Source organism: Diceros bicornis, chromosome 7, assembly GCF_020826845.1.
Source record: "Diceros bicornis minor isolate mBicDic1 chromosome 7, mDicBic1.mat.cur, whole genome shotgun sequence".
NCBI lineage: Eukaryota > Metazoa > Chordata > Mammalia > Perissodactyla > Rhinocerotidae > Diceros > Diceros bicornis.
In genome coordinates, this window is record NC_080746.1 from 83,305,208 (window position 1) to 83,593,565 (window position 288,358).

Consider the following 288,358-nt stretch of genomic DNA (forward strand, 5'->3'; position numbering starts at 1 on the left):
TCATGAACAAGCAGCTACGCACTGAGCTCATGCTGTGTGGGCACCGCGGCTGGTACGGGGACCCACGGGGACAGCTCTGTGATAGGCAGAGTCCTCTTCGAGTCACGTCAGGGAAGCTCTGCAATTCAATGATACAATTTGGAGATAAAAACAAAAGTCTAAAATTGGATTTCATTGCCAAATTGCCTTCCTTAAGTACCTCCCCCCTTCACCGCCACCAATAGATTCTGGTTTGCTGTTAGTCTTTATTCCTTGTATGAATACCGACATTTTTCCACGCAAAAGTCTGGGCTTCCCAACCAGAGCAAAAGTGTCGTATACTCTGCTATGACTTCTCATGCTTGTAACATACTCCTTGAATTGTTGACACTTGTTGAATATCAAGGGTTTTTTTTAAGTACTAGTTAACAAAAATGCCCTTCTCTCCACTGTATAGTTACATTTTTTGTTTTCCCTCCCAGCTTGTACACATCCTAGAGATCTGCATTGGTGCTCCAAGCCTACTCTATTGTGTTAAAGGAGGAAACCTCAAATCAATGTTTTTTCTTTGCTTTCTGTCCAAACCCTTTTGAGCAAGAATACCACCCCTTCCTCCGCCTCCCCTCCCCAGAAGGCCAGCATGGATCTCTTGGCAGCTGCCCCCTTCATCCCTCACGAGGCAGACACCCCCTTGCATTGTGATTTCAGTTGTGAGTTCACTCACAACTGGAGTTGTGAGTGAGGTGTCAGATGCACTTTCTCTGTACGGTTCAGCCTCTGATCACTGAAAAGCAAGAGGTTTGGATGATGGTCTCTAGCAAGAATCTTCTCCCATCTGGTTCTAGTTCAGAGCTGGCCTCTGACAGCCCTCCGTCTCACACGGTGACTCTAAGTGAGTGTGGAAACTGCTTGGCTCTTTGGCAAGTTGAGTGGGTCCAAGGAGAGCTGTTTATTTTTCCAAGGAAGAAAAAGGAGAGATTTTGTGTCTCGGCATCATGTAAACTTAAGCTTATCACCGATTTCTCCAGAACAGGTGTGTCTTACTTGACATAAAGGAGGATCTATTATCAGACAAAAGGCCTTTTAAATTAAGACTTTGCTCTAAGGGAACAACAGTAGTTTAAAAGAAAGAAGCAACTGGTGTTTCCAGATATCCTTTGAGGCTATCATAAAAAGATCCATCTCATCCTCGCTGTTTCCTCATCCCTCTCCCTTTAGTTGAAGCCGTTACTTCTTGTCTAGAAAACAGCAACAGCTTCCTAATTAGTCTCCCTGCCTCCTTTCTTGCCCCTTGCCACCTTCCTTCAACTTGCTGCCAGAACAATTTTTCTGAAACACAAATCTGAGCACGACTGCCTCCCTCGCTCAGATACCTGCAGTAGCTCCGCATTGCTTATAGGAGAAAATGCACATTCCTTAACAAGAGTACAAGGCTCTCTATAACAGAAGGAGATAAAACAATAGAAACTGGTGGAATCTGTGTGTGGAATTCTTCTTTTTTAAGACGTTGGGCCACACCAGGCATGAGCATGGTATAAATTCGGCCCATGGTGACAGTTTAAACTCCCTCTAGGTACTCACTCATGCTATTCAAGTGCTTGGAAGGACCTCAGTGCTGCTCGCCATTCCTGCCTCTTCACCCAGCTGATTATCTATCTCACAGAACTCAGTTCCCATGTAGTCTCCTCCAAGAATCTTTTCCTGGTAGTGAGTCTGGGTTAGGTGTCTTTCCCCTGGCTCTCAGAGCCACCTGCAGCCCCTCAGTGACAGCAGTGAGCACACTGTTACTTGCCTGATGCTGTTGCTTGCTGGACTCCTCCACTAGACCAAGACCTCCTTGCTGAAAGTGAAGACCTTCCTCCTCCTTGAATAAGTACACAGAATCAATGCAGATAGTGGACATGTGTTTTGTCTACAGGACCTCCTCCTACCTTTTCTTGGAAAAAGTAGCTGCTACCCACCCCCTCCTTTACAGAACTGTTCTTTCTGTGCTCCTTACGGTTCAGGCAAGGCTGCTAAACCAGAGGACTCCACTGCCATCCTGGAGGAGGACACATGACCCAAGATGGGCCAATCAAATTCTTTTGCCTGGGAATGGGTGCCATTCAACAAGAATGAAAGGCAGCAGGAGCTGGCATATCTGGTGGCACTCGCTAGAGGAGCCACAAGTGCCATAGCTCCTGGGTTCTCTTCTTCAAGGCTTTCGTACCAGTGAGCTGTTGCTGTGTAACAAATAATCCCAAAATGAAGTTACATAAAATATCCATTTATCTCAAAATTCTGGAGGTCAGCAATTTGGGTTTGGCTACCTCAGGCATTTATCCTCATCTTGGAAGGATTCACGCACGCATCTGCAATCAGCTGTTGGTGGATGGAGGCTGGCTGGTCTAGGGTGGGCTCAGTTGGGATTATGTCTCTTCTACACAGTGTTTAATCTCCCAGCAGCCTAGCTTGAACTTATTCACAGGCAGCTGGGCGGAGTTCCAGGAGAGGAGTGGAAGCATACAAAGCTTGCTGAGGCCCAGGCTCAGACTTGGCACATAAGCATTTCCGCTACATTCTATTGGCCAAAGCAAGTCACTGGACCAGCCCAGATTCAAGGAGATGGGAATGAGGCTCTCCTCCTTGATGGGAAGAGCTGCAAAGTCACACTACAAAGGGGTGGGTACAGAGAGGGTTGGAAAAGTGTGGTCATATCTGCAAACCACCACACCTTTGTCATTCAGTTTCCTGTTAATCTTCCAATACATTCCTTTCTAAACTAAAGTTAGTCAAAGTCAGCCTCTGTTGTTTGCAGCTTTAAAACTGTAACTTATACTTGCTTGGGAATGAATGAATGAATGAATGAATGAGTGAGGATATGTTACAATGGGTCGAATGTCATCCAAGGGAGACTGTTGAAGGGCAGGGTAGAAGGGTGACAGATCTTATCATGGGGCTGAGGTAGTCGCAGAGAGTGCCGTGTGCTGATTGCCTGCGAGCACTTCAGACGTTAGGACCACTTTCCTTTCTGCCCTCCTAAGGTGTGAGTTCACCCTGTGGCCACAGCCACCAAGCGCTTGAAATCTCCTAAGGACTAGACATGGAACAATAAGCCATTCACTGGGAACTGCTCTCTTGTCACTACCTAAATTGAATTTGAGACCCTGCGAGTTTATATTGCGTGACTGTCCTCAGGTGTGTATTAACACAGCCCCATATTATATTCCAGATTGGCTTAAATATAGGACATAAATTTGGGGGGGAAAAGGATATTTTGAGCAAGGGAAAAGTCTTATGGCTGAGGGATCCTTAGATATGGTCCAGTCTTACTCAGTCTAAGTCCTTCCCCCCCAAATCCCACTCCTTTCCAATAAAGTCTCCAGTTCCTTAGGGGCTAATCAGACGGATGTTAGGATAAAAACAAGTTATATAATTAAGCAATACCAAAGTGTGAATGACTGCTGTCTCACATGCCTCAATTTAGAGGATAATTTATTATGTTAGAGAGATTTCTTAACTCAGAAATATCTTTTGTAACTAAAATCCCAGGAAATATAAAGGAGACATTTTTAGACAGCTATAGGCAGTTTCATTGTTTTTTGTGGTGGTGGTGATATAAGTAATGAAAAAATAGCATTTGAGCATAGATCTGACAGTGGATTTTTGTGATGTTTAGAATTTTCTCTCCTTTGAAAGGCACGGTTACTTTGGCCTTCAGAATGTTCCAGAAGTTAATCGTTATGGTAATTTATGATAAAGAAATACTGATGAAAATGGAAAATTCCTCAAAGTTTTTGCAGCTTTAAACCCAACATCTGGGGTTTAAACAGCACCCTTAGCTAACACAATTTCTCCTTTGGTTCCACGAACATTTCTCACCATCTGTAAGCCACAAAACTGTCACTCACAGTGCTGAGATTCACACCTTTGCGGGGAGACAAGGAGGAGCCACATCTGCTCTCACCACATCTCAGGCTTGGGACACGTGCCAGGGCTGCCAGACAGGATCTCCCGGGCGCAGAGGGATGGTGTGATGTTCCTGCGTGGGAGGCCCCCCAGGGAGGCAGAGTGGTGACCTCACTGGGAAAACGAAAACAGTTCAGTAAAAACACTTATCTTAGAAATGATCTGCCTGAATTTAAGACCAGTGAAGAGATGGTGTTTCCAACACCCTTTCAAAGAAAAGCCATTTTCCGTTAATCCTGTATGGGGAAGAAATCCCACAGTGCTGCTTCTTGACTGAGAGATGATGATTCAGGCAAAAACAATCTCAACTCCAGCTCCACACAAAGACACAGTAAGGGAATCACCCTTACAAGAACCAACTACAGACTTTTCCTTCTCAAATCAGAGCAGAGTCGTGCTCCTGGGAAGCGCAGCTCTGGGAAGACACAGTCACACAAGTAACTTCTGGCCTCTGATATTTTCCTCCCCTCTAGAATCTCTCTCATGATGCTTCGGATGCCACCTATAGAGACTCAATGTGTCCCTGTCTCCACAGCCTAAACACAAAGGAACAAAGATTGGACATTTCGAAAGGACCTTTACCCAGGAACAAACTTCCAGTTATAAATAAATAAGGCATGGGGATATAATATACAGTATGGTGACTAGAGTTGCTAACACTTTATAGCATATTTGAAAGTTGCTGAGAGAGTAGATCTTAAAAGTCCTCATCACAAGAAAAAAAATTTTTTTGTAACTATGAATGGTACGAATGTTAAGTAGACTTATTGTGGTGTTCATTTCACAATATATACAAATATAGAATCATTATGTTGTACACCTGAAACTAATATAATGTTATATGTCAGTTATACTTCAATGTAAAAAAAACACACAAATAAATAGACAAAAGGACCTTACCTAAAATGTGGAAACACAATAGGGAGATTAATCAAGAAAATGTCAAAACATTCTAGAAGCAGCATCAGGCTAAGAGCAGGCTTCTGAGCCCTCCGTGGTTGACCTTCTCTTTGGTTCTGTTCTGAGCCCTGTTCCTTACCTATAAAGCTTTCTTGGCAATTCTTGGTCTCCCAGCCCTTTGGTTTGTATCTTGCAGGGGACTGGGAGGACCAACTCTAGTAATGGACACTTTGACGGGGATTTAGTATCTACCACCATTAGGACAAGCTTATCACCTCTTCTAATGCTATTTGTAGAAAATTAACCTTGCCAGACACATGACTGTAGGCAACATCAGAGAGCCCTCTCTTCTTGTTTGGCTTATAGCAAGTTTGGACCCATGGCCTTGGTCTAATCAGCAAAGGGCTCTGGCTGGAAGCACCCAAGAGAGAGTGTATTTGACAACAAAGCTTAAGAAGCCTTTGGCTTTCTCTGAGGTCTTCTCTAGTCCTACAACTTTCAGCTTCTGAAGCTACAGAAGTTTATGCCAACTCTTTACCCAATAGCTTTTTTTTTTTTGTCCTAGTGAAATATCAGACCAACATGTGTGTGTTTCAGAACCGTCTATGAACACGACAAATCTTAGGAGTCCCCCAGCTCTCTCTCTGCTTTGAGAGCTAGACAGCTCATAGTTGAATTGCCATCCTCACTCAGAAGTTGTGCAAAATTTTCAGGTATAAATTTCTGAGTCTAACTTTACCCCTGGATTTACTCTATCTTTGCTTTTCTCTCTTAAATTTAACTCTTTACCAATTTTTGTCCTATTTCCTATTATGTAGTTTTGTTAGACACCTCAAATTCATTTTTTAACCAACTCAGTATCTGAAAAATTGAAAAGCAATGGCTGGGTGCTCTCCCAGTGCAATGCTCTTCTTGACAATCTATTGTCGGAGCTATTTTACAGCTCTGTGGGGGCAGAGGTTGTTAGCTTGTAAATTCTTATATGGCTGAGTTGGAAATAATTTCTTTCCCATGGAACAGATAATCTCAGAATTTATGGCTTATGGTTCTGTTGGACAATAACCAGTTTTATATCTAACTTAACACTCTTAACCTAATATTGGATACCTAGATTCTGAAATGCTCTTTGGACTGGTTTAAAAATCTTAGTTTCCTTTAGTAATTAATGAGTTAAATACAATATCTGATACATCTTATATTTGTATGAAAGTAATTGTTTTTTACACTCCTGAAAAGTGCACCATAAGAGCAAGTAAAAAACGGACAACACTGTGTGTTTGTCAAGATCCATAGAACTTCTCAGCACAAAAAGTAAACTTTAATATGTGCAAATTAAAAATAAATCATTGAAGAGGTCAGGGGAACCCCAGGTGGAGAACAGAATGTGACAAAAGAATCTCACTGAACTGCAAGTGCATGAAACGAACCTCAGTGAAGGGGGGGGGGGTGGCTGACCAAGTAATGATAGGAGGGGAGTCTGTAAGACTGAGGGGAACAGTAACTGTGCACAGTACTGTACCACAGTTGATAAAATAGTTCCCCTCAGGGATATGGGATAACAAATCTCCAACCACTATACACGCACACTGGAATTCACAATTAGGTAAATGAATGGCAGATGGTAGGATCCAATTTTCTTACTATTGGAGAGAGAGTTATAAATAAGCGAAAAGAGGAGGCTGGATTAGAACTGGAGAGATCAGTGTGAACTCATGTTTGGCTTAATATAGATACAGATAGTTACATATAGAAATATTAATAGATACATGGCTACTAAACACATGTATTTCCTTGCGCAGGGAGCTGAGAGGGCCTGGAAGCAACAACACTCTAGTAGCGATGAGCCTACCCAGCACCCAGATCTTGGTTTCTATTACCATTTTCCAATAAAAGGAACCAGTGCTTCTTGGAGAAATGGCTGATTTTAGAACTGGGGCGGCAATTATATAAGATGAGCTGAAGCATCTTGTAGTGCCAGGAAGTAAAGAGTGCTCCAAAAAATAAATAAATAAGCCAAGTGATGGAGCTATGTCAAAGGGAGAGGGGAGCCGAGAGACAGAGCTCCCAACAACTAAAAAGTGGGAAGAATTTGAGGAACAAAATAAGTAAAGTAATATTGGATTATAACCCAAAGTATAAAATAAATGTTGAATCCATGCTGATATAAATAAATGATTAAACAAATAAATAGAAGAGATAATACAAATCTTACATGCAAAAGAATTCCAAATAACATATGTAGATACTCTGCCCTCAAGGAAGTGGAGTGTGACTCCCCGCTCCTTAAATGTGGACGGTGCATAGTCACCTTCTCTTCGAGAGTTCGGTATAGAAAGGGTGGGGGTGGGGAAACCTGACACATGCTGTCTCAGCCAAGGTATCAAGGTCAACATCAACAGTCATAAATGACATTCATAGTATGTACCCTTTATATGATTTGATAAGAATGGTATTTTACCACTATAGTCTTCCTCCCAAAAAACCATAACCCCAGTCTAAATATGAGAAAAATGTCAGATAAATCCCAACTGAGGGACAGTCTACAAAATACCTGACTCCTCAATATCAAGGTAATCAAAAACAAGGGAAGTCTGAGAAACTTCCACAGAACAGTGGAGTAATTTAGTATCCTGGAACAGAAAAAGGACGTTAGGTAAAAACTAAGGAAATCTGAATAAACTATGCAGTTTAGTTAATAATAATGTATCAATATCAGTTCATTAATTGTGACAAATACACCAAATAATGTAAGCTGTTAATAATAAGAAATACTGGATGTAGTATATGTGGAACTCTGTGTTCTGTCTTTGCAATTTTTGTAAATCTAAACCTACTGTAAAATAAAGAAGTTTATTTAAATAAATTGGTGCATCAGACAAATCCAAATAGAGATACATACTGCAAAATATTTGTCAATATCATGAAAAACAAAGAAAACCTCAGAAACTGTCACAGGTCAGAGGGGACTAAGGAAACATGACAATTTAAAACAGCGTGAAATCCTGGAGTGGATCATGGAACAATAAAAAAGACACTAGCGGGGAAACTGATAAAATCCCCCAAAAATCTATAGTTTATTTAATAGTGTGGTCCCAACGTTAATTTCTTAGTGTTGACAAATGTACCATGATTGTGTAAGATGTTCCAGAAAGCTGGGTGAAGGTATATGGGAACTCTCTGTACTATCTTTGCAACTTTTCTGTAAATCTACAATTATTTGGAAATTGAAAGGTTAAAATTAATTTTTGAAAAATAGGTGAAGCATGATGAATAACAGATATGTGCAGACTGGAAGCAGGGTATACCACCATCATTTGCCCAAAAGAGATATAAAATTGCCATCGCTGAAAGTAACACGTTTTTAAGAAGGAAATGACCACTAAGAGCTTAAAGGAGACTGTGGGGGTCACAGGATTCCCTACTGGGGACGAAGAAGTATAGTAATCTGGATCTCATTTTAGCATTTGTCTGAGTACAGTTCAGGCCAAAACCCAGGGAATTCTGCTTTTGTTAGAACTCTTGGTGACAAAACACACCTCTCCTAACAATCACAAGAGAAGTGTATTTCAGGCATTGGGTATTAAAGATTGGGACACAACAGTTGAGATCTCCTTTCCTACATGATCCAAGCACCTGCCCTTTCCACGCACGAGAGGCCTGGGAGCTATTCTCTCATGAGCATCGGAAGAACAGGTATCATCTTACCGACCATTTAGAAGGCCAGCCCTTACATGATAGCCACAAGCAGCCAAGATCCTGCGGGGACTGGGAAGAGCGTCTGATCGTTGCTTGGCTGAGCTACTTCTCCAGGCTTTTCCCAAGGTAGCTAGAAAGAGGTTTCCTGGAATTGTTTGTGAGAATGCCAGAAGGTCAGCCAGAGTTCTCAGTCCCGACAGGCATTTGTTCCTCCTCTCTTACTAGAGTAACAGTACCGTATGTTGCCCAACAGAGCTGCTCACACACTCTGAACACCTGTGGTGTGACAACTACAGTGCTAGGCACTGGAGAAGAGGGCACAGGTTCATAAAAATCATAACAATGATGATGATGATGATGACGACAAATATGTGCTAGTTCATATTTATAGCAGATCAAGCCCGATGCTACAAGTACTGACTCAATCTTCACAGTAATTCAGTGAGATAGATCATGTTATCTCCATTTGACACGTGAGAAAACAGCCTCTCCCTCCAGGAAGCTGAAGATCAGAGTAGCTTGTCTAAGGTCAGCTAGGAGGCACCAAAGCGGCTAAGAACATGGTGTTCAAAGTCCAGCAGACCCAGACTCAAAGCCCAGTTCTGCCCTTTATTCGCCATGTGACCTTGGACAACTGATGTCACCTCTTTGTCAAGTGGTCAATAAGTAGAGGATCAAATCAGCGCGAATTGATGGAGTGCCTTGGTCCATTAATCATGTCTGCCACAAGTATGAGGGTGGGAGGGACCTCGCATGTGCCCAGAATTTGCCAAACTGTGCCATTTACCTTACAGGTATGAACTCATTTTATCCTCACAACACAACATGAGATAAGGACTTATTATTACAGATCTTCCTAGACTCACACTGGGGTTTTCTCCTTGTTAGTGCCGTTGAGTTGATCCCGACTCCTAGGGACCCTGTGTACAGCAGAGGCAACCTTGCCCAGTCTTTTGGCGCCATCCTCTCACCTTCCGGCGCTCTATCAGATGATGCTCCGCTGCTATTCATAGGGTTTTCAAGGCCAATTTTTTCAGAAGTGGGTGGCCAGGTCCTTCTTCCTAGTCTGTCTTGGTCTGGAAGCTCTGCTGAAACCCTCCACTGTGGGTGACCCTGCTGGTATTTGAAATACCAGTGGCATAGCTTTCAGCCTCACAGCAACACGCAGCCACCACAGTCTGACAACCGACAGATGGGTGGTGTGGTTCCATCTCAATAAACCCATCGTAAATTGAAAATATCATAAGTCAAAAATGCATTTAATGCACCTAACCTATGGAACATCATACATTAGCCTGCCCTCCATTAACTGTTCTCAGAACAATTACCTGAGCCTACAGTTGGGCAAAATCATCTAACACAGAGCCTACTTTATAAGAAAGTATTGAATATCTCATGTGATTGATTGAATACTGTACTAAAAGGGAGAAACAGAATGGTGGGATGGATAGAGAAGGGTTGTACGTGTATCGGCCATTCACCCTCATGATCACACGGCTGACTGGGAGCTGTGCTCACTGCCACTGCCCAGCATCACAAGACAGGATCACAGCACATATCGCTAGCCCAGGAAAACAGCACAGTTCAAAACTCGAAGTACGGTTTCTACTGAATGCGTATAACTTTGGAGCCATCCCCATCATAAAGTCAAAAAATCATAAGTCGGGACCTCTGTATTTCGCTGAGGGGGAAATGTATGTTCAGAGAGTCTCACTTAACTTCTCAAAGGCCACCTAGTGAGTAAGTGGTCCAGCTGAGTCTCAGTCCAGCTCTATCTGTCCTAGTACCCTGAGTCTTAACTGCTCTGCTGTCACCCACTCAACATTGCAGAAACCCAGCACAGCTCGGTTTCTTCTAGGTAACATATTTTTCATTTTAACTGAAGAACCACTGTTAGTGGTATATATTTCTGGTGGAGGGAGCCTGAGTTGGATTAGGCGGGCCTTTTCATCACTGAGTGGGTGCCTTGGAAAACAGAACGCCTTCCCTGGGAAACTAGGGTGCATTTGGAAGAAGAGGAATTGTGGAGGTAGATGATGGGGGAGAGGAGAAGGAAGGTACAAGAAGTCTGAAGGCCTATGAAGGAGCTTCTTTTGGATTTGGAAGCAAACCTACAATTCATCCAATTAACCTTGCCTTTGGCGGGGCCCCTACCAAGAAGGCAATGCCTTCTGGAGCCAGAGCAATTTAGGGTAAGGACAAGCATGCCAAATAGATTCCAACCCTTAAGCCAGCCTCGATTACTGGTGGTAGCTGCTGGAGGAGTTGTCATGAGAAGAATCTTGAGACTCTGCCCAGGATCAGCTGGAAAAAAAATGCCTTGGTTCATTAGTAATTTCTGCAACAAGTTTGGGAGTGGGAAGTGCCTCACATGTGCCCAGAATTTGCCATTCCTGCTTTAGGGGATGTCACAGCCTGAACACACTCTGCAGGAGGACTTAACTGGGTTTGGGTCCAGGTAGGGAGACAAAATGTCCAATGGCACCCTGCTTCTGCCTACCTTGCAAACTAGGGCAAAACAGCCTTGACAGCAAGAAAGGACCTAATTTGAATTCCTTTGGTTTTAATTATTTTGAAAAGAGAGGCACGCCACGCATGCCAAGATCCTTTAGGAAGAACTAAAAACCAAAGCGATTCAGGCCAGCCGGAGGGGGTGGAGGGGGAGTTCCAGCCACAGCCTTCCTTTGTGACATGGTCACCCCTCACCCCACCCTCCGGAAGCCTTAACAACGCTCATGTGTCGACAGGACCTCAGGAGAGGGAAAAAAGCAATGAGCCAAACCTCAGGAGAGGAGAGGAGAAATTCCAGTGAGCAAAATCTGGAATTTCAGCTCAAAGCTGGACCCTCGAATGGCTTAGCTGCTGTCATTATTTTTTATAGAGCCCTCGCTGGGCCTTCCTACCACTGGGAACACGCCTCAGAGCTTCAGGCGCCACATCTTCCCTCAGACGCCTTGCTGCTGCCTTGCCAAATGAGCTCGAACCACTATCTCAAAGCCTACCGTCTTCCACCTTCAACCTCCCCGAGTGGCTCGAATTTCCCGTGGCTAGACGATGAAAGGGGAAGCGGTCCTCCTGCTTCCTTTAGTGAGCAGTTTTTACAGGGGGCCAAACGCCCTTTCAAAAGCCCAGAAGCCCAAGGCAGTCCCCTGGGTTCCAGAGACCCCAGCCTTGCCCAGAGGCAGTGGGAGGCAGAGACCCAGACCCAGTCAAATCGGTCTCCAGGGAGTCTGCTTGATCCGGGCCGTCAGGAGAGGCGTGGGGGGCTGGATTCCCACTAGCATTGATCCAAGGCTCAGCTAGCTCCTCGCGGGAATGAGCCCAGTGTTTCCAGGGCGTTGGCCCTAGAGAGGGTAGGACAGGAAATTTCTGCCCTCTCTTCTCAGGAAGGTGGAGTCTGTCATACAGAAAGCCCTTTTGCTCTATTGAGTGTCTGGATGGATTTGGATTCACAAAGGTGACCACGGAGCAGAGCCTGAAACTGGAGAAAACTGGATGGCTCTACGTAATAGAATAAGACACACGTGGAGTTTGGGGGGTAATCCAGGACAGAAGGTGAAAGGAGCCAGGAGAGTGTCAACGCACCCAGTGCAGGGTCCTGGGGCTTTCCAGGATGGTGTCTGGGAACAGGGATACCTGATGTTCAATGTGAAATTCTTTGCTTTTTGACAATATAAGCTGTTCTTGTATCCCCCAACGCCATCTCAAAAATTTCAGTAAAATCTAGCAAATGCATACACGGCTTTGTGTGCATGGGGCTTTTGTGTAAAGCCGGGAAAGGCCTGACTTTCACTACTGGGTGGATGAGGAAAAGAGACAGCTTGTATGTGTTGGCAAACTCAGGTTTCAGGGGTTGGGGACCAGGGTGACACTGGGGTTGACCCCTAAGAATTGACTAAATCTTCCAGTGCATTCTTCATTCTAAGGGGAAAGTGAGTTGGACTGATAGTCTCCTTCTACCTCTTTCCATCTTCTTCTCTAGATTTAAGACATATTAGGACACCATAGACAAGTGGCGAAGAATACAAAACTCAGGATTTAAGTAGATATGGGTCTGAATTCCAGCTCCACTTTACCGACTGTGTGATTCTAAGCCTCAGTTTCCTAACCTATGAAATGGGAGTGAATAACACATTCCTTACATTGACCATTGCTTGCAAAGGGTCAATGAGATAAACTATGGGCAATGTTTGCTGTGGTAACTGGTACACAGTAACGCTCAATGAGTGGTGGTTGCTCTTGTTCACCTGTTGGCGATAATGAGGAGGCTGAGGAGGAGGAGGATGAAGACCACACTGACAATGACTGTTCCTGATTGTAGAGCTCCTACAGTTGGGGAGGGTGAAAAGTACTGGTCAAATAGATTTTTAAGACAAAAGGAAATAAATCTTGCAAATCTTCTCTACTGACCTTCACTGGACCAGAAAGTGAGCACCGTGGGAGAGGCTGGGTGCTCACTTACACACTCTCACTTTCCCCCACAGGAGAAATCACGGCAAGAGGGGCTCTCTTGCCACTGAGCTGTGCTGTCTTGGGGGAAGATGACAGGAGTAAAGTCAAACTGTTCCTCTCACCCTCTCCAATGCATCCAAACTCGTATTTTTCTTACTCGAAATGTGTGCTGGCACTTCTCTGCTGGACCCCTTGACATCCACAGAGACTCTCGTCCATGAGTGATGGTCTGCGACGGTGTTCTCCAGGGCTCCCGGACCACAGCTGAGAGGGGCTAGAGCAAGTTCACGGGCCACTGCAGGGTCTACACCTGGGACTGAGGTCTCTATGCCTATTCCCCAACGCACGGGTGGGCCATGCTGCTCCTGGGCCCCTTGGCATATGGTGCTGGATCCCACACTCCCACAAAGGCACTTTTGTCTGTGGATGGATGCCAAATTGTTGCTGAGGGGGGATCTGAATGAAGGACGTCTTATTCGGCCATCTTACTCGGCCATCTTACTGAGGTCTAGAACCATCATTCTTGAGACTGCTGGTCAGTCTCCTTTCTGAGACGGCCTCTCTGCATGTCCTCCTTCTGGTCCAGCTGCCAAAGAGGAGACTGTTGACGAGAACTCAGCACTCACATTTCACCGGTTTATCTTTGTCCGGGGCCCATCATTTTGTTTTCAGTCTGAAAGAGTATACCTCCCCCGAGCTGTAGAAGCCAAAGGAATTCATTTCCTTCAAAGGAGTTTTAGGAGACGCTGTATCACTGGCTTAGGCAAATCCAGTTTGATCAAATTCATCGTCTCCCTGTCTCCTCCTACACAAGAGTCAGATTTTTAAATGAAGGTTTAATGTGAAACTGAGCCCTTCCAGTTTCACTTGTCCATCCTACTTTCAGTATAAAAGCCCTACGTTGGAAAATGAGAGTGAGAATTGTTTTCATTAATCACAGGATTTCAGGTCTTTTCAGTGGGCAATAAGGAAGAAGAAAACAGTCCTTTACCACAATCAAGGCTTGGAGACACAAAAGCAAACTAAAAGGCAAAGGTATGGAGGCCAAAGGAAAAATTCAATTGGCTTAAAAAAATGAAAATATAAGTGACAAGCTCTGTTTGAGGGAAAAAAGCCATATTTCGTGGTATGATTGGCATGACATTGATAAATGTTCTTTTTACTGTCCAAAGTCACTTCTAGGAGACTGACTTCTTTAAAAACAAATTTACTGAATACTCCATCATCACTAGAGTATTTTAGTATGCTTTTTGATAGCTACTAATCTTACTATTTATTCTCTCCCCTTTAGGCAGGAAATCTCATTTTACTCAATGGGGCGAAAAATAGCTTCCGAATCTGATCTGGTTTTTCAATCTCGACTCTGTTATCTAAACTTCACTAAGTCTTAGTTTCTCCATATGTAACATAAGGAAAATAATACCCACATTAGAAACTTGTTTTAAGGATTAAATGAGAAACTTTATTTATTATTACTGTAATAAGTAATATAGTTATTATTACTATATTACTTATTGTATGCAATGTACACTATATATGTCAGTTTGTTTAATCTCCCAACAATCAATCCCATGTGGTATATACTAACACCAGCCCCACTTTGCAGATGTGGAAACAGAGGCACAAAACAGTTAAGTAGCTTGCACAAGGTCACTCACTGTAACATTCAGGGAGGTGGGCATGTTCAAAGGGGAAAGAGAACGTTTAATAAAGGTGTGGGCAGAATTAAGGGAACAAGCATAGTTCCAAGCATGGATCCAAGAACTGCCCAATGGAAAGTCAAGATCACCTCTAGGCCTGAAGGGACAAGAGGAGAGACTGATGTAGCTGAAACCAGGTGAGCTGTACACATGGGAGAGATGGCCGTGGACGGAGAAACCCAGCCACTGCCAAACCACAGCAGCAAGAAAGGGGAGAGGGGGTTAATGTTGATCTCTCTTTTCTCCCATCTTCTAATCCTCTGTCAGCACCTCCCATCCCACTAATCAAACTCTACTGGAAGTCAGAGGTCAGGGGAGCCTGGGTGACATAGAACACAGAGGTCAGCTTCCCAGGGCACAGAGAAAGGCCGAGAACAGACCAGGAAGGGTAAATTGAAAAAACTAAAACATGGTAGAGCTAGGATTCAAACTCCAGCTCTTAACCACTCACTCTGTTGTGAGCATAAACCAGTTGTTAGCTTTTCTCCTCTGTGTCTGAAAAGCCCGAGTGTGTCAGCTGCAGGTCCACCTTGAAACCACACAGCCCTTCCACTGAAAACCATTACTCATAACTTTAATAAAGATTTGTCAGCAGGAGGGCTCACAGCACAAGAGCACGAGTGGTTCACTTAAAAGAGTCCCCGTTAGACGAGACATTCCCAAGTCAATCCTCCTGGTTCTAGCCAAGGGGGCCTCTTCTTCCCTACCGCCTACAAACATCAGTTCTTGGACCCTCCATCATCTCCCTTTTATGCTACTTGCTAACACAAAGAGTCCTCCTTATTTTTAAACCTGGGAATAGCCTGATATTTCCCCCCACCTCCAAGGCCCCAGAGGCTTCCTTCCACACCTCAGTGGGTTGAAGAATCTTTTCTGCAAAAGATGTCTCTCTCCAGAAAAAATTCTCCCATCATTTACTGAGAAGGCATTCATTCTTTATCAATGCCTGGCACATTGAGCTTGGCACAGAGTTTGCACAAAAGAGGACTCATTAAATGGGAATTAGCAGTGGTAGCAGTATTGTCACTTTGCCCACGTGAGGTTAAACAGAAAGCTTACAGTGATGGTAGAGAAGGATGAAAATGTAGGAGAGCCAAGTTCTGGGCCAGGGAGACCATGCTTCCATGATCGCATCCTGAAACACTTCCCAGAAGGCGCACAGCAACTCCTGAAGCCACAGTGCCTATCTACTCAACCTCCTCACGATGGCTTTCGGCAACGTTCTCTGGACTACTCTTCTCCAGAATCACTCTCCTAGGCACCTTCATCCACAAGGAGATTTTTTTTTTTTTAACAAGTTACAGATGTTTTTCTTTTCCTGAGAAACACCCCAATGCATATTATTTTTCACAATGTTGAGTTTCATGCCATGGAAATTGTATTTCTGGCCTTGGGTTAGCATGATATAAGAAACTTGAATAACCATGACCAATGGAGGGATAATCTTTTGTTTTTTAACTTTTAAACATTTTTGAAATTGTCCATAAGTTTTCTACCCTTTCAGACATTTGTCTAAACCGAAGTGCATTTTCCTGTCCAAATATACAGCAAGTTCGAGTTTGTTCCCATTACATCACCTTCGTTTGCTTCTACAATCTATCAACTACGTTAAACACAAAAGACATATAAGGTGAAAGAGACTTGTTTGCAGGTTATTAAATCTTCATCCGTCAATTTCTTTGCTTTAAATGATACCCTTTGACGCCTACAGAATGGGTAGTTGTGTGGGTGGGAAAGAGAGCAGGACTGGGAAGTGGAGATAAAATCACAGAGGCAAGGTCGTGTGAAATTAGTGGTCTGTTTCACTGTGGAAATAGATATTTCTACTCCAGTGCAAATTTTCACTAAGTAATTTAGATATAACGCATGGATCTGTTCACTTCTCACCACCTACCACTGCCATCGGATAGGAGCTCCCATCATCGCTCACCGCATTAGATTCACTCATTAGATTCTCCCTCTATGTATAAGTGCAGGTGTAAGCTGCCCGCACCGTGCCTTAGCTGCTGCACAGAACTCTTGCCTCTATCCCTGCTGCCTGGAAGGTGGGAGATCTGTGGGAACAACTCAGTCATTCTGCCGCATGCACAAACCTGCCAGTGCAAGGGAGTTAACACCCAGGGGTGACCCTGGACCAACGGGGACAGGAGCTGAACAAGTCTGAGGTGTACTCCGGCCTGGCCTCTTAGAGGTCCCCGGTGGGATAAGGCCCAGTTGTCTACAGAATTCATCAGCATCTTCCGCCTCCCGGATTGACTGTGCCTTCTTGCTTGTCTAACACCTCCACTGCTTTCCTCGGATCACTTCCCAAAACAGACGACCTACACACAAGCCTCTGCCCTGGGCTCAGCTTTCTGGAGGAATCCAGGCTACAACAGCCTCCCAACTTTCCACAGCTGCCCCTTTTAACCTTCTATAATCTATTCTACAGCAGCCAGAGTAGGTCTTCTAAAATATCCATCATACTACGTCATTCCCTTTTTCCCTTCCCAAAAACTTCTACTGGCTTCCATCACACTCAGAGTAAAATGCAAAGTCCCTTCAATGACTCCCAAATCTCAGCAGGATGCAGCCACTGGTCCCTCTCCAACTCTGTCTTATTTTTCTCTACACCACTTACACCATATGACATCACACTGTGCATTTCTTTGTTTATGAACCATCTCCTCTACTGGAATGCAAGCTCCCTGACAACCGGGACTTGTCTGTCTTGCTCACCACCATACCCCCAGGGCTTCGCTCAGTGCTAGGCTACGTAGGCATCAAAGAATATTTGTCGAATAAATAATGGGACACATGATTTTCATTATGCACATGGTTGTAACGCTAGAACTAACATTATATCAGACAAAGAGAAAAAAACTTGCTGTCAGCCTCTTTGTTTGAGTGACTTTGGGATATGTTTATCCAACAATGGGTGAAAAATGTGATAAAAATGGCTAAGAAACCTTGTGCCAACAATAGTCTTGGTGAGGATTGAAAAACAAAGGCCATTCCTCTTGATCAAAAGCGAGATGTAATCAAGGCTGGATTTGCCCAGGGATATTTAACTTTATAACTACAGACTTAAAGCTATAAAAACACCAGTATTATTGAAATGACTGCAGGCAAAGTTACTCTATTATTGTGAGTCTGAATGCTCCAGCCCCAAATCCCATATTTTCTCTTTGAAACAATTATTTTTAAAGTGATTTCTTTTTATGAAGAGGCTTCTTAGGAATGCAACTCTAGCTCTATAGCACAGATCATACCCCTGCCACAGTGAATGAGAGACAGAAGAGCTGAATTTAATCTACAAGAAAGCCGTCTTTGACACACAAAGGGAGTCTTAGCAAGAGTAAACTATGGCAAAGCCCTCAGAGATTACGTCTCTAATTTTAAAAGGAGAGAGGGGCCCAAAGAAAAGGTTACTGAAAATTAAGCATGGCCGACAACTCCAGAGGGCAATTGGGCATTTGGTTGGCAGCCACCAGGGTGACCAGCCCTCAGGTATAGCCCCAGATCTAACACTAACTAGCTATGTGAGCCTAAATAAGTGACAACATTTGTGTCAAATGCTTTTGAGGACAAAGACTATCTCATTCACTGTAGACCCCAGCATCCACCATAGTTCCTGGCACGAAGAAGTGCCCAGTGGATCGGTGCTGGATGAGTGGGTTGCAGAGCTAGGAGAGACTCTTAATTTGTACTCTTAAAGGCCTAGTGTAACTTCTTGCAAGAATCAGTACGAATTATTTCTCTTATTCCTTCTGAAGATCAGTATGAATTCTCTATTCTTTCTGAAGATATCCATTTGTATTTTTGCCAGCACTTTATTCCCTGGACTAGATTAGCTATTAATTTCCATGGACAACAGGGGTTTCACAAGGTATTTAGATTATTATTTCAAATTAGAAAAGAATCATGTCCAATAAACAGAGATTGTTGTGCAAGTAGATAAAAGTGTTGTAAGTTGGACATTATGACATGATTTGGGTTTGAAATTTCCTTTGAAACTAAAGATATTCTGATGGCTCTTCATGGAAGGAACATTGGAGGCTGACTCAGGAGACCTAGACAAGTGATTTTGGACAAGGAGCTTACACTCTCTGAGCCTCAGTATCTGCATTTGTAAAATGAAGGCAGCTGCGGAGATGAATCATCTCTTCTCAGGCTGAGCATGGTCTGACTATTGTGAACACCAAGATGCTTTTTGGAGATATATCATGGGGTGCTTCCATTGGCCTGTCCATAGGTCCTGGAGAAGCGGAGGAAAGACACAAAGTAACCATTATCTATTGTTACATGAACAAGCCACCCAAACTTAATGGCTTAAAATAACGATGTATTATTATATTTCACAAGTCTGTGGGTTGACTGGCTGTAGCTGGGAGGCTCATCTGCTCCTTAGAGTGTTGCTGAGGTCACTCCAGTGCTGCACTCAGCTGTGAGCTCAGCTGAGGCAGGAACGTCTAAGTTGGCTCTCATCCTTCAGGGTCTTGCCACACGGCCTCTCATCATTCAATGGTCTCTCCTGTGCTTCTTTACAGCACAGAGCCTGAATTCCAAGAGGAAGTGTTCCTAGAAGTCATGCTCCACGTGCAAGTGTTTATCAATCCTCTGCTTGCACCATATTTGTTAATATCCCATTGGCCAAAGCAAGTCACTTGGCCAAGCCCAGAATCAAGGCAGAGAGATGGGGACAACACAAGAGCATGAATAGCAGGAGGTAAGGCTCACTGTAAGAGCAAGAAGTACAGGACTTTGTAGGTTAAGATGTTTCTGCAGAGCTTGATCATTTTCTCTCAAGGAACCCTCTTCCTTGTCCTCCAGATTCTGTCAGGCTGCTCGAGGTCATTCCTTCCGGCTGGCGCAGATCAACCTCTTGAAATCATTAAGCATTTCCTCCCCAGAAATACACCCATGACATAAAGAGCAATTTCAGCATTACAGGAGTTATCTGGTGTTCATCATACATGAAACGTTTTTGCCACCATTAATCAGATTCACTGCAATAATCCAGTGAATAATGAGGGAGGCTGTGTGGTCTGAAAGACTAGAAAAAGAATGAAAGGAAGGGATTTTAATTTTATCTTTGGAAGGTACAGCAAGAAGGATTTACTGAGGCCCTGCAGTGTACTCAGACGTGTCCTAGGCAACTAGGCTGTGACAACAGAGGAGACGTATGTATAATAAAAACTTCAATACACCAAAATATAACTAGAAGGAGTCTTAATTTACTGGCATTGCATACTAATAGCAATAATAACAATTATTATGGGGAATACGGGTATTATTGCTAGTATTCTACTTTCTAAGAATCACTGGACTCTGTAGTTTCCATGCATTAGTTCATTTAATCATCACAGCAATTCTGTAAGGAAAATACTAGCATCCCCATTCTATAGATGGGAAAACTGGACCTTAGAGAGGTTAAGCAGCTTTCCAAGCCCACTCAAGAAATTAGAGGCAAAAGCAAGGTTTGAATCTGTGTGCTAATTTATCCAGCCGCCAAACATTATTGAATGCTTTCTACGGGCCAGACTCTGAATCTTTATTCTACATTTTCACCCATTACATATTTGACAGTAGCTTCTCAATCATACGCCCAGAGGAGTTCCAAAGAGAGTGGATGGATAGATATTGGGGGGGAAAAAAACTACAATGAAATGAGTTTCTGCTTTTAGTCGAGTTGTGTCTCTGGGACCAAGCGCCACAATGTACCACCCCACCCATACCCCATGAGCATGTGCACCCCACAAAAGATAGCACATGAGTTACACTCTTCCTTGGAAGCTCAATGCATCGACCTCCCTGATCTGGGGCTGTTGCCCTGCTGTTCCGCCTGATCACATGACAGGTCCTGCCATGACTTTGCGATGCTCTTCCTTCCCTGACGCCATCTTTCATCACCACTTTCATCATCGACTTGGACATCTCCACTGCTGTCGGTGACTAAAGGTCAAGTCTTAGGAATAAAGAGTGAGAGAAATAATGCTGCCTTGGATCTTTTATCCTTGCTTTAAAAGTCAAATTGTGGCCATAAGAACCCTTTCCAGAATGCTGAAACTGCACATACTTTAAAAAGTGTGGAAAATTTCATCATATTCTCTAGTCTTTATTATGGAAATGTGAAAGCAGAATCAGTTTCCTTGGATCTATTCTGGGGGAAAAAAATTCCGATTAGTTTTGAGTATACATTTACAGTAAAACGCACCAGCCCTAAAGTCCTCAAGCATTCTGACTAAATGAGATTTTCCCGTGTAAGGCACAGATTCGGCCCTTGGAGTCATGTCTGGATGAAAGGCAGGCCTTCTTTATAAGAAACAACTAAAAAAATACAAGGCTGGAAAAAGGCAAGTGGAAGAGACAATAAAGTATAAGAGGAATTCAGGGAAGACTCAGACTAGCTGGGTGGCCTGTCCCTAATAAACAGCACTGGGGATTGGAGAGCTGCCTAGGAGTGGGGTGTGGGGACTGAGATGGATAACTGAAGGAAGAAATAGGGGAAGTTGCATCTTCTCCACACGGGATCTTGAAGAGAAGGGATGCATTTCCAAGAAGGTAGAGTACGTGGTTGCCTTACTGGTTTCATTGGAAGAAGGCAAACAGCCCCCTCTTCCTAAGAAAATGCTCTGGCAGTCCCAATACAGTGAATAAAATGTCCGCCAATAAGCCATTCCTTGAAATTTAGGGATTTAAAGACCAGTTAGTTTAGAACGAAAAAGAGTTACCACAGGGGAAGGAGAGACAAGGCATTACCACCCATAAATTCCTTAAACCAAACAGATTTCTGGTATATATACTTTTTTAAATAGAGGGGCTTTTTCTGGGTGAGTGAGCAACGAGTGATGTTTTTCTTCTTCTTTACATTTTTCTGAACTTTATACTTGATTATAATGACCAATATTACTTTTGGAGTCAAGGAAATACCAACGATGGGATAGAGATAGAGGCTACAAGGAAGTGGTACTCAGGACGGGTCAGGAGAGCTGAAGTGGAGGACTGGGACTTACAGCGGTGGCTGCAGTGGGGACAGTATGAAGTCATTACCCGAGGACAGAGAAAAGGTAAAGGAAAAAGGGAATTAAAAAGCTTTATTCATTTCACATTTTTTCCTAAAAATAAGCTTCATAGAAAAACTGTGAATACCATTCAAAAGAAACCACAAACTTAGAAAATGAGATGCAAACACACTTTTAAACCCTCTGAGCAATTAAGATAAGAGGAGTTCGACTCTCCCAATCCCGAGAAGACTGTACACCTTCCTTTACCTACAGAACATCTCCTAACCTGTATTTCTGTGAAAAAGGGAAGTTCCTTAATAGAAAGCACTGGTTTTTAGAAGAGGAATGTAAGTAAGCTCTTCACATATGTGTGTATGTTTTTCATTATAAATGTGAAAACCACATATTTCAAAATAGAGAGGAAAATTTGCTCACAATATAATTTTGCATTGTGCTTTTTTCGTTTACCATATATCACACAGCAGAATCTTTATTCTGTGTTGCTACATAGTCTTCAAAACCACCATTTAAATGGCCACCTACTGTTATGTATCATAATTTATAAGCTTCTTTTCACATACGTTAACAGGCAATACATCCAATTGGAAATGTTTTCTAGACGGCTATAGAAAAATTTGTTTCTGCTTGAAGCATTCAATTCTTTGCTTTCTATTCAACGCAAGGGCCTCTAATTTTTTCCGTGGGCTCATTGGGTCGTCAGTGCCTGGAGAAGCACTCTCCCTCGGGGCATTCAGCATTTGTGCTTGTGAATTGGCTGAGGGCTGAGCTAGCGTATTTACCAAATGCGCAAGCGGCCCGGGAGATGGGAGGCATAACCACTACGGTAGATGACAGATTCTGAACCAAAAAGAATGCCACGGGCTGAAAGAACAATAGAATGAATCAAACAAGGTGGCATTTCACAGAGTAAGAGCTGAAAACACTGTGGATGTTTTGCCTGGAGGAAAGAAGCCTTAGAATGGACAAGACAGGGCCGGCCCCGTGGCGTAGCGGTCGAGTGCGTGCGCTCCGCTGCTGGCGGCCCGGGGTTCGGATCCCGGGCGCGCACCGACGCACCGCTTCTCCGGCCATGCTGAGGCCATGTCCCACATACAGCAACTAGAAGGATGTGCAGCTGTGACATACAACTATCTACTGGAGCTTTGGGGGGAAAAATAAATAATTAAAATTAAAAAAAAAAAGAATGGACAAGACAATGGTCTTCAAATATCTGGGGACGAGTGGGGGTCTTCATTATGAAACGGGAATTCCAAAGAGAAGTGTAGTAAAAGGTAACCGTGACTTTAAGTCTAAATTAAGAAATTACTTCAGAGCACGTGGGGCTGTGAAAAAAAAAGTTGTCCGCTGTCACTTGTTGGTCTATTCCATAAGTATTTGTTGAGCACACCTGCTATGTGCTAACACAGAGCTGGGTGCTGAGGACATGGCAGCAAATGAGGCAATCATGGTCCCCACCCTCAGGGTGGTCATATTTTAGCCAGAGAGGCTGAAACAAAACAAACGATCAAATAAACTAATAAAAAATTACAAATTGTGTGTTACAAACAATAAAAGGGTCTGAGAGGAAGATGAGTGAGAGGGACCGACTGCAAACAGATGGCCAGGAAACCTTTCCGTGTAGGTGACACTTCAACAGAGACCTAAAGGTTGAGAAGGAGCCAGTTACATTAAGAAGAATGGAAAGAGTGTTCCAGGCAGCAGCTCTGGAACAAAAAAAGAGCTTGTGTGCCTGAAAAAATGGAAGAAGATGAGCGGTGCTGGAGCAGAGCGTGTGAGCAGGAGAACGTGAGAGGAGGGTGGAGGGAGAGGGAGCAAGCAGGGCTCTGTGGGCACAGTGAGGAGCGTGGACTGAATCCAAAGGCAATGAGAAGCTATCAAAGAGGCTTCAGCAGGGACTGACGTGACTGATTATCGTTTTAAAGGGGCACTCTGCCGCGGGGTGGGGGACGGATTAGAGAGAGCCTGAAGGAGAAGCAGGAGACACGTTAGGAGGCGCCTGCAGAGATCTAGGTGAGAAGATGGCAGCTCGGACCAGAATGGGGGCGATGGACACAGAATGAGCAAAGCCAGGATCCTAGGCGGGAGTGTGTCCGGGGTCCCCAGAAGATTCAATCAGAGCTGGATGACCACTCCTCAATAGGCCTTAGAAGGGATTCTGACCTCTTACAGCCCCTTCCAACTCTGTGACTCTACAAGAGACAGAGAAGAGATTCCAGAAGAGACATCAGCATGTGAACAGAGCCCCTGCGGGTTCAAGACATTGTTCCCAGTGATTTCCACGCACAGGCCCTGTTTTTCTGAAAACTTTACCAATGAAAGACACTAGTTTGGGCCAAATTCCTCCAAAGAGTTAATTACTGGCCTGGCCCCAGGAGGATCAGAATAAAACGGGAGCATGTGGAAGGCATCAAGCTTACAATGCAAACATGAGCAGCACTAATGGGAACGCTCCATCGCCAGGCACCGTCCCCATAATTCTACAAATTAGCCAGAGCCTCTGGAATCCCAGTTCTGCAGCTGCTGCACAGATGTGTGCTGAGCACTGGGATGGGAGCAGAGAAAGGGGGTCGGAGCATAAAAATTTATCCAAATCAAACCAGGACTCTCAGCATTTAGGAAATGACTGCCATTCCTATCTCCACAGTGCAACAAGAAAGATCTTCTCAAAATGCAAGTGTGATCAGGTCCTCTTTTCATCCTCAACCTTCAACTCCGCTTAGCATTGCTTTTAGGATGAAGACCAAAATCCCTAGCATGTTCTTTAAGTAAGGGGAGCATCTGTCCTGGTTTGCCAAAGAAGGTTGGAATTTATGCCTATTTTGGTCATTATGAACAGCCCCTCATCTTAGTCTCACCAGTGTTTGAGTTTGGACTATAAATGGTGTGGTCCCCTACCTATAAGATCCCAGGTGGTCTTCCCATTGCTGACGTCTCCATCCTCATTTCCTGCCATGCTCTGAGCAACAGCCTCACTGGACTTCTCTCTGTTCCTTCAACTCTCCATCGTCCCTCCTGCTACAGGGCCCTGACATAAGCTGCCGCCTTCAGCGAGAAAGCCCTGCGCTCCCCTCCCATTCACCGTCACTGCTCCTCCTCCTTCAGATGCTCGCTGGCCAGGGGAATTCTCCTGTAGACTGTCTCCTAGCTCCATGCAGCTTCCTCCTCCCCAGCACTTACCACAGGGGGTTTGGTTGGAGTTTGTTTCCATGTATTTGGGTGATTCTTTGATTAACGTTCAACTGTCTCTAACACTTGAACGAAGTCAGTGACCATGTCTTTTTGCCATTGAAGGTCAAATGCCGAGCAGATTTTGACTGAAGAAATGAATGAGTAAATGAATAAATTTATTTATTAATGAATAAATACATAAGTTAATGAACAAATTACTGGTTACTTACTGGCTACTCTACCAAAACAAATAAAAACAACAAATAAACAAAACTTGTGTATTAATACACCAGGGAAATGGTAACAGGTGACCTGATGGAGATCTTTGGAACGTGTCTATTGCTCTGTGTGTGTGTGTGTGTGTGTGTGTGTGTGTGTATTCCAAATAAGTATTGATTTCCGTACTAGTCACCTCTTAAAGCTAAGCCATTGTCCCAAAGACATAACAATAATTCAGTGAATTTCTAAAATTCCTCTTTGGAACTTGCTGGAAAAGTCTGAGTATGTTCTATTGGATCTCCTCAATAATGGCAAGACTACAACCTTTGGAGGGAGGTTTTGATTTCTGGAAAAGCCAACTGGCATTTTGTACCAAGTCTGATGAACGAGCCTGGAGACCAAACCCTACAGGGGTATTTAGGTCCAAGACGAGGGTAAACTTAAGGGAGACCGAATCTCTCCTGTGACTTCTGAGCTGGCTCTGAAGGTAATGCCAAACACTCCCTGAGCCCTGACAGCAGATGTGGAAGAAGGAGACAAGCCTCCCACGGGACCGTTTTGACAGATAAGCCCTGTTTGGTCACTTGAAAACATTTGCGGAAAATCAACCTTCACAAACAAACTCCTCGGAACGACAAGCCCTGCTCCCAGCTGTGTGGTTCTTTCCCCAAACTGATCAGAGATGCGCTTTTCAACAAGCGACCACTCTAAGAGACTTGGCTATTTTCTCCTTGGAGAGCAAGGCAGCTGGAATTGGGGACGGAGGAGAGAGCAATCTGAGCTCTCCTACGGTCGTGAGTCACGAAGGCTTTCAAGAAATCTCACACCACCTAGGACAAAGCATGACTGGAAAAATAAATATCAGCTCCCTGAGACAGCATCACAATGCCTTCCAGCCAAGTGTAGACATCCCTCGGAGCCCACCTGTCAGTACTCCCTCACCCCAGATCTGCCAGGGCCTGCCCCAGGATTGACAAACAAAACTCGGCTCTGAAATTTTATTAGCACCACCAGAATGTTGGATTAGTGGCTTCTGGGTGCAACAGGAGGAGAAAAAGCATTTTCTGAGCCCCACCTTAAATATGCAGGATCCGAGGGCAAGGAGGAGCTACGGTGCCTGGAGCCTTGGATCATGTGATGTGCTTTATGGCCTTTGAAAAGCATCGGGAAAACTGAGAATGAATATGCGGGGGAGTCCTTGTAAGTTTGTGTCTTGAAGGCTCTCCATCTTCCCACTCTTAACCATCTGATGTCAAATCTAGTTTCAGTTTCAGAATTTCAATGCAATAAATTGGTCTAAAAATGTTTTGCCTCTTTGCTAGCACTCACAAATTAGCCTTCCGCTTCCAATCTAGAGTGCAAGGCATTTCAGCTCTTTGGAACACCATCTCCTCTATCCTAAATATGAATCAGGAGACACAAAGACCAAAGAAGCCATCTAAGATTCACAGATTTGCACTCTTCATTGTGTCACTAGTGACAACAGAAGTTCAAGGGAGTTGAAAACACAGTGTGGTCCTGGGTGGAGGCAACATAACCAGAAAGACAACCAAGACTGGAGAAGTCAGAGGCTAGACCGAGATGACAAGCTCTGATCCGAGAACTGGCACCAATCTGGGAACTGCTTGCAACACTCCAGGTGACCAAAACGCCCTCAAATATCCAGTATCAGGGCCATTGATTGAGGGGGAATCTTTTTCCCGCCTTGGGCCTTGGCAACAAATAGAATCAGGGGTGTATATCCCTCCAGCTCGTTAGATTCATTTTTACCCAGTCCCTAAGAGAGGTCTGCTCCCCCTGGATTCTATTATAACCGGCGTGACCACAATTTATTGTTCAAATAGAGACACATTCGAACGTGAAAGTGGTGACTATTAATAATTGTCCTGGGATGCAGGTGTTAACGTGGGACTGACCCAGGAAACCCGAGACTTGCCACCCTTCTTGTAACAGATGCATTCTCAGTAGATGACCTCCAGCTCATTCCACGTTTCCCAGGAAGGGAAAACAAGTAGAATGATGCCCCTTCTGAGCCAAATGAAACCAACCAACGTGTCCTCAGGCTGGTGTCTGACAACACACAACAGGTCCTGAAGCCACAAACCACATCGCCTACCATTCCTTGACAAACAAGAAAAGACCTGATATTCGTCAGGACAGCCAGACATTTGCCTCCATGACTAACCTTCTTTGTCCAGAGTCCCAGGGAAAGCCACCACCTCCCCATCTAGGCATCCAAACTCCCACGTCTCCACGCCTTTCACTCCATCTATTTTCCAAGGGAGTGGAGCACCTTCCGTGTGCATGCTGATGGGAAGCGTCTGTGGATAACTGGGTTCAAGAGTTTGATGACAGATTTTCAAAGGGCTGTTTTAAAGAGATGGTCAATGCTACAGCAGTGCTTCTTATACTTGAATGTGCATAAGAATCACAGGGGGTCTTGTTAAAATGCAGACTCTGTATCAGAAAGTCTGGGGCAGGGCCTGAGATTCTGCATTCTAACAAGCTCCTGGGTGATGCTGAGGCTGCTGGCCAACAGGCCACAATTTGAGTAGCAAATGTCTGCAGCCTTTGTTTTAAAGGCTTACTGATATCTTAGGTACGTTTAGTGCTGGCATGAAGGAAAGCATGCCAATCAAATCTGTACCCAAAGGGCAATATGGTGAAAGGAAAGGGAGGATGAGAGGAAGAAGAGAGGAGGAAACATAGGGGGACAGGTTGAAAGGAAAGTGGAGGGGAAAGAAAGGAGGAAGAAAGGGAAGAGAGAAAGAGAAAAGCAGAGAGAAATAATGAAGGGAGAAAGAAAGTACACTAAGCTGTTAGGCTAGAGTAGAAGAAAATAACCAAGGGGTAAGCGATTCCTTTGGCACAGGTGGAAAGCGGCAGCTCCATCCCCATTGCCTGTAGCACTAGGCGGTCCACTGCAATAGAGTCTCACAACTGTGGGCCAATTACTCAGACCCATGCAGAGTCCTCTAGTCCAGTGACTTTCAAACTTGTTGATCATGGCTCACCTGAGAAATACATTTTACACTGTGACCCACTGAACACACACACACACACACACACACACTCTAAAATGCCTTACAGAATAACACTTACCTTTAATATCAGCAAAATGATATTTCCTATTCAATTCAATGTCATACTCTAACCTACTCATCTTTTGATCAATCATATTGCAGTCTGTTGGGGGAGACACTTGCCCAGTGTCGTAGGGCTGGTTGTGAGCAAGGCAGAGATAGGCACCCAGGGCTCCAAGTTCACTCTCCATCCACTTCACAGCCACTGTCCTTGCTTGGGTTCACTTGACAACACAAACTCCAGAAATGGACTTAAAGGCAAGTTATCAAGCTGAGATTTGGGCTATGTGTTAAAATAAGATTTTTTCAATGTTAATAGTTTCCTTCTCTTCTTATTTTATGTTTCACCATCCCCAGGCCTCAACACTTAAGTAATCGTGATCACTGTCTTTGAGAAGGGATAAGATAGTGCAGAGAAGTAGAAATCATCTTTAGGTCTCTCTCTGGCTTTGGTTTCCAAAAACTTAAACCATTAAGGGAAGATTTAGAGTTTAGCCAGATAGCATAACTGTATTTGAAGGGAGATCTCTCAACCCCCAGCCACACATTATGAGAAAGATGCCTCCAGGTGAGGGTGAAGTGGAGGGATGAGAGACAAGCAAGAGTTAATGAGATAGGAAGGGTCCAGTGGGTGCCAGAGGGAAGGGTGTCTTCTTTCCTGTATAGGGTCTCAAGGAGGCACCCAACTCCAGACTCTTTGGAGAGAGATAGGAATACCCCAAGAGAGAATGGCACCAGGGTGTTTGGACCCCTTCCGGACTTGCCCTGTGGCCCAGAGAAGCATGCAAGAGGTTGCGAATAGCACTGACCCAAAGGGGCAAGGCAGATTGGCAAAGAGAATGTCTCAGTGAAAGTCACGGTGCATGGAAGACCAACCAAATGGCACCAGATGAAGGCCCCAGCACCTTGGTACTTTGTAAGCTCACTCAGAATTTAAGCACAACATTGAGGAAAGTGGCAGGTCCCCACACTGGCTGAGATCTAGTGTCTACCCACCACACAGGGTGATGGCCCAGAAAAAGTTGAATTAGTGAGCACCAACTAAGGAAGTTCTATTTCTTGAATATATGAGTTGGTGAACCAAGAGTCTTTTTTTCTATTTATGTGATGCATATAGATACAGTTTTTTTAAGAAAGAAATACAACAAACAATCAACAAAGTTACTTCTGAGAACAGGCTTTGACTTTCACTGTATATATTTTTATATTGTTTGCATTTTCTAAATCTGTGAAAATATTAGCTTTGTAATTTTTTAATATCTCCTGTGGTTAGCAGACATTATGGAAATTATGGATTAAAATTCTTATCTAGGGCCGGCCCTGTGGCTTAGCGGTTAAGTGCATGCGCTCTGCTACTGGCGGCCCGGGTTCGGATCCCAGGCGCGCACCAACGCACCACTTCTCCAGCCATGCTGAGGCCGCATACCACGTGCAGCAACTAGAAGGCTGTGCAACTATAACATACAACTATCTACTGGGGCTTTGTGAAAAAAAAGGAGGATGATTGGCAATAGATGTTAGCTCAGAGCCGGTCTTCCTCAGCAAAAAGAGGAGGATTAGCACGGATATTAGCTCAGGGCTGATCTTCCTCACAAAAAAAAAAAAATTCATATCTAAAACAAACAAAAAGATAATACATGTGAAATATATAAAGTTTCAAGAACACATGAAAAATTTCTAGAAGAAGGGGTTGGCCCAGTGGCATAGTGGTTAAGTTTGCATTCTCCTCTTCAGCGGCCCAGGGGTCCCAGGTTCCGATCCCAGGCGTGGACCTAAACACAGCCTATCAAGCCATGCTGTGGCAAGTGTCCCACGTATAAAAGTAGAGGAAGATGAACACGGATGTTAGCCCAGGGCCAGTCTTCCTCAGTGAAAAGAGAAGGATTGGCAACAGATGTTAGCTCAGGGCTAATCTTCCTCACCAAAAAAAAAAAATTTCTAGAAGAATACACAAGAAACTGTTAACACCTGTCATGTCTAGAGTTTGGGGTAGGAAGGAGACTTACTATTCACGCACTATTTGAATGTGTCTGGCCATGTTATATATTTATTATATATTCCTTTTGCAAATTAAAAATTTGTCTGCTCCAGTACTGGCTGCTTCTTTTTCTCATCTCCCATCATACCAAATCTGCACTGCACAGATGAGCACTATGGTTCTTCATCACTTCCGAGAGCACACGCTCTGACAGTTGGATGGGAATGATGTTGAGGACAAATGCCGTCTTAGCCCTCTTGGTAGCTCCCATGGCACTAAGCAAAAGGATGGATACATAGTAGGCATTTAATAGCTATTATTGATGGACTTTTTGTCACAGTATTTATGTACATATTTGTGAAACTATTTGCTTAATGATTGTCTCCCTCACTGGACAGGAGGGAATTCATAACTATTTTGCTTACCATTGGGTTTCTGGCACTTACTCAGGACCTGGTACATGGTAGGTAGGTGCTCAATAAATATTTTTTGAAGAATAAAGGAATCAGTGAATGAATAAATAGACCAAAGCACAACCAGAGATTTATACCATTTCCCTGAATGTCTCCAGGTTCATTTTACTCTTTCCATTTAGACTGCGTAGACAAATGATTATCTGGTGAATTTTGTTTCTTGAGGCACTAAAAGCATAACCTCGTCTGCCCGTTGAGTCACAGGCCAGGAATTCTGTCACAGGGATGAATGTCTGGGATTTCCCTGAAGATTTAGCCCTGGTGGAAACAATAAGCTGTTTTTCCAAAGCAAATAATTTCCCAAGAGCCACATTTATTTCATTTATTGTTATTTGAAATTTTACCGAAGAAAGCCAGAGTTGCAGCTAGAGGTTCGTGTTGGATTCTTTTGGTCCAAGATCTTGAGTTAAATAAATCCTCTCCAATAAGGCTGCCAGATTGGTATGTTAAGATAGTGTGGGGAAAATTGCCCCTGCAATTTTGTAAAAAACAGAGAACAAACAACATTGGAGGGAACTACAATAAATAATGAGAGTGATTAGCTCTGTGTTGTAGGATTATGAGTGATTTTTTTATTATCTTCCTCTAACTATTTTGTTGATTTTTTTATTATCTTCCTCTAACTTTTTTGTACGTTCCAGGTTTTTTAAAATTAATGTATATTATTAGGATAATCATGAAAAACATTTAATTTATTTCTTCCTGCCCCCATCCCCAAATTCCTCCTCCTCCTAGGCTTCCTAGTTCAGTGAATAGCACCATCATCCACACACTCTCCCAAGCCCAAACCTGGGTCATTTTAGTCCCCTCACCATGCCTCCTCTTCCACAGCAGAGCCCTGCACACTGACCTGAGGGGTGCTGCCTGTCCAAGTCAGCTCAGGCTGCTCTAACAAAATACCATAGACTGGGCGGCTTAAACAACAGACGTTATTTCTCACAGTTCTGGAGGCTGGGAAGTCCAAGATCAAGGTGCAGACAGATTCAGTTCCTGGTGAGAACCCACTTCCCCGTCTGCAGGTGGCTGCCTTCTGGCTGTGTCCTCACATGGCAGAGAGAGAGAATGAGCTCTGGTCTCTCTTCCTCTTCTTATAACGTCACTAATCCCATCCTGGGGGCCCCACCTTCAGGATCTCACCTAACCCTAAATATCACCCAAAGGCCCCACCTCCTAATATCATCACACTGGGGGTTAGGGTTTCAACATGACAATTTGGTGGGGGGACACATTCAGTCCATAACACTACTTAAGTCCTCCCACAACTTACTGCCTCAAAACACTTATTATTAGCTCTCTTGGTTCTGTGGGATGGCTAGGACCAGCTGGGTGGTTCTTTTTGGGGTCTCTCAGGCAGTTGTAGTCATGTGTCAGCTGGACGTCCACGACGGCCCACACACACGCTGAGAGCTGATGACAACCGTCAGCTGGGAGCTCAGCTGGAGCTGTCAACCCAAGGGCCTACTCGTAGCTTCTCCATGTGTCTGAGCTTCCTGAAGGATGGCAGCCGGATTCTAAGACAGAGTGACCCAAGAGTAAGCATTCCAGAATGCTCCGTGGATAGTAAGTGACTTCTACATTACCTGGGCATTGTTCATTAGATACGGAATCTCGATGAGGGTAAGCTTCCATCCTTCGGTAAGACTATTTCCTAGGTGGTATTGTGTACTTCCACGGGGAGCGACACAATACTGGCTGTTTGTCTCTTTATGATAACAGCCATTGATGATCAAATGCCCAGATAAAGTAATTCATCAGGAGTTTAAGTTTGCATTTTTCAAAGATCCTCCTGGCTATAGTACCAGTTATGTTAAAAAGGAATAAATTAACAGTTATATGCAGCCTCATGAGAATGACAATCAAAACCAAGTCGTAATGATATGAAGATTTACTGGGTACCTCATCTTAGTTTTGTCATTTTAATAGTCTGTAAAAAGAAATAAGTTCAAAAGAAGAAAGAAAGGGAATAAACTGTTTTCGTATACCCTTTCATTGATGTTGTTCAATTACTGCAAAAAGATTTCCATTAAAGAAAAAAACATTTGAAATAAAATATCAGCCCTTAAAGGTTAACGAAAAATGCATTTACCCCACAACCAGGATGGATTACCATAGTATTAAACATTTGGTTTCTTCAAATGCTTGCTTTTTCTTTCCTTTCTCCTCTTTTTTCCTTCTCTCTTTTCTTTCTCTACTCACTCCCTCCCTCCCCCCCTTTCTCACACATTTTTTTGTTCAGGTAAGGAAATGTCTTGACCTTTTTAAAAAAATAAAGGCAGCAAGGGCCGGCCCAGTGGCTTAGCGGTTAAATGCACGCGCTCCACTGCTGGCGGCCCGGGTTCGGATCCCGGGCGCGCACCGACACACCGCTTCTCCGGCCATGCTGAGGCCACGTCCCACATATAGCAACTAGAAGGATGTGCAGCTATGACATACAACAATCTACTGGGGCTTTAGGGGGAAAAATAAATAAAAAAATTAAAAAAATAAATAAATAAAGGCAGCAAATCAAAATGTAATAAGATTAGAACACTGTGATAAAAGCTGCTTTTACCCAGAAGTTTCCTCAACTGAGAAGTGTGTACCCCACTGTAGCAGCCATGGTCAGAATTCTTACCGGAAGGTCAGACTGCATTTCATCGATAACTCAAACCCTACCTGCATCACCTGAGAGGAGGCAGAGCAGAGAGACTGCGGAACACGAGCTCTGGATCCCCAGCCCCACCACATCCTGTGTCATCACCGCCACAGCTCCACGCGGAGCCGTGCTTCTCAAGCTTTAATGGGCCTTCCAACCACCTGCGGATTTTGTCAGACTGTAGAACCTGACTCAGTCGTCCTGGAGGGGGGCCTGAGATTCTGAATTTCCGACAAGCTCCCCGGTGATACCTGTGCTGCTAGGCTGTGGACCACCCTTGGGGAGGCGAGGCTCCAGAATCCACAGGAGCCACTGTCTCTGCTCTGAGAGAAAGTCAATCCCTTGTCAGTTTTTCCTATGTGGAACAGGATTCTCCCTGTCGGATCGTGAGCATATCAAGTGACTTTGTCACTGGCTTAATGATCCCTATTAGTTGAAAATGTTTCCCAAGTAACTTCATAATAAATGGTATCACTTACTCCCTGACTACAGGGTATTTATGGTAACCTACTCCAAGTAAGGCTGCATGTGTAAAAAAGAGATCCGGCCCTGCCCTGTGCAAGGAGCAGACAGCAAGAGGTTTGGAAGCCCACCAAGAAGCAACACTCTCGTCTCTGTCCAAGAGAAGCCAAGATTTGACCACAGGGCTGAAGTCTGGGTGGCCCTTTGGGTTTCTCGTCCACATCAGAGGTACACAAAAAAAATGACTTTATGATAACTCGCCTCCACAGCATGATTTCAAGGGAGGCCTTATTAGACCCACGCTATAGGTGGAGAAACTATAGACATGGGGACCCACCCAAAGCCACCCAAGGTGTCAGGGATGGAAATGAGGTCAAGAACCAAAAACTGTGGGTAATCAGTCCTCAGCATAAGCCATGAGACATTTTCTATGAGGAATGTTTGTGCTCTGGTTAAAAAGTCTGTATTAAAAGTGAAGGGTAGAAGAGCCTGAAAGAGCTCTAGATACAGTATTTTGTTATAATCGGTTATGATTTTGAACTTATTCATTGCCACAAGCATTTTCCACAGTCACCATTTCTTGGCTGTCCTTTATTATTATGCTTTGTGTGACCTGGATACGTTATTTCACTTCTCTGGGCCTCCTTTCCTCACCGGTGAAGTATCGAGATAATAATTTCCTCCCCTGTGAAAAATTGGGACTCTCACAAAGGGCGAGACGAGATAACACGTGAAGGGAACTTCGGGAGAGTCCGGCGTGCGGTAGGCGTTCTCTAGTGTTAGCTCTTCCTCCACAGACGGTGCGGTATGCCCCCTCAATAGCATCACAAGTCTGCCTGGGCAGCAGCCTCGGGCCTCGCTGTCCTGATCTCCACGACGCAGGAGTGCCGCTGAACTTAGAGGAGGCTTAAAATGGATCTCCTGTCTGATGCCAAAGGCAAGGGATTCTCTGCGTGGCTCAGTTCCATTCCCAAGTTTCATACTGGGCAGACACACTCCTCCAGCTTCCCCAGAATAAACAGTTACCCTTATGCACCTGAGATGCCCAGTTCCCAAAAACATTTTTTAAGATATCATGATTCTCTCATGTTTTATAATCTTCGCAGTGACTTCAACATCATCTCATTTAAACCTTGTAACAATTCTATGAGGAAGGTGAAATCTTAATGTGTCCATTTTATGGATGACAAAACTGAGATCCTCTGGGGCCAGCCCAGGGGCATAGTGGTTAAGTTCTCGAGCTCCGCATCGTGGCGGCCAAGGGTTCCCAGGTTCACATTCCGAGTGCAGACCTGTGGACCGCCTATCAGGCCATGCTGCAGCAGGCATCCCACGTATAAAGCAGAGGCGGATGGGCACTCAAGTAGAGGATGTGAGCCCAGGGCCAATCTTCCTCAGCAAAAAGAAGAGGACTGGCAACAGATGTTAGCTCAGGGCTAATCTTCCTCACCAAAAAAAAAAAAACAAAACAAAACTGAGACCCTCTGAAGTAAAGTAACTCCCTCCAGGTCATACTGATTAATAGTAATAATAGTTACTACTAACGTTTTTATAGACTTAATATTAGGTTAAACATATGAGCTTGGTGACATTCTACCATTTATAACCTAAAAAAAAGTAATTTCATATAGTTCAACCTAAATGCTGAATGAGTACTGTCATTCAATCCTCCTATCAACCCTGTAGGGTGAGAACAAATCTTCATTTTATCCACAAAGGGAATGAGGCCTGAGACAGAAACACACTTGCCCAAGGTCGAAGAGTGGGGCAGGATTCAAACGCAGGCCAGCGTGACACCAAAACCCGCCCTCGGGCCTCCCCCAGCTTCCCCTCTACACGCGCTCGGAACCGGCCGGACCTCTGACTCCCGGGGCAACGTTGTTGTGTGTTGGACGTAGCGTGTTTACACTCAGTCTCCATGACGCGCGCACCAGGGAGGAGAGATCATCCCCATACCAAAGACGAGCCAGCGGAGACTCAGCGAGTTTTCGCGGCTTGGTCACAGTCACACCATTGCACGTCGGGGTGGGGACTCAAGCCAGAGCCGTGCAGCTGCAGAGCCTGCGCTCTGCCCCGCGTCCCCGGTTCCCGGTCACCCGCGGCCTTGTCAAATGTCCAACGCCCGGGGACTGCAGACCAAGGAGAGCACAGGTAGGGGGGAGCTCAGGTAGGGGAAGGCGGGGACGCCGAGGCGCTCCCAGTGAGCAGGCAAGCCTGGGAACCCCTGCGGACGCCCCCTCCCCGCCCAGCCCAGGGCGCCCGCAGGCTGAGGAAGCCTGGCCCGGGGTCGCCGCCGTCATTGACCCCACGGGAGCGAGCCTAATCGCCTCTTGTCCAGAGTGACCGCCTGTCCCCAGACGCACGCTCCGCAGGGAGCGCCCCCAGGGGCCAACACAGTCACGGCAAGGGCCCCCCGCCGTATCCTCCCGTCCACGGCCACCAGCTGCCACCGAGGCCGAGGCGGAAACGCCTCATCAAGGGAGGCCCCCGCTCTCCCGAGGGTCCAGCTGCGGCGTCAGTGGGCCCCCTGGACCGGGACAGCTGGGCCTCGCCGGAGTCCGGCCGGAGCGAGGAGGAGAGGCCGGCCAGCCTGGCGGAGGCGGCAGCCCGCGCCCTCCCCTCACCCCGCGGCCTGCGGGGTCGGGGCCGCGCTACTGAACGCGGAGCGGCAGGCGCGCCTGCCCCCCCGGGGCCCAGTCACCGCCAGTTCGGAGTACTTCAGCTTTATGAACTTCGCTTATTTTCAGAAATATGCTTCTTTGATTCCTGCAAGCCAAACCCATGGAAAAATAACGGAAACCAAATGCCAGGGCCATGGCGCCAAGGCAAACACATGTGCGCCCTGGAATAACAGGAGATACTGTGGTCACGTCTGACCTTCTGAACTGCGCTCTGGCTTGAAGCAGAAACAGCGCTTGCTGCTGCTGAAGGGTGCATGGTAACGGTTTATTTGTAATGCAGGCAGCTTGCCTCTAGAGAGAGACCTTTTGAAACTGTCGGGACTCAGCCAAGGGGCCAGAAATAATATCATTTTGAGGAATGACTTTAAAAAAAAAAAAAAAAAAAGACCGCTCTTCACCTCCATGATCAACATAAGCCCAGAATCTTCTGATTTTTATCTATCAATGATGACTATGTAAGACCTCCAGAGCTTCTACAGATGTTTCTCTTCTGATCACACCGCTATTTGGGTGCAGTCTAACACAGAAGCAAGAATGCAGCGTCACTGGTTTATTTCAGCAGCTGCAGGAGATGAATGTGCAGGGACCCAGACGGAGAAGCGAAGGCTGAGCCAGGGTCAGAAGCGACCGGGAGAAGGCCCCTGGTTTCCCCACTAACCAGTTCAGTCCCCAGCAGGAGGGGAGTCACAGACCTGCTGGGGGGCTGCCAGCAGTTACATTGCTATGAGACGCCAGTAACTGCATTCTTGCGCACACAGAACAAGTCACCAGAAGGAATTTGCTCCATGTTAACATTACCAAGAAAAGACCACAAGCTACAGAGTTCATGCAAATAAAGACTGGTTCCCATGGAAGAGATTCCTGTATTAAAATAATTGCCAAGTTTGCCCAAGAATGAAATACTCATTTTCATATTGTTTTTCAGATAATATTCTCTTCCTTTAGTTACATCATTTGCCAGATATCTAGAACATATGTGTCTTAAAGAGAAAAAATACACGGTGAAACTAGCTTTACTGTAATTATTGTAGGGGAAAATACCCTATAAAAGAAGAAATACTAGCAAATACCTTGTAGTGCTTACTCTGTGTTCAGGCACACGCTACAGCTTAACTGCTTTTCATGTACTCAGATATTTAATCCTCACAAACAGTAATTTCTATCAGCGTCCAGAAGTTTTATTTTCATTTTAATGGAGTTATATTTATCAATATTTTCATTTGTTTCTTTCTCTTAATGTTTAGAAATGAAAAAATCAAAACATTATTTAAAAATAAAAAAAAATCCCTCAAATTGTAAAAATATTTCTCCTATATTTTCTTCTACAAGGCTTAAATATTCAATTTTCATATTTAGGTTTATAATTTATCTGGAATTTATTTTGGATTAAGACGTGAGGTAGGAATATATTTTTTTCTCAACAGATAACCAATTTTCCTACTGTCACTTAGTCCCAATACCGCCATCATTTCCACACTGGTAATGTCACATACCTCATGTGTCACGTTTACATATCTGTGTGGGTTGGCTTATGGGCTCTGTTCTGTCTATTCCTGTCACAACACCACACAATCTTAATTATCCCAGCTTTACAATAAGTTTATGTCTGGTAGAAGAATTCCTACACCCTTCCCTCCCTATCTTATCTCTCTTCTTTTTTTGATGTTGACCTTTGCCCTTTCATATCAATTTTAGAATAACCTGATTAAGTTCCAGGAAAAACTCTACTGAGATTTTTGTTGTAATTTTCAAGTTAATTTGGGGGAATTGATATCTTCTTGATACTGAGTCATCACATCAATGAACATAATGTATTTCTCTATTTCTTTAAACTTTCTCCCCCCATTTACAGGAGTCTTTGTCTTGTTCCTGATTTTAAAGAAAAAGATTTTAACATTTGTTCTTAAAAATGTTTGCTGTAGATTTTTAGTAGACACCCTTTATTAACTAAGCAAGATTCCTTCTATTCATATTTGCTGAGTTGGCTAAGAGAGTTTTTAATCATGAATAGGTATTGAATTTTATCAAATGCTATTGAGACAATCACATGGTTTTTCTCCTTAATCTTTTTAATGTCAAACCATCTTTGTATACCTATGATAAATCCAATTTTATTTTAATACATTCATTAATTTTCTAATATTTTGCCTATTTATGCACATATATTCATAAATGTGGCTGGTTTGTAATCTTCCTTTCTTAAACTCTCCTTGTCAGAGTTGAAAAATGTTCCCTTTATCTTTGATAAAATTGGCATCAGCACGCAATTATCCGTTCCTTGAATGTTTAGCCAAACTCATCTGGTCCTATGGAGGGGCAGGGGGTAAACTTTTAACAACTGATTCCATTTCTTTAATGGTGAAGGTTGTACTCTTGTTTCCATTTCTTGGGATAGTTTTGATAAGTCATATTTTTTTAGGACATTGATCATTTCTGTCTTTTAAAATGTATTGACATAATACTATCTTCTTGTTTATCTTTGTTACATCTGTAGTTATAACTCTTTTTTCATTTCTAATATTGTTTGTGAATGCTGAGTCTTTTTTTAAGAAAAGCTTTGCTAAATGTTTGTCTATTTTATCAGGTTTTTTTCCCCAAAGACTCAGTTGGAGTGGACCCTTGCTCCACCCAGACTCCCTAGGGTCCTTTGCCCCTCTTCCAGATTTGGGGTGGTTTTCTTCCGACAGCAGCACCTAAAACTCTTCTTCAGAGGGCTGTCCTCAGGCTGCTGGGGCCACTTTGCCCAAGACAGACCAAAGTGTCCGGGAATTCACACCCACTCCAGTGAACCCTTAGCCAATAACTGACGGCTGTGGGGGTATAGGATCACCCCCACCCCCCACAAGTGCAACAGCTCTGAAGTGTTTCATACTTCAGAAGTGCACTGAGGGAGCTAGTCTGAAATTGTACCTTTGCTGATCTTCTTTTTCCCTGACCGGCTTTCACTACCCCTCGCATTCTTCTCCAGGGTGAGCATAGATAATAGATCTCTTAATCAAGGGTAGAGTAATAGGTCTAGGACACACTCAGCGTCATCTCAGAATCTGCTTCTAAGGAGCCCAACAAGTCAGCGGTTTTATTTTTTTCAATTTCTCTATATTGTGTTTTGTTTTCTGTGACCGTTTCATTAATGCATTTCTTATCTTTATTATTTTCTTTTTTCCACTATTTTTGGGCTACTTTTTTTCTTGAATAAATGGTTAGCTCTGTAATTTTCAGTCTCCTTTTTCTAATAGAATCATTTAAGGCTGTAAATTTTACTCTCCTGCTTTCACTACATCCCACAAGTTTTAATATGTTACATTTTCATCATTCTTTAAGTGTAAATGTTTCCTCATTTTCATGATTGTTTCCTCTTTGTGATAATCATTGGTGCTGGTCACGGACATGCCCAGTTCTCCTCTTTCTGGTCAGGACCCACCTTCTTAAAGCCAGCCATGGCAATAGAGGTGCTTTGGACAATACAATATGAGTGGAAGTGATGTGTGTCATTTTGAGGCAGAAAACTTTAAGAGCCACAAACTAAGTGGCAGTATGCCAGGTGGCAGAAGCTCCGGCTGGGGTCCCCGGGGGAGGAAAATGTGGAACGGAGCTCCTGGCTGACTTACACTGGAAATGTACCATGAATGGGAAATAAACCTCCATTGTTTTAAGATATTGAGATATTTCAGGTCTGTGCGTTATTGCAGCATAACTTACAGTATTTTGACGGTTGCATGGTCCAAATGGTCTTTAGAAGTGTCCTTCCTTCTCTCTAATTTTCCAAAATATAGAGTAATCTCGAGTATCTTTTTCTTTTCAAGTTCATAGTTCCTTCGCGTGTGGTCAGAGAGTACATCCTGGATGTCACTGAGTCTTTGGTATTTGAGGAGATTTCCTTTGTGGTCCAGCAAGCATCTGTTCTTGGGTTATATAACAGTGCAGACTAGACTAAGTTGGGTTGTTCAAACCTGCAATATCTTTACTAACTTTTGACTTTTTAATCTATCAACTACTAAGAAAGATGTTTTTAAAAACCTGTACGTAAAGATTTTCCAGTTTCTCTTTATAAATCAATTTCTGCTTTAAATATATTTGAGGCCATATTATTAAGTACATACACGTGGTAAGTTGTTTGTTGTAGGTTATGAAATGACCTTCTTTATCCCTAATAATCCATTTTGTCTTAAAATCTATTTATCAGAGTGGTTACTTCTGACAGGTGCTCCAAAGTTATCACTGCCTGGGACATCAGAAGCTTGAGGTCACTCTTTCTATCGATTTCTCAGCTGGGGAAGTGTGGCAGGCAGCTCCAGGACCATGCACATAGATAAAGTCAAGTTCCAAACCCATGCTGAAAGCAACATTTTGGCATCTTTTTATTCTCTTTGTTCCAAAAGGAGACTTTCAGGGGGATGTCCTTTCCAAAAAAAATAAATAAATGCAACAAATCCAGGCACAGGTATAAACCCAACCACCCAAGGCTGACACTGTAGGCAACTTCGTTTCCCATTAATTAAAAGTGATGAACTGTCTTGCTTTCTCAGATACAGCACCAAGATGTCTCTTGGTTCCTATTACTACATGCCATGCTTCGTGCACCAAAGAGGTGCTGGGACTGTTCCTCTCCTGAGAAAAGAAAAACCACGTATACTCAGGAACACAGTTCTTTTTAATTGGCCCCAGATGTGATGTTTTAGTATTCCTCCTCCTATTCCTTAATAAATCCTTGTAATTAAATAACAAATATTTTTTATTCTTGTGCATGCAGAAGCCAGAAGTGGCTTTTCTCAGCATAGAAAAGTGAGAGGTGAGAGCCGAGAGGATACAGATGAGCGGGGTGGTAGGTTTTTCACACTTAGGTGCAGTAGGAAGGCTGGCTGTTCGAGGTGGACACAGCAGGCCTTGTCTGAGAAATCTCACTGATCTTAGGCTTCTGCTCTATCGGTTGATCAGAGAAAAGAAGGCCACATGGTTAGGAGCATAGACCTCAGGGAAACAGACCTTGGTTTGTACCTTCTCTGCAATGTAGTAGATGTGCAATGCTAGGCAAATTGCCTAACCTCTCTCAACTTCAGTTTGCTCGTCAGCAAAATGAGAATAATTCTTCCTACATCATAGAGTTGTTATGAACATTAAATGAGAAACCTGTTAAGCCTCAGGCACAGTACCCGGAACACAATAAGTAGCTATAATTAATAATCACGTGCAGTAAGAGCTATTGTTATTGTTGCTGGAGAACAGAACCAATACCATATAATGAGCAGATGCAAGATATGAAGCTGTGCTGACGGACCCACAGACCAAAACAGTTTCCCATCCATGATCTTGTCGTGATGTCTCTCCCTCTCCGCTAAAAAGCCACTACCTAAGGGCCATCTGGAGACATATGTTTGACTGGATTAAGGAATTATGGTGCTGAGGCAGGAAGATAAAGCAAGAGCTATCTTACACATTATCAAGGATTTGTTATGGGGACCAAAACACATTCACAGCCAGGGTCACATTGGATAAAACCAGCTGCTGAGAGAATCAGACAGAGGACAGGGAAGCAGGGATGAGGGAAAGCGCACGAGGAAGTAAGGAATGTCCAAGGCCCGGAGTGATGCTATGGGGGCAGCCTTGGTGATCAGGTGCCCAGTGAGTTGAGAATAGGAAGGGGGAATGGCTCTCAAAGGGGTGGGGTGGGGGGGTGGAGAGGAAGACTGGAGTCCAACTTTGCCAGTTTTAAAATTTTGCTTTAGGTGAGAACTAAAGAAAAGATAAATATTTTGGAAATTGGAGCCATTTCTAAGATTCCTATTGAATGATCTGGTTGTGTGAAAATTCATGAGTAATCACGAATCCGCATCCTGCATTTCATTTAAGGCTTAAGCCAGGCTGAATATAAGACAGACATGCAGGAAATCGTAAGCCCCTGGGATAGACCGTCCTGCTTTACCCAGCTGATGCCATCCTGGCGGTGCAGCCCTGGGCCTTGCCCCAGGTGTATGCCTCAGGGCAGAAGTTGAAGGCCACTCTGCTGCCTGAGGAACTGCCAAAGGTACCAAGAACCCCCAAGCCCTGGGCCTGAGCAAGTCAGTTGCCCAACAATATGTACTGTGTCCATTTTCTATTCAAGACCAAGGAATTGCCTCTGGTGAGGAAAACAGAGCTAGTGAGCTAAAGCCCCAGGGAGACCACTCTTGATCCAATATTAGGACAAGCTTCCTAACAGTCGAGCTGTTCAAGTATAGAGTGTACAATGGTAAGATCCCCATCACCAAATGTGTTTCAAGCAGAGGCTGGCTTGCAGAAATTCAGATATTAAAGAGGAAACTAGTCTCAATGAGTTTAAATTCACTTCCAGTTTTCCAGCCCTGTGAAATATAAGGCACGACCTCCAATTATAACTTAACTTATAGTTTAACCAAGAAAACAGAAATTGTGGAAATAATAGCAGATCCAAAGCAACATACAATAAACCAAATTAAAGGTCTAAAAACTCAGTACAGAGATTCCAAAACGCAGCTCTCCCGAGGATATTCAAGAAAAACTCGAGATTTCTTCACATCTGCAGAAGATTCATCCCTCTGCATAAGCAATAATTAGACTGGGCTCCTGGTAGTGAGGATAAAGAGGAAGTATACAGATGATTTAGAGCCAGAGGAATTGGTACGTGAACTTGCATGCAGTCCCCACCAGATTCCTACTTAAATGCGGTACAGAGCATGATGCTTGCCAATAAAAAAAAATAATAACCTCAAATAAACAGTTGCTTAGCCATCTCATGAGAAAATCAGATCTGCTTGAATTCTGCTCTTTGCATTTGTGCTCACTATAGGTCTATTCTCAATATTTTGCTTTGCAATAAATTAGAATTCAAAGCCATGGCTTACCAAACTTAGCTGTTAATTCAGAAGATAGAATCTGTAACCTCACGATCTCCCAGGGGCTTTGAAGTCATTACTTATTCATTTTTCACTTCCAACGGTGTCTGAGGAGCAGATTAGAAAAGGCATTCTTCCTCCTACTAACATGCAGCAGCTTGAAACAGGAAATAGAGGTGAAAATTAACCAGGGCCTTGCTGCTCAGTGTGCTCCCAGGACCAGCAGCCCTGCTACCACCTGGAAGCCTCTTTCAAGGCAGAATCTCAGCTTGTCCCGCCCGCACCGCCCCCCCCCATTGCTGAATCAAAATCTGCATTTTAACAGGATCCTCCATGATGCATGTGTCCCTTAAAATATGAGAAATCCTACACGAGGGGACAGCGGTTCTGTTGTCCACCTTCTGACCTTCACCACCTGAAAGCTTTAAGAAGAAACAGCAGCCTCTGGAAAACAAAAAGGGGAGAAAATCATTCGGATTGTAATCACCAAGGCGATCACTGATCAAGCATTTGTGTGGTTTAGAAAATTCCCTATTGCTGACATGGTACAGCCATGCTTAAGATGGGCTGGCAGAGCCTCTGGCTTGTACTGACCCAAAGCAGCTGATTAGTCTCGGTTAGTTATCAGACTTCAGGGAAAGGAGAGGAAAGCCTTCAACAAGTGTCTCGACACGGAAAGGCAGCTGTTTCTCATAAACTGCAGTGAATGAGCCTCGCAGGGCTTCATCCCTTATAACCCGCAACCTCCTGCCTCCCCGTCGGCAGAGAGACATCCCTCCCTGTAGGGTGACTCCTGAGACACCGGTACCTGCCATGAGAGCATGAATGTGGCAGTGGGGGGAGCTTGTTCAGCATCCAGGTATAAGAAATAGACAAAACAAAAATAAGGTATTTCCTAGAATACCTCCTCAATTCAAAAAGGCCATTGACTGCAGAAACATCATAGATATGAATGACAGCTTTTCAGGAGAGGTTGTCAACACTTCTTTACGTAAGTCACAGACACGTCCCCATTTTTAAAAAGTGAAATTGAGGAGAGCAGCGTTTGTGGGAATATATCTTAGAATCAAGAAAATTCGGCAGACCAGTGCTTGACAACGTCATTGGCCAATTTTGTGAATGGATATTAGCAATTAAGTCTTTACGTTGCTCCCTGCAAATGTATGTGAAAAATGGTGTTCGCTCTTTTCCACAGGCATCTGTTTGGCTGCAGGACTGAAGTACAATCTGAAGGGCTATGAGGAAGAGAAATATCAAGACTCCATCTTCTCCAAACAAATTCAGATTAAAAATCAGATAAATCTAAGAGCTTTGTGCACCTGCAAAATCTGCCTTTCATGATCTGGGGCCTGAGTCTGATCACCTCATGTTCCAGACTTCATGAGGAAAGACCATCCAACCATGGGTGTATGTGTGTGGGATAGGAGGATGGGGCATTGGACAGAAGCAGAGAGAGAACCTGAGGTCCTAAAGGGAGACAAGAGTTGTCCCCCAAACACAGAGTGAGTGAGTGACATTCTGACTCCCTAACGAGCTAGGTCAGTGTCTTCCACTCGCTCACATCTCCTCTTTCCAAGGCTTCCAGGCCCTCTGGAGTAGGAGTCAAGCTCTATCTGATGACTACGCTCCTCTGCTGCTAGCCCCAACAGGAGAAGAGCACACCAGTGATGAACTGCAGCGACTGCCATCAGGAAATCCGAGGTAAGAGTCCTAAGAGCCTGCCAAAGTTAGACAACGCGCATTCCCATCCCACCTGGGCGCAAAACCCTCAAACAACCATCGCTGCATGTCACGGAATTCACAGTGATTCATGTTTGCTCATGGAAAAGTACTTTCTTCCTGCGGCCTTCTGGAAAATTGCTTGCTACATTTTTGTTTTGGGGTTGTTTTTGCTTTTAAATTGATTCTATGTAAATACTAGGATATTTCATATACTAAATTTACCATAAAGAAAGTCAGAAGGAAGAATCCTGTGGGTTAACAAGTGGAAAAATCTGTGTCACAAGGAACTGTAATCGTATTTGCTTTCATAGACCTTTGTCTGAATAAAAAACTCGTTAAAATCTAAGCGTATATGTATAAAATGCAAAAGTTTTTTGAGAAATTCCTCACAGAGGCCTCAGGCTTTCCAGGACAGACAGGGTCACTGGTTTCTCTTTCCCCTGAATCCTAAAGCTCCCTCTGGTGACCAAGAACATAACCCGGCCACAGGTACAGACAGGAACCATTCCTAAGGCCTCTTGATTTGGGATAGCACCTTGAAGATTCTATACATTGCCACATACATCTGATCATTTAACACAAAACCTAAAAGTAAGAGTACCCTTTCTCCCATTTCAGAGGTAAGTAAACTGAGGCTCAAATAGGCCGGGCCTTGTACAAGGTCACGTGCTGGTAACAAGGGAGCTGGAGACCAGGTCTCCCGCGTGCCGCTGCACTGCCTCGTGCTCTGTGACGATTGTGAAGTCATCCATAACTAATCTCGTAGAAAGCACCCATGGAAGCACTTTCAAGGGATTTATAGAAGTGATTCTTGACTGCAGGAGGTCCCTCTGGGAATCTGATGAGAGTTACGGGCCCAGACGTACACGTTTTTCCATACAATACCAGGAGATCCATGCACCACCCCGAAGGTACCTCCTGACACCCTCTAGGACTCCACGGACCCCAGGTGAAGAGGCCATTGGCGTCTACTGGGTATAACCTTGAGATGTCAGGAACTCAAGGAATCTGAACTTTGAAGTTCTTTACTCTTTCCCTTAATTATGATGTTTTCCATGCTCATCCAGTTATCCCTTCAGCTTGTTGTTCAGAGTATTTAAAAGGATTGAACAAATTAGTATATATTTGCTATCATTTAAAGAAAAGCCTGTGGATTGTTGCCATCAAGGCATTCTGGCGTTCCCACAGGCATGCCTAGGATTAGTGGCAAACTGAGATGTTTCTAGGAAAGTAGCAATTTGGAAGCAGTTTTTCAAATGTAGAAGCCTACCACAGTCTCACAGGCCGGCTCTGTGGAGTCTGAAGAAGGAACACAGTGAATATAGAAAGGACTTTTTTCAGTAACGAAAACCAGCACTGTCTAAATTCTTGGCCCTTTTCATCCTGGCCTTTCCCACAGCTTTGGAGAAGCCTGAATGCTGAGATGGTTTGCTAGTTCACATGAGTCTCTTCCATGGGAGCTCCATGAGGGCAGGGACCATGTCTACACTGATCAGTCATGTTCCCAACATCCCACACGGCCCCTGGCACTACTGCCCACTAACAGGTGTCTGGTGGATGAATACGTGAATGGTTGTCACTGAGTCAGCTCCTCCGGGAACCTGCTCATTTCCCTCCCTAATTAATCTGTGGCCTCTGGTTACCTGGGACATTCCCCTACAACACTCCACACAGGCAACCTCAGCTTCTGGATGCTTGGCTGCTCTCATGCAAGTTCTGTTCTCTATTCTGAGACCCACACCCACAGTCTGGATTGGGTGGCAAACAAACCTAAGCGGTGACAACAGCTTCCTGCCTCAGCCCTCCCAGAAAGGCTGGCACAGTTTAAAAGGGATGTATTAAAATTTGAGTAAAAATGCAGCACTCTAGTGACAAGAACATTCAGCCATCAAGGCAGACTCTTAAGGGTCCAGCTGAGTTAGGAAAGCTTTTCTGGATCATCTCACACGCCTTCTACTCAGTGTGCCCTTCCACACCTCTGAGCTTTCATCGTGTAACCTCCATCGGCTTCTCATCGACCCTGTCCACCCAGGGAAGTGTCTCCTCAGGGGGGTCTTCTCCAGCTCTCCTGGTTGGCGACTCTCACCTGTTCCAAGCCAAGTTCACCCCTTCGTGACTGTGCGATGATACTATCAGAATTATACCTGTTGCTGTCCCCTCCTCCTCCACGTGCAGGAAGCCCAACAAGAGGGGCAGGAGTTGCTGAATTCAAGAATGAATTGGTTCACTCTCCAGTTTAGTTGGCTTATCTTGATTCTGGAAAATCCAATTCTTCCAGCAGTTACTGGCAACATCCCGCCAGAACACAGGCGCCTCCCAGTGAGGATACGGCCTGAGCCCAGCAATGCTGTGCTTGCTGCTGGGGCGGGGGACTGGGCGTGGCTCGCTGTCTCTCCACACACAGTGCTCTCTTTTCCCAATTGCCCTGTTGGATATCATATTTAAATCAAAGTTTCCCGATTTTTGAGCACCACTTTTGGGGGTTTTGCCGTATCAAAGTAGCACCCAACCTAATATTTATTGACTACTTTTCTCCAGATTAATTCAATTTTTAAACAGCACTTTTGCTTTATAAGTAATATCCAAGACATTAGGTTATATGCATTAATTCGTTTTTCCTAATATACTTTCAAATAAAAACAAACTATTAAAATAAAAAAAACCTTTGCATTAAAATAAACTCATAACTGTTAAAATTTTAAAAACCACTTTGTCCATGTACCCAGGAATAGCCTCCAGATCATCAGTGGCATGCCTGCTCATTTGGGGAAATTCTTTCCCAGCCTTCGCTAGCCTCCCCACACCTCTACCTAAACCTGCCCCCTCATTCCTGGCAGACCCCCTCCCCTCCCACAGCCTTGAACAGAGAGTCCATCAGGCTCAATTCCCTCAAGCTTCTCACCGCATCTTCCCGGCCATACACACACCTGGAGGCGTACCTGCCTCTGCTCTCATCCTGGACTCTTCAGCCCTGCTCTCAGAAGAGGAGTTGCCCTCCACTCTGTTCAAGAACTGTCTGCTCACTTATGTTCTGAGGCCCATTCCGAAGCACTGCAAGGATCTTACTCCACCAATTTACTTCTCCCTTGCTTGTATCTATCTTATTTTAAATTGTGAAGCATATGCACACAAAAGTATGTAAATATATCTGTTCAGATTAAATAGTAATAAAAATACAGGCACGTGTGTGCCATCACCCAGGTTAATCGCGCACTACTGGTACCTTCAAACCTGCTTTGTGTGCATCTCCCTTGTACCCCTCCCACTCAGGAGAAAGCTCTGGTCTTTCTTTATAGTTTTAACGCCTATGTGTATAAACTTAAGCAACATATTGTTTAGCTTTGCTTAGTTTTAAATTTTATGTAAATGGAATCATACTGATTTATATTCTGGGACTCACTTCTCTAATTATGTGTTTGAGATTTTCCCATTTTGGTGTGTGCAGCGGGAGCCCCTTGTCTTCCCTTCTATCGAGTGTTTCATTTCATGACTAACCCACAAGGTTCCTTTGTTTTTATTTCTGTAGAATATTTCATTATGTGACTAATGCACAATTTATTTATCATGTCACTGTTGTTGGATATCTGAGCTGTTTTCAGCTTCTTGTTATTATAAGCAATACTATTTAGACATTCTTGTAGTTGTGCATTAAGAATTTCTTTAGGGCAGTGGCTGTCAAAAATTTTTGAACACAATTCTTTACTATTTCTTTTTATTTATTTATTTATTTATTTTTCCCCCAAAGCCCCAGTAGATAGTTGCATGTCGTAGTTGCACATCTTCTAGTTGCTGTATGTGGGATGCGGCCCCACATGACCGGAGAAGCGGTGCATCGGCGCGCGCCCGGGATCCGAACCCGGGCCGCCAACAGCAGAGCACGCACACTTAACCACTAAGCCACGGGGCCGGCCCTTGAACACAATTCTTAATAAGAAATACATTTTACAACATAACCCAAAATGATTAACAGAATACAAAATCTTACTATCAGCAATCCCAAAAAATTCACGAAAGAATACATAACCTTACAATCAGCAATGTATTCTGATGTTTTCTGTTTCTATTCTGTTCTGTTTAATTCCCTCATATCCTGCTCTCGGTATTTTGTTTGTTTTTTTAAAAAGCCTGGTTCACCCACCAGTGTGACCTGACCCCAAACAAGAAAAATCAAAATTGCTTTAATTTTGTACGGGAGTAACATTGCTGGCTTGCAAAGCCCGTGCCTGTTTTAGCTTTCCCAGTAAGGGATCCCGTGTTTCAATAGGATGCTCTCAGTGTACACTTCCACTAACAGGACGTGTCAGTTACATTGTTCCGTGGCCTAGCTACATTGATGACAAATGAACATCTAAAATTTTTTCCAATTTGTTGATATTACATGGTAGGTCATGGTGGTTTTAATTTGCATTTCCATGGTTACCAATGAAACAGAGTATATTTTCCCAAGTTTATGAGCCATTTGTGTTTCCTCTTCCATGAAATGCCTATTTATATATTTTGGCAATTTTTCTATTAGCATATCTACACCTTATATATTCATAAAAGTCCTTTATATTTTCTGGGTGCTAATCCTTTGTTGGATATGAGTTGCAAATATTATCTCCCACTTATGACTTGTTTGTGACTTTATTGTATTTTTGATGAACTGAAGTTATGTAATATAGTTGAATTTATCAACCTTTTCCTCTACAAACTCATTTGCATTTTTTGTTTGTTGTTTAACGTCTTAAGAACTCCTTCTGTATCAAGAGGTTGTATTAAACTATACAGTCTTCGAAAAACTCTATGCTTATGCTTTCACAGTTAAGTCTTTCATCCACCGAAAATTGATTTTCATGTACGGTACAAGGTAGGGATCTAATTTTATATTTTTTATTTTTCTTTTTTTGGTGAGGAAGATCAGCCCTGAGCTAACATCTGCCAATCCTCCTCTTTTTGCTGAGGAAGACAGGCCCTGGGCTAACATCCGTGCCCATCTTCCTCCACTTTATATGGGACGCCGCCACAGCATGGTTTGCCAAGCGATGCATCGGTGCGCACCCAGGATCCGAACCAGGGAACCCCGGGCCGCCGCAGCGGAGTGCACGCACTTAACCACTTGTGCCACTGGGCCAGCCCCCCAATTTTATTTTTTTAGTCTACATACGTCATGCCAGCACCATTTATTGAATAGCTGATCTTTTCTTCAGTGATCTGCAATGACTTTATCATGAATCAAGCTTGCGTGCATGAATGGGTTTGTTTCTAGGCTCTCTATCCTGATCCATAGATTTATTTGTCTAGCTCTAGATCACTACAATGTCTTAGTCATTATAGCTTTAAAATGAGTCCCAAATCCTGGTAAGGCAAGCCCCTCCACACTTTGTTCTTCTTCACAAGTTTCTGTTCTATTTTTTTTTTTTAATTTTATTTATTTATTTTTTTACCCCAAAGCCCCAGTAGATAGTTGTATGTCATAGTTGCACATCCTTCTAGTTGCTGTATGTGGGACACGGCCTCAGCATGGCTGGACAAGCAGTGTGTCGGTGCGCGCCCGGGATCCGAACCCGGGCCGCCAGCAGTGGAGCGCACGCACTTAACCGCTAAGCCACCGGGCCGGCCCTTCTTCACAAGTTTCTGTTCTATTTTTGACCTTTTCCCTTCTATATAAATATTAGAATCACCCTTTCAAGTTTCTCACAAAACCCATGTGGATTTTGTTTGAAATTACATTGAATCTATAGATAAATCTGGAGATACCTGGCATCTTTACAAGATTGAGTTTTTTAATTTTAGAGTATTGGTCTATCTCTCCCTTTGTTTAAGTTGTCTTTAATGATGTTCAATAATGATTTATAATTTCTCCATTAAGGAGTTTGTATTCCTTAGAATGTTATACTTTGTGTTGATATTGTAAGAAGGCAACTATCTGCTGCCAGTGAATAGAAATGCACCTGACTTTTCTATATTAATCCCATATCCAGCCACTTTGCCTAACCCTCTCATTTAGTAAAATGATTTCTCTGTAGAACTTTTAGAATTATTTAGCATCAATAATGACCTTTATTTCTTTTTCTTATCTTACTGTACTGGCCTGGATATGCAGTGGATTCAGGTACTAGCTGACATCTCTGTTTTCCTCCTGATCTTAAAATAAATACTTGCAACATTTTACCATAAAACGTATTTGCTGTAGTTTTTGTAGCTGCCCTTATCAAATTAAGGAAGTTCCTTTCTATAGTAAGAGCTTTTATTATTTCAGCTGTCAGTTCTGATAATCCTTACTTGTAGCTCCTTCTTTCCTTGTGTATTTTTTTAAAAATTTCTTAAGACACTATCGAGGTGTAGTTGAGATACAATAAACTGCGTATATCTAAAATGTAGAATTTGATAAATTTTGACATACGCATACGTCTGTGAAACATCACCACAATCAAGATAATGGCTTTATCCATTACCCCCAAATTTTCTCCTAGCTCTTTGTAAATCCTCCCTCAAGGACTTCCCTGCCAATCCCAACACCCCTGTCTCCAAGCAACCACTGCTTTTTGTTAGTATAGATTAGCTTGCATTTTCTAGATATTTACATAAATGAAATCATGTAGTGTGTATTCTTTTTAGTCTGACTCCTTTTACACACTACAATTATGCTGAGGTTCCTCTATGTTGTGTCTGTAGTAAATTCTTTTTTATTGCTGAGTAGTATTCTATTGTGTGATATACAACAATTTGTTTATCATACAATGACGGACATTGAATTGTTTTCAGGTTTTGGCTATTAAATATCCTTGAGCCTTCTTCTGGGCTGCAGTTCAGTCACTTGGAAACTCTTTGCTTCTGTTGGTCTTGCTTTTAAGCTTTGCTGTGTGAGACCACAGAAGCATTTATTCTTGGACTCGTCTTGTCCCACCACTGAGGCAAAGCTCTTCTGCATCCTCTACCAGATGGCTGTGATTATGAGGGTTTGGGCTCTGGCTGGTGTGACCCTTGGGGGTTGTATCCTGTAATCCTTCGGGGTGGTTCTTTCCTCACTTCAGGTAGTTTTCTCACAGGTATGCCTGATTGGTACTTAGCTAAAAACTGGAGGGGGACACTCTGCAGATCTCCGGAGTCCTGTTTCTGTGCGGCTCTGCCCTCGCCAGTACACCGCCCTGCCACATCTGTCACCTTGGTCTCCTCAGACTTCCAGCTCCATCTTCTCGACTCAGCCAGCTCTCAGCCCGGGCTCCGCTTCCCTGCATGTGGGCTGGAAATTCTCTCCAGGCGGTAACCTGGAGCAATTGTAGGGCTCACCTGGCTTGTTTCCCATCCCTTGGAGGTCACTGTCCTCCATTGCCTAATGCCCAAAGTCTGAAAAACTGTGGTTTCATCTATATTTTTTCCTATTTTTTTAGTTATTTCAGGTGGGAGGTTATATCAGGTCACTGTTAATCCATCTTGGCTGGAAATAAAAGTCTTGAACAGTGGTCTCATGTATTTTGTGACTTTAAACTAACTGTGAGCTGCAAATTTCCCCTAGACCTTTGGGGGTAATTCTTTGAGGCTTGATTTAGAGCTGATTTGCCTCAGAAAGGATCTACATTTGCTTTAGTCTGTGACTTGGAGACACTATCAGTCAAAGGTCACTTGAAAATTAAATTCTTCATTTGAGTTGTGCAAGCAAGTGTGTACTTACAAATTCTCAGGTGGTATTCCCAGCTTCCACCCAACACCATTGTTGGAAGAGAGAAGCTTTCTTCCACCTCTGTCTGCGTGGCGAGGTTCGCTTCCTGGCCGCCTTTCTACAGTCTTCAGCCTTTCGCGTGCTTCTTCTGGAAATGCCGCATGGGCAGGACCTAGGTGTTACGTCTTGTACCCCACACTCCATGCAGCCGTCAAAAGAGAAACTCGGCATCTCCAGGGTTCAGAAAACCTCCAAACGAAAGCCAGCTTTGGGACTGGTTTATTGCCCAGGTTCCTTCTTTCATATTGTTGTGTATCTGTAGATTCCTTAATTTCACATCAGTCAGCAATTTCTGTTTAAAATGTCACTCCTGAATTTTAGCTGTTTCCATTTCAGGATGTCCACCCTGACGTGCTGAAGGAATCAGGACTCTCACTTAGCCTTCTCTTCTCCACTGATTCCTGCGCATCAGCAATACCACATTCAGGTGTCTATCACCCTTACAGAGCACTGGCTTAACCCTGGATCCTCTCTCTTAGCTACAGCCTTCTCTCGCACTTGCCAAAAGTTTTTAAAAGGTGTTGTCTGCAGAAGTCTCTGTTTTCTAACCTTCAATACTAATCTTTAATGGGTCCATCTCCAATAAAACTGATTTTTGGAAAACCACCAATGATGACCTCCACCTACCAAATCCAATAGACATTTTTTATTTCTTACTTAACTAATCTGTAATATCTGGTGCTTTCGATCATTCTCTCTTCATTGGCTTCTTTTACATCATTCTTTCTAATTCTGCTTCTGCCTCCCCAATCATTCCTTCTCTGGATCCTCTTCCTCTGTTCATTTCTTTTCAATGCTCTGCAAAGGATTTTCCCTGATTTTCTCTTTGTGGCATCATCCTTCGCCAAGTTTGATGAACCATATACTACTAGTACCAGCCCCAGAACAGTTCTTCCTCTCTTCCTCCCTCTTAAGTAAAAATCCCATTTTTAACTAGCACATTGCTGCCCAGAATGACTTATTTCCCAGCCTTCCTAGTAGTTATGTGACTATGTGACTATGTGACTAAGTTATGGCTAACGATGTAGAAATGTTGTCTGGGATTTCCAGGAAGGCTGCTGAAAAGAAACTGATTCAGCTGGGAGGGCCCATCTCTGTGCTTCTGTCTGTCCTGCATCTTCTGTCCTGCAACAGGGACATCATGATGACTGGAACTCCAGCATCCATCTTGGAACAAGAGATGACTTTGAGGTTGGGAGCTATGCAGTAAGAGGATAAAGCAGCAAGATAGGAGCATAGCTTCCTACTGACCCCATGGAGCCATATCAGCTGAAACCATCTACCTCTGGATTCCTTTACGGGAGAGAAGTAAACCTCTGTGTTTAAGCCTCTGTCATTCTGGAGGACAGGGGGAGTGTTACAAACAGCAAGTCCAGGCCTAAGTAATACATCTGCCAACTATGAAACTTCAGTCATCCTAGATTCTTTTCTCTTCCTTGCATCCCACATCAAACAGATCCTGCTGATTTTGACCCCTAAATCTCTCTCAAATCTTCCCTTACCTCTCATTTCGTACCACCTGAATCTAACTTCAAGGCTTCAGTGTTTTTTGCTTAGACTAACACAGTGACAACTGAAGTCAGTTTTCTAAAACATAAGCCTGTCTTGTCTCTCAACCATTTAAAGCCACACGAGCTCATCATCTACGGAATAAAATCTAAACCCCTGAGCATCGCTTCCTTGCCTTCACAATCAGATACCCACCTCCTTTTCTTCCCTTCCACTTCAGACTTTACTGCCAATAATATGTATTATACCATGGGTTCTGGTTTATTAAACACACCAAGTGGTTCCTCGCCTCTCTGCCTTCGCACACGTTGCTTCTTTCTGCAAGATGCTTTTCCCCTTGTGTTCGTCTGACTAACTCATTCCGTCTTTTAATTTCCAATTCATACTTTAGCTCATTCAGCTCGCCTTCTCTATGTCCTCAATCCCTCCCCACGCTTCCTCCTCTCTACTGTCTCTATATCTTGCACATATTTCTATTACTGAATTTATTATGCAATAATTTTTTGTTTACATTTTTGCCTTCCCCCATATACAATGATCTCCAAGGATGGGAAAATACCCTGATCTCTGCATACCCAGCAAATACTATAGTGAAATTCCTAGCTCATGACATATGTGTAAAACCGTGTACTGAATAAATGAAAATGTTTTATGAAAATTAAGCACAAATTAATAAGTGAAGCATGTCTTGAGATGACTCTCAAGAAAGAACATTTTCCCTAAAAACTGAAGAGTTGGGTAATGGTATTTTAACGAATTTAATACAGACAAAAACATCACCAGTCAACTGAGTATAATAAAAGCATCTACCTGGCAGTGGTGTTGAACAAATTCTGTGAGCTATGCTCATAAAGGGCCTCGCAAGGTGCTTAGAACGTAGTCAGCCTTGCTAGTTTTAGCTACCATGGTGACGATTATTATTAACGTGTAATCATGTCATAGAACACCAAAAAAAAAGGTTGTGAGTGTTACAGAAATCCTCATGTGGTAGAGAGACATCTAAGACACCTTTAAGACTCTGCTGGGAAATTAGTTTCACAAATGTAAAAACTAGGGAGTTTCCTTCCTGAAAATGAGTTCACCACATAGCTTCCTGAGCGGTAGTTATTGCTGGGAGTGGAAGGTAGCCATTTACTTGCATGAGACCATTTGGTTGTTGAAATTGGAGCCATAAAGCTAGTTATGTGATTCACCTTGCTTTTAACCTGCTTGAGAAGCCAAAATTCTGAATCTCCTTCAAGAACTCAAACCATATTTCCAAGAAGTTGAGCTTGAGTGTTTGCTTGCATTTTACATAAATGTGTATATAAATAAAGCAATGTTTTAGCAGGATATGGGAGCAGTGTGCATGGGAATTTAAACAACGGACACATTGTCTAGGTTTTCTCTGGTATGAGAGATTAAACGAATGATCATGACTTCACACTTATTGCATGTTTGTGCAGTAATTATGCTTTACAATTGGTTCTGGTTTCTCCATTAACGCCAAAGATTCTTTTTCAGAGTGTGATAAACCTTTTTGGCTCCAGTATACCGGTTCCAAACATTCCTTGGCCTTTTTATGTTTAATGATGGAGTTTTAAAAGCTATACTTTGTATAACTCTGTGTATGTATGTGTGTGTGTGTGGGTTGGGGCCACGGACAGGCCAGGGGTTACAGGCGAGGAAAAGGGAAAATGGGGCTTGGAGGACTGACTATATTTTAAAAGTAAACTCACATGGCAACATTTATAGTCAAAAAAGATAGATAAAATTGTACAAAAGAAAAACTGTCCCAAAACATGATTTTAAGATTCTTACCAACTAAATTCATTTAAGTGACAAGAAAACCTAGTTACACACAAACATGTGGCTACATAACTAGATATGATTGTCCATTGTTCTTCATACTCTGCCTCAGCACATCCATTTGACTGGCCCCAAGGATAAGGAAAAAAAAAAAGTAGAAGCAATTGTTTTAATGTATCATATGCAACAGAGTTGAAAGCAAATTTGCTAAAAATTAGTTTATTCCTTTTTGATTTCACTCTGATGCATAGGCTTAGGCCCTGTGAACTTGGTATTTTTTCTACTCTTGTCCTTCTCCAGTATGTATTAGTAAAGGCATCATGAGAAAAGGGAAGAATTACTGTTACTCTGTCATATTGCAAACATGTCCCTTTCTCTATGTACCAATAACATAATTACTGTTATCCATGCCTATTGTTTGCCATGTTATGCTAGGTATTTTGAAACTCAGTTCTGCTATTAACTAGCAAGTTAGCGTCTCTACGCTAATGTTTTATTGAGCATAAAAATGGAGATAATAAAAGCGCGTACATACTGGAAAGTGAAAAGTAAATTAACATAAAGTGTTTAGAATAATGCCCGGTATGTAGTAAGCATTCAATAAATGTTCAGTATTATTATTATTTACTATTATTTAAATCAATCCTTAGAACCACCCTTTGAAGCAGATATTATAATCCCCTCTTACAGATGAGGACGTTGAAGCTCAGAGGTTAAGAAACGTGCTCAAAGTTACGCAGCTAATCAGCATCACCGCTGGACTTGGACCCCATTTGTGCCTGTCCTTGCAGCCACGCTCCAGCAGGCTACACTGCCTCCTCAGTCTGAGAGCTTGTCATTCTCACCTTAGGCATATGATCTTACCCTCTGTGCCTCAGTTTCCTCATCTGTAAAATGGGGATCATAATAGTGCCTACTTCCCAGGGTTGTTAAAAGTAAGCATTCAATAAATATTATTATTCCGATGTTTGTCCTAGCGATGACATCCCTTCCTAAAACTTAGAGCTACCTTGAGACTTTCCATGCAAGTTAAGAAAAAAACATGACCGGCTACACAATAAAGTGATGGCCAGTTTTAACCTCATCTTTCACCCAGTGACATGATCATTGTACGACAGGTCCTTTAATCTGCTGAACATTTTATTTCTAAATTTCTCTTTGAACCTCTCTTGGAAGAACCCTAACATGTTTATGTAAGAATAACAGACTCAAACCACCTGAAATAACAAAAGTGGGGATTTTTTAAAGGGGATCTGTTTGTTCTGGAATGCCATGAAAGAAGTCAGCTAATTCAGCAGATTACTAGCTTCAAAGCAGTTCAACTTGACCAACTTGGAAGCCAAAACAGCCCTCATGGTCAGCATACAAATATGAATTTAACAACTGGCCTGACAAGTGCATCATAGAAGTCGTATGTCAGAGAACAGAAGGAAGCAACAGGCCAGGGAGAGAGCGACCGCTTCGTGTCGATGGGAACCTGGTTTATGATTGCCAACTTGTTCTCTCAAAAGCCAGAGTTAATATTTTATGTGGTTCAGTCTGGCTGAAGTTCTTACTCCCAGTTGGACTCTTTTTTTTCTGCAACATGACTTCGTCTTCTTTTTCTTAAATAGCCAAGTATTTCAAATGACATTCTAAAATCCACAGGACTGAACAGGGCAGTCTTCACAAATAGGCTTGTCAAAGCTAAAACTTGTAAAAACAAAAACTAAACTCTTACAAGGAATTAAGCACCAAATCTTTCATCAAAGGATTGCTTATCACATGGGGCATCATCGGCTCTTGATTATACACATTAGTGGAGGGAACCAGTGACCCACATAATCCAAAAATCGTGTATTTGATTTTGGAATGTGTTTTGGTATTTACACTTGACATGGGGTATGTATATCTGGAACCCTTGGGATTGGAAATGGAAACAAAATAATGAGGTCACACTGTTTGACTCAAGGAACCAGAAAAAGCAGTCCAGATTCTCGACCTTGAACTTGTTCCCAGCTCTGTGTGCTTTCAGTTCTACCAGGAGTTAAGACTTCATTTGCCAGACTGCCAACCTACATAGACCTTTCCCTCTTTCAGCCTGCAGTGTCTGTGGCTTATATCTTCTCTCAATGAGAGAGAATATTGTTTGGGAATGGAAAAGCCCCCCGCTTCTGGTGCCAAGAGGGCCCCACAATGGATGAAATAAGAAAAAGCCAGATGTTGGGTGATCTTAAATAGGGCAGTGCACTGTGTGCCCTCATCTTCCTTCCTGCACAGCTGACCCTCATGAGGGCGAGAAGCGATGCTGGGATGTAGCACCCAGTCTCGTCCTTGGTACGTATTTAGTTCTATATAAATGACAGCTCCATTTTATTAGCTTGAGGTTGAAGGAAGCTCTGCTTCTGCCAAATCACATGGTGAATTATCAATCCATAGAGAAGAATTAAATATAATCTTTACAGAAAAAATGAAAAACACCACTGCTCCACTCCCCAAGCAGGGTGTCCCTACAGTGACATATTTAAGAAGTGCAAATGTCACAAGGTCTAGAGGGAGGAAAGCATTGTAACGCGGGTGAAAAATGCAGCCAGAAAACGGATTTTTCTAACAAAAAGCCCTTGCTCAATTGCTTGCAATTATTCCCTTATACCATCCAAAATATAACAAACTTGTTTCATTTCAATTTGAAATTTCATGTCAACCAGCAAGCAACGTCCGGTCTCACTTTTGTTTGTTGATGGTTTCCTTGCACTGCTGGATTACTTATTAATGGTTTGTTTATTTAACTCCCAGGACACAAAACTCTGCGTTATCTGAACGCAGTACCTTGGATAGCCTCTGCTCACCTCATTCCAGAACTTCTTCACCACAGCAATAAATGAGGCAGGATTTTAAAATATCGGTAAACACGACCTGTAACTTGGATGCAATCATCGTTCTTCTACTGCGTTTTCAACTTCTGGGCGAGGGAGTAGCATTTTGTTATCTAATTATGTCCTAGGAGTAACTTAAGTATTAATCATGTACAGTGAAGTTTTTCAATGATTTTATTCTGTTTCACCACAGTAATTCTCAGGTTAGTTGGGATTTGTTAAATTTCTAGGATTTTACTTCCATGCCGTTAAGACTATACAACATTAGTAACATTCATTTGTAGACTCATGCCAAAAAAATTAACTTCCCAAATATCGAACTGAAATCATCACTCATTAAACATATAATTTCATTGTTTATTGCCCCTGTACCCAACTTAAGTTGAACTTCCAATATACTTGAATTATTCCAAATATAAGTATTAACTTCTTAAACAATCCCAGTGGTTCTCAAAATTTAGAGTCCATAAGACTCCAGGAGGCTTCTTAAAAAGTGCAGCTTCCTGGGCTAAGCCATCAGACTGTATTAGTGTATGAATTCAGGGGTGGGGTTCAAGGATCTCCATTTTCAACCAACACCACAGGCGATGCTGATGCACGTGGTTTGCACACACATTTTTAGAATCACCAACTTATACTAATTCATTGAATAGATTTGAAAAGGAATTTAGTTGTGTTATAACTATAACACAAAGCATTTTTTTTTAACTTGCTGTCTGTTAATCCTAATGATAAGTACTATACTAAAAAACGAAGTTGAACACTTTTAAACATGTTCAACTGAATGATACTGAGAAGTTCGGTACACTTAAAGGGGCATTTTTTTGGTTTGGTGAGTCACTAATTCAAATATTTACTGCACGCATATTGCATATGCTCTGCACTGAAGCACATAAAGAATAAACAAAAAACTAGATTCTATTAAGCAGGGCTTTATAATCTAGTTAGGGAGGCAAGATCCAACGACAAAGAAGTTAAATCACATTAGAGTGAGTGATTAAATGGCAAATAAGGGGAAATCAGAGGGGGCACTGAAAGGGATGGAGGGAAAGAGGCCTTCCGAGGAGTGCTGGGGCAGGGAGCCAGGGAGACAGACCCCGAGCCTGGTGAGAGAGCGGGGAGTGCCTCTCCATTTGGGTGGTTATGCTCCGGGACTGCCAGAAACGCATGACACCTCAGCACCTCGGATTCTGCCTCAGGGTTCCGAGATGCCAACTCTAATTAAACCCAGATGCAGATATAAAGTCACTGCTTACTGTAAAAGGGGCAAAGCTCCATGCTCAGTTTTAGATCTTCTCAAACTGTCCAATTTTTTAATGTCAAAAATAGAAGAAAAGGAAACAACTCTCATCTACAATCAATATTTATCAGACAGTGACCAAAATTGAGGGAGAAAAGACAAACAAATCTAGCCTAGAGGTGCGTTAAGAAAAATGACAGGGGCCGGCCCCGTGGCTTAGTGGTTAAGTGTGCACTCTGCTACTGGCGGCCCAGGTTCGGATCCCGGGCGCACACTGACGCACCGCTTCTCTGGCCATGCTGAGGCCGCGTCCCACATACAGCAACTAGAAGGATGTGCAGCTATGACATACAACTATCTACTGGGACTTTGGGGAAACAGAGGAGGAGGATTGGCAATAGATGTTAGCTCGGAGCTGGTCTTCCTCAGCAGAAAGAGGAGGATTAGCATGGATGTTAGCTCAGGGCTGATCTTCCTCACAAAAAAAAAAAGAAAAATGAGAGGTTTTCATTAATTAGTTCAAGTTTTGTGCTGGAAGAAAGTGCAGGAATGGAGGGGAAATAGATATGTCCACCCCGTTTTACACAGACCCGAAAACGTAAACACAAAGCCAATGCAGACGGGCTGAGAAAGCGGTTGAGTAATGCAAGCCAGGGTGGGGGGCAAGTGGCAGTGCAGAGAACTGTGGCTGAAACAACCCTAATGTCCAGAGAAAATACCAAAACTGTGATATTCATTCAAACAAAACCTTGTACACGAGTGTTCGTGGCAGCACTATTCATAGTAGGCAACAGGTAGAAACAATCAGATGTCCACAGCTCGTGAATGGATACACAAAATGTAGTCTACTCACATGTAGAATATTATTCAGCCACAAAAAGGACAGAAGTACTGACACATGCTTCAACACTGATGAATCTTGAACACATGAGGCTGAATGCAAGAAGCCAGACACAAAAATTCACATATCGTATGAGTCCACTTACATGAAATATCCAGAGTAGGTAAATCCAAAGAGACAGAAAGAAGATTGGTGGTTGCCAGGGGCTGGGGTAGGGGAGAACGAGGAGTGGTTGCTTAATAGGAAGGGAATTTTGTGTTGGGGTGATGAAAATAGATAGGGGGGTGGTTGCACAACACTGTGAATGTACCAAATGCCACTGAATTGTTCACTTTGAAATTTTGTGTTATGTAAATTTCACCTCAATTTTTAAAAATCTACATATAACAACAACAACAAAGGAACAGTGGCAAACTGAAGGCACCTACCCACCCTCGAAGACCACCCAGGCCTCGCCAAGTGCTGCCACATCAGCACGGTGTCCCCTCGGTGCTGTCGGATCTTACTGAGAGAGAACACAAACTTGGGTTTTTATGTAAAAACTCAGTATTTTAAATGTTGGCAACTAACTCAAAAAATTTAAACTGTGTCAGCCAATGAAAACATACCCCAGGGCTAAATGCAGCCCATGGGCTACCAATTTGTAAACTCTGGCATAGCCCATCCCAATTTAAATCAGAATATTTTAATAGTCTATAAGCTCGTTATATTGTTTCTTAATTTCCAATTCTTGGAGATGGATTAATTAAAAAAACAATTTGTTTTACCTGAATATATATATTAAAATATATATAAATATATAAAAATATATATGGATATATATATTTTTTAATAGAAGACGCTACGATATTAAAAAATAGGCTGTTTTCCCCCCAATGACACCGTGAAATTGCAGTTCCCTTTCATGTATTTCATCTGAAATTATGCATTTTTCTCTGTGGATGATATTCTGTTGGAAATAAGGCAAACACAAGTTCTTCTTTGCTTAGCAAAAGCCTTATGTTGAATAAAATGTAGCCATCTCTGCACATTCGTAACCTAACTTGCTTTAGCCTTGATCCTGATTCAATTTGACTTCAGTTCTGTTTAAGACCTATAAACAAAGTGGAGTAAAGCCCTTACTTTAAATAAATGCCAGGTATTTATAACTATGTTTAAATGCTCTCCTACCAAATGATAAGTTATCATGTTAAAATACAAGAATAAAAAATATACAAAATTTATAAGAATAAACAATCAAAAAAAACCCCAAAAGCTGAATTTGTAAGTATCTGTGAATTTGTAAGTATGAATTTAAGGGGCAGCATATTTTTTAATTTCTTATATTAAAATAATTTTGGATTTACAAAAGAGTTGAAAACATAGTCTTGAGAATTTCCACATACCCTTCGCCCATCTTTCCCTTAGATATAACCACAGTATATTTACACAACCAATTATAAACATTTATATAACCATGGTACATTTATCAAAACTAAGAAATTAACACTGGTACAACACCATTAACTATAGACTCTATCCTGATTTCTATTCCAGGACCCAATCCAAGGTGCACTGAGCTGTCTCCGTAGTCTCCTTCAAGCTGTGATGGTTTCTTGGTCCTTCCTATTCTTTCATGACTGTGACTGTTGTGAAGAGCAGTGGTTAGCTCTGTGTACCATGTCCCTCCATTCAGGTTTGTCTGATGTTTTCTCTTGCTTAGACTGAGGTTACGGATTTGGGGGAAGAATCCCGCAGAGGTGAACTGCCAGTCTAGTGGCATCGTATCAGGGAGACCATTACGTCAACCTATTATTGCTGGTGATGTTAGCCTTGACCACTTGGTTAAGGTGGTGTCTGCCAGATTCCTCTACATCCGCCTCCTGAGAAGTGAGACACGAAGTCCAGCTCACAGTCAATGGGAGAGGAATTGAGCTCCACCTCCGGGAGGGAGGATCAAAACCTCTTCAACTACGTGAAACCACTACAGTCATGAACGACTGTCTCGGGGGAGGTAGTCTGCAACTATGCAAATATCCTGCTTCTCCTGGAAGCTCCACCTGCTGACTAGTGCTCGGCAGTGGGTCTTGCCTGCAGCAATTACTATCGTGGTCTAGTGGGGATTTTCTATTCCCCTCATGCCTTCCGCATTGACAACTGGCCTTCTCCTGTGAGGAAGATTCGCTCCTCACCACCCCGCACACTAATTTACTTACTTATTCCATCTGTTACGGATATGGATCGATGGGTATTTATTTTATTCTTTAGATTATGATCCAGTGTGATTTTTACCTATTTTGTTACTCAAATTGTCCCAGCTTTGGCCTTGCAGGTTGGCTCCTGTGTCATTGTGACATGTCCTCATCTGCGCCTCACCCCTTACTTTCAGATACTATAAGATGCTCCAGGCTCACCTTGTATTTTTTTTCCTGCTCCAGCCCTAGGATCAATCAGCCATTTCTCTAAGGACCTCTGGCTCCTTTTATTGAGGACCAGCGTTTAGAAACCAAGATCTTGGGTGTGCTATGGCTACTGGGTACCATTGCTTCCCAGCCCTGTCAAGGAACAGAGCTGGGAAATGTGTGTATTATACTAGCCATTGTAAACACACATATCTATGTGTATATCTGTACCTGCTTATTGGTATAGTAAACCCTAACCCCTCCCCCCATCCCACTTATTTGTCATTTCTTTCTCTGACAATGAAGCCTGGCACTTGGCTCCCGTTATCTACAATATATTTCCTTATTTGTCCAACCCTAGAAAACATGTAAAGTGATGTCAGAATTGCTGAACCGTAACCCCTGAGAGAAACAAATTTACCAGTGTGTTTGTACGGGTCTTTTTGTCTTTATCCTTACAGTATCTAGGCAAAACACTGCTTTCCATAGTTATTTAGATCAACTCCTTTCTTTCCCCATCTCCTTCAGAGAGACTAAGCCCTATATTTGCCATTCATTTGTCACAGTCTGCATTCCACCCTGGATTCCCCTGACATCCTGGGTTCTTTATTTTTGGGGTTTTTTTGCATGCAGTAAAAGTTATTCTTGTGGTGTACAATTATATGAATTTTGAAAAATGCATAGAGTTATGTAATCCAACACCACAGTGTCATACAGACCAGGCCCATCACCCTAAAAATCCCATTGTTCAGTGGGGGCAGCATTTTTAATTCTTTTTCCAGACACATACACCTCTAAAAGTCAAATATACAATTGACTACAATAATCATTTCTGGACTAATGTTTTTTCACCCTCACTATTTTTACTTTTTTTCCACCCAAAGTTCATGTTCCACTTTAAGAAATCTCCATTATTGATCAAACTCTAAAGTTCTCTCCTGAAGCAATATCAAGCCTCAGTTAATGACACACATGGATCAACCAAACCATATTTTGTATCCCAAGTCAACTTCCCAACATGTCCATTTCCATTCTCCATACAGTCATTGCAAAAGCATTTCTATGGTAATCCAAAGAAAATCAGAAAACTAGGTACAAAAATAACTTCATAATATAAATCACAAATATAGTATTTTTTTAAAATTGCCCAGTGCTTTGAATTTTCCATGTCACTGTTCTTCTCTTGGGCTGAGATTGGCAAAAGTTGACTGTAACTCTGCTTCCTCTTCCCATAAAAATTTAAACAACCGTTTTACCATTTCTGCAAGCCAGAATGTTTTCATTGCTTTCCTAAATTCCTTAACTGGAAAAGGGAATAAACGAGAGTGAGTCATTTAAAAGAAGTGGAAGTCAGAGGCCAGACAGGTAGAAATGAGGTAAGTCCTGGCTGCTGATTAATACTCTGAAGGAGGCCTTCTCAGAAGCCAAGACGGGGAGAGTACAGTGGTTAGCGCACCTACGTTAGTGACTGGTTAGTCAACAGACAGGAATCCAGAAGATGTTCAGTCTTCAGACGGCACAGTCTTGGAGCACCAAGGAGTACCTCTCCTTAGCCTACTGCTCCTGAGAAGGGTAAACCAAAAGAGGATTTCTGAGGCCGCCACAGGTTCAGACCAGCTAAGATATGGGCAGGGGAAATAGTTGTCAGTCCTCAAGCACATCGCTGTCCTCACCACCCAAGGAAGCTTTGGTATCTGACTGTGAAGCTAGGTGTGCTAATCTCGGGGTCCATGTAGAGGCTTGAGAGCACATGGTTTGGGGGGTGGTAGAGGGAACGATGAGAAACTGTATGTGGATGTGTGCCCATGTGCATTTTTCTGAGGACAGGATCAATAGGTGTCATCAGATTATCAAAGTTTTGGAGTCCCCAAAAAAGATCAAGAACTAGTTGGGTTTAGGTTCTGGCTGGAGGGGTTGGGTCTCCATAAATTTGTCCAGTCTGATTTCTTGAGGTTCAGATTCCTCCTGAGTGGATGCTGCTTCCCAGCAGCAGGTGTCACATCCGAGAGGAACTTTGCAGGAGCACTGGCCCCACGGTGACTCCTCGCTTCTTCAACACTCCTGCCTCTGGCTGCTACAACACTACATTGGTTCTCCTCTGCCCGTCTTCTGTCTCCTGACCCGCACGTCTGAATGGCTCCTGCTCCCTGAGGACAGGCGGGGGCCATGATGGCTCGTCTGCTCTTTGCTTTCTTTGCACACTCTTTCCCTTGGAGGCTTCACCTCCCCTTTTCTGTTCGCTTCTCTAGCAGGTACTATGATTTCATATTTCCAAAACAAGCTGGGATATTTCCATTTGGATAGATAGCACCCTTCTCAAATTTACTAAAGCAAACTTTTGTGATTGAACCTTTAAAAGTCCCTTCCAATACTGATACTTTATGCTTCTAGCTTCTCTTAATCATAATGCCCTACTCCGCATGACTTGGGTTCAAAATCTCAGGGTAAATGAAATCAAAGTATTCTACAAATTTCAACTCTAGAACACTTAGAGAACAGCGAATCCAGACCCCTTACAACATCTAATGATGGCACAACATTGCCAGATTAACGAAGCAAGTACACAGGGCCGTTGATGATGGAAGAACGGCCCAGCCCGGCTGGAGCAGCAGGTCAGGGGAGGCTTCGCAGAGGTAACCCCAGAGGTGAGACTTCATGGTTGCTTTCAAAACTTCAAGTTAGGTTAAGAGACAGTGTTGCAGGAGAAAGTAAAAGGTGCGGCATTCCAAAAAGTGGGGACAGACATGAACGAAAGTATCAAAGACGGGAGCAATCTGGGTTATACTGGGAACTTTCAGAAATTAGGAGTTTAAGGAGGAAAAGTAACAAGGTGACAGACACGATTAGGGGGAGGTGGTCCTGTACCCCATATTCAGGTTTGAGCCCCTTAGTGGACAGCACTGGTCAGAACGGGGGACAGGGAGAAAAGGCTGGTGGGGAGAAAGTATTTTTCGAGTTGCCCAGGCTGAGTCCTTCTCCAAAATTCTGACACTCTTCCCCCATGGGAACATGTCCAACAGGTTGAAGATCACTGAGTGTGATACTCCCTGAGGGATGTGTGTCATGCTGGTGAATGCAGTGGAGGTAGGGAAAAGGGGGTGAGCAGCAATGCTGTAGATGCGGGGGCTGTGGGGGAGCGGGAAGCAGAGCGGTGACACGGTCAGATGTGCATTTTGGGGTTGCTGTGGACGGGGTAAACCTGAGGGGGATGAGATTAGAAGCACAGCGACCAAACAGGAAGCTGGTTCCGTCATCCAGGTGAGGAATGACTAGGGCCGTGGCCATGATAGTAGGGCTGGAGAGAAGTCAGATTGGAAAAATCTCTAAGACAGTGGTTTCCAAACCTGTCTGCACATTGGAATCATCTGGGAAGCTTCAAAAAAACTGTGATTTAATTGATCTTGGATGTGACCTGGCCTTTGGAAGTTTTTAAAGATCCCCAGATGATCCTAATGTGCAGACACATGGAGGGAATCACTGATTTAGGGAATAAAATCAGCGGAAATCAGTTACTGATTAGAAGGAGTTGAGAATGTGGGAGAGGGAATGTCAAGGATGGATGAAGCCCAGGTGTCTAGCACTGGACACTTGGCAGAGGTGGGAGAACAGGACAGAGGCCCAATCCCTCCTCTAGCCTCAGTTGGCAGTTGAAAGTGCTTTTAGAATACTGTCAAGTGTGTCTCAATGCAGCATCACATGTTCTTTGTCAATTATTTTGTGACACTTAAACTTGAGGAAACATTAACTACGTAGGACATAAGATTTTGTAACATAGGCTATTTTGTAACATAGGCTATGGAAGTGTATGTAAGTGTGCAGACCGTGGAAATGGGCCTCTCAGATCTTCTGTCAGAAGCATGATTGCTCAAAGGCCCCAGATGCTGTGCTCTGACTCCACGGCCGTGTTCTAGCCGAGGCCACTCTTTCCACAGCAGGGCTCGACGGCAGATCCATAACTGCAAGAAGTGGACTCCTCTGATGGGCATCGTGGGCTGGGAGACTCATCAGCCTAGCCGAACTCGCCTTAGAACTGCACTGCAACCTAAGACTCCTCCTACCCAACCTTTCTTCCTTCCCTCTCTCCTCCACAGGGGTCAGACCTCCTGGCCGCCTCCGGCTCCCTCCACATTTTCCCTCACAGGCTATTACTCAATCTCTTGCACGACTAATCCCATCTTGGTGTCTGTTTCTCAGAGGATCCAAACTAACAGAAAAAGGTTTTAGCTTTTTCAAAAATTAATTTTTCTAGTTGATTCGTATGAAATACGGGAAACAACTCTCCATAATTTCAGCCAAAGACAACTTAAATGAGTTTCCAAGAAGCATATTAGCAAAGGTTCCAGTTTAATTAGGCAAACAAACCTAGCCAAAGAAAAGCCCAAAATACCTGGATTTCCCTCGTCAAATTCATATGGAAGATTTCTGTGAAATCTTAACAAAGAAACTGATTAAAGGCTCCACATCTCAAGAAGACTCACATCCCATAAAGCACACACCTATCTGAAGATGCTTCTGCATCTTTCGAAGACCAAATGCTTTATACAACAATTGCAAAAATGATACCACCATAAAGAAAACATCATAGTAGCATCCATGAGAAATTCCCCTTAATTGTACAACCTGTTGGAAAATGTGTACCCTCATATAATCTATTGCCAGGGGGTACTGTTACTTCCATTATCAATAAGCACACAAAATAATATATTAAGCATCTTCTATGTCAGACATGGTACTAGGTACTTTGCACAGTATGTTAATCTTTGCAACCACCTTATGGAGAAAATGTTACTAAGTCCATTTCTTAGAAGAATAAACTGAGGCTGAGAAGGGCGGGGACTTGCCTAGTTCCCAAAGCGTGGGTAGCAGAGCACACATCCAAACTCAGGGGAGTCTCCAGTGCTCCCCTGAGCCAGGCGCCTCCTGGCAGAAGTGGGGCAGAGCCCATAGGAAGCTTCCTGAAGCCAGTTGTTTTCATGTCACACTCTAAGAGGGAAGTGATGTTGCCCTCGCCGTCCTTACCAGGGAAAAGCAGTGACCTAAGTGCACATTCTAAAACTACAGAAATGAGCCATAGAGAAAAACAGAAACTCAGAGCAGAAAGGGGCCTTGGAGATCATCCAGTCTGATGTCTTCCGTGGACAGCTAAAGAAATCAGTGAGAATTCTCTCCACCTTATTGAGAGAGTGGCACCTTGTAAGATTTACCTTTTGGAGTCACCTGCACGGGCACACTTTGCATCTCAGCCTACGCTGAGAGGGAGCGCCTGGCCAAGGGAGTGGGAGTTGTAGACAGGTAGGCGCTGGACCGTTGTCCTGGTAAATTCATTCAAACTCAGAAAACATTCCGCTCCCACGCCACCCTGGGCTGCCACCACCAAAGAGAAACAAAGATCGCTTCCAGCCCCTCTGGCCTCAGGTGGTTCCCAGGACCGGGCAGTGGCCGGAAGCGAGAGGCTCCTCCTTCTTTCCAAGTTCATGGCTGGTTCTATCAGCTCAGAGCACACGCAGGAGAAAGGGAAAGGAGGAGCTGTGGTTTCTGGGGAAAAAAAGGGCAGTGTTGCTTCCCGACGTTTCTCTCCTGCGTTAAGGTAGGGCTTTCTCCCTACTGGCAGATAATTGAATATTTTCCCTTCTCGCATGCTCCTACCCTCTTCCAATTTTAAGAGGAAATTCAAGATTCCACTGCCCTCTCTGAAAAATTTTCTCAGGCAGACTGCCATTATCAACAGTAGCAGGTAAACATTCACTGTAAAGTAACTTTGTGTGTTTTTTCTCAAGCCAACATATGAATTTTAGAAGGCTAATGGGCACGTAAACACTTGATTATTTGTTACGTTTTCTTTTTTGAATAAAGAAAAATTAGTTTTTAGTTTAAGTCGTAAGTATAATTTGTTAGTGTAACGTAAACTATACTTTGTCACTTACCTGGCCCATCGGTATCTTAATAAGCAAGTCTGTGAACATCCAGCCTTTGAATTGTAATTAAATCACTAGCAATTCATTTTTTAAATAAATAGCCCCATCTGTATTACTTCAGACACTGAGCCCACAGATGGTCTATTTTTATCATCAAACTTCAAAGGTTTACTTTCCCATGGAATTCTAAAGACTTTCTTTAGAAAGGACTAAAATTTTAGAAATTTCCCTGTAATGCTGTAGTAGTGTGTCAATGTACGCAAGCCGTCTGAAAGTCCCTTTGATGTTTACAACCTGTCACATCACCTCTCCTGGGTCTTTGAAAGAAAGAAAGGTTACACGTGGAATCACCATTGCTCTAAGCTCATTCCTTACTCTCTAGCCCCCCAAAAAGATTAAATGCTAAGTTTATTTATTCGAGTGACTCAAATCCGAGTCTCCACTTAATCACTTCCTCCTGGAAGCTCTTCCTGACCCCACAAAGGTTACCTGCCTCCTGACATGCCCTCATGGCGTGTGCTTTACGGTGAGAACTGGTTTAACTGTCATCTCCACTAGAACGTACGCTCTAACAGGTTCCAGATTAGGTCAGTCTTGTCGACCACTATACCCCCAGAATCCAGCACAGGCTAGAAATTCAATAAATACTAGTGGAATAATCAAATAGCAGCTTTTACTCCTTCCATCTGAACCCTTATGCAGCATTTTTATTACAGAAAACAGTCCCCTCCCCTGTCCTCAGAACTCCCCTCTCTCACAGCGGGAGCGCTCTCCTCTCGGCCTCCGCCCACCTTCCTCGCTGCTCCTCCTGGGGCGTCTCTCCCTCTACCTGACCGTTATATTCTCTCCCTGCACTCCAGCCTGGTCCCTCTTCTCCCTGCAGGCCCACAGTAGGCACGATAAACAAGTGTCGAATGAAAGAATGTCATGCTGCAAACTCCCCTTGGGAAAAGTTATGCACCTCCACAGCTTCAATAACTAAACTGATGAGGTCTAAACAGCTACTCCTAAACTAAATTTCTCACCTGGGCAACAAACCTGTATCTCCACGGGCACCCTGATGTCAATACGTTCACAACTAAATTTAGCATTTCCAATTAAACACAGCAGATGAATCACACACAATTATCTCCTTTCCCTTCCCAATCCTGTTAAAATGAAGTCAAAAGAATTTCTTAAAGAAAAAAAAAAGGTACAAAGCCACAAGGGCAAAGAGAATACAATAGCTAACTAGAGATTTCAACAACTATTGGAAGGTGGGCAGTGGGCGGTGGTGTGATAACTGAGGGAGGAGAGCACCAGGGTTAGGACGGTATGGATGTTGTATGTTTCTCCTCACCTCTAAGAGTATTAATGATAGTTGTAATTTTTTTCTTGTCTTTTAATTGGCTGTTTCCTGTGGGTGCTTTTTCCTTCCTTTTCTCTTTTACTATTTAAAGGTTTCTAAACGCTGAAATAGGTTGTTGTTGTTATGTGCCGTCAAGTCGGCTCCGACTCCTGGGGACCCTGTGAATGAGTGATGTCCACAGTGTCCTGTCCTCAAGAGCCTAACTCAGCTCCTGTAGACTCATGCCTGTGGCTTCCTCTACGGAGTCACTCCATCTCATATTTGGTCTTCCTCTTTTCCTGCTGCCTTCTACTTTTTCCAGCATTATTGTCTTTCCCAAAGAATCCTGCCTTCTCATGACGTGCTCAAAGTAGGACAGTCTCAGTTTGATCATTTTTGCCTCCAGCGACAGTTCAGGCTTAATTTGCTCTAGGACCCACTTGTTTGTCTTTCTGGCAGCCCAGGGTATCTGGAGAGATCTCCTCCAACACCGTATTTCAAATGAACCCATTTTTTTCCTGTCAGCCTTCTCCATTGTCCAGTTTTCTCACCCACACAAAGTAATTGGGAATATGAGGGTGTGGGTAATCTTGGCCTTGGTCTCTAATGACAGTTCCTGACACTTGATCTTTCCTAATTCTTTCATTGCTGCCCCTCCCAGTCTCAGTCTTTTCTTGATTTCTTGGCTGCAGTCTCCATTTAAATTGATGACTGAACCAAGGTAAACAAAGTCTTTAATAACTTTCATTGTCTACTGAAATAGATACTGGGGGGAAAAAAAAAAAGAACTGATTCAGCCTGCAGAAACCTGGAGGGCTCAGCATATGGAGACGGCAGGGACCAAGGAGAGCAGAGCTCAGGCACTAGCTGGGCTGGATCACAGGCAAAGTGACAGTTTACATAATGAACTCTGACACACAGAGCCACTCTTCCAGACTCTCCTCAGGAAGACTGACAGCTGGCTTATATCCCCCAGGAAGATTAGAAGATTCTTCTCTAAGAGACTGAGGATCCTAAAGGGAAGACTTCCAGGTATTCAGAGGTTCCCCTCAACAACATCAAAATCCACCATCAACAAGCCCTACCTGTGCCCACAGAGCTTCCATTAGGCTTTTTAATGCCCTATTCTCAAATATGAACAGACAAGGATTCATATTATGAACATAAATTTCAGACAGGAATTAACAAACCTTTGAAGACTGAAAAAGAGAAAATGAAGGGAAGAAAAGGCATCCAGAGGAAACAGAGCCAATTAAGAAAGAAGAAATGTTCAATTAATGTCCTTAGAGATGAGAAAAGATATTATATCCATAAAATAAGTATAGGATGCTATGAAAAAAGAATAAACAGAAAAAAAGAAGGTGTGCTTGGAATTTAAAATCAGGTAGCCATAAAAAAATTATTCAGGGGCCGGCCCGGTGGTGCAAGCGGTTAAGTGCGCACGCTCCGCTGCCGCGGCCCAGGGTTCGCCAGTTTGGATCCCGGGCACGCACCGACGCACTGCTTGGCAAGCCATGCTGTGGCGGCGTCCCATATAAAGTGGAGGAAGATGGGCATGGATGTTAGCCCATGGCCAGTCTTCCTCTAGCTCAGGGCCAATCTTCCTCACAAAAAAAAAAATTAAAAATTATTCAAGAATTGGAAGATAACATCAAAGAAACCTCACAGAAAGCAGTCTCTCTCATCAGGGGGGAAAAAAAAAGACTGGAGGAAAAAAACACAAAAAAATTAGAGAATTGATTCAGGAAGATTAACAATTGCCTAAACAAATTCCAAAAAAAGAGAACAGAGAATATTGTGGGGAAGAAATTATCAAAGAAATAATACAAATAAATACCCCCTGAGAGCAGGCCTGTGGGGTAGTGAGAAGTGAGGCAAAATGGTTTTCCATCAAAAAACTATTAGTCCTATTTGATTTTTAAACCATGTGCATATACTACTTTCATAAAAATTTAAAAGGAAACCCCTCAGTTTCATGCCCAAATCTGCCCTTTTGTGTATCCCCTCCTCCGATAATATTACCATCGCCTGTTAGCTCTAGAACACCCTTCACCAGGTCTACTTTGGGTGGGCCTTCCACACTTTTCTTCTCCTCTCTATCCCCACTGTCCTCATCTATCCTCTCACCACTCCCTGGAAGGTTCCACAAGATCATTACCGGTGGCTCTGTCTTTGGTCTCTGCCTCCCAAACCATCTGCTATTGCCATGCTCTTAAAAGCTTCCCACGCCTGCAATGGACTTCTGACAATGCCCTTCCTCGATGCCCCCACCTCCAGCGTAAACCTCTGCCTTGGAGTCAGTAGGTCTGTGTTTCCCCACCTACCCTGTGCCCCACTGCCACTTCCAAACCACTTTATCTTCTCCCCCTCTTCAAAACTCCCAGCCCTGCTGAAGAACAGTTCATCTGACCACACTAGCCAAGACTGCCCTTTCTGACTGTTGTCTGGCTAATGAGTTACCCTGGTTCACTGAAATTCTAGCAGCTAGCTCACTGTCTCTCTACCACTTTCCTTCCAATACCCTGGCCTCTTAGTTTCTTAATTTCCTCAACTCCGTCAATATCCAGTCATGCGTCACTTAACAACAGGGTTGTGTTCTGAGAAATGCATCGTTAGGCAACTTCATCATGGTGTGAACATCACAGTGTACTGAAGGGGAACAAAATTTGCCACTCCTAAATACACCTAACATAGGGATTATTGAAGCCTGATTATTTTTAAGAAACAAAAGACTCAGAAGGTTTTTCTTGTTACCTCCCCCTTAACTGCCTAAAAGAATTCAGATGAAAACAGCTGTCTCAGGAAGTGAGCTATCACCCTAGCGTAACATGAACTAGGTGGGAGACAGGAGGAAGCTGTTTGTTGGGCTCCCCTCTGTGTTCTTCTGTTTCTGTGAGGCCAAACACACACTTGTTTTCCAAATGTTTACTCCTTTTCACTACCTATGAACTGCTTTCCTTCCCTTAGAAGTCCCTGACTCTCCCCACCCCCAGCATCTTCTTTTTTCTTTAGCTGAGGATGGTATTCAAGGCGAGAGCTTTGACCATTTTGGTGAGTTACTCAGTTTTCCTGGGATTCTCCCACGCCTACGTGTTATTAACTTTTTGTTTTTCTCCTGTTAATCTCACGTCAATTTAATTCTTAGACCAACCAGAAGAACCTAGAAGGGTAGAGGAAAATTTCTTCCTCCCCCATAGTACTTACACAAACCTAGATGGTACAGCCTCCTACACACCCAGGCTTTATGGTACTAATCTTACAGGACCACTGTTGTATATGCAGTCCACTGTTGACTGAAATATCAACATGCAGTGCGTGGCTGTACTCCATCCAGGTCACCCCTTGCCATGGTCATACTCTGGATCTCGTCATCACTACTCTCTGACTACAGGCGCCTACCTCTCCAGCTTCCCTCAAGTACCCTCCACCCAACATTCTGTAACAGCACTGGAAACGCTCATCAATTGAAGACCTCTTCCTCACCACCCCTCACCCAGCCCTCGTTAAATACAGTCATGCACTGCATAACGTCGTTTCATCAACGACGGACCGCATATAGGACGGAGGTCCTATAAGTTTGTAGCATAGAGCTTAGTTATGTAGTAGGCTATACCATCTAGGTTTGTGTAAGTACACTCTACAATGTTCCCACAATGACAAAATCCCCTAAGGATGCATTTCGCAGAATGTGTCCCCATCATTAAGTGACACATTACCGTACCATGTTTCAGCACTACACTCACTCTCCTTGAAAACATTCTTTAAACGCTTTGTTCATTTCTCTCTCCATCTTACTTGCCCTAGTTGTCCAGCCCTAATTAGGCCTTACTCTGCTCCTAAACCCAAGTAGCTACACTTTGCTCAAGAAATGGAGAAAAACATGATAGAATTCTGCTAACTGGTCCCATTTTGGACCAAAAATATCAAATGGCAAATATCACTGCCCATCAAGCAGTCCCACTAATTTCTCTGGTAAATTTGTTTTCCCCTCCCCAAGATGCTCACTTCTCTATCACCATTTCCTTTTCCCTCCTACTTGCTACTACTTATACTTGCTACTTGATACTTGCAATGACTTATTCCATCCCTCTGCTGCTGACCTCACCTCCGTCTCATGCCACGTTGAGGAATCCGCAGGCTATCGGACAAGAACTACTCGTATCATCCTCCTGCCGCCAGTGCTATCACTCCAGCTGCATCTGAATCTACGTGCTATGTGTTCTCTCCTGTTAAAACTGAAGGAATTTCCTCACTTCAGCTCGATCATGAACATTGGCAGAGAAACACTATCTAACTATCACCCAGCTCAAGCAAAACAGAAGATGTTCCTGACCTCATGTCCTCTTCCAGCTCCCGTCCATTCACCTTCTCCTCTTTGCTATAAAACTTCTCCCAGGAGTTGTCTCCAGGCATGTCTCCACTTTCTCACCTCCCATTCTCTCTTCAGCCGACTCTGCGTATAGTTTCACACCAGTTTTTCTTACCATATACATTATGTAGGAGGGACACGGAGTGTGGTTGCTAAGCTTAGACTTGGACCTCTTGAGTTCTAATCCCTGTTCTGTGACTCACTAGGTATAAAAGCAGCATAACTTCTCTGTGCCTCAGTTTCCTCAGCTATAAAATGGGGATAATAGAAGTAACTATCTCATGGGGTTGCTGTAAGGATTAAAAGAGCACATATAAAGCACACAGGATACTGCAGGCGCATAGCAAGTATTCAATATGTGTTTGCTGTTGAGGTCTATAGTGACCCTCCTTCACTGTCTCACATCCACTAATGCTGGCTCTCTCCTGCTCTTATCCTCAAGCAGCACCAGACAGAGTTCACAACGCCCCACTTCTAACACTTCTACTGTGGCTTCTGTGACATCACATCCTACTGGGTTTCCTGCTACTTCACTGGCTGCTCCTTCTCAGGATCCTTTCTGGCTGCTTGATTTTTAATATTGGAATACTCAGCCCTCTCTTTTTACTATCTAAACTCGTCCTAGGGGCTGGCCCCGTGGCTTAGCGGTTAAGTGCGCGCGCTCCGCTACTGGCGGCCCGGGTTCGGATCCCAGGCGCGCACCGACGCACCACTTCTCTGGCCATGCTGAGGCCGCGTCCCACATACAGCAACTAGAAGGATGTGCAACTATGACATACAACTATCTACTGGGGCTTTGGGGGAAAAATAAATAAATAATAAAAATAAAAAAAATAAACTCGTCCTAGGTAACCTGATCCAGTTCCATGCTTTTAAATACCACCTATGTACTGATGTTGCTTAAATTTTTATCTCCAACCCTGGCTCTCCCTTGAACATCAGGCACAAATATCTAACTGCCATCTCCACCAGGATGTTATGTTGGTACCACAAACCTCACAGATCTAGGACAGAATTCTTAAAGATTCTCCTCTCCTCATCTCAGCCCATATGCCTGCTCCTATCACATCTTCTGATTTCCCATACGCCTGCTCCTATCACATCATTCACCCAATTGATCAGGCCTAAAAACTAGAAGTCACATCTGATGTTTTCCTCCTTCCCTCAACCTGACCTCCAAATGTTAGTGGTCCTGTTTGCTCCACCTCCAAAATATATCCCAACTCCATCTCTACTTCTCACCATGTCACTGCTGCCACCTTAATCCAAACTATCACGATTTCCTTCCTGGATACCACAAAATCCTCCCAATGAGTCTCCCTGCTTTGATTCTTGGTCCCCAACAAGCCAACTTCCTCACAGCAGCCAGAGTCATCTCAAAGTATAAACCAGATCCTATCAATTCCTGGCTTAAAACTTCTGACGCCTCCCAATACGACTAGACTAAAATCTGAACTCCCGAATGCAGGATTATACAGGACCTGGCCCTGCCTGACTCTCCAGCCTTCACTCCTGCTACTTCCCCATCACTCTCTCCACTCCAGCCACACTGGCCTTTTTTCAAACACACCAAACTCATTTCCACCTTAAGGCCTCTGTACTGGCTGTTTCCTCTGCCTGGAGACCTCCCTCCCCAAATTTAGCAAGGTCAGCTCAGCTGCACATTACCAGCTCAGAGAAGCCCGTCCACCTAAAGTAGTGGACCCTCTCCACCCAGTCACTAGTTATCCCAATACCCTGTTTTATTTCTCTTATAGCCCCTACAGCAAATAAACTATTTATTTGTTTAGATGTTTAATAGCTGTTTCCTGTCACTGTCATATATGATCCCATGAGGCCAGCAGGGACCCTCTCTTAGTCACAGATGAACCTCCAGCATCTAGAATACTAGCACATAGGAAGTATTCAATAAATATTTGAATCAATTTGAAGAAAATGAAAACAATGATATTTACTTATTACTTTTGGCATGGTGTAAATGAAAGTTCACCCCAAGCACTGACAAGGTAACTTATTTTTGATATACCATCAGTCAAGATGGGTATGATAACCAAAGTCAGTCATTACACAAATCAATTATCACTAAAGAAAAGACTATTGGTACATCTTATCAGAATTACCATACAAAACAGAAACAAATCTGGGTTTTTAGGTACTTCCATTATTATTTTATACCTTCCATGATGTTTCTAAATTAGATAAGGTATTAAACATTGAAAAAAATGAGGCACCTTGCAGGTAAGTAGACATAAAGCCCAGACTCAAACACAGACTCAGGTCTACAACACTTGCGTCCTTCTATCGGATCATGCATTTGTTGACATTATAGGTTACCTAGATGTTTTAGAGCAGTTCCAATCAAAGTAATAGTAGAAGTCAAAGAGATATTTTTAAAACCTCAACAGAAATTTAAAATACTGTAATGTAGCTTGAGTGTCTAAAATATCAAGTATCTTGACTTTAAGAAACATTGATTCAGGTTAAAAACACTCATCTCCTGGTAATCAGATGTGTTGATTGGTTTGAAGCAGTCTTTGATTAACAAAAATGAGCTTTCAATAATAAATGAGTTTGGAAGTCAAAATCTTAAAATGTATTATTGGGTAGTAAAACAGGACACAACAAGAGTACAGGATCAAGTCCAAATTCTGCAGCAGGCAGAGCCTTTCACTCTAACCTCTGCTCCTCTCCCAGCTACTCCTCACCACATGTCCATGAGTGTGGTCAGCCTCATGACCATCTAGAAAATTCCTGCTTACCTTTTATCAGCTGAGATGTCACCTCCTCTTTGCAGCCTTTCTTAATCCCTTCCCAGGCTGAACTGTTTCTTATCTCTGTTCCCAGATGAACTCTGACAAGATGTTCAGCATAGTGTATTACAGCATTACTCTGTTACCTGTTTTCCTGGCGAAGCTGTAAACGTTGGCTGAATTAAAGAAATATAGCATTTAAATTCCTGAATCAATATGCAAAACATCTGTCACAGAGTAAATGTTCAATTACTATCGCTCAAACTAATTAATTACTGATTGAATGAAAAGCCTTACTGGGATTATGGTTATAGCTAAAAGTTGCCTAAATGACTTAGTGTACTGTGTGAAATTGAAGGTTTCTGAGCTGTAACAACTATATCTAAAACCCCCAGGAATTCAGGCTTATATACACTACGTTTTTTACACACAAATTTATTGCTACCCTGGCAAATCCTACATTCTCTCTGTATAGGTGAATTTGCTCAAGTAGTGATTGTCTGGAAGTTTCACTGTATCTAAGAGGTTCTGAGAAGAACCTCTTCTTCCAACAAACCCTACTGACTCCTCCCAAACTGTTCTCTGCTTAGACGTGAACTTGCCTAGATTTCTGATGACCGGAATACCTTTCAAAGATCCTATCACGTTGGGCAACACCACCTCACATCAATTGCCAGAAACTTGCAGATGACTAACCTAGCAGAAACATGGAATATGTTCTAAATAGGAATCACTTTTAAGGGAACTTACTGAACTTTATATTGCCACAACAAATTTTCATTTCTTGATGGTCCCCTAAAAAAAGACAGACTTGTAAAATTTAATACAAAGTGCTGAGTGCTATTTTAATAATCCTTTGAACTACTATCCTTAACATGTATTTATCAATAAGATCTGTGATCCCAACTTCAGTAAAATATCACTTAACATTTAACATTAAAAAACAATGCAGTGATAATCATAATTTCAAAATTAACAACCTAACTGATCATAATTAATGTATCAGTATTTGTACAAAGTATAGCAAAATATTAGTGTCTCAAGATTACTATATCTTAATCTAAGATCCAGAGCACAATACAATGTTTTAAAATTTTCCTTTCAAAAACCCAACCTTCATTTCTTTGTTACAAAACATGCCTCCAGTTAGTTACTTATAAATATTTACCTAGGGAAAAATATACCAAAAGCCATCAACAAAGACTGTTTTTGATTACTCTAGGATTCTAAACCGTTTAGATTCTTCTAAGAGTTATCTTGAGCATGCAGTGTAGAAATGCTTGTTTGAATAATTTAATTTTAATTTCATTATGTTTGTAAATATAAACACAAAAAACAACACAGAGTATGAAAGAACACAAGAAAAATTGTTGGTTTTATTGATATTATAGTATAGTCTTAATACAAGCTAAATACAAACACAATTGTTAGATATTCAGTCACTTATCTTGTGAAACAATATGCCAAGATCAACCTGAGGCATTTATAAAAATGAAAATGTATAAAATTCTTTCCACAATTAACTCTAAGGACTCCACATACAAATGCAAAAATTTGAAGTTGTCAGTAACCCCATCAAATGTTGAGCTATGGACTGAGCAGTAAAAAATGATTTCTGATTTTGAAATTAAATAGCTCCAGGTAAAACCACGCAATTTCCCACATCTACTATCTTTGTATTCTGCACAGAGTCCCAAGGCTAAGATAGTTTCTGGCTTTATGAACCACCAGAGATGATGGCCTGCGTGGTTGACCGGGCACAGGCCTTGGAGTCTTCTTGCTGGATAGATCCTTAGCTTCTTTGGGAGGAGGCATATGAATTGGTTTCCACGGAACTGGATTATAAAAGGCTGGTTCTGGATAAGAATTTCCACTGTAAAAACCTAAAATTATTTAAAAAAATCAGAACAAAGCAAAATAAGAAAAACATTTCTTGAGATTAAAGAAACTATTTATTTTTAAATTGCTAGAAAAATGTTAAAATATCAAAAAGGCAAAAATATTATTGATAAACCAATTTGATTCAATTAAAACTTGAACTCTCGAATATTTTCAAACAATACTTTTCAAATACAGTAAATATCGCAGTAAAAATTAAAATATAAATAATTCTAAAAGTCCAAAGAATGTCAATGTGAAAACCTATACACATAAAAACTCACATAAAAATTTTACGAAGAAATTAATTCTAGAACCCTTAAACTGAACAAAATCTTCATTTTCTTAACTCAGTCTGGGAAACCACTGATTGTATTCTAGTTTCCCCTAGTCAGAGTTTATAGAAAAAAATTTTTTCTTGCATATGTAGCTGAAGGGAATCAAGATTCTTGTTTAGAATCACTAAAATTTTAAATTACTGTCACACAAATTTAATCAGATTTCATATTATCACTGTAATTTTGATTATTAATTAAGAGCAGTAGAGCACTTGTGGATAAATGTTTATTAGAACAAAGCTCATTAAAAATGCAAAAAATTTAATTAAATAATCCTTTATTTTAGCAATTTAGTCATTACTATGTATAGTCCCACCAAAAGTTTTAACTTTACTATCCAAATGTTTGGTTAAAACCACTGCTTATTACTCTTTTTTCGAATAAGAAAGACGAAAAAGGAGCAGGCCGTGCTCAGCAGCTGTAATGGATGACCTCTGTGACGTGGGGGAGAGGCCCAACCCAGACGGCAGGAATGTGTCATTCAGATGGCGGCAGCCCACTCTGACTGCGTAGACATGTCAACACACACTTCACCAACATGGTCAAAACAAAGTCTGGAATACGTTCTACTGTGTGAACAAAACAGAATGGGAGTCTTTTCAATAATAAATCACTTAAACAAGTGAAGGCAGCTGTCAGCAAGGTATGAGCTTCCAACACAGAGCACAAAGGAAAATAAGCATCGCCATTTCTAATGAGAGCAGCCTTAAGGCCAGCAGGTCCTGGGTCCGGCTCATGTGCTGTCTAGTATTCCATCCTGCAAAAGGACTGCACCAAAGACACTGGAAGCTCTCCCTTAATGAGGCTTAGAAGAAGGGGAGGAAAAACGACCCCTCAAACATATCCTGATGAAGGCTGTGAAATCCAAGAACTGTAAGAAAATTTTACTTGTTTCTTAACGTTAGAAATCGTTACTTTGCATTTTTGCAACAATTGCCTTTAAAATATATCTGATTTATAAAGAGTGACAATAAATTTGTAGTATCTCCACAGGAATATAGTATGTTATAATAAAACCTTCCAGAAAACAGTAATTTGAAAGAAAAATGATTTTTACACATTTCTATTTCTGTAAAAAGGAAACATAATGTATAACATTTGCTCCTGCAAGCCATACTTATGTAAGCCACATAACATAAAAACCAACCTGTAAGTTTTCCATTGGCATAACCATAGCTCTTCGCAGCTGGACGAGGTTTATTTTTTGCATTTTCCAACCATTCCTTAAACTTTTTTTCTGCTATTTCCTTTTTTTCCTGTAATTCAGCTTGCCGTTGTTTTTCTTTTTCCTTAAAATGACAAGACCAAAGACTCTCCAGGGATGTTCCGTAACTAAAACTTCTGCGCAGATTCCACTGACTCCTCCCCACCCCAATGGCTTACTGATCATAAACGCTGAATCACATTTCTATAATTTGAGAGCAAAATTTAACATGATCAGGGAAGTACTATGAAGGTGGATGCCTCTAAACAACAATAAGACATCAAACTCAAGAAGAAAACAGCGGGCCAGCCCCATGGCTTAGTGGTTAAGTGCGTGCGCTCCGCTACTGGTGGCCCGGGTTTGCATCCTGGGCGCGCACCAACGCACCGCTTCTCGGGCCATGCTGAGGCCACATCCCACATACAGCAACTAGAAGGACGTGCAACTATGACACACAACTGTCTACTGGGGCTTTGGGGGAAAAAGAGGAGGAGGATTGGCCATAGATGTTAGCTCAGAGTGGGTCTTCCTCAGCAAAAAGAGGAGGATTGGCACGGATGTTAGCTCAGGGCTGATCTTCCACACACACAAAAAAAAAAAAAAAAAGGAAGAAAACAGCAATTTGCTGTTTTAAAATAGAACAGTAATTTGTAATAATGTAGTAAGGCTTTCCACCTAAGTGCATCAAAAAATACTGAAGAGCATTAGCAACGATAAAACATTGGAACCTGACTGAAACAATATCAACAGGCTTATTAATATTTTTCAACCTGAGAAAGCCACAAACGCACACTCACTTCTGAAGCGCAAACAGAGAAAAGTAGGGACAGCTCCGTGTATTTACTTGAGGCTAACATAGGGCCAATTTTCCACTAGAAACGTTTTATACGATATGGTTGGCACACATGAGCACCAGAGCCATGCATTCTAACTGGTCACTTGAATAAAAATACCTTTTCTTTCTTCTTCTTCTCACATTCTTCAGCTTTTTTTTTCTTTAACCATTCTTGATATTTTTCCTTTGCTTTTTCTTGCAAATGTTCTTTCTCCAGTTGCTTTGCTGCTTTTTCTTCCATTTCTTTATTAATTTTTTGTTCTTTTTCTTTTCTTTTCTTAAATAAAAACAAAAAAAATTTTAACTGGAATATCTGCAATTATCCTCATATGAGGAAAAGTGTTACATACAGTAATTTTCTAAACTTCAGTAATTTTCTTAAAATAGGTGGTACCAGTGGTTGCACAATGTGACTTATGATAATATATAACACCCGCAATTACCTGGTCAATTTTAGTCTACCAGCTTGGCTATAAGTTTCATGATGGCAGTTACAAAGATCTTGCCTGGGACAGTGTTGAATAAACAGTAGGTGCTTCAATAAAGATTTGCTAACTAACTTAGTGAACAGAAATTACAGCCTGTTAGATTGTCCTGAATCTTAGTGTTTTTTAATGGATGTTTACCCTCACTCTAATATAGGAGCCACATCTGAACACATTTCCTGGACAGTTTGCCAATACAAATACTTGGATAAACCTTCACCATCGCTGAGTTACAGAGGACAAATAAATAACATTTTGGTGCATTAAATATTGCTATAAGGGCACACAGAGACGAATCTCTGGCTGTGTAATTCTTTTAAGTCTTACATAGACCAAGTTTGATCAGGAGATTGCAGCAATTCAGTTACATCTTCAGGCTCCACTTACAACTCTAGTTCTCTTGCTACTTCCACTACATCTGCAATTACTTCCTCCACTGAAGTCTTGAACCCTTCCAAGTCATCCATGAGGGTTGGAATCAACTTCTTCCAAACTCCTGTTAATGTTGAAATTTTGACCTCTTTCCATGAATTGTGAATGTTCTTAATGGCATCTAGAATGGTAAATCCTTTCCAGAAAGTTTTCAACTGATTCTGCCACATCCATCAGAGGAATGGCCGGCTACAGCCTTACAAAATATATTTCTTAAATAATAAGACTTGAAAGTCAAAAGTACTCTTTGATCCACGGGCTGCAGAATGGATGTGTTAGCAGGCATAAAAACAATATTAATCTCATTGTACATCTCCATCAGCGCTCTTGGGTGACCAGGTGGATTGTAAATGAGCAGTAATATTTTGAAAGGAATCTTCTGAGCAGTAGGTCTTAACAGTGGGCTTAAAATATTCAGTAAATCATGTTGTAAACAGATTTACTGTTTACAGTAAATTACTGTCATCTAGGCTTTGTTGTGCCATTTATAGAGCACAGGCAGAGTAGATTTAGCCTAATTCTTAAGAGTTCTAGGATTTTAAGAATGCTAAATGGGTATTGGCTTCAACTTAAAGTCACCAGCTGCATTAGGTCCTAACAAGAAGTCAGCCTGTCCTCTGAAGCTTTGAAGCCAGGCATTGACTTCTCTCTAGCTACGAAAGCCTAGATGGCCTCTTCTTCCAAAATAAGGCTGTTTCATTTACACTGAAAATCTGCTATTCACTGTAGCCACCTTCATTAATTACCTTAGCTAGATCTTTTGGATAACTTGCTGCAGCTTCTACATCAGCACTTGCTGCTTCACCTTGCTCTTTTATGTTATGAAGATGGCTTCTTTCCTTAAACCTCACGAACCAACGTCTGCTAGCTTCAAACTTTTCTTTTACAGCTTCCTAACATCTCTCTGCCTTCACAGAATTCAAGAGAGTTAGGGCCTTGCTCTGGATTAGGCTTTGGCTTAAGGGAATGTTGTAGCTGGTTTGATCTACTGAGACCACTCCAACTTTCTTCATAACAGCAATAAGGCTGGTCGCTTTCTTATCACTCATGTGTTCACTGGAGTAGCACTTTTAATTTCCTTCAAGAACTTTTTCTTTGCATTCACAACTTGGCTAACTGTTTGGCTCAAGAGGCCTAGCTTTTGACCTGTCTCAGCTTTCGACATGCCTTCCTCACTAAGCTTAATCATTTCTAGCTTTTGATTTAAAGTGAGAGACATGCAACTCTTCCTTTCACTTGAAGGGTTATTAATTGGCCTAATTTCAATATTGCTGTGTCTCAGGAAATAGGGAGGCCGGAGGAGAAGGAGAGAGACAGGAGAACGGCCAGTCAGTGGAGCAGTCAGAACACACACAACACTTATTAAGTTCACCATCTTACATGGGTGCGGTTCCTGGCACCCCAAAACAATTACGATAGTGACATCAAAGATCACTGATCATAAACCACCATAATAAATATAATAATAATGACAAAGTTTGAAATATTGTGAGAATTACCAAAATGCGACACATACATGAAGCAAGCAAATGCTATTGGAAAAATGGCACCAAAAAACTTGTTCGACACAGGGTTGCCACAAACCTTTAATTTGTAAAAAATGCAATATCTGTATTTTTTAAAAAAAAAAAAAAAATGCAATAAAATCAAGTATGGCTTTAAGTATTATACCAATTAAGTCTTATAACCACAATATGAAGTAGATACAACTATGATCTCACCTTATAAATGAAGAAACTAAGGCAAAAAGAGGTTAAGTAATTTGCCTAAGATCACACAGATCACTACAGATCACCCAGACACTGAAATGAGACAATGTTAAAAACAATTTTATGCCAATAAATTCAATTTAAATGAAATGTCAAAATTCTTTAAAATATACCACTTTACAAAACTGATTCAAGAAGAAACAGAGTATCTGAATAACCCTCTACTTGTAAAAACAACTCAGAACTTAAAACTTTCCCACAAAGAAAACTCCAGCCTCAGAGAGCTTCACTGGTGGATTCTATCCAACATTTATGGAGGAAATAATACCAATTACTACACAAATTATTTTAGAAAATAGAGAAAAAGGGAACACATGCAAGGTCATTTTAAGCGTCCAGTATTACTTTTACATCAAAGCATGGAAATTATAACATAATCTCAGGTATTAATAAGGCAAGAAAACTGCTCTCATCATCAAAACCATGAAAACTTAGGGATACATTTAACAAAAAATGTGTGATACTCCGGTACACTGAAAACTCAAAAACATTACTGAGAAAAATTAAAGATGACCTAAATAGAAAAATAATGTTTATAGATTTAAAATTTGTATTAAGATGACAATTTTCTCCAAAATGATCTATATATTTAATCCCAACAGTGTCAGGTACTATTCAAGCAAGCATGATTAGGTAAACTGATAAGCTGATTGAAATTCAAACAATTTTGTAAAAGAAAAAATAAGATGGAGGATTTACACTATCTGATTAGAAGAATTATAAATTCAAGAATTATAAAATTATAGTAACAGGCTAGTGTGGAACTGGCATAGGTTATAGATAAACAGAACAGAATAGAGTCTAGAAATACACTCATACGCATATGGTTAACTGATTGTAAACAAAAGTGGCAAGGTAACCAAAGAGGAAAAAGATTCTCTTTTCAACGGGCAGTGTTGAAACAACTGGATATACATATGCAAAAAAATGAACCTTGACCCTTAACTCACACCATACATTACACATACAGGTAAAAGCTAAAGTTATAAAACTTCTAGCAGAAAACAGTGGAGAAGGTTTTACACTCTTGGTGTAGGCAAATGTTGCTTAAATGGGACACAAAACCCAGAAACTATCAAAGAAAAAGTGAAACATGGAACTTTATCAAAATTTAAAACTTCTGCTCTTTAAAAAAATACCATTAAGGAAAATTAAATGGGAGGAAATATTTGCAATACATATACGTGAAAGGCTTAAAGGAATATATAAACTCTTACAACTTATTAATAAGATCTACACTCCCTCCACAAAATGGGCAAAAATTTAAACACAAAGCAAAGCAAAAAAGACAAGAAAAAAGATGCAGAAACAGTTGATAGTGCTATGGACTGAGCTGTGTCCCCCCAAAATTCCCATGTTGAAGCCCTACCCAGCATTGTGGCTATATTTGGAGAGGGGGCCTTAAAGAGGTAATGAGGTAATTAAGGCCACAAGGGCGGGGCCCTAAGCCAACAGGACTCGTGTCCTCATGAGAGGAGGAAGAGACACCAGGGATGCGCATGCAGAGAAAAGGCCACGCGAGGGCAGGGAGAGAAAGCTCCAACTGAAGCCAAGGAGAGAGACCTCGTAAGAAACCAACCCTGCTGATGCCTTCATTTTGCACTTTCAGCCTCCAGAACTATAAGAAAATAAATTTACGTTGTTTAAATTACCCAGTCTGTGGTATTCTGTTATGGCAGCCCTAACACAATAAGCTTATAAAAAGATGCTAAATATCATTAGATCTTAGAGAAATGAAAATTAAAACAATGACCTACCACTACACACTCACTGGAATGACTTAAAATGAAAGAGATTGACAACATCAAGTTTGGAGGATGTGGCGCAAGCGGAACTTTCATACAGTAGTGGTGGGGACGTAAAATGGTACAAGCACTTTAAAAAAACGGTCTGGCACTTTCTTATAAAGTTAAACACATACGTACCATACAACCCAGCAATGCAGTTCCTAGGCACTTACCCAAGAGAAATGAAAACAGGTGTGCACAAAAAGACTTGTACATAAGCGTCACAGAATTTTATTCATAATACCTCAAAACTGGAAAGAACCCAATTGTCCATCAACTAGTGAATGGATAAACAATTTATAGGATTCCACAGAACAGAATACTACTCAGCAATAAAAAGGAACAATCTTAACACAAGAAATATCAGGAAATTTTTAAAACAAAAGAAGCCCAAACACAAAAGGATATATATTCCATGATTCCACTTAGACAAAGTCTAGAAAAGAGGAAAGCAGACTAATGGTTTCCTTGGAGCTGGGGCTTGGTTGGGTGGGGAGCTGGGGCTGAATGCAAAGGTGCACCAGGGAACTTTTTGGAGTGACGGAAATGTTCTGTATCTTGACTGTGGTGCTGGCTATACAGGTACATAAGTTTTTTGTCAAACCTCACCAATCTTAAAATAGGTGTATTTTATTATAAGTAAATTATAGCTCAATGAAATTGATTTTAAAACATCACACAGGCTCTCTGTAGGATTTAAACTAGAGACGAGAATGGAATGCCTTTAGTTAGCAAAAGGAGAACAGAGCAGGCACTCAGAGAGAAGCTCTGAAAGAGTAGCCAGCCACTAAGTGGCTTCAGATTTTCTGTCACACTCGTTCTATACCACACAGAGCACAACAATAAATCTTCCTTTCTTTAAGATGGTGCCCTGAGAAAACCTTTGTTTCTTGCAACTAAAGGAAACTAACAAAACAACTGGCTTCTTAATTTCTATTTTGGTTCCCTCAATAGTATCTGCCACAGAGCAAAATTATTGAAGGCATGAACGATGCACTGATAACAGTGTTATCAATCATATGCTTTGTTGATTTGAATTAATTTTTTACATTAAAAAAATCAGTTCCGGGGCCGGCCCGGTGGCGCAAGCGGTTAAGTGCGCGCGCTCCGCTGCCGCGGCCCGGGGTTCGCTGGTTCAGATCCCGGGCGCGCACCGACGCACTGCTTGGCAAGCCATGCTGTGGCGGCGTCCCATATAAAGTGGAGGAAGATGGGCACAGATGTTAGCCCAGGGCCGTCTTCCTCAGCAAAAAAAGAGGAGGATCGGGGGATGTTAGCACAGGGCTGATCTCACAAAAAAAAAAAAAAAAAAAAAAAAATCAGTTCCATGTTTTGAGAGTTAAAAATAATTTTATTTTTAAATAATTTTTAAAAACAATGAAGGTAAAGTCCCTTTCACAAAATATGTGATAACACACTGTAAAAAACAAATCTAAAAAATGAATTAGTATGAATTAGTATTACACAAATGTAAGAATACCAGATGAGATAAGCCATTTATTTGAAAAGGATTCAACAATTTAGTCATAATATTAGAAACTAGCTTTGTTAATGGATACATAAATTCTTTTTGTTTGATTTTTTGATAGAACACAGTGAAAATGACTTAGAGAAAATAACACGACAGATATAGCTAAAATGTGAATGAAGCTGGAGGCGGCAGAGGACCACACACCATGAAATGTAAACAGAAGAGAAAAAAGCTAGATGCCAGACAGGAAGAGAAGAACCAGGAGAGCAGTCTTTACAAACAGAGGTAAATGTAACTAACACTGAAATAAGAAATCTGATAGGTCTTAAAGAACAAAAAAATAGGGTAATCAACTATTCCTTAACACGCACAAGAGTTCTGCAGAATAAGTAAATTTAATTTCTCAGGGTTCATTCTTGAACTATTCTCAACCTTATGGAATCTTGCTTTCAATAATTAGTGATTTATGTTAGGGCAAGCCATTTCCCTCCAAAAGAAAGAAATTTTTTTCTCAAATAATTGGATTAGATCTACTGCCACTAATTAAAACAGAGAATATATCATCTCTCAGCCATATCTTACATTCTTAGACAAACAACAACTATATTTGATTGGCATGGTAAAATGAGCTTAATGGAGTTAGAAGATAAGAGAAGCTTTTAGAGGAGAAAGCATACTATCCTGTACATGTAAAACTATTTTGTCTTATAGTTATAAACTTCAAATCACCCAAAGCTCGGTGACACAGACATATTTTGATTTTGGCATTAATTCACAAAGAACTCTTTCTTATTGTATTATGGGATGAGGCAAATATAATATTAAGAAGAAGAATTTACTTCTGAAGTAAAGAACAAATACATTTATGGTTATAACACACATACGTCTAGCCAATTTCTTTACAACACCCGGATGAAGAAAGCTAGCTCATCTTCAATTTACTGAAATTACTACTAGATACTCTTATTAATACCACTTGGCATTAGATTCAACAACAGTTAAGGACAAAAAATTAGAATTAAAAATTTAAAACTGTGTCCTACAATTTAAACATGTGACTAAATTCATAAAGTCAGAGAATAATAAAAGCAGTATCGTTCTAAATATGTAAAAATCACAATAGAAAACAAACTGACAACAAGATAAGTACTTTTAAAATTTATAACTTGTGATTCAATACAAGAATGTATTAAAAGTGAAAGGAAGATAATACACTTATTCATTCATTCATTCCAATAACGAATGCTTACTATATTACAAAGCATTATGCTAGATCTTGTAATAGATAAAAAGTTATATAAAAAATAATTCCTATCCTTAAAAGTTTTCAAATTACAAGGGAAGTGAAGACATATGCATAATACAAAATAGCAACAAAATATATACATAACACAAGGCAGTAGATGACAGTGTATAAATTCAACAAGGATTCAAGAAGGAAAGAGTTTCCAGGATGTGATCAGCGAACGCTTCGTGTAGGAAATGCTCTGAGTCAGATAATAAGCGAACGCTTCGTGTAGGAAATGCTCTGAGTCAGATAATAAGCGGAAGGGTAGGGTGGAGGATATGATGAGATTCCATGCTCATGAAATATCACATAAAAAAATAAAGAAGTGAGAAACGGAAGGGAAGTGTTCTCAAAATTTCTCATAAGCACCTAGCCCTGGGGCTGGGGAGTACAGTCCAAAGCTCAAAGTTTCTTCGAAATCTATTGTGTATCTTAAAAATCATAGAAAATTCATGTTCTATTCCATTAAATATCAGTGCTTGCTTTAACATAAAAATAACATTTTTCCTCTCAAAATTTTCCAGTAAAACTATACTCCAAGACGACAGATCATTATTATCCTGTACACGCGCTCAAAAGAATGCCAGTAAGAAGCAAGAGCACAGAGTGAAGGGAGCCACAGGTGGAAGAAGACACCGCTCAGAGAGCAGAGCAGAAGGTCTCCAATCAGCCAGGCTAGAATCGTCAAAACGTTATGCAGAGGACAGTGGGGAATCACGAAAAATATATTTTGAGTTAGGGAATGACATTCAACTTTTCCAGCCAGATTAGTCTGGCAAGGACACAGAGAATGGAGTTATTCATTCAACTAATATTTTGGGGCATCTATTGTGTGTCAGGTACCAATCTAGCTGCTGGAGAACTGAACAAAAGAGGCGAAAATCCCTGCCCTTATGGAGCTTACATTCCAGTACAGGGAGATAATAAGTAAGTCGAAAGATGCAATGAGACCAGACAGGAAGAGATCATAAATAGGAGTGGTGACTGTACAGGAAAGGAGGGGATGATTGTAAACAAGAGAAGTCTGATCATGCCCAGGTGACTGAGATGACAGGAGTACTAATAATATAAATCAAGGAGGAGGGTTCTATCAAAAGAGAAGGGGCAAAAACGGGTTGTTTTAGATTTGCAGGCTCAGAGGTGCCTACTGACCCAACAGATGGAAATGCGAGACTCCAGGAGGTCAGGTCTAGAGACGCAGACTTCGTGACTACCTGCAGCCAGACACAAGTGGAAGCCACACGAGGGAAAAGGGAGAGAAGCAGAGAGCAAAGGCAGAAGACAGAGACTTGATAAATGTCCGTGAGGGTAGGAAAAACATCAGGTCAGAGAAGAAGGAATCTAAGAAAAAATAAGAAAAACCTAAGCAATGAGGAGTAATGGGAAGAAGACTTTGCAAAAGAGACGTCAGTATGCTTGTGTGCATTTTTTTCCTCCTTACCTGTTCATTCTTTTTCTGAACCCATTCCTTGTGCTTTTCTTCAGCAATTATCTTTCTTTTCTCACGTTCTTCCATTTCTTTTCTTTTTTCTACCTGTTGATTTAATTCCTATGGATTTTATTCAAACAAGAGGCAACATTTAATAGGAGTATTCAAATCATGTATTTAAAAAAAGACTGAGATTAACCAAATTAAACAAGAATATAGTCTCCTCTATAGAAAATATACCATTAGTGACAATAACTTACTGAAATAACTAGTCTATGATGAAAAGAAAGCATTGGTAAAAAGTATAAGTCATTTTTTAGAAATGCAAATAATTGCTTGGCAGCAAAACACTAGTTTCTTAGACTAAACTTCAGCTAAATTACCCTCATTGAAATCAACTTTCCCACACATAAATTTTGGCACCACTGCACGCTATTGGCAGAAGCTCAAGAGAATTGCAACTTTCTTTACAATTATAAAAAGCTTCTAGATTCTTGATGAAGATAAAGGATAGGAATTAAATAATCCCTAAATTAAAAATTTAATTCAGAGTTATACCAAAGAAGAAACATAAAGAAACCATTCCATTTTCCTTAGGGAAAAAAAGAATCCAGGTTTTTCTTCACTGATTTTATAGCTGTTGGATTGTAAAACAAAACCACATTCATATCCCAGATTATTTAACTGCCTTGCTGTCACTCGATTCTACACGTTTGGGCATTTCCTTAGCAGAAAGAATGTGGAAGGTATGGCCAAAGAAAACTACACACTGAATGCCACCACTCTGTCACTCATCAGCTAAATTACTGCATTAGTTGAGAATGCTGCTCAAACGAGACTCCTAGGACTCCACTACCATAACTGCTGGTTATTTCTCTTCTCTTTCCTGAGACACTAATAATCAGATACTTTTATATATCTTGCATTGGACCCCACTCCTCTTCCCCATCCCTCTCTTTCCCAAAGACCTCTGTACCTGCAGTGGAAAGGACAATTTTTAAATTCACAGACAATTTCAGTGTGTTAAATCAAAGGAAGACAAAACTTGACACCAAGAACGTATCTTTTACACTTTAGACCTACTGGTTACAGGGTACCTGTCTTCCTTGACCTCTCATCCTAAAATTCTGCTGCATAGAAAATAGCTGCCTTCACTCATTCAGAAAGTCTTCCAACTTGTAAACACTATACTCCTCCTACCCACCCCCCAAAGTAAAATATCCATCTTGTTTTCAAAGGATTCTTCATTACCTCTGCAGCTGCTATTCCTTGATTATTCACTTAATACTTTTTTTATGGAACACCTACTATAAAGATAGCAAGAACTGAGACACAGGGATGAAATTCCAGAAGTCTCTGATCTAATCTGATTCTAAATACACAAAACAACTAAGTGCTACATTGTGAGGTACTGTGTGTAACAGGAGCTCAGAAAAGGGAAAGGAAGAGAAGGGAAGATGAGAGGAGAAACAGTGTAGTCAGAAATGTAGTCAGACCAGGGTAGTCAGAAATGAGCCCCACAACAGGAACAGTGAGGAGATGACTTGATGGGAAGGGAAAGATTGGGGGGGTGGGCGGGTGACTAGAAAATTAGAGTGTGGTACTAACTAGAGGGAAAAAGGTCTTTTGAGACAGGCAGAGTAAATTGAACACTACGAAGAGGGATGATTCAGAACTCTTAATGATGGAGGTTGAAGACTGCATTTGAAGAGATCAGAACTACTCTGAGGGAGACGGACTAGGAGGCTGCCATAGTGTGAGAGCTGTAGGGGGAGAAGGCCTGGACTTGTGTCAGGAAACAAGAAGTGGGGGAGACAGAGAGAGAGAGAGAGTGAGTGTGTGTCTGTGTGTGTGTGTGAGAGAGAGAGAGTGAGTGTTTGTGTGTGTGTGTGTGCGTGTGTGAGAGAGAGAGACAGGCTAGATACATATCTGACAACCATATATCCAAAGTTTTCAAAACAGTCCTAAATTTACAACTAAAAATATGATTGATTATACTTATGTACCCTTTTAAAATTCTTCTATAATTAAACTTAAAAAATCAGACTTTGTGTTTGGTTCACAAATTTTATGGTTCACAGATTTTAGCTGACGTTGATAAAAGAGTTAAAGATGAAAGCAGGGTCAAAAGCACCTAGAAAATGCTGCCACTGACCCAAACAGTGCTCTAATCTCAGGATGTCTGTTCAAGAAATTTGCTACCCAGAATATATATCACATTCTGAGACACAACCCTCCCTTCCGAGGCTGGCCCCTCAGAACTTCCCACCCCGAATGCCTCCATCTGTTCACCACCAAGAAGGCAACCTCTTCCAGACACAGCCGGAGTCTTCTCTCACAAGCCCCTATGTCGTCTTCTGGTACACCACTGAACTTCAACAGGATTATAGCTATTTTCTCACGGAGTAAACACTTGATTGTGGAAAACTCAAATCCAAAGAGGATCCTAAACATGCATTTTTATTTCAATAGCTGTTGCCGACTTTCAAAGAACTTTTTACCACTGAAGGTAACAATCAGAAAAACTGACAGTTTTGAGTTTCACCAACTCTATATCCTGCCTTATTTCTTCATTAAGGGCTGATGAATGAAATGGCCAAAGGCAAGATAAAAAAAAAGAAAAAGCACCTGGATTATTCACAAACTAGATAATTTTTATAATTTAGAACAGATTGCACTAAAATGTTAAATCAAATGTTAAAAATTAGAATTAGCCAAAGCCAATAGAGAATTTAGAGCAGTCTGCTAAAGAATTTTTTTAAATAATAAAAATTTAAATAAAATTTATATGAACTACAAAACCAATATGCTAGTTTTTCATAATACTAATGTTCAACATTTACCATATTTATCATCTCAACAGTTACAAATGTAAAAAATTTTGTAAACAGGTAATTTTGATGGATTAAAATAATTTTTTAACCCAATCCTACAGAGATGTCCAAAACAAATCTAAATGTCTGTTGCTGAAATCAAATTTATGAGAGGGGATGATCTTATTAATGACCCAATTATCCTTTAAGTTTTCAAGGAAGAAAATAAGAAAGCCAGGGTAAGTTCAAAATTAAATACTAAGTCTGACCCATTTACTTCTAAAATACATCTTGGTCTTGTGGAGAAAACACTTACTAAATTCGAAGTCATAAGAACTAGGGTCCAGTTCCAGCTTTGCCACTGAATGAAACCTCGCAAAGTTACTTTCTGGCTCTCAGGCCTTAACACAGATCTGAGATGAACTGTTACTTATGATTACAAATCTACGTTTTTAATGATATCATTTGTAAACAAATTAGAGATACAGTAAATAAGGAGAAAAATAAGGAAAGCATGACTTAGAAAATAAAAGAAAGGGAAAGGCATGAAAAGAATGTGAATACCACCATAGCTCAAAACAAGCTTATAATAAAGTGGGCAGTTGGCCTACATGTTATGATGTCCCCGGCAGGACTGACGCGTAAGATTCATGTAAATACTTTCACTGCTTCAGGGTTAAGTAATGACACAGCCATAGGAAATGTCAAACCACTAAATACATGAAAAGGTTTTAATCTTTCAACCGATTATACTCTGCTAACTGTTCAATCATTGTGGTAGTGACTTTATACTCGTTATTTTAACCTGGTCTCAAAACCAATCTTCAATAGTTATTATTATCTCCTTTCCTAATTACAACTGATTTTTGAGGATTCCCATATACTAGGCCATATCGTGATGTGCACTCAGTCTTCCTAACAACACTAGGAGGTGAATATTCTCCCCCTTACTGATAAAGAAATCGAGGCAGAAAGAGGGTAAGAATTTGCCCAACGTCCAAGTTTTGAATCCAGGAAGTATGGCTCAAGAATTTATGCCTTTACCCACTCTACTACTGTCTCTCTAACGTCTGGCTTATAGATGAAGAGACTGCAGCTCAGAGAAGTTACGTCACTTTCCGAAGGTCACAGAGTTAGAGTGGCAGGGCTAAATTTCAACCTTGTTCTGCATGACTCCAAAGCCCAGCTCCCGTGTGAATTTTCCGTAATTTAATTAACTTCTTTTATTGCATGCTGATGCTAAAAGTGACAGAGTGACCCTCCTTTTCTTAATGTAACAAGTGACTTCTAGTGAGGCTGGAGATAAAGCTAACTACCATACTGATCTCCACTTCACCACTGACTTGCTAACTCAGTGTTTCCCAAACTGTAGTCTAAAACCAACTGAATGAGGGCCGGCCCCGTGGCGTAGCGGTCGGGTGCGTGGGCTCCGCTGCTGGCGGCCCGGGGTTCGGATCCTGGGCGCGCACCGACGCGCCGCTTCTCCGGCCATGCTGGGGCCACGTCCCACATGCAGCAACTAGAAGGATGTGCAGCTATAACATACAACTATCTACTGGGGCTTTGGGGGAAAAACAAATAAAAAATTAAAAAAATAATAATAATAATAATTTTTTAAAACCAACTGAATGGGTTATGAACAGCCATAAAAAAAAAACAGAATACCAAGTTTTCCACAAAATTAAGATATTATTTCAGATATGTATGCATGTATATATATATATATATATACGTGTGCGTTTGTGTGTGACCTGAAGCAAACTAGATTTCTCACAGTGAACAAACATTTTGAAAGATACTGAACTAAATAATGGAATTAGGAATGTTAAAACTTGAGGGTGAGGTCAGAGAAGTAAGAGTCTGGGGTCTCAATAATCACACTAATTCTGAAAATAAATGAAAAAGCTTTAAGAAGGCTATGAACAGCAATGATATCAACAACACCATGGTAAAAACAACACCAGGCATCTCTACACTTTGTTCATGATCCTCACAAAAATTCTGTGACACAAGTATGATTTTATTCTTACTGTACATGAGGAAATTCAAGCATAAAAGTTTAAATAACCCGCCTGACATCAAACCATAAGGTCTTTCTCAAGCCCTGTGCTCTTCTAAGAGGAAACAAGTACTACTGTGTACTTTTCCAGGAATAAATTTGTATTTCAGAATACAAAGCATCATGCAATAGGGACACAGCAGAATGTACTGGTTTCTACAATAATTTGAATCTTGCCAAGCCTCCTGAATATGTGACTGCCTACCTTGTTAGAAACCCATCATGGAAACAGCAACTAGTTTCAAAACTGATATGGAAAATTTATTCCAAGGAAGATCACAGAGGGCAAAGCTTTAGTTCCAAAGATTTTTACAGCAACACGGTTACTAACATATTAGTGAATTGGTTAACTATGTCCTAACATATGTTTAATACATTTTAAATATATTTTAATAATCTTAGGTATTTAAAAATGATATTGTAAAAATATTTAATGCTATCGAAATACGTTAATAATGTAACAGGCAGAAAAAGCAGGTTACAAAAGAGTTTGATCCTGTTTCATTAAAAACAAGACATATCCCTCCCCACTCACATCTACTTGGTTTCTGTGTTTGGACAGGGAGAATTCAGAGAGTGGGTCTGGACACTGGGGAATGTCAAATTATCCAAATCTATTTCATTGCTAGGTTCCAGAGAGCCACCAGTAAGAGTTCAAAGAATGAGGGATTCATGTGAACATGTATCTCAAACTACTTTTTGAGTTTGGAGAGTGAGAGCTCAGAGAGAATCACAAACACAGAAGTGTCCACAGTGGGGCAGGGAGGCACAGACACTGATGAACCCTGAAAGCCCCGCAGATCCGCATCTGCTGGCACAAACTCTCTCCAGGGTATATGCTCTGCATGATATGGGGGTCATTTCTGTCTCTATTTCAATTTTTGTTTCTCTCCTTTCTTAACAAGTTGAATTTACTTTAATTAAATGTACATATGGTGACGTTCTGTTCTATGTGTCTGTATTATACATATATACATATTTTAAAAAAAATTTACATAGAAAAAAATTTGGAAGGCTATACATCGTAATATTAATGATGGTTATCTTCAGGTGGTGAGATTAGAGGAGATTTTAATTTTCTTAATTATGCTTAGCTGTATTTTCCAAATGTTCTTATAATAATATGTATCATTTCTACAGTAAGAATTATTAAAACTGATATAGCAAACTGATACAAACGCACAGACTTTGTTTTGGGGGATAATGACATTAAGATGTTAGTTTTGACAGCAGCTCTACTTGGTGAGCTCATGGATTAAAGAAAAAGGATATTGGCTAGCTTCACCTCTAGAGCTTTCTGCTGCAGACGGTCACGTTCTTCTTTTTCTTTGCCAACAAACCACACTTCCCATGGTGTCAGGCTGCTTTCCGGTAAGCGCATCTGCTTCTGTTCTTGGTTATCTTCTGATTCAACCGTGCTATTACAAAAGAGAAGACACGACAGCACTCAAACTCAAAATTCTTGGGCTTACGAGTCAAATCACTGAGCTGTGCAGTGAAAGCAGAATTTAATAATGGATTTACAATACAGTGATTTTTATAAATAAATATATATGAATTAATTATATGTAAATATATACTTGAAAAATCATGAACAGGAAGTCCAATATTTGAGTTAGTTTATCCATTAAACTGCCTTTGAATTCCTTCATCTTTTAAAATCACGTTATTTAAAAACCCAATGGGATAACACACCCAGTCCATTTGCCTCAATGACAACAATTTTTTATTCTTAAAAATCTTACATCTGGCCAACTAATTACAACACATGATCCTAATCAGATGCTGGAGCAGACTTTTCCATTTTCCTCCCTTAAATCGTTCAGGGAAAAAAAGAATATGCATATATACAGAGAGAATGATAAAGCAAATGTGTTAGTTACAGATTTTGGGCGAAGGGTGAAGAGAAGTTCTTTATACTCAACTTTTCTGTAAGCTTGAAGTTGTTTTGAAATAAAAAGTTACAAAAAAATATACGGCCTTGTAATGTTTTGGTTGACTCCTTCTTGCCAATTCTCAGGCAGGGTGTCCGTGACCCTCCACAGTTTGGGTACCTCCTACGAGGGCTTCCTTCTCCACTACGCACCCGTCAGTCTGTCTCTTCTTGGTACATGGAAAAGTGACTACTCTCTCAAGCTCAAGAGAGGGGAGGGGAAATACTGTAAGTACATACACACAGAAAGAACACAGGGCCTTGGCCATATATACAAGCCTCATAAAACTTAGGGAAAGCTGAACCATCAGCACCCATGGAGAGAAAGGTTGTTCAGGAGCCAAGGCAGCTCTAGAGACTAGGTTATTATAGACTCAGCTCCTCCTTGGTCTTTAACATTCCTGCTTCAGGCAGCCAATTGCCTCGCCTACTGCTATGCACAACTTCTTCTACCTCATAGCTTTAGCTTACTCATTTTTTTCTGCTGCTATTTCTTCATTCATCCGTGCCCTCATGGAATTTGTATTTTAGTGGGAGACGCTGTTGATGTGTTTACTTCGTATATATCTCTCCTCCTCTGCCTTGCAGGACAACCTCATCTGCCCCCATAGTTTCAACTATCCCCAGGTGCTGATGAGGCCCAGATCAGTCATTCCAGGCCAGATCTTTCTCCTGAGCTCCAGACTTTTATTTCCAACCATCTGGTAGACAGCTCCACTTAAATATCAAACTCGGTCAGTCCCAAACAAGTCTGATCATCTTCTACCATCCACCCTCTACCCTCCCCACCAAGAAAAATTTTCCTCTTCCTCTGACAATCCTCTCTCAGTGAAGAGTACCAACACCACCCAGTTAGCCAAGGCAGAAACTCTGACCCACCTGCATCCTGTCCACACCAGGTCCCCTCACTTCCCACACCTATATAATCACCTAGTCAGGCCTATTCTACTTCTTTCAATTTTCTCAAGCCATTCTCCTCTTTCCCAGCCTTACAACCAGTCTGGACATAAGCGGCCTTTCTCCCTCCATTTCAAACCATTCTCCACACTGTTGCCAGATTCATCCCTCAAATGCATCCTTCTATCATGTCACTCCCCATCTCCAAGTTCTGCAGTGGCTCCTTTGCCCACAGCTAAAATCCAAACTCTGCAGTCTGACATCCATGAACTGGCCCCTGCCTCTCTTCCAGCCTCTTCTTTGACCAGTGGCTGATCCAGACGCTACATCTGTCTTGTTGAATTGGGCAGACTGACGAACGTGCCACATCTTTGTGCTCTGCAGCTTTGCCTAAAACTCTGAAGTTCCTTTCCTCCACCTCCACCTCTCACAAAGCCAAAGTGAGAGCTTAGACTTGGGACCAGAACCTTTGGGGTGAAGCTCTATCTGCGTCTTCCAGCTATAGACACTTTTTAACCTCCTCAAGCCTCCCTTTTTCACCCGTAAAACGGAGATGAGAGCAGTGGCTAGCTCACAGGCACCCCACAGGCATGCGAGAATCCATGCTAAAGCCCTCAGGCCAGGTCCGGGCACTCAGGGAGCATTTGGTACCCATCATTTAGGAGGAGGAGGGGGATGGCTGCTTCCTACTCTCCCTTCAAACGTCAACTCAGGCATTATCTTCAGGGCCTCACAGGGAAACTCTGCGAAAAATCCAACTAGTGCCTTGGGCTTTTGGCTGCTCGTCCCTCTCCGCCATAGGCCATGAGTTCCTTACAGAGAGAAAACACGTCTGAACTCTTTATTTCAAGAGTCTAGCTTAGGGCCTAGAATACAGTAAGCTCCTAAGAAATGCTTGTTGAAAGAAGAGATCAGTGTTTTCTAAAAAATGTTTTTATCACGTATCAGTGTTTTTTAAAAAATGACACTTAAAGTATTAAATTTCTTGCCTTAACATTTTTAACAAATGTGTTCAAAATGTGTGGCATATACACTACACCTCTACCCATAATGAAGAGAGACTTGATAAGCAGCTGCTCATGACCAGGACGTTTACTAAGGCGTGAGTTCCCAGTGGACAGAGCGACATGAAAGCCAGGATAAAGCTGACTAAGCAGCAGGCCCAAAGCACGTTATGAGGCTCCAGGAAAATACTTCTCATTATCTTGTCTGAAGCCAGCTGTGAGCTTCCTCTCAGTCGTGCCCAACACACCTGAATGCATTCACTAAGCATGGCTCTATTTACACCTGAAATACCTGGGGCTCAAGTCCGTCGTGGGCAGTTGATGCCTGGGTCTATCTCAGAACAGCCACACCCTCTCAGTTCGCCATGGTCAGATCAGTGTGGCAGGTGAAGGATGGAAAAAAGGCCTGAAATCCCACGCAGCTCTATGTTTACGCCCTGGTCCACGGAGAGGATGCTCAGTGCCCAGAGCTGTGGCTGGATTCTGACTCAGGCCGCCTGCTCTCCTCATCCCATCAGCCCCAGACTGTCCAGGACACCAACTAGAGGTGAGAAGCAGGGAGGAGGAACGAGGGAACTTGCTCAACACTTCTCCTCCTGAAAGGAAGTGCTAAGTGTTCTGAAGCATTTGAAAACAATCACTGCATCGACCAGTCCTCCAGGAAGTGGGAAATGGGCATTCATTCAGCACACATTTACTGAACACCTAATAAGCTTCTGACACTTGCCACACACAAGGCCTGACAACTGCATTTTTCCCATGCCACGTCCTACCTTTTCCTTTGAGTCATAGGAAATGAACTGTGATAAGAAAGGAGCCTTAGCCCTGGGATGCTACCAGCTCATTTGGGCTTTGGCTAAGGTGAGACATCAATACATCTGGCTCCTCTCCTGGGGAGCTCCACTTGTTCAGGGCTTTGGCTCCTGGAAGCCAACGCAAGGTCTCAGGAGCTGAGCTGTAGTTTCGATGGCCCTGATTCCTTAGGTTGCTAAACCGTGTCTACATTGCTTAGTCCTGTTGATTGGCTCAGAGGGTATTTTCCAAAGCCTTAACGTTTATTTTAAAAATCTTCGGGACCAACTCAGTCCTGAAGAATCCCTACAAAGTCCCACATGAAAATGAACTCCTGAAACCCTAATTCTACCAACAAGCTCTACTATCTGTTTGATCCGAGAAGGCTTGTTTCTTGTTGCTACAACTGTCTGGACAACTGGCTTGCTTGGTTACTTATAGATCTCCATTCCCACCAATGTACTTACTTTTACTTCTCATTCTTAAGAGACTCACCATTGTAACCATGTAGGAGTCACCTCCTACTGCTCCATATTCCATTCACTCACTCTAGGTATGAATGCCTCAAACTGCAGGGGCCATCTTGCTGCTGGCACATAAAGCATGGGTCCTCCGGTCTGTATTTCTTAGATCTCCTGTACTGTGCTTTAAACAGCTCGACCCTTAGAAACTTGTGAATGCTTTCTGAAGATGATGAAATGAGTCTACCCCACAATGGACCTGCTTTACTAAGCCTGTCTCAGAAAAAGATATTTCTGCAGGAACAGGCCCTCTGCTCCTTTTCTATATACCCAATAACAGGCATAAAGCATAGGGAAGAGAGAACATGACCAGTATACCTAGCTACCAGGTCCGGCTCTGCTAATAACTAAGTGTATGCCTTTGAATCACTTTTTATTTGTATTCTGAGCCTCAGTTTTGTTACCTGTAAAATGAGTGGCTTGATCTAGGCTTTAATTCCACGACAGCAGACCATGTCTATCTCCCTTACAGTCCCCAGCAGCTAGGCTAGTATGTGGCACAAACTAAATGTTTGCTGAATGAATGAATAATTGTAGAAATAAACAAATGATGGTGGTTTTAACAATCTCTTCGGTTCTAACATTCTTCGATTGGATGACACCTACTGCACTGTAAGTAGGTGCTCGGATCAGCCCCAACGTCGTCTCTGGGTGCTGTCGCCGACAGCGCCCACCTCTGTGCTCCTCACCGACGACATAAAAGCACAGTGCTTCCTACACCCTGCTTCACGGGGCGACAGCCGCAGGGGCTACGACGGCGCAGGAACCCACGTGGACCAGAGTTCCCGTGGCCACGATCTGACTTTTGACTATTCATAAAACTCCTGAATGGCAGCAAAATTTTGCGTGTTGGAGCCCGCGTTCTTCCGGGGAGTGAGGCTGCAGCCATCCCCACCCCACCCCCGGGAAAAAGGCTTAGGCATCAAGGCAGCCGGTCGTCCTGTGCGGAACCGGCCCCGGAGGGCGCGCCCCCAGGCCCCGGGCGACGCCAGGCGGTCCGGCCGCCGGGGAGGCTCTCGGCGCGGCGGGCCCTGAGGGGGCCGGGGAGAGCCCCGCGCAGGGCTGCCCGGCCGGCTCGGGTTACCTGCCGCACCCCCGCGCCTCCGCTGCTCTCGGGCTCGCCGCCGCGGCCCCCGAGTCGCGGGCATCCGCGTCCACGTCGTCCTCGTCCTCCCCGTCGTCGTCCGACGGGAAGCTCTGGTGGCCGAGGGGGGACAACAGCGACAGCGTGGACGCGCTGCAGCTCGGCGGCGACGGCGGGCACAGCGCCCCCGTCTCCGGCCCCCGCCCGCCGGCGCCCGCCGCGAGGACGGAGGAGGAGCCCGCGGAGGGCCGGGACCAGGACCTGCGGTCGGCCGGGCCCGGGGCGCCGGGTCCGGGCGAAGCCGCCCCCAGCCGGCCCGCCGCCCACATCGGCCGCCAAGTTCAAACGGCGGGGCGGCGGACGGCCTCCCAGCAGGCCCCGCGCGCCGGCCGGCCAATCCGCGCGGGCGCAGGCCGCGTTGCCATGGCGACGCGTGGGTGCCGCGGGGCGTGCCGGGGCCTGCGGAGCGTGGTCCCCGCCCCGGGGCGGTGCCGCGAGGGGCCTGCCTCCGCCTCGGCTCCCCGGACGCGTCCCGCGCCGGCCGGGGGGGCCTGCCCCGTTTGCGGAGTCCGGGAAGTGTGCTGTCACCGAAGGAGAGGCAGGCGCCACAGCCACCCCACAGCATCACGAGGTCGGGCTTATACGGCCCAGTTTTCAGCGCACGGCCTTGTTTTCTGCGGGGAGGGGTGGACTTTGTCCAGGTCTACGCGTGTATCCAGGAACGCGCTCTTAGGGCAGGCCTGCGCTGTTTTTGGTAGCACCTCGTGTACCTGGCATCGTAAGGGACGTAGTTTATGCCTGTGAGTTTGGGGCCTCGTTGAAGCCTCCGGTGTGCTAGGCCTGTGCTAAGCACTGGCGAAAGATGAGTGCCATGAGGCCCCGCCGTTACCAGTTCTCATTCCGTTGTGGTGAAGAATCATGCCGTTAAAATATTCCATGATATGCGTTTTATGAAGAAAGAAAACATTTTGTGGGACCTCCGAAGGAGCACTCTCCTTGGGATTGGGAATGGGGATGAAGGTAGCAAGGGAGAGATGGAAGATAGAATAAAACTGGATGGTTTATTCATGCTGACAAAACTGAATGCACTTGTAAATAAATAGGACTTTTGTCCAGCTCATAATGCGTATTACTGGCAGAAATATCACAAAGTGAAAACTGACAATGGCTAAAACACACAAAATTTGTCATCGACCAGAGTGATACAAAATCTCTGATGAAATTTAGATATGCAAAATTTGACACAAGAGAATTAAATAATAGTAGCCAAGGGCAATTCAGAAGGCAGAAGCTGTAATTAATAAAATAACATGGTTAAAACTATTTAAAGGGAATGTTAATTTTGTTAACATTTTTGGTGAAAACAAAATGAAAATGGAAGAAAATTGGAGCAGTTTAACTGAATAATAAAATTGATCAAGGAATAAAACGGGCTTAATGGAGTTTTTATTCTCTACCCCAATCATTCAATATTGGCATATCTGGTTAAAACCCTTTATGAGAACAAGTGTAGAGTCACCAACAACAGCATCAAAAGGCCCTGGGCCACTTTAGGGCTTCAGGAGGAGGTAAACTTAAGAAGCCATTCCCAACGGACATAACCTGAAGCATAGTAGAAAAAAATACACGTGTTAACGTGAAAGGGCCCTGGCTCTTTATCAGTGGTTTTCCTCTTACTCATAGGTTTCCTTAAACAAGCTGTTTGGCCTTCCCAAGACCTGACTTACTCCTCAGTAAAACAGGGAAAGAATACTCCACCTCCCAGTCATATTATCTCATTAATTCTCAAGCTCCTAGCACAGGACCTGACAGAAAATGGTAAACTGTGTCATTTAAACCCCAAAACTTTTCCGCTCTAACCAGCCTCCTGGTACGGGAATCTAAAATGTCATACACTTCTCTGCCTCCTTAAAATGTTTTACTAAACAAATTATGCCCTTTCCTTGATGCCTCGGAATCGCCATGACCAATACTGCATTCTGCTGGAGCGGCTCTGGAGCCAGGAGGCGAAGAGCCCAGTGTGCTGATGTGGCGCCTGAACACAGGGGAGTCCTGTGGCCTCCCTTCCCACAGGGCCTGTGCATTACTGGGGCTGAGAAGCCATAATCAAGTTTGGTAGAATTATATATAAAGGTATAAATAAGCTCAAAAGAGGGCCTCTCCCCTTAAGTTTTAGGATATTGACTTAGTAACTTAGTACTCATTTATTTTCACTTTCATGGTATATTTGAGATAATTTATATTTTTTGCTGGCTTTGTAACCTTGTATAAGTGCAGAGTGACTTGATTAAAAATCTCTATCTGATTTTGTTACAGCAATAATGCCATTACCAGTTAGCCCTGTGGCAAAACATTATGCAACTTTAAAAAATTTATCCCTAGACACATTGAAATATTTACAGATGAAACAATATGATGTCTTAGATTTGCTTCAGAATAATCGAAGGGGCAGAGGGATTGGACGGGGGTAGTGAATGGGATGAAGATGAAACAAGACTTACCATGTGCTGTTGATAACTCCCAAAGTTGGGTGAAGGGTACCCAGGGTAAGGGCTGCGGGAATGGGAGGAGGGGTAATTATACTATTCTACATTTTGTTAGGGAATTCCAAACATGTACTGAAGTTTAAAAGAAACGAACAAAAATAAAAACTATGTCTCAAATTAAGAGGAACTGGGTGCTGGTTTGGGTCCTAATTTGCTATGTGCCTCAGGCCACTTAAATTTCATTAAGCCCTCCATTTTCTCACCTGTAAAACGAAGGCTTGGTAATTGTGAATACCGAGTTATTTCTAAGAATTTGGGCAACTGACTACATTTGGTATCATGCAGGTTTTTCAATCGTTTGCTTTTAAATAAAGATCTAATTGATGATGGAAGGTATTCTCTTAAATTTCACTATTCTCCATGAGTATGGGTCAGACTTAAAATAAAACCTTACTACTAAATTGCAGCAGTGTTCTTCAAACGTCTTCTAACACTCTTCACTTAAAAAATATTTTACTTTAATTTACTTTAACACTAAGCAAATTCATTAATATACTTAGTTATAAATTAAGGCAAAACAGATTGCTTTCTAGAAACTTAAATAATTCAAAACACTGCATACAATATTCTATTTCCTACCATATGTATAGCACGGTTTACCACATATTTTATTCATCTGCTCTTCTATTTTTTAAATGAATGCAATGAAAAGTTTTCAATAACTTGAATTTTGAAAAAAAAAACAGGATATTTTTTACCAAGTTATGATTTAATATTTATCAGATGTGTAAATATACAAACATGATAGCAATTTTTAAAACTTGTGAATAGTTGGCCTTACAAAAGTACAACACACTGTAAATAAATCCCTCCCACATTTTATACAAACTACATGATTTTGATATACAAAGATTCTGTTTTTATTACACTGACAATGTACAACCAAGACTATTTACAATGCAAAAAAGTACATAAACCACAATTTAACATTCTGCTACTGGCAGCCACTACAGTTTAGGAGGTAGCTTTAATTAAACGAAATGAACAGAAGCCACATTTCCCAACTTGTGTTCTAAAAATAATTTACATTAAGATAAAAATTCATTATATGCACAGTATATACAGTTTAATTATTAAACTGCAATCTAGCTTAATGTTGTTTAGTATATCCTGAATAACTAATATGGCAGTGGGTCTGCTATTGATTTAGCATATTGTTCAAAAAACACATTGAACGTTTATAACTTTAAGACTCCACATAGTGAAATGTCAAAAGTCCATAGATGAGAATCAAGTAAAATTTTTAATTTTTAAAGACATAGGCCTAAGCTGTATTCAATTTTTCTTTTCTTAACGATATATTTGTCTTGTCTCACAAGAACACAGTATCTAAGCTGTTGCAGAGGCTCTTCTGTAAATCACAGTCAGGGGAAACACATGGAAGCTTCCATGTAGGAACACAGGTTCAGGAGAATCCACCTTGCCAATAAATAAATGTAAGTGCTTTGTGTCATAATTACTCCTGATTCCTTCCAATTAAATGCAATTATTTACCACAGTTTACGTTCTGTATAATTCAAACTATAAACAGATAACATACCAAGAAAATTGGAAAATATCAGTAAAGCCAATGACATTAAGAAGTGTTTATTAATGGGAACATTACATGGAACCATCAGATCTCTCAGACATTAGTTAGCAGTTTAGCCAAATCTACTAAACCCACAGCAATCAGTCCTCCACTTCTTCCTAGGAGTGTGATCACAGAACACCAACAGAAAATTACTGTGATCGCACCAAAGCAATGTATAATGACTGGAAATGTGTTCAGCTATGCTTTTAAAATCTAACAGTTGTTAATATTATTTTAAAAACATCTTCAGGTTTTAGATTTATAAATCACTGTTAACCAAAATTTATGATTCTATCATGTCAAAGATAGAAATAGAAAATGGAATCTTATAATGCCTACACACACTTTCACGGTCCTACCTGGGAGACAGTCCCTTTTTTGGCCCTGCAGTAAGCTGTCCTGAGATTAATGATGAAAATCAGGTAAAATTAGCAAGATTTTTTCTTCAGTTATATAAAATCACATTTTAAAATATTCTTAAAAAAATATTAACAGCTGTTTTTTCTCTTGTGCTTAATTCAGAAATAGGTATAAATTTGCTTATGAATCAGAAAAACCTAATGGTTTATTGCTATGACATACATAAAATCTTTTTCAGGTTATAAATTTGTTTCAAACAGACCACACATTGCTTGGACATTGCATTGTTCACCAATTGATAGTTTAGGCACTTGTTCTCTGAAAATGTCTGGTTTAAGAAATAAACTGCCACCTTCTCCTTCTTCTAAGTGACACCAGGCAGTGATTACAGAAGTGCTTCCCAGATGAAAGATCAGACTAGGGTTCACTCTATGAACACTGTGATTTTGGTTGACCGGGAAAAGTTATCAACACATTACTTCAGTCTTTACCCCTGGGTAGATTGTAAGCATAGCGTACCAACGGGAACCCTCGACTCTGGTAGAAGCAGGCTCGTCCGCAGGCCTGCACCTGGTCAGAACTGTCCGAGACAAAGGAGTCTTCTTCATCTGCATAATCAGAGTGGGCCGACTGCGTGCCACAGTCCGACCAGTAGCCGTCTGGTCTTTGGCAAGAACCCACTGCCAACGCAGGACAGCTGTGAGATTTTATTAAGTGTTTGCATGATACTGGCTTTGTCAAAAGAAATGACTCGCAGCAATCACACACAGTCAGGTTCCCCTGCAGGTGGGAGTACACGCCGCAGTCGTAGTAGAAATCCTGTTCCACACACCCGGCCTGGCTGCTGATGGAAACTGAAACCGATCCACTCTTCCTGGTAACATGTCGCTTCAGTAACTTCCAGTCTTCTTTAAACTTTGGGTTGAAGAAAACGTACAGGACTGGATTCAGGCAAGCAGGCAACGGGAAAAATATCAGAGTAACGGACTTCATTATTTCAGGGCTGATGGAGACTGCAGTGATCAACGGCGCAAACGAGAAAAATGCAACAGGGCAGAAAAAGATGCAATTGGTGAAGATTAGCCAAGCAACATGCTTAATCGTGCTAGAATGTGAGTTCTCTGAAAGGTCCTCTTTTTCCAAGTTGCAGTAAAGTTTAGTGTAGATAATGGCCATTAATAAAAATGCTAGTGAGTTTAACAGCACTAAGGTTACAGTGAATCCTAACGATGGCGTTTCTCCTGTGGGAAATGGTAGGCACAGGGGTGATGCAGAATATTCCCCTCTATGGAAAAGTGGGAAACAGCCTGCTACTACAGCACCCAGAAAGGCAAAAAGGGCAGCAATCCGGAACTGTCTGAGATGATCGCTTTTCCCATTTTTCATTCTATCTTTTGCAGATAAGCTTCTTTCAACAGCTGCTAACATTAATAAAAATATGGCACTTTCTGAGGAGAAAACAGCAAGAAACCCAGCTATTTTGCAGCCACTGCCAATCTCCCACCAAATGCCAAATTCAGCAAACCTGCCCCAGGACACAGCATCCAGAAAAGTTAAGATGCCGGTATAGGCACCCATGAAGAAGTTAGACACAGAAATCAGGCCTATGAACAATTTGGAAGAAGGCAGTGATGTACAAGATGCAAACGTCGTTAAAATGACAAGCAGGTTGAAAAACAGTGCAACCAAGAAAATGAACCACACAGTAAGACGGATCATCCAACTTCCCAGTAAATATTCACAGGGCTTAAAAGCACCTAAAACAAAAAGAGACAAAAATAAAAGACAATTTAGAAAACATATTCCATGTGAGATGGCTTCATAGAGAAACTAAAGACAGTTAACCTAGAATAATTAAATCTGCTACCAAATTGAATTGAACAAAATTGAAAAGATTACTATTTCTTAGATATTTTAAGTCACTGAACTAGGCTATTTAAAAATAACTGACTTTAATTTTTTTTTTTTGTGAGGAAGACTGGCCCTGAGCTAACATCCACGCCCATCTTCCTCTACTTTATATGGGACACCGCCACAGCATGGCTTGACAAAGAGTGTGTCAGTGCGCGCCCAGGATCCAAACCGGTGAACCCTGGGCCGCCACAGCAGAGCGTGCGCACTTAACCGCTTGCGCCACCGGGCTGGCCCTGACTTTAATTTCTTTTATTAAATACTTGGGAAAGCCATACAATGATATTTAAAAGAAAAATTCACTTTTTCTCACACCTAAGTGAATATACACAACACAGTATCTAGCACATGAAAGGGACTTGACATTCTGAGGGCTTGGAACCAGATAAACGAGGGTTTGAATTGCAGGTTCATAACCTGCTGCTCTTACTTAAGAAAGCAACTTAAACCTCGATAAATCTCATTTTCCCACTTGTGGATAGTAATGCTGTTTCATGGAGCTGTGCAGCCTAGGTAATATCACGTAATAGGGACCTAAGCAGGCTCCTGGGTACAGAGCCGAATTTCAGTAAGCATTAGGTCCTGTTCTGCTTCCTTCCTAGTCCTAGTATCCTTTATAATATATGTATATGTATATGTATGTATATGTACATGTATTTTTTACACTTTTTTTATGGCTTCCAAAGGCAATCTGATGAGGCGGGTTAAAACAGGTATAATTATCCCCATTTTTCACCCAGAGAAACTGAGATTTCAAAGTGTTTGACCTGACAAAGGTTATTCAGGAAGACAGTACAGTGAGGACTAAACCACACAGATGTGAACTAGTCATACAGAACTCTGTCCAATAAGACCCTGTGTAACTTAAACTAGGATTGCAAGAACTAATTTAGTAGCTGAATTGTACATTCCACTAACAGACTTTGACATGCTACTTATGTCACAAATGACAACTGTTTTATTTAAAAATTAGTAAAAAAAAACAAAATTTTGACTACACAGCACAAGAAAACGATGTATTGCAATTGCCTAAAAGACATGTTCTGATTTATCTTTCTGAACTCATGAAGTTTGATACATTCCCATAAAGCATTTTGATTATTGAGATAGTCACAGACCTAATAAGCCAGCTCTGCACTATTTATCTCTCTGACTTCCAAATAACACAAGAAAAAAAATTTTAATTATTAATTTTTTATTCCCCCCTCAAGGAAGTGTTAAGAGGAAGCTTTCGCCTTTATCTCTGTATCTGAACTCACCCTTCTTAAAGGAAGCAGTAGCTCATCGGACCCGGGAGGACAGGACACCCTCGGGAAGAGCGTGACTAGCGGGTAGAGTTACTTCCCTCACAGCCTGGGAAGCAGGCTCCTCCCAGTCTCCGTCTGGGGAAACCTGCGGCCTCCTCCAGCTTTCACAGAGAGATCCCGCTCTCCTCCACCCCCTGTGCTGAGTGTCTGTGTGTTACCACAACCCAGGGGGGAGGCAGGCCTGCAGCTCAGCCTTCCTGCAGCCTGGGGAGATGAGCTCAGACCACCTTCCCTCCTGGGTGACCCCAGGGTTTGGATTTAGTGTGAGGAAATGGAATCTCTGCATGTTCAGGTCCAGTCTCCCCTTTAACAAAGCTGTTCCCTTCTCACCGGGCTGTCAGCTCCTTATGGACAGTCTCCAACACAAGAACCCCAGTGGGCAAGTGAGCCAGCTGCACGCCTTAACTTCCAACCATTAATTCAGAAACTAAATAACATAAATTGCATAGACGTAACTGAGTCTTGCCAATCCCATTCACTCATCTGCTCCCTTTAAGTTTATTCTCTGCACAAGGCACTGTGCTCAGTATTAAAGAATACATACACTGCCCTCAAGCAGCTCACAATTCAGCAGCAATCATTAGAGAATCTGTAATACTTATGATTCTGAGTTATAAAATTAATGTCCAGATCATCCTGTCATTATACTAAAAGGGAATCTACTTCGTAGCACACAATTTAACCAATTATTTAATTTTTTCTTTCACAGTAAAATTCTAAATCCATCTTCTCAGATACATTAGGCAGAACACAACACAGTCACGACCAAATACGTGGCATCAGTTGAGTAACTTTCCAAAGTCTACTAAAAGTTCAATGAAATAAAACAGAAGGAAAAGGAAAGGCAAGGTTGCATTAAAAAAAAAAAGACAACACTGAAAATACCGATAGACCAGTAACTTATGGAACTGGTCCTAGAGTCAAAGGAGCGAGAGCGCCTCTCCGACTTGCCTGTGTGTAACCTGCACCTGGGAGCTTGTTAACACACAGGTTCTGAGCCAGTGGGTCTGGGCCTGAGATTCTGCGGGAGACGCCTGAGCTCCCACTCAGAAGGCCTGTGAAATCACCTGGTCCCACTCCCATTGCAGAAATGACATCTATCCCCAGAAGCTTTAGACATATTTTTGCCTGATGTTCGTTTAAAGCGAGAAACTGCAGCAAAGTGTGTGGGGCATACCTGTTGAGGGTGTACAGTGGATAATTATTTGACTGTGCTCTTCATTTTCAGCACTGCTTGTGACACCTGCTGCGTCTGCAGGACCTGAACACATAACATAAACTGTGTTGAATTCAAGCTTTCTGCCAATCAAAAGAACCATATTCTCCTGCACTCTTCTCTCTGGTACGCGATGGAAGGTCAACCTGCACACGGCTTGATAACAGCAGAGATGCCCGTAAGACAGTAAAGGCCTTTTTTCTCACAGATTTCATACTGACCCTTCACAAACCGATGACGCTAACAGAAACTGGGATTCATGCCATCGAAGCTCATGCACTTGCCTTTGTTCTCCGCCCCACTGTGGTCCCGCAGGCTGTTCCCTTCTGGGTTTGAATGGGTGTAAGAGTCACAACCCCAAAACGCACAGCACTGATAAGCATATGGTACTGATAAAGACCTGGAAGACATCGTAAAATAGACACTGAAGAACAACTTCACCGACATGCTTCTGTTTGGTAAAAAGTATCTTAATCTTTGGAAGCCCAGGCCGACGAGTCAGCAAGACCTGACTGGTACGTGCTTTAAGCTGGTCATTATCCTCCCTGGGCCTCGGTTTCCTCATCTGTGAAAACAGCTCTGGTATCAGATGACAACATGAGTTTCTCCATTTATGTGTATAAGACATGCTTTCAAAATCTGAATTCAAATCAAACCATATTTAAAATTTAATAGTAATACTGCAATTTAAAGTAAAATCTTATCAGACTCCTTTTTTAAATGAATTAACCACAACTAATTTATCATACGAAACTGGTAGTTTCATTTAAAATTAATGTACCAGGTCACTTGTGACCTTATACTAATGAAATGAATTTACTTCGTTATGTATAGTGAAAATATTTATTCTCTTCTCCCACAATAATACTCCAAGCCCTCTCTCTACTGTATCTAATGAGGTCCCCCCAACTCTATCATCTCTATCAAGTATTTCAGCGTTGTATCCATCTTCTGTAGGTTCACGCTTATGTGATTTCTGAAAAAAACCATTCTGATAAACAGCTATATTATCTCTTTGACAGCATCAAGAGCTCCAATTCGTGTTCTCAAAAACTACAGAATAATGCTCATGTTCTGTTTTTTACCAAATTTGTGAGAGTTGAGGTAGAAAATACTCGTAAATTATAGTCTCCAAGAAAATCTGGGAACCATAGCAAAAAACTAGCACACTCTATAATTGGGGGGCCTACCATAACTTCAGCAAAAAAGAAAAATAAGCAAAAACACACCTGAGATTAACGAAGTCTTTTGCTGCTAAGGCCTCTCTCAGCTTGACGTTGCCTACCAGTTTCAGCTGGTTTAGCCCATGCAGGCCCTCCGTAGGAAATGAAGTCAACTCATTGAAACTTACATCTCTAAAATGGGAATGAGACCTCAACTTAACTTCTAAGAGGCAAATCACATAAGAACATCTGTACATGTGTTAACATCTTAATCTGAGAGCCCCAAGAGGAAGTTAGCGGGGCTCAAACGGCAGATCTAGCATGACTCTGTCATCTTAGAAGCTGTCACCATATCAATGCAGCTTAGCATTTATACAAGGGAACAACTGAACAAACGTATTCTGAGAGGACAATGCTAAAACACAATGTCTGTAGACTATTCATTACTTTCATGATGTTACTGCATGAAATCGTCAACTTACAGGTTAGTTATTGACCCAAGCTTGGCAAAAGCTCTGTTGTGAATCTCATGGATCAGGTTTCTACTCAGATCTCTGCAATTGTAAGAATAACATGTTAATCTTTTCAAATAAACTCAAGTTGCAGTTACTTTGACAACAGTTTAGAATCTGAGGTAGTCATAGTATCCCTGATAAGATAACAAAGAGCTTTAATCTTGTCCTACAACACTTTGGATGTTTACGTTGAATGCCTCTCCTTCATAGAAATCTATTTCTTGGGGCCGGCCTGGTGGCGCAAGCAGTTTAGCGCGCGTGCTGCGCTGCGGTGGCCTGGTGTTCGCCAGTTCGGATCCCGGGCGTGCACCAACTCACCGCTTGTCAGGCCATGCTGTGGCAGCGCCCCATATAAAGTAGAGGGAGATGGGCACAGATGTTAGCCCAGGGCCAGTCTTCCTCAGCAAAAAAAAAAAAAAAAAAAAGGGGGAGATTGGCAGATGTTAGCTCAGGGCCGATCTTCCTCACACAAAAAAAATCTATTTCTTGGAATGTGTTCCGTGCAGCAGTAATTCTAGTTGGCATCTGTTTCAAAACAGTTATGAATTTTCTCTACCTTATCATCCTGGTACCAGTTCAGAAACATAAACGATATTGATATAACCTTTGTTACTATTAACTAGGTGAGGAAAAGCTCAGCTCCTGACAAAGCTGAAAATAAAAACGGGTTTCCGATGATTTGCCTTCTCAAAGGTCACTGATACGGCGCTGAGGGAAGACAAATAATCAATACGCAAACCAGAGCATTCCAGGAGGGCTTCAGGTAGCATTCTTTTCCCAAGCAGGAAATAAAAACCCTATCAGTGCCGGAGCCATGCTGCATTCAGGAACACACCCCAAGGGATTCTGATATGACAGAAACAATGAAACAGAGCAGGAGTCTGCAGCCACACTCAACCTGACCTTTCACGAGAGTTTAAAGACTGGATAAATGCACACCACGGCACATCTCTCCGAGAAGAGGAAAACTCAAACTCGATTCCAAATCATGAGAAGCCCAGCTTTTCATTGTTACTGCTTATCAGCGCTCTAGAAGTGATGGCAGCAGGGGGCCAGGCCCCTTCCTCACTCCTGCCCAGACCCAGCAACAAGGAAAGACCCGGCAACCCAACCAGTAAAACATTTTCTAGTAGATGCATCTTTAATTTCTTAATGGGGATCCACTGGAAAACAGAATTCAATTTATGTAATTTTACTTCCCTGTCAACTTTTCAAATTTGTTCTGTATTTTTAAAATGTTCACTAATTTAATGTATTGTGTTTTCTGCACTAAAGTTCTATGAAGGCAGTGACACAGTTTGTCTTAGTTGCCTCTATATTCCCCGGTGCTTAATAGAGTACTTGGCGCAAATATACACCCAAATACAAATAATTTTTAAATGAGTGCTTCTGCTGCATATTATGATAGATACCCCAGTGCAGGGGTCAGCAAACTTCTTCTGTAGAGGGCCAGACAGTAAATATTTTTCACATCTGGGGTCACTGGGTCTCTACTGCAACTATACAACTCCACCAGAGCATGGTGAAGGCAGCTCTAGACAGCACATGAAGTGGCCCACTATGCTCCAATAAAACATGACTTATGCAGACAGGAGGCGGGCTGCATCGGGCCCACAGGCTACAGACGGCCTAGCCCTACCAGATGGATGGCAGACCCTGTTATTATGACTTGAGAACAAACTAGCTGCGTCTCTCAAGTTATACACATGACACTTCTTCACTCACCAATGGACAATATCATAAATTAGCTCAGGTAAAAAATACCAAAAGTAGGTTATTTATAAAACCCTGTGGTTAAGTTTGAACAAGAACAGTTACACATAATAAATCATTTCTTTAAGTATATCTATTAACATGGGAATTATAATGATATATTAACTTATAGCTTGACAAAAATTTTATTTGTCTGTAGTAATCAGAAAGAAACTTACAGAATCCTTAGGGATATCAGGCCTTGAAAAGTACCTTCCTTTATTTGGTGGATCTGATTACGTTGTAAAGAACTAGAAAAAGAAAAACAAGAAAAGAATGAAAGAAAAAAGCGAAAGAAAAGAGAAAAAAATTTTCTATTTTGAAAAGTAATATTTCTTAAATTTTTTCTAAGTTTAAACACTCATTCATAAGTAACACTGATATTGTTAAAAGTAAAGAGAACTCCTATTTCCTCATCTGTAAGATGAAAGAGTTCCACTAACTAGTATTCCATCCCAAATTATACTGAGAGTTAACACACACGACTAAATTCCTTATCAACCCCACTTGGAGGTGAGAGCAGGAAGACACCACACCATCATAGGCACCACGGGAAGGAGGTTAGAGGAAGGAGGAGATCAATATGGGGAATAGTGCCTCTCTCCCCTCCCATCAACTTCCACCAGAGCCGTCCTGTATCAGCGCACAGTAGGTGCCGGTATCATGTCTGGTATCCCTCAGCAGCCAGGACCAGTTTTTGTTTGGTTTTTTATATACATCGCCCTCCCTTCAGTGTCTTACAGAAGGCCTGGTGCCTGACAAATGCTGGCTGCATGAACACACCTGGTACAATCTGACATTTATTCATAGGAATTATGAATATGATTATATGAATGTCTAATGTCTTAATGTTAAGGCCATCTATTTAAAACAGGAAATACTCAATGAATTAATAACACACCATGGCAAAAAGAGTAAGTCAAAGACCAACTTACATTTCTTCCAGTGCGTAGCAACCATTGAAGCTTGGAAGGTCTTTTATATTGTTGTAAGACAGGTCCCTTGAAACAACGGAAATTAACACATCAGCTTTATGTAATCAGAATACCATATGAAAAGAGCTGCACCCAGAAGCACTGAGAGCAGCAACAGGAGAAAGGCTGAACAAGAAAACCAACTGCTTTCTTCCTAAGACTCGTAAGCTCCCAGCGCACCTCAGTGACACAAGAGGCTTAAGACTGGCAAACTGCAGGTACACGGTGTTGAGCACAGACAACAGAAAATACATTTTAGGGCCGGCCCCGTGGCTTAGCGGTTAAGTGCGCGCGCTCCGCTGCTGGCGGCCCGGGTTCGGATCCGGGCGCGCACCGACGCACCGCTTCTCCGGCCATGCTGAGGCCACGTCCCACATACAGCAACGAGAAGGATGTGCAACTGTGACGTACAACTATCTACTGGGGCTTTGGTGGAAAAATAAATAAATATTTAACAAAAAAAAAAAAAAGAAAATATATTTTAAAACATTAAGTACATATAAAATAAATATAGAAAAGTATAGAAAATATATAAAAATTATGTTTAAGTGGTAGAGTTCAGTATTCTAATTTATATTTTTATAATATTGTTTATACCATAAATAACTTGTTATTCTTTAATTAACAAGCTATAAAAGGAATGGTATGTATACTCACATTTTCAAAAACACTTACACTAGATCAGATGTCGGTTAAGTTCTCAGTGGGATCACTGCAGTTTCTCCTCAGTGGTAATCAATGTGTTTGATACTCCATGACACCATTTAATTAGTCATGCACCACAAAACGACGTTTCGGTCAACGAGGGACCACAGATAGGACAGTGGTCCCATAAGATTAGTGCCCTATGGCCTGGGTGAGTGGTAGGCTGTGCCATCTGGGTTTGTGTAAGCACACTCGATGTTCACACGACGAATTGTCTGACAATGCGTTTCTCAGAACGTGTTCCTGGCACTAAGTGGCACATGACTGTACCTGGTTAACCAGTCAGTCACTTATTCTGTTACTTTCTCCCTCCACTGAACACTTATTAACAGCTCAGTAACTTAACTGTTTGTTCTTGTGACACTTTTACAGCCTTTATTTACTGTTAATTTCCAGGTCAGCTACAAGTTTTTGGAAAGCTCCATGCTTAGTTGGTTCCTGATCCAGAAAGATTCGGGCTCTGCTTAGGTTATGGATGAAAGAGCAGGATACAGAGAGCTAACACCCCAGGTGAAACCAGAATGAGGACAAGGAATCCGGAGAAGAAACAGTCGAGGAAGAGCCCAGCTTGGCTTTATTTTGCTCAAAGTCAAGTCACAAGATGTGTGACATATACACAACCTTAAAACTCAATTACAATGCACATTACCTACTCTGGGGGCTACTAAAACACTGCTCATTTCCACAAAGGGAACAAATAAGGACTAATTATACCCTAAAATCACCTAATGAAAACAATTTATTGAAAATAAAACTGAACACGTGTGAAGTACGTAAAGGTAGCAGGAGGGAAGGAGAACCCAACTTACAAAGTCCTGAGCATCTTCTGCTCTTGGCATAAATTACTGGATATGCTGCTTATCTTTGTGCCTGTCAAGGTCCTGTGGAAAAACACAGTCCATCTAAGAAATGATTCAAGTTGAGAAGGTAAACAAAATGCTATTCTCACACAGAAAAGTAAATGCTCACATATTTGCATAAGTACTAGAGTCTATGTCTCCCACTGCCTGATTACTCCCTAAAGTTAACCCTTGATACCAATATCATTTTCATAGTAATGCAGAAAAGCTTGTGACATAAGATGTTAATATCGTCCAGACAACGAGCTTGACTTCTCATATGGACCAAGAGAAAGAAGCTAATCCATGGTCAGCCTGACCACAACCGCCTGCGAGTTCTGTCACCCTCTTACACCCAAACATCTGAAACCAACTTAGCATCCTATCCTGCCCCCAAACCCTGCTTCTGTCTTCCCTTTCAGTCAGCCTGACTTGGCCTTCTGAAATTTCCCCTCCCTTTCTATGTTCCCTTCTGCAGTCAATCACCAGTTCCTGGTCTTTCTTCCTCTGCAGTGTCTCCAGCATCTGACCCCTTCTCCCCATTTTTACTGCTACTATGCAGAGTAAGGGTGACGTGATGCAGAGAGGGGTGGAGGAGTCTCGGACCAGCCACGTGGAGGAACTCCAGTAACAGACTGAAGACACAGAACTCCATGGTTAAACTTGTTCATTTAGCCAAGAGGAATATTCCCAGGGCCTCTGCACCATTCTTCCTAACTCCAGTCTCTCGTCTTATCCTCCTCATACCACCTGCTCCAACAGTCTCAACCCCTCCAAAGTGCCTTAAGAGTCAAGTCTGAACTCCTTAGCTCAGTGCTTCCCAGCTTCTTTTTCCTTATATCATGGCACACATGACAATCATATGTGGCATGCAGTGGTAAGGCTCCTTGTGGCTGGAGACCCTAACTACCGCAGTCCCCACCTGGCTGCCTGGAGGGCTGAGGTCATCAAGATCTTGGATGCACCTGTAACCCATTCACAGACCACCCACTGGGACACTTGGCCATACCAAATGTTCAGTGTTCAAGGCTTGCCATTTTAAAATTGTGACCCAAACAATTTTCCAAATTTCCCCATATCATTCCCCATTCCATTATAAACATGCAATGCCAGCTATATTTGATGATCTGTATGCCATCCTTGAGTATATTTTCAGTATTCCTCGTTTTACTAAATCTTGCCTGTCTAAATAAAAGACCCAGCTCTGAAAAACCTGACAGTACTCAATTTTGAAACATTTTACCTCCTCCATGAAGCTTTCTCTGACAGTCTCCATGGATTGCTCCACTTCTGAATTCTTAAAGCACCGCTTCTCATTTGGCACTTGGTTTCTGCCTTATATTTTCAGTGACCTTTTTAGATCTTATCTCCACATACTAGGCTACACTCTACCTGAGCCGACTGACCCCAAACCCAATATATCCATCTCCATGCATGATATTCACAGAGGGAGATCGTAGGAATCAACATAAAGTTGTCATCATCACCAAAGACCACAGGCCAGCAGGCGATCTTCATACAACCCTCCAAGGGCCACACTTACAGGCTCTCCAGGTGGACGGTGCCGGTCAGATTGGGGAACTGCTGCACCATGCTTGCGCCACGAATGACTCTAAGAAATTGGGAGGGAAAAAGTACTTTAAAATAAAAAATTTTCATAGATAATATTTTCATTTTATGTTTTAAACAGTTGAAAATTACAGTACTACTAAACCTAAAAATAAAATTTTTATCTTTTTTATTTACATTTCTTGAATGTACCTGGAGGTGTGAAAATTTAGCCAAGTGTTCACATAAATAAGAACCATCATAAATTTTCAGAACTCTCCTTTGGACTTCCACCCAAGGAAAAGAAAACAAAAGATTTTGTTTTCTGGAGCTACAATAATAAATTCTAGTTTTCCATTAAAGCAATCATATAAATATTCAGGTTTGCTTTAAAATTTGTATAATACTTACAAGGAATGCAGATCAGATAAATTGTGAAATGCTGAGTTCCCCACAAAAGATAGAGGATTATCATACAAATGTCTGTAAAAATATCCAAAAAAAAGCAAAGTTTTCATATGGTCACAAGCCTCTAACACTAAATCTATGTTCACAAAGTCCATATATCTAAAAGCCTGAATTTTCCTTCTTCATCCAGATGTTTGGCATCATACAGACAGACATAGCTTCACAAGATTATATATTAAAAGAAACTTTCACAACTACTTACATAGTTCTTAAGAGTGGATTACCATCAAATGCTCCATCGGGGATAACAGAAATAGAATTACTATGAAATAACCTAAACAGGAGAAAAGTACTTTGAAACGCATATCCCTTGTGAAATAAGTTAAAAACCAAGTATCAACTACTGTTCAGTATTATGTAAAATACAACTGATAACAACTACATGAAAATTTCAAAAATGTGAGGAAACTGAATTTTTAATTCCACCTCATCTTTTTCAGGACCAAACTTAATTCCTTTTAAGCCCACTGCTTAACCTAGTATCTACCAGGTCCCTCACATACATTTAGCTGTTGCTTCATCATCAAAGAACTTTAGATTGCAAGAGTCATAAGGTGGTCTAACACCAAATCTCTCTCACTGTTGCCTGTGTTTAGTCTGTAAGCAACACATCTGAGCGTATTAGCTGTTATCTCATGACACATAATCCCTGTTATGCCATATACATTCCTATCTCTGCCCTTGACAAATCCAACATGTAAAATGCTCCCTCATTCCTTTCATTTATTTAAATATTTCCCTTCTTTCAAATCCAGTCAAATTCCTTCTCTTTAGTGATTCCTTTTCCAATGACCCCAAGCCTCAATGAGATCTTTTCCTGGAATGATTTATTTATCCTACTCATTCAGCACTTATTTCTACCTAGAAACTGCTATCTGTGTGTCTTATATGGTCAGCCTCCCCACTGAGACTAAGACTATAAGATGCTAAAGGCAGAGATAGGGCTGGTGTCACCAGAATCTAGCCCAATACAGTCATCTATGCTCAAAATTGTCCGTCCTGGCCAACAACACCCCACCTGTATGATCATGTGTCTGTGTGTGTATTATGGTCTATGTAATGGAACACGGATGTTCTAACATCCCATTGTTGGGACATTAGATGGTGCGTTCTAGGGATATTAAGGCATAGAGAGAGCAAAGCAATACTCACAGCTCTTTTAGGCTAGGAAGGGCTTTAATAGCCTGAGGAAATTCCCCCAAGTTATTATAATTCAAGTCCCTATAAAAAAATGGGAAAAATATGTAAGAATATCAAAGAGTAGTCACAATTTATAAGGCATTTTGGTACAAATGCACTTTTTTTTTTTTTTTTTTTGTGAGGAGATCAGCCCTGAGCTAACATCCGCCAATCCTCCTCCTTTTTTGCTGAGGAAGACGGCCCTGGGCTAACATCGGTGCCTATCTTCCTCCACTTTATATGGGACGCCGCCACAGCATGGCTTACCAAGCAGTGCGTCGGTGCGTGCCCGGGATCCGAACCAGCGAACCCCGGGCCGCCGCAGCGGAACGCGCGTACCCAACCGCTTGCGCCACCGGGCCGGCCCCCAAATGTACTTTTTAAAAACACAGTCTCTGGAAGGTAATTCTTTCTTTACCAAGCATATCGCCACTCCAAACCCTGTAGGAATTTAATTGAATTTACACCTTTCCTTAGAATATTGAATAGAAAAAAGAATTCTAATTCCTCTACGATGTTTTTAAGTCAACAATTTTAAAAGTTTTCTCAGAATCACATATTACTGGTACAGTAAATAAATCATCTGAATGGCGTTTCTCAAGAAATTCACCATAAAATAGAATTTATTGAATAGCCGTTTATAAATGACAATAGCCTGCAACTGAGGTTTCCATTTGAGGCGCAGAGTGGCTTCCTGAAATTCTGGCACGAGGGCCACGGAACTCAGCCCTCCCCTCAGCAGGACGACCTCAGCTAAGTATGAACAAGAAGAAGGAGCAGGATGGGTTCACAGACTATCGTCCTCAAGGAAGTTACCAACTGTTGAAAATGCGTTTATTAAGTAGGAGAGAGAGAAGCCATAGTTATCTTTACTAAAAGTCTTAATTCTGGGTGTTTTTAAATTTTAATTTCTTTTAAACCTTAAGAACATATTGGCATATGATTAGCATGGCTGATTTCAGAATGAGAGTAAAACTAAATCAGAAGTCCAGCTCCTTAGAGACTTATTTTGTTTTCCTTTTCTACATAGAAAGGAAAGAAGCAAATAAAAATTTAACTGGGAAGAAAATGTTTAATTTTAATATAATTGGAATAGTATTCATGGTCTAGGATCACAAGACCTGTCCAGTCTCCATTACATTGGTATTTTACATACTTAGAAAAGGAGAACTGAGTTTTGGAAGAATCTCCTTCAAAAGCTTCAACTCTCAAATATCCACTGATGTTCACCATCCTTTAGTTGTTTAGACAGGAAAATGGATTAACAGAGTACTAAAAGATTTTAAGTCTTCTCATTAACAACGGTTAACCAGAAAACTCAGTAAAACAAAATATTACAAACCCTAAGCATTCCAATCAGATGTTACTCACCCATCTAACTGGGCATTCTCTGAATCATTTACTATACCACAATAGCAAATATTATAAATCTCCAACTAAAGGCAACTAATATAAATTAAAATAACAAAAATAAAGACCCTACTCTCAATTACACACAGTTGCACAATGTCTTTAGCTCATACAGTGGTGTAGTGTACAGCTGAAAGAGCCAGAATCCCCAAATACTTTAACTAGTAGAAACAACAATAAAAGTATCCTAAGCAAAATGGAAAACTTCACCGCATTTAGCATGTGAAAGCAGAGACAGGATTCAAACCTAGTGTTAACAATTAGCAAGGCAACTGAGATCATGGAAAAAACAAACTTTCTCCAGAATTAATTTTATAAGGTTCAAAGTTTCAAAACTGTGTTTCATACATTTTAACAAAACCAAAATTTTTGAAAAGGTAAAGAGCTTGGCAAATTGAGCTGCTTTTTAACATGTGCTTTTGCAAGAAATATCAAGTTCAAACTTGTGTGACATTTTTAACCATAAACTTAGATTACTTTCATAACTGTGTTATTTGATGGCAAGAATTTAGTCAGGTATTAAAGCAAATTAATAATGAGCTGAACTCAAGACCATTATTTTTTCCTTTTTCTGCAATGAAATACAAAATTGTACCATCAACATCACAATGTGATCATCCAAAACATGAATGAACTTACAAGGTCTCCAGGTTATCCAGTCCATCAAAACAGTGTTGACCCAGACTTTTAATTTTATTGTTATGAAGATGCCTATGGAAAAAAGCATCAACGTGACTTTGCATCACCCAATAGCAACTACTATAATGTTTTATGTGTCTAAATTGGTATAGCTTAAAGGAATGGCGTAGCTAAACGTTTCAACACTTGACTAATGGAAAACAAACAGCATGGGTAGTTATCTCTTGATGTACACTGCAAAATCTGATTCACTGAACGCAGAACACCAACGGAAAAGGAAAACATCTCTAGTGGAAAAACAGTACACACATGGAAGATTCTTTAATAATACCATATGAAAACGAAAGTTTTGATGACCTTTTAATTAGATGAAGCAAAACTGCAATCAGCTCTCCCACAGGGGGTAGGTGGAGTGATCGGTGAGAATCAGCAACAGATTTTAAAAGAAATGACACTTTATTTTGTCCAAGCTTTCAAAGATTAAAAACACAGAGAATCATATACTCTTTGAAGAGACAAGTTGGTAAAAACATGACATATCGCAGAAACTTCTTTTCAGTGAGCATCTCAAAAGGATTCCGTTTCTTGTAACACTGAATGTAAGTGATGGTACACAGGCAAAAGCTGTACAAGTGTTTGCTGAATGACCCAGTTCCTTCTCATGATTACAAATGGACACTGATTTTAGAGAGATTCAACAGTTATCATCAGATGTTTAATTTTTTAATTATCCTATTTTGTATTTTAAAAAGTCAGCACATTTAATTTTGTAAAAAAGGTATCTTCTCCCAACACTCACTCTTCAGGAACATACTCAGTGAGGTACTTTCATAATAATTTGCCACAAGAATCCTGTTTTGCCCCCAGATTAACACAAATATATGGTATTAAAAGAGGTGGATACTTACAGAACCACCAGGCTTGAGAGGTTGGTAAACGCAAAGTCAGGGATGCTTGAGATCCTGTTGAGAGCCAAGGTGAGCGCCTGCAGAGTCGGTAGATTACTGAGGGGACGCACGGGCACCTCTGTCAGGCTGTTGTCATCCAGCCACAGATGTCGTAACTGAGCGAGCCCCTCGAAGCTGTCCTCGGGGACAGAGGTGATGTGGTTGGCATCTAAACGCCTGACAGAAACAACATCCACCTTCAGTAACAAATTCTAGCGGAATGAGTCGACCCACCTCACAAGACTTGCTGAGTTTTCAAAACAAAAGAGTTAAAAAATGGCCAGGGCCACGGCAGCCCAGATTGCTCTAATTTCACTAGAAGTTCTGATAAAATCTAACAACTTTCCCAAGACCACTGTATGGAAGTCAGTTCTTCCTTCATAACAAAGGGACGAATCCAAATCTGATCCTTCAAGAATCTTTGGCTAAGAGTAACATTACAGCAGAACAGTACGCTAAAAAAAGAAAACCCTTACAGAGGTCAAGCTGGAATTTTGTTTCAGAATATATTATCAAAAAAACAGAAAAACAACAAGAAGAAACTAAGCTGAGGAAATACATGACTTTACCTACAATTTTACATTATAAAATATTTGATTTTAATTTAACTGCTTCTCTGACTTGGTACCAAGAGGAAAAAAAATAAGACAGTATTTACAAAAATTTTTTTACAGCAACAAACCATTTCAGCAGATTCTCAACAATCCTTATTTCCAGCAAGCAAGTTAAAAATATAGGTGTCATGTACTGGCAACCCACCTTCTCCTCTCCTCTTAGCACAAAGTACTCCTGAAAAATTAGTTTGTCAAAATTAACAGTTATTAAGAAAAGGGCCAACTGTCTGTAGGAAAAATTAAGCAGCTACTCTGATCGATGTTATTGTGCTTTAAAACTTCTTTAATTTTTCCCAAAATTTCGGAATTAAGGACACCTTACTAATATAATAGGATTACTTATACTTAAAATTAGGTCCCCATCTGAAAATCTGGAAAACGAAGCCCTAGGTTACTGTTGGCACAACCAGCTGTAATTGTTGGAACAATCGCTTTTCAACACAAAGACAAGCTGCTATTAATGTGATGGGGGCAGACAGCATGCGCCGGGCAAACCACAACTTTCTTCACAAATCCCTCCTGGCTGTATCTTCACTCCTTAAATTCACACCTCACAGGCTGGGACCTCTTGGTGAAAATTAGGGAACACACAAACTGGTGAAAAGTCAAAATAACAGCATATTTTTAAAGAAATCAAGTTGGGCAGCTTCCAAGTTCAGGAAATTCTGACTTGTAGTGGTATTTGTGCCTCCTGCTTCCTTCTGCTGCTGCAGCGTCAGATCCTGCACTCTACTAGCCCCCCTGATGCAATCTCCCTCCTGGGGCAGGTGAGCAGGCGTCACAGGCCTGCGGGCCTGGTGAGGATCCGATGGATGCGCTCCTTCTGATAAAGTCAAGATAACTGAGAGATCCCTAAAAAGAGAGAGCTTAGGAAACCAGCAGCTGACTTAAGAATCCACTTAGAAACAAACATCTTTAGGCCTGTTTATTCCTTGGGCTTTCTAAAACATATCCCTGAGAAGAAACAGGCATCTTTTATATGACAGACTGGCAAAGCACTGGCTACAGAGCTGCTTAGGAGATCAGCGTTAGTGAGCACAGAGGAGTGTATTCAATCACGAATGCACGCACGTGCTCGCACACGCGCACACACACACACACACTCCATAACCTCTAGGAACTTTCACTTAGGGAGAGAGAGACACTGAACATATAATCATACAATTCACCATAGAAGTAACTAAACAACGCAATTCAATTCTACTTGTAGCTAATTTAATTAACTGCAATGCATTCAACACATGTAAACTGAGCATCTTGTTAGGCACAAAGGATAAAAACGCTGAACACGCATGAGGCCTGTCCTTATGAGACTGACATTCTAGTGGGGAGTGACCCACAGTGTAATAAACAAATTAAAAATGATTACAGAGTGCCTGAAACGCGCTACAAAGTAAATACACAGGGTTCCGAGATCAAGATTAACAGGGGCTGATGGGGAGGGTAGCTACTTCAAATGCACTGGTGAGGAAAAGCATCTGAGAAGGTGCCACCTAAACTGAGATCTGAAAAATGAGCAAGAGCGGGTGGCAGAGGGAGCTGGGCAAGGAGCATGCTAGGTAAAGGAAACAGCAAGGGCAGAGACGCAGAGCAGAAACCAGCTCGGTGTGCTCCCAGCACCTCCCAGAAGGTCAGAGTGACTAGAACCCAAGAGGAAGGGAGTGGAGGTCCAGGGAGACACAGCAGTGATGCAAACAGGGACCAGACTATGCGGACCCTGTAGGCCAGGTAAGGGGATTGTAGTTTAAGTACAGATTGAAGTCCCTCCCCAGTTTCTCAGTGTTACAGCAGTTTAAAAGTTTAAATTGCTTATGTTATCACATTGATGATAATGTGCGTTCATCTTCACCAAAATAACAAGCAATGTTCCCCCCACATAAACACACAACGCTCCAATGAAATTAAGTCCCCTCTATAAAAGTGTTTCGTTAAGATGTCGTAAGACACTATAACAAAAAGAGTTGTCCGTACCTTTTTAACATAAGTGCAGTGTTATATACACCATTTACACTCCTGCAGAATTCTGTGCCATATATCATCAAAAAACGGGGACAGCCTTAACTTACAGCAAGACAAGCAGGTGAGTTTCAAGCTAAGATAGTAATGAAACTACCTTTTGTGCAAATAGTCATAAACAATAAATGCACAGACACAACTTCCTCTGTGCTAAAAATTTCCCCAAATTGTAAAGTCATACATAAGAGCCCAAAAAGAAAAGAACTCTGAAAAAATGAGGCCCTTGAATAAGAAGTTAAACGAGAAAAAGGACTTTTGGTGACTCAAATGGTTAATCCTTATGCCTCAAATCACATGCAGGTGTCGGGGGCACACGCGTAAATGCAGGAGTTTGCACTTAAACTGATGTTTCACAGAGAAACTGTCTTAGAACTGTGGCTTTGCACCAATGCCCTGTACCATTAATATTCATCCTAACTAACAGACCAAGAAAATTCTGTAATTGATTCTTTCAGTAGATGCAGTAAAAGGCATCAGATATCTCCCACGTGGAAGGATCATGCGGCTTGTTGAAGGTTCCACCATCTAAACTCCATACAGCAGGAGGTAATGATTTCTTTATGTAAGTGCACTTTAGCTGCTAGGTTAACAACATATTAACTGAATTCCCTCACTATTTTTGTCTTTTAAATGTGCTTCTATTCCCTATTCTCAAAAGCCCGTTATACATCTTACTGAGACTTACATACTTATTTTTTCTTGCCTTATATGAAATTACATTAACCAAATAATTCTATTTGCAGATATTTACTGATGAATGTCTGTTATCAATAACCACCTATTCTTTGTAACCAAAGCTCTCCTTCACTTCTAACTTACCAGTAATATTAATATTAGAGTATTATATTTTGTTACAAGTTTCTAGTTTAAAAGAGTTAAATTCTGTTATTGTGGAAAACCTAGGAAATTTAGTCTTGGAAATCCTTCAGTATAAGTGTGACCTAACGTAAAGAAAAAAACTCTAGTGGAGCAAATTCTGACATGTCATTTTAACACCCGCTTAGGTGAGACTTCAGCTCTTCCCCCGGCCTTGTGGAAGGCTGTTAGATTACCTTCTGATTGATACCAACAACTCACTTTCCGATTTCATAGTCATCATCACACACTTGCATCACACCACTTCTGCTCAATTTCAACCCCCTGTGAACTTTGCTCCTGTTAAGCACTACTTCAAAACCACAAGGAAATCTTTCATGTAATTCAGGTCTGAAGATCAGATTTTCAAACTGACTCAAGTGCTGATAAGACTGTTTTACACCAGGACGGAATTTCAATTGTATCTAACTTGACCACTACACCCACTGTGCTAACAAACCCACGAACACTTCCTCCTTAAGTAACTCAGGCCTGACACACAGCTCCTCCCGTTTCTGATACACCTAAAAACATCCCTTTTACGCCTTTTTAAAAAAATTAGTTCATTCTGACTCCTCTCCTCACTCCCACTCCATCCCAATTCTGGAGATAATTTAAGCTACGCAACTCACTCAATGAGTGATGAACACAGTAGGCTTGTTTAAAACGTTATTTTAGAGGGAGAAAGCTCCAATTTCTGTGAAAAACACTTTAAATCATCTAAATTACCAATAAATGCCATGTACACTTTAATGTACTTATTGACCACAAATTAGGAAGAATCTCTTTGTATGTTTTTTCTGTCCAAAGTTCAAATATTTTAGTCTTCTCTTTCCTGGCCTTCAAACTAGACAAAAGCGATTGAGTACTTTGATCAGTAAGTCTCGGGAAACGAGAACAATTGTGCAAGAAGTCCTGAAGTAAGATGAATTCTGAGGAAGCAGCGCAAGACAAGGAACTATTGAAAGTGTCTGCGGGTCCGCACTCCGAGGGGGAGAAAGCGCCATGTGCGCACATGTGGCCAGGTGAGGAAGTGTAGAGGCAGCCGAGTCACGCTCTGTACAGGAACCCACTCCAGTCGACCCACCGAGAACGCGGGCCCGGAATCTACTCCACTGGTTACAGGCAAGAACAATCCTCGTGTTCCATAACGAGGCATTCTGATGAAATGAGCTACTTCATATATTTCTACCTTAAATTAAACTTCTATTTAAACAGAAATTAAACAGCCAATACCCCGATTACTCCTTTTTTATGACATTAGATACACTTTAAAGTTTCACCTTTACAGCATATGACATGTTTATTAGTACATATTTCTATTTTCACATTCACTTCCCATTAACTACTAGAACATCTAATCTAAAATGAAAAGGTAATCTAGAATTTACAATTTCCAGTGATGTGTTTCTGGTGCAGTAAAAATGGTTTTATATTAGCAAGTGGACGGGACAAGCAGCTCATTTTCACCAAGTCTTCTGTAACTCCCACACATTCCTACAAAAGCTTACCTTTACAGTTATCTCAAAGGTCAGTAAAAATCCCAGGAGACAGACTAGTATAGAAATATGTGATGTGGTTAAAACCCAATTTTATACCCAGGATACATAAGTGCGATAACTATTGCAATTTTTTATTCAGAGCAATTCTCAAAACTTCCATGTATATGAGAATCACCTGGGGAAATTTTTTAAACTATAGCTTCCTGGATTCTGTCTTGAAAGAGAAAATATCATTACTTCTAGGATATGGCCTAGGGTCTGCACTTTAGCAATCTCCCCCAGGGATTCTGTTGCAGGTGGTCCAAGCGTCACACTAGGGGAAACTCTGCCCCAGTCCCGCTGTATCCAGTACCAGGACATGAACTGAAGGAATGTAAGCCTGCAGTCGACACTATAGGAGAATAACTAAGTTCCTTGTTTTGAAGGATACTTTTTCATCACTTTCAGATGGTCCCTTCACCTTGTTATGCAAATTAGGTAAACTCATTATCAAAGGAAAGAACTGATGAACTCTATCATCATCATTATTAATTATTAACAGATTCTGCAAATGTTATTGAGTCAGATCTTGTTATAAGTGCTTTCCATGCACTCAAGTACATGGCAGGCAATGAGCAAACTCGTGTGTGGAGAATTTTAATTCACTTGTCCAGCATCACCCAGCTAGGAAGCGGCAGAGTGCGGACGCAAAACCAGACAGGCCTGTTTCAGAGTCTCATTAATCTCCACTTCTCTGAATTTCTTTTGAGAGCGATGTAAACACTCTGACAGATAAATACGCACAGGGCTTTTCCTAATCTTGGCAAAAGTCAAATTACAATAACCACATGCTTCAGCTGAGCGCTTCCCAACCCTTTCCTTTAAAGCGCACCTAAAGACAGAGGAACCTAAAGACAGAGGAACATGATCTTCCACCGCAGAGACAGAAGGACCTAAAGTCGTAGTCCCAACAACACTAGTTCATAGCATGCATGCTAGTCCTTAACAAGTATCTGTTTAATACAAAAATGGCTGTCTCTTCACACCTTCTGTGGATCTGCACAGTCCCTGTGACATCACTGCCGCTTCCCGGATTCCTCCACCATGGGGGAGCAATGACCCCACTCTCCAGGTTCACACACACACACACACGGGAAAGAGTACAAAAAGGAGCGAAGTGAAGGGATATCTGGAAAAGCTTTTGAAATTAGTGGCTGAACATGGTAAAAACCAAGAGTTGAAATCTTGAACACTCTACAGAAAACCAAACTTTCCTCAAAAAGAAAAACCTGGGGGGAGGGCAGCACAGGTGATTCCGTTCCCACCCTGATGTGGGTCTCATGTCCTCAGATGAGGAATTGTACTCAATTTGCTCTGATCACCATCACCACCGGAAACAAAAACCTCGTGCCGCTGTTTCTTGACGACAATGGTGAAGCACACTAGAACTTCTGTACACACACGACTCTGGTTCCAAAGAGGTGGTGATGACTCGTGGAGTTACACCCAGCAGTGCACCCCTGGAGCCTTCTCCCACCCTCTGAGATGAGAGGAGGCAAACTGAACCACCCCTCCTCCCTCAGCAAAGGACATTTCAACCACAGCAACTGGCCATCCCCAATTTCACCTCAGAGGAGAGGATCAGTCTCCCTCTGTCCTGGGATTCCAGTTCTTTACACATTTAGCAGCCAGAGTGTTCTCTTCACGATTCAAGAATGCAGAAAACCAAAAAGTTACTTACAAAGACTGCAAAGCACTCAGCCCTCGAATGGCTTCACTGGGCACTGTCTTCAACTGATTGTTCTGGAGAGTTCTGGAAGGAAAATTTTGATTCGTCAATAACAAGCAATTGTGACCACTTTTTCTTGGAAGAAATCAAAGCTGTTTCTTTCCAAAGAAATATTTCCAATGTCAGGAAAGGGGGAGGGGTCAAGGTGGAAAGCACTCAAGGCAAGAGAACTGCACAAGAGTGAGAAGCGTTTGCTGTGAAGCCAGGAAGGAGCCCTGGGCCACTGCCGGAAGCCGTCTCTAACACAGACCCGCTGGGTAATCCACACTCCCCGGGCTGTCCACCAAAGGGATGGTGGCACCCGACTCATGGCCGTCACCCTGGGGGCTGCTCACATCGGCTGGGAGTTATAACAAGTTAACTGTGTCTCCTGACGGGCAAATCCACTGGCACCCCTGGTGCCTTCTCAAATGGAACGAAGCAGAGCCCAGAAACACGGGTGTTAGGAAAAGCCAATTTTGCCAAGAGGAGAGCAGACCCTGAGCTCTCAGGGAGCAGCAGCTGTGTCCTCAGTGAACACAGGGCCAGGGCATCGACTAGTTAGGGCCCGGAGAACAGAGGCTCGGGGCAGCACTGAAAATAAGCAGTACTTATTTCTGCCCAAAGCCACTTCTAGTCACATTAATGAAATGACTGCTTGACAGGAATCATAACCACAGAACGGAATGGCCAAGGGACCATCAGGCTCACTGAACCAGAGAGATCTAGTGACCATGGAGGATGACCCAGCAAGGCAGTGGCAGAAGTGGGGCTGACAGTCAGTTCACCTGCTCCCCAGCCTGCCTGCCTCTAAACTCCTGACCACTGCCAGGAATTGACCTCCTGACCCCTCTGAGGCTCTCTAAGTTGTAGGCAGCTCAAGTCCCTGTAGCTCCAAAACGATTCTGACATTTGGAACTCATAAGTCTTTTCACTTTAGGATCAGCCAATTCAAAGTTCTGATAGCTATAAAATAAGTAGAAACAAAACTCTGATTTTTATTTAAATCTGATTTTTAGTCAATGCATTAGCCACACAAAAAGCCTAACATTCAAATGTAACGCACTGGAGGTCAGAATACCTATTATTTAGTTTTAACTTTCGTTATCTAGACCCAAGGTTGCCTAAATCAGCCTCTTGCCTCCCACACCGCCCATTGGCCCCTCCTTAAATCTTTTAATCCTGAACTAAAAGACACTGTGCTTAACCTAGCTCCAAGCATGTTGACTGTGCAGAAAGAAAGTGCAGAAAGAAAATACACAGCCAGCTGTGAAACTCTAAAATTGCATTACTTACAGAACTTTGAGTTCTTTCAACCCAGACAAGGCCTTTGGGTGGATAAAAGAAAGGTCGTTACCAGCCAATCGTCTAGGGAAAAAAGTAGCGAAAGAAAAAAATCGTAATTCAGACTCTTAAAATTCAGAACTCACAACAACCTTATCTGTGATTAAACATTTCTCAAGTCTATCTGACGTTAAACATGGACTTAAACCTTTGCTAAAGCCACCCCAAGATTCTTCCAATGAGATAAATGTCTCTAGAATTTTTTTTAAACTCCCAATACAATAATTTAAACAGGCACATTTTTATTCTGGTGAGGTCAAGCAAGCCAAAACACATTAAACCAAATTAAGTTTGCTATTCACGGTCGCTCTCTGCAGCTTGCGGTGTTTTCCAAGTGCCTCATAAACACAGACTACTGGGCAGTAGGCAGCAGTGTTTATTCAGATCAGAACACACCAGTCCATTGAGGAGGAACGCCCTATGAGGCAGGTCAGCCTGCTCGCTCGCTCTCCATAACCAAGCACTCTCCATAACCAAGCACTCTCCACAACCAAGCACTCTCCACAACCATGGGCGCCATATTGCGAGCAAGAGAGGCAAAAACTGAAAGTCACTCTAAGCAGAACTTTCCAAACAAAGGCCTATGTAGTTTTTTAAAAATAAAAACATCCTGGGCCGGCCCCGGGGCTTAGCGGTTAAGTGCGCGCACTCCGCTGCTGGCAGCCTGGGTTCGGATCCCGGGCGCGCACCGACGCACCGCTTCTCCGGCCATGCTGAGGCCGCGTCCCACATACAGCAACCAGAAGGATGTGCAACTAAGACATACAACTATCCACTGGGGCTTTGGGGGAAAAATAAATAAATAATTTAAAAAAAATAATAAAAACATCCTAAAAAAATGTTTAAGTGACAAATTTAAGTGGGCGTGAGAGAGGAATAAGGAAAGGGTAAGGATTCTTCAGGTCGTTCTGTAAGAAACCTGAGCGTGCAATTCATACCGAGCCCACGTTTCCTCCCATTTCCCTGGACAGGGACGTGGAAGGAAGGCTGGACGGAGGACCTCAGGGAGAAGCCGCAGGAAGGAGGACGGCAATTCACACAAGTAACCCGTACACGGGTGAACTGAAGGAAAGTTTGCAAGAACAGCCTTGAAGATAACAGCCCACGTGATGGAACCCAGGCCTCTCCCAGCTTCCTGCCTCTGTCAGGGGTGCTCTTCCCTAGGGAACCACATTTTGTATCTACAATTTTTTTTAAATGCTCTCTCCCCCTCGTGTCTTGGAATCACACAGTCACCAAGTCATGTTAATTCCTCCTTTAAACGGTCTATTTCCATCATCCTTCCTCTTCTCTCTATAAGCACCCTGCATCCCTGAGCCTTATTCATCAATTCGTTCATTCATTAAAAAGTTTCATTCATTCGTTGACAAATGTGAGTGCATACTAAGCGCCAGGCACACAGCACTGGTGTCCCCCACTTCCAATCTGTTCCTTACACATCTCGATTTTAGGGACACAAGGAAGGTGCCATTACCCTTCCTAAAATTTGAAGTCACTGAAGTCTGAAGCTCTACTTTTTAGATGCATTATTTTCTCCTGAAGTTTCTATCCCAGTTAAAATGCAAACAGCCCTGGGAAGGATAACACCTGATCCTTACCTGGCAGTAAAACAGAAATGTGTAGGAAGACGTGTGTGTGTTGGGAGGGGGTGGGAGTGGGGGCGTGAAAGTGACCACCCAGAGGACTCAGACACCCAAGAGTGAGTACGTGGAATTACTTCTTCAATACCAAGGAGGACGACGCTGGATTCTCAGGAATCACCCCAGTCTTAACACAGGGTTCACACACGCCCGTAAACTAACTGCTTCCTAAAAAGCCCTCTCACCAGGCACCTTGTTTCTCACAAGGCCCCTAGCACCTCAGCTCTAGACTGCATGCCGTTCAAGCTTCCCTCAACCCGGCTAGGCTCAGGGCCTTTTGCCTCCTAGGCTTCACTACATGTAAAATGAGGTACAGTCAAGTGCGCAAAACGACCTTTCGGTCAACAACGGACTGCATATATGACGATGGTCCCATAAGATTAGTCCCATAGAGCCTAGGTGTGAGGTAGGCTACACCATCTAGGTTTGTTCAGTGCACTGTACGATGGTCGCACAATGATTAAATAGCCTAATGAGGCACCTCGCAGAGCATGTCCTCGTTGTTAAGCGATGCATTACTGTATTGAAGAAGATGGTGTGAAGACCTCTTCAGTGCTTCCATTTTTAAATGCTTTTCCTCAACAAATCCTCTTGGTTCTAGACTCATCAGCTTCACCACATCCGAATGCTTCACCTCACAACCTCATCTTCACCCCCGAAATACCCAACGCCAGTGCTACTTCCCCTGAACACTTCAGTTCTTAGGAACGCGCCCTCTGGGTGAATTCTTAGAACTCATAATTAAACTTGGTCACAGGCTACCTTCTACTGATTGTTTCTTGCACATGAGTCTTGTAGGCCAAGTTCAAACGCTTCCAAGAACAGGGCATTGCATCTCACACTCTGTTACCACCCACCAACGTGTCAACTCATTAGTCAGAAACTGCCTTCTCCGAATCTCCTCCTTGAAAACGCCCGCCATTCCCGTGCCACAGCATCCCTTAGTCTACCTTGGTGCAAGTCCTCAAGGGGCTTTCCACATCCCAGTCTCACTAATTAAACTCAGTTGATAATGCTGACAGCTGCAATGCCATGTTTAAAAGGTCACATTGTACCCTAAGGACCAGGAGGGGCGGTAGCCTTCTTCCCCCAGGGCATCAAGTAGTCACGTGACTATGACTGCTCCTCCAAGTTATCTGAAAGACCAGCCTTAAAAAGCCCAAGTCCACCAAAAAAACAACACTATGAATAGACCAAGGCTGTTCCAGGATTCTTATTCTTTTGTCTCTAATATTAATTTTTAATGTCCCCACATCTGTGGGCTTTCCTTGAGGAGTTCAGTCTACTGTACTGGGGCTCATGAAAAAGAGTATCTTATAAAGTAACAAAGCAAGTGGCAAAATGCAGAACCCCTGATTACCTTTACTTGTGGACAGAAAAGGGTGTTTAACCACATCAGCCAAAATATTTGCTTCCTTTTCCCAAGTCTCTGCCCCTTTATAGGCCACAGGAAAACTAAAGCAACCAAACTTCAGAAAGCATCCTCTCTTTCTACACTACTTATCGTTAACAGAAATGACCAATGAGCTCTCCGCACGTGGCTTATCCTGACATCCAAGCCACTATCTGGAGAAATAAACACTACAAGGGTGCAGTGGATGGTGATAATGCTCAGCAAGGGAGCACACCACCTCACATTGCTCTGATTACTTCGTTTCCTATTGGAGGAAACAGCATGGGAGCCTTCAGGAACGTATCTCCCCACGTTTACCAAGCTACTGTGCTAACGAACAGTAAACTAGGCAGCTTGGTAAAGTCTCCACAGACATTCTTTCATTTTAATCATCTCAAGACAATAGCCTGGCTTCTCTGAGTCCCTGAGAGCTTAGGCGACTCAGCCTAAGTCACACAGCTGGTAACTGCAGGAGAACATTCCAGTTCTCGCCTGGCTGGCTCCAGTGCTTATCTATGTTCTTCTGCACCGCCATGCCTCTGGTGTGTCACCAAGACAATGGGAAATAATTCCCGGAGAGGCGAAACAGAGCGGACTTGGGCAAGTTAATATCTTTGTTTGAGTAGCGACAGCTCTCACCCAGCAGTCCAGGGCTCACGAGCAGGGACTCAGAACTGCAAAGATGGAGGAATTTCCAACAGACCAACAGAGCCTTCCTTTCCACAGCCCAAGACGCCCAGGGAGAAGGGGGTGAGGATGGGGTCCCTGAGTGCCCCAGAGTGGGGGCACGCCCTAAACTCACTGGGACTCTACTGAGGATATAGAGTATTCTTTGATGTGCCTTTTTAGCATCTCTCAAGGAAAACGAGGCGTCTGGTCCTGAGGAAGAATTTGCCACCAATGGCCCTCTCCTAGCGAAGACCAGCCACTTCCCATTCTATGCCTGGGTTTGTCTGTGCTAGACCCAACAGTTTTCTTAGCGTCTCACTTCATGAGGACCTATTGGCTGGTCCCAGAAAACCTTTTTAATTTGCCAACTGAGGATACTGATCTTTTTTACTGTTCTTCCAATGGCTATGAAGGAAAAAAAAAATCATTAGGGTGAGAACAGAAGGGTGAATGAGGTACAATTTCCTGCTTACTGAGGGTAAACGTCCTGGGCATCACTTCTTTCCCCTCTGCACCCGACAGCTCCTCGGCCTCCAAAGACCACAGAGAGTCACGCCGCAGGGTCTCGACCCATCCACTCTTACTCTTCCTGCTGTCACCTGAGTTCAGGCCCTCATTTTTTCCTCCTGGATTACTGCCATGAACCTCCACAAGGCTCCTGCCTCAAACCACTTAATTATAACACTGTGAAATCTAAATCTTAAAAAGCACAACTCTGAGCATGTTCCCAGAGGCTTTTTTCCTGCTCAACCCGCCAGACCTTCGAGATGATCCTCTCTTCCTTTCTTACCTTATCTCCCCCGTACCTTGTGTACTAGTTTAGCACACCACACATTTGCACCTCTGACTTTGCTCGCGACACTTCCTCCACCTGAAATACCTGCACTCCAGCCTCTGCCAATTGAACCTTATTTGTCATCCCTGCACTCCAGCCTCTGCCAATTGAACCTTATTTGTCATCACTGTCCTAGGTAGATACCACCACCACCATGAAACCATTATGGTACCACCTTGCTTTGATCCACAGGTATCTTGGACGAAGCTCTCATTGGGCGCATCCTATTTTGCCAGTAGTTAATACCAACTTGTCCCACCTCCTTCAGTTGTATTATATGTCCCTCACGGGCAGGAGACTAGGTCATTTTTGTTTTGTATCCTCTTGCATGGGACCTGACATGGAGCAGACACTTGGTATTTGCTCAACTGAGCCCCAATATAAGACTCTGGATTCAAAAAGGTAACACCATTACTCAAAGAGTGGGGGAAGCTTCCTGATTATCTTCACTTGTCTGCATGTCTTCTCTCCTTTCATTTCCACTCCCCCTCCCCCACTCCCCTTCACTCTCCAGACAGGAAAGAACTATTTAGCTAGATTTAAAGTGCTATGGCAACAATTTTCTTTCTCAACATATCCTGGGAGTGTATTTTCTTAAGGAAGGTGGGGGGGTGGACTTTAAACATGGGAACAACAGTCCATTGGTCAACAGTATTATCTCAACACATGCTGGGTCGTGAAAATGATTACACAGAATTAAAACAAGTCTGGCAGGACTGCAAATGGGGACACAGTCTACCTCAAGGCAATTCCTATATATTCTGCTTGTTACAACAGTCCCAGAAGCAGAGAGAGCAAAGACAGAGAGGCGAGAGACAGAGAAAGGGTGGAGGAGAGGGAAACAACGATCCATTAGACTTCCGCTCTCCCCCTGGATTTGGAATGGTTCCAGGAAACAGGATATAAGTGGCTCAGTGTGTGATGTCGTTATGAATGTTTTGTGCACATTTATTATTCATAAGGTCCATGGACTCACATTAGGGGCTCCTTCCAGGGGAAGCTAGAGTTTCCAGTTATATCCTCTATTCTTAATGCATGTGCTACACAATCTCTTCTATCTGCCATCCCTCCCAGAAGGGGTAAAGCAGGAATGCTGCTGGGGAAATGGACACTGGTCAATGGTGTGTGTGAACGAGTAGGCTGCATTTCAGAAGGTAGTCTATGCTGGAGGAGTCAGACCTTCATGAAATGTGCGGAATTAGACTGGATTTCTTCACTTGGGAAGCCATTTAAAGAAACAAGAGAGGCAAGTGTGAAACAGAATAAGCTGATTGGTGTTATTTCTGTGAGAAATGCCTGGATTTAGGTTTCTTCTAGTCAATTAAAGAAATTGCACTGTGGTCGTTTGGCTGGAATTCTGGCCAAGAATCAGTGGAGTAAGGACTACAGTGCACACACTGACTAGACATATGTGCCGGGCTGGGGGAGGGCAGACGAGGGTTCTGTCGCTTCCAGCAGCTGTCATGTGAGGCAGGGGTGGCGCAACAGAGGGGGCAAAGCAACTGTGCCGTAGTGCCCAGCCGGGGCTGCTTGCACAGGGACAGTGGAGGGCTGTACTCAGGGCTTTCCCACTTCACATTAGGGAGAGGTTGGGGAGAGGTGACACAGCCAGAAGAGAGTGGCCTCAGCCTCCCAATCATCCACATGCCTACCTTCGTTTTGAGAGTGGTTAACAGATGGCCCGGCACTGTGCCACTGTCAAGTCCTGACAGAGAAGGACTCTGACGCCACCTTCCCTTCCGAGCCACGTTGATCTGCCCCTCAGCAATGTCTTCTCTCCTTCCTCATCATTCCTTTCTACATCTCCCACCCAACAGATCTTCATTTGAAGGCACACACACAGACTACCACAGATTGTACCCAAACACATCCAGGCTGCCTCTCCTCAATGCCATTAAATTCCCTCAAGGGGGTGGATCGGCATTGTGTCATGCTATGTGCAAAGTACAACAGACAACCACCAGCCGGGACACTGCCTTTAGAGAAGGCATTTCCATCCAAAACTGAACTGGGCAAGTATGGCCACAGGAAAGCATCTAACAGGAGGTGACTGACATTCTCTTATTAAATATAATTTGAAATCAGCCAGATCCAAAATTTGGTCAACCCTCTCAAAGTGAAAGCAAAAAACATTGTAATTCATACTCTAATGGTAAGTCCTTAACCATATATTTACTTATACGTTAAGGCCCTACTATGTGCTCCGAAAAATAAAGACCTCAAGAGGTGTACTGGTTCCCATTTAGGGATATTTGGTATCAATACATATTAACCAAATCGAACATTTGTGTAGTACTTTTCATTTTCAGTATCCTACTACATCAGCCTTTAAAACAAGCTTGGGTGGTGGGTCAAGCAGGCTCCTTATCACCATGGTCCCTCCTTTTTTTTTTTTTTTTTTTACATAGATGAGGAAAGTAAGCCTCGGTTCCCTGCACGCCTTGCCCAAGGTCCTACAGCAGTCAATGACGTAAGTCCTAGAAATAAAAGAAGGTAAATAAAATAAAATAATGTAATCCTAGAAACAGAACAATGTTGTTTTGTGTTATTTTCTATGAAAGACTTTAAGACGACCAAAAGATATGGTTATTTTCTTAGTGAACACAGAGGGCTAATAACCAAACAGCATCCTTTACGATCCCCAGGACATTCTTCCTATCGAAGTGAACTCAACCTCATCCCATACAGTACATCAGAGAGTCCTGTGTCAACTAACAATGTTTTACTCACCCTATTTCTTCACATACCAGGGAAGAGTTTTACATCTTCATATAACTTTTATCTAAGTATATGTCAAATTGAATACGTTTTATGAACATATACATATTAAGAACCCTTATTATGGAAATTCCCAAGGGTTTTAAAGCAGTCTTCCTTCACAGAGAAGTGGAAAATTATTTCATTTATATGTAAGAAATTTTTCATATATATATCATTATACATATTCTGTTTACAAGCACAAAAACTGAAGCAATAATGCTTAGCCTGTCCCTGCTAAAACTCTGTCTACAGGCCATCTAGAACTCTTCTATATACTAAAAGAGCTTTAGTCTACCAAAGAAGCTTAAATTCCACCTGCACCCAATTGGCCTCTGTATCTCCCACTTCCTCTTACAGTAACCCATAGAAGACTTTATTGTAGAGGTAAATCAATAAAAACCCTGGCAATAGTTACACTTCCTGAGTAAAGTTATCCTGACACCCTAGTCATTTATTCTCTGGCAATAAACACAGGCAATATCCACCCACATGAGGAAATATGTTACAGCTTTAAAAAAAATTTACAGCTATCATCCACCTCAAATATTGCCCTTCTACTACAGGGCAAGCACCACAGGTATGACAAAGTAAATACTGAGTTTTCCCAAGACATTTCTCATTTCACTTCTTTCAAATAAAGATATTCATTAAACACAAAGCTTCAATGGAATTTAGTTTTTATACAGGCTGACAAGATTTCTTACATCAATAAATTCAAAATAAGAAGAAATCCTTTGTCTCAGTCCTTCCCTCAATTTCAAATTAAAAAATGTGGTTACTGTCACCAAAGGTCATACAGGAGAAGTGGGACAATAGGCCCTGCCCCTAGAGAAAAAGCCAGTGGAGCTGAAGAGACAAGTACACACTGACACACCTAGAGCACAAGGTAACTAGGCGCTCAGTCCAGCACTAAGTGGTGAGGAGCAGAGAGAGCACGAGGGAGACTCGGAAAAGGAAAACCAGGGGAGGCTTCCTAGGACAGAAAGGCTCAAAATGGACTGTATAAAATGGGAAAGATGTGAACAGAATAGAAAGGACTAATGGCAGACATTGTTGGTTGCCTACCAAACACTCATTTATATCTTCCTGGCAGAGCCTAGGTTTGTTCAAATGTCGCCTCCTTCACATGACTCCGCTCCACGAGTAGCTTCCGACTGGTCTTAACCAGTCGTGCTGATCCCACTCAGCAACTGGTTTAGCTCTGGCCACAGGAAGTCTTCTGGGGAAAGGTAGCTTCTTCCTAAATGTGGACACACTAGCAAGGATGACCTCTTCTCTTTCTGGATGCCATCGTGTCTGAATCTACCACGAGGAGGGACTGCAGTCATGGTGCTGCCCTTACTGGGGAGGGCAGACGAGGAAGATAGAGAAAACCTGAGTTCTTCAGGTGGCCTGACAACTCTACTAACCAACGCTGGAAGAGCTCTACCACCTTGTAATGGTTTTTCTCTGGCTACGCAGAATAATACATTTCCTTACTATTTAAGCTACTCTGAATTGAGTTTTGTTACTGCAGCCAAAAGTATCTTAACCAATAACCATTCCTTTCTTCCTACCTAATAACAGAACACTGACTTTAGTACAGATAACAATATGCCCACTCAACGGTCGTATTTCCCAGCATCCCGCTGTTAAGCGTGCCCATGTGACGAAGTTCTAGCTAATGAGATGCATGCAGAAGTACAGTGTGGTATACTCAAGAGCGCTTCTTGAAGCTGGCTACTGGAAAATACCCCCCTCTTTCTTTCCTCTTTCATCCTTCCTGCTGCTGAGAACTGGGTCACGACAGCTGCAGCTCCAACAGGCGGTTATTTTGTGATCTTGATATGGTAGTGATGCACAGAGCTGCAGAGCAGAGCATCAGCTCCTACTTCCCTGCTGACTTTTGTGATGCAACGTAATAGCTCTGTGTGTGTGTGTGTGTGTGTGTGTGTGTGACCATACTAGCTCTGTGTGTGTGTGTGTGTGTGTGTGTGTGTGACCGTAATAGCTCTGTGTGTGTGTGTGTAAGCCTTGTGTGTTTCAGCCACTGTTATTTTGAGTGTTCTGTTACATACAGTCAAATTTAATTCCGATAAGAGTCTTTAGAAAAACTGCACATCAAACTATGGTAAAAGCACCACAAATATAGCATATTAAATACAGAAAGATAGGTAAGATAAGCATATTTCTAAAATTGCCGTTTATGACAACAACACAGAGTAAACCAATACTTGATCAGTATGAAATTGGTTACATAAAATATGTAGCCAAATGATGAAAAACTATGTATTCATTAAATTATGGCAAAAATTAGATCTATTAATATGGAAACATTACAATATGCCAAATGATAAATATAGTATAAATATCTAGTATAATCCCATTTTAAAAAAGAAACTGCAAACATACTCAGAAAAGTCTGGAAGGATATACAACCAAATATTACCCACGGTTATAGTTCAGTGGTGAGATAATGGGTGATTATTTTTCCTCTCTTCTCCTTATCTTTCTATGCATCCAGATTTTAAAAATTGAGTATTCATTAATTTTATGATCATTTTCTTAAATAGCCAAGTGTGTCTGTGATACAAATATTTCTAGCTTTGATGTATACATATAGTCCAAACTAACAGGGAGTGAACAGGGGAAAATAAGGAACAAATCTGAGTTAAAGGTTCAGATTTACCTAAAGCGTACAAGACTGAGTTAAATAAGCAGGGTTTGACTTACAGTGGACAATACACGAAAGAAATGTCTTAGCCTATTTCCTTGCTAGAACATTCAATCACGCTAGCAGAAAATCAAATAAATTTTCATTTACTTGTAGTCACTACTATTTTTAGTCAAAGAACAAGTAATTAGCTTTGATGAAATAAATAAATGAGCCAGCACACTGTGGTTCCATTTGCCTCTCCACATTCTGGATCCCAAGTCAAACAATGACTTGGTTAGTTCTCCTGCTCCACTTCCCCTTAGTTCTCCCGCTTAACTTCTCCCACTTAAACCTCCACTTTAACAACGAGTTGTTAGTTCTCCTGCTTAACTTCCCTGAGTCCCCTATGAAATCCTGACTTAGAAACTCCAATGCTGAGTACATCCCATTTTTCATCACCTTCACTTCTAGGCTGCTAAGCACTATGGGACAGAGTTAAAGAGCCCACTGGTTCTACTATAAATTTATATTACCTAGGCTTTAACCGGGACCTTGCTATTCTTCAGCAACCCCATGTTCATTTCAGATCGACCCAATTCAACAAACATTTCCCACAGTGTGTCTAGTCACTAGATTCTCGTGAGCTGTGATAATTAGGTTTCTTTCTCCCAGGCATGTCTCCTTCCCCCTTCTGCCTCCACTAGGGGACTTCTTCTCCACTCCAAGTGGTCCTGGGGGATGAGTCCCTGACCCAGACTGGACCATACCACACTCAACAGAGTGACTGGTTCAAGGACAGGCACATGAGGCAAGTGGGGCCAACCAGAGTCCTCCTCGGGGTTTTCTGATAAAGCAGAGAGGAAAACTTTGGATATTCCTTTTGGATCTCAAGATGTAAAGATGTCCTTGGGGCTACCGAAGGTTATACTTCCCATTATATGGAGACAGGCTATTTGCAACAGGAAAGAATGAAGTCAAAATACAAAAGCAGAAACAATCGAAGCTAAGAAATGGAAGCATGAGAAAACTCTCATAACTCTTAAACTCTGAGATCCAGGACCCTATGAAGCCAACTCCACCTCTGGAGTTTCTAGTTCTGGACTTTCTAGTTCTACACGAGACAATAAATCCTCTATTGTGCCTCAGCTGGGTTTCTGTCTCTTAAACCCTGTGGACTCCTGTCAAATACAATACACATTCCAAGCTTTATCTACGCTCCAAACATCAGAAACCTCTTACTGTCAGTCCCCAAATGCCTGCTTCTTGATGAACTTCTTCACCCCAAAGTCAATCTCACAACCTTACTGAAATGATTCTTAACAAAACTTAAATCCAAGGCCTTTCCTCAGTATCTGGCCACGGGCCCCTTTCATCAGCATGTCAATGTTGATCCTTCACTTCTTGTGAGAAACCTCTCCTCCCACGGCTCCAGGGGCCACCTCTGCCCTAGCTCTGGGCTCCGGCCCCTGGGCTTCTTCCCACACCCTGATTCTAGGGTTTCCCAAGGAGCTGCCTTTGGCCTCCTTCCCTTTCCTTCTACTCTCTCTCCCTTGGCAAGTGCTTTCAATCAAATTTTCCAGTAATCACCTCAAAATACAAGACTCCAAAATCTACACCCATGAATTTCTACTCTTGACTCCACACCTGTATTTCCAGATGTCCCTATCCATATCTCACCTACATCCAATACTGATATTCAAAATTACATGTAATATCTTCTCTTCTGAAACAACTTCTCTTTCCATATTGTCTTTAAATTGTCAAAGCACCACCAGACTCCTGGTAATCTTAAAAATTAACTGTTATCGATGACACCCTCTATGATCCCAGTTGAGACATCCTCTTGATTCTATTGCCATGACACCTTTTGCATAGGTTCCCTCCTCCTTCTCAGTGCCTTTCATCTGCCGTAGTTCAGATTCTCATAATTCTTTCCTGGACTAATGCCATTAGCGTCTTCTTCGTCTCCCTGCGCACCCTCAATTCCAAACATCCTACCCTCTGCTATGAGATTATGACAACTGAAGGTCAGATCTGATCAAGTCATCTCCTAGCTCAAAAAACTTCAAAAGCCACTCAAAAGTTGAAACTCCTCATCAGCCTGCCAAGAAAGGCCCTCAATCTGGCCCCAAACTCCTTTCTAGGTTTCTCTCCCTTAAGTTGCTTTCAGGAGTTCAGCACTACAACCAAACCAGACACCACATCACTCCAGTCTGTCTCCACATCTTTTCTTCTTTTTCCACATCCCTCAAGGCTCTCCAGAAATGCCAACTCTACTCTTTGATGAGGTCATCTTGCTAGAAGTTATTTCTCTTCTCCTTTGAACTCCCATTAACTCTGGTACCATTCGTCTCTCTTGAAGGCAAGAATCCCATTTAATTTAACACTGAACATAGTGCTTTACCTAACAAAAGTCTGTTGAATTAATGAATTGTCTAATAAGTCTTTTCTCATCCTCTCCACATCTACAGGGGCATAGTCAGACCCGGGATTGAAACCAGGTCCATTATAACAAGCTGTATGACACTGGGAAAATTACATAACCTCTCTGAGGAAAAACTCAGCCTCCTCATCAGAAAAATGGGAATAAAGATAGCTCACAGAGTTTTATGAGATAAAACAAAATAATGTTTGTTCTACGAGGGCCCATCCGGTACACAGTAGGTCCAATGAGCACAAGGTCCCTTCTCATTTCTCTCTTCACACTTACTCCCTAACCTGAGTTCCGCAAACGACATGTAGGAAATGGGATCAATCAGACAAGCAATACTCCCGTGAGCTCACTGTGTCCTTCCCAACAGCCAGGGCGGGGACCTCTGCTACCAAGTCATCCTACTAGAGCACCACAAAATGGAACAAGAGAGTGCTCCCAAGAATAAATATTTGTAACTGTCAAATATCACCAGAGCAACTGAGGAACTCTCTTACTTTTTCTGGGAAATTACTGCAGTTGATAGAGCTTATCTGAGAAGGCTTCAACAAGGGAGTAAATGTTAAGTGAGTCAAACTTTAGTTTGGAAGCAAAGGAAATTCCTTGTAAGTATTAGAGGAGAACAAGAGTCAGCTATTTTCCATAGCTCTAAACAGCCTAGTAAGACTACTGGAGACTACTTATCCATCCCAGAGATACGCAAGCTGACAGTGGAAATATACAGTGGAAATGGCACTGCACGCTGTAGGTCTAATTCTGGCTCAGTTACATACTCACTGCGGTATTTTGGACAAGCCACTCATCTGCTACCGGGCCTTGAAAATATAAAATATAAAATATAAAATGGTATGGCTAGGCAAGGTAACTTCATTCTAGGAAGAACTCCTTATAAATAAATTTTTGTTCAATGAACTTACTAAGGGAAAGGCTGGGCAGCCAACCACCTCTGGCGGTCAGCTGTGGACACACGGAGAGTTGTAGGTGATAGCGAGTGGATGGCCTCTCCAGCTTCCTTCCAAACCCCTGCCTCTCCAAGCAATATCATAGCTTTGAAATTGAGAGGAAAGACTTGAATCAGATCAACACGGATTCAAACCCTGGCTCTGCTATTTACTACATGACCACACCGAGTTTTTTGCCTCTCTATGGCCTCCAGGTCCTCGTCTCTAAGCTGGGGTGATGATAAGTCCTGTCTACCTCACAGGGATAGGGCCTGTGAGCAGTAAGTCAGGTGGTGTGTGTGACGTTTTCAGTATGTAATACACTGTAGATAAATGTGGGCTGCCATTATTACTTCCACTGTACCCTAAAATAATTTCCCTTTTCCACGCTTGACCAATTTTAATTACATGCATTAACTCAGAGACCACAAAAAAATAGTTTTTAAAAATTTAAAACACATTATCAACACAAAGCAACCAGATGCAGCTTGTGGTTCTAGACTGCATCCTGAACCAGAAATTTGATTCTTTTGCTATAAAGAATATCAGTGGAACAGCTGTTAAATTTTAATAAGAATTACAGATTAGATGATAACATTTATCAACACTAGTTTTCTGAGTTTGAAATCTGTACCGCAGTTATTCAAGCCAATATCTTTGTATTTTTGGAATAAAACAATGCAATATTTAGAGGTAAAGAGACATTATGACTGTAACTTACTCGCAAGTGGTTCAGAAAAAAAGGTACATATATTTTACATCTTATATTGTGCACGTGTGTGGAGAGAAAGAGACAATGTTAACGTTTGGGAAATCTGAGTGACTAGTATGTGTGAAAATTCTTTATGCTTACAACATTTTGTAAGTCTGAAACGTTATATACGTGTGTGCGTGTGTGTGTATATATATATATACTGTTTTATATATAAGTATTGGAGAAATTAAACTATTTAAAACTATTTAGTTTTGACCCACTTTGCTTGTATTTGATTTGAAATCTCCCTGTTCAAATTATTTACTAGTCCTCTTTCATAAAGTAATGCCATCATTTAGAATTAACTGTCTGTCCTACAGATGAAAAAAAGGATGAGTGACCTTGAATTAGTACTCAGAGAGCCACGTTTCACTTTGGCATTGTGACGAGTTCCAAAGTCAAAGCACATTTTGAAACAAATGGAAGGATCCTGGTCTTGCGTCGTGTGTTAAACAATAACTGTCCGAGTGCCAGAGCCGGCGATGGCTTCACCGTTGTTGCGACATCTAATCTCAAAGTAACATCCAGGGAGTTTTCAGAGGTCGCCTGTGGAAAAGTGGTTGGACAGTCCCTCCGCTGTTTCTAATTAAACCAATTTCACAACTCCACATTTCAGCCATTCCCCACACGGCTACCAAAGCCGACAGGTCTCCAGGAGAGCCAAAAATAGTCATGACAGCGTCACAGCAGACAACAGGTCTTCTCGATGCTAAATGAACGTTCTCCAAGAATCCTGGCTTTCCTTTTACATCGCCAACAGAAACCTATACTGGCCCACTCCCACTCCCACTCCCATCCCCAAGCAAAACAATCTCTCCCCCAAATACTTTAAGAAAAAGAAAGACTGCAATGTTTAAGAGGATTAGTGAAACTTACCCTACTCACGTGGACACAGCACTTTGTGGTCACAAAGCACTTTTACAAAAAGTATCCTATTTTCCCTTCACACTACTACTGTGAGAAGCCACATTTTAAAGGGTAGGAAACCGAGGTACAAAAATCAAGAGACTGTCCCAAGATTTCAGACCTTGTATGTATTGAATTCAGGGCCAGAAACTTATGTTTTTGTTTTCCTGGGGAGGTGGTGGGAATCAGGGGGTTGTGCCGTTTATGAACTATAAAACTTTCAAAAGCAGGCTGAAGGTGAAAAGAAGCAACTGGCAACGATAGCAGGTAAAGCACATTTCACTGGAAAGTCGGATGAACTGTTTCCCTGAGAACACACCCACACCCACGGTTCACAGGGCCTCAGGAGGAAGAGGGCTCTGGGCTCTGGAGATCCAACTTCAAGTCCCGAAAAACTGCAAACTGGGCCCGTGGACCTGAAAGAGGCACTTAACCTCTTCAGCTCGGCTTCTGCTTTTGTAAAACTGCTTCACCTCAGAGTTACAAGAGTGGACTTGTACACATTGTAAAGCTCTATATGCATGCTATCCACCACCACTGTCTTTATAAAAGTGAACTGTTCGTGCCCCAAACAGATCGGCTCCCTGGGTTCCCAGTCTCAGTGAACGGCATCCAGTCATTCCCGGCAGAAATCTGTCTCATTCCCATTACTCACCCTCATATCCTATTCCGCTCCTTCACGATAAAGTCTAAACTCCTCAGCTTAAAAAGTCCCTTCCTGATGTGGCCTCATCGTCTGACATTTCTCTATCTTTTTCTCCATATTTCAATAGGCATAACTAACCACTTCATGGGTTCTAACGTATCTGAAATGTCTACCACTGTGCCTTTGCACATGCCACAAGGCTCTTCCTGGAGCACCCTTACTCCCCATCCTCATCTGGCTAATTCCTGTGTGTCCTTCAAGACTCAGCAGAACCTACTGTAGGAAGCCTTTCCCAAATCCTAGTCTCCAATAACTGTGCTGCGTTACGCCTCACAGACCCTGCACACACTTTTATGACAGTCTTCCCCATGCTGTCCCAAGTGTCAGTTCCACATCTTCCTCTAGACCAGTGTTGTCCAACTGAACTTTCTGCACTGTTGGGAATGTTCCATACCTGTGCTGTCCAATACAATAGCCACTAGTCACAGGTGGCTACTGGGTTCTTGAAAGATGGCTAATTCAATTAAGGAACTGGATTTTAAATTTTATTTGATTTTAACTATTTTAAATCTGAAATTAAACAGCCACCTGTGTGGCTAGTGGCTATGATACTGGACAGCACAGCTCTGGACAGACTGTCGACTCTAAGGTCAAAGACCATACTCACTTGTCTCTGTATCCCTGGTACCGACCACAGGACCTGGCTTAGAGCAGGATCTGGTGTTTGGTGAAAGCAGAAGTGAACGTGTAAATATCTCTAAACACTTCTTATATATTGATGGGAAGTGGTTCCACCCAATACTCCAAGCATTCTGGGTTATCATATAAAATTTGGCCAACCGGTCACATCCTGTAAAGCGCACCTCATTAAGTATCATGGGAAAAACTCTTGGTAAATCATTCATTTCTACTCGGCGCACTGCAGCTTCGCAACCCCTCTTAAATGACTTCCAGATGATTTCTGGACCAACGGTTACATCGTTTATAAAATACTACAATAGCCATGGCAGCATCATTTTAAAATGTCAAAACCAAGTACAATGTTTTATAAAGAAAAAACACAGGCTTTTTACCATGCTATATTAACACGGGAAGAAAAATTCCTTTGAATGCCTGAAGTATTGCCAGAGTATTAAAGACTACTCTGAAGTATTCTTTAAAATTAAGCATCAGCTCTCCTACCTGAATTCATTTTTAAACCCCACACAATAGCTGGAGAAGGAGTAGTGACTTCGTGTGATGGGCTCCATCACTGCAACAGCAGGATATGGAGAGAACACGACTACAAAGAACTAGCAGTCATACCGAACTGGGTTCCAAATAAAAGTCTCGGTGGACAGATTTCACGAGCTTGACATACGCTTGGTCATTTGAGACTTAAAGAAATCCAAGACTCGAACTTCAGATTAACCAGGTTTGACTCCACACGCAGCGCTCACTGCAAAATCCCTCAGAGTGGAGCCGGCAATCAAGGGCATCGACAAAGGTGGTCTGCACACAGCAGCCCCACCGGGAGCCAGGAGAGCGTCCCGGTTTCTACCTGGTGCATCACACACCCCACAGTGGTTACACAACAGCTGAACAACCACTTGTTAATGTCCTTTCATTGTACAATTACTTCTGCCAAGAGAGACTAATCCTAAAAACTATATGTGAAATTAAAAAAAAAAAAAAAAATAGGTAAAGCATCCTAAAGCTTGATTAGGTGGAGTGGGGAGTGGGTGCTTCAAATACATAATTCACTCCTTTTTAACTCTACTTAAAATTTTAATTAAAAATGCACAACCATTTATTACAAAATAATTAATGTTCACTAAAGAAAAAAAATGGCAAAAATAAAACATACATTTAATCCTTTTACCCAAACGTAACATTTGATATATATTCTACTGCTTTTTTTTCTTACGTACTTTTAAAATAGTAAAATAAATACTAGCTAGCATTTACATAACGCTCACCGTGTCTCACGCACCGTCCTACGCATTTAACATCTGTTAATTCATTCTGTCTTCACGAGAACACTACGAGGGAGGGACCGTGGTTATCTGCACCTCATAGACAAAGACACTGAGCAGAGGGAGGTTAAGTAACCTGACCCAGTTCACAAGCTTGGAAGTGGCAAATAATCTCCATTGAACTTGACTGTGGGAACACTGTGTTCAACTAAGTAGTGTGGGAAGAAAAATTTCTCCTAAACTTTATTAAATCCTTCACTGCTATTCCAAAGCTCTTGTCAGAAGCAGGAAGCACAACCTGCATGGTTTATACCTGATTCCTGGGCCCCCTGTACCCTGGGACAGCAGACACTCAGGGACTTGGGTCTGCTCAGCAGCGGGCTGCAGGACACGCCGGGTACCGCGAATTTAGATTCCTTCAGGGCTGTAACTCCTCAATGTTCTTAGTATCGAACTGTCACCTTCTTACCCCCACGTATTACATAATCCATTCGCTTGGCCATTAAAAGCCTATATTTAACCTGATTCAAGTCAGATTTTAAGCAAACAAAATGGAGGTCAAAATAGGTGGAAAGAAATTTCTCACAACATAAACTGTTACACTGGAAATGTGAGATGCAACTGACAAGTCCAGAAACATTCTTAAAGTTCAAGGTGTTCTGAGAGACCCAATGTTCCACGCCTTCACCCCGTCCACAAAGGCCACCCACACATGTCCAAGGGGACCCACACTTGGTTTTCTGCTCCCTTGAACAATATTGTCTATAAACTGCACCATGACCCTAAAATGTCTTCTATTATTTTTTATGGTTGTGTTACCCATACAGCAGCTCCTCTGTCAACAATGGTAATTACACAGCAGCCTTGTGATTTCCAGATAACACTGTCATTAACTTGTGTCACTGCAGCTTTCATGGGTATAATAATTGTAGCAAAAAAGTCCTATAGAAGTAGCATTTTTAGTTTTGGCTTTCAAAAATAACTTCAGCAACTACATTGCTTGAAAAATCAAGTTTGGGCGCTGGCCCGGTGGCACAGTGGTTAAGTTTGCATGCTCCACTTCTGCAGCCTGGGGTTCATGGGTTCGGATCCCAGGTGTAGACCTACACACTGCTCATCAAGCTATGCTGTGGCGGCATTTCACATACAAAATAGAGGAAGATTGGCACAGATGTTAGCTCAGGGACAATCTTCCACAAGCAAAAAGAGGAGGATTGGCAACAAACGTTAGCTCAGGGCCAATCTTCCTCACTGAAAAAAATAACAATCTAGTTTGTTTCCCCCCAAAAAACACGATTTCCTCTGCACAAGCCCCCGAAACTAAGCTAATTGAACGTCCCCTAACAGAAAACATTAAACTATCTCTGTTCTAAGAGCTTCCAAAGAGAACAGGGGAAAAAAGAAACCAGACAAAAAAACATCTCTCAGAGTAATACTTACAGCTCCTCCAGAAAAGGGAAGTTCTTAAACGCATCTTCTGGTAATTGAGTAATGTTGTTCATACTGATATCCCTGGAAAACACAAAGTTAAGAAGGTTGTTAACTAAGTGATATTAGACTTAAAGTATTTAATTCAACAGAAAAATAATTACGTGCTGACATTCCGTAAAGAAGCAAGAAAAATGAGCACAGAAGACGAACATAGGCATAGTCATAATTTGGCTTCAATATGCAACACTCAGAAAACAGAGAAAAGTTAAATCTTTTATTATAAATTATGTCCCATAATTTAGAAACGTACCCAGGTCCTGGGTTTTCCCCCTTTTAAGCATCCTTGGAAAAAAATGTCTCGAACTCCCTACAGTGCATGGGCCAGCTGGACCGCCCAGTGGAGTACTCTGGTATTCTGAGCATTGTCCCTGATCAAAATAAACAAATGAAGACCCCAGGCCTTGATAAAAGAGCTCTCTGGGCAAGGGTGGCTTCTGAAGCCACTATCAGGGACAATAACAGGTCCTAGCTGTATTCCAGCTATATTTTCTGCAAAACCTATAAAAGTCTCCAGGTAAGCTGTCAGTGGCGTTCATTTTCAGCCCACGAACAGACGCAGCCTGGAGACAAGTGCATACACGACAGGTATGTGGTCCATTTCCAGCTCTTCCCTTACAAGGCAGCAGAAAGGAGAGAATGCACTCGACGATATAACTTGACAATTAACTCGTTCAAACAGCTAAGACATACTTTATTCACCATTTCCTTCTTCCCTGGCAACTGCCTTTTGAATTGGCTTTCTCCTCCATACTCCACTCCACATCCACGCCGTGAAAGACCAGCTAAGGCAGCAATGACAGTCCCAGCACACACTGGGTTGGTGGCCTCACTCAGGTTCCTCTGCCCCTTGTCTCCTGTTAAAGTTTGTGGCTGAGCCCTTGGGTCTCTCCTTTTTAGAAATCACCATGAAAACTCACACGTGTGACCATCTCATCCCTGGTTTAGACGCACTGGTATAAGGAGGTACAAAAGAAATCAGCTAACAACAAAACACCCAAATCGGCTAACAATAAGAACACTGTGTCATTTTCATTATTTGGTCAGGTGGAATTTTCTTTTAAAAGATGTGACACCTTCAGTACCAAGGCAGGTGAGTCCCTCCTCCCCATCTCCCCCTCTCACTCAAATTTAGAAACGGAATTTGCATGCCTCCTTAGTAGCCCTTCCCAAGGCAGGTTTGGAAAACTTTTTGGCTTGAAAGTAACAGCAGAAGCAAAAACAGCAACAGCAGTAGCAGCTCCCACGCAGAGAATACTGGTAACGTGCTAAGACTGCACATAAACTCTCACTTTACAAATGGGGAAACTGAGGCATACCGAGGTACATAACCTCCCCAAGGCCACCCAACAAGTGGTGCAAAGGGAAACATGAACTCCAGAGCCCAGGATCTTGTCTGCAAACGTGGAGCCTTCCTCAGTATCCATTTATCCTATTACTCTCCCCAGGGCAGCGAAGACACAAAGCAAGGCCTCAGCCCTACCAAGGGTAACACTGGAGGGGCCCTGGCACAAGATCAATGAATCTCATGAAGAGCACTTTTGCTCGACAACTTAAAAAAAGAACTATAAATAGCTTTAGAAACAGGAAACTAAGTTCATATACATTTCTTAGAGCATGAAACTCCTCTTAGGATGAATCCTATGACCATAGAGATTCACCAGCATTCCAAAATTTTCTCTCACTGAAAATCACTCAAATTCTATTAAAGATAACTTATAAGAAAAACAAAATTAATACACTTCTCAAGGAATTTTTTTTTTTTGAGGAAGATTGGCCCTGCACTAACATCTGTTGCTAGTTGCTAATCTTCTTCTTTTTCTTTTTTCTCCCCAAAGCCCTAGTACATAGTTGTGTATCCTAGTTGTAGTCGTAGCTCTTCTATATGGGACACCGCCTCAGCACGGCTTGGTGAGCGGTGAGTAGGTCCGCACCCAGGATCTAAACCGGCAAACCCTGGGCCGCCAAAGCAGAACGCGCAAACTTAACCGCTGCACCGGGCCAGCCACAGGAACTATTATTTTTAAACTCAGGGCCCCATCCTACTGTAGTCAGCCATCGTTATCCCTGGGGAGGGGGAGAGGTACTCAAGCAAGATACTGGAGAAACAGCACCCTCCTGGCCTGACATCATACACCTCTAGGATTCACCTTTTTCTGTAGTTTTCATGGAGGGACCCATCTTCCCTGATGAAAATACATGAGGTTCATTTTATGGAAAAGGCATGTTTTTTGAAAATTTACCGTAACACAAAATTTAAAGACTATTAGTTTGCCATCACAAAACGACTGAGTCACTCCCACTGGAAACACATCCACCCTTAACAGACAAAATCCTTCTCAAGAATACAACAAAATCTTTAATCACATTGAAAGGCAAAATAATGATCTGAGTAAGCAGTGATTCTATAAAATATCACACAATTTTGGTGCTCTCAAGTCATTCCAATAAAAGCAGCAAGAGGGACAGCCCCGATTTATTACTTTACAAAAGGAGGCCCTCCGTACAGCCTCCTCCAAGTTTAGCACACCTGCCTTCGGGTGAGCAGCACAGTAACAGAAAAACTGATTAACTGCCTCGCCAGAAAGAGACACATAATTAAGAGAAAATGTACACTACACTATTCTCTGCATTCCAATTTTTAAAAACGCATACGCCTATATAATTCCCTCATGTTTTACCCCTCAGAGCAACAAGACGTAACAGGCAGTTTTGCAGTGAGCGATAAACGCAGTTAGTGGGACTCCATGTTTACAAATCCACATATGTTAAACACACGGTGAGGTTTTCTTTCAAATCTTCAGATTCAGGAGCAACACGTTTCCAAACGGTCCTGATTTCACACGCCCAGGGAGGTTCTCTCCTTATAAGTATTTTCTCTCATACTTTCTGGGCTTTAGTTCTAAAACATGGTCAATAACGTAAAAAAAAAAACGGGGGGGGAGGGAAGCAGGGGGTTGCTACAAGATGCTATCTCCAGAGAAGCTCTGGAAGCCTGTGGTTACAGAGTATAAGGTGGGTGGGTACTCATTTAAAATAATGAGGGCTAACGGTGATAAACAACCTACAGACAGCCTTCAGAGCCGATTCCAGACTTGACGTCACCAACACAGCAAGACAGCTTACGGCTGGAAAGGACGCTGGGGTGATGAGTAACTGTCACAACGTACCAGTGGCAGCCCTATGCCAAGAATCACAAATATATTAGGCTCATAAGCCACATAAATTATTAAAATATGTAAGTGAAAGAAAGCTGTAGACAAAAACAAACGCTAGTTACAGCAGAGAAAAGGAAAAAAAAAAACAAGGAAAAAGAAAAGAAAGAAAATTTCCAGCTAGAAGATACACCTCCAGACCAGCGCCTTGACATTCATACGAGCAACACAATCTTGCCAGCAACATCTGTAATTAAACCCAGTGATTTGCCATCCCAGGTTCCTACCTGGATGAAATGTGGATGTGTTTATTTTCTTTAGGTAGGTTCCTACCTAAAGAAAATAAACACAGGAAAAAAAAATCGTACAAGGTCTGAGTGCCACAACCCATAAAGGCCTCTGAAGGGTAATTTCAAGAGAACTGATGGCCTTATGTGGAGGTGGCCTGGCGTAGTTGGAAGTATACAGCTTGGGAGCCAGACAGACCAACGTTACCTGTGGATTCACTACCACTAGCTGTGTGATCTCGGGCAGGCTGTTCATCTTCTCGGAGCCCTAGTGTCTTCATCTGGAAAAAGGAAGGCAGTAACAACCAAACCTTGCAGACTGCTGTGAAGATCAGAAAACGTCAAGTCACATAGAAGAAGCTAAATAAGTAACAAGTGTCATCTTATTGCCCCTGTTTTTGCTGTTCCCGGAAGCTGTCTCAATCCAGCAGACTGAGAGCCACACCACCTTTGGTGGCCTTCCTTCCCTGAAAGAAACCACTTTTACACAAGAGCAACACTAAACGGTGCAGAAGATCTAGAACCTGGAGTTGTTCCTAACTACAAAACTAGACTCTAAACTCCAGAACTCCAAGAGCTGAAGATTTTAAGCTGCAAGAGCCCTTCAAGATCAAATTCTTCATTTTAAAAGAAAAAAAGTTGAGGCCCAGTTGTTGACAGAGTCCAGTACTGTTTCAAAAAAAAGAAAAGAAAAATTCCATTCTTGTAGGAAATTTTTGGAAGGACCAGGGAAGACCACAGCCATTTTCAAAAAGATCAGGATGCCTTCAAGCAGTTTAGGGATAAAGCAGGGGACAGAACCTAGAACTTTTAGTGGAGGGAAAATGCCTGAATGTGTCTTTTCTATATATATTTCTTCCATAACACATTTCTTTATGGTCAGGTCTCTCAAGGTACACCAACTGGAACAGAGCACTCGTCTGCGTATGACACCCACACAGCGCAGCTCCCCCACGTTTTTACAACAGAGATCAGAAATACAAACGCACATCACTTCTCCAGAAAATAAAGCTGGACACTCAAACACAGCAGTCGCTGATTTCAAAACTAAAATTTAAAGGGTGCAATTGTTTAATGGAAACTGCCAAATCTCCCCAGTTAAACTCTCATCTCTTTTCCTCATAAAATTCACTAACGCTGAAATATCCACAGAGTAAAGAGGAACATCATGTTTCAACAAGGTACCTTTTAAAATCCCTGTGAAACGCTCCCTGGGCGAGCCTAACCTGTTTGCTGAGGGCCAGGCGTGTGCACTGTGGACTTCGCCATTGCATGCCTCTTGGACTGGGCCTTCTGCCACAGAATTATTTAATTTTAAATATACTGTGATTGACCCAATGTTATCTAAATTTGAATAAGCCCTCCTATTTGTATTAGATAAAACTGTACTACTGCTGCCATATTGTTGATCACTATATCTCAAATACTACCAGGCAGTTTAAAAAGTCACTAACCAACATACAGGTTCTAGAGAACACAGCGTTCTCGAGAGAATGGCGACGATGTCTTGAACTCAACAAACACATGCTGATAATGATTAAGAACTAATACTATCCCAGTGACTTTTCCAGGGTCTTTTGCAATCAACCAAAAATTTCAGGCCAACCTCCAATTCACAGATGTCTACAGTAGTTTTTTGTTTTTGTTCATACAACTAAATTGGAAAAATGCCTCTGGTGGAACAAATTTGAAGAGAAGGTCTCCCTCACCCACAGGCAGCATAGACACACACGTAACACCAAGTCCTAGTCAAAGCTTATTAAGAGTTTAATTTCTTTTCTACACAATCCCATATCTTTGGGCAAGTAATCTCTTTTTCTCCCCACCTTTTTATGATAACAAAGGTAAGCTATGTTAATTGTTTTTAAAAAATTGAAATGCAGAGAAAACCACCCACAATATCAATACTCAGAAGTAACCACTGTTATATCTCATGGGTGTCACTACAGATTCTTCTTCTACGTGTGGCATATATTTTTACAAATACGAAATCCTACAGTTCTGAATATGTTTATCTCTTGACACCTAAGATTCTTCATTTGCAAAATGGAAAAAAAAAATCTTCCCTGAAAATATCTTTTAATGAAAGTATAAGTACCTAATATATCTCAACGCTATTTTCAGCAGGCCATACATCATGGGATGCGGACGTCTTTGCTCCTGGGAGCCACCATGCCAAAAGGAAAAGAGGTTAATTAAGGATATTCCTCTTCAAGAGAAAAGGAGGTATCTTGTCACTCATCTAAGAAACCTTCACAAAGTACCCATTATCCACATATGTGCAAGGCACTGTGCTAGGGCAGTCAGGCTTCTACATCAGAAGACACTTTCACAGTTCTTTTTTTATTAAAATCCAACAGTCCACTCTATTTTTAACTTGCTATTACTGTTTAAGACATTGCTGTAACATTCCACTAAATCTAACCTCTTTAAAATGCATAACTGTATTCTGAAAGCAATAAGAATAGCCACATATATGTGAAGATAACTGCTCTTTACACTGCAGAAACGGGGCCAAAACAGTATGCATCTATTTCAGTAAGATTCTGCTTGAGATATCTGTCTGACCTTACAAGTTTAGCACTGCTAGAATCCAACTAGACGTCACAACAGGCACCCTTCTAATGCCGTATGCCACATTTCTACCGCAGTTTTAGGCAGCAGGATAAGTTCGCTCCATGCTATATGGCATCTTCCCTGGTGTTTGAAGAACAAAGGCTCAGTGCTTCCCAGCAGAAAGAATCCAAAACGTGCTTCTCTGCAGCCTTGCAGTCCTTAGATGGCTGCTGCAACCACCACATCGACACCTAACAACAAATGTTAGTTATAGCAGAGGAAAGTTAACACCCTGTAAAGTCATTATCTACTTAAGGTCCTTGCGCATCCTGGTACGTAACCTTCCCAACAACACAGAAAGGCCAGAGAAAATGCCAGCTTCAAATCTTAAAAAATAATGTAAATAAAACCTTTTTGCTAAGGAGATACAGAGAAGAAGGTTTCATTCATTTTATCATCATCTACTTTCATGGATTAAAACCTCTTTTTTAGGGCCTTTTAGAATTTCTCCATTAAAGACTTTCAAAGCTCTATTGTCACTGTTAAGAAAATGAAAAGACATGAAACAGACTGGAAGAAAATACTTGCAAAACACATATAGGATAAAGGATTTGTATCTATAACACGGAAAGAACTCTCAAAACTCAATCAGAAAATAAACCCAATTTTAAAACGGGCAAAAAGATCTGAACAGACACTTCACCAGAGAAGATTACACGAATGGCAAAAAGCACATAAAAAGATGTTCAACGTTAGTCTTTAGGAAAATGAAAATTAAATCCCCATGAGATACCACACAACTATTAGAATGACTAAAATGTAAAAACACCATAGCTGACAACACCAAGAGCAGACGAGGATGCAGTACAACTGGAACCCTCACACACTGCTGGTGGGAATGCAAAATGGTGCAACCACTTTGGAAAACAGCTTGGCGGTTTCTTATAAAATTAACCATACACTTATGACCATCACTTCGCAATGCTAGGTATAAATAATGTAATTGCCAAAAACTGGAAACAACCCAATATCCTTCAACTAGTGGATGGATAAAGAAACTCTGGTGTACCTATACAACAGAATCATATCCAGCAACAAAAAGGAACAGACCACCGATACAAGCAACAGCATGGGTGAATCTCAAACACCCTATGCCAAGTCAAAGAAGCCTGACTCAAAAGGCTACAAATTGTATGGCTCCACTGTACGGCATTCTGGAAAAGGCAAACCTTCAGAGACAGAAAACAGGTCAGTAGTGGTCAACAGGGGGAAGGATGGGGTGGGAGAGAGGCTGGCTACAAAGGAAAACGAGAGAACTTTTTGTAGTGATGGAAATATTCTATGTCCTCATTTTGATGGTAGGTATACAACTATATACATTTATCAAAACTCTCAGCACTATATATTAAAAAGTGTGAATTTTACCATATGCAAATTAAACCTCAATATCTGTGTTGCCCTTTTACAAGTGAGTGCATATATATTACCTCCTCACATGTCTCCCACGGGAAAAAATAATTCATCCTACGGTGAGAAGTCCTCTCTCCCAGCACTACCCAAATCCAAATAACGTGATGCACAGCATGGGCTTGAGAGTCAGGAAACGTGCTGCCCTTTTTTCACCCTTTTTCGTGGTTTTTTTTCTTTTCTTTTTTTTTTTGGTTTTTCCAACCTCTGCTATCCACTTGCAGTAGGACACTGGGCCAAGCCTCTTCATTCTCTCTTTGTTGAGCACCTACCAGGCTTGTGTCTGTGTGCTGGGCAGCGCGTACATAAAGACAAGTCAGACACAGCGTTTACCCCAGGATCATTCCAAGGCAGCGGCGAAGCAATGATAAAACAAGTAAATACCGTGACACGTGTGGCCCAGCAGGGAAGATGCTCACCCTAACCTGGAGCTGGAGAAAGGCTTCCAAAGGCTGGGCTCTGTGCTGAGGTGTAAAGGACAGATCCCACATTAGAGAGCTGCTCTTTCCATCTGTGGTCCCACTCATTAGGTCGGCACTGTTTCTCAGCAGAGACACAACTGGCATGTTGAGCAGAAGAATTCTTCATTATTCAAGACAATCTTGCTCACTATCGAGGGCTTGGCATCCCTGTTCCCCCGACACACTAATTAGTGCAACTAAAAACATTCCCCAAACACTTCCAACCTTCCTGCACAAGCTGCTAGCACAGAGAGGGACATGAAATCTATTTAGCAGGTGGCAAATGGCATTTTTAAAAAAAAATATACTGAACAGTTAATATCCAAGTACATCATGCAGAAAAATTAGTTTCATGACAATTATTTAGCTTTTATAAATATATATTGGGTCATGATGTAAAATGTGGTCCTCATTGGGTTCACAGGGAAAAAAAATATGAAAGCCTCTAAACCAGATGACTTGTTTGGGTAGAGGGTGCCTTCCGGGCAGAGGGAGTATCATGTGTGAAAGCATGGTCAAACGAGATACAACCAGGGTGGTCTAAGAGATAAAGTGAGCATTACGAGCAGGATGGTTACAAGTGATGAGAGAAGCCACCAAGACAAACAGAAAGGACACTCCAAAAGGCCTTGGATGTGACCTCAAGGAACCAGAGCTTTATTCTAAAAGCATGGAAGGCTGCCAGAGGAAGTGTAAGCATGTCAGGTTTGCTGTAGAAAGATCATTTGGCAGCCATACGATGATGAGACAAAAGAAGAACTAAGGAAGAAGAAACCCAGCTCCTTGGAACCGAGCTTCCTCTACTGTGAAATATTTTGTGCTAACTTCTCAGGTCCTTTCCAAATCTATCATTATGACCCCTACTTTGGCATTCCTGCTCCTGGCACATTCCATGCATAATTAGTAGAAAATAAGAAACCCTTAGCTTCACGTTTTTCCTATATGTGTAGGCACATTTGCTTGTGTTAGCAAGTGTGTGAATGAGAACAGACTTAAACATACCCACTTCAGAATTACAAGGGTGCAGCAATTACAAAAGACGCATGACTTCATTTCCAAAGGTAACATTTTATGCTGTAATTGTTTATGCTCTCGATGAAGCAATACAGCCTAGGAGACATTTAAGGGTGTGTTCTTCAAGGAGATGCTAACCCGTCAAGTTAGAAGAGACAACAAAACACCACCGTGTAAACATCATGTCACAACAAAAGGCATGTGCGGCTTAAATTACATATCCTTAAAATGGTAACTTTAAAAAATAAAACTAGTTAGGCTAACTCAATATTTTATAATATTCAAACAAGTTCCTACCGTTTTCAGGGCTTTTTTGTTTTTTGTCTTTTTAAATAGTCTGTTTCCAAGTGTGAGATGTGTTCTAAACAGAAAAATATAAAATGCTCTAAATCTGGAGCCATGTTTACTAAATGGCAAAGAGAAATGAATACCGAAGACAAAAAGAACATTACTTTCCTTTCCATAGTTTGATCAAGGACCCTAGCATCTGGCATGACATGGAACAGACAGGGATTAAACTATAATATTCCTTGTTTTCTTGCTACTTAACGGGTGTTCTCAGGCATTCTTTGGGTGTCAACAGCTGTTCTGGTAACCCTAACGATGACAAAACAGTGCTCATTACCAGCCAAGACACACAGACAAAATGCTATTTCAATAGTCCATTTAACATCAACTAGATGCATTGTGATGGGTGGCATCTGGGCCAATTGGAAACACTCAGTTACTTCATCCTAGCAGACAAAATGCACTATTCATAAAGAAATCAACCCAACGGCATTTATTATGGTAAATATTCTAATTAACTAAACGGTTTATGTTTTATTATGGCTACACTTATTAACACCATTGATAGGAAAACATGACTTCATGGTCCTTGCCTTCAAACATGCACACCCACAAAAACTTCTGTTTAGACGTGTATTTTTTAAACTTTAGCTCACAACCAATTAACGGGTTGTGAAATCATTTCAATGGGTCATAGCCAAGTTTTTTCTTTAAATGAAATAGGAAAGAACAGAATAGTATCAGAACGCATCCAGTGTAGAAGCTAAGTATTGTCTCCGGAAGCTTTGTTTCAGCATTTGTGTGCTTCTGGCTTCCCAACTGCAAAGTCTCAAGTTTGCATATCACGTCGTCTCAAGTTCAAACACATATCTTGTCTGTGAAATATAGTCAGAACCATGAGCTCAAGGAATTGGCTATCCAAGCCAAATCTTTCTTATCCTCCTTCCAAATAGAGTCAAAACTACAGCTGCTTTCCCAGCACGACAGGTTGGCCCAGTGGATGTGGTAACCTTTAAAGTCTTCCTTCACCTCTGTGCACACCCCGGCACTTTCCTATTGTAGAGACGTCGGCTCTCTCAAACGGACAGTAACAGTACGAGAGAATGCCACAATGGGCTACCCTGAAATTTGTCTGGGGGGGGGAGCGCGGCCCAGTGGCACAAGCGGTTAAGTGCGCACGCTCTGCTTTGGCAGCCCAGGGTTCGCAGGTTCGGACCCGGGCACGCACTGACACGCCACTTGGTAAGCCATGCTGTGGCGGCGTCCCATATAAAGTGGAGGAAGATGGGCACAGATGTTAGCTCAGGGCCACTCTTCCTCAAGAAAAAAGGGGAGGATTGGCGCTGGATGTTAGCTCAGGGCTAGGTCTCACAAAAAAAAAAAAAAGAGAAGAGAGCGAGACACATACACACACATTTAGAAGATTTTATTACACTACTACTTTTCAACTGTTTCAACAGAACTGGCAATAAAAGCTGAATCAGCTAAATAGGCTACCCTGGGCTCTACTGGGGTTTTTAGAAGTATATGATAAATAACATCATGACCTTTTTCACTTACTGTGTATAAAATGTTTATAAATAACCTGACAAAACCATCTTTAGACAATGTAATGATTTAAAGGTTAAAAACAAACAAAGACCAAAAAAACTACACTCCAAAAAATCCCTTCTAATGCCCCAAATCCAAAAGGACCCCCCAGTAAGCACTGTTTGTGCACCCAGGAATCAGCCCCAGCAGGAGGGCCTCCAGTTTCCAGGACACTGAGGCACTGACCTCATGTTGGGCAAGAGGAAAGTTCTAAACGATGAGGCAGTCTATATCCTGAAGGCCAGCTGCCAACGGTCAAGGCCTGAACCAGAGGCAGGCTCTCGGGGATCTCACCACCCCTGTAATGCAGGCTTTATGGTGCAATTGCTTCCCTTCAGGCCAAGAGGCATGCAATACTCTCCCAAGCACACACCACACTCTCCCCCTCCTTCCCTCCGACGGCCATTTTTACCAAGGCTCATAAAACATATTTCATCCTTAAAGGAATGACTCAAAATTGTAACTGGGATGACTCAGTCATTTCTGTTGACTGAAAGACAACAGACATTGATAATGACGGTTTATAAAGTCATTCAAGATATTCCCTTGGGAATGACTTACCACTCATTCAAGTCACTAACGATTTATTCAGTAGAGAAGAGGCTATGCAATCAAATCTGAGATGGTCCTGAATCTTTGGGAGCCAAGATTGTCAAATCTGGTTTTGTAATACTCATGGACAGCTCCACTTGTGACAAGTCTTTAAGTTCTAAGAAGTCCCAGGAAAAAAACACTTCAATTCCTTTTAATTTTTGCAAGCAATATGGGTCATCTGGTCCTTTGTTTCTTACCTTGAACAGCAAACAATGGGCCGCCCTGAAATTTGGTTATTAAAAAAAGAGGGGGAGAGAGAGAGATGCACACACGCTAGGAACATCAAAACACATTCAGGGTTACTGGCTTTAGGATGTTCATCTTGCTTAAGAAAATCCCTTAACTCTGCATTGACTCAATGTTTTGTTGAAGCAGTTTTATTACGAAATTGCTAAGCAGAGAAGAAATAATGTCTTAGAAAATAATTTCCTATAAGGAAGAGAATATTTAATTCCCCTACCCCCCAGTGAAACCAGATACACACTTCCGATTCATTCATTCACACACACACACACACACACACACACACACACACACTCTCACATTCCATAAAGAGCTCAACCATAAGTAAAGAATGTAAGATTAGAAGATCAATCCAGATACCAACAAGGAGAGTGACGCCACACCCCAGTCTGCCTGGGACACAAACCCAGTTTACGTCTACTGTCTCAGCATGATTACTAATGGTGCTCCTTCTCACTCTCAAAGGTATGGTCTTTTGGGTGATAAATTGTGATAAATTAAAGGACAATCCCACTAACTGCAGAAGGTTCAACTGAATGATGTTGGATGAGTTCTGATGGGAAGAAATAGAAATATTGGTTTGGACTGCCTTGGGGAGGGCTTGACTAAAAGGCTAATTCCTCATCTGTGTAATATTATAACGATAATAATATGATAAACAACTTACTGAGCATCTGTAGAGTTTGTAAATATCGCTTTGGTCAATTTCCTGCTCCCTGTCCCGCCCCCCCATACTCCATCAAGGCGAGGGTGTGTTTTCCTCACTGCTGTATCTCAAGCCTCTGGCACAATGTGTGGCCACAGCTGAATGAATGACATGCCAGATACTGCACTAAATGCTTTAACAGTCATGGTAGCAAGTACTTACTTAGCATTTCCAAAAAAAGAAATTTTAAAAAAGGCTTAATTTCCCAGCCATTTAAAGGAAGTCAAAGGCCTGGCTGCAAGAGGAAAGAAAGGAGGAGCATATAAAATATCCTCATTTTGGGCCCAGCCTGGTGGTGTAGCAGTTAAGTGCGCATGATCTGCAGCAGAGGCCCGGGGTTCGCAGGTTCGGATCCTGGGCGTGCACTGACACACCGCTTGTCAAGCCATGCTGTGGCAGCATCCCATATAAAGTGGAGGAAGATGCGCACGGATGTTAGCCCAGGGCCAGTCTTCCTCAGCAAAAAGCAGAGGACCGGTGACAGATGTTACCTCAGAGCTAATCTTCCTCACAAAAAAAAAAAAAAAATCACAAAAATATCCTCATTTTTATAGATGACACCTGATCCGCTTCTGGCACAGACTGTCAAGAACACAGCACTTCTGATGGACAGCAAAGAGCATTAATGACAGATTTTCTCCCACAGTCTATCGATATAACCAAATAATAACTTTACATGCAAAGATACTTCGGGAAAAGCAAGAAAGCAAGCAAGGCTTTCATTTAAATACAAGTTCCTGGATTTAAAAATAGCTTGGGAAGAATGATGTAAAATTGAACTTCAGTAAAACTAATTTTTCTTCCTCAAAATTTCAAAATACAAGCTTTGTCCTGTAAAGAGCAGCTCACAGAACCACTGGACTAGAAAGCTAAGTGGTAAAAGCTCCTCCCAGAAGCCAGGCCAAGCTCCCTGCGTCTGAAGGCAGCTCTGCTGGCTCACCAGGTGCATAACCCTGGGCAAGTCCCTTCTTCTCTCTGTGCCTCGTCTCTCCACGCGTAAGCGGGGATAACACGTCTGACTTCAGAACATCACTGTAAGGATGAGATGGTGGGACCTCTGAGCAGCGCCCAGCACGGGGCCCAGCCCACAGCAAACACTCAAGCAAAGTCAGCTATTATTATGCCTACTATTACCATCATCACCAATCACCACCAAATCTAACCATCTCATTTCAATAATGAGGCAACTGAGACCCAAAGGGGTTACAGAATTAATTAATCAAAGAACCAAGATCAAAATCAAAAAGATAAATCACAGTCCAGGGTTCTTTCTGCTACCCTCAACTGGAGCACAGGTGTGGCAGTAACGTTGCAGCAATATGCTCTGGAATTTGGGAAAACAGCTTCCCCAGAAACAATGTGTTAAATGGTGCCGGACTCCACAGTGATCAGTAAGAGCTGGCTGAGCCCGGCACTGGAGCTCAACTAATGAACAAATGCTCCAACCAAAACATGGGAACAAACCAGTACCACCTGTACTTAACCCAGGAAATGTACGCAAAATCTCTTCTTACTTATTAAGAATACCGGTCCTTGAAGAAGGAATAAGCTTAAAATGAGGCACAGTTTCTAAAATGGAATTCTGGGTACTTTTAAAAGGTGATGATGCATTGATGGTGTTATGTTCAATTTTACCTAAAGAAGTCATAGCTCTTGTGGTGGTTGTTCAACAAATTTTTGTTGGCATGGTGAATAAAACATTCCCTCTGATCTTAAAAGGAAAAAAGCCAGGTAAAAGGAAGAGAGGGGCGGACCTCCGAGGCTGAAGGAAGAGCCTGCAGGCAAGACCCAGCCTGTCTTGGGGGCCGGCCCCGTGGCTTAGCGGTTAAGTGCGGGCGCTCCGCTGCTGGCGGCCCGGGTTCGGATCCCGGCGCGCACCGGCGCACCACTTGTCAGGCAGTGCTGTGGTGGTGTCCCATATAAAGTAGAGGAAGATGGGCACAGATGTTAGCTCAGGGCCAATCTTCCTCAGCAAAAAGAGGAGGATTAGCATGGATGTTAGCTCAGGGCTGATCTTAGCAAAAAGAGGAGGATTAGCATGGATGTTAGCTCAGGGCTGATCTTCCTGCCAAAAAAAAAAAAAAAAAAAGACAGAGCCTGTCCTTCGGGTACCAGCACGCAGACTGGCTTGGCGGGGACATGAAGTCCAGAGGTCAGGGGGAAGAGAGAGCACAGGCTCAGATGACAGAGGACAGCAAATGTCCATATGATAAGGAGTTTGAGGGCAGGAACAAGAAGCTATGGAAGATTTTTTAAGGAACATGAAGGCTGCTTTAGAAAGAACTTCTGGCGGACAGGCACAATCTTTACATTCTCAATACCGTTATAGCTGCCTTTACGAACTGCATGCTCGCGCTCCGCTACCCGGCCCCCACTGAGTGATGGGACAAGCAGCAGCTCCATGACACTGATCGCCATGGATATTGGAAGAATGCGATGAGGTTATGACTCATGGAGCGACACAGTATTCCCTTTATCAGAGCCCTTGGGAAAAAGCTCTCTCTGACCTCAAGTCCAGAACAGCTGTGTTTCTCCTGCACATGTCTTTCCTATCTAATAGACAACGTGGAATCACAGAGTGGGTTCTCGCTCCCTCTTCCTATCGGCTACCGTGATTCTCTGAGCCAAAACTGTAGCCCCCTTTCATTTTTACATTAGGTGGGTAGCTTCGGTGACTCCTGTCTTCAACCGATCTTTTCTTGTTCTAATTTGGGGGTAGGGGGCAGTCTCGGTCTTCTCATCCACTTATTTTGTCTTTTATCTCATGCATTTTTTGTAAGCATCTTGAATTCTTTTTGGAATAAGCTGGACTATCCTAGTATTTTGTGAGCACTCCCTATGCGCCTGGCGTACCTAAGCCAACAGGCACACAAACACGTGTTGGTGGTCCGACAAAAGAGTGACTGTAGGCAAGAAGGCTGAGGTGGAGAAATCAACTTGTGAGGGATGTGAGATCTGGAACCAACACAGCAGCACAGGGACAGGGAGGAAAAGCAAGACAAGCGTCCTCTCACAGGCAGAACCAGCAGAACTCAGTGATCAGAGACAAAGGGGAAGAGACAAAGGGGAACCTTGAAGACGACATGGCAGATTTTTGTCCCCGGAGCTGGGAGAGGGATGCCGCCGTCACGGGAGATGCAACAGGAGGGCAAGGGCGCTGGGTCTGCCGGGTCACGTGTGTGACGCAGCAGGCGGCTGTGAACTCGGGCCCAGAACTGAGGGGAAGGTCAGGGGCGGGTGAAGCTGCGGGAGACGGCAACCCAGACAACTAACCTGGCAGGAGCGGACGCGGCGCCCAGAGAGCGGGCCCGGAGAGACAAGGACACGGCTGAGAAAAGAAGTTTAGAAGTAACTCAATTTGAGAAACAGCAACAGGAAGGGAAGGCGGGGAGCGGGCACGATGAGGAAGACGAGGGAAGAAGCTGAAGGAACAGTTTTGAGGAGATAAAACGCTACACTAGCTCACGCTGCCAGGGATCCCGTCAATGCAGCAGTCACGGGATCGGGGAATTAGACGGTTCGTCAATAGGTTTTATCACAGTATGAATCTCATGAATATTAAGCACGACCAGTATTTTTCTTTTTTTCTTATTTTGGCTCCAGGAATAGAACAAAGAAGAGAGAATTTCCTGAGGTAACTGGGCAAGATTTAAAACAGGGAAAGAGAAGGAACACAGATTTAGGGAGGATGTGTGTAAACACGTGGAAGGAGGCCGCCTGCGGTGGAGCTGACTGGGCTGGGCCCGGAGGGACAGGGAGAGGGGACGAGTATGACTTCCTCCTGCCGGACGAAAGCATCGTCAGCCTCCCCACTGGAGAGCAGGTGGGCCTTCAGCTGACCGCACCTCCTCAGGGGGCCGCGGGCAGACAGGCCCCGCGTGTCTGAGGACCTGCCTCTACGCCTCATTCCCTGGTCCAGGAGCATTTATTCTGGGCTCACTCGAACACTGGATGTATTCCCCTCACTCCTACATCACAACTATCTATTTTCTTTCCTAATGTGTTTTCCCAGCTACAGTAATTAATTCAAATACACCATCACTTAATCGCCAATCAAAGCTCCATCGAGGTCTAAGAAGAACAATAGCGTGCTTATATGTACAGTCTATTAATTTAAATTACCAGCTGAGTCACTACATGCCAACAATTAAGCAATGACACACACACAGATTATACTCCACTTTAAGACAGCTAAACCAGAGATCTCAGAGACGAGGTGTCCTGGAGAGGTGACAGTTCACAGCAGCAGAACGGAGGCACAGGCATTCAAAGAACTTTTGGGGCCGGCCCCGTGGCTTAGCGGTTAAGTGCCCCCGCTCCGCTGCTGGCGGCCCGGGTTCGGATCCCGGCGCGCACCGATGCACCGATTCTCCGGCCATGCTGAGGCCGTGTCCCACATACAGCAACTAGAAGGATGTGCAGCTATGACATACAACTATCTACTGGGGCTTTGGGGGGAAAATAAATAAATAAATAAAATCTCAAAAAAAACACAAAGTTTTGATAACAGCTATTTTTCTGAAATGCTCTTTGCATTTCTCTCCTTTCTAAAACAGCACATATAAAACACAATTTAAGTGCTCTGTGGGCCTCCACGCTGAGCACCCGAAGTTGTGATAAACCACCAGACAGAGAAACATATGCATTCCTGCAGCTCATCTCCCTGTCTCTCCCCCACCCTCATACAAGCCATCACCATCTCCCCCAGGACCACGACAATCGCCTCCAATCTGGTCTCCGTGCTTCCACTCGGGCCCCTCTCCAATTCAGCCTGCACACAGCAGCCAAAGCAACCTTCTTAAAATAAGAAACAGTTCGCGCCCTTCCTCTCCTTAGAGCTCTGTTCGCTTGCTATCAAGGCCCTACCTGACTTGTCTCTGTGCTCCTCCCCAGTCTCCTCCCAGACCACGCCCCTTCCCCGCCCCCAGCTCACCCTGCTTCCTTTCTGTTTGACACTCTCCAGGCCCTTCCACCGTCCTCGCTGCCAACACTGCTCCTCCCAGCTCCTTTCAGAGCAGGCTCCTTCTCACCTTCTGTGTCCATCTCAAACATCCCCCTTTCAGATCATCCTTCCTTAGCCCCCTGACAGTGGCTCCCAGTTAACTCGATCTTACCATCCAGTGTATTTCCTCTTTCCAGCTCTTATCATTTATCTTATTTGTTACCTCTTCATTTATTTCTAATCTCATGCAGCACTTACCACATGCCAGCACCAACCACTCAACCAGGGGTTCTCTAAGTGTGGCCCAGCACCGCCTGGGGCTCTGACAGGAATGCACATTCTTGGGTCCCACCCCAGACATACAGTCAGACACTCCAGGGGCAGTGACAAGTCTCTGGGTGATTCTGACGCCCGCACAAGTGTGAGAGCCCCTGCCCTACATCATGCTGCCTCCTCACGTGTGAATGGTCTTACCACCAGAAAGGGATATTTACAAGGGCAAAGATCTAGTCTGTCTTGTTCTCCACCGATTTTCTGACTCCTGGTCCACGGCCCACCACACTGTAGGTATTCGGGGGTAGGAGGCATCTCACACCATGACCAACATGGTGGCTACTGAACTAAACTCGCAGACTTCAGGGATGTGTAAATGGCCTGTTGTTATTCAGGATCCCCCAAAGATACTGCTGAGCTTGGGTACCCTTTTCCTCTGCTTTTCCTCCTTCTCGACACTTAGGTCACCATTTTTTTTCCATCTTTCTCAGCACTCAGGATAAACGATTATTCCTTCGTAGAGCTGACTAATCCATGCCAGGTGACCAATACTCAGAGTACTCCATCCACACTGCAACAGCTTATCAGTCTCAGTGGGACATAATGGGTAAAAGCTGGCTTGGTAGCAATGTGGCCTGGGTTCAAATCCAAGCTCCAACAGGCATTAGTTGTATGATCTTCCACAAACTGATCAACTTCTGTGCTTTAGCTTCCTCATCTAAAAATAATGAACAATGGCACCCACCTCAGAAGGCTGCCATGAGAATTAAATGAGGTAATACCACTTAAAGTCCTTAGATCATGCCTGTCGCGCGGAAAGCCCCCCCACACACATTGGCTGTGACACGTCACATCCGGCTGGTTGTCAGCCTTAGGTCTTTGGCAAATTCTTGGCCATGGTCAAGACCACGGTCCAAAGAATACCGGACCAAAATACCGGTCAATATAGCAGAGCAGTGCCACCCTCTCACAGCAGAGAATAAGACACCTCCCAGAGCAGGAGCACGGAGCCTGCCGCAGACAGCTGCTGTACACTTCCCCAGACGCTCCTTCCCACGGGTCCTGCTCTTCCGGCAGCCTTGTCCACCTAAACACACCCTCCCCAAGCACCATCTTTGACCTTGCTTTCAGAATGCTCAGAAACAAGTATCTGTTCAAAAAACTAGAAGTTTTCTGAAGACGAATGCAGCTGAATGGAACTGCCCGGAGACTGTCAGTCAGCAGGAGCGGGAGTGTGGGAAACCAGCTGACCCACTCTAGATGGAGTGTTGGCCAGAGAAGGCCCAGCGGCAACATTTCGGGAGTGGGTACTGCCAAAGCAGCCTATTTCTACTCTTTGGACGACAAAAACAGAGGAAAACGAAGAAAAACAGAAGTCATGAAGAGTGAGGGACACGCAGCAAAGGAGTCTTAGACACACGCAGAGCTTACAGACAGCAGCAAATATCCCAGAGTCACTGGACTATCCAAGAACACCACCCAGCACAGCACTGACGAGCCAAGTCCCTTCCTTAAGAAACGGCAGAGGCCCCCACTGCTCACGGTGCCAAATTTAAACCCCTCCTCCCTCCTTGAAGTTGAGATTCTCCATCAGCCACCCTGGCCACCTCAACCTGCTTCTTCTTCCCATGCTTCCCACGCTGCTGCTCCGGCGGGCTCCTCCTCCCCAGACCCCTCTGCCCCACGCCCTCCTCGCCACCACAGCCCGCTTCTTCCCACTGCTGTCCACAGGAGACCAGCGCTGCTCAAAGCGCGGGGCCAGTCGCAAACTGTTAACAGGCCACAACAAGACCAGCGGAGACAGTACGCAAGTTCACATCACAGCAACTTGACAGAGTGCATTTATGTCTTAAATCAAATAATAAAAACTTGGGGTTTGTATGTTGTGTTTTCTTTTTTCCATTTTATTTTTCTAAAAATTAATCTTTATTGAACTTTACAAAATATTGAGCCATACTGGATGGGAAATTAAAAAAAAAAAAAACCGGCCCATCACCCCAGATATTTTAAGGAGCGCTACACTAGACTCCTCACATGGGACACTACTCTTTTCTCCCACAGCCTAATCTAATTTTCTTCAAGGTCTGCTACAAAATATCCTCCCTGAAAAAGCCCACTCAGTGTGGACCTTTTCCCCAAAGTTTGTACCCATCATGACTTCAGATGCTGAAATTTTCTAAATGAACTCAACAGAAAGGCAAACAAATCATTCGCCCCACCCCCGAGGAAATTTCTTGCCTAAGGAGCCCTGCTTTATTTGCTTTCCGCTTCTCTTCGCCTGTTGCACAACACAGAGGCAGCAGAGCACACTGGTTCAACATCTGGACTGAAACCTGACTTCAAAATGGAGCCCAAATCCCCAGGGCCATAGCCAGGCTCTGACCATGGGACCTGAGACAAGGCCCTCAGCTCTTCTGAGCTTCCAGTTTCTCTTCTGGGATGTGAGGCTGGCATGGTATGCAAAGCCTTCCCAACTCTAAAATTAAATGATGTCTGTTTGCTTTTAGAAAGGCTCTCAGGTTCCTCATGGGCAAATGGGAGAACATCTGCCCTGCCACAGGGCTGGGGAGACAGGAAAGCATTTTTAAAACTGTAGAGCCCTCTGTGAACTTGAGGTATTATTATTATTATCATCATTACTACTCTGCAAATACTAGGTGCCCGTGCAGAATGCATGAACCGAGTATAGAAACTTCAGGTCTGCCTCCAAAACTGAAGGCTGGGACAGAGAGGGCCTCGAAACTCTGACTGGGGGAGCCGCTGAAAATACAGGAGACCTGGTCTGGAGAAGATGAGAGTGAAGGCAGGAACCGAAGAGCTCTCGTGCAGATCAGAGAAGACACATCTCTGCTGCTATAGATGAGAGAATTGCGTATGAGGAAAAGATGCTACAGATGGGAAAGGAACTAACAATTCCTAAGTGTCTAATATATGCTTAGTTTAACATATGTTCATAACTCTGGCCTTCTGTACCCAAATTTGGAATAGAAGCCTATGGTCTTTCCACTACACTGAACTGGGAGGCAGAGTATATGACAAAATAGAACAGAAGAGAACACTGCTAATGCCTTAGAGCTGTTCAGTAAGGGTACCCACTGCCCCGTCACTGGAGATACTTAGGCAGTGGCTAGAAAACCATCCGTGAAGGACATGAGAGAAGATTCCTACATGGACGCGACTCCCAGAATTCTGGTACCTTGAATCGATAGAGCACCCAAACTCCACCCCCCAAAACGCCACACAAGCGGGGAAACCAACCCAGGGTTGCCAACTTTTTGTTTTGACATGTGAGAACATTTACAAAACATTCACCAACTTATGTTAAAAGGTGGGGAAGGGATTTAATGCCAACATAAGCCAAAAGGGCATAACTTGGAATAAAAGACGGCCCTTTAAGACTATGAAAAGTAAACTTATTTAAAAATCATGACATTATCCCTAGTTTTCATATTTCACCATGCAATTTGTTACACAGGCAGGTGAGAACCAACACCATTACATCAGACGGTCTTTCTGACTCTTTAAATTTTAAAAGTCAGAGGTTATGATGCTATAACTGGACACAAGCTCTTAGTTTCTCTTAAAGAATCAAATTGTCTTAACAGCATTATCCTTTCTGGACAACATTTATTTGACCAAAGGCCACTTCCACTAATCAACACTACTTGCAATAACAAAAAGAGCTGGCATTTAGTTCCAGACACTGTGGCGAATGATTCACATACGTTATCCTCACAACAATCATAAGAGGTAGACACCATTGCTACCCCCATTTTACACCACGGCAACTGCAACTGCCCCAAGCCACCCAGCAGAGGTGTCAAGTCAGGATTCGAACACGGACGCGGCCCAGCTCCAAAACCCTGTATCTATAATCACAGCACCATAAAGCTTAAAGAACACTGTCAGGCGCTAACAAATTATTGGCAGAAATGTTCTAACACCACCTGCTTCTCCAGGAAATTTACCCTATAAGAATGGGAGTTTCATTTGATCTGGTGGACAGTGAAGCCCCTTACACAACTAAAACATCTACTGCATATTTTTTCCACCATATTTTTTTTTTCACCATGTATGTGGAGGAAAAAAAGAAAAGAAAAATCTCAGGAAAATGTCTGATGGCAGTTAAGATGTGTTCTAGGAGCCCTACGGTTTTCGTAATTAGTTTACAACGTGGTAGTGAAAATCGCTTCTGGACTGCCTGCCCTGGTCACAGTTGTTAACTGAATCTTGTTTGTTCATATTGTTATCATGCAACTATCACACACTTGCAAGTAACTCCAGGCCTAAATATCATGTGTTTGCAAATCCTCCATCTGTAGGGTGGGCCTCTCGCTTGGCTGTACCTCAGCCAGTCTTTGCACTGGAACCAGAAGAAAGGGGTATGTGTGGGGGGTTGTTGAGAGAAGGTCAAGGGGTGGGAGGGGGTGACACAAAAAAACCTGGCATACATCTACCTGTTTGGTTTTGTTACTAACTAGTTTTAATTTCAAATAATCCCCCCCATTTTAGTTTGGTTCTTCTGTTGTTTCCATCCAATATTTAGACAGCAACATGAGCCATAAAAGTTGGGATGGGTCTAAAATTTGGGGGATGGCAAGGCTGAAATGCTTGGCCTGGAGTGCAAACTGCCACTTATGTGGCCGGGGCAGGAGAACTAATGTAAACATGTAAGTTAGTCCAAATATACACACATTCATCTCTATTTTAAACCTTATTTTGTATCTTAGTAATTTCTTCCTTAAAAATAGCCAAGGAACCCTACTGTTTGGGCCAATTTTCTTTTTTATAAATTGCTATTTTGAAAAGAAATGATTATCCATGCATAGTGCATAGACCAATGACATGCTACTATTTTCTAGTATTGACAAATGTTTCAAAGTGGTATCTAGGACCAATCATTAAAACCAATGTTATCTCCATACAGTGCACTTTTTTGCAAAGTGCTTTATAAATAAACCGTGAGTTAAAATTGGGAAGGAGTGGCTATTTTTACTGAATGCCACCTGCTCTATTTCCTACAGGAACAGGGACTAACTGTCCTTCCATTCCTAGTCGTGCCAGGTATGGAAAGAAGATGACTCTACTTCTAAAGTCTTTATGGATTTTTACCTGATCTCATCTAAAGGAGTAGAGTCGTGTGTGTGTGTGTGTGTGTGTGCGTGTGTGTGTGTGTTTATGCTAAAAGAAGCCACAGAGATGATGTAGTTCAAGCTGCCTCCAACCCCACCCCCACCCCCAGAACTTATGAGCAAATCTAAATTGTCCCAAACGGCACAATTTCTTTTTTCAAAGCCACAAAACCAGAATCTGGGTCTCTACATTTCCTGCGTTCCTCCTAAAACAAACTGGTAATTAATGTGTATTACATACAAACATCAAAATCTAAAAAAACATGAGAAGACAGAAAAACAATGCAAGTCTAGAAAGAATATCTATTTTTCTTACCTAAGATCTGAAAAATATACAGCAATGGTTCTAAACCAGGGGTGACCTTGTCCCCTGGGAGACATGTGGCAATGTCTGGAGATATTTTTAGCTGTCACAACTGGAGAGCTGGGGGCTGTCATTGGCATGTAGTGAACAGAGGCCAGAGAGGGTGCTAAACCTCCTACAATGCACAGGACAGGCCCTGTGATGGTGAATTTTGTGTGTCAACTTGACTGGGCCACAGAGTGCCCAGCTATTTGGTTAAACATTACTGTGGACATCTCTGTGAGGGTGTTTCTGGATGAGAATAACATTTGAATCCACAGACTGAGTAAAGCTGACTCCCTGCCTCAATACGGGTGAGCCTCACCCTATCTGTTGAAGGTGTGAATCGAACAAAAAGGTGGAGTAATGGGGAATTCACTCTCTCTGCCCATCTCTGAGCTGGGATATCAGTCTTCTCCTGCCTTCAAACTCAGACGTGAGCTGGAACTCTACCACCAGCTCTCCTGAGTCTCCAGCTCGCTGACTGCCGACCTTGGGACTTCTCAGCCTCCAGAACTGCAAGGTCAACTCCTTATAATAAATCTCTTTTATGTATCCTATACAGATCCCACTGGGTTGTTTCTCTGTAGAACCCAGACTAACACAGGCTCCCACAACAAAGAATCACCCAGCTCAAAATGTCGATACTGAGGGTGGAAAACCCTGATGGACCAAAATACTAACATTTTCATAACGGAGATGTTATGTTACATAACATAAAATTTGCCATTTTAAGAGTACAGTTCAATGGCATTAAGTACATTCACACTGTTGTGCAACTATCACCACCAATATATCCACAGAACTTTCTTCATCTCGTAAAACTGAAACTCTGTCCCCAATAAATAATAACTCCCAACTCCCCCCTCCCTCTAGCCCCTGGCAACCACCATTCTGCATTGTCTTTATGAATCCGACCACTTTAAGTACTTCATATCAACAGAGTCACACAGTAGTTCTCCTTTTGTGACTGTCTTATTTCATTTAGCATAATGTCCTCAAAGTTCATCCATGCTGCAGCATGTGTCAGGATTTCCTTCCTTTCTAAGGCTGAATGATATTCCATTGGATGTATATGCCTCATTTTGTTTATCCATCTACCAATGGACAACTTGGGTGGCTTCTACTTTTTGACTATTGTGAATAATGGGACTACGAACATATGCGTGCGAATCTCTCTTCAAGACCCCGCTTTCAAATCTCCTGTGTATACACCCAGGAGTAGAACTGCTGGATTATATGGTGATTCTGTTTCTCATTTTTTGAGGAACTCTCATACTGTTCTCCATAGTGGCCACACCACTTTACACGCCTTCAGGTGCATTTTGAACTGGCAAGGCTCCGATATCTGAAGTTTCCTCCTGTCACCTCTCGCTGCTCTACTTCCCTGCCCACACCCCAGTACTTTCATGAAGCAGGGAGTGAGCCAATACTTTAAAAATTGGAACACCCTTACAGAAACACTGGGGAATGATTTTTTAATATCAAGTCACCCTCTAATTCTCCTTGAGGTACAATTTCTGTAATGCATCCTAGCCAGCTGAAGGGGTGTGGAGAGGCATGGAGAACGTGGGAAGGAATACACCTTCTGAGTGCCCAGTAGGCAACCCTTCTCCAAACCCATTCTGAAAGTCACCTCTGACTGCAGTCTGTGAAACCTAATAGAAATAATTTCCACATCATCTTGAATTTTCTATGTGGTGCCTTCTTTGAGAAAAAGGGTTTCACTATTTTTGAGATCTCTTATTTACATTCACCTTGTGGGAAAAGATTCTGGTTTACAGTGTACAGTACTACTGTTGAGTAGACCTTCCATCTAAGTCCAGTCATATCCATGAGTTAATTCTTGAAGAAATATAGTTTTACATACATATGGACGGGGCAACAGTAGGTCCAAGATGTTCAGGAAGAGTCTGAATTCCAATTAATTTATAACTTTGTTGCCACAAAAACCCTCAGAGGCTTGTCCTGATTTCTAACTAAAAAGTATGGTTAACATACCTACATGGAACTGTTTGAAAGGGGAATAGGTAATATCTCACATATCCAGAAGTCCTGAAAGCAGTGGTTCTCAAAGTGCGCCCTCAGGACTAGCAACATCAGCGTCACCTGGGAATTCATGAGAAAGGAAAATGATCGGCCCATCCCAGGTCTGAATCAGAACTCTGGAGGTGAAGCCCAGCTACCTGAGTTCTCCTTAGCCCTCCTGCGATTCCAATGCACACTCAAGCGGCACAACTGAGAACCACTGCCTAGATCGTACAAAGCACTTTTGCACTCCTGATATTATTTGGCCTTCACAACAACAGGGTGAGGCAGGCAGGGCTAGGGGAGTGTTCCTTTTTACAAATGGGGAAACTGAGGCCCAGAGAGGTCATCTGATTTACCTAAAGTGACAGAGCTAAGGAAGCGCAGAGTTAGAACAAATTAGTTTCCGTATCATGTAACGTGTAGGGCTAAGAAAAATCGGAGATCACTTAGCCAAGTAGTCTCATTGTAAGGATAAGGCAATTAGAACCCAGAGAAGGTTCACGATCTGAGGACGACAACGCAACATCATAATGGAAAGCTCGTTCTCCATCAAACCACTCCATCCGAGCAGTGAGCCTCTAATAGCTAACTACCTCCTCACATGAGGAGTCACTTTTTATTCCCCTGAGGCTCAGGTGAGAAGTACTTAGTTTGGGACCTACTAGGTATTTCACACACACACACAAAAACTGGCACAGGAGACAGACTGCTGTCATCATTAACAAGAAGACAGCAGGATAAGAAGCTTAAGGATGGACCCTGGTGAGAGAGACTGAAGGAATGAACAATGGACCTAAATCTGACCAGAAAAGAAAGGAATGATGATGGAAAGAAAGTAAATGGGTCTAAGGACTGGAGGACTCAATGAGGTAGAAGACTCGGTGCAGTGACGGTCACGGAGAAACCGAGAGAAGCAGCAGCAGCAGTGCTGGTCACAAGGTATTCAGTTTGGGGTGACAGGATGTGGCCGTGGGAAATGGCTGAAGTAGAGCTGAAACAGGGCTCACCAGTGTGATGGAGAGACCCGGGACGAGAGGTAAGGGTGTAGGAAGGTCATCTATGGGGGTAAATACAGGACTTGAGGTAGTGCAGCGGTGGCAGAAATGAGAAGACCATAAGCTGAGCACCTAACTCTTCTCTAAAGCGGATCAACAGAGAAGCCAACAGATGACAGTATTGTTGAGGGGTCCCACACCACAGAAGGAGCAGGGTCTTAAGTGACGGTGGAAGCCTAGTGACCTACAGGCAGCAACGAGGAGGGACAAGAAGTTCAGTGCTCCTCTCCTAAAACTGCGGGCAGAGGAGCGGCCTCTAACCAAAAGGCTGCAGGGAAGAACCAGTGAAGAGGCTGAGGATGTGGGAAAGTGTACCAACCTGAGAAGGAGCGTTTCCAGGAAGAAGGGGCAAGGGTTTGGGATGGAGAGGAGGAACGGGAAACAAGCCAGGGGAGAAGAGACACGCAATGCAGCTCCAGCACCACCTCTTCTGGGAAGTCTACACTCAGAATTACTGCTATCCCATGACCCCAGTGGGCCCCACACTGCACTCCAACATTAAACAGCTTGTTCAACCGAAACTCAATCCTGTGCAGCTGCCCACCTAGGTTACCTACCTTGCCACAAAATTTTATTTTATTTTGTTTTACAATTTGGGGGACCTCTCCTTCCATTTTAATGTAGTGATTTCTACAGAGTTCTTTAAACCACCTATAATGTAGTCATCCTCAAAACATACCTGAAAAGTGGGTAGTGAGTTAAGTGTTATTATCACTACGTGGCCAATAAAGAAACACAGAAGTGAAGTCACTTTCCCACGGTTACAGAGCAAACAGAGCCAGGCCTGAGAAGACACCTACATGAATTACAACAATGGTTCTCAAAGACCAAGCCAATATTCCAGGCTGTTCGCAGAAGGTCTACAAACAGGGAGGGGTCATGCTGGTTCCGTCCTAGGCTAACGAAGAAGAGGGCGAGTGCAAAGGGACACCACTTATTCTCATTAAGCTATCCCTAAAAACCCAACCCTCTGCTATGTGAAAATCTGGTAAGAAAAAAACTAATTTGGTAAGAAGCCATGTTACTGGACTCTTGACCCAAGGTTTCAGATCTAGGCGTGAGGAGCTGTTGAGCCACCCACTGCAAAAGAACAAGAGGATCCGCTCAGACAGATCTTCCTGTGTGCCAGGCACTGTGCTAGCACACGGCATGCTCAACTCATTCAACCCTCACAACCACTCTGAAAGGCAGGCATTATTAACTCCAACTAGAGGACGCACCTGAGGCTCAGAAAGGTGGAGAACTTGCCCAAGGGCTGGACAGGGTGTTTTGCGCACAGCACCAGGACGCCTCAAGGATGAAAACCGAGACCTAGAGTCTGACTAAGGAAACCATGGTTGACCCCTGGTCCCCCAAGCCCCACCTCTTGCCCGAGGTCTGCCAGCCTATCAGAGCGGGCGGACCCTGCGACTGACCCCTGTGCCCCTCCCCCAGCTACGCCCCATTATTACACATTCGCTTAATACAAAGGCACATGGGAGATTCCTCCCAGGTTACATTCCTACCGCTGAATGCTGGAGAACTAAATGGGTAGGTGGTCTCTGAGACTCATCTGTCCCACCTAAGTCGTCCACATATAAAAACAGATGGAGCCTCAGGCAACACCACTCTGTCTTCCACTAACTCCCCTGCAACTTTACCAAGTCATGGGGGAGGGGCTATCAAAACTAAAATAGGGGAAAGCTGAAGCAGCTTGCAAATGTACACATTAACAAATATCTCACATAACTTTAGTGTTGGAATCCACACATCGAAAGCTAAGTTAAGAAATGTGTGTGTATATATGTATTACACACACACAAAGATGTTATTTCTAAAAAAAGAACTGTGGAACAGCTAGAACATGAAAATCACCCTTTCATGATAAATTCCAGGGCATATTCATAACAGGAGTCAGACAGATTTTGTTTTCTACCACAGAGTTCTATAAAAATAAACTGTCATCACAACACCCCTGTGGTCGTAAAAGGCCATATTTGCCTGCAGTTAAATCCAACAGCAGCTGCTCTATGGAACAAGACGGCCCAATAATTGGCTTCTTTCACCTCTGTTAATCACGAACAAAAGTGTCATTCAGTTTCAAAATGGACAAAATGCTCCAATGGATGGTCAGCAAGCTGAGCCAATGGGGTGGAATAACAATAACCCTGTAGCATTTTCCTTTTTCCTTTTGTTTGGTCTTTCAAAGCCCTTAATTAAGACCTGTACAAAGCACCCCCACAGGCTTTTCTCAATGAGGCATTACACGCCTGTTTTCTTGCATTTAAAGAAAAAAAATAGCAGGGATTTTCTGAAACACATTAAACAGAATACACAATTTCCATTTATTTGCAACTGAAATACTGTTAAAATTTTAGAGCTTAAATATTATCATCAGTAACAAAGCAAGTTCTTTCCATTTCAGGCTTGGGGGGTGGAGGTTGAATTCCCGGCTGTGCAGAGAGAGGTGGGGAGAGGAGGAGCAGGAGGAGGAGGAGAGGAGAATGCCAACTTGAAGAGCAGTGGAACCACATCTCCAGAAATAGCAGTTAGCAGACACAATTTAGAAAGATCTAGAGTGGTCTCCTAAACTTCTGAATAGCTTGACATATACACATTGAAAGAAACAGCAAAACTCACGAGAGATTTTTAAAGCAAACCACTAGGCGACTGAGACAAAGGGTAACACAAACTGGAATTGAATTGGCTTCTTACACACTCCTTAAAAAAAAAATCACACAAAGATAAAGTATTTGTACAATTAAGCAATCTCTGTAAGAACTCTGTACCGTTCTGTGATTGATTTCTGCCTCTAATTTTTTTTTCTATCTTGGCCTTAACAAAGCTTCATGTAATTATGGTGGGTAAGAATCAGAATGTCTAGCTTTAAAAATATCCACAGCCTAATTAAGTTTTCATTATTCACTTTTCTTTTTGCACAACTTAAAAAAGGCTGTTGTGTTCACTTTTAAATGCTGTGAAATATGATCTTCCCGGGGTTTAGACTGTTCTGAAAATACCTAGTTCTGCCCATAATTTGTTCTCTTCCCTCCCCCTCTCGCAAATATCCTGAGTGACAGCTTAATGTGACAGCTTTCTTGCCACAATTCACCCAAGGGGAGTGGCAGGTAGGGTTCTCAGGAACAAATACCTAACAAAGCCATCATTCTGGGGAGTTCCTTCCAAACTGTCAATCAATCCATCAAGAGGAATGTGGTCCACTATTCTCTTGTAAATGTGCTCATTTCAGACATGGCAGACTCGGGCAGCTGCCTGAGGAAGACTAAATGACCCAGCTCAAATGTCACCTCGGCTGCAAGGCTCCCAAATCCCCAGGCAGAGCAAGTTCCTCTCCTCTCTGCTCCCACAGCCTTTGTTCCTCCTCCTTAGGGCACTCCCACGCTGTATGTTATTTGTGTTTACGTCTGTCTTCTCCACCAAACAGGATCACCCACGGACGCCTGTGAGCCGCCTGGTAGAGTGGAGGAGGGCACAGGCTCTGGGGTAAGACTCCTTGGGTTCAAGTCCCATTAGAGACAATAAAACATATGACCTTGGACATGTTACTCAAACATTTTGCGCCTCAGTGTTCTCGGCTTTAAATGGTGATAAAGAATAGCTCTCTCCTACAGTTGTGATGATCCAGCAACAACGCGAATGTAAAGCTCTTCGCACAATGCCTGGCGCCCACCAAGAGCTCGATCAGCGTTACAACACAAAGCACAGTCCATATCTTCCCTTCTCCCTTCAAAAGACAGTAGCACAGCTGGAACGATAATAGGCTATCTGCATGGTATAAACTTTTGCTAAGCAAGATAATTTACTAATAAAATGTCACCAGTTAAAATATAATTTACAAAGGCAATCTTTCCATGTCCTTCAATTTATCCAACGTTTAAGAATATGTTACGTGCAAGGCAGATATAGGCAAGAGAAGAACCAAGGATGGACCGGCCCCGTGGCTTAGCGGTTAAGTGCGCGCGCTCCGCTGCTGGCGGCCCGGGTTTGGATCCCGGGCACGCACTGACGCACCGCTTCTCGGGCCACGCTGAGGCCGCATCCCACAAACAGCAACTAGAAGGATGTGCAGCTATGACATACAACAATCTACTGGGGCTTTGGGGGGAAAATAAATAAATAAAATCTTAAAAAAAAAAAGAGAAGAACCAAGGAGATGCTGAGTGAGACTTGATTCCTGCCCTCAGAGAGCTTACAAGTGATTCCGAGCATGAGGCATCTGGAAATATATGTCTATTGTATTAATGGCTGATGTTATGCTTTCACAATATATTTGATTTATGTGCATTTTCTCAATAGCGTATTAAATCATCAAATATTTAAAAGACTTATGTACAACCAATGTGTCTCATTTCACTAAGGGAAGAGAAAGTAAGAGAGTTTAGGACGTTATATTTCACAAGCTTCAAAGAACCCTATCATTCTTACTAACGCTCCACATTAACAGAGCACGCGCACTGGTTCCAGGTCCATGACCTGTGGTTCTATAACAGTCACTGCTCCCTGAAGCACTGTAAAAGTCAAAACAGCTTATGCATGAAATGAAAAGAACTGAGGTCATGAACAAATGTGTAGCAAAGTCCTTTTGTTTCCATGATGCTCTTTTCAAATACTTTACCATTCAATACAGGATCAGTTGCTTAAATACAGCAATTTTAGTAAGACCTACTTTAATGAAATCATTACTAATTAAAACCATTATCAAAAATAAATCATCCAGAGTTTTAGTTGTTTTTTAGTTGAAAAGAATGTTATAGAAACAAAATTATTTTTCTACACATTTGTTCATGACTCAAATTCTTTTGTCATAAAACACTAAGTCATAAGAGACTAACAGAAATTAGCTCCTTAAACCAAACGGTGGAGCAAGCCCCCTACGGGCAGCCAGGGCTCTGCCCTATCTCTCCTCTCACTGGACCAGACCAACCAGCATCCTTCCCACACTCACTCAGGGCGATTTCAAATTCAAATAAAACAAGATAAAAACAAACCATCATAAATTTTGGTTGCTTTTCTTATTTTTCCATGGAAGTATACAGATGGAGGGGGGAAAACTCACCTAGCTGATAATATCTATCTATCTTACGTTAACTAAGCTATAATAATAAATCAAACTGTCAAGAGTCTTATTATCTTCCTCCAAGGGAAAGTGGTAACCATCATCTTAACACTGTCCAGATATTTACCGGCTGTCTGTAAAATAATCAATGCCTACTTAAATATAACGAATCCTTAAAACATCCCTGAGAGTTTAAAAAAGATCATCATAAATTTATTATAGTATCAGAATAACTAAAGTTTAACAGAAATCTATTTCAATCACTGTGTAAAATTTTGAAAATATCATTTATGAGCAAAATTCTGTTACTTAAGATGCTACTTACAGAAATCAAACGGCAAATGTCTGTACCGTGCGTGTTTTAAACTCTAAGAAATATATTACAGGAGGGCTTCAACCGTTTCTGCTGTGCCTTCCGACCAAATCTTTAACAATCAGAACCACCTTACCTACATCTCTTCAGTAAGCGTTCTTTCCATTTCTTATGTTAGCAAAATGAGTTGGTTCTCCTAAAAACTGATAATTTAAGGCAAGGCATTTGTTTCGTAAGCATGGAATTTGAAAGGTGGAACTTGGCTACATAAAACACTTCCCTTAAAAACATTTTTAATTAGTGGGATAAACGTGATATTCTGCTTTCTAACAGTGTGCTGTACTCGGAACAACAGACTGGCATACAAGTATTTTTACTGCAGAAGATCCAATTACCCTGTGATGCTATTGTTATTCTAGACCTTCTGAGAGAAATGGAGCAGTTAATATTGTTGAAGGATAGGAGAAGGGATGAAACTTTGAGGCTGGGTGACGGCGGCCTCAGGAGTAAAGCTCTAAAACTATGCTGCCCCCAAAAAAGTGATATTCAACAAGCTTATAAATTGTCTGTAGAGACATGGGCATATTACTCTACTTGAAACAAAGCCCTGGGGGGAATTAACACTTTAAATTACTCCTGGCAGAATATTTTCAATTCCTTGCAGAAAACAGACACTTTCAATTCCACAAACTTCCACTTGGAAAGTGAAACAGAACTTCCCGTAATGTTGTTCCTGTGAAATAAAAAAACATTCTCACGGAAGATTTTGCTCTCATCTGCATTACCCGCATTAGGGCTCCGGATGCAACTACACCTATATTAAAAGCTAAACAAAATAAAACAAACACGTCTCCTCGCCAGCCCTGCATAAACTTCTCAGCAAGTCTGATCCTCACGTTGACAGTGACACGTTACGTAACAACGTCTTCGGTACTGTAACCATGACTGCCTTAAAAAAAAAAACTTTATTTTTAAGAAACGTTTTAGTAGGAGTCTAATCTTATTTCCGAGGTTGGCATAATTGTTCATGTAAAATAAGGAAATGTTAAAGTGAAGAAGAGACCACAGGAGAGTTATTCAGTGCCATTTAGTCATGAATGTTCTTCCTGCCCATCACAAACCACAAACGCACACCCCACTACTCTAACGAAGAGCATCCTCCAGTCACACTGCTCAAGAACCGAGGCCTAAGTCACTCTGTCGAAGGGATAAATTATGGTCCAAAGACAGCTCTAGGCACTGCTGAGCTTGGAACTGCTTACTGAGCAACCACGTTGTTCCAAACAAACCAAATGCTTAAGAGGCTAAAGGGCAGTGGAGGCAATTATTGGAAGGAAATTTCCGCTAGGCCAGAAAGAAATAATTAAGTCTTTGCATGCTAAATCACATCAGTGGGGTTAACAATGAAGTAATCAAGTGTAAATGGTGACAAAGCCCATCTATAGGACTCATGAAAGGAAATTAAGGTTGTGGGTAATCTAGACTATTGTTGCTTAAATACCACAAAAATTAGTCCCTAAAACTTCATTCATTTATCCTCTCTCTATACAAATGTGTGTGCTTTTTGTGGGAGGCAAGAAATTGGTTAATCCAGCAATTAAGGCAAATATACTGAGTCATCAAAAGTAAAACACCACTCAGCTACTCATTCACAGGCAGAGATCCAACACCATTCCCCACACCGCTTAGACTGTACCAAGCACTCAGTAAGGAAATACCTCCATAACAGGAGGTGCACATGGGGTTCATTCAAATATACAGCTAAGACCATTTAAATGATAAACCTAATGGGTACTTTACGTGTTACCCTTTCTCTGCTGCGGGACATAGAAGAGAATTCACACACACACACACACACACACACACACACACACACGCAACTGGGGGGCTGTGGGCAGGGAAGCTGAGGAGAAAGAGGGTAGACACACACAAAATCTCCCCGCAACTGCACAAAAGCAATTAAAACTAGTTCTGCTCTAAGGGAGCCAAATACTGTTGACCTGAGAGTTAAAAGGCCTCGATTCAGACCCTGGCTCTGCAACCTCAGGTTATCTCATCTCACCTCAGAGACTCAAGTTCCTCATCTTACTGAAGGAGTGAGGCCAAGACTAAGACTTCTTTCTCAAGACTCTAAACTGATCTAGCGTATTTGTTGTTGCTGTTTTTTGAAATAATTTAAGACTCACCAGAAGTTGCAAAAATAAAGAGCACAGAGTTTTCCTAGGCAGCCTTCACCTGGCTTTTCCCACGGGCAACATCTGACATAACTAAACACATCAGTTAACCCAGGAAATTCACTTTGGTACAATACTATGAACTCAACTCCAGACCGTACTCAGATCTCACTACTTGTTACATGCACTCACTGTTTTAATCACATGTACAGATTCACGGAACCACCACTACCATCATGATAAGGAACTAATCATCTTCATCACCACAAAACACATGGGCATATTACTCCACTTGAAACAAAGCCTGAGGGGAATTAACACTTTAAATTCCCCCTGGCAGAACACATTCAATTCCTCGCAGAAAACAGACACTTTTCAATTCCACAAACTTCCACTTGGAAAAGGAAACAACTTCCTGTAACGCTGTTGCTGTGAAATAAAAAAATACTCTCAAGGAAAATTTTGCCCTCATCTCCATTCCCTGCCTTAGGGCTCTAGATGCAACTACATCTATATTAAAAACTAAACAAAATACAACAGAGAAATCTCTTTGCCATCACTGCTCCATCACTCCCTCCTGCTATCCTTTCCCAGTCACGCTGTGCTCCCATCTCTAATGCTAGCAACCACTGGCCTGTTCTCCATCACTATAATTTTGTCATTTCTGGAGTGTTTTAAACGGAATCATACAGCATATATAACCTCTTGAGATTGGCTTTTTCACTCAGCATCACTCGCCCTGGAGACCTATCCATGTGTTGAATGTATCAATAGTTGGTTCTTTAATTGCTGTGTACTATTCCACTGTATTGATAAACCAGTTTATTACGGCTATTGATTTTATTCTTTTTATGTTTTAATTAAGTTATCACGATGGGGTGGGGAGGAACTTTTAAAATCTTGTTCTGCTGTTGCTTAAGATGGATTTGTATTCCAATAGATACAGAATGATTATCTTAATCAAGTAATTATCTTACTCAATCCATTCAAGCCTTTCCTGACTACCCTACTTAAATAGTGAGCCCCCTTCATCCTGCTTTATTCTTCTTGACGGTACTTAATATTACTGACTTTATACGTTTATTGTGTTTATTTTTTCATTGTCTACTACCATCTCTATCCCCACCATCCCCTGCCAGGTAAGTTACACGAGGGCAGGGACACTGTCAGATATCATCAGATATCTGTGTCCCCAGCACCAACAACAGTTCCTAACACACAAAACACTTAATAAATACATGTTGAACAAATTAATTTTTTAAGTACTGATTTATTATCTTGGTAATTATTACTTTAATGTTGAAAGACTACTGATTCATGAACAATTATAAAAATATTAGTAGCTCTCAAAAAATAAATTATTTGCATGAAACCTTTTTATTCATCTCCACAAAACAACTATCTCTTACAATTTCAACAAAGTACTGGGCCCATGAAAGATGGGACAAAAGGAAGAAGTACAAGAAATCTTACCATCTGACAAGCATAAACCACAAGCAATACAAGTCAAAAATCTTATTAAAAAATCTTATTAAATATTAAAGGTTTACATAGTCAAAGAAAAGACCATCTATTCTGATAATGAGCTTCCTTCTACTTTGTCTTTAACACACTCTGGAGGACTACCAATGGTTCTGGCAAGCCACACAACTAAACGTAACTGGATTTCTTCCCTGTTCAATGGAGAATTTGAGCCAGATCAAATGGTTTTCTGCCAGTTCTCAACAGAATTGGAGAGAGGAGGGAAGGTCTGAAAAATGTTAGCAAGAATTTGGTGTTATGATTTATGCAGTGGAAAGGTTTAGAAAATAATAAACAGATGTCAGGTCTATTAACATATAAATGTAAATATATGTCCTTGGGGAAAATGGACTTTCTGTTTTCCCAATAGAAAGACCTTGCCTCTTTGATGAGTGGCCCATAACACACACATGTTTTAGGACAACTACAGCAGATGACCTTTAGGATTTTAGGATTTAGATAGGTCCAAATCTTTATTCTCAAGAGCTGAGAACACTTCAAGCAGAGGACAGAACAGATCTAACTTCTCCAGAACTAACTCCTCATCTATAAAATGAGCAGCTCATGCTATCCACCACACACCAGCTGGAGGAACGCCTCCATCTAGGAGGAGCACTAAAGCACAGTCACACCACCACTCAACCAGTAACCCTGGTCTGGAAAACCAAGGTCCAGCACCCCACATACAAAACCTCATTTATGACCCACGTGCCTTCACCCGCTGTGGTTTCTCCATCCCCCAAATGGAGGGGATCAAAGCAAGTGCTCTAGGGGACTGCTAGGAGTGTTAAATAGATAACGCATGCAAAGCACCTTGCATGATGCCTGGTACTCACAAACATTTATTATTTTTAGCATCTGAGTTAATAACAAGATGATGATGATGGTTTATCTGAATGGCAAGACAGACCATCAAGAAGCTCTTCATGATGAAAAATGCAACATAAATGAAACAGAAAAGCAAAATGCTTCCAGGAGAAGACAGCCTTTAGAGTCCCCAAGCAAAGGACTGTCCAGCATGGGGCTGGCTTTCATCAGGACATTCAAATCAAAGCTTTCAATCACGAACAGCCCTGCTGTTAAGGGAAAGAATGCATAGGTCCAAACAGGAACCCACCCAGTCCGTAAAATATTAACAGCTTAATAAACATCAGCTCACATAGTCAACACACAGTGTTCAAGTCAACGAAAGAGACCAACTAAATTAATACCAAGTTGACTAAACGAAACGCCTTGGGGGGAAAAAAGGCTCACGGGTGATTCACGTTTATGCTGACTTCCCTATAAAAACATCTTCAACAGGAGAGGCAGGAAATTCCAGTGAGTGAAAGGGGGCAGCTATATGGAAACCATCACACTGCACACTTGGCTTTTTAATTTACTTCAGGGTTTTGGTTTAAAGAAGCACATTCAGAAATTTGCTCCTTAAGAAACAGAAGAGTGTGTAGCATGCTAAGAGCTCTGATCCTCATCCACCATCTAAGTGAATTCCACAAGAGAAAGAAAAAGCCAACATGCACATGACTGACACTTTCCTGACACAGAAACACTATTAACGTAGAAAATCATGTGAAATCTTTTAAACGAAGCTGTACAAAAAGTGAGGAGACTAAGTCAGAGATTTTTTTTTAATTCTGTTATGAATAAAAGACAACTTCATTAATCTGTTTAATACAATTTTATTTGAAAAATTATGCCCAAATCCCCACTTGATTTGTTCATTTCTAAGCATTAGCACATAGTAATTATAACCAAAACTTGTTAAATATAAGATGAAATAAACTAATAAAAATTCTTACCACTTAAAAAAAAGATAACTTCATTTTACACACTAAGTAGATTTCTGATACAAGTTACTCCTAAATCAAGTCAGCCTCCCACTGTATGTACGTACCTATGTAGACGTGTGTATGCTTTTTCCAGATGCTTTATTTTCACTTCTGAGTTTCTTCCCCCTGTAATAACCCATAGCTTCTCACCATTTCATTTCTCATTTTACCTTTGCTCTTCTGCTCAACTGTCAGCTATCCAAGCAAACTACAGGATGGACAAACAAACACGGAACACCTGAGCCTCACAGACACCCAGCCCTAACCGGGATGCTGGAGCAGGTTACTGAATCCGTTCCGATCTCAGTCTGCTCAGCGATGAACAAGGAACTGCGCCATGGACTCAAGAGTGCGCACTGCAGAAATCACAGTTAACACACGTGACATGCCTAGGACACAAAGTGGGCCCAGCAATTCCTCACCAAATTTCCATTTTTTTAATCAGACTTTCCAAACGTGGATACACTAATAATTCAGTTTTTTCACTGTAAACAAAATGCACCACATTGCGATCATTTCTTCCCAAGTCCTTGGGGGTCTCACAATAACTGCCGGTACCAGAAAGGGGGCTAAGAAGTCTACTCTTTTAAAAGTACAGACATTTAAACAAAATCAGTTTTTAACAGCTTTTGCTAAGACTACGTATGTGGCATGCTAACAATATATTGAGGCTATAAGTAATTCGTGATATTAAACCTCACTACAGCTCTAAGACATTAACATCTAGACCAGTGTTTCTTATTAACATACACTTACCACATGACCCATGATCTCACTCCTAGGTATTTACACAAGTTCAATGAAAACCTATGTTCATACGATAACCTCTATGTGAATATTTATATTGGCTTTATTCGTAATTTCCAAAAACTGGAAACAAGGCAAGTGTCCCTCAACTGGGGAATGGAAAAACATAGTGTGGCACATCCACATAATGGAATACTCCTCAGCAATAAAAAGGAATATCACATATTGCATATGCAACAACATGGTAGAATCTCAAATGCTTTGTTACATAAAAGAAGCCAGGCATAAGACTACGTTGTGCCATTCAATTTATATGACATTCTGATAAACACAAAACAATATAAAATGAGAGACCCAAGGTCGAAAATAGATCATCAGTTGCCAGAGATGAGGGGTGGGGAGAGCAGCTGACTACCCAGGGCACAGGGGCAGTGATGGGAATGTACTAGACGTTGACAGTGGTGGCGGTTACATTACCATATACATTTCAAAACTCGCAGACTTGTACACTAAAAAGTGTGAATTTAAAGACTGATAGATTTGGCGGAGTTTTCCCTATGAACTCACAGTTATGAAGGTCAGTTAAGTGGTGAGTAAAGAAAGAAGACAGAACATCCAAGATTAAACTACAGATGGTCCCTGACTTACGACGGTTCAACTTATGATTTTTCGACTTGACGATGGTGCAAAAGCGAAACGCATTCAGTAGAAACCGTACTTGGAATTTTGATCTTCTCCAGGCTAGCGATACGCAGTACGATGCTCTCACGATGCTGGACAGGGCAGCAAGCACAGCTCCCAGGCAGCCACAGAGTCATGAGAGTCAACAATCAATACATTTACAACCCTTCTGTACCCATCCAACCATTCTGTTTCCACTTTCACTACAGTATTCAATCATCACATGAGATATTCAACACTTTATTATAAAATAGGCTTTGTATTAGATGATTTTACCCAGCTGTGGGCTAATGTTAAGTGTTCCGAGCACATTTAAGGTAGGCCAGGCTAAGCTCTGATGTTGGGTAGGTTAGGTGCATTAAATGCATTTTCAACTTATGATATTTGCAACTTATGACGGGTCTATCGGGAAGTAACCCCATCGTAAGTCGAGGAAGATCCGTAGTTATTTTAGGATAAAAATACGGAGGCACTAAAAAGAAGAGGGGAGGGAACCTCAAATAGACTCATAAAACCAAAACTTTTTAAAATGTAACCTTCCAAGAGCCAATAAATTTGAAGGAAATCTGTTATAATCAAGAACTGCAGGGGCCAGCCCGCTGGTGCAAGCAGTTAAGTGCGCGCGCTCTGCTGCGGTAGCCCGGGGTTCGCCGGTTCAGATCCCGGGCGCGCACCACTTGTTAAGCCACGCTGTGGCGGCATCCCATACAAAGTAGAGGAAGATGGGCATGAATGTAGGGCCAGTCTTCCTCAGCAAAAAAGAGGAAGATTGGCAGATGTTAGCTCAGGGCGGATCTACCTCACAAAAAAAAGAAAAACTGCAAAAGGCATTATTCTTATGAGAAAACATGAAAGGCAATAATTTCTATTAGCACATTGTTTTACAACTAATGTTCAGTAATGTGACCAAGAACCATCAGGAATACCTTCTAGATGAGATCTATATATAAATGTAAAATTTGGCTGTATCTGGGATTAAACAGGAGCTCACTTCCTTTTTAATAAAACACCAACTCCTGTCAAAACCAGCCTGCACGTCTAGGAGACAATGAAACCAGAAATTCAGGCTGGGGTAACTTGAGAGCTGGAAGGGACCCTGATGAAATGTATGTCATTATGTCCTTGGCCGAAGTCATGAATCTTCTCATCTTTGGATGTCACAGGGATTTTTTTTCTCTTTCTGGAATGCCACCTCAGCCAGGGTGGTGCCAAGGGCAAATTCTTTTAACACAGAAGACAACCTGAAAAAGACAGCAATTGATTTATCCTCTTTTCCACGTTCTTGTCCCTCTCCTGCCAGGCCTGCTGACAAGACTCCACACCCTGGATTCAGATGCACAAAGCAAAGCCGTTAATGCTGGCTGAACCGAAACCGCGTCCCCAAGTAGAAGGCAGGTACTGTGCAACAGACACCTTTACAGGTCAGTGCAGCAGTGCTGGGCTAGCATAAGAAGATCAATGGATCTCCTTCTAGGCACTGACAAGAAGATAAGCATCCAGGCAGACAGTCCTCAAGGCATGTTCTACTGGGAATCAAGCATCCTCCTTCCCAACTTGTGTATCCATCAAGTACACACCACATGTCAAACCTGCATCCAAATGTCCTGCATACACATACACACACACACACACACACACACACACACAAAGTCCCTTTGATGAAATATATGATTAAGTAGGAAACCCCACCATGGAAGCAGGTCATCCAAACTTAATCCAAACTGCTATTAGAAATTGATTTATCCAAAACACGAGATTTCCTTTCCACAAACGTAATGGGACTTTGGAAAACACAGTTTGATTGCTAACAGCAGAGGCTGTGGTTAGCACACAAACCTGCCAACCTACCGTGAAGTATGAAGCCTTCCGCTGCATGCCCTCACAGCCCCAGACTGTTCGCAGAGGACAGCAATGAAATATTCCATATGTTTCCTTTGTCAGTGACATGGCTATTGAAAGCAAGGCCACGGCAGTCTCCCTGCGGAGAGACTGGGTCAGGCTATTCATGTGTAACCAGGCAGATGTCAAGATGGTAATGGGAAAAACATCTCAAACCTTTTTTTTTTTTTAAAGAAAGAGACCCAGGGCAAAAAATGCACAACTGTATTTGAAACACTCAGCCAATCTAAACGGGTTGTGAGCACCACTGCATACGTTAGCTGCTGCTCTGGCTTTATCATTCATTTTCAAATTGGGTCTGAATCAAAACCCAGAAAAGTTTTTAAAGTTTCTGAGAAAGATTTAACTGCGCTTAACAAGAAGGCCATGTAACTTTTTAGAAATATAAAAGCTTTTAAAGAAAAGATTTTAGTTCTAAAATTACTTTTAAGATAATAAGCTTTTCTCTATCCACAAAACACGAGCATTATTCTCAAATGTAAAAAATACATAGGTATCCAATAACCTTTAAAATATCTTTTTCAAAGTACTTAAAAGAAGTTCTCCTGTAATCTGCATATTTCTAGAAACAGTGAGATGAAGAGACAAGAACACAGCTCAACTATCCATCCTGAGTAAGTCTTACCCACACCCAACATGGAAAGCAGCCTGAAAAACTACAGGGGACTCACTGGCATGAGGGCTCCCCAAGAGTTAAGCGTTGTTTAATGAAAATCCTCAGTGTTCCAAAGTCTGGAAGCAGAAAACTAGCACAGTCATCCTCCTTTATCCGCTGTTTCGCTTTCTGCGGTTTCAGTTACCCACGGTCAACCGCAGTCTGAAAATATTAAATGGAAAATTCCAGGGATAAACAATTCATAAGTTTTAAATTGCGCATCATTCTGAATAGCGTGATGAAATCACACGCCATTCCACTCCATCCCACCGGGACAGGGCTCGTCCCTCTGTGCAGTGGATCCCCACTGTACACGCCATCAGCCCGTTAGTCACTTAGTAGCCCGTGTTGGTTATCAGATGGACCGTCAGGGTAGCACAGGGCTTGTGCTCAAATAACCCACATTTTACCTAACAACGGCCCCAAAGCACAAGAGTCATGATGCTGGCGATTCAGACATGCCAGAGAGAAGCTGTTGTTAACCTCTTAGTTTGCCTCATTTATAAACTAAACTTGATCATAGCTGTGTATGCATAGGAGAAAACATAGTATATATAGGGTTCAGTACTATCCACGGTTTCAGGCATCCACAGCAACATATCCCCTCCGATAAGGGGGGGACTCTGTATCTAAAGATCACGCTGACACTGTCTAAGGTCACGTGCCTGTTTGCCGTGAGAACAAACACTGACCTGCCATCTCAGGAAAGCAGTGCCAAATCACAGAGACTGAGGCCAGAAAACACAATTTCCCCTGCGCTCTCTCCTCCAGAGAAACGGTAACTCTCACCATCCGGCTTTCTTGTTAGAAGGGAGCAGTACCGCCTATGAGAAAGTATCCTGATAAAAATGTATGTGTACTCTTTCCCCACCAGGATCGTGATGGCTTCCTGAATGAAAAACCCGCAGACGAGCAGCCTTCTCGCCACAAGCACAGTGGCTCACCTGTGAAGTCCACAGCAGGCTTTGAACGTGATACACATTCAAAGAAACAGGGTTCAGAGTTCTAAATCACAAAGTGATAACACACATACACAACTGCTTAGTCACTCCCAGAAGAAATAACAACAAATTGGGTCCTTGCTGTCACTCAGACAGGTAGGTCATGCTGAAGCGTTTGCTACGTGACCCTCAAAGTCAAGCTACCTCTTTCTGCAGATGGAAAAGCCACCATCCAAAGTGTTAAGTGACACGCCCAAGCCCACGGACTTAGGAGCTCAGGGGTCTTGGCTCCTGTCTCATTCTCAAAAACAAAATCCTTTTTGAAGGCATGTTCATAAAAATACGCCTATAAAAAGACGACGGGAGAGTAGATAGTGACATAAAAAGCTGGAGTCCATGACCATGCTCTCCAATGACCTTGGAGAGAACAGAAGGCCAACGAGAAAAATTTTTCTTTCTTACAAACAAAGATAGGAAAATAGTAAGACTAAAAAAAGAAAACACTAATGAAATGAGATGAACTAGCAGAAGTAAGGATGAAAACTGGGCTTACGATGAACTGCTAACACCAGTTAGTGAAGCCCCAGTGTGTAATTTTTAAAACATGATACTAAAATATTTGAGATGTATTAATTCATTTAATATTCTCTTCTTAACTCAGATTAAATTACATACATGAGAATTCTGCATATGCTTCAATCTACGTGAGATAAGGAAAGCTTGAAGAGGACCCAAACGGCAATTAGCACATTCGGAAAACGCAAAGACGAGATTAATCCAGCTCCTAAAACAGATGAGCATGTGAATAGTCTTCAAGAACGTTAAGAAACCTAAAGGTTAGTTGACATTATTTGTTTCCTCTCCCCAACTCCAGAAAGAGTTGACAAAATTTAGACTCTCTAAATTCCTAAGGTGTAAGTTATTCAAGACACAGTGCTCTCGTTCCGGAGAACTGTCCTGCAGGAGAGCAGAAGTCTGAGACAGCTTCCACACCAGGGAAGGGTGACAACCTGGTACAGTGGCAACCACGGGTCTCTTCTCTCCTGAGAAAATCTAGTCTGCCAAGCCCTTCTCCTCTTATCCACACAGCTTCTCCAAGGGCCTCTGTGCATGAGCTCACCCCCTAGGAAAACGGGAGAAACTCAGAAGGTAATCAACACCACAGCCCAACATCTCGAGTTGCAGGGAAAAGACGGCTAATCTGGAAGCACACCTCCTACTCTGCTCCTTCAAAACGGGAAATGTGAAGAGCGAGACAGAACATCCATCGACCTTCGGAGGGAAACAGCTCTGATAGAGCTCTTCAGGGAGTTTCGATGTCACCACTGTACTCAATCACTCTGTGGTTTACTAAGAGCCACCGTGGGAAGCTCACAGCCGAGGGGAGCGGAGCAGTGAGACCTGAGGGATCCTGGGCACATTCCTGAGGCATGCCCAGCACAGCTCCAAGGGAAAGGCGCCATCTCCCTGCCAAATCGATGTCACTCTTCTCAGGAAGGACAATTTCCCCAAATAAAACTTTAAAAATATACGGGAATGGGGAGACTCTAACTCATGATTTTTCTGGATATCGAGTTATAAAATTTGATTCAAATAAAAATATTTTGTTGTCAGAGTGCATTAAGATTATCATTCTTTCAACGGTCAACCTTGTATTTAAACCTTTGCTAAAAAAAGGCTTCATTCTTCTAGGGTAAAAATAGAGGGAAAAAACTAGATAAGAGGCGTACACAACCTTTTACTTATCTTGATTCAGAATACTTAACTAGAAATTAAACACGAAGGATAAAGGGTCATCAATTATCTCGTAACGCATTAGATATGCTTCTTCTACAAGTTTTCACACCAGCACAGACAACGGACCAGCCTGGCATCTGAACGTATACCCAGTCTTGGCCCCGCTGCCTCCCAAAATATCTATGGTTTACATTTCCTTACAAGGATGTTCTTATATTTTGATGGGCCAGCATGTCACCACAGTGGGGTGGTTCAATGCTTTCCCAGTAACATCTTTCAGTACAGAAAAACTAGGAGAACTACAAAAATATATATTTTTAAAAATGTTCATCTCTTGGACCTAAACTATTAGAAGGGTATTCCTGAACCTCAACCACTTGCATCTAAAATAAGAGATGCATAATGCCAAATCTGACTGCGGACCAGGAGGACTTACCGCAGAGGGGGAGGACCTAGCCAGCGTGCTTTTTTGACAATTAAAATATGGAATGGTACCAAAACATGCTTTAAAGACTAAATACCACCACCCCATTAAGTTTTAATTGCTTATTCATGACACACAGTATTTCACTACATTTTCAGAACCTTGCTAAAAATAGTCCCAGCCATCTACAGAGTTTAATAACAAATATTTGTCCACACGTGGGTGAACTCAGAGTATACTAACTACTTAATTACATCTTGCCATTTAAAGGGGTATCTGAGTACTAACTTGTTAAATTCTTCAGAAAGTTGAGAAGTTATTAAATGTACACGAACTATAAAATCATGATCGTCTCCTGCGAAGACTGATTTCTAAACTCTACTTTGAACTCGACCAATATCAGACAACAGAGCTGACACCTGCCCTACAGTTTGACCATCAGGCACTTAAAGACACAAAAGAAAATGTCAAGAAAGGGAGACAAATTAGCCATTGTATAAGAGTCCTGATTTGCTAAATGCCCTAGATTTTTTCCTTCACTGACAGAATTTAAAATTAGAGCATTTTATTATCCTCAATGAAGCTTTTAAAAAACTACACTTCACTGAACAAAGCTGGGGGGAAAATAGGAAAGTGATCCATAATTTTTTATATATAGGAAAACAAGCTTTTCACATCACCAAAAACTGAAGGCTGCAGGACGCAGTACAAGAGTAAGCTGGATAACACATTTCTCAAGCCAAAACCTTGAGATCTAGTTTAAAAGACGAAAAGAGCAAAGCTGTCTTATCAAGAACGCTCTAAGTTGTATGAGTTACGTTTTTCAGACTTAAGGGCACATTTGGCAGGGTTTAACTTTTCAGTCAGGTATACCAACAAATATTGTGTTTTATGGAAATTTCTATCTCTCTTATAAAGAAAAAGAGAAAGACAGAAAAATTTCAATGAATCACTAAAGGATTCCTACAACTTGACTCGCTTAATAGTCTACACAGATTCAGAGAAATTTTAAGCAGTGCGAGACAGCCATCAACTAGTCCAATATCCATTATTTATTGATAAGAAAAATGGGAATAAAAAACACAATCAAGGAGACCAGAAACCAAAATCCAAACCTGCAGGCTGTCAGTACTTCCCACTATTACAAAGATGACTAAAATAAGAATTTGAGAGATGGACTGACAGAGGCCAAGAAAATGCCTAAACTTGCCTGGATCCACCTACTAGCACAGAACTTTGATCTTCCCTAAGAGATTAAATCGTGAAACGTTACCTTACAATTCTAACGTAAGGAGCCAAGTGCCTGGACATTAAATGCTCGTGATGCCATAACTGTCATTAGCATTTAGACCAACTGGAAATCATAAAATATTAGCGGTTACCACAAGCCTTAAGGAGCCCAGAATGAGAGAATTACTAGTCCAAGTCCTGGATACTGCTCAGACCACACCCGGCACATGGCTGCCCCGTGAGGCAGTGAGGGCCCCATTCAATGGATATACTCCAGTAGAGCTGGACAACTGCAGAAGTTTCCTAGGTAGGTGAGAGATTCCATGATTTAGACACCTACATGGCACTTAACACAACAGAAAGGATCCCAGAAACGCGTAAAAAAACAAAATGAAGTTAACTAGAAAGAAAACTCTGGGCAACATTACTTCCTTGTTTTACAGGTGAAGAAACCAAGGCTCTGAAGGGTTAAGCATGTCAGTGATTTATTGACAGATCTGGAAACCAGCCCTTCACACTCCCAGCAGAGTGCTCTTTCCTCTCTTGTATTTAAAAGAGAACCCAGAGGTTCACTAGTTTGTAAAATAAAGGATCTATACTTAAAGATGTTCACGTATAGGCCTTGTTTAGAACCAAGTTCATTTGTATGTAAGACTGATACATCTCCAGAAAGGCACACTACACAAACTGGGATATCACTGAAATTTGCAGATAGCAATTCAGAAATCAAGAGATAGCAAAATCTACCACCAAAAAAGGTATAAACAGGGGGCCGGCCCGGTGGTGCAGAGGTTAAGTTCATGCGCTCCACTTAGGTGGCCTGGGGTTCGTGGATTCAGATCCTGGGCACAGACCTACACACCGCTCATCAAGTCACGCTGTGGAGGCATCCCACATACAAAACAGAGGAAAATTGGCAAGGATGTTAGCTCAGGGCCAAACTTCCTTGCCAAAAAAAAAAAAAAGGTATAAACGTTTAGCCAGATTACTGACCTGCAAGGGAATACAGCTGGCAAAAACCTAAGAAAATATTTTCAAATGACACTATTAAAAGAAGAAAGGTGTTTGCTGTAGTGAAAAAATACACCTCAGGGAAGAATCTGAGATGATGCTTCCAAAAGGAGGAGAAAAAGCAACAGATTATGTTTAAAAACACTTCAAAGTCCCTCAGGTAACCATCAATTCCATACAGAAAGCTCAATAACCTGCTGGCATACAGGATACGCACACTAGGCAGGTTGGAGAGATTATGACTAATTATATGGAAGTGAGGATGTTGAGTAACTTTTTGTACAGTATCCAAATTACTGAAACAGAGTGATTTTATTTTCCAAGTGTTAAGCCATACCCACAGGAAACAAGCAGGGCTATTCTACCCCAGCAAAGCGCCTTAGCCAGTCATGCATTCTGCAACAAGTCTCCATGGCAAATTTCCTAACACACACTTCTAAATACAAAGAATGCCTCCTGCAAGTGAGGGGTAATAAATAGGCTTGTGCAACTTCAACAAGAACGATATTCTGCCACTCCCAGGATCTTTACATGAGAGGATCCTAACATTATCATCACCTTGCCATCCTAAAATCGAGTAAGAATTATAAAACCATAGACCTTCTGAAAGCTACAAGCAGCCTTAGATATAATCTAGTGAACCCAATTACTTCATTTTTCAGATGAGGAGGCTGTCACACAAGAGTAGAATGACTTGCCCAAGGCCACGAAATTACTTAGTGGCATGGTAAGGACTATGACAATGGGCTCAGACCCACCACTGTCTCCACGAAGCCACAGAAACAGCCTTTATAATCTTAAAACTTGAGCACCAGACATAATGCAGGATGTGGAAATTTGTGCTCCAGGTCTACAGTTCTCAAAAGTCATGGCATTAACACACAAAGCAGAGGATGCACGTGCACAAGCCCGTGCTCACCACCATCGTGACTGCATCTCTTTCTCCCCCAGTCAAGAATCCTGGAATGTAGGTGATTAAGGGTGACCTTATCACCATTAATATAGGAATACCTTTAATCCTTTTGACAAAATAAACTTTGGAATTTTAATACTAGTTAAGTAAGATTACTTCCTTTAAAACACCTCCAGGTGAATGGTGACAAGCCAGTGCATTGTGACACAGCAATGAGAACCGCTGTTGCAAAATATAAATAATCACTACAGGTGCAGCAAATGGTGTGAACGTGGAATTCGTGAACAATACTGAGGATTACAACTGACTCTGTCCCCAGACTCGGAGAAAGCAGCTTTCAGCAGGAAACAGACACTGTTAGCCTGAACAAGTTGAAACGAGCCTGAAGGAGAAGACGCAGGTATCCTCTCTCTGGGGCCTTCTCAGCTCTGGACAAAGACTGGATGCTGAGAATGCTGAATCTGGCGATCCTGCGTGGGAATGGTGTCCGAACTCCAAGCCCCAGCTCTGCCCCTCGGGATGGCCTCAAGTCCCTGTCTATTTACACCAACACTTCTAAGTGCCTCCTATGTTCCATGCTCTGTGGACTCCAAGCTGAGTAAAATAAAATCCCTGCCCTCTGTCAGTCCTGGGGTCACGAAAGCGGGATGCAGACACCCCGGGGGGAGATGAAGGTACCAAGTACCACTGAGGAAAGAGAAGAAAGTAAAAGAACTCTGATTAATAATTACAGTCTCACCTTTTTAACTTGTGTTTTTATGTCTGTAACTTTATGTATAACTAAACAGGCCTTGGTGCACATGCTTCAGAAATTAGGAAGAGGTGAACAAGTTTGGGGACCACAGATCTGGTGCCTGGGGTGTGACTGTGGCTCATGAAGGCTGTGATGGAGAGCAGATCAGAAGTACTTGGAAAAAGACCCCAGGTGATCCCAAATTGACTGGAGTGTGCAGACCTGCAGCACCTGCCCCGCCTCCACATGGCTTTTGAGAAGCACCGGACTAGCTGGTTTCCCAAAACGCAAATATACTGCCCTTGAAATGCCCTTTAGATGGGGTAGTCACATAATATACACTTTTGCGGGTGAAATGAAGAGTATTCGGGTGAAATAAGTAGTTATCAGCACGTACAATCACTCTATCCATGGGTCAGAATGGAAGAAGAAAATAGAACACATTTGCTCACCACGGCGGCTCTGAAAGTGCTACAACCATGCTAGTTTAGGAGATCTGGCCCGGTGCCAGTTATGTTTCTGTCTGTCCCCCAAGTCACCAAGAGTAACTTCTGCAAGGCTCCAAGTTGAGAATGGAACATTTCACCACCTTGGGTGAGTTCTCAAGGAAGAGGCCTGATGCTCTAGAGAGAAGCGTGCTCATAAAAATGTGGTATTTCTCTGTGGTTTTAGGTCCTGATGTAAAACAGCCCTTTCCCTTATAGGGCAAGTCTACTCATTAAAACTCGAGGAATCTGCTAAACAAGGTTTTTAAACTGGCCAAAACTGTAAAATCATGCTTTCCTAGAGGCTTTCGAGAGGTTTCAGGTAAAGGCACCTCTCCTGCACGAATCCCCTGAAAGTTAGGAGGACTTAGGGAAAAAAAAATTGCCCATCCCCTCTGCCCACCCTTCCCCCTTCCCTTCTCCCTACTCCCACTTCAGGTACCTGGGCAAACTGTTCTCACTGCAAAGCTAACTTTTCAGTGAAAGTTAAATTTCACCATACTGAAGGAAAACGACTTCAAACACATAACTAACCCCTGAGACAGGGGAAAAAACAAGAAGGGGGCTGGAGGCCAAAGAATGAGACAGGTTCCCAGAAAACAGGCCTCCATACTCAACAAAACCCCCGTGGCAGAGGGCGAGCACACCACCTCCCACAGCCACTTGCAAACACAGCCGGCCCCCGCCTGCACAGAAAGGACTGCTTCCCAAGGCCTGGTGGCCTCTACAACTGCCTAGTCCTAAGACGTCCCTTTCCGTCGCTGTAAGGTAAAAGGAAATTCCCTTCACCCAGGGCCTCTCAGGACCCCTTCCTCTCTCCAACAGTCCTTTCACTGCTCGTGATTTAACCACTCAGCTGGCCGCGCAGCACAAGGAGGAAGAACAGGAGCGGACACCAAGCCCTGCACTCAGTCACCCTGTGCCGTCTCTATTGGTGGCATCTGCCACCACCACCTCCAACACCTATTTCAGATTCCTCCCCTTGTCTGAAGGGAATGTCTAAAGCTACCCAGGTCCCCGTTTGAGGAGGAAGATTTTCGAAGCCAGAACCATCTGAGTGATTCTCCCAGCCTCGGGCAGCTCATGATAAAAGTTCTGCGGGTTAAGGTACCGCAGAACACTCTGCCCACCTTGGGACCGGCAGAGCATATGCTCTGGGGCTGTGATTTCCGTCCAACGCCCTGTGCTGCGGGGCAGCATTCCTCCTCTAAAACGCCTCGCTGGGCGAGAAGAGTATTTTCACCAGAGAAACCTGCCGTGTCCCCTCCTCCTCCCTTGTTGTCGGCCGGCTCCCCTGCGCCTCCAGAGCCCCGGGCGCTCGTGGGGGAGTCCAGAGTGCAAGGCGGTCCGCGCTGCCCGCGGCACAGGTGTGTCTTCGCCCGCAGGCTGGAACCCGGGAGGCCCAGGTGCTGCCCCACGCGCCGCCTCGGCCGCAGACTCAGGCCCAGTCCCGGGCGCCCTCGCCCCGCCGGCCGCGCAGCCCTGGCGGCGGAGCAGGGCCCGCGGGAGGGGAAGGTCGCGTGAGACGGCGGCCGGGCGCGCCTTTCCAGGGCCCCCCTCCTCCCGGCCCCAGCTGCACTTGGGACTTGGGGGGGGGGTGCCCGAAAAGTCTGGGAAGAGAGCTACGGCACCGCCGAGTCCGGCAAGTCCGCGGCGCGGGCGCGGGGCGGCACCGCCCGGGCCCCTGGGGGTGGACCCGCCCCCGGCCCCGCGCCCCCCGGCCCCGGGGCACTCACAGCGCTTGGGTGAAGGCGCTGAGCCCCTCGGGCACGGCCGTCAGCCCCTTCCCGGAGCAGTCCACCCGACGGTCGCCGTCGCAGCTGCAGGGCGGCGCGCAGGGCGGAGGCGCCGCGCCGCTGGGCTCGGCCGCGCCGCGCAGCCCCAGGGCGAGCAGGCAGAGCAGCCCCAGCGGGCCCGGCATGGCTGCGCGCTCTCGGCGGCCTCCGCGGCCCTCGACGCCCCCGCCCCGGGCCGGCGCAGGGCGGGCGCGCTCCTCGCGCGGCGGGCTCGGCCCTCAGCAGGCGGCGGCGGCGCGGGGACGCGGCGCTCCCGAGGGTCGCCCCCCCCGCCGCTCCATGGAGCGAGGGGCCGCCCGCTCTCGGCGGCTCAGGCCCGCCGGCCCGGCCGGGCGCAGCCGCGGGGCCCGCGCGCCGCCATCGCACCGCCTCCGTCCGGCCTCGGCGCGGCCGCTCTCAAGGTTGCGGGGCGCAGCCCTCGGCCATGCCGGCGCGCGCCCGCCCCGCTCCTGCTCGCCGCTCGCCGCCCGCCGCCCCGCTCCTTCCCTTCTACGGTCGCACGCTCGGCGCCCGAGCCCCCCGCGCCGGGCTATGCAAATCACCTAGGTACATGCAAAACTAACCCTGCTCCCGGGGCGCCATTGGCCCGGGGAGGTCTCGGGCTCATTACTATGCAAGGAGGGGAGCTGCCATTGGCCAAGGGTGGACCGGGGGCGTGTTCACCGGGCGTGAGTGACAGGGTGGCGGTGGCGGTGGCGGTGGTGGTTCACGGCAAAATCCCTGACTTGGCTCCATTTGGGTGGCAGGTTGCGGATGGAAGGTGGAGGGATCTGAAGACGAGAGTCTGGTTTTTCCCTCCCCCACCAGGCTTCTTCCCTCTGCGGAAACTGGATCTCCTACATTGGATGACCTGAAAAGTAGAACTTGGCTCCAGCGTTCGGTTAAGTTTCAAATGACTCTCCACTGTTCCAAAGGGCGAGGACTTCGGGAGCTGTGCAAACGGAAAAAAGATTTTGAAGAGGAGGGGAAAAGTCTCCCTAAATCTGACATAAATATTTAGGTTTTTAGCTCTACATTAAATTAAAACAAGGTACGCCCACAAGCCTCCCACTTTACCTGAGATCTTTATACCTATCCTGATAGGCACTTGGTAGCTAAGTCTTAGCACAATTAACTATCCTGGTGACCGCAATTCAGACTGCTTTCTCACATAGTTCAAAATCCTAAAACACAGGAATCTGGTAAGAGTCAAAGGAGGTGATGTTTCCGAACACTGGACAATTTCTCCAGACAACAAAACATTTTGAGTGCGAGGCGACTACCATAGAGAAGCCAGCAGCAACTTTGGCATTAGGTAATTATCAGCATTCCTTCCTACTCTGGACTTTCGCGTCTTAACAGACCCCATAGAATCATTCTTTGTACCAAATACTATTTTATGGGCACCTCGTTTCTTGCTTTCTACTATGCCTTTGGATTGTTTTACTCTATATTAGAGACATTTTTCAAGAATACTTTAAGGCACACATGGGTAAAAATGTCCCTATCATAAAGTTGACTACTCCTGTCACCTAAATGAAAATAAAGAAAATAGAAACAAGTTGACGCAGACCTAAGAAGTTTAAAATGAAACATTTCCATCATCTTTGCATTCTGGAGTTTATCTTTAAAAATAATGCCCAGTTGGGCATTTATGTACAGTAAATTTATTTACATGCTAGACAGTCAATATGATATGTCTTGACTTCAAGTTTTGGGAATGACATATTTCCTCTAATTGTAGGTCTGAACGAGAACTTAAAGATGGATGGACAACCCTCTTGTTTTACAGACAAGAAATCTGAAGCTCTCAGATCCTGTGCTCAGCCCAAGATCATCACAGAACAACTCCTGGGCTCCTGCTCCTGGTGCCCCTGGAGCCTTCCCTGAATTGGCTTCCATTGTCTAAGTCCTTTCCATTATTTTCTAGCAACTCTCATGAGCAAGTGAAGTGAGGAAAAATTGTAAATTTGATGTCTTTAATTGGGTCCTCTAAGATCTCTCTTTCAGAACAACACTGAAAGAGGACAATTTCTCTTGCCAAGACATCACTTTCTTCTACAGTTTTTAAATAACAATTATATATTATACTGATTGATTTTATTTTGCCCCAAAAACTCATTTCCTTTCTTTTAAAAGTAGTGGTTTTTAAACTTTAGTAAGCATAAGAATCACATGCAAAGCTTGATTAAAAATGCAAAGTGATTTAATAGGCCTGGGTGGAGCCCAGGAATGAGCATTTTGATGCACATCACGTGAAAGTGATACAGGTGGTCCATGAACCACACTTGGAGGACTTTATTCTTTGCTTCCAAGGAATAAAATCTTAGGAATGGCAACTTACATGAAAGGAGAAATTCAGATTTTGGAGAAAGGAGAGAGAGATTTCGTTGAAGAATAAATTCCTATTATCTATCAGATGAAGAAAGTAGAAAGGAGGATTCAAAGTTGCAGCTTGTCCAAGACAAAATATCAGAAACAAAGGACTTGGGTAGAGAAGAAAAGAGGTTAGGTCTGTTAAAGTGTTAGTATTTCTTATAGTTGCTCCATTATATGCGCTTTGCGTTAAGGACAAATTGGCCAATTAGCCTTCACTTCTGGAATAAGATGTCCCAAGAGAGCAAAAAAAAAAAAAACCCTAAGTTTTAAGATACTAGCCCAGATAACTAGAGAAAAATAATCAGCTCTTACATAAACTGTAAGGACCTAGAAAGATATTAAGATGAAACAAAATTTGGTGGCTAGCAAAAAATAAGCTTAATAGAAACTCTGCCTCCAGACTGGTTCCTCCTTCTAGTTTTTCACGGCTGTGGATGAGTAAATTTGTGGCATCCACAGGCTAGATAAGAGGAAGTGGGCTGGCTGCGGCGCCTCTACATACACTGCAGGGTGCTTTTGGGCAATGAAGAAGGAACCCCTTCTGGTGATGCTCACCTCAGGGCTTTTGTGCAAAGGGCACAGGGCTTGTTGACAGGCAGGCAAACTGGACTTTGGTCCCACTCCCCGCCTCACTCACCCAGACACTTGTAAATACAGAGCCTGCATATGTGTATGCAGAGGCCCTACCGGCTGGGGGAATGGGCCAAGGTGCTCCATTAAGCAAACAAAAATGCGGTTGTGGGGGCTCTCTGGCAGTGCTATAATGATTGACAGGATTAAAAGTCCTCAAACATACAGAATCTGACATTTTATGATATATTTCTGACTTCCAAAAAGAACAAAAATCTGAGTTCACAGCAACCAGCTTAAGAATTGAAATGTTACAAATGCAGAGGAAGTTCCCTTTTGTACCCTCGCCAATCATATTCCTTCCCTTATTCCTCTCCCTTGGAAGTGAGCCCTTCCCTAAACTCTGTAACTCATCCCCACGCATCTTTTCATGCTTTCATCTGTTGTGTGTCCGTAAACAATATGTAGGTATGGTTTTGCAAATACACATAATATCATTCTGTACTTTTCTGCAACTTGCCTTTTTCACTCAACCTGTGAGCTTTATCCAAGTTCACAAAATATGTGGCTCTTATTAATTCATTTTCATTACTATATCATATTCCACTTAAAGAATATACCCAGTATTTACATACCCATTCTCTTGTTAATATTAAATTTATTTCTATTTTTCCTAACAATGCTACCATGAATATTCTTGTGCAAATCTCCTTGTTCATATATGCAAGAGTTTCTCTAAATTTTGTTTCCTTTGTGTGTGTGTGTGTGTGTGTGTGTGCGTGTGTGTGTCTAGGAGTAGAACTGCCTGGTCATAGATTATGTGCACTCGCCATTATGGGATGTTGTCACATTGCTCTCAAAAGTGATTGTCCTTATTTGTGCTTCCTTCAGCAGAGAATAAGAAACTCCATTACTCCACATCCTACCAACACCTGATATTATAAGACAAATATTTGCAAATCTGATGCATATGAAATGAAATCAAGGCGCAGTTTAAATCTGAGTTTCCCTGATCACAGCGGCGTCTTCTCGTGTACTTCCTGGACACGCAGCCTGCTCTTCTGTACACCACCTACTCATTTCCTTTGCCTGTTTGTTTTCTGTTGAGTTGTTCATATTTGTTTTTATTGTTTAGGGCCAGATAGTAAACATTTAGGGCTTTGTGGCCATACAGTCTCTGTCCCAACTCTTCAACTCGGCCTTTGTAGCGCGAAAGCACCCATAAATGATACGTTAACAGATAGACGCGTCCCATAAAAAGTCCCATAAAACTTTTTTGGCAAAATCAGCGTTGGACTAGTCCTGGCCCGTGAGCCATAGCTTCCCAACCCTGTTTTATAGGTGCTAATCCTTTACTGAAATCTGACTGCTTTGGAAAACCATTTGCAGGATTATGTAAAACTCAGAGGGACACACCTTAAAGGTGACCATCTTTTCTTGCAAGTTGAGATCAAGCACTTTTTTTTTTTTTTTGAGGAAGATCAGCCTTGAGCTAACATCCATGCTAATCCTCTTTTTGCTGAGGAAGACCGGCTCTGAGCTAACATCTATTGCCAATCCTCCTCCTTGTTTTCCCCCAGTAGTTAGTTGTATGTCATAGTTGCACATCCTTCTAGTTGCTGTATGTGGGATGCGGCCTCAGCATGGCCAGAGAAGCGGTGCGTCGGTGCGCGCCCGGATCCGAACCCGAGCTGCCAGCAGCGGAGCGCACGCACTTAACTGCTAAGCCATGGGGCCGGCCCAAGAGATCAAGCACTTTTAAACTTTCCAACATCTGGTCTTCATGGTGAGCTCATGCCAAAGGTTATATTGCAGAATTAGCCAAAAAGAGCCCATTATAAGCTTAAAAATGCCCCCTTTCTCTGGAATGAACGGCTCAGAAATTACCTGGGCACTTAGGGTTTATCATACTTTTCATCCAAAAGGCACCCCAAATATTTGACCTGATGCAATCACATGACCTATGAAAAATAGCTGCAGTACTGACTTTATAAAAGTATAGGTGCCAACCCCACCACCTGGAGTTAGAAGCTGAATATGTATATTAAAAATAGGTATGTATCTATATACACACACACACATATATGGGAATCTATATGCATATATACGTATATAAACATTTCAAAACATGATAGATTCAGGCAATAAGGATCAGGTCTAATCCCCACCCATCAGACATCTGATATGTATCTACTCTGACAGTTGAGGCCTCAAGACAAATGTTATTGTTTCTGTGCTCCACTGTGTCCACCTCTGCATTTGGGGCTTTGGAATGGAGTAGCTCACACCTTGGGCCCCAGAGGCTCACAGTCTTAAACAGGGGCTTTCACTCACTTGTCCTTTTCTTCTGAGTCTCAATGTCCCCAGAGTGGTCCTATTGTGCACAGGAAATAGCATCTGTGTTTTAGGGATAATTTAAAATAATGATGATTATTTTGAAGCACAAAAAATAATATAAAATTGTTGACAAATTAAAAACATCCTTTTAAGCTACACAAGTGGCCGGATTTGGGCTTCTGGGCCCTCCTTCCTCTACTCTACCTGGAGCTGGGCAAGCGTTCAGGCTGGTTGGCAACAGCAAATGCCCCCTGTGCAGAACTGATGGGCCTTTGGGATGTGAGGACCAGTGAGGCTCCTGGTGCGACTGACTGAAGGCCGTTCCGGAAGCAGCCCTTTCCCAAACATCACCAGAAAGTTCCTTAGTCTCTTGACCTGGTCGGATACCCTGGCATCAGGTATACTGTTCAGTACTTCTGAAGACCCATATTGGCCCCAAATTTCAAAACATTAGGATAAATATCAGGAATATATTCCTATTCATGCCTAATCCTTTCAAAATCTGATTTTCTTTTCTTGATGTTTCCCTTTCAAATCTAACCCAAGAGGAGAAGAGATTCAGAGGAACAACTTCTGATTTACAGAACCACATGTGGACCCCAAGGTCTGGGTGCGTGAACTACTGGTGGGAAACTGAAGCAGGCAAAGAAGGAAATGAGTGTTAAAGAAACCAGGCGTTGTAAAGAGAGCCAAATTTGAATAGGTTACCACCTACGCACGAGGAGAGTTTGTCAGGACCAAGGTGTTAACTCAAAGTTCAGTCACAGAACTGGGTCTCTTTTCACTCTCTCAGAATTCCAAATAAAACTTGAAACATGTCAGTGTAGCGTGAGATCATTATTTCAAAGAACTACAGGCAAAATCTGCGCATCCCACAAAAATGTGCACTTGGGGTCGGGGGTGGGGGGTGGGGTCATTCTTGCTGCTGCTACTGAAATGTCCTGGACAGCTCTGCTTTGTCCACACGGGCATATTTGGAAAGAAATCTGGAAAAGGAGGCAACAAGAGATTTTAGACTCAAGGAGAAGCTGTGGTAGGATGTGGAGAGAAGACTTGATGTTCTGTAAATTGCCTTTTCCTGACCCGGACACCTAATATTGTCTCAAAAAAGATACTCGGAAACACCTCTTGGGTACTTCCCAAACCTGTCCTACTGTTTAGCCATAGCTACCATGGCTCTCTTCAAAATAAGAGTGGCAATCAGACTGAAAATTTTAACAATCCTAAGGTTTTTGAAAATGTCTTTAAAGTCATTTTCAAAATAAAAGATTCTGAGGTAATGCTTTTAAAAACACAGGCAGACTACCCACCCTCTGTAATTTTCAAGATTACCTTGGCAAGGGACAAAGCAAAGAGCTATGGAGACTAGATCCATAGTGCTGGGTGTTACGAGGATGCCAGAAATGCTCTTCTTGGGGTCTGGTTGGCAAAATCTGGTACTGTGTATTAAACTTTTTTTTTTTTTTTGCCTCATGTTAGTGTTAAAATACATGAGTTCACTTCATAGAATACTATGAGGAAAGTTAAAAAATATTTCAACATGAAAGGGAAAATGGAGGGCGTTGAGGTGAAAGGGGAATACATTATAGTAACTTTGCCACTTTGCTCCTTTTATTCCAAAATAACACAAACTTGTCAAGCTTTTCAACATTTTTTTTGGATTTTTTTCAGGGAACATTTACCATGCACCTACTCCTCAGAATCTACTCTGCTAGGGGCTGAAAGTCTCGATTCCTGCAGGCCAGCCTACATGTAAGTCACCTGGAAGATTTCAAAAACACAAATTCCACTTCCCTTGACTGATATAGTAGGTCTGGGATGGGGATTTGGATTCTCAATATTAAAATGTTCCTGAGTCTGATGTAGCCCCCACCAAGTCTATGACTCTCCGCTAGAGGATTGACAAGTTTGGGTCCCCTGAGAAGCAGACACCAATACGGGATTACTCACGCAAGAGGTTTATTAGGGGAAATGTTTGTGAGGGAAAATGGGGAAGGAGCTGAGGGAGCCTTCTAGATCCATGAGACCGAGTGCAGGTTTGACTGCAGGTCAGGAAGAGAAGGAAGGAGAAGGGGTTGGTGAGTCTTAGACGGCAGTGCAGTTCTATCAACATTTGGCAAGACCAACAGGGGGACCCCAGGACAAAAATCACCTGTCAGAGGAGTCATGTCTCCTGACTGGGCCTGCCCTAGCACCGCTGCTGTGCTCAGTCGCTGCCGTGCTCAGTCACCGCCTGGGCCCAGCCTGCGGGAAATGTGGTGAAGGGTTTCCCAGCAGGACTGTAGTCAATCAGGCTCCCTACAGTCAGAGATGTGAGAGGTGCGTTTTCATGGCGGCCTCAGGATGTGAGGTACGACATGGAGTTCCTCCCTTCAAGCAGCTTACAGTTCAATTTAACTTACGGAATTTAGAAAGACAGGGTTAGAGAGGACCTTAAGACTAGTTCAGTCACCCGCCTGCGGCTTAAGAATGCTCAACAGCATCCCTGCTACGCTTAGATACTTCTAAGCATATCCACGTCCCCACTGCGAGTAGAGCCCACCTTTGGACAGTCGTAGCTGCTAGAAAGTTCTGTCTTATGTTCTGCCAAACTCTTTCCCCTTGATACTTTTAAAATCCTCCGAAATAGAAGGAACTTTGGGGATCATGTGTTAAATCCCTTCATTTAAGTGTGAGAACTCAGACCCATGGAGGAGAACTAAATTACCCGGCCCAACACACCTAGTGACAGCCAGAACTGGAGCTAATATCTATGTCAATTGCTGTTTCCACTCTACACTTGGTTTAGTTTGTGTTTTTAATTTTCAGGGAAAAGAGAGAAAATTTTTGACAAATTTAGTGTCATACAAAGCCAGTTAATCTCAGTGCCTCCGATCGTCTTTGGTTTATTGAAGGGACTTGCCATGTCCCCTCTGAAACGACTTTTCTCTGGATCAAACATCCTGTTGGAGCCTGGATGAAGACCACTAAGAGACGCAAACCCAAAGATAATTTCCACTCAACCAAAGTTGTTCATACTTAGTAGAAGGACCAAAACAATACTAAATCAACCCTCCTTCCCCCACCCCCTGGAAACCTATATACTAAATGGTCAATAGATATTCATGTAATTTGGTAATTTATATAGGTTTGTTTTGTTTTCTTTGAGGATAAGTTTGCAAAGCTTTCTCTCCACATTCACAAAGCTTTGCATTTTATAAAATACATTTAAATATTAATTTTGAGTTTAAAGGAAAATATTGGGTATATTTTTAAGCTTCAGCCTGATCTTTAGTTCACAAGAACTGCTAGAAAGTTCTAAAATAGAAACAACAGCGCTTTGGTGCCACCTTGTGGTAAAATGTAAAAAGACAGGACAAGGGTATCCATATACAGTATAATAAACCTGTGAGGTTCTGTGTATTTACAGGAGGAGGTGGGAAAAAAGGGGTATGTGTATTGTTGACTCCCTCCCTCCTTAATCTAAGCCTTAAAATAAAAATATCAATATTGTAAAATGTCACATTTGGGTTTTTAAAATTCCAATTCTGCCAATATTTGCAAATTTAAAAAATGGTTTAAATGGTGGTTTAAAATTTATGTTTTAATTTTGTTTCCAGGCATTCTGCTCACAAAATTACTCACCTGTTGACATTTTTACCTGGCTGCCGAGACACCACACTTCCTAGGTTTGACTTCTGTCTCGGGGCTGCTTCTAACGGCTTCCACCCCGGGAGGTACTCACTCCACTCCATGAGAGACGGAGCGAGGATCTGACTGGTAAATCCGGGCAGAAGGAGGAGGCGTCTGTGTCTCGCCTCTGCGCTGCTCCGTCTATGGAGCGAGCAAGCGCTGCCCCTGCGACGGGGACGATGAGCACTCAGCCGTGGTCCGCACTGGGGGGTCAGGCTGGCTAACTCCAGGCAGCCCCTTTTCTTCTCAAGCCTGCCCAGCCTCTACCAGAAAGCAAGCTCCACGAGCAAGGGCTTCGTTTTGTTCTCTGCTGTGTCCCTATCCCCTAGAACGTGTCTGGCACGTGGTCGACACTCAGCAAATATCTGTAGCATGAATGAATAATACTAAAGGCGATATTTTGGTCCCCACCTGCCAACCCACTTGTTTTGCTTCCTGCCGCATTGAGAGCCGCGGTGGGGAAGGGGTGATAGGGTTTCTCGGGCCGGTCAGGACCCCCGCTCCCAGATATCCACGTGGCGGCTTCCCAGTTCACTCCGGTTTCCTGTCCCCAGAGCGGCCTTCCTGTCCCCCCCGGGCACAGCGCTGCGTTCCGGCACGCTGCTCCCGTCTGCTCGGCGCCGGGCTCGGGTCTCAGCTCCGGACACACGGCGCCGCACACGCTGGCCGCAGGCCCGGCTGCCGGAGACGCGCGCGCACGCCCGCGAGGAGGGGGCGGGCGGACAGACGGACGCGCACAGCAGAGGCGGGGAGAGTTCGGGCCGGCGCGCCAGGCTCGGGGCTGCGGCGCGAGGGAGGCCCGCGAGGGAGGCCGCGGCTGCACCGCCGCGCCGTGGGTCACGGGGAGGCGCTTGGATCTTCTTCTAACTGGGGTGGGGGAGCCAGGCGACAAGTTACGGATAACTGATCGCCAGCACGCAGTAGGTGCTTTAAAATAGTGCTGGTACTTAGTAATTGCAAGCGTTATGGGAAGTGCTGCTTAATCAAGGCAGCTATTATTATCAATATTCTGATATGTATTATAGTAAATGCTTCTTGGTGCATAGTTTCTATGTCACGTGATAAAAATCGTTCACATCAGATCAATAGCGTTTTGGTATCACTGAACATTTAGAACAGGAATGGACTTTAGAGACCCTCTAGGACAGACGTTTTCAAACAGTGCTCAGAGGAACCCCCTAGGCTCTGGGGCCGGGGAAGGGGCGGCCACGAGGCAGGCTCAGGGCCCCCCAGACTGTAGTCACCATGTATTAGGCTTTGGCTGAAGAGAGGACTTCTTTAATGAATTAAAAAAAAAAAAAGATTGGAAACCACCTCTCTCCTTATTATACAATCTAGGAAATGAGGACTCAAGGATGGTGTAAGTCCAGTGTTCCTCCTACTATACTGTTTCATTACTGTCAGTATTTCTTATTTAAAATTACACAATAGACATTTTAAAAAGTAGACCTTGGTCAGCCCTGCACAATTCTTCATGTAGTTCTGGTTGTTGTAATACCCAAGTAAGAAAACCATTTATTTTTTAGTCAGATATTAGTTACTTTAAAAATTTCAGCTACCAGGGCCAGCTGGGTGGTGTAGTGGTTAAGTTCACGCGCTCTGCTTCAGCGGCCGGGGGTTGGAGGGTTCGGATCCTGGTGCGGACATATGCCCTGCTCATCAAGCCATGCTGTGGCAGCATCCCATAGACAAAACAGAGGGAGATGGGCACAGATGTTAGCCCAGGGCTAACCTTCCTCAGCAAAGAGAGGAAGATTGGCAACAGATGTTAGCTGAGGGCAAATCTTCCTCACACACACACAAAAAAAATTCAGTTACTATTAATACTATTTTTACATAGACCAAAAGATGAAAGTAACCTTCATTGTTGTCCTCCACAAATGGGACTCAGCATTTTAATAGAGTGAGGTGACAAAAGATTGACGAAGGAATTATCCCTTTAGTATCTTGGTCGTTTCTTGGACATTTATTTGGATATCAAGATCAGCTGACTAATTCTGTGCCTAACTTATACACACATCATTGTTATTGTTTTTGGGTGGTTCCAATGTAAGTTCCTGATCTATCTGTGGAATTACGGGAAGTCAGCCAACCAAACAAGGTGTAACATATCACCACGAGAAGTTTGAGGCCCCAGGCTAGGTGATGGGGGAGCAAATGTGAATGACACAGTGGTGATCCTTCTTGCTGTCACGGAACTTCAGTTCTACTGGGGGAGACACAATTAAGCCCGTAATATAAATAAGATACTCAGTATTACCAGAGGATGAGGAACCTACCTTTTATGTGGAGCAGACAGAAGGCCTAACAGAGGTGATGACTTCCTCTTACCCCTGAATGGGGAGCAGCCAGCCAGTGGAAGAACCAGAGGGAGAGCCTTCCAGCAAGTGGGGGCAGCGGGATGAGATGAGGCTTAAGAGGAAGTGGGGAATGGATTATGCGGACCCTTTTATATCAGGACAAAGTATTCGGGTTTTATTCTAAGTACAGTGGGGAGTTTTAAGCAGGGAGAAACACAATTGGCTCTGGTTGAATGAAAGCTTTGCATCAGGCACATGGACCGTAAGGAGCAAGCACAAACCTTTCCAGGGTGAAACACCCCTGGCCCAGGACAAATCCTCATCACGTCCCAGGTAGAGCAAGGCTGCTGCAGGACCGTCTCTCCTCAGTGCCGAATCTTCTCCTGCCATTGCCAACTGCTGGCGAGTCCTCGAGTCGGGAAAGATGCAGCCATGCCATAACCGCCAGCCTAAGATAAGGAAAAAGCTAATTTATCAGGGGCTGATGAGCCCACGGCCACTTGGAGGCACAAGCTCAGTTAGCTGCACAGGTGTCTGAGGAAACGTTTCAACCGCAGAAAACGAGGAACCCAGATTCCCCTCACCCTTAAACACCAGGCATCTCATCCTTTCTTGGTCAAAACCACTCCTCCAACACCTTTCTACTGCACGTGGAGAAGCTACATTTAATTTTGCTTTAGTACCTGCTTTTGGTAGGGATGCCAACGAAACAGGGCTTCTCTTATGTATTGGTTGTCTAAGGCTGCTGTAACAAAGTGCCACAAACTGGTGGCTTAAGTAAGGGAAATTCCTTGTCTCGGTTCTGGAGGGTAGAAGTCGAGATTAAGGAGACTGCAGGGTTGGTTCCTTCTGAGGCTGAAGGACAATCTGTTCATGCCTGTCTCCTTGCTTCTGGGGGTTTGCCGGCAATTTTTGGTGTTTCTTGCCTTGTAGAAGCATCACCCGGATCTCTGCTTTCATCTCCCATGGTGTTCTCCATGTGGTGTCTGTGTCCAAATTTCCCTTTTTTATAAGGACACCAGCCATACTGAATTCGGGCCCACCCTAATGGCCTCACTTGAACTGAGTACCTCTGTAAAGACTCTCTCCAAATAGTCACATTCTGAGGTACTGAGGGTTAGGACTCCAGTGTATCTTTTTTGGGGGCACACAATTCAACCCTTAACACCTTAAAACGGAAAGTCAAAAGTTGCATAGCATCTACACTCTGGGCTCAAAAGTATGTCAAGTAATAGATACCAGAAATAAAAATTTTCTCCTATTTCATCCTTTCAGATTGCATTTCTTTGCCAAATAAAACACAAAGATTGGGTTTTTGTCACTCTCTGATGAATTACTTTCAATAACTGCCACATAAAGGGAACTTATCTGCAGCCAATGTCTGAATTCTCTTCTTTTCATCCAATTGGTTAGAGCGATTCTGGAGAGACTGGAGAAACCATTATTCTTCCACACTTTGTCTTCTAAAGAAAACTTTGTAAAAGGACCAAATCTTGACTGGGTCCAAAATACACTTCCATAGTCAATGAGAATTGGGAGAGTGCTCACACACCCTGTTGTTGACACGGAGCACTTGTCCTTTTTTTAAAAAGTTTAAAATCAAAGGAATAAAATTTACAAATGGGCTCTGTATGAATTTACCTTTTGCTCTGTATATAACATCTTAAAGATTAGGTGGAAGTTATCTGCCACCAAACAAATGTACAGAAAACTGAGTCGCCACTTCATTATATTAAAACCAGAATAATTAACAATAGCGAATATAACAAAACCAGAACTGAAAGATTTGGAGAACGGGTCTTCTGGTTTACTGAAGTATGGGAGAAACTGAGGGCTGACAAGAAATGCTTTCTGTTCTACCTCTTATTGCCTGCTACATTCTCACGCTTCTTAAAAATTCATGAGGGTGAACCATGCCTCATATGGTGACACCCCTTCCAGCAAGCCATCATCTCCAGAGCTAGGTCAGATCCCCCTACCAACTGCTTTTCGGACTGAACCACCCTTCACCTTGACTTAGTTTGATTTTCATTCTGAATGTAGCCTCAACTCTACAACTCCCAAGCCTCACTCATTGTAGAATTCCATGAGTTTCTTTGACCAGTGGACAAAATCTGAAAATTCATTATGAGTCTTATTCCTTATAAAGTTTTCAAGCATAATTTAAAGGTTATCTTGGGCCGGCCCTGTGGCCTAGCGGTTAAGTGCGCGCGCTCCGCTGCTGGCGGCCCAGGTTCGGATCCCAGGGGCGCACAAACGCACCGCTTCTCCAGCCATGCTGAGGCCCCGTCCCACGTACAGCAACTAGAAGGATGTGCAACTATGACATACAACTATCTACTCGGGCTTTGGGGGAAAAAAAGGAGGAGGATTGACAATAGATGTTAGCTCAGAGCTGGTCTCCCTCAGCAAAAAGAGGAGGATTAGCATGGATGTTAGCTCAGGGCTGATCTTCCTCACCAAAAAAAAATAAAAAAATAAAGGTTATCTGTTTTCTAGGCATCAAAAATAAGAACTTGTTGATTTTAACTATTTGGCCACAGTGTCTTCCTTTTGCTAATAAGGTCCTGAAGCTCTTTTACATGAAAATAATAGCAAACACAAATAGCACTAACTATGCCAGGCACCTAAGGGCTTTACAGACAATGATGTAACACCTATAGGCCTTCTTGTCACACGTGACAGATGAGGGAACTAAGGCACAGAGAAGTTAAGTAACTTGTGTAAGGCTGCACAGTAATGGTGGACCTAGGGTTCAAACCAGGATAGTCAGGCTCCAGAGGCTGTGCTCTCCATCACATGCCATACTGCCTCTCACAAAATAACACAAGAGAATCTTTTCTGTAGTTATATTTGATGAAAGACAAAGCAAAATACAGGAACTCGAAGTGTCATTCCAGTAACCACCACAGATTAGAAACACATGTACTGTGTAGTTACATCAACTTCTTTTCAAATCCAAAGAACAAGAACATAACTAAAACAAATTTATTTTAAATAGCCTTAGAATCAGAATGAAACCGATAAAGTCATCTATTGAAAAAGTGTTAACTGAAGAGTGTCATCCATTTTGGGTATTCTATTTCTTTACCTCAAACTAAAGAATTAAAGTAGAAGCATACTGTTTGCTAATATTTTTAAAAACTATGTCCAGATACAAATTACTTTGGAAGTTCCTGAAAATTAATGAGCAAGCGATTTGGTTTTTTCCATTATTTAACCATTATAGAACCGCAACAGCCTTTGGAAAACCACTGGTAGTGAGATTTTGGATAATAAAAAGTATAACTCCAGATTGTTAGCAGTGGAGACAACAAAATATAAGTTAGAAAATTCATATACATACATTTATTCAGGAAATACAATTCCCAGAGTCCTTGACATTTCAACGATCATTCCACATTATAAAATATTCACATGTATTCTTTTAATTCTATATCAAGTCATGCTGACATTCTTTTCAGATAAGCCACAGCCATTTCTTCTGTTAAATGCTACAATATCCATTTAAATTGTAAACAACGTACTTGAGCCAAACTACTTAAGTACTTGAGCAAAATAACTTCAAAAATTCAGAAGAGGAAGACAACGATTATTTAAAAACATCTGAATTTCCAAACCCCAAAGAACTAGGCCACTATAATCTAGTATTATACTAATGGATAAAGTGGCCATATTAAGACAGCACGTAATTACCAATGACAGTATTTCTCATCTGCAATTTTTAAACATGCTTTCTCAAATAATAAACATTTATGTTTTTAAGTTTTAAAGGCAAAGGGGGCAGAAAGATGACAGACATTGAAAGTTTACATTTAAACTACTGGCAGATTTTATTAAAAAAGAAAAACGATAGACTGTAACTACTTCCCAAATAAGGAATGCCAAGTACCTTGTGTTCCTAACAAAATTATCAAGAAGTGCAACCCATCATTATACTTGCAGCTACTTCATAACAGCTGTAAACTGAATTATTCTATTCTGATACTTCCAGAGTCCAGTGTAAGCAGAGCATTTTATAAGGGGGGAACAAGTGGTTCTCGACCCCAGGTGTCCTTTAGAACCACCTGGAAAGCTTTAAAAAACTAAGCACCTGGCCCCACTCTCAGAGTTTCTGATTCACTTGGTGTGGGCTGGGACTCAGGTATCAATATTTTCTAAAGCTCTGCAGGGTGTTCTAATATGCAGCTAAGGTGGAGAATCACTGAATCGACCTATTATGAAATACCAAGAAAATAAATGGAAATTGGGGAGAGAATTTATAATTTACAAATAAAAAACCTATTATATACTTCCTGTGTGCCTAGTTATGCTCATGGATCATACATTTATTTATAAGATGAAAATTCCCTTCATTTCCTCACTATACCAGACCACTACCGTACATCTTTGCCACCGGTGACTGAAGTGTTCTATGGTCAGGATTTAAAATCCTGGGACACACTGTGAAAACTGCATTAACAAAAACAAACTCCTGCTACTCAGGCTCAACAGGAGCAAGCACAACTAATGTATTTGGCTCCTTTAAGCTATCCCGATTTTAAGAATTATAAATAAGTGCCAACCCACACAAAGAAGAGAGTGTGGATTACTGTACAAGGAAAAAAAAGCTTACTCAACTTACCAAGTTTCAACACCAAAAAAAGATTTCACTTGGCTGAAAGTTCTGAAAAGCTGAGATACTGAACCAGGAAGCTATAATTTATAATGAAATGCTGACACACCCTTAAAAGCTACTGCAGCTGCAGCTCTACTAACAAGATTTCTTCAGGGTCTACTTACCCTGGAATGTGAGAACACAAGCATAACAATATTACTGTTTTTATATGCACCAATACCTCTTTAATATATAAAGCTCTACAACAAATACCTCTAATAATTTTACAGTTAAATTAAAATAAGTCCATAATTCTACACTACTTTGGTCTCAACATTTTAAAAACATCAATTTTGAAAATATACAATTTAACAACATGATCCTATCAATACAAGCACATTTTGTAGTGGACTAGATACACATTCAACCATGCAATCCAGTGTTCAATACCCAAATGATAAATAACAATGCTGATTGACTTTTATTCTGAAAATCACTGAAAACTGGAATAATCTTTTAAGACTCACAGTGCTCACAAACATGCAGAAAAAGGTATACATTTCTATTCTTCCTGATGGAATGTTACAAAATGCCCACTTTTTATACAAGGTCAATTATTATTCTAAATTCCTTATATATTTCAATCCATTTTCTTTTCAGCGTCTATCATTTAAATTTTTAAAAAACCATACAAACGTTCCTGTAAGTTGTGACTGAAAATGGACCTCTTTAATTTCAGCCTTTAAAAAGACCTCAGTCATACACTGATAGCTGCCTTTTAGAAAAACAGTGACATCCAGTGGACAAATCAAAGTCTCTCTCAGAATTCCCATCATTATATATGAATCATAAACAAAGATCGGTTCTTTAGATCCAATCATTTTAATATAAATGAGTTCCTACTCATTTTGACAAAGAGCCTGTAGATTCTTATGAACACATCACTTCATAATTTCTATATATCTTAAATATATCCTTCTATCTTCTTCCTATTTAAAATCAATTCTTTAAATTGAGCTAGTAAGAGTGTGTAACTCGTGAGGCTAGTGAGGTTATTTTTTCTTCTTTGCTTCTGCTATTTCCCATCACAAACTGACTGGCTCATCTCTAGGAATGGAAGGACCAAAATATAAGAAATATATTTAAATAAAAACCAATAGCACTAAAAAAATTTGCAAAAGATGAAACCTAAACCTATTTTTCCATTTCTAATTTGATAGATTATTGAATATAAAGAGATGTAATCAGTAATGCTAACAATCAAGTTACATCCTCTTGCCTCACTGCTCCAATATTACGAAATACGTTTTAGCAATGATTGTTTCAGTGTTTAAAAACTTACTTTTATAAATCAGTATAAATGAATATTCATTATACATTATGTTTAAATAAAAGTAAAAAACTTCCACTGTGCTGAGTTATGATTTATCATTGATTACATATGTTATGTGTGTGTTCAAAGTACAAAATTCAGCAGTGATGTTAACACTGACAGTGTAATGAGCTGCTGAGGCGCAGACTGCTATGTTTAATTCCTTGGAAAACTGTAAAGAAACTTCACAGGTTAAAAAAAATAGAGTAAGCAAAAAAAGAACTGGAGAACTGTTATTTTTAAATAAGCAGCCAAACGAAGAAAATTTTTTTTCTAAAAAATGATTAAGAATGTAAAATTACATTTTAATATTAAAAAAGCATTTTTAAAAATCTATAACAACTTTATGACAAAATCTGCATTTGAAAAAGGCCTGTAAAAACAGCAGGACAGAATTGCCCTCATCGCCGTTTACTTTTTCTAGTCAGAAAAGAGTGTATGCATCTCTGGAACCGTAAACGATGTTAAAATAGGCATTTATAAAATGGCAAGGAGGATTTTGCGGGAAGTTTCTGTTTGTTTTTTACAATCACTGGCATTTCGGCCACCTTGTAGGCCACGAGGAAAACTTCTCCAGCTAAGAGCAGAATGGGGCAGAAAGCTCTGAACCGCTTTAGGTCTGCTGCCTGCGCTTTGCTGATCTCATTTTTTCAAACCGTGACTCCATTTCCTCTAAGACCTTGGGAGTATAGCGTACCACCAATTTAACCTTCCCTTGAGCTGCTTTCAGCAGTTCCACAGCTTTTTCATGATGTTCTCCTTCAACGCTCTAGGAAGAAAGCACACGCACACAATTAACAACTAGGTTTTGTAAGTCATTCAAAAGGCAAAACTGTTTAAAATAAACCTAAGTAAAAAAGCTTTCATGTTATATCATTTCAACACTATAAACCCATGAAATAATCCTACTTTATCATTTTAATCAGTGTGAAATACTCTGCTACATCATATTCTGTTTGTAGTCTAGGAACTGGTTTTTAAGTTCCAAATAATTAGCATATCAATATGTAAGTCCTATTATTTCACTAAGTCAGAAGTAAATCAAGCAATTGCCATTCTTGTAAGACTAAAATGAGGGTAGACCTGTAATTTAATGTACTGCCTTGACTACCAAAGAGCTTAATTACTTCATAAAAATCACACTAAGCATTGCTAATTTACATTGGAGAGAAGCAAAATACACTTTAAGTGCTTTAAAAAGGACCACTGTACTAAACAGTACTGCCCAGGATCCCCGCAAGGGATTTCTAAACTGCAAAGCTTCTTGGGTCTTTTTCCTACAATGTCTGTTTTGATAACTCTAATACACCCCCACGTGGTCACAACACCTTACTACAGCTAGAAATAAAATCCATCCTCACCACTCCATTGACAGACAAGAGCTGATCTCCTCGCTTGAGGCCCCCATGTCTGTCAGCAATTCCACCTGGAATTATCCGAGAGATATAGATTGGAGAGTTCTGTTCTTTGCCTCCCATAATATTGAATCCAAGGCCCTCTTCTGTTTTTGGTAGCTCAACAACGCGAGGATGAGAATGTCCTTCACTAGCAGCAAACGCAGCGACAGTAGCCTGAAAGAAAATTTCACATATTTAAAAATGACTTTTGTTTCCTTCAGTTCTTTTGTCTCTTTTTTAAAACTACTTTTGAGGTACATCCTTCCGCTGTTTGAACGTCCACAGATCCACTGGCAGTTCTGAGGAGAAGGTCAGCTGAGTGGATGGGCTGAGAGAGGATGACTGGAAAGCAAGCCCTGGGACTGTGCAGGGAGGGCTAAGACTGCTCAGGTCACTCCTCGTCCACCTGGTGCCCAGCACTCTTGTGCGGCACTTGGGAAGCAGGCTTGCCGGGCAGATGAACCCTGTGCACGCGAAGGAAGATAATCCTCCCCGCTGCACGCAGCAGCCCTGAGCTCTGGGGCCGGATGGCCTGGCTCCTTCAGGGGCTTCCGGGCAGGACACACCCACCTACATAATAACCTGTAAGGAGGTAGTGTCCTTATATGCTGTACCATTTGTACTATATACTAAATAACTAACTTGTCAGGAAATAACTCACTATTGAGAAAAAGAGGGCGGCATATAGCCAAAGTGAATGCTTTTTTTTTGCTTAAGTTACGACTATACTACTATAACCCCACAGAAGATGAAATAGACCCACATCTTTAAAACTTTCAAATTTAGACTAATCTAGACACAAAGTTGAGATTTTCAGTTTCATTTGCTTTTAAAGGTAATTAAGTAATCTGGTACCATTTTTCATGGTGGATTGGGGTGCATGAGCAAAAATGGGAAGGGGGAGAGGAAGGAAATGAAGATTTGTTGAATACTACTATGTTCCAAGCTCTGAAAGAGGCCTCACTTCACAGACAATGAAACTAAGGCTCAGAAATTCAGTAAGCTGTGAGGGTCATATAACTCAGGAATCAAAGCCAAGTTTCTATGGTTTTTTCTACTCTGTCAAACTGCACCCATATGTTTAAGTGTTTTTATTCAACAGAGAATCCAATATTTCCTTCTGTGAACCAGTAACTATCTATGAAAAATCACCTGCTAATGACTTATTCTACTATAAGTCACCTACTGCTGATATTAACTTATTCTAGCCACATCTGATGCACATTGAGGTCAATGTTGGAATTATTTGAGGGAAAAAACTGGAACAGAAAAGCACATAAAGCTGCCACCTGCAGCTCTGAAGAGGCAACTTACTACTCACATTATCTGTATCTGCAGAGTTAAGATAAAGCAGAAAGGAAGAGCAACGTGGTGGAGTACCCAGTTCTACCTTTCACTGTTCGTGTGGCTTGAGGCAGGTGAACTAATCTGATGCTTCCTCACCAATAAAATGAGGATAATACATAATTAATGGTATAACACATATATTGTATATAACGACTAGCTATTATATGATATGTATATCATTACTTGTGTGCAAGTGTATTTTTAATGCATTATCTAAACTGTATGATAAAACTTTGTAAAGCCAATAAAAAAATGTCCTGTTTCCTGATATTTGGTAAGTTTAGCGTAGCTTGAAAGATACTATATGTTACCTTTCAAAATAAGCCTGTTATGAATCTAATAACTGCATATTTTAAACCTCTAATTTATGAAGAATTCTCTTTTAGTAAACGAAAAAATTTACCTTTGCAGTCGCATTAGCTCTCACTTCAGGACTGCTACTGATGTCCACCGTCTCATAGACATGTTCATATACCTGTAAAACCCCAAGTTATCATCGTGATTTTAAATTTCAGAATATACCATGTTTGAGTTCTACGTGAAGCTAAGGAATGTGTTAACATTTTAGGCAAAGTTATGCATCTTTGTAAAATGTTTTTCTATTAGAAATTCCAAAAACAAGGAGCATGTTCCATTCCAATGTTTTTCTAAAGTTTGTGTTCTTAAGAAATTCTGAACCTAAATTTCACAGTATTATCTTATCTAATTAACTCAAGTTTTCAGTAAACTTTAATCCCCTTTACTCACCTCTCTTACAGCATTGCAGAATTCACTTTGAAGGACTCTCTGTAAAGCCTGAAGTTTCTGTGGTGGTACCTCTCCACTCCTCTGTAGTTTTTCCAACAATTCAATTGCTCTACAAATATCTAAAGTTAAACAAACACACACCAATAGATAATATTCTCTGAAGATTCTCTAAATTCCTATGTCACAGTGTAGGAGTTAGGATTCAATTCTCAAGGACTAACAAGAAATATGTAGAACATAGCGGGGAAAAAGCCTAAGAGTGTGCGCTTGTGTCTGTGTAGGGAGGAAGGTGTGTGTGCATACACACATCAGGGTGGGAAAGTAAAATCTGAGAAGAATGCTACATTTTACAGTAGGTGAGGAAGAAATACTGATGTTGTGCGCACAAACAAAATTTGGAAAACAGCATCTTTGGGAGACACAGGAAAATTGAATATAAAATATGAAATGTCACAGGAAAGGACTGGGGCTCAAATGTGATAGACACATGAACATTGTATTGCTTCAGAAAAGCTGAAAGTATTATCTGGAACTATTTAGTCAATAAAAATTTACCTGTCATTATTAGTAATCAAAACACTGAACAGTACAAAACACTGTGTGCCAGTGAAGTCACTGTTCATGTCCCAAAGGAAAACACGATATTCATGCAGACCCGAACTGTTCAATAACAGGTGCAGTTAGTGGCAGGGACACATTTAAAACAATGGTACAGGGGCCAGCCCGGTGGCGCAAGCAGTTTAAGTGCATGTGCTCCGCTGCGGCAGCCTGGGGTTCGCCAGTTCGGATCCCGGGAGCGCACCGATGCACGGCTTGGTGGGCCATGCTGTGGTGGCGTCCCACATAAAGTGGAGGAAGATGGGCACAGATGTTAGCCCACGGTTGGTCTTCCTCAGCAAAAAAACAGGAGGATTGGCAGATGTTAGCACAGGGCTGATCGCCTCACAGAAATAAATAAATAAATAAAATAAAACAATCGTACAAATGAATAAAATCAACTGGTCTGTTTTCAACTTAGGATAATTAACACAATGTTTTAATTAAGCCAAGCTCAATCAAATACATACGTGTTTACAAAATAGAAAAATAAAAATAATTAGTTTTGTCATCTGATCTCAATACTAGCGGTGTGATCTTGGGCAAGTTACTGAACCTCCCTATGTCTCAGATTCTCCACTGTAAAATGGAAATAACAGTACCCTCCTTAGAAGAATTACCTGACAACTAAACCAAAAAATACACGGAAAAGGGTCTGGCATGTAGCAAGCAGAAATGTTATGTTACATTGGCACCAATTAATCATAAGAAATAGTAAGCGGTTGTACACATTTATACAGATATATTAAGCACGTTAGGCAATTCGCATTGGGAAGTGTGAGCATAAGTGTTTAACGAATTAAGACATTTTATAAGATTCAGGGTCATGCTACAACACTGTTAATGACTGTCTCTATTTTGATGTTTTTCTTACCTATTTTTGTACCCCAAGGGGCTAGAATATCTATTATTCTACCATTCCTTGCCTCCTTTTAAGTGGAAGAAGTTCTATTATACCAAAGGACTGGAACTTTTTCTTTATAGAATTAATATGGCCTTCTTTGTGTTTGCAGCTGAAAAACTAGGAATAAACGTAGTGAAGAAAGAAGTAGATTTTTCAATTTCAGGTAATAAAAGCTTAAACTGATGTGAATCAAATGCAATGCAAACACACTTTCCCCCATTCTGATACTCTACCACTAGAATGGCTGGTGGATGGGGACTGTTGGTTCATCAGCTATTTTGACTTACAAAGTTACAATATGTAAGCTACATGAAAATTTCCAATTACCAAAAAAATTGAAAAAAGTAAAATACTCTCTACTGAACCCAAGCTGTACCTAATTTGTGCTCAAATGTGTTCCACTGAATCATATGATAATTTAGAAGACATTCAGGATCTTAATCATATGCACTCATTTTATACTGTAGGATTATTGGCAGTGTTAATAAAGTTTAAACAGAATTCTAAATAAGAAACAGAGTTGATGTAATCTGACTTTCTTATCCTGCTAGATGGCAACCGCTAATAATTCATCCTACTAAGATGCTGAGCATTCTACTGTGGAACTGAAGAGAACTCTGAAACAGCAAAAACAAAGCCATGACTACCAAAACTAAATGCCAGAAGTTAAGTTTCACATTTTGTTCTGCACTTAAAAATACAAAAGACTGCCAACATGCTAAAATCCTAAAACTGGCTTTCAAAGAAAAACACCTACTCCTGTTAACACCAAACAGATTTGTTCCCATCGACAAAGCACAGTGCCATTGTGCTCAGGAGGAAGATGTCACCGTCTCAGGCCTAACTTAGTAAATCTTCCCAAAGTTGCTACTTCTCTGTCAAAAATGATGCTTTAATTAATGATCTGGCGGGCTGGGGGGTAACGATGTCGTTTATAAACGGTGAACACCATAAGGAATCAACAATGTTAACTGCACATTGGCTTGTGTGAAGGCATGAGGAAAGAGGTTTCTCTAAATACAACAATTCTAAAAATGCATTCCCTTCTCGGAGCAGAAGTTACTTAATATTCAGAGCATAACTGCAAATGTTAGTATTTCCAAGATATTTTCAATCTCCATCCTATACTTTGTTTACTACTGTACTCAAGATATTTAGTTTGTACTTCTTGACTCTTACCAACGACTTCTAATACTGGTATGCCAAAAGGATGCTTGAAATTGCATGAAATAAAGGATCTGCGGAGGAAAGAGTGGAATGTGGAAAATCTGTAAGAGAACCCTGGTAGGGGCATGGCCATGTATTCTCACTGGCTTTTGGGTCTCTAATTACTCAGCAAAACAAGTTTTATTTTCCTTGACAGTTTCCTCTAAAAAGCAAGCAACCAGCCACAGTGAGCAGTTGTAGGGTTTGTAGAGAAGAAATAAGACTGCACTTGCAAACATTTTACAATCTACCACTATTCCGGCTAGTTATGTAACCTTCTTCCCAAGAGCAAATCAGCAGGACTGTTTTAAAGCACCTTCTCCGTACCTGGGAGGGGCACCAAGGCCAGGAAATACCCCAAAACAAACAGGAGTGAGGTGTGGTCAAGGCAATGACGGGTTTGTGCGTGCACAGGAGCGGTGCTGTGGGGACGCGCTGTGCGTCCAGGACGCGTGGGTGCAGGCGCGGCCGCCGGGCGCGTGCATGAAGGTGGGCAGCCGTGCAGTCCGGCCGGCCGGGCGTGGGAGGGGTGCCTCCGGGCGACGCGGCTCTCAGCCCGGGGCCCATGTGCGGCGCTTGCGGAGGCGGACAGGTGATGACCCGCGCTGCGCCCCGGGACGGTCCGTGCCAACTGCGGTCTGGGCATCACTCGGGAGACCGCAAGCGCCCTCCCTGGGGCCGGGCGCCGCGACGTCGGCGGTCCCCGGGAACAGCGCGAGGGGCAGCCTGGCTCGGGCTCGGAGCCTTGGCCGCCCCTCTCCCCCCGGCGACACGGCCCGCCTCCACCCCCTCCGTCCGCCCCGGCCCCGGCCCCGGCCGCACTCACCCCGCTCCAGCCGCACTGGCTCCCCCAGCGCCGCCATCTTCTTGCTGTGCCCGCAGACCCACAGGAAATGACGACAGAGGGGCGCGGCGGAGGGGCGGGGCCTACGGGAGCCGGGGGGCGGGGCCGGGCGGTATCGCGAGAAAGGGAGCGGGGCCTGGGGGCTTGGGGGACCTCGCAAGGTGGAGGCGTGGCCGGCTCGCCAGGTGGGCTCCGTGCTGTCCCTCCCGGGGTTCCAAGGTTCTGAGTTCCTCGGCCTCCTGAGGTTGAACAGGGCCGCCTTCACGACCTTTGCTCCCTGCCTCGGGATTTAACGTCGTCCCACCCGCTTGGAGCCCTTGGCTCCACGGGGAAGAGTCTGGAGTCTTGTCCCAGCTTGACCTCTACCGGCTCTGTGAGCCCGGACTGCGCGCTTACGCTCTTTCGGCCTCAGTTTCCCCATCTGTGCCATGAAGGCCCCATCTCCGAGGTCTTTTCCATCCTTCAACTGTGGGATTCTGTGACAATCAGGCGTGTCATTGAGATATTGTAAATTCTCCTTTTGTGGCAGCGTTGCTTTAATTTTAAAAATCAGGACAGGAGCCTTCCCTCTAAATCTATTTGCGAGTGAGATTGGAAAGTACGGGAAGCGTGAAGCGCGCCTGGGTGAGTGAGCCAGAGAACAAGGCTCTTTGGTGCACCACGAAGTAACAGTTTAAAAAAGCTGATCCAAAATCTTATGTAAGTGAAATGTCATGAAGCCGTGATATTCTTAATGCGTTACAGAGTCTTAGGGCCACTTTTGAAAACTTCATGAACCAAGAAAAATTTTGTCCTCAGTTTAAATGGAATATTCATTTGCCCGGTGTTTAGATTCCACTAACATTTATTCAAGCCCTGGTCTGTGTTGATAATATCTTAGGTGTTTTCATATACAAGTGTTCAAGACTTCATGATAGGATTGTTTAAACAACCTCCAGGTTGCCCCTGGCCCACCCTTTCCACCCAACTATAATGCTTTCTTCTAATCCATCATGAATGTCACCACTATACCCGCTTTCCCCCTTGAGCCCTGATTTCATCATCAAAGGATTCTGTTCGCAAACTTTCAGTGGTTTCTCACCCTGTTTCCTCTTTCTGAAGCTTTGCGTACTTGACCCTAACATCTATCTAACCTCGTTTCTCGTTATCCCTCGAATGCAACCACCACTCAGGTTGAGGTGGCATATCCAAAACCATGTTTATTCTTGATTTTAAGTCTTCATTTATGTTGCTCTTATGTGGAATGCCCTTCATCTCCTCCACTTCTCCAAACTGTATACATCCTCAGACTGAACCCATCCTCCCGGTCCCTGCTGAAGACACTCCACTTCCACTAAGCTTCCCTTCTCCATCCTCCTCCCCTTCTTTGGTACATGATGGCCCTTATACCTGCAGTAGCACTCATGTGCTCATGTCTTATTCATTGTTGTCATTTGTTCCGCCACAAAGGTGTTCAAGAAGTGTTTGTTAAATGTCTCATGTCTGCCAGGTGCCTTCCTAGGCACTGAGGGTACCATGTGGAGAGAGACAAATGCAGACTTCGCCCTTATTTCTTCCAATATTTTTTCTCCCCCATCCTCGGGCTCCTCTCCTTTGATGACTCCACTTACAGGTGTATTCTGCTGCCTGGCATTATCTCACGGCTCACTGATGCTCAGTTCATTTTGTTTTTTCAAGCTTTTCTCTGCTTCCTTTCTTCAATATCTAATATTCCCTTAATCCCATTTGGTTCACTTTTCATTTTAGACATTGTAGTTTTTATCTCTAGCAGTTTGATTCAGGAGTGTGTGTGTTTTTCTGCATCTTTCATGTTCTTACTTAACATACTCAGTCTTTCCTCTAGCTTCTTGAACATATAGAATACAATTATAATGGCAATTTTAATGGTCTTATCTACTAATTCTAGCATCTGTGCTATTTCTGGTACTGTTTCTATTCATTGATTTTTCTCTTCATTATGGCTCATAATTTCCTGCTTCTTACTTGACTGGTAATTTATATGTATGGTTCTACTCTGCCTGGCAGGAACAGGAACTATTCTCATGAACGGAGATTGTTGATTGTTTACTTTGCTCCTTTTGAATGATCCTTTCCCTATCCTTGGTAATTTCTTTTTTTTTTTTTAATAATTTTATTTATTTATTTATTTTTTCCCCTAAAGCCCCAGTAGGTAGTTGTATGTCATAGTTGCACATCCTTCTAGTTGCTGTATGTGGGACGTGGCCTCAGCGTAGCCGGAGAAGCGGTACCTCTGTGCGCGCCCGGGATCCAGACCAGGCCGCCAGCAGCAGAGCATGCGCACTTAACCGCTAAGCCACAGGGCCGGCCCTATCCTTGGTAATTTCTTAACACATAGAATCATCATGAAATTTCAGAATTCCGTGAATAAGTAGAAGATCCTAAAATTTTCAGAGAAATTGAAAAGAATAAAAAGCTACATTCTAAGGACTGGGAATCAGAACAGTTATAGACCATTAATTATTTGAAGCATAGGTAAGGAAGAAAAAAGTTTTAGGAGCTACTTCTGAGTGAAGAAAATATGATTTAATTAACAACAACCCATTTGTACTCAACGTACAAAATAAAAGAATCAGCTACTGTATAAGGAGAGATTCCCTAAAATGTCCCTCCCTGATTCGTAAATCCTTGAGCGTTAGAATTGGGAGAGACCTAGAGAGTCCCACTCCTTCACTTCACAGAGTGATCGCTGTCCTGGGTCTCAGAGGAGGCCGCTGTGAGCACAACGTGACAGAGCTGCTTTAGCTTTTATGCCCCTGCCGGGTTGTTAAGCCACCAGGCTTCCCAATCAAGAACTACTCTTCCTCTGGAAGAGCTCCTCTTCACCTGTTGCTTCCTCATTTAACTTCCTGCCTCGGAGGGAAAGAGGAACACTCAAGTGAGAATAGGAAGTCTGAGTCTAGACAAATCCCAGTGAAAGCTAAATTAAGCAAATTTAGTCTTTATAGGAAAAATTAAAGTCCTAACTAGGCAGCCAGGGCATGAAAGCTTGCTTTCTTTCTTTCTTTCTTTTTTTTTTTTTGCTGAGGAAGACTGGCCCTGAGCTAACATCTGTTGCCAACCCTCCTCTTTTTTTGCCAAGGAAGATTAGCCCTGAGCTAACATCTGTGCCATTCTTCCTCTATTTTGTATGTGGGTTGCCACCACAGCATGGCTGACAAGTAGTGTAGGTCTGTGCCTGGGTTCTGAACCTGTGAACTGGGCCGTCAAAGGGGAGCTCATGGAACTTTAACCACTATGCCATGGGGCTGGCCCCTTTGTTCTTTTGTTTTTTGCTGAGGAAGATTAGCCCTGAGCTAAGATCTGTGGCAGTGTTCCTCTATTTTTTTTTTTAAAGATTTTGTTTATTTATTTATTTTCCCCCCAAAGCCCCAGTAGGTAGTTGTATGTCATAGCTGCACATCCTTCTAGTTGCTGTATGTGGGACGCAGCCTCAGCATGGCTGGAGAAGCAGTGTATCGGTGCGCGCCCAGGATCCGAACCCGAGCCACCAGCAGCGGGAGCGCACGCACTTAACCGCTAAGCCACGGGGCCAGCCCAGTGTTCCTCTATTTTGTATGTGGGTTGCTACCACAAGCATAGCCGATGAGTGGTGTAGGTCCACGCCTGGGATCTGAACCTGTGAACCCGGGCCACTGAAGGGGACCGTGCCTAAGTTAACCACTAGGCCTTGGGGCCGGCCCCGAAAGCTTTCTCAACTTGTTGCAAATACAATGTGTTAAGACAGTATCAATTAAGAGAAAAAGGGGGTGGGAAAGTTGGGGGTGGGAGGCTGTCTAGAGAGGCAAGGAAATGGAAAGAAATGTGAGGAAGCAAACCACTCCCTGTGGGGGGTTAGACTATGTTACTGCAGGTGGAGCCACACACAAATGGGCGCGACTGTGTAGAACAGAGATTCAAAATAGCCACGCCTTAGTGCAGAGTGCAGCCTCACTCGCAATAAAGGGCTCTATTCAGGAATCCATCAACACGAAGTCTCAGTTTTCTTTCTTTTTCCAACAGAGTTTCCATAAAATACTCCTCAGAAAAGTAAAATTTTAGACAAATGGCTTCCTTTATTTGAAGTGAATGATGTTGTCAAATTAAACAACATATAAAAACACTTGGTCTAATCAATCAGACACAACAATATGGGGAAATCTCTTCAAGAACACCTTTTGAAGGGAAGTTTTGTTGCTCACAGACCTCAGATCAGAACACAAAACCCCATCTTGGGGTACCAGAGATCTAAAGTAAACCCTACTTTTTGGTAGGATGAGTTGCAGATTATATTAGAGTGTAGGGTTTATTTTTTTAATGTCAGTTGTTTCATCATCACTCTACAGTGCGTGTAAAGGCACAGATTGATATATTTTTTTGGCATCTTCCTGACGCACCCTTGCCCTAAATAAATCTGTTTGCCAGGATCTTGTCGCTTAAATTAGCCATCTCAAACTCTTGGTCCTGCCAACACAGGCGATTGTGCCAATGTTCTCAGCATCTACTGGCACACGAGCTGTTGCCTTTTCTTTGGCTTTCTCTGTGTACCTGGGACCATCATCCTTCCTTCATAGGACAGCAGTCTGGCTTATGTGTCCCTGAGACAGACTTCAGGGTTGGTTGGACTCACTGGTTCTCTCCAGGGTATGCATCCCGCACAATGTATTTTCAGCCACACAATATATTGTTCAGAATTTGTCATGCACATACTTGCAGATTGGCAGAGCCACCTGCCAGAGATGAGAACCTTTTAAGTTGTTGTCAAACGTCATAAAATGTGTTCCATGATTAATTTTGTGGGCACAGATTGGTTTTTGCACAGAGTCCAAAATTTGGGATATGTCACAATGACTAAATGGCACCGGCATGCTGAATGAATTTGGAATTTGTTTTGTCAAGTGTGGGAGCAGGCACACAGATGGGCTCTGATCCAGTGGTGCTGCTTGGAATTCTTATTATAGCAATGATGTCACTTGTCACGTGGAGCGGGCAATAATGCTGCCAAGTTATGGACAAAGCAAGGCAAACAAGAAAGTGCACAGGCCAAGGGGAAGGGCTTATGGCAGCACAGGAAGCTTTCACTCTTAGCCAACTTCTGCTTAAAGAACATAAACATTGTGTCAGGACTGCCAGAAATATGCTTACTAGAAACATAGGCAAAGAAGAAAACTTCCAGCTGAGAGGGCCCTTCAAGAAGGGCCCACATAACCTAGGAGGTCTTCACTTCACAGAGAAGACCAAGTAAAACAAAGGTGCTCTGGTTTTTTAGATTAGGCTGTGAAAGGAATCTTTGAGCTGCAAGCAAGAGACTTTCTGAAAACCCAACCAGACCCAAACTGAGCATTTTGCTTTATAAGAAAAGCTTTGTCTACTCAAAAGGTCAACAATCATGCTGAGAAATGGAAAAAAAACAAATGAAAATCTTACAGTGGCAAAGAAGTACAGTATATTCTCCCAAGAGTGCACATCAGAATTCTCCGCAGGGCTTTAAAAATACATTCATGATGCAGCTAAAGCAGTGCTTAGAGGGAAATTTATAGCTATAAATGCCTATATTAAAAAAGAAGAAAGACCTCAAATCAAAAACCTAACCTTTTATCTTAAGACACTCGAAAAAGAAGAACAAACTAAACCCAAAGTAGAAGGAAGGAAGCAAATAAAGATTAGAGCTGAAATAGGATAGAATGACAAAATAGAATAGAAATAAAAACAAGTGTGAAGATCAATGAAATCAAAATTTGGCTCCTTGAAAGGATCAATAAAATTGACAAACCTTTTCTAGACTGACCAGGAAAAAATGAGACAAGATTCAAATTATTAAAATCAGGAATGAGGGCTGGCCCCACGGCTTAGCGGTTAAGTGCGCGTGCTCCGCTGCTGGCGGCCCGGGTTTGGATCCCGGGCGTGCACCGTCGCACCGATTCTCCGGCCATGCTGAGGCTGCGTCCCACATACAGCAACTGGAACGATGTGCACCTATGACATACAACTATCTACTGGGGCTTTGGGGGGAAAATAAATAAATAAATAAAATCTTTAAAAAAAAAATCAAGAATGAAAGAGGGTCCATTACTACCAACTTTACAGAAATAAAAAGGAGTATAAGAGAATGCTATGAAAAACTACGAATATATATATACACACTATATATTACACGTAACTATATACATATATGTATTCATGCCTTATAATTTATCTGATTTGTTGACATATATAATAATATGTGGGTGTATGTGTGTATATATATATATATTTTTTTCATGCCAGAGGCCCACTATGTAAATTTTGATTCAGAAATTCTCAAGTATGACATGAAGATTTGCATTTTCTGAAAACTATGAAGGTTTCTGTGATGTGCTCTCTTTGTTGAGAACTACTGACCTAGCACTTAGTAGGCATTCAGAAATGTTGTTGAATTACAGTTAAATATTTATATATCAGTTAACATTAGGTGCAGCTGCACAGAAACACAAATGTCCAAAATAACAGTGCATCTAAATTAAGTAAAAGAAATCCAGACATATGTAATTTGGGGCAATTATGACAGCTCCACAGTGTTATCATGGATCCCAGCTTCTGCCGTTTTGCAACACCATCTTGGGACACGGCTTCCATCATCAAGTTTACTTACGATTTAAGATGGCTGCAGGAGTTCCAGTTACTACATGTGAGTAGCAGGCCAGAAAAAGAGAATAAGTGGGGCTGGCCAGGTGGCCTAGTGGTTAAGTTTGCATGCTCTGCTTTGGCGGCCCAGGGTGTGTGGGTTCAGATCCCAGGCACGGACCTAGCCACCACTTATCAAGCCATGCTGTGGCAGATGTCTCACATATAAAAGTAGAGAAAAATGGGGACGAGTGTTAGCTGAGGGCAAATCTTCCTCAACAAAAAGAGGAAGATTGACAACAGATGTTAGCCCAGGGCCAATCTTCCTCAACAAAAAGAGGAAAATTGGCAATAGATGTTAGCTCAGGGCTAATCTTTCTCACCAAAAAAAAAAAAAAAAAAGAAAGAAAAAAGAGAATAAGGGCCAACCTGGTGGCATAGTGGTTAAGTTCAAGTACTCCACTTTGGCAGCCCCAGGTTTGTGGGTTCGGATCCCAGATGCAGACCTACACACCACTTATCAAGCCATACTGTGGCAGTGTCCCACATACAAAATAGAGGAAGATTGGCACAGATGTTACCTCAGCAACAATCTTCCTCAAGCAAAAAGAGGAAGATGGGCAACAGATGTCAGCTCAGGGCCAAGCTCCCTCACCAAAAAAAAAAAAAAAAAAAAAAAAGAGAGAGAGAGAATAAGTTATTGCAGAAGAGTAAAAATCACCCTTCCCAGTTGAGTTGGCATTTTTTAAGCACCCTTTCCAGAAGTCCCACATAATATTTTGACCTCATTGGTCAGAACTCAGTTACATCTTGCTGCAATGGAACTGGCAAATAAAGTCTTTTATTTTGAATGACAAAAGTCCCAGCTGCAAAATCTCAACTCTGTCCCTAGAGAAGAAGAGGGAAAAGAATGCTGGGGTAAGCATCTCACAGTCTTTGGCATACCATACCGCAACTTCTGAAACATACCTCTAAACTTAGTTCCTAGAGTGTTCTAAGTCAATAGATTTATTTTCCCCCCTTGGAAAGTTTCAACCAGTTAACTCAAAAGTATTTACTTAGCTAGTGCTATGGGAGAGAGGAGAAATACCAGATGCGCTCCTACCCTCAAGGATCTTGCAAGCAATTTGGAAATGAAACCTATACAAATGAAATAATCCAGAGTGCTTTCTACCAGCATCTACTGAAGCTATGTTTTGTGGTTCGGACCACTGCTTTATATGCACATTTTAAACTTAAAAAAGTGATTGTCTGCAGACTAACTCAAACTAAAATATTTATTGAAATGAACGACATTACTGTGTTCACCTAAACTGGGTCTGAAAATTAGTATTTACTCAACTACAAACTGTTCCAAAATGTAAAGATTAAAAATAAAACAAACTCTCCAGGATCCATTGTTCTGAATGCTTCCTATAACTTGCCAGGTATGGACAGAACCTTACAAGACAGCATGTGAATAATTAGCTTCTCAGTCTTCCAACTGATGTGGTCACCGAATGACTAGTCAGAAGACAGACTGAGACAACAGCCTCATCCAGTCAGTTCAGCAAATACGTCCTGATTACCACTGCAGGGAGGCACTGTGCTGGGGCCTAGAGAAACCAGGAAGATGTCCTGCTCTCAAAGAGCTTGCAAACCCGGTGGAAGGGGACAGACATAGAAGCACCAACGGAACAAAGCGAGATGGTGCTAAACGTCGTTATTCTTAGGATGGCTGCTCTTGTTGCTTAGGTTGCAGGGTTTAATACAAGTGCAGAGTGTTGGGGAGGAAAGAGTGGGGTGAAATGACTTCTCACCGGGAGTAACCAGAGAAAGCTTTGAAGAGCACTGGGTCTCAACCAGGGGCGATTCTGAAGCCCAGAGAACGTTTGACAGCGTCTGGAGACATTTTTAGTTGTCACAGCTGCTGATGGTGGGATGGGGGTGAGGAGTGCTGCTGGCGTCTGGTAGGTAGAGGCCAGGGATGCTGCTAACCATCTCACAGTGCAGAGGACAGCACCCCTCAACAGAGAACTGTCCAGAGCAACATGCCAGTAGTGCCAAGGTTGAGAAACCCGGCTTTAGCAAGAAGGAGATGTACATGGGGATGACTAGAATTTTCACAAGTGGGTAAGTGGGAATGGGAATGCCAGAGAGCGGGCCACGTGAGCAAAGCCATGCAGGATGAAAGTGTATGTCCTTCATCAGGTGCAGGTGTAGGGGCACAGCTGGGGGTGTGAGGGAAGGGGGTTCCCGCTCAGGGGTAGGCAGACTGTGGAGGCTCCTGAATGCTTGGATTCATTCTCTGGGCTGGAATGAGCTGCTGAAGGTTTTAAAAATTGAAGCTCTGGGATTCGAACTGTATTTTAGAAATATAATCAGATTCTCATAGCAGCAGATAGTAATAAAATTCCTTTGAGGGAGAGAGTCGCCTTGGTTTGGGTGTCATCTGTTGTTAAGCTCTGATTGTTGGAAAGTGCCAAAACTTCAGAGAAGACAGGAGAAATTCTGTGTAGTTGGGCCATGGTGAGATGGTGTGGGGTGACGCGGGATGGGTAGTGAGGAGGTGAGGAGGGCAAGGGTGAGGAGACGGGGGCACTGCTGAAGTTTATAGTGTGAGATCCTTCCTCGTGGCTTCTAACCCTGCAGTAATATTTAGAAAAATCACAACATACCTATATCTGGATCTGGGGGTAAGATGCCTGTTGGGATTGACGGGATGTTGAAGGAGGAGGATGGTGAGAATGGGGCAATGGTGGCTAGAAGTGGGGCAACGAATTTGGATGCTTCTGTAACAAGCAATTTCATCTCGCATCCTTCTTTCAGGTTCCTGTAGTCCTGCCCCACAGAACTGCTCATGCTCCCCAAATATTCCACATGTATCTGCTCTTCTCTCTTCTTTCCATGCTTTTCTTTGTCTAGCAAATTTCTGCTCATCCCTCAAGCCCACTTTGAGTGTTCCATTCTCTGTGCTGCACTTTATATAAATTATCAACATTGTATTGTGTTTACTAAAGTGTTCTCCAATCAGATAGTGAACCCTGTTCACTATAGGGGTAAGAATGGTATTTTATTCTTCTCTGCCTCTCCAGCAGGTAGTGAAGGATCTGGCATATTTCCCATGCTCAGTGATTGTTCACTGAATGAAGGGGGGGGTGAGGTCAGCGAGTGGCAGAAAGATTGTAGCTCTGGGCCTACGTTGCCTTTGCATGGCTATTGTTAAAACTACACTTTTCCTTCTTATTAATTTTATATTTTAAAATTCATCTCCTAGCTTAAATATTTCCTTCCGATACTTGATATTCTATCAGGAAGAAAAAACCAGAGCATTTAAGCCCTGAGTGAATAGGCTAAAATCATGTTTCAATATGCTTTTTAGAATGCTTCTATGTTATTAATTTAACATCAACTTGCTTATTAAGATTCCATTATTAAGGAAACAATTGTAAAAATCATTAAGAGCATTTCTACAGACCTTAGCCACTGACTCATCTTGCTAGTTCCCAATTAGCTTGACCTGAACATCCCTCATTCAGAGTATCAGGTAACATTTTATTTTTCTAATCTTTAGTAAACATTTATCCATGGGCAGATTATTATGTGTTTTTATTGTTATTGTTGTTGATGTGAAGAAGGTTCTATACAGGAACAGCTGCACATATGGGACGATGCCCAGGTATGTTTTAAAGACCCTTTTCCAAAACTTCTTTCACATAATGGTGCTCTGCAACGCCTCTGATCTTAGCAATAAATAGGTATTTCCCTTGCGTTAAAGTGGGAAATCTCTAATCATACTAGTTTGTTTTGGGAATAAGGAATATTCTTCTGGCATCAAAAATCTATATTTGGAATGTGGATATTTTGTCCTTTCTGTTTGTTATTTCATCTTGCATTCTCTCTTAGAGTTTAGTCAACTTCTTTGTGAAAGTATATGCTGGCTTAGGTAAGGGGTTTTCAACTCTGCTGGAGCTGGGTTAATGGGGGATCCCCTTATCCCAGGTCTGAGGAAGTAGTGGAGATGGCATTAAAGTTTCAAAGGGACCCCAGAGCCCTGGCGAGTTTCTGGCAGGACCTTCATCTTCCTGTTCCCTCCATGCTCACAGCCTCCTAACTGCAGTCTGCCTAAGAGCCGATCAAGAACAATCCACCACCTTCCTTATTCCAACCACCAGGTCATCCCCGATAACCTAGACCTACACCCTACGTGTGCGTTCCCTATACTGACCCCGCCCCCCATTTCCCACTTCTCCCCCTCTTCTGTGCTCTGTGGTCCATCACAGCAAAAGTCCTCATACTATCTTCTCTGAGCGTCCCTACACAGTGTTGTTCTGACTGAAGCCTGGCTCCCGGAGCCCTGCTCTCTGCAGCCTGGTCAAGTGATACTTGTTTTCTGCTCCACTCTCCTTTGAATTAAAGCAGGAGGCCTATAGTCATTTTAGCTTCTTTTGGGATAGAGTATGACTCTTGTGGGGTCAGTAACCTATATTTGGAATAGAACTCTGGACCTAGAGGTGGGGAAATGTTTCTTTGGTTTTCATTGCTCCTACCAGACCAAGTTCTCTTATCACTGAAAGAACTTGGGTGTGAAACATATGACATCATTACCAGCTACCCCTCATTATTGTAGTTGTCTGCTGACTTTTGGTCATTCTTGAACATTCCTTGAAGATTTAAGCTCCCCGCTCCTCCTCACACATTCTGACAACATGCCTGTCACAATTCTTAGCGATTTCAGTCTCCTTGTAGATGATCATTTCAATGACTTCTTTGATCTCTTCTCCTCTAGTGATCTCCTTCTCTCCAATCAGCCACTCATTCCCACAGAATGGGCCATACATCCCCTACTCTAGACCTTGGCCTTATCAGTAACTGCTACCCCTCCATAATCTCAGTCTCAAGCATTCTACTCTAGGACCACCACCTCATGTCTTTCCAGGTCATTGTCCCCAGCACTCTGACCAATGCATGTGTCCTACCACCTTTTCGCTGTCCCTCACACCTCACAAGTCCTTACTTTCTTCCTTATCCATTTCTCGATTTTATAATCTATTTTAGTAATCACTCACTTCACATACATTTAACTCCTTGGCGGCTCTCTCACTTCCTTGTCTTTCTTTGGCAAAACTCCAATCCTGGTTATTTACAACTCTCTTCCTACTCTGTACCTGTTTTCTGGTTGCTGAACTTGGCTGGAGGAAAATACTCAAGCTTACTGCATGGTCTCTCTTTAAACTCGTGAAACTTGAAACTCAGGTGGGCCCAGCAAGTCTAACTCATTTCCCTAGTGTATTCACCCTTACTTCATAACAAGATTTCAAACCTTCTCCTCTCTTCTCAAACTTTCAACACTTTCTTTTTCTTCATCATTCTCAGCTGATGAGCTTATTTCCTTTTTTGCTGAGAAAATGGAAGCAATCAAAATAGACCTTCCACATGCTGTTTCCATCACTTCTACTAACCTACTTGCATCTTTGCCCATGTTCCATCTTCCATTTTGCTGCTCTGGGCAACTGTCCATGTTCCTATCTAAGGCACACCCCTCCTCTTGTGCACTAGGTCCCAGGACCTCACATCTACTCAAGGAGATTACTCCAGCAATTTTAGAGAGGCTCTCTCTTCTTCATTATCAGTTTATTGCATCAGCATATAAACATGCTGTATTTCTCATATTAAAATACTCTCCCTTGATTCCATGCTCCCTTCCAGCCAACTTCCCATTTCTCTTATCCTCTCTATAGCAAAACTCCTTCAAAGAGTTGTTCATACTTGTAGTCTCCACTTCTGCTTCCCACACTCTCCCTTGAACCACTATAATTAGACTTTTATCTATACTATTCCACCAGAACAGCCCTTGTCAGTGTCTCAAATGACTTCCAATTGTCAAAGCTAGTTGTCAGTTCTCAGTCCTCATCTCACTTGAAGCAATTGATCACTCCCTCCATGCAACATTTTCTTCATTGGCTTCTGGGATATCACCTCTTGAGTCTTCTCTGACCTCATTGGATGCTTTCTTGGTCTTTTTTAATAGTTCCTCTTTATCTCCCTCCCTCTCAATTTTGCAGGGCACCTGGAATTCAATCCTTAGACCTCTTCTGTTCTCTGTTGACGCTCACTCCCTAGAAAATCTCATCCAGTCTTATAAGTACATACTATCCTTATCAGCACCTTTCAATAGAAATATAATGCAAGCCACAGATATGAGTCATAGTTGTAATTTTGAATTTTCTAGTAGCCACATTTAACAAAGTAAAAAGAAATAGGTTAGCTTATTTTTAATAATATATTTTATTTAACTCAATATATCCAAAATTTTAACATTTCAATATGTAATCAATACAAAATTATTAATAAATGTTTTTCATTTTTTTTATACTAAGTCTTTGAAATCCAATGTACATTTTATACTTATAGCACATCTCAGTTGGGACTAGCCACATTTTAAGTGCTCAGAGCTACATGTGGTTAGTGGCTACCATATTGGACAGCACATATCTATATGCTGAGATGAGGAGTCACTGGAAAGTTTTGAGGAGGGAAATAAATTTGACTCAGCTTACTTTTAAAAGGTCATTCTGGATGCTATGTTGAAAATACACTAGGTGGGAGCAAGGAGGAAGAAGATAGACCAGGTAGGAGGCTAATGCAGGCAAAAGAGAGGGAGAAAGTGGGGGAGTTATATTATAAGAAATGTAACAAGTGGTTATATTCTGGAGGTAGAACGAATAGGATGTCCAGAGGGATTGTACAGAAAGAAAGGCATCTGGCATGACTCCTGGGTTTTTGATCTGAGCCCCTGGAAGAATGGAGTTGCCTTTGAGTGACATGGGAAAGACTGAAGATGGAGTAGGTTTGGGGAAGGCAGATCAGTCGCTCCCTTCTGTACTTGTTAAGTTTGAGTTTTTTATTAGACAAATAAAAAAAACCCTTAAAGATGGTTTCAGATAGTGATATGTGTCCTGAAAAAAAGAAAGTGGCTGAGGGTGACTGGAGAGGCACTGCTGAGAGAGGCTGTCAGTGCAGGCAGCGCTGAAGAAGGGGCATTTGAAGAAGTCCTGAATGATGAAGTGAGGCCCGCCACACAAAAATCTGGAAGAAAAGCATTTCAGTCAGAGGATGCTACAGGTATCAAAGCCCTGAGGCGGGAATGTCTGAGCAAGAGAAGCACAGCCAGCGTGTCTGAAGTGAGTAAGATGGAAAGGTAGGCAGGGCAGCCGTGCAGCGCCCTGTTGGTCATGGTGAGGGACCTGGATTCTATTTGATGTGCACTGGGAAGGCTTTGGGAGGTTTTGAGCTAGAAGTGGCATGATCTATGTTTTACAAAAGCCTCTGACTCCTGAGTGGTGAACAGATTCATATTACATTATATTAATTATTATTGTTATTATTAATACAGAGGACAACAGCAGAAGCAGGGAGAACAGTTAGAAGCCTTCACAGTAACTGGACAAGACATTGTGGTTGTTTCCATTACACAGCTCTACCTCTCTTGCCTCTAAGTCTTTTCTTGAGTTCAAGCCATTTCTAGAGGCAGAAAGTGCGTATTCCGAATCTCTGCATCCACTGGCGTGCCCAGCGCGACGTCCTGCCTATAGTAGGAGACTTGGTATAAGTTGTTGAGTGAATTAGAAGGCTCAGGAGCATGTTTGTCATGTTCTTCTCTTTCTTGCATGTAGCATTTTGTCTGTCCCATAATTAAGACTCAATAAATGTTTGTTGGGATGGGGCAAGGCCTTGCCTCAGACAACCAGTTTACTGAGAGGGATCCTTGGATAGCCAGAGGCAGTAAGGAGGGTTTGGGCCTTGCTGGGGTGGAAGGAAGGGAGAAGACATGTTGGAAGAAGGACAGCAAGTAAAGACACCCAACTTTGAGCATGCCAAGGACAGATTTGGCCTGCTTTTTAATTTGGCTCAGGGCTGGCCTGCTTCCATTGATGGTGATGTGATCCCTCTGTGTGGGTATGGCTGAAATGGTTTGATCACCATGGGACTATAATCCGTCATCCAAATCCTTCATTAAGGAGGTCTTTCTGTTCCACCTTCTACAAAGCTAAGCCTACAGGAATTTGCCATCCAGCATCAAAATTCTCTCTGTCTACACTGATGCTGCAAGTCCTAGCAAATGCAGGACGGCAGGCTGAATTCAGGCTTTCTGGCACTCCTCCCTTCCTGGCTGGAACAGATGTCCTCAGGCCTAAGATCAGGCTGGCAGAGAGTTAAGTGCTGGTCAGGGTCTGTGCTTTGCTGCATAAGCTGGGCTTGAGTTTGATTCTGTCCCAAAGAGGTTTGCAGACCAGAGGGATGACATTTGGCACCAAGAAAGCAACCCAGGTGTCTGGCTCGTCTTCAGTCTCAAAGCCCTGTTCTTTTCCTTCAAGTCTCTGCAACCATCTAAAATCCATCACTCATCACCCAGAAGTTTCACTGCCTTTAGCTTAGGTGTCTACACCCATAAGTGACAATCCGCTGAAGTCCCACCCTTGGCATCTGAACTGAGCCAACAGGGCTGGTTATAAATTCATTGTTAATTACCATGTGTAATCACATTAGACCAAAGGTTGGAGACACCCTACCTTGTTGCTGTGGATCTGAAATGTGTATAATTTTTTTAAAAAACTTGTCATTTTTGCTTTCTGATTAGGATGTGGGGATTTGGAGTGGCACCATTGCATTGTTATTTAATCCTGCTTTTTCTGGGGATGGAGGAGAGGAAGAGATTTTCCTTTTGCGATCAATGATTGCTCTCATTTCTGCATTAAGAGGGTGGAAACTCAGTTCCTCCCTCATCCCCTTCAGGCAAAGAGTCCACGGCTCAGACTCACCAGGTTGTTGGTTTTGCCTTAGGGTCGCCATGCTCTGTTTCTCCCCTTCTCTCACGCTTCCTGACACCATAGGTAAGTCCTTCTAGCCAACACTCCCCAAGGGTAGGGTAAGAATGACAGCCCATTTAAGGTTTTTTTTTTCAGCCTTGGGTAATCTGCTTTTATATGCACCAGAATAAGACAGTTTGGTGACATATTCTCCTTTGTCCTTACATCTGAGCTGAACATAAAATTTAAATGGTGCCAGAATGAATCACAATGCTTGCATTCTTGTAACTAACTGCAAAATATCCCGGGCTGAGCCTGGGAATCCATGGAAGGTGACATGCAGACGGATGTCACTGATGCTGTATATTAGCTATTCCCTGCTTTGCTAGAAACTTGCCTTTATTATATACTGCCCCATTCCCAGAGAGAACTGATGCCACTCTGATATCATTCTGGCCATCATCTCCTTCTCTTTCAGAGAGAGTCAACATTTCCCCTTTCCATCCCACCCCCATTCATACTTTCTCGCTTTACAACCTACCATATCATTTGCTGAGCCTCAGTTTCCTTATAAGTAAAATGGGACTAAGAAGAAATACCTGCCTTGCCACATGCCACAGAGTCATTGAGGATTAAATGAGATAATGGCTATGAAAGTGCTTTATTTCTACAAATGTAGGCTATTATCACTATCATTGGCTTACTACTCTTTGTTACCTAGCTACAAGGTGTAACCTACCTTGTGTTTCAAATGTGGGAGCTCTGTTAGTCCTGGTAAGTTAAGAACCATTTCTGAGCCCCAACAAAATGATGGGAAATGAATCAATGTAAGAAAAATTGTTGGATAGTTCATTCAATTGTTATGTACGTTATTTATATTCTTTTCATTGGGGTATAGGTTGAATTTGGCTGCCAGTGCTGTGAAGTAAAGGGCAACATTATAAATCCTTTGGTGATCAAGCATTTCCATCCAAATGGCCACCACTCAAAATTTGATTTCCCCTTGATTTTCAATAAATGGAGGACAATAGAATGTGATCTATTCTAATTATATAGCAAGAGGAATTCTAAGCGTTGGTTTACAAATAGCTGCTTTTATGTCATAATAATGAGTTTTGAGGAAGAGCTGAGAGCCTCTTAGTGTATTCTCGTGGTCTCTCTTGTATCCCTGTGAGGAAGGTGGACAAACGAGGCACAAAGATGAGCATAAACCTCCCAAAGCCACAGAATTCTTGGCTGAGTTGTGACAGCTCCGTACCTTCTTTTTCATTGGCACATTTTAAATGTTTTCTACAAGCTTTATAAAAAAATAACTGAATAAGTCTATGTTTACAATTTTCCCACTAACTTTTAATTTATTTTACTTTTGGTTAGTGTTCACTCTAGATTTCCGAGAGTTTAAAGATGCCTGCTAGGAGCGGCTTTCTGTCTCCCCAAAGAATATTTAAACCACTCGTATGGAGTCAGGATCTCTTAGGGGAAGCACATCTTCTCACAGGAAAAAACAGAAGGAACTAATGTTTATCGAGTGTCTACTCCACGCTGGGTCTCATGCTGGGCGCTTTACACAGGTCATTTTATTTAATCCTCAAATCGACTCCACAAGTTACATAAAATTATCCTCATTTTATTGACAAGTAAACTGAGGCTGGTGAGTTGCATCATCAGGCTGTAAACGTACCTTCAATATCTAACCATGAAATGTTTAATTGACTCTATGTTCTGGTCTACAGCATTTACATTTTTGAAATATTGAATCTCTCTAGAGTTATAGTCACATCCCCCCACCTTGACAGACTCCGTTGTCTATGATTTTTAAAAAAAGTATCCCCTCCATCCACAAAGTAGTAAAGATTTAGTTATATTTTAAAAGTTAAATATAAATCTGCAAAAATGCTAATAACACCAAAAATTTCATGGTTTTTAATCATATATAAAGATAATATATTAGTGGCCCTGCATACATCATTTTATGAAGAATAAACTGTTTTAATTATGACTTACAGCTAATACTTCAAATTGCATTATATGGTTTTAATAGAATATGCAAATAGTACCCATAATTGTCCTTTGAATTAAGAGCTCCTCTGGGTACAAAGTGTGTATGTCTCTATAGCCCTGGGCACTGAGTATACGCAGAGACCGTCCTGGGTACAAAGTGTGTATGTCTCTATAGCCCTGGGCACTGAGTATACGCAGAGACCATCCTGGGTACAAAGTGTGTATGTCTCTATAGCCCTGGGCACTGAGTATACGCAGAGACCGTCCTGGGTACAAAGTGTGTATGTCTCTATAGCCCTGGGCACTGAGTATACGCAGAGACCATCCTGGGTACAAAGTGTGTATGTCTCTATAGCCCTGGGCACTGAGTATACGCAGAGACCGTCCTGGGTACAAAGTGTGTATGTCTCTATAGCCCTGGGCACTGAGTATACGCAGAGACCATCCTGGGTACAAAGTGTGTATGTCTCTATAGCCCTGGGCACTGAGTATACGCAGAGACCGTCCTGGGTACAAAGTGTGTATGTCTCTATAGCCCTGGGCACTGAGTATACGCAGAGACCGTCCTGGGTACAAAGTGTGTATGTCTCTATAGCCCTGGGCACTGAGTATACGCAGAGACCGTCCTGGGTACAAAGTGTGTATGTCTCTATAGCCCTGGGCACTGAGTATACGCAGAGACCGTCCTGGGTACAAAGTGTGTATGTCTCTATAGCCCTGGGCACTGAGTATACGCAGAGACCGTCCTGGGTACAAAGTGTGTATGTCTCTATAGCCCAGGCCACTGAGTATACGTAGAGACCGTCCTGCGGGTTGCAGTGGCGCCACTGAGCTCCATCAGTGCATGCATCTGCCTCTTCCCGGGTGGGAGAGTTGTATCCTCTTTGGCCGAGGTAAGCACCAGGCAAGATTTAAAGCCTCCTTATAGTTTTACCTTTTTCATCTGAATCCGAGCCACCTGAAAATAAAACACCACTCTGAGCGCAGTGGGATCACCCCCTAGTGGAACCCTGCGAATGATATCAGCACAAACAAGGCAGAAGAGTAGTAGACCCTTCTCAGTGATGTTTTCAGGGGGCAGAAAACTATCACCTGTTGGACAAATATTATGTGTCTGGCTTCACAAATGAAATTATCTGATTTATATCTCATAACAACTCTACAAGGAAGATATAATTATCCCCATGTTTTACACACAGGTGGCTAAGTATCCTACCCAACGTGATGTGGAGGCCCAGATTCAAAGCTAGGTCAGCCTGTTTTCCTCACTATATCAATAGTGGCTCTTTGGGAGAACAGGTCCCAGGATTTTCTTCATAGAAGAATTATTGAACAAATACTTTTGTTTTAATAATATGAAAATAAAAAATGTTGACAAAAAACATTTCCAGTCAATTGCTGGACTTTTTGTGGTTCTAGGTGAGTATTGCTCAGGCCTTTTACAAATGCATTTTATTTCCTTGGGTCTGCCACCAGCTGGAGCTACTGTATAAAAGCCAGTCACTTAGAGTTCAAGATGTAGCTCTGGAGTATGGAGCTAGACTGCCCTTGCCCTCCAATAGCTTGGGATAAACTCTGGAGAAGTAAAGATTGAGAAATGCAGTGTCAGAGACGGCCAAGTAATTGGCCTTGGCCACTTAGTCGTTACGTGATTCTGGGCAAGTTGTTTTGACTCGACCCCCAGTTTCATTAGCTGTAAAATGGAGATAATGGTATCAATCCTGTGGGGATCGTTGCAGTGAGAATTAAGTGTTAAGAGCTTAGTACAGAGCCCACCACATAGTATGCGCTCCATATACAGCCATAATGTCACTGGTAGTTATTCGTTTTGTCCTCGGTCTCACAGCCCAAGGGATGCTCAATTCATTACTTGTTAAATTCATGTTATTACCAATCATTGTATATTCACACATCACCTAGTATGTGGGAAGGGCTATGTGACCCCCCAATACTCCGTGTATGATTTTCATGATTTTCGGGTGGGTGGTTTGGATGTTGTAGGGTAAGGGGATTATGATACTGTTGAACTTGAAAATGACCAGAGCATTCTCTGTTTTAGGGATTAGAATCACACTTGAACAGGGAGCTCATTTGTTACGTCGATCACTCAATAAGGCTGGAATGCCAGTGAATGGCAGGACCCAGAGAGGAACAAAGAAAGACCAGAGGATTTCTCTTGGACCCAAGGTACTGGCCCAGCAGGAGATGGCTGCAGTGTGGTGAGAGGTCAGATGGCACCCGCACAGGGAGGCATGCTGCCTGGAGGTCAAGGGACAGGAAGATGCTGAAGCTCCTCTTGAGGTTGGTTGGATCCTTTTGGGCACGAGCAGTGTTTCCCAGTATGCATTCTGCAGAATTCTTGTCTCGTGTGGGTTAAGTTTCCATGGTCAAATAAGAATGGGACCCACACCATGTTATCTTCCTTCTCCACTTTAGGGAGTCACCATGCATGTGGGATATTTAAGGCTCTGAAAAATACTGTGAGAATCAACCCTTTTCATATTTATGCTGAGTCATAAGTGATTTCCCCATTTTCCCCATGAAAATTAAGAAAAAAAATATTTGGGAGAGCATAAATATGTAAACTTTGGAGATGAGTGAAATAGTCAAATGTCTACTTACAAGATTTAATTTATAAATTTAGATGAGTGCAGGTATTCATAATTATATATTATAGAAAATTATTTATTTAGAAATATTGCTTTTTTTTTTTTGGTGAGGAAGATTAGCTCTGAGCTAACATCTGTTGCCAATCCTCCTCTTTTTGCTGAGAAAGATTGGCCCTGGGCTAACATCCGTGCCTGTCTTCCTCTACTTTATACATGGGATGCCTGTCATAGCACAGCTTGATAAGCGGTGCACAGGTCCGTGCCCGAACACTGGGCTGCTGAAGCAGAGAGCGAAAACTTAGCTGCTACACCACTGGGCTGGCCCCTAGAAGTATTGCTTTTTGACGTCAAATTTCATGAGGTTTTTTCCCCACTCATATTTTATGAGAGGCATCAGTGTTTAGGATTATTAGGATCTCCTTTTGAGTCATCTAACAGTTTTCTAGAGCAAGTATCTTCTCACTTGTTCGAGGCACTGCGGTTTTTGAATGTATGTGATCTGTCACAGTAAATTTTATCCCCAGTTTCCGGTACCCATTTATATAACGTCAGGTTGTTTTTTTTTAAATGTTTATCCTGTAGGTATATATTAGTGATAATTATGTAATTATATTAAATGATCTTTTAAAGGTGTTTTTTAAAAACAATTAAAACTGTGAGATTGTAATCCCAGGAATAATTGCTAATATTTGTTAAATTTACTTGCCTTCTATTCAATGACTTTGTCAGGTAACGTCTACTAATTAGATACCCCAGACTAGCATTGATTCAGTTAATGTGTCTGTCCTAAATAGTCCACTGTTGTGTAAAATAAAACAATTACAAGAGAGAGCCCAGTAATATGAAAGACTGTGTAAGAACTGGAATATACAATAATTCTTTCTTTTTTGAGGGATAACTTGGAAAATATTATCTTATATGTATATTTGTCTTACCTAGTCTGTGTGTGTGTATATACACTGAAATACCTATTTACATTCCGGAAACACCCTCTTGGCAATGGTGGTGTCAACGCAAATAATCAATAATCAATCTACAAATCAAAATTGGGGCGAGTTTATTGTACAAGCCAGTCTAAGGACTATACAGCCCAGAGAAGCAACCTCCACCAGGATAGGAAGCTCTCTGAAGCAGCAGAGTGTACAGCGTGGTTATACACCATTTTGAAACGAGGCACATACATCAGATATGCCAGGAATATCTCTTTTACTACAGTCACAAGCTGTTTTGCTGGCACAGCAGGTCGGTGGTCAGTAGGTCCGTGGTCATGAGATGAGCAGTGGTCAGTTTGACTCTTAGTTTCTGGGAGGAAATGCTTATCTTTAAAGAAATGCTGATATGGGGAGGCATACATCCCTATCTTTAAAGGCATCATTCTTGGCTTTGGGACACTGTAATTGTTTAGAGCAGATGTACAATGCATGCTCGACAGGCCATGTCAGACCATCCTGGAAAAACAAAGTCAGGCTGAACCTTTGGTTTTAAACCAAAAGGCTTCCTCCTATACCTCATATTAACTTTTCTTATTGCTTTTCATTTATTCATCAGTGGGCTAGTAGGTAGCTGTTGCCATCAGGATATTTGGTGGGAACAGGTTGCTGGTAAGTGCTATAGGTGACAGAGACTATGTTCAAAAATCTGTATTTATAGGGGCCTGCCTGGTGGCGTAGCAGTGGGTTCAAGCCCTCCGCTGCAGCAGCCCGGGGTTCGCAGGTTCGGATCCTGGGTGTGGACATACGCACCGCTTGTCAAAGCCATGCTGTGGCAGCCTCCTATGTAGAGTGGAGGAAGATGGGCACAGATGTTAGCCCAGGGCCAATCTTCCTCAGCAAAAAAGAGAAGGATTGGCAACAGATATTAGCACAGGGCTAATCTTCCTCAAAAAAAATCTATATTTATAACCCTGTTTATTTCTTGTGTTTTCTTGGTCATTTACTTTGGTTCTCCCTCAGAATTTATTCAAGTCTCTTAAAAAATTATACCCAAATCACTCCCATCCCTCAGGACACTTGGCCCAGAACTTTAAGTGAGGGTGGACACTCCCTTCAGGTCAGAATGGGGGTGGGCTCGCAATGAGACCACAGAAGAACCCGCAAGGGAAAGTAAAGGCTGGGGGTACAGACACTGACCCTGGAGTTCTGTCACCCCCTCTCCATGGAGTCTTAGCACTGACTACCCACTGCGCTCTCCCTAGAGGCTTAAAAACTACATGATGCCACCTGAAAACATTTGAGTCTGAAACTCTGGGGGTAGACCCCAGGCATCAGTGATTTACCAAGTCTTTGCTAGGGTTGGAAGGGTTCAAACCTCTTAGAAGGGCTTTGTGTCATCCTCCTGAAAATTTGAAGAGTAGCGACCTATTAGAAGCTAGGAGTTGGATCTGACTGAGAAAGCATCTGTATAATGTGTTCTTTTTCTTTATGTATCTCCTTCCCACTCTCGTGTCACTGCTAATGTTCCCAGTGTGGGCTTAGGCACAGAAACCCTGGCGTAGCTCGGATGAAGAAGCTGCACGCTCCCGGTGGGACGGGATGTTGTTGGTAATGGGCAGCCTCATTTCTGAATTGAATTTGAGTGCTGGGAAGGCATTTTGGCTGATGTTCAGTCCTTTGGTTGAATTTGTATCTTTGGCAACAAATGCCTGTGGTTGGGGCTGTACAGTTCTCATCTCTCTCCACTCCCCTCGCTCCCCCGGGTATTGTTTCCTCTGATGGGAAAGAGAATCTGCAGTGACCCTGCTTCTCAGCCAGTAAGCTGCCTCCTGGTGCATCGTGAGGAGGGCAGAAAAGGGGGTAGGAAGTGAAGACCAGACTCCTTCTCTGTGGAGGTGGCCTGTTCAGAACACAGTCAATTTTAGAGATAAAAACCAGGAACACAGTGGGGAGCAACAATAACAGTACCTTATAAGTGTAGAATATGTTATGACTTTTAAAATACTTGATATTCATCACTTTTCCTTTCAACATTCCAAAGAGATTGAGGGAACAAATAGCCTCGTTTTAGGATGAAGAAACAGAGATGCTGTGAAGATACATCAGTTCCCTGTGAGAACATGGGCAAGGACAAAGGTGGGACTAGTGCCCGGATCTTCAGGTATTACTCCCCTTGAGCAGCTCTAAAGGTCAAATGGTAGACCAGTGGTCCTCAGATCTGGCTACTTACTAGAACAGCCTGGGAAGATTATAATATAACACAATTACCTCAACTTACCTGTGGGACTCTAATTCAACAGGCCTAGGTTGGAGGTAAGGGATTCTGTAATTTAAAATAATTTCCCCATATAGTTGTTCTCAATTCTGACTAAACTTTAGAAGCACCTGAGAGCCTTAAAAAAATCCCGTTGTCCAAATTGTACCCCAGAGCAATTAAGTCAGAATCTCTAATGTTGGCACCCAGACATCAGGGTTTGTAAATTTCCCTGGGCAATTTCAACGTGCGACCAAAGGTGAGAATCCCTGCTCTAGAGCAGAACTTTACAAACTCTGTGTTCTAGAATTTCGTCACAAGCGAGTAGCAAAAGGCAAGTGTAGGACTGGAAGTGAAAAGACCAGGATTCAAGTCCTGTTTCTGGCTCTTGAGAAGGTTACTTCATCTCTCTGAGCCTCAGTGTTCTACTTTATCAAATGAGGAAAATGTTAGTACTTCCCTCTCAGGGCGTGATGCCTGGAAATCACCGGGTCCCACACAGTTATCCCCAGGTTCCCACAGAGTGTCTTTAAAGAACATGTGGGCTTTTCTCCAGATGTTCCCTTTGTGTCCAAAGTTTCCACCCTCCACCTGACACAGAGTTAGACTTCCAGGGCATGGGGCAGCACTCCCAAAGTTTCCACTAAGGAAATTAGGCCTGGAAATTAAAGGTATGTCGTTAAGGCTTCTCTCCGCTGTTGCTATTGGCATGTTCAGCCCTCTGCAGCCTAGAGTTATGAATCTGCCAGTTTGCTAAATGTTTACTCAGAAGGGCAATTTTGTTTTCATAATACGGGAACACTTTAGCTATTACTGTTCACCTTCCACATTCCTCCATCTAGCTCTCTGAGTTCCCCTGAATGGGCCCCCAAACACCTCTTGTTTAGTCCCATTCAGCAAATTAGGGAAGGTTCTAGTATGTGTTTCTTATTCAGTAAATGCTGAGTTCACTGTAACCCTGGCCCGCTGGAGAACAAATAAACCCCTACTATAAACACCCACTTCCTGGCCTAACAATTTGTGCTGGTTGGAACGGAATCTTCTAATATTAGGAATGGTGGTGTGAGGATCATTCCATAACCGCAAACACAAGCAAAAGCAATCATGAAATTATAGATGACTCATTGTCAAAGGAACACTTGAATCATCTCGATCAACCCCCGAGGTTGATCAAATGGGAAAACTTCTGCACCAAACCCACGCTGCGCCATTAGTCTTCTCTCTAATTGATTGTTATTGCTGGCTTTGTCTTGACAACATCAGACCTATTTTTAAATCTCTCTCAATTCCCTCCTTACGATGGAAAATATTTTTTTGTGAGTACCTTTCTCTTATTTCTTTTCTTTTTTTTTTTTATTAATTTTATTTATTTATTTATTTCCCGCAAAGCCCCAGTAGATAGTTGTATGTCATAGTTGCACATCCTTCTAGTTGCTGTATGTGGGACTCGGCCTCAGCATGGCCCGAGAAGCGGTGGGTCGGTGCACGCCCCGGATCCCAACCCCGGGCCGCCAGCAGCGGAGCGCGCACACTTAACCGCTAAGCCACGGGACTGGCCCTCTTTTTTTTTGATTTTTTTTTGTGTATGTGGGGAGATCAGCCCTGACCTAACATCTGCCAATCCTCTTCTTTTTTTGGTGAGGAAGACTGGCCCTGGGCTAACATCCGTGCCCATCTTCCTCCACTTTATACCCATATAAAGCTGCCACAGCATGGCTTGCCAAGCAGTGCCTCCGTGCGCACCCGGAATCCGAACCTGGGCCACTGCAGCGGAGCGCATGCACTTAACTGCTTGCGCCACCAGGCCGGCCCCTCTTTTCTCTTATTTCTTATATATTTACTTCTTCTTTCTTTCTCAAACTAGACAGTTAGTGAGTCGAGGACACAGATTATTTCTTATTTATCTTAAATAAAGTAGTCCCTGACACACAGTAGGTGCCAGTACACACATGTCAAATATACCATTAACCCTACATTCTTTCCCAGTGAAGGGGGTTTGTTTCTAACAAGCTAAGGAAACTAAGATTCGCTTCCTATACCACTTTCTCTATGGTTCAATGAACACAGAAATTTTGCCATGATACTATACATATATATTTCAGAGAGAGAGAGAAGAGGAGAGAGGAGGGGAGGGAAAAGGAAGGAAGAAGAGGGGAGGAAACGGGAAGAGAGGAGAGAAGAAAGAAGGAGGGGAGGGGAGGAGGAGAGGGGTCAGAAGAGGCGAGAAACAAGAGAGAATACTATGTGCTAGATACTATTCTAGGTTCTGGGGATTCCACAATGAACAAAACAGCCCAAAATACCTGCTGTCATGGACTTTCCATTCGCGTGTGTGTGTATGTGTGTTTTGGGGGAAGAGACAACAATAACAAAAAGGTAAATATAACACTGTTAGATGGTGATAAATGTTATAGAGAAAATGAGGTAGGACAAGGGAATAGAGAGCACTGTGGAGAGTGGGCTGTTGGAATTTCAAGTGGAGTGGACAGGGAAGGCCCTGCTAAGAAGATGAAATTTGAGCAAAGTCTTTAAGGAGGTGAGGTAGGGAGTCTTGAGGCTATTTGGGTGAAGAACATTCCTGGTGGAAGGAATAGGGAGTGTAAAGTGCCTGAGGTGGGAAAGACCCTAGAGTGTTCCCAGAATGGCTTGGGGGCTCATGGGTGGGCCTGGAGTGGAGCAGGTGCAGGCAAGAGCGTCAGAGAAGAGATCATAGGGGTGGCTGGGGGGTGGAGGATGGGGCAAGTAGTGCGCAAGCTTTGGAAGGACATTTTAAACCATTGTAAAGACTGACTTTGGGGGCCGACCCCGTGGCTTAGCGGTTAAGTGCGCGCGCTCTGCTGCTGGCGACCCGGGTTCGGATCCCGGGCGCGCACCGACGCACCGCTTCTCTGGCCATGCTGAGGCCGTGTCCCACATACAGCAACTAGAAGGATGTGCAGCTATGACATACAACTATCTACTGGGGCTTTGGGGGAAAAAAAAGGAGGAGGATTGGCGATAGATGTTAGCTCAGAGCTGGTCTTCCTCAGCAAAAAGAGGAGGATTAGCATGGATGTTAGCTCAGGGCTGATCTTCCTCACAAAAAAAAAAAAAAGACTGACTTTTACTCTGATTGAGATGGGAAGCCATTGGAGAACTTGATCCCATTGATGTTGAAAAGGTTCATTGTGGCTGCTGTGATGAGAACAGTGGGTGGAAGGTTAGGGTGGAAGTGAGAAAACCAATCCGGAAGTTACAGCAATAGGACAGGTGGCTCAGATTGTGATGACGGAGGAGGAGGGAGTACAAGTGGGGGAAGTCTGAATAGATTCTGAAGGTGGAATTAATGGGATTTGCTCTCAGAGATTGTGAGTTATGGAAGAGAGTCAAAAATTACCCCAAGTTGTTTGATCTGAGCAACTGAGAGAATGCATGGAATTGTCAGTAACTGAGAAGGAACATCTAAAGGAGTGGTTCGGTGGTGAAGGGGAAGGTGATCTCTCTGTGTCTTTCTAACTTTCTGTCTGTCTGTCTGTCTATATCTATCTACCTATCTATCTATCCATCTATCTATCTATCTATCTATCTATCTATCTATCTATCTATCTATCCATCTATCTATCACTTATTTATCTGTCTATCCATCTATCATCTATCTATCTATCTATCTATTATCTATCTATCTATCTATCTATCTATCTATCTATCTATCTATCATCTATCTATCTATCCATACATCTATCATTTATCTATCCATCTATCATCTATCTATCTATCGTCTATCTATCCATCCATCTATTATCTATCTATCTATCATCTATCTATCTATCTATCTATCTATCTATCTATCTATCTATCATCTATCTCTCTCCCTATCTATCTATCTATCCATCTATCTATCTATCTATCTATCTATCTATCTAATAAGCCCTATTTTATATATGAGATCAAAACTCAGAGATGGTAAAGTAATTTGCAGAAGGTCTCATGGCTAATAATGTGGTGGTGTTGGGCTTGAAGTAAAGTATTTTAGACTTTAAAACCCCTACTTTCCCTACCCAACTAGGCTCTTTTCATATATTATCACTTTTAATCCTCACAACAACTTTATTCCCATTTTTCAATTAAAAAAAACTGAAGTTCAGAGAGTTTAAATAACTAACTTAAGTCATGTTAAGTGAGAGAGCAGAGATCCTTGAAGCAGAAACTTGGTTTCTGACTCCGAAATCTATATTCTTTCTATGAAACTATCCTCCCTATTCTTTCGACCATACAGGATGTTGGTAGAGATTAAATGTATGTAAAGTACCCAGCACACAGTATGTTTTAAATAAATGACATTTTTTACTGATTGATGTAGATCTTATATGTATACATTATGTTTCCCCCGAAGGGAACTGTAAGTTCATTTAATTACGGGACTTAAAACAATTCTTTTGGAAATTACACTATCAAAACAATAGAAAGCAGGAGCCGGCCCGGTGGCACAAGCGGTTAAGTGTGCGCACTCTGCTGCGGCGGCCCGGGGTTCGCTGGTTCGGATCCCGGGCGCGCACCAACGCACTGCTTGGCAAGCCATGCTGTGGCGGCGTCCCATATGAAGTGGAGGAAGATGGGCATGGATGTTAGCCCAGGGCCAGTCTTCCTCAGCAAAAAAAAGAGAAGGATTGGCAGATGTTAGCACAGGGCTGATCTCCTCACAAAAAACAAACAAACAAACAAAAACAATAGAAAGCAAAATACGCCATTCCCAGAGAGAAGGTTGGAGAAGAACATGGAGAAGGTTGTTCTCCACATTCAGCAGCTGACAGGACAGGAGTTCCCTGAGGCTATAGGTTGGCCTGGGAAAAAGCTTTTACATGAAAAGAAAATACTACCCAGAAATCCAAGTGCTGCTTAATAAGGCATTAGTTATTCCTGTATGGTAATATTCAGATAGTGTTAGGGCATTCATGGAGTCTATTCCTAGCTAAAAGCATTTTAGTTCATCTGATTTTACAGAGACTGTGTTCCTAAATTAATTTTTAAAAGAGATTCAAAACCCCAAAGGCAACAGTTTCTGTTTAGACTTTTGCATAATAAACAGGCAATCGAAATGTCATGTAAGAGTTTGAGAGTGGAAGTACTTAGCTGGACTTAAAATACACATAAACACAGACACACAGACACACACACACAAAATTCTTTTGTAGCCTCAAACATACCAGAAGTATATATTAATATTTATTGAGTGAATCACATAGGGTGCAGGTGAATATATTATAAATGACATACCATTGACGCTCCTACAACGCATATGAGTGTTTCCTAGCAGAAAAGACATAAAGGTAGGAGCATGTGTGACTGAAAAAAATATGTAAGGCTATCAGAGTGCCTTTTAGTAGAAAAGATGAAGAGACTTGCTGAAGAGCCTCCTCACCCTATCGCCGAGAATGTTTTGTCTGTTCTTTGTTCCCTGACAACTCTTGCCTCTTATAACCCTGTGATTAATTCTGCACTGGACGATCTAAAGCTTTCACATTTGGAATCACTTTGTTCTCCTCTCTCATATATGGTGATGGATTCATTAATTCACAAATATCTTGTTTTGCATTCAGATTAAATCTGATGCACCCTAAGGCCAGGTCTGAGTATTTTTGTACCACACAGAATTTTCCACAAAAATTTAAAAAATTAGTACCGTGAAATGCTTGTCTAAGAAAAGAAGAAAGTTCTCAATTCAATAACCTAAGCTTCTATTTTTTAAAAAAGTAAAAAAATAGGAGTAAAATAAATCCAAAGCAAGCAGGAAGAAGGAAATAAAAAAGATAAGAGCAGAGGTCAATGAAATTGAAAACAGAAAACAATAGAGAAAATCAATAAAAAACAAAAGCTGATTCTTGGAGATCAATAACATTGATAAGCCTTTAGCAAGATTGACAAAGAAAAAAAGAGATAAGTCATAAACGATCAATATCAGGCATGAAGGAGGGGACATCATTACCTATCCCACAGACATGAAAAAGATATTAAGGGAATACTAAGAACAACTCTTTTGACACAAATTTGAAAACTTAGATGAAAGAGAACAATCCCTTGAAAACAATGCGCTACCAAAACTCACCCAAGATGTAATAGATAACTCAAATAATTCTACAGCAATTGAAGAAATTGAATGTGCAGTTAAAAGTTTCCAAAAAAGCAATCTCCAGGCACAGATGGTTGCACTAGCAAATTCTACCAAGTATTTAAAGAAGACTTAACACCAATTCTACACAATCTCTTCCAGAAATTAGGAACAGAGAGCACACTCCCAACTACGAGGCCACATTACCCAGATAGCAAAGCTAGACGAAGACAGCATTAGAAAAAACCAAAATAAAACAAAAACCACTACAGGCCAAAAATGCCTCATGACCATAAATTCAGTGATACTCAATAAAATATGAAGGAATTGAATCTTTCAATATATAAAAGCAATAATACACTATGACCAAGTGGAGATTATACTGGGAATGTGAGACTGGTTCAATATTGGAAAATCAGTCAATGTACTCCAACACATCAACAATCTAAAGAAGAAAAATCACATAATCATATCAACTCACATAGAAAAAGTAACTGACAAAATTCAACATCCATTCATGTGAAAGACTCTCAGCAAACTAAGAATAGAAGGAAACTTCCTTAACCCAATAAAAGGCATCTACAAAACACCTAGCTAACATCATACTTAATGGTTTAAGACTGAATACTTTTCCCCTACAATTGGGAACAAGGCCAGGATATTCACTCTCACTACTCAACATTGTATTGGATGTCTTAGCCAGTATAATAAGGTAAGAAAAAGAAATAAAAGGCAAACGTATTTTCAGATGACAAGATTGTCTATGCAGAAAATTCCAAGGAATCCACAAAAGAACTCCTAAACTAGTGATTTTAACAAGATTGCAGGGTACAAGGTCAACACACAAGAATCAAATGTATTTCTTTATACTAGCAATGAACAAAATTTTAAAAATTACATTAGCTCCAAAAATTAAATACTTAAGTATAAATCTAACAAAACATGAAAAGGGTCTGTATGCTAAAAACTACAAAGCCCTAATAAAATAAATGAAAGAAGACCTAAATAAATGGAGAGATATACTATTTTACAGATTGAAAGAATCAGCATAGCAAAGATGTAACTCTCCCCAATTTGATTTATAGATTTAATGCAATTCCAACCAAATCTCAGCACTATTTTTATAGACACAGATAAGTTGATTCAAAGCTACAGCAATCAATTCAGTGTGATATTGGCAAAATTATAGACACATAGATCAATGGAACAGAATAGAGAACCCAGAAATAACCCACACAAATATGCCCAAGTGATTTTTCACAAAGTTGTAAAAGCAATTCACTGGAGGAAGGATGGCCTTTCAATAAATGGTGTTGAAACAACTGGATAACCATAGGCAAAAAAATGAACCTTGACGTCAACCTCAAAGTTTATACAAAAATTGACTCAAAATGGATCATAGAACTACATGTAAAACATAGAATTATAAATTTTAAAGAAAAAAAACAAGGAGAAAAACTTCATGACCTGGGGTTAGACAAAGAGTTTGATGTGATACCAAGAGCACAGTCCATGAAAGAAAAGATTGATGAATTAGTTTTGAGCAAACTGAAAAATTTTGCTTTCTCAAAAGCACTATTTTGAGAATGAAAAAACATGCTATATACTGGGAGAAAATATTTGCAAATCAGGTATCCAACAAGGGGCTTGTATCTAGAATATAAAAAGGATTCTCATAACTCAACCGTAAGAAAACAAACTACCCAGTTTTTTAAAAATTCTGTGTTCATGAATTAGAAGACTCAACATAGTAAAGATTTAATTCGCCTCAAATTTATCTACAGATTTAACTCAATTCAAATAAAAATTCCAACAGGATTTTTTGAAGGTATAAAAAAGCTCATTCTAAAATTTATATGGAAAAACAAAGGAACTAAAATTTCTCAAACAATTTGGGCAAAAGGGTGGCAAATAAGCACATAAAAATGTTCATTAGCCATTTGGGAAAGGCAGATTGAAACCACACTGAGATACTCCTGCACATCTACTAGAATAGCTAAAATAAAAAATATTGATAAGTGCTGGTAATGATGTGGAGCAACTGGAACTTGCATGCATTGCTGGTGAAAAATGAAACAGCCACTCTACATAGCAGTTTGACAGTTGCTTATTAAGTTAAACATATGTTTACCACATGACCCAGCAGTCCCATTCTTAGGTATTTGCCCTAGAGAAATGAAAACTTATGTTCATGTAAAAACCTGTACGTGAACATTTAAAGCAGCTCTATTCATAATTGCCAAGAATTGGAAACACACAAATGTCCTTCAGTAGGTGAGTGTGTAAATGAACTGTGCTATGTCTGTATAGTGGAATACTATCCAGCAATAAAAGGAACAAACTATTTGTACCCAAAACAACTTGGATGAATCTAAAAGGCATTATACCTATTTAAAGAGGCTAGTTTCCAGAGATTACATACTGTATAATTCCATTCATATGCCATTCTCTGAAAGACAGAACTGTAGTGACAGGGAAAAGATCAGTTACTTCCAGGGCTATGGAATGAGGAGAGGGGGTGACTGTATTGGGGGGCAAGGATACGGAACTGTTCTGTACTTTTATTGTAGAGGTAGTTACAGGAATCCATACGTGTGTTAAAGTTCATAGAACTGTATACAAAAAAAGTCAATTACATTTTATGTTAATTCAAAAATAAAATAGTCACTTGAGGAATTTTGGTACTGAAGGACTTAAGTAGTTGGAGCTTAAAATCAGGTTGTCCAAAACTTGGTTGCATTTATTCCCTGGATTGTCCACATTCATCTGTCACCTACAGAGAGAGAAAGGGGATTAGTTTACATACATATACATATTAATGAAGTTGGACTAGCTTTTGGATGAAATATAACCATTTAGTTCTGTATATGTTGTCTTAAGGTATTTGTGGGGTATTTCTGGTGGACATATTTGTTCCATACATATCTGAAACTCAGGAGAGAGGAGAGGGTGGGAAATTCTGTTTAGGAAATGAGGGGTTTGGATGAGATCACCCAGGGAGAATGCGTAGAGAGAGACAAGGACTAAGGATGGAACCCAGGGACGCTAATGTTTGAAGGACAATGAGAGGAAGAGCTCATAAAGGGGATTGAAATGGGAGTGGGAGGAGAAATCAGGCATCAGAGGAGAGCAAAGGATCATGGAGGCCAAGAGAATTCAGTGAGCAAAGAAGAGTCAGCAATCTCCAAGGGTGTGGACAAGCTGAGTAAGGTGAGGTTTGCAAAGTCATCATTGTGTTTGGCGACTAGGAGGTCACTGGAAATGTTGCAAAAGCACTTTTAGGCTTGATGTGGAGGCCAGAGCCAAGAAGGACATAGCTTTAGGAGTGAATGAGAGGTAAGGAAGTACCTTCATAACGCTGTGGCCCTTCTGGATTTGGATTCTTGGGTAAGGTTTTGGTGTGAAGATTACTCTTACCTCAAATCACTAAGCCAAGCTAAATCAGAATTTCAATGAAGTTTTACATTTCCTGCAAAACTGAAGCCAAGTAATAATTATGTGTATTTAGGGTTTAGACACATATTTTTTTTACAAGACTCAAAGTTATAAGTCAATTCAATACTGCTAATTGAGCACTACAGTGTTGCAGACAAGGAAAATATACAAAGATGTACGAGAAATAAGAACTGAATTTATTTAACCTAACCCCTTCATTTGAAAGATGAAGAAATTGGGACTCAGAATTGAAGTAACTTGGCCAAGATTACACTTAATCTGCTTCCCTCCTCTCCCACTGCCATATTTTGCTAGTTCCCAAATCTTTCCTTTTACATAAAGCTATTCTCCACCACAGGTATTGTACACACAAGGCAGATACTCACAACCTCAAGTTTCGTCCCTTTCTAAATGGATTTGTATAGTTGGGTAAATCAGAAATTTATGGGAAAAGAGTAATTACCTTCCCTGGCAGTAAATGGCAGCAAATTCAGAGGGTAGAGGGTATAAGCGTGGTCTTGATGGATGCATAGACTTGGTATAAACAGAAAGAAGAGATGCAAGGAAGAAGATTGTCTTTGAAAACAAAACAAGACCTCTGGCAGAAAAATATTGGGGTACAGATATTTGGTTCTCTCCCTACCTGGACATTCTCCTTCTAGAATTCTCTGCTAAAACTCTGACAGGTTCTGTGGTTTACGCAAATGAGAAAGATTGTTCTCTTACCATAATTCTGGATAGTATTTTGGGGGAACAAGGAGTAGGACAATTTGGCTGGAGTTTGGCTAGAAGATAAATTGGAGGAGCGAATAGCTAGCCTTCAATGGGAGACTGAGATGAGGAACATAGTGAATAAGCATGGTGTTTACATTAGATGGTGGATCTCTGCTTGAATTCATTTGGTTACCTACCAGTAGTGTAACCTTCAGTAAGTGTCTTGACCTCTCTAAGTCTCAGTTTCCTCCTCTGTAAAACAGGAAGTGTGTAGGTACTGAACAGAATACATTTGATGTACTTACTGTAATGCCAGACATTAAATGAAATACTTAATAATTGTTAGGTTTTACTTTTATTATTAATTAGGACTGTGGCTCTATTTTGTAGGAAATGGCCAAAGATAATACAAGCCAACATTTTCAGACACAAATAGTTCCTGTCTTTTGTAAATTGATCCTTATGTGGCTTAAGCTGGCATGGGTAGGCCCCTCATTGGGAATTGAGAGATATTTAGAGTTGACTGCAAATGACTGAGCTCAAATGGGATAAATGATGAGACAACTAAAGATGTAAATGGAAAGCCCCACTGTCACACTGTCCTAGAGGGCTGGGGGTGCGGTTAGAGGCATTATTTGTCAAGTGGCATCAATGTCCACAGCAGACTGGGCCTATGGGAGGAGGGGAGACTGGAGGCAGTTACTGCTGCATTTTTGTACAGGGCCTGGAAGCAGAGAGCAGCAAGTGTAAGCTGCTGGCCGAATTTCTCTAGGATGAAGAGGGGATTTTTAGTGTTCTGAGAGATTATTTCAGCTTAGAAAGAGGAAGTGGTAGAATCTCATCTTCCTGCCCCTGAGAATTTATGGTGTTGGATACCATGTTTCCAGTGCTTTTTATTCATCCACTCTTTTTTAAAAATTATTTTTAAAGAAAGATGACAAAATGGGGATGAAAAATGCCCACCTCATTTGTTAGTTGTAGATTTACTCTTGGACTCCAAACAAGGTGATAGAGCTGGGGTGCAACATATATTCCTTTCATCCATCGTTGCTGTAACTAGATATTTGGTGTAGGTGTGCATATATGCACATGCACGCGGACCAAAGGTGTTCTCTAAAACTCATTTATGAGGACTCACAGTTGCATCTCTCAAAAATTTTCCATTCCATTCATTATGTTTTTAAGAAAAATTTTTTATGGGATTGTAATTCAGTTACCTCTTCCCTGGAAGTAAAATTCCTGGGTAGACCAGGAGGCTCACTAATGAGCCCCAGTGGTCCTCAGCCCTAGCTCTACTGTAAAATCAGCTGCAGAACTTAGAAAAATGTATGTGCCTGGCCTGGGATCCACTCCAGAGCATTTAAATTAGACTCTCCAGAAGCAATTTTCTTTAATTTACTCTAAGAGAATCTAAGATTTTAAAAAATAAAATTGGCACATTTCTAGCTCTTATAATGAAATTCGTGGCTTAATCAATCTTCTGTGAATAACTTTTAGAGTATTTAAATTTTGCAAACTCTGACCCAGCATTATCTATCCTGAGGAATAGAGCAGAAGGAAATAGTCATGGATGCATACAAAATTTACCAACCACGAGTCATTGAAACAATGTTTTTAATACTAAAAATTGGAAACAATCTAAATCTAAATCTAAATGTGCAACAGGAGGTTTCTGTTATTTTTTTAAATTATGGTACAGCCATTTAATGGGCTACTTTGCAGCCATTAAAAATAATGTTGTAAGAGAAACACTTAATGCATATAACATGCGTGCACTTCATTAAGAGAAAGACGGATGTTATACAGTAATATGTGTGGTGAGATACACTTCTTTCTTAAAAAAAATCTATATGAATAGAAAAAAAGACTGGAGGGATATATTCCAAAATAGTAACATTTATTATAAGGTGATAGCATGGGAAATGTGATGATTTTTGTATTCTTTCTTAGGGCTAATATTATTTTCCAGATTTTCTATATTAAGCATAAATTATTTTTATAAGAAAAATGTTATTAAATTAAAGGAAGTTATGGAAATCTAAAGATTTGTATTGAAACGCTACTCTATGGAGTTGCCCACTTCATATGTTTAAAGTAATTGACCCCTTCATTTTGCATATGCTACCTGTGTGAATACATTCCATAGGTAAAATAGGCTTACGGAAACACCTTTTATTTTTCCGAGAAGGTAACCATAGGTAGATCCTTGTATAATGTATGACTTTGATTTAGGAAGGAGAGTCTGGAACAACTGGCTTAATTTGGCAAAGTCAGAGGAAGATGGGATTTTATGCTCTATGATTGGTTTTTGCAATTGTTCTGAACTCACAGGCTGCTTTCTTCCTTAATGTTTGATAATTAGGAACAGCTGCTATGAGCTTTGCACGAGGTTTCTTCCTCCTCTCAACTTTCCACCTCCAAAAGTTAAATCTTTCTCTGTAGTTAAGGAATTGGTGGAATAGACAAGAAAGTGGGCTGGCAGATTTCGTATACTTCTGCTTAAAGACATGTAATTTAAGTGTCCTGTGGAAGAACTGGACTGTTGTGACATGTGGTATAACATTATTTTCCTATAAAATGTGCTTCAACATTAGATATGGAGAACACAGTAAGATTAATTGGGCAATTGATGTAAGCAATCATAAAAGTGAGCAGACTCCCTTCTCCCAAACTGTTGGAGTTCAGATCAGCTAAGAAGCTAAGGGTGAGCTCAAGACTGCACTGTTTGAGGACACATCGTTGTTTTGCGTGAGAGGAGGAGATGAGGTGTGGTTGATCTTAGTAACTCATGGTCTAAAAGGAAAAAAGAAGAAAATATTCTCACTCCCTTGTACATGTTTCCTAGTTGTTTTGTGTGTGTTGAGATGGGCTTGTTCCCAAACTGACAGGACCAGAAAGCCCCCATGTCTCGTCTCTCTAAGGGAAAGGTGCTTCTAGAAGGGGTGGGCTTCTGTGACTCCTTGAGGAGTCACCGATAACTTCCCAAGCATACCCTCCTTATAGCCACTGGCACCCCTGTGAATGGAGACTGGATGAACTTTGGAGAGGGCAGAATCTGACTATTATTATTATTATTATTTTTAATTTTATTTATTTATTTTTTCCCCCAAAGCCCCAGTAGATAGTTGTATGTCATAGCTGCACATCCTTCTAGTTGCTGTATGTGAGACACGGCCTCAGCGTGGCCGGAAAAGCGGTGCGTCGGTGTGCGCCCGGATCCGAACCCAGGCTGCCAGCAGCAGAGCGCGAGCACTTAACCGCTAAGCCACGGGGCCGGACCAGAATCTGACTATTAAAGATGAGTCTTAGAGATCATCTACATACTCTTGTGATTTCCTAGATGATGAAGCTTGCATCAGTTTATCCAAGAATGCCCAGAGTGGGAAAGGTGGAATTCAAACTTTGATAAACCAGTGTTCTCCTGGCAATTTCTCTCTGGCCCTCCCATACAATGCTGTCTCTCCTGATGAAACTTGGAGAACTATAGGGAGGGAGACAGTGTCTGCCCCCTCAAACTCACAGGCTGATGGGAAGAGATCCCATAGAGTATTCACTGTAGAAAAGGAGGAGGTGTCAGGGGAAGGGCTGGAGGGGAGCAGACAGGTGAACAAAGCAATTGCCAAGCTCAAGTATGAGGTGACCAGGTCTGCCTGGGGCGATGGCAGCTCAGATGAGGGGGGAAGGACCAAATAGGAGAAGAACACAAAGGAAGATTTGACCACTTTTGGATATGGACTAGTTTCCTCTGTTCATCCTTAAATTAGATGAAATGAAAAGCCCTTAGCACCTTTCCTAGCATTTGGTCAACATGAGCTTTTACTGACCGTAGACTGGACATATGTAAGCTACTAATGAGAAAGTCTCTATACTTGAATAAGCCTTAACAAATCTGCCACGACCCCATTGCTAGGCTAATTTTATATTTTTCCCGGGCTGCCACAGGGTTAGCATTAAAGGCATATTAAAATATATATTAAAGATACATTATAATGCTAACATATCTTTAGAACATATTAATACATGTCTTTGAAGACATATCACTTTCTTTCTCTCCCTCTCTCAACATATGTACATACACGTACACACTTAAACCTCCCTATACATATATTAGGCATAACAGCATTGTCTGGAAATAGACACACATGTGTTAAGCTATCATCAAGTTTGTATGCACTTAAAGGCACATTAGTTTTATCTCGGTATATCTCTCAATGTACTATATGTCTATTTGCATATCTATATATTATTCTACCACTCATCATAAGTTTCTGGCTCCGCACAGGAAATGACCTGTGTAATTTGTGATCAACTCAAGGACAGAAGATTTCGAATATTTAAATTGTATTCAATATATAGTCTATGAATAAAAATTCCATAACTTAAAATATTGCCTTTGGTATTTGCATAATGCTTTCATTATTGTTGAACAAAAACTGATCTACACATTCATTTTGTGGAGGAGATAAGTTTTATAAATGTAATGAACGAGATATTTTTTCCTTAGTCCTTAAAATGACAGTGTAAAGAAATGGGATTTCTTTTGCCTGGAGATGAGACTACCCAAGGGGTATAATATTTCCAGAATGGATACTATAGAAGTGGTGGGAAGCTGCTGTATCTCATTTCCAAAGAGGCCACAAGAAAAAATGATTGTAACAGGAAATTGTGGTTTAGGCTTTAAAATGCCTTTACTATGAGGTAGTATAGAAAGAATGGGCCATTAAAGGAGTTTGTGTATTCTCTCTTTATTTGATGTTTCAAAAGGCAACCAGTTATCTGAGGTTAATTAAGTCAGTCTATTCCACAGCTCATTCTAAGAAGAAATGTCTCCTTCTTCCTCTCAATAATCTTCTGCTAAGATGGTGGGTGGGTCTAGGGAGCCAGTTCTATATCATCATTACCCCGATACTTCTTTCCTTCCTCCCACACCACCAGCTGAGCGGACCAGGGCTGGGAATTGTAACCATGGGAAATCAATGAGAAAGCTGGTCAGAGACACCATCCAGCCTGGCATTAACACATGAACTTGACCTATCCTATTTACTTTCTCAAGACAGTACTAGAGAATATGCATTTTAACAATGGGAGCTGAAGCTGAAAAGAAGCCAAGAAATAGAGGAGGGTTGTGACCAACCATTGCTTATAAAGTAGCAGACAATCTGAGTAAGCAGAGGGAACAGTGGCTAAAGAGAGATGATGGAATAGATGCAGGAGAGAGAAAGCGAGTAAGACAGCTCATATGACTGATGAGAGCTGCCTGAATTCACCATGGTTTTTCAGACTACGTGTCAAGCGCCCTAGCCCTTTTCTCTGAAGGAACTTGAGTCTCTGTATCAATTGGATGATTTTGACCACAATAAATGGAAAACCCAACTGAAAGTGACTTAAACTAGGGAACATTTATTATCTCACAGAACACGAAGTCTGGAGACTGGCATGGTTTTAGGGATAGTTTCATGAGGTCATTAGGGGCACACCTTTATTCTGTCTTTGCTATTTGCTATATAGTACTCAACATCTTGGCTTTTGGCTAAGGCTTGTTCCCTCACGGATGCTGGATGCCTTTAGCAGTTCCATTTATCAACCCCATTTTCTTAGAGATGTATCTCCCAGAACCTCCTGACCTGCACCAGTGTGGACTGATTTCTCCGTAGGTCCCCTGCTCAGCTGTCATCCCATGGTCCCTGGGTCTGTTTGGTGTGTTGAATCCTATATTTCTTGACTTCAATTTTCTTGGTTTATTCCCTTATTTTAGTGGAGTAAATCCTCCAGTAGCTTTCTAAGAAAGGGTACATGGGAAATAATTTTTTCAAGACCTTGAATAGTTGAAAATATATTTATTGTACCCTAATATTTGATTGATAGTTTGGCTGGGTATAGATTATAGTGTGGAAGTAATTTCCACTCAGAGGTCTGAAGGCATTGCTCTATAACCACCCAGGTTCCCATGTTACTGTAGAGAAGTCCAATGTCATTCTGATTCTTGATCCCTAGTATGTAGTATGATTTTTTTCCCCACCTCTATAATAGACTCTCTTTGTCCCTGGTGTTTTGAAATTTCATGATGATGTGCCTTAGTGTGGACCTATTTTTACTATTTGGCACTTCAGTCAGTAGGACCCTTCAGTCTGGAAACTTATGAGCTCCAGTACTGGGATATTTTTTTTATTATCCTTTCATGATATCTTCCCCTATCGTTTTTCTTTCTCTTTTCTAGAAATTCTATTATTTGTGTGTTGTATCTTTTTGGCTCTACTATTGCTCCTCCTCAATCTACCTTTTTTTTTTTTTTTTTTTTTACCTTTTGCTCTATTTTTAGGAAGATTTCCTCAGCTTTATCATCTAATCCTTTTATTAAAAATTTTCATCACTCTTATTTTTAATTTTCAAGAGGTATTTTCTGTTTTCTGAATCTATCCCTCACCTCCTTTGTTCTTGTTTTATAGATGCAAAAAATACTCATCTCTTTGAGGACATTAATCATAGTTCCTTGAAGTTTTTTTCTTGCTGTATCATAGCTGTGTCTTCCAAATTGTTTTTTTTATATTTGCCTTGGACTCTGTTCTTTGTGTTAGAGCCTTCTTCAAATGTCTGAGGATCCTTTACAGTCTCGTCTTACTTAAGAGTGGGCTGCTACAAAGCCCTCCGGGAACTCTTTGCACATGACTGGGTCTTGTCGACCCTGAGCTTCACTGCTGTGTGATCCGGGGGGGCGGGGGGGCAGGTTTGCTGGAGGAATCCTTGATAACGTGATCTTTAGTTTTTTCTCTTGGCTGGACAGATTGCCCAGAGAAGAGTCCTCCAGTTTCCTGCCTAGAGGGTATAATCCTGGCTGCCAGCACTTTGGGAACCCAACTTGTGGAGGAGCCCTGAGGATCCCAATAATGAGTATGTGGAATTTCACTTAGTCCCCTTGTCTTCAGTACACCACTCTGCCTCAGCTTTGCTTGGTGTCCCTCGAGCCAGGGATCCTCTGACCGCTTCTGCAGAGTAACCCCTCAGTGGGGAGAGGCAATTAGTAGATGCACAGAGGAGATTTGTGGAGGTCTTTTTTTTTCCTTTAACAGATTTTTAAAAATCCTTTCATTTTCAGCCTGGTCTTTACTCCTGTAACCAGAATTTCCACTTTCTGATACTTTTGGGCATTCTTGTGAAACTAGGTTCCTTCTCAGCTTTCTCCACTGATGGTTAAGGGTACAGCTAAGTCAGTTCCTACTTGCCTGTGTGCTTTTTAGCTTTTAAAATTTTGTCGGTCTCCTCTCATCTGCTATATTCCTTGTTCTTACAGATTTATGCCTTAAAGGAAATTCCTTTACTGTCTCTTCAATGGGGTTTTGGAAGGGAGTAGTGGTAATCTGCCTACTTTGTTGTGAAGCCCTTTAGACATCTCTTTTTAAGCCTAAAGACATTTCCCAGAGGTTTCCCAGTAGACTTATCCTCCCATATGCTCCGCCAGGACGGGGCTATGTGCTAATGCCAGCACCAGTCACTGCCAAGGGGAATGAGGTCACTAGACTGGCATAGGTCACTGCAGTTCTCTCCTGGCAGTGGGCAGGAGCCCCTTCCCCGAGCACAGGGCTGTGTGGAAGGCGAAACACTAGAGGGTGCTGTTCAAAATATTCAACATTGTGTACAACATGGCACTGAGCAGTCAGAATGGACACACTGCCCAATCAGAGCAAACAAAATCCTATGTCTACCCAAGTGAGATCTGATTCTGCCAGCAAGGAAGAAGATAGGAAGGGGTTTGTGAAGGCCTCCAGTGGTGGCTGCAGAAGCCTCTTCCTAGCACCAAAACAGCAATTGTAGAAAATAAAGTGCAAAACTGCTTTGGAGAAAGGACCAAATCTCTTCAAGGACCAGTCCAGCCTGTAAATTTTCACCCAAAACAGAATTGCTCCATTTAATAATCTTTTCTTAGAGCAGTCTACCAACCTGAGCTGAACACCATTGCAGGGAGCCAGAGTCCATACAAACAGTGGAGTTGAGGGCACTTTCCAATTCAGGCACAACAGAAGGGTTTGTGTAAAGGGTCGCTCCAGTACTTTAAGAGGGAACTTGGGAGAAAGGTTCTGCCTCTGTGGTATTTACAACTAATTGGCTTTATCTCACGCTCCAGCTCTTGATTGACGACAGCTGTCGCAAGGGCTGGCCTGAGTAGAGCTCTGAGACCTGGCTGGGATCAGCTGGACACTGAACTAGGGGCACTGAGCAGTGTGCGTGTGGGAGTTGGCATGTAGAGTGGCAGCACATGGGCTGTGTGTTTCTCTCTTCTTTCAGACCATTCCCATGGCCAAGGCTCCATGGAATCACCAGAGGTGGAGACTCCAGGTTTCAAACTGTACCTCAGACAAGGAGACAGCCTTTCTTCTTGGATGACATTCTCAGTGGAGGAAGAGGAGCATCCTCGAGGAAGAGTTCTCAGGGTTTTTGCTGACATAGGACTGAAGGAGAAGGAAGTTTTGTTGAGCTTCATCTTTGAGAAGAAAGCTAGAAGACAGAGGCCCAAGGGTGTTCTGGTTACTCTGAAATGAAATGTGGAGGAGAGAACTACGAAACGTTTCCAGAGCTCTGTGACTAACACCACCAAGTCTGCTCTTTTTGTTTCTTGGAGATAATTAGCAGTCAAACAACTTGTGTGCTTTGGGTTCTCAAATATGACCATGGGCAGGAGAGCAGCCAGCCTTGGAGCAAGATGATTCCAAGGCACTGAGTGAGTGGTGGCAGTTGTCACAGGAGAGGAGAGAAAGTTGAACCTCTGGCGCCTACCGTGAAGAGGCAAAGAGAACATGAGGAACAGGCTGAGAGGGGGCGCTGGGCGGAGCAAGAGAAAGGCCCTCGTGGAGGTTTCCAAATACAGAGCCTTATGCTGTTCAAAGCACTTCTTCACTGTTATCTCATCTAATTCTCTGACTACTTGTGGGTTAGGGACAGTTGAGATTTTTAGCTCTGTTTTCCTAATAAGTAAATTAATTTTCAGAGAAGATAAAGTAGCCCAAAGTACACACTGGATAGAAGTTGATCTAGGACTAGAAACAAGTTCTCCCAACCTATGGATCAGGGCTTCCTCACTGTGCGCTAATGCCACTGGAACCTAGAATAGCACGTCCTGGTCTGGAGGATGTCTAGGAGCATATTAGGCAGAGGTAGGAGTGTGGGTAAGGAAGAGGGCTTCAAGCAGAAGGAATAGCACTTGCAAGGCTTTAAGGAAGGAGAGAGAATGGTGCTTCCTGAGAACCAAAGGCAGGCCAGTCAGGCTGGGCCAAGCAAAGCAACGTGCACACTGGTGTGAGATGAGACTAAATATGTAGCAGGGGCCAGCTTACGAAGGGTGTTGAGAGCTCATTTTCCACTTCTTCGGCTAGATCTGCCTCCCTCCATCAGCAGATTCCTTCCTATATAGCATCAGCACACTTTCTTCTTTGGACTTTCCTTATACCAAATGGTACCAACCTTTGAGTCACTGGTGATGGGTGGGGGGAGGGCATGGGATTAGTGTAAGTACATAAATCCATTTGCACACAAATCTTAGTCTGAAAAATAATATTTTCTGCACTTTTATGTACTACTATTTTCCAAATGAATATAGATGTCGTTGTGATGAATAAAACTCAAATTCACTTCAAAGTACTCCTGAATTCCTATGAGCTTCTGGCTATTGTGTGTGTAACTGCTGTGTCTCTGGCCTCATCAGCCCGTGACAAGTACAGCTACAACTCCTTTTGCTCTACAAATTGCTTGAAAGTTGCCTCACTCAAAGTGTCATCCAGCTGTTTCTGAGTGTTTCCGTGGGCATGGAATAGGTCTCTTCGATTCTACCTACTTGGCCTCTCATCTTATCTCTGTACTGTTGTCCCTGTTCTGCTTCCCTCATGGTTCATGAGCTCTTCTGAGCCCATCTTTGTTCATTCCCACCTTCCGTGACCCACCACTACCTTTATGCATTCCCCACTGCTCATGTCTCCCCTGCTATCGTTGTTCATTCCCTCTGGTCATGGCAGCACTGCTACTGTTGGGTGCAAAGGCTCAGAGATTTGCTTTCTACTGCTATTGGAAGTCTGGCTCGGAGATTGGAGGGTGGCCCTGTCACTTCCCTGAGGTTGACCTCCCCTCCAGCCATCATCTTCTGCACTTCTGCATCCACAGCTGCAGCTGATGTAACTAGTGCCAGCACAGATGCTTGTGGAAAGCAGAGACTTGCTCTTACTACCTCTTCCAGCCTCCTCCCTGGTCCAGGGCAGCTCCCTCTCAGCAGTGGAACCTCTCTGAGTGTCTCCACATGCAATGATTCTAGGCCAACTGGCCCCGCAGAAAGACAGGAAGCCTTTTGTTCCTGTAGTCCAGGCATCTGCAAACTATGACTCAGGGGCCAAACCCATTGTCTGCCTGTTTTTGTAAATAAAATTTTACTTGAACACAGCCACACTCATTTATTTACATATTGTCTATGACTGCTTTTGCACTACAGTGGCAGAACTGAAAGGTTGTGAAAGAGGCAGTATGGCTTGCAAAACCAAAAATATTTACTATCTAGATGTTTACAGAGAAAGTTTGTCAACTCTTTATTTAGTCCTTAGGCCTGCCACATTTCCTGCCTGGAGAGAAACTTCTACCTAGTGGAAACGTGATTCCCTTCAGGGGAATCGACGTTCTTCCCTGAGAAGTATGGTCTTGTCTTATGAATGCCACCTAACAATCATACTCTGAAAATATAGGGATCATTTTTCTAAAAGCTGTGCTATTCAGTCTTATCTCTGGTAACCTTGTTATATGTACTTTTTGTAGAAGTCAGCCATAGTATAAATATAATCATGTTAATAGTTTTTCCATCTCTCACCTAACTCTATCGAAACATAATTTGAGTTATATATACACATATACATCTGTGTAATATAATATTTTCATAAAAAGTATGATTGTAACTTTATTCACTGAACAATAAATCAGAGATATCACTATTTTAAATGATTTCATTATTTATTTATTTAACAAGTCTCCTATAATTGTACATTTAGATGGATCACAATTTTAACTTTCTTTGTGCTAATTTATACTATCTTCAGAAAGACTTCAATTTTGCTCCAGTGAAAGTCCCATGGAAGGCTCCCATTGGCCCATTTATGGTCATGTGACCATTAATGGAGCAGAAGACTGTGCATAGGGAATGGCATATTTGCATTGACCATGTTGGGTCAAAGGCCAACCTTGGAGTTTGAATGTGGGGTCAGCCCCACACAATACAAACTAGAAAAGAGAAGTCCCTCAGACAAGGTAATGTAAGTCCTCTATAGGCAGACACAGACTTATTTTTTCCTGAGGCCTACAGAGTAATGAGCTGGATATGAAGATGTCAGGTGTTGGCAGCCCTCTGCTCTCCTCAGCTGGGGCTCCTAACTCAGTTACAGGCCTAGATCCACCTCAGTCGCTGTACCAAACCAGCTATAAGGGAGGGATACCTTTCCAGCCACAACCCATTATTTTGGGAAAATGAAATGTTCAATCAACAAATAGCTACTGACCATTTTTAAGAAACCAGGCTAAGTGCTGAGGATGGAATGGTGAACAGGAACAGTCCTTACTCTCCTGGAACTCGTAGTATCATAGAGGAACTAGACAGAGAGAATGACAACGCGGCAGGATGATGTATGACAGAGAAAACACGTGATGCTCTTGGAGCATGTTGCTAAGGCACACAGCTGACTGTGGTTTGTATAGAAGTAACATCTCGGCTGAGATAAAGGAGAGCAGGCACCCCCAGGGGAAGAAACTGGAAAAGTGTTCTAGGCAGGGGAAATACCACTTTGCAAAGGCCTGGAGGAGAGAAAAACTTTAGAGCAGTTAATAACCGCTCATTATTTAGGATGCCTGGACCACAGAATATTAGGGGCGTGTGGTGAGAAACAAGATTGGAGAAGGGAGCAGGGACCAGTTCATGAAAAGGCTTGTTAAGTCATGGTCAGGATTCAGACTTGATCCTGAGAGAACAAGGGTTACAGGAAATGGTTTTAAAATGGCTGGCTGGTGATATGATCAGATTTCTACTTTTAAAAGGTCACCGCCGTTGCAGTGACGAGTGAACTCAGAGTGAGAGAGCAAAAATGGAGGCAGAAAGATCAGATAAGAGGCTGTTCCAGTATTTTGGGTAAGAGGTGATGGTGGCCTGAACCAAAGCAGCAGCAGTGAAGATGAAGAGAGGCCTGGGTCTGGGGATGCTGCGGAGCTGGTTTGCCAGGTGTTTTAACGTCACTTCTCTGCGATCCAGCCCCACGGTCCTGGGCCACAGAGCTGAGAGTGGACCTTCTGCCTTGTCTCTGGAGTCTTGCTTTCCCTGGGGCTCTGTCTGAATCTTCTCCTACCTCCTGTGTGAACCAGAATGCCGTTGTCCTACTTTAGCCTCATCACTGGGGCCCTGCTCTTCCTGACGGCCCTCTGTGACACACTTGGAGGACCTCACTCCCACCCCATGTCTCATGCCTGTCCACATAGGGAAGACATGGCTTCCTTGGCTTTGCATTGCCTTCTGATATGGGCTGGAACCTCCATGGGATTCCATGGTTTCCCTCTCTCTCAGACTGAACTTTTGCTAGCAGTTGTGTATTTCAGGCAAGGAATCTAGTTTCAAAGCCAACTTTTCAGTTTACTTGGTTATTTTGTCAGTACTTGAGATGTGCTGAGCCAGTTCCAAGGTACAAAAAGGTAAAGAAGAGTGAGGTGGGTGTTCTGTGGCTTCATGATATTAAAAAATACCAGTTCTGTGCTTTTTATTCACTTATGTCAACTAATTGAGAATTCTTTTGTGGGATGAGAAGTGATAACTCTCTTTTGCTCTCCCCTCGAGAGTTCTTTCTCTGTTTATTCTATATCCCTATATGCTGGTGACTCGCAAATATATAGTCTCTGTCCTGAAATCTACCCTCAATCCACTGCCCACCGGATTCCTTTACCTGGATGTCCCCCCACACTTAAAGTCCTATCTATCTGAAACCTGAACCCTTTATCTTATCGCTCCTTTTCCTGCTCTTCCTTCTGTGTTCTCTGTGCTGACAAACGGCCTCATCAGTCACCCCTGGCAAACAAGCAAAAGATCTGAGAGTCATCTAGGAGTTCTAAATTCTTCCTATGTCCTTCCTCTACAGTCTATCGAGATTCTGTCTCAAATGCATTTTAAGAATTCCTTATCTCTTCTACTGTCTTACTGCCTTAGTCTGGTCTTTCCATGCCTCACAATGATGAATCATTTCCTGGCTTCTCTCTCTGCCTCCAATCTTGCTCTGATCTAATCCTTCAAGGACAGGAACCACCATTATGGAAAACAGTATGGAGATTCCTCAAAAAATCGAGGATAGAACTACCATATGATCCAGCTATTCCACTGCTGGTTATTTATCCAAAGAACTTGAAAACACCAATGCGTAAAGATACATGCACCCCTGTGTTCATTGCAGCGTTATTCACAATAGCCAAGACTTGGAAGCAACCTAAGTGCCCATCAAAGGACGAATGGATAAAGAAGCTGTGGTATATATACACAATGGAATACTACTCAGCCATAAGAAATGATGAAATCCAGCCATTTGTGACAACATGGATGGACATTGAGGGTATTATGCAAAGTGAAATAAGTCAGAGGGAGAAGGTCAAATACCTTATGATTTCCTTCATTAAGTAGTAGATAATAACACCAATATACAAACACATGGAGACAGAGATTAGATTGGTGGTTACCAGAGGGGAAGGGGGGAGGGAGGAAGGCGAAAGAGATAATTTGGCACATGTGTGTGGTGATGGGTTGTAATTAGTATTTGGGTGGTGAACATGATGTAATCTATGCAGAAATACAAGTATAATGATGTACACCTGAAATTCATACAATGTTATAAACCAATGTTACTGCAATAAACAAAAAATTAAAAAAAAAAAAGAATGGGAAAAAAAAGAAGAAAAAAGAAATGAAAGCAAAAAAACTAAACAAAATTATGTAACACACTAATAGTTGAGAATATCTTATAATGATGCCCCCGTAATACCTCCAGTAAATAAATCCTGGATAGGAAAAAAAAAAAAAAAGGACAAGAACCAACTGACCATCATCCTCTTGTCCTCAGAGCTGAGTGTGAGATGGGAACATGGGGTCCTTGTTGCTAGACATTCAACTTTGATATAGAGGACAATCAGGGACAACCCTCTGAACTAAGGTCTTCTCTTATCAGTGTTTTATTCTGGGTCCCAGAAAATTCTTCCCGTGCTATGGAAGACCTCAAGTGAGGTTTCTACCAAGACTTTGAGAGGATTTGAAGCTCTTTTTAAATAAAGAGTTTAGCTTTTTCACAGGCACTGCTGTGGCTCACTTTGGGGGGTGGGAAGGCATTCTGCTGGGGTGAGAATACAAGTCAGGCTCCTGAATTTTCATAACAGAATGTCAGCCTTGCCACCTGACAGTCTAAAGCATATGCCTAAAGCATATGGATCTCTTTTCAATCAACGCAGTGTCTTCACTTCCTCTAAAGAGCTCAATCTTGGACTGACTGATACTCAGCCCTGTCAGAAAGCTTAGCTGAGAAGAGTGACATTTGAGGGATATTTGGAACTAACCATTCAGTCTCTAAGTTTTAACCTTAAACCAAGTTAAAAATTTGTTGGGACTACAGCTCTAATTCCATTAGAAATGTCATCATCGAATAACATTTAAGTAACATGCTATCTGGTTTTGTGCAGGAATGGTAAAGAAATGTCTATTTCTGAAGAACCACCTCTAAACTATTTTTCTATTCTCTTTTTTTTTAAAGATTTTATTTATTTATTTTCCCCCCCAAAGCCCCAGTAGATAGTTGTATGTCATAGCTGCACATCCTTCTAGTTGCTGTATGTGGGACTCGGCCTCAGGATGGACGGAGAAGTGGTGCCTCGGCGCGCGCCCGGGATCCGAACCCGGGCTGCCAGCATCGGAGCGCGCACACTTAACCACCAAGCCACGGGGCCGGCCCTATTTTTCTATTCTCTTACTAAATGTATCTTCAAGAAAAAAATGTTTCTAAAGAAGTGGAATACTTTTTATATTGGGTAATGAGAACTACTGTAGTTCTGTTCAAGACAAAGTTTCAACCTTTGAGCCACGCCCTTATTCTCTAACAGTACTTATAGACAAAATAATGAAAGAGAAAATTTAAAAGACAACAATACTCTAAATAACAAAGTAAATGTTACTTTGGATCAGACAGTGGACAAAAATGCAAAGCAATAAATGGGCTGAAGCTGAGGGTCTGCTGGGTCCCAGCACTGGGCAGATGCCACTGGAGTTCAGCTCTCATGGGGTGATAGGGTCTAATGGTGCCCAGCAAGTGAGGATCAGACCTGGAATCATTGTTTGAAATTAGGATGCGGGGTGGTGTACTGCTCCATTAAAGTAAGCTTAAAAAACTTCTGCCTACTCCTGTCTGAATATCCAAGCAGTCAGGAAAGATGCAGACACAGCTTTGAAGCCAGGACTTTATCCAAGATGACTTCTGGCTCAGCGATGAGAGCTCTAACATCATGACTGTCCCTATGGGGCAGTAGCCCTGACATAACAAGATGAGATCTACTTCTAGCTTGAGAGCCTAACAGGGTGGGGTGGAGGCCGTTGAAAAACCACTGGGAAGGAAAGGAAGGAGAGAGGAAAGATGGAGGAAGAAATCCGTAAATAATTGACAAAATTTCCTCCTACTCAAGATATAACTGAAAATCTAAATGCCATAATTCACAAAGGAAAAATACTAAGAAAATATAGCCACCAAAATAAATTATTGAAATTAATTATTTTTCAGAGGAAGTGAAAATAATTGAACAGGCTGAAAAAAGTTTTATGGTAAGATGTTTATAGACTTTCACCAACAAGATAAAGAAAGGAAAACATCTGTAATGAAGAATTAAAAAAATGGGAAAAACCATGCAGAAATGAAATAATAACAGGCAGATCTAAAAATAGCCTATCAGAAATTCCAGAAATAAGATGGTGTAAGCATTAGAAAAGACACAATCAAAGAGAGAATTAGTAAATTAAAAAGCAGAACTGAGGGACTTGTGAAAAAGCAGTTTGGAGACAGGGAGTATAGATCAAGGAGGTGAAATTTAGGTCTAGTAGAAGCTCCAAAAAATTAGAATAGAGGGAGGAGTGGAGAAGCAATGGTTGAGGAGACACAGGCTAAGCATTGTTCAGTGTTGAAGACACCAATCCTCAGATTAAATATGTAACCAGATTCTAAGAAGGAGAAATAAAACTAAGCGCATACCTGGGGGCCGACCCCGTGGCTTAGTGGTTAAGTGTGTGCGGTCTGCTACTGGTGGCTCAGGTTCGGATCCCGGGCATGCACTGATGCATTGCTTCTCCGTCCATGCTGAGGTGGCGTCCCACATACAGCAACTAGAATGATGTGCAACTATGGCATGCAGCTCTCTACTGGGGCTTTGGGGGGAAGAAAAAAGGAGGAGGATTGGCAATAGATGTTAGCTCAGAGCCGGTCTTCCTCAGCAAAAAGAGGAGGATTGGCATGGATGTTAGCTCAGGGCTGATCTTCTTCCCCAAAAACAAAAACAAAAACAAAATCTAAGCACATACTTAGGTGCGTCAGAATGAAATTGAAGATAAGGAGAAAATACTGAAATCCATTAGAGAGAAAAATCAGATTCTTAAAGGAATGACCATTAGGCAGACGGCTAACCTCTCATCAGCAACTGTAGATAGATCTACAAATTGCTGAGGCAAAATCACTGTCAACCTAGGATTCTATGCCTGGCGAAACCACCTGTGAGGACAAGATTAACATCCGGCCTGGGACCTGAACATAACCAGGCTCTCCTGGGAAGAAGGCCTCAGTTCTGCCTTCTCACAGCGTCATGTCCTCGGACACATGCCGAGTTAAGATAAACGTGGAATGTTACGTGTTAAGAGCCAATGATTTCTCTTGTTTCCTGGGAAATTCCTGATTCGTGGGAGCACACCTGGCCTGAGGTTGCTTTAAGTGGGCGTATGAGCCTTGCACCTGTGTGATGGGAACACTATACAAGACTGATGGGAAACCCAGGCAGTGGCTTCTGGATGCTTCTCCAGACCCCACATGTGTTGCCGCCCTCCCTCTTTGTTGCACACGTGCTGTGTAGGTCGGGGGACAAGAAGCTGTGCGCGTAGATAGCTTCAGGGCCTCCCAACAGGAAGGACGCTGTTTTTCCTGACTTCTCTCCTTCTATAAATCTAATTAAGTGTAACGATGGATTAAATCCTGTTGTGTTATGTGAGTTTGACTGCCAATCCTAACTTGTGATCACTGTTAGAAGTGACACACTGTCATTAAAGGGAAATAAAAACATTTTCCCACAAAGACTAAAAGAATTTTCCACTCACGAACCATCATTGAAGGAACTCTAAAGGCTATACCTTAGCAAGAAGAGAACTGAACTCAGAGAGGAAGACTGTGACACAAGGTACAAAAGCAAGCAGAGAAACTGAAAAAAGTAGGTGGAGAAGTATTTTTCTACCCAAAAAAGTGAAATTAAATTTCTAGACAACAATAATAGAAAACAAAGTGGATTCTTCACTGGGTACTCAGTATGTTAACATCTTTGTCCTGTTCGAGAGAAGGACAAGAACTAAGCCAACCGACTCAAGTGTTCCCTCTTCTGCATCAGACCAAGTCAGTAAACCCTGGACGTGTCCCCCAGTCAAGGAAACCTCTAGAACCCCTGAGAATGCTGCTGTTACTCTCCTGAAATCTTGTTTTTAAGTTTATTTTTTAAAAAGTCAGTTGTAGTTTCCAGTTGTGGACAGGATGGGGTAAACACATTTCATTTTACTCTTCCCACTCGTGACAAGAAAGAACTCTGGACAAAATACATATGTCTGAGAAATGGAGACGAGAAGGTGAATTGGCTACGGGCCTCAGGACTCAAGGAACTACCTGGAAATGAAACCCCTGGGTTATTCTCTTGCCTCCTATTTGTCCTGGCCTTGGCACTAGAGACGTCTACTACTTCAAAACAGGTGCAGACAAAAAATAGCCACAAGAGGAGCCTGGGCTCTCCAGCCAAAGAACCATGAAAAGTACAGTCCCGTGTGGGGGTCAGACACCTTGAACCATACCTGCCTGCTCTCGAGGTGGGTACCGCGAGCACGCCGTGCCCTCCTCCCCCTTAATGGGCATCGCAGGAGCAGGGTCCATGGGCAGAACCCTGTCATCCAGCCCCCTCACAACAGGAGGTGTGGCCCTCCCTGCAGTGCTGTGGTGGGAATTCTGACTTCCACCCCCATGTTAGTCTGCTCAGGCTGCCATAACAGAATACCACAGACTGGGTGGCACACAACAGAAATTTATTTTCTCACAGTTCTGGAGGCTGGAACACCGAGTTCAAGGTGCCAGCAGGGTTGGTTTCTGGTGAGACCTCTCTTCCTGGCCTGCAGAAGGCCACCTTCCTGCTGTGTCCTCACATGACCTTTCCTCCATGCCTAGGCGGGGAAGATGTCTCTTCCTCTTCTTACAAAGACACTAGTCCTATTATATTAGGTACCTGCCTTTATGACCTTATTTAAACTTAATTACCTCCTTAAAGGCCCCATCTCCAATACATTTACGTTGGGCATTAGGACTTCAACATATGAATTTTGGGGAGGACACAGTTCAGTCCATAACAAACCCCATCGCGCAACAGCGAGGAGGTGCCCGTCTCTGGAGGAGCCTGTCCTGGAGCCCTGACCTCCACTCCTGCCCTACACTAAGGAGGAAGCAAAATTGATAAATGAGACGCCATGGAGAGAAATATCTCTTGCTTTTTTTTGGTAAAATATCTGCTGGAATGATGAAAAAACAAGCCACAGACTGGGAGAAAATAATTTCAAATCACACATCTGATAAAGGACTTGTATCCAGAGTACATAAAGAACTCTCTAAACTCAACAGTAAGAAAATACGCAATCCAGTTAGAATACGGACAAAAGACTTGAGCAGACACTTGTCTAAAGAGGGTACGCTGATGGCAAATGAACACGTGCAAAAAAGTTTAACACATAAACCTCTAGAGAAATGCAAATCAAAGCTACATATGCTACTATTACACACATATTAGAATAACAAAAATATGGGCCGGCCCCGTGGCTTAGCGGTTAAGTGCGTGTGCTCCGCTGCCAGCGGCCCGGGTTCGGATCCCGGGTGCGCACCGAGGCACCACTCCTCCAGCCACGCTGAGGCCGCGTCCCACATACAGCAACTAGAAGGAAGTGCAGCTAGGACAGACAACTATGTACTGGGGCTTTGGGGGAAAAATAAAAAAAAAAAAAAAAAAAAAGAATAACAAAAATAAAAATACCAACAGTGTCAGGCGCTGACAAGGAATATAAAACAGTGTAGCCACGTTGGAAAAGAGTCTGACAGTTACACTCCACGACCCAGCAATCTCTTTCATGGGTATTGATCTCAGAGGAACCAAAAGTTATGCGCACACAAAAACCTGTGAGTGAATGTTCATCGCAGCTTTCTTTGTACTAGTCAAATCTGGAAACAACCCAAATGTCCTACAACAGGTGATGGGAAAAACAAACTGTGGTCCATCTAGACAGTGGGATACTGCTCAGCAATGAAGTGGAATTAACTATGGATACACGTAATAATCTAGATGGGTTTCAAAGGAATTATGCTGATAAAAGAAGCCAATCTCAAATGGTTACATGTGGTATGCTTCCATTTGTATAACACTCTTGGGGAGACAAAATTGTAATGGGGAGCAGACCAGCGACTGCCAGGAGTTGGGTGCGGGGGTAGGATGTAACTGTTAAGGTGTCACCCCAGGGGGTTTCTTTGTGGTCATAGAACAGCTCTGTATCCTGACTGTGGCAATGGTTACACCAATTATAGAACTACACACACACACACGCACACACCCAAAAAGTCCATTAAAAACTGGTGAAATCCAAATAAGGGCTGTTCTTGAGAACAGTGTTGTACCAGTGTCGATGTCTTGGTTTTGACAATGACCTGTGGTTATGCAAGATATTATAATTAGGGGAAACTGGGTGAGGGTGCATGAGAATTCTCTGTGCTATCCCTAGAATTTCTTGTGAGTCTAAAGCTATTTCAAAATAAGAAGCTATAATGTAAAAAAATCAGTTGTAACAAATGTTTAGAAATGTTCCAGTCTCAAGCCTGTCTGACTTCAGAGCCAGCTCTCGCACCCGCTACGCCACACTGGTAAGGACCCACTGGAGAAATGCCCTGAGGCACAAATCATGGGCGCTCCCAGCTACTCAACATTCTTTTCGTCTCCTTAGACCCTAGGAAGCAGAAAACACGAATGGGAAATGGTTACTCGATACAATTAGGGCATTTGAGGTGGGATGGTTTTAATACATTTTATAAATCCACTCTCAAGATAAATCCCACTTGTTTTTTGTAGAGTGATTTCATAATATATGATGAATTCTCCTTGCTAGGTTTTTGCATCTATATGTATACATCACCTTATTCTAGATATTTTTCCCTTGGATACTTTTTTGTTAAAATTTTATGCTTCAAAAGCTCTTTCCTATCATTTTAGTTAGCTAATTGAGAGCTAAGCTTAAGGGAAACCAACATGTTTAAAATAAGCTTTTTAAAAAGTTGAGCCTATGTGATTTTTATTATTTTTCTAGCCCTAATATCTCATTAGTGTTATCACATTCCTGAAATATCTAAAATGGTTAAAAGTGTAAAAAGCACAAGTGTTGAGAGACCTTGGAGACTGCATTTTAAAGCTCTCAAAAATGTTAACTGGGAAATACATGAAACACCTCTGTTTGCCAGGGTGAGGGTCATGGGAACTACATCTGTTTGCATCTGCACAGTAGACTGTCATGGTAAACCACCCCGCAAGGAGCCACGAAGCAAAACGCACAGCAGCGATGTGTAGTTACATCATCTGCGAAGCACGTGTGTCCAAATCGACTGGAAGCAACCGTCATAACGTTCTGGGTCCCACCAAAATGTTATGACTAAACATCCACAACAAAGGCTGTGCCCAGAAGGCCCCGCTTTTGTTCTGAGCAGGATTTTATTTGAAGAAAATGGAATGTGATGGTAATAAGAAGCCTGGGCTGGCTCTGTCTCTTCAACTCATTAGGCTGCTGTAACGTGCAAGAGGAAGTGGGGTGGAGGGGACAGGCTAGGGAGGCTCATGAGTTCCATACAGCACCCTGGGGCTTGACAAGGGAAGAGGGGATGACAGGTGCAGAGGGGATGTGTGAATTCCTCCTTCAGACAACTCCTGTGGAGCTGGAGTCCTCGCCTTCAGGGCAGAGCTCCCAGGAGGGCGCACTCGATCATAGTCAAAAATCCCAGTGATACATTGTTCAGGAGAAAAATCAGACAAGGCAATTACAGGAACGAGCAGGAAGCCACCTCTGTCTTCCAATCAGATTTTCAATATTTAACCATCATTTCCTGAGTACGGTTGGGCTTGCTGAATTATGCAGCACCCACAGGCTGTCCGAGGAGATTTGCTCCTAATAATGGATTTTTGCATCACAAATGAATAGGGCTGTTCGTTTTATATTCATCTCTCTTTCCTGTGGTTACTTCTGTCTAATTTCCATTTTTACCTGTGACTTGGGCTTTATTAAGAAACGTGACAAATACGAAGAATCATCTTTTATTATCAGGGCCAAGAGTGCCCAACAGGTTGACCCTATATTAATTAAATACGCTTGTTTGGATATGTTGTTCTCACTTGTACACGGGGCTTCAAATGGATGCAAGTCAAATACACAAAAATCGTATACGCTCTTTCCACCAGAAGAATAAGAACAGGCACTGGCCACGGGACCTAAAGGTGACAAAGTGGAAATCGGCATAGCTGAGATGGATCGAATAAAAAGTGGGAAGGGATATGCAGAGAAACAGAGAGTAGAATGGTGGTGACCAGGTGCTGGGGGTGTGGGAATTGGGGAGATGTTGATCAAAGGGTACAAATTTGTAATTAGAAGATGGATAAGTCCTGGAGGATCTCTTGCACAGCATAGTGATTATAGTCAACGATACTGTGTTATATACTTCAAAGTTGCTAAGAGACTAGATCTTAAATGTTCTCACCACAAAAAAGAAATGATAATTATGTGGTGTGATGGAGGTGTTAGCTAACTCTACAGAGATAATCATATTGCAACATATAAATGTATCAAATCAACACATTGTACACCTTAAACTTACACTCTTATGTATGTCAATTATATCTCGATACAAAAAAATCTGGTTATTTCACATTTTAAAAAAATGTGGGAGCCTAGGACATTTTTCACAGCAGCAGCTGGATAGCGGTGGCTGGGAAGTGGCTGTTGTCACGCGGCAGCTCTGCAGCTATAGGGGGGTCCTTCCCATTGAGCACGTCACTCTCGGGCTGCCAGGGTGAGGGTGGCGATCTTTTCTCCTGAGGAGGGAGAACACTCGCTTGAGAAAAGACTGCCTGTGCTCTGGCCTTTTCCAGGCATAATTTAACTATTAGGATTTCCAGATCATACTTGGCATTAAGGATGTCATAACAAACTCCACTTTCTGAGGCTCTGATCCTTAAATATAATTCAAGAGATGTAGTGGCTTGTTTTCCTCTGCATATATTCTCATACCTTTATTTTTTTCCAGCTTTATTTAGATATGGTTGACATATAACGTTGTGCAAGCTCAAGGTGGACGATGTGTTGATTTGATGTACTTATATATTGTGAAGTGATGACCATTATAGTTAGCTAACACCTCCATCAACTCATGGAATTGCCATTTCTTTTTTGTGATGAGAACATTTAAGATCTATTCTCTTAGCAACTTTCAAGTATATGATACAGTATTATTAACTACAATCACCATGCTGTACATTAGATTCCCAGAACTTAGTCATATCTTATAACTGGAAGTTTGTACTTTTTTTGTGTGTGTGAGGAAGATCGGCCCTGAGTTAACATCTGCCAATCCTCTTCTTTTTGCTGAGGAAGACTGGCCCTGGGCTAACATCCATGCCCATCTTCCTCTATTTTATATGGGATGCCACCACAGCATGGCTTGACAAGCGGTGCGTCGGTGCGCGCCCGGGATTCAAACTGGCAAACCCCAGGCCGCCGCAGCGGAGTGCACGCACTTAACCGCCCCTGGAAGTTTGTACTTTTTGACCAATATCTCTCCATTCCCCCCACCCCCCAACCCCTGGTAACCACTACTCTACTCTGCATTTCTATGATTTTGGGTTTTTTAGATTCCACATATAAGTGATATCATACAATGTTTAGTATTTGTCTTTCTCTGTTGGACTTATTTCACTTAGCATAATGCCCTCAAATTTCATCCATGTTGTCACAAATGGCAAGATTTCATTCTTTATCATGGCTGAATAGTATTCCATTGTGTGTGTGTGTGTGTGTGTGTGTGTGTGTGTGTGTGTGTGTATACAAACACATCTCCTTTACCCATTCATCCATTGATGGACACTTAAATTGTTTCCTTATCTTGGCTATTGTGAATAATGTTGTGAGGAACATGGGAGTTCATGCCCACATTAAGGTTGTGCTAAGGAGAAGCAAGAACACCTACGTGATGAGCAGTCTCGTATTTTCCTTCCTTCCTGCCTTCCTCCCTTTCTCCCTTCCCCTCTTTCCCCCTTCTCCCTACCCCCTTCCCTCTTCCCCCCTCCCCTCTTCTTCCCATCCTCCCTCCCCCCCCCACCTCTCTCCATCTCTCCCTCAGCAGAAAGTCTTCAGTGTCAGCCAAGTGCACTGTTCTAGGCTCCGGGGAAATCACAGCTAACAAGATGCAACCTCTCTCCCAGGGAGGATTTTATGGTTCAGTGTGGAATACAGAAAAGTAAGCAGACAGTTAAAACCCCATGTAATTAGTGGGATAACACCTTATGATGATAATGATAATGATAATAGGGATTTCTGTTCATTAGGTCATTCTCTCAACTATCCCTTGAGCCAGGTACTAATATTATTTCTATTTAACTGGTGAAAAGCCTGAGGCTTAGTTAATTCTGCAAGTTGATGCCCTTGGCAAGTGTGAAGCTAAAATTTGGATCCTGTCTGTGCAGTCTTAGAACTTAAGTACGTTGATCCTAATTGGTTTTATGGCAAAATGTGGTGGTGAGAATGTGCAACTAATATAGTCTTGGAAGATCCATAGGGTGGCCAGGGAAGGCTTCTTAGAGGAAGGTACAGCTAATCCAAGAACTGAAGAGAGATTGACCGTGGGAAAATAAGGCCTGAAGAATAAAATAAATGTGGGTCTGAAATCTGGCTAGTTTCCCCCTCCTAGCTTGGGTAAAATGTTTAACTTCTCAGCCTCAATGGCCTTATCTGTTAAAAAAATGAGGCTGATGTTATCCCTATTTCAGAGTTGTAGAATAAAACGAAGTAGCATACGTAGACGTTCTGGTATAGGGCTTGGCATCAGGAAGACACCCAGTAAATATTTCTTTTCTCCAGAGTGCCAAGCAGTAGAGTCTGCATTCCACTGTGCGCCAGGGAACACGTGGTCTGCATTAACCCCAAAGTCACGGGACAATTCAGAGAGTTTAAAATGAGAGTTTAGAGTATTTATTCTAATTTATATTAGCACCAACCTTAATATTTCCGTGGTTATTTTAGGTGTTTCATTTATCTACTTGCTTAACAATTCTTTCAGCTATGACTGGATGTATTTTAAGATAAACATTCGTGGAGGAAAAAAGATGTTTGGCTATTTCTCAGAAATAACAGAGCCCGAAAAGAGCATTTATCAAAACAACTAAAAAAAAAAACTCACTGTGACTGGTTGCTGGGTTAAAAAGAAGATGTGAATCTAAAACATAATCAACTTGGTAATTGTTCCTCAAGTTTATGGCCATTTGTAACATTTAAAAAAATTGTGTATTTTATAATAGAATCACTTCCAGATGTAAGAAGCCCCTCTTCTCCACATCATTTAGTAAAACATTAGATACCCTTGAAGCAAACTGATGCAGTGGGTTTAGGGCAAATGGATGTACCACTGACACCTCAAGATGAGCAATCCCAGGCAAGATCCATGGTCTTTCTCATCAAAAACATCTTTTCCTCTTGTGTGTCATATCTCGGTTAATAAGTATCCTCTTAATTACTCAGGCTAAAAACTTTGAGTGATCTTTGTCTCCTCCCTGTATCAAGTCAGCTGTTAAATGTGGTAGGCACAATTCTAAGAGAGCCCCCAAGACTCCTTCCCCTGATGTAACACTTCCTATATAATCCCTTACCCTTGAGTGTGGGTAGGACCTGTGAATATGATGGCTGTCACTCCAGTGATGAGGTTACCTTATATGGCAAAGGTAAAGGGATTTTGAAAATATGATTAAGGTCCCTTAGCAGTTGATTTTGAGTTAATCAAAAGGGGATTATCCTGGGTAGCCCTGACCTAATCAGGTGAGTCCTTTAAAAGAAGACTTTAGCCTTCCTTGAGCCCAGAGACCTGAAGCAGCAGAGATCCTCTTCCCTTGAAGAAGTAAGCTGCAGTGTTGTGTGAGGAGGGAGCGTGTGGCAAGGACCTGAGAATGACTTCTAGTAACTGAGAGGTGTTCCCCACTGGCAGCTGCCAAGAAAATGGGGAATTCAGTCATATAACCACAAAGAAATGAATTCTACCCACAATCCAAAGGAGCTTGGAAGGAGATTCTTCCCCAGTCAAGCCTCCAGATAAGAACAGAGCCCCACCGACACCTTGACTGCAGCCTTGCAAGACCCTGAGCAGAGACTGAGCTAAGCTGTGCCTGTCATGGCCCCAGAAACCGTGAGATGATAAGTGTGTGTTGCTTTAAGTGACTAAGTTTGTGTTAGTTGTTACGCAGCATAGGCAACTGATACACTCAGTTCTAATTCTCCCTCTCCAGTGTCTTTATCTGTACTCTTTATTGCTGCTGCCCTCCTTCAGGCCCTCACGTCTCTCACCTGAACTGACAGCTTTCTAACCAGTCTCCTCACCTCAGGGGAGGAATCCATTGATAAAATACAGGAAATCCATTGCCACTGTATTTTATCTTTCAGAAAAACAGTTTTGATCGTGTCTCCTTCTCAAAAACGTTCATTGCTCCCATTTTCTCCACTATCAAGGATGTATAGCTTACTCATTTTGGCTATGGGTTTTGGATTTAGAGAGCTAGGGATTTGAATCTAAATCCTAACACTTAACGAGCCGTGTGAACTTGGGCAAGTTAATGGACCTCTTTAAGCCTTTTGTAAAGTGGAGGTCATAGTTGTAACTTCCTCATAGGGTTATTATCAGAATTAAATGAGATCATGCACATAAAGTTTCTGTTACATGGTGCATGCTCAATAAATCATAGCTATCATTGTGGTTATTATAGAACTAAATTCAAACTCCTTATTCTGTTATTTAAAGCCATCAATGATCCTCAATAGCTTTTCCAGCCACATCTCCTTCTATATCTTTCTACAAATCATACTGATCAGCCACACCAGTCTATCAATGAACTTGAAGTTCTTGGTTACATATTCTGCAATCCATTTTTTTTTTCCGATGTTTATTTTCTTTCTTTAGATTAGAGGGTTTTTTCCTGCTATTCTACACCTATCGAAAATTCCGCAAATCTGAGGCTCAGCCTTCACGAGACCTCCCCTCTAACCAGGGCTGGCTTTCAGCTGGCACCCACCAGTATCAGGACACTGGATACTCAATGCCGAGTCTATTCTGGTTTGTCAGAAGTCCATACTGATTGGTGGTGTCATGTAAGTTGTTACATGTTTCTAGTAGCAACCCTGCCTACAATGCTTCCCTTTCTTTGCTCTCTCAACTCAGAATGATTGTTTCCCCTCTTTATGCTCCTGTAGCAATTGGCTTGTACCTATGTTTGGTACTTGAGACTGTGTTTTGAACTTCAACCTGCTCACTGATTGTCTTACTCACTATACAGAAAGAAGGGATCATCTTTAGATTCCCAGTTCCCTTGGCACGTAAGAGATGCCCAAATCCTTGTTGGATGGTTAAGAATTAGTTTCATTGACACACTTGTCAGTCTTCAGAAGGATGAAGCAAATTTTTATAATGGATGAAATCTACTAATGGTTGACTGGCTTTAGCAGCATCTTATTTGTCTTAAATAATTCAATATTCTACACAAGAATGCATCAAAGTAAACCATGCATGATTTATAAAGCGCAATAAAATCTACAAAGATTTAGATGGCCAATTTATTTAAATGAGCATATCCCTATCTCCATATCAATGTTTCTTTGTCAGAATAACTTCAGATCTTCATTGCTATAACAAATCTTTTTATGTCAAGGCATTGCATTTATGATCCTGGAAAAAATCTGAGATACCACCTAGTCTATGGATCTGAGGATTTGAATCCTTGTACAGTCGCAACTCTGTCTCCTACCAACCTATCTTTTGGTACCTACCCTCTTTGCTAGGCGTTCTCTTCCCTTTCTGGCTGAGGGCCATTATTCTTGCTGGGAAATGTAGACTTCAAATAGAAATCACATAGCCCTGCCTTCTCCTTTTCATCTGGTGACTTTGTATAACAGTCCCCAGAGAGTACATGTATTCTGTTCCTCATCTTCTTCCCACAAAATGTACCTGAAAAATCTTGTCTTTAGAAATATAACTTCATTTCTCTCTGAGCACTATCCTTTCAAAACTCTATTCTTAGAGGTTTGTAATAGCCTTTGGTGTTCATTCTTAGTCGTATCCTCCTTTATTCCATCTTCTATTCATTTTAAATCTGAGCTAGCTAGACTAGTTTCTTTCATGAATCCCTCACTTCTTTCTTAGAATTTTGCCCATAAAATATGTCTATGATGTGTGTGTGTGTGCATTTTTGAAAATGCTTACTATTTACCAAACACAGTGCTAGGTATTTTCTTAGTTAATTCTCCCAACAAACCTATGTGGTATACATAATTGCTATCCCTGGTTTTGCTATTTTTTTAAACAAGCTTAGAGAGGTTAAATAATTTTCCTGGGCAGTTTGTGCTCTTCCTTACTGTCCTCACTTGGCAAAGGAGAACTGTGATTTAGACAGGTTAAATATCTTGCTCAATATCACACCGCTAGTAAGTGGCACATCTAAGATTCAAACGTACATTTTTCTTGAGTCTGTAGTCTGAGCTCTTACCCCCATGCTGTAACTCCTTTCTTTTGTTTGAAGCTTCTGACATCTGCTTTCTTAAAATCTTCAGCACACATCAGCCTCTGCCCTATGTTTCCCTTCCTTATTACAAATTTCAAGATGACATGGTAACCGTTCAGTTCTTCCTTGTTAGAGAGAAGTTGGTCCAAAATAGCAGTCTCTTTACTGTAGCTTCTATTATTTCAGAGATGACATTGTCAGCAGCGTAAGTAAAACAATTTTTAACTGCTTGACTTTGAGCCATAGGAGACTTCTAGGAGATGTCAAGAGAGTTGAGATTTCCCATCACCATGTAGCTTGCCTCTGTGCCAGTTTTGTTTTGGAGGCAGTCTATTATTTTAGCATATAATAGTCCCCTAAGACTGTGCAGGAAATCAGATGTACAGATATTAAATAGTAGACGAGTATTATAATGGAGGACTCTGTTTCCAGAATAATAAAAAAATTTTTAATTATACCACAACTTTTAGAAAAAAAGTTGATGATAGTTCTGCTTTTTAAATATATCTTCTTTAATATTATTCTTTTCTTTTACAGCTAGGCGTCAACTCAACACCTTAATTCCAGTGAGCTCTACTGATGGCAAAGAATCCACTTTTTTTTTTGCTGAGGAAGATTAGCTCCGAGCTAACATCTGTGCGAATCTTTCTCCACTTTGCATGTGGGTCACCACCACAGCATGGCTGACAAGTGGTGTAGGTCTGCACCCAGGTTCTGAACCAGTGAACCTCGGCCACCGAAGCACCGAAGTGTGCTGAACGCAACCACTATGCCCCCAGGCCAGCCCTAAGAATCCACTATTTTTGACACAACTAACGACTTCAATCTTGGTTTTAATTGTAATAAGCTCATAGGAAATATATTACTTATTAATACCATTGATACTAATCTTTCTATTCTCCATTCACATTTTAGAAAATAACCACAAAGGTGTAATAGAATGCTCAAATAATTGCACGAACACTGTAGGGAGGGCAAAGGTCTACATGGCTGAAATGAAGCTGTTTTAGCCAACCAACGGACAGTGCCACCAGCGATAGCTTGAGATGTTTGTTCAAAAGCTCATGCATAATGTCCTAATTCAATGTATAAAAGTTTAGGAGTATTAATATATAATTATGGAAACTCGGGGCTGCTAGTATATTTTAGGAAGGCATTAATTATCTATAACTTCTATTTGATTAAACAGGCTGTAAAATGTTCTATTTCTCATTTTCTCCTCACCCAGATGGTCTTCACCGTGCTTCCAGGGTCGAGTTGAAGAATTCCCACTAATCGTATACCTTATTTATCCCTGGGCTTTTCCTTTTCCTTTTATATTTGATCAATTTCTTTCCAAGAAGGTTGCTATATTCTTGACATGAATTCTACCAAACGTCAGGAAGACCTATGAGTTATAGTTACTTTCTTATATTAAAATATCAAATTTACCTTTGTTATCTGTTTTAGTCAAGGTTCTTTATTTGCAACTAGGAGGAAATCCCCTTAAGTAAAAGGGGAATGTATTGAAAGGGAACAGGGATGGCTCATTAAATCCTGGAATAAGAAGTAAAGCTGAGATTTTTAAGGGTCTGGAACCAGCATATGGAAGCCAAGAGCTCAAGTGTTGCTCTCTGCCCCTGTGGGGTTCATGGGCTATTGAGTTGGTGTTTAAATCCACCCCTTTTACAGGAGCCATAAGCAATGAACCATTCTCAGAATGACTAGTTCCAAGATCCCATGAGATGCTTTTTCATTATGCTTGTATAGATATTTATTGCTGTTATAATTAATTTTTCACATTTTCACAAACCCCCATAATTTACCAGGTAGGCGGAGTGTCATGTACATAGTAGATGCTGAATAAATATTTGTTGAGTGAATGTTATAGAGTAGTCTCCCCTTATCTACGGGGGATACATTCTAGTACCTCCAGTGGACGCCTGAAACTGTGGATAATACCGAACCCTCTATCAGCATACCTTGGAGATATTGCCGGTTCAATTCCAGACCACTGCAATAAAGCAAATATTGCGATAAAATGAGTCACGAATTTTTTGGTTTCCCAGTGCATATAAAAGTTATGTTTACACTATACTGTAGTCTATTAAGTGTGCAATAGCATTATGTCTAGAAAAACAATGTACATGCCTTAATTAAAAAATACTTTATTGCTAAAAATTGCTAACAATCATGTGAGCCTTCAGCAAGTCATAATCTTTTTGCTGGTGAGGAGTCTTTGTAAAAAATGCAGTATCTGCCGAGAGCAGTAAAGCAAGGTATGCCTGTATATACCATGTTTTTTCCTATACATACATACCTATGTTAAAAATTTTCATTTATAAATTCAGCACAGTAAGAGATCAACAACAATAACCAATAATAAACTAGAACAATTATGACAACATACTGTAATAAATGTTACCGTAGATCTTAGCAACCTCAGCACAGGAATTTTTTCTT

General features: G+C 42.3%; 3 protein-coding genes and 1 long non-coding RNA gene across 8 annotated transcripts; all 4 read right to left on the bottom strand.

The window, feature by feature from the left end:
• Window positions 1–78,974: 78,974 nt before the first annotated feature.
• Window positions 78,975–101,978, bottom strand: CCDC34 (coiled-coil domain containing 34). Its single transcript, XM_058546157.1, has 6 exons — window positions 101,648–101,978; window positions 96,702–96,834; window positions 90,557–90,664; window positions 82,002–82,160; window positions 80,992–81,133; window positions 78,975–79,511 (listed from the first exon to the last, which is right to left on the bottom strand). Exons 1-6 carry the CDS (start codon window positions 101,974–101,976, stop codon window positions 79,297–79,299), a joined length of 1,086 nt encoding a protein of 361 aa, XP_058402140.1. The 5' UTR covers window positions 101,977–101,978; the 3' UTR covers window positions 78,975–79,296.
• Window positions 101,979–104,888: 2,910 nt separating this feature from the next.
• Window positions 104,889–200,561, bottom strand: LGR4 (leucine rich repeat containing G protein-coupled receptor 4). Of its 3 annotated transcripts, none has more exons than XM_058546160.1 (18): window positions 200,053–200,561; window positions 149,783–149,854; window positions 130,730–130,801; window positions 129,407–129,478; window positions 122,661–122,876; window positions 121,753–121,824; window positions 119,677–119,745; window positions 118,727–118,798; window positions 118,468–118,539; window positions 118,052–118,120; window positions 116,479–116,550; window positions 114,926–114,991; window positions 114,170–114,241; window positions 112,206–112,277; window positions 111,790–111,915; window positions 110,845–110,960; window positions 110,522–110,605; window positions 104,889–107,883 (listed from the first exon to the last, which is right to left on the bottom strand). In XM_058546160.1, the coding sequence occupies exons 1-18, from the start codon at window positions 200,235–200,237 to the stop codon at window positions 106,607–106,609; spliced, it is 2,856 nt and encodes a 951-aa protein (XP_058402143.1). In that variant the 5' UTR covers window positions 200,238–200,561; the 3' UTR covers window positions 104,889–106,606. The 3 variants fall into 3 exon arrangements, with proteins under 3 accessions (XP_058402143.1, XP_058402144.1, XP_058402145.1); XM_058546161.1 differs by lacking the exon at window positions 200,053–200,561 and adding an exon at window positions 177,188–177,259; XM_058546162.1 differs by lacking the exons at window positions 116,479–116,550; window positions 118,052–118,120; window positions 118,468–118,539; window positions 118,727–118,798; window positions 119,677–119,745.
• On the bottom strand, window positions 186,695–192,270 carry LOC131408955 (uncharacterized). Its single transcript, XR_009220830.1, has 2 exons — window positions 190,137–192,270; window positions 186,695–189,529 (listed from the first exon to the last, which is right to left on the bottom strand). It is a non-coding gene; the product is annotated as an uncharacterized LOC131408955 (long non-coding RNA).
• A 14,109-nt stretch (window positions 200,562–214,670) lies between the features above and the next one.
• LIN7C (lin-7 homolog C, crumbs cell polarity complex component) lies at window positions 214,671–224,398 on the bottom strand. Of its 3 annotated transcripts, none has more exons than XM_058546164.1 (5): window positions 224,343–224,398; window positions 220,810–220,928; window positions 220,466–220,537; window positions 218,680–218,889; window positions 214,671–218,087 (listed from the first exon to the last, which is right to left on the bottom strand). In XM_058546164.1, the coding sequence occupies exons 1-5, from the start codon at window positions 224,377–224,379 to the stop codon at window positions 217,932–217,934; spliced, it is 594 nt and encodes a 197-aa protein (XP_058402147.1). In that variant the 5' UTR covers window positions 224,380–224,398; the 3' UTR covers window positions 214,671–217,931. The 3 variants fall into 3 exon arrangements, with proteins under 3 accessions (XP_058402147.1, XP_058402146.1, XP_058402148.1); XM_058546163.1 differs by lacking the exon at window positions 224,343–224,398 and adding an exon at window positions 223,844–224,238; XM_058546165.1 differs by lacking the exon at window positions 224,343–224,398 and adding an exon at window positions 221,365–221,563.
• Window positions 224,399–288,358: the final 63,960 nt, after the last annotated feature.

What these genes read in the sequence shown, in the direction of transcription:
- CCDC34 (XM_058546157.1), bottom strand. Translation starts at nt 101,976, where the DNA reads ATGTGGGCGGCGGGCCGGCTGGGGGCGGCTTCGCCCGGACCCGGCGCC. An exon ending in GAGGCGCGGGGGTGCGGCAG is followed by an intron (nt 96,835 to 101,647) that starts GTAACCCGAGCC and finishes CTTTTGTAATAG; the next exon opens with CACGGTTGAATCAGAAGATA. An exon ending in TTCAGAAAAAGAATGAACAG is followed by an intron (nt 82,161 to 90,556) that starts GTAAGGAGGAAA and finishes TTTTTATTTAAG; the next exon opens with AAAAGAAAAGAAAAAGAACA.
- LGR4 (XM_058546160.1), bottom strand. Translation starts at nt 200,237, where the DNA reads ATGCCGGGCCCGCTGGGGCTGCTCTGCCTGCTCGCCCTGGGGCTGCGC. An exon ending in CTTGGGTCAATAACTAACCT is followed by an intron (nt 111,916 to 112,205) that starts GTAAGTTGACGA and finishes TTCCCATTTTAG; the next exon opens with AGATGTAAGTTTCAATGAGT. An exon ending in CCACTGTACACCCTCAACAG is followed by an intron (nt 107,884 to 110,521) that starts GTATGCCCCACA and finishes TTTTTGTTTTAG; the next exon opens with GTGCTTTTAAGCCCTGTGAA.
- LIN7C (XM_058546163.1), bottom strand. Translation starts at nt 224,162, where the DNA reads ATGCCCAGACCGCAGTTGGCACGGACCGTCCCGGGGCGCAGCGCGGGT. An exon ending in GGCCTTGGTGCCCCTCCCAG is followed by an intron (nt 220,929 to 223,843) that starts GTACGGAGAAGG and finishes GTTTAACTTTAG; the next exon opens with ATATTTGTAGAGCAATTGAA. An exon ending in GAGCTAATGCGACTGCAAAG is followed by an intron (nt 218,890 to 220,465) that starts GTAAATTTTTTC and finishes ATTTTCTTTCAG; the next exon opens with GCTACTGTCGCTGCGTTTGC.